Source organism: Pipistrellus kuhlii, unplaced genomic scaffold (genome assembly GCF_014108245.1).
Source record: "Pipistrellus kuhlii isolate mPipKuh1 unplaced genomic scaffold, mPipKuh1.p scaffold_m20_p_5, whole genome shotgun sequence".
Taxonomy (NCBI): domain Eukaryota; kingdom Metazoa; phylum Chordata; class Mammalia; order Chiroptera; family Vespertilionidae; genus Pipistrellus; species Pipistrellus kuhlii.
Genome location: NW_023425551.1, coordinates 19980905 through 20258815, shown reverse-complemented (window position 1 = coordinate 20258815; position 277911 = coordinate 19980905). Strand labels below are relative to the sequence as shown.

Sequence of the window (277911 nt, the reverse complement as noted above, 5' to 3'; positions counted from 1 at the left end):
TACTAAAGTGATTTTGAGGATCCTAAGAGGTAATACGAAGTTATCTCTTAACCCAGTGAGATAAGGCAAACCCAGTGAGATAAGTCAACAGAGCCAAATATCAACAGTACAATGATTGAATTTTCTTTTGAGAGCCAAATTTTTTAAACTTAAACTTCTTCTAATGCTACTTTTTCAAAATAGACTCATCCAGGCCATCGTATTTTGTGGAAGAGCCACATTCAAGGGCCAAAGAGCTGCATGTGGCTCAAGAGCTGCAGTTTGCAGACCACTGTCTTAACCCAATGCCTTGCAGGTCCTGTCCTGATAAATGGTAGTTATTCGCATGGTCTTTTATGAATAAAATCTCTGGGTCATTTCATTAAGAACTGAAATCTGTTGTTTGAACTCCCCTGGTTCCCTGCCATTGAGCAGACATGTGTTGTATACTTCCACGTTTCCCTATAGGAGAAAGCTTATTAAGATCATGAGCCAAAGCCGGTTTGGCTCAGTGGTAGAGTGTCGGTTTGCGGACTGAAAGGTCCCAGGTTCGATTCCGGTCAAGGGCATGTACATTGGTTGCGGGCACATCCCCGGTAGGGGGTGTGCAAGAGGCAGCTGGTCGATGTTTCTCTTTCATTGACGTTTCTAGCTCTCTATCTATCTCCCTTCCTCTCTGTAAAAAATCAATAAAATGTATTAAAAAAAAAAAAAAGATCGTGAGTAGAAAAGGAGAAAGAGAAATCAGTTCTTATTTCCTCTAAAAAAATTTCAGATTTCTCTTGTTTCTTTGCCTAAAGTTGGCTTGCTTTGAACTGGAATAGTCTCCCTCTGTTGACTGGTGGGCGTAAGGCATTTTTTTTTGCCTTGGTAGGTCCCTTCTCTTGTAAAAAACACACAAAACAAAACAAAAATTATATTTAATGATGGTATTAATGTAAAGATGGTTATAATCTCTGACCCCAAAGGTGGAATTTTAAAATTCTGATTTTTAAGAGAGATTATGACATCTTTATGAGCCTCTAAAAGTAATTTTAGCTTTGCACTTGGTGCCTGGGGTAGCTGATGGACAGGTGGATTCTAGCCCCACCCCGAGAAGTTGAGATGTGTCAGTTCTGCTACAAGAGAGTGGGACTACATGCCATATTATATGAGATGACAAATACAGATAGGAGCCAGCACTTACTGTGTCCTTAGGACAGACATGTGTTTAACATTGCATCCTTCTAACGACCCTCTGAGGCAGGTCTTATTAATGTGATAAAGGAGTAAATAATGAATAATTTAGAACCAAGGAGATCCAGTGCTTAAAGTCATCCAGATGGAGAAGATGAATGCTAATATTGGTCCTTCAAACCATCCAACGATGTGTATTATCTGAAAACCTTGGAGAATTGGAGGAGAGGATATGTTTTAACTCTATATTGTAGTGTACTGCACTGTGCTGAGAACAGGACCAGGGCTCAAGAGATTGTTGATGCTCATGATACCCAATTCTGATATGGGAAAAGTGGAAATAAATACCGCATGTGACTTATCTGGAGTAATTTGAAAAGGAATTCAGTTCTTGATACAAACTATATTGCTTTCTAAAACCATCTCTGTAGGAGTGTATGTAAGTGTGTATACATAAAATGCTTTTGCTACTTCCTACAACTTCTGATAACTTTATTTCCCTTCTTAGTTCAAAATATTTTAAAATTTCTCTCTCGATTTATTCTCTGACCCATGAGTTATTTAGAAATGCGCTGTTTAAAATCCAAGTATTTTGTTTTTTTCTAGCTATTTTCATCACTGAGTTTTGGTTTAATTCCACTGTGGTCTTTGGGCATAGGTTGTATGATTTCTATTCTTTTCAACATATTATATATAATGTGTTTTATGGACAAAAATATGCTCTATATCGGTGAATGTTCCATACAAGCTTGAAAAGAGTGCATTTTCTGCTGCAGTTGGGTGAAGTGCTCTATAGAAGTCCATTATATCCAGTTGATTGATGGTGTTGTTGAAGTTAACTATGTCCTTACTGATTTTCTGCCTGTTAGATCTGTTTGTTTCTGATAGAGGGGTATTGAAGTCTCCAACTAAAATAGCACATTCATTACTTTTCCTTGAGGTTCTATCATTTTTTTGCCTCAAGTATTTTGACACTCTGTTGTTAAGTTTATATACTTTAACGATTATCACGTCTTCGGAGAACTGATCTCTTTATTGTTATGTAAGCTCTTCTTTATCTCTGATAACTTTCCTTGCTCCAAAATCTGCTGACTGAAGTTAATATAGCTGCTACTTTTTAAATTAGTGTTAGCATAATATATCTTTCTCCATGCCTTTATTTTAATTTACATGTATCTTTATATTTATAGTGGATTTTTGTAGACAAAATGTAGTTGGGTCTTATTTTTTTAATCTACTCCGACAATATCTGTCTTGTAATTGGTGTGTTTAAACCATTGAAGTTTAAAATGATTAATGATATAGTTGGATTAATATCTACCATACTGTTACTGTTTTTTTTATTCAGGGCTCTTGTTCTTTCTATTTTTGTCTTCCACTGTTTTCCTGTTTTTTGTGGCTTTAGTGAACATTTAATAGGATTCCATTTTCTCTCCTTTCTTTCATATCAGTTATACTTCTTTTTAAACATAACTTTAGGTGGTTGACCTAGAATTGTAATGTGCATTTACAACTAATCCAAGTCCATTTTCAAGTAACATTATATGCTTCATGGAAGTATAAGTATTTTATGACAAAAATACTTTTAATTCCTCTCTCCTGTTTTTTTGTATCATTGCTGTCATTCATTCTACTTATACATAAACTGTAATCATCAAATGCATTTTTGCTATTATTTTGAACAAATTGTGACCTGATTACTTAAGAATAAGAAAAATATAAATGCTTTTTTTTACTGTCACTTATTCTTTCTGTAATGCTTTTTCTTTAACAGAGTTTCTGACTTATATAATTTTCTTTCTCTTCTAAAAACATTTCTTGCAAGGTAGGTCTATTGGCAATAAATTCCCTCAGTTTTTGTTTTTCTAAGAAAGTTTTTCTCCTTCATTTTTTAAGAATAATTTTTCAAGATACAAAATTGAGGTAAGTGGTTTTCCCCTCTCAATGCCCTGGTCCAATGGCTTCTTTCAAGGTTCCTTTTCTTTATCTTTTTTTTTTTTTTTTTTTTTGCAATTTAAATATTTGCTGAGTCGTAGGGTTTTTGTTATTTATTTGATTGTATTATTTCTGCATAATGTTCTGAGTTCTCTGGGTCTATCTATGGTTTGACATTAATTTGGCAAAATTTGCCATCATTATTGCTTCAGTATTTCTTCTGGTTCTTTCCCTTTTTCTTCTCATTCTGATATCCCCATTACAGGTATGTAGCACCTTTGTTATAGTTGTTTCCCACAGTTCTTGGATATTCTGTTCTGTGGTGTATGTGGGTTTTGTGTTTTTGTTTGTGTGTGTGTGTGTTTTTCTTTTTTAATAATCACTGTCTTTTTTTGGAAAGTTTCTATTAGCATGCTAAAGCTCAGAGATTCTTTCTCAACTATGTCCAGTTTATTAAGCCCATCAAAGACAGTCTTCATTCTTTACCATGTCTTTTATCTCAAGCATTTCTCATGGTTCTCTCTTACGATTTCCATCTCTCTGCTGACTGCATGTTGTTCCTGCATGTGGTCCACTTCTATAATAATAGCGCCCTTTGCCTATTAATCATAGTTATTTTACATTTCTGGTCTGACATTTCCAAACAACATCCAGGCCATATCTGAATCTGGTTCTAATGCTTGCTCAATCTCTTTTTGCCTTTTAATATGGTGGACTTGATGTCTTGGGTAAAGGAAAGTGCAGTAAGTAGACCTTTACTATTGTGGAGGTTAGGTGGGTGTTGGAGGCGTGTTCATAGTCCTATGATTAGGTGTCAGTCTTTGTAAGCCTTTGCTTCTGCAAAGGGAACTACACAAGTGCTTCTCTGGTTTTTCTTTTTTTTTTTCACCCCCCCCCCCCAAGTGGCACCAGGTGGCCAGAGGGCTGGGGCTGCGGATTTTCCTTCCTCTGCATTAGGCTAGAGCCAGCTGGGGCTGGGCATGTCTCCTCCCCAGACCACTCAGGCTCCGATAAAGCCTGGGCAGGCGAGGCCCGTTTAAATGGTGTCTCCTGAAGGCAGGCCTTGTTAAGAGGAGCAGAAAGTTCTGGTGGATTTCCAAGTGGTTCCTTTTCCCCGCCCCTTGGTAGAAGCTGCAGGGGATTTTCCTCGGGTCTTCCTTTATTGGGAGAACCTGTGGGGCTCCTGGAGGCAGTTACCTCTGAGCTTTGTCTTCTGAGCCCTGCAGTCCGCCAACTACAGTTCAAGCTTCCCCATCGGTCCTGATTCCGGAGGAGGTTCGGGCTGGAGGACTTCTGCTCCGGTGAGTCATGACTCTCTGTGTCTGTGGGTCTGTCTCTTTGGGAGCAGTGGTTTGTGACCTCAGGTCTCTGATGGAACATAGGAGAAATGTTGAATTTCCAGTTTGTTCAGCTTTTTCTTGTTGCTGGGACAGAGCGATGACTACCAACCTTCTTACAGGCCAGACCAGAAATGGGCTCCTTTTTCTTTTTTATAAAATTCTGCATTAAGGATATTGTCTGGTCCAGGGTAGAATTTTGTGAAAATGTCGACATTCTAGCCACTGTTTTTATTATACTCCCTCCCATGTTTAATCTTTTCTGGCTATAGTTATTTCTGCCAAAATACTTCTTAGCTGTGAACAGTCCAGTTCTTTCATTTGTGGGTTTTCCTCAACTCCCCTCTGCCTTTCTTGGGTGGCTAGCAGCCCGTACTGCCCATGCTTGCCAGTGGTCAACATTTAAACAAGGATACACTGTTTACGTGGTTATTCCTAATATTCTGCTTGGAAATCCTGTTTGGTGAACCCAGTTGACTGCAGGTTAGGCTGATGGCTTCAGGAAAGAGTTTACCGAGAAGGTAAAATGTTGGCTCAAAGCTACATTTACACACCGAGTTTTGTCTAGCCCTATAACCACATGTCTGTCTACATGTATTCTGTGGCCCCTCATGTTACCTAAAGTAAGAACGTTCACCCTGGCCTTCATATGAGTCACTGGATCTGTTTCTATTTAATTGGTCTAAGTTCGTGGTCGGCAAACTGCGGCTCTCGAGCCACATGTGGCTCTTTGACCCCTTCCACAAAATACCATGGCCTGGGCGAGTCTATTTTGAAGAAGTGGCATTAGAAGAAGTTTAAGTTTAAAAAATTTGGCTCTCAAAAGAAATTTCAGTTATTGTATTTGATATTTGGCTCTGTTGACTAATGAGTTTGCTGACCACTGGCCTAAGTGAGTTCTGGTGTCAGTATTGCTAAAAGCTCCCCAAGTTATTGTACCAGGCTTCTTGGGTTGGGATCCACTGGTCTATACAAGGGTCAGCACGCTTTTTCGTTAAAGAACCAGACGGTAAATATTTGGGGCTTTGAAAGTTATATGGTCTCTGTTGTGCCTACTCATCTGTGAGGGGGCAGCTATAGGCAAGTGGGCACGGCTGTGTCCCAATCACTTTGTTCGTAGACGCCAAAATTTTAATCCATTTAATTTTCCTGTGTCATGAAATATTATTCTTCTTTTGATGTTTTATTCAGTTATTTAAAAAATGTGGAAACCGTTCTTGTCTCTCAGGTTGTCGAACAACAAGTGGAATTAGGATTGTGGGCTATAATTTGGCCACGGCTGGTTTATAGTTCACCTGTTCGCTGCTTCAGTTTGCTTCCATAAGAGAAAATGGTTCCTTCCCTCGATCTCAGATAACATTGCAAATGAGTCCTGGCTCTGACTACTTATTTCAAATACGTCTTATCAGATCATTTTAAAACATGGCAATGCATTTCCTTAATATCCCTGAAAATTGTCGGAGTTGACCTGCTTTTTCCTAAAGTAACAAGCCTGGCTTCAGTGGTGTGAAGCAGTAGGTAGGAAGGATATGCTCTCACTAATAAGCAGATAGTTGCAGGGTTAATTCAGCTGCTTTACAACGCAATCAACCCAGGGGTTTTCCATCTTTCTTCTTTACTGTTCCATATTAGTCCTGGCTGTTGTCTTAGCTCATGGTTGCAAGATGGCTATTGCAGCCCTGGGCATCGCAGGCAGACACATAACATCCAGCAAAGTGTTTCCTTTCATGGATCTATTTTTAATACTAGGCAACCCTTAAAAAATAACCCACAAAAAACAAGCCTTTCTTTCTATATAGGTCTTTCCTTAATCCCCAAAAACCAAATCGTCCTGGTAAAGGCATGGAGATCCGCATGATTACGGTAACTATCAGGATATAAGTCCCCTGGCGTTGGAGGGCTCTGGTCTGATTTTCATAGATGGCTCCAGGATCCCAGAACCAAATCAGGGATCTGTTAACAGGAAAAGAAAGACAACACAGTTGGGAGAGAATCAACAGAGTCTCACACAGAACTAGAGCCTTAGGATTAAAAAAATAATAATAATAAAACCCGAAGCAGGCTCTCTGCTGAGCAGCTCATTTCCATTTATTTACTTCCCTTAAAGACCACAAGGGAATTGTTCCATATAGATCTCCTGAAAGAAGTTGTATTCATCTGAACTCAAATAGGTTATATTTTGCTTCAGTCCTCAAAGGTACCATTATTCCTACCATGTATTTTAATACATTTAAAAATAAATGCATCCTATTTTAGATTATTTTATTTTCCTAAAGCTGTGCCACATTGCATATCCAGCATAAAAATGTTCACATCCAAAGCGATTTAAAAAGCCACCATTTTCCGTTCATTTTAAACCATCAAAGGGTTGTCTACTTTTGCACTTTGTACTGTGAAGAAAAAAAAAAAGTAAAAATATTTCCCCAAAAAGTTATATCGTGGAGTAAGAATATAAGGACTGGACAAGTCACCCCCCAGACTCATGGATATCCTGATCATCCTCCCAAGTGGCACGTGATCCCCCTCCTCCTCCCCATGGGAAATCACAAAGGGAGATTTTCATCTAGTCCCATCTCAGCCGCGTTCATCCTGCTGAGAGGCCTGACCCCCCGTCAGGGGCACGGACTGAAATTCCCCACTTGCAGTTTTCTGGGAGAAGGTCTGACTCCGTGGGAGGGCTGCAGCCCAGGACAGAGAGGTCAGGCTCTGCCTCCCCCGAGGCACTGACCATCTGACAGGTCAGTTGGACTCTCTGAGCTCCAATTCTGACACCTGTGAAGCAGGAGTTTGGACTATGTGATTTATAAGGTAAGTGCTAATGGGTGTTGCTCAGGTGATCCAAATCTCTGACCTGTACCTGCCAATGCTAACGTGATTTCTGCTGTGTGAGTGCTGCTTGGTGAGGGCCTCAGGGCCTGTCCTGGCATCCCCGAAGAGCAGGTGTTAGAGCAGCTGCTCTTGTGCCCCCACTTTGCAGGGCCAGCCATGCCCACGCAACTCACTATCCCTGACCTGCCACCCTAGGAAGCAAGAGCCACACCAAGGAGGAGATGATCTGGGAGAGCTTTATTATTTTTTGAACAAAAATGGATGCAAATAATCTGTCCTTTCATTATCAATATTGAGACATCTCACCATTATCTACAACACCGTGGGCCACTGGGCTCTAGAGGTATTTTCTCCTCCTTCTGGGACTCTCTAGCCACCCTGACGCCCTCACCCAGAAGGGAGAGGCCTGTGTGGGAGGAAACCTTTTATTTGTGGCGAAAGCAGTGATCCTGAGCTTCTCGGCATGTTTCTGCTGTCCCTTCGGAGCTAGTTCTTAAGCTCACCAGTCATTCTAGTTCTTGTTCTCAGCGCACATACAACTGGCCTTTTATTTCTTCTTCCCTCGGGAGGGTTATACATTTTGGAAGATCCCTGGCATCTTTAGAACAACCCGGGCAAGGTTTCTCTTAAGGAGCTTGTAGACGGGTTGACTGGGCTGACATGTGTCCAGCCTCGGGTACCCTTCCCCCAGGAGTCGGCCTCCTGGCCCAATGCCCTGTCTACTGGCCTCTCAGGCGGGTCCATGCAGGGTGACAGCTGGGCGGTGCATGGTTCCCAGGAGCAGTCTGTCTACACGGGCTCCTGCAGCCCGGGCGGCCCCTCTGCCTCCCGAAGGCCCGCACCCGGGGCCTCTTCCCCAGGGGGGTCCCTGGTGGCCTCCTCGTAGGAGGGGGGCAGCCCCGCGGAGAGGGGGGCCGCCTCCATGGGCAGGGGCGAGTAGGGGAAGTCCTGCTCCCCGCTCCAGGGCAAGCCGGGCAGGAGGTCCGCGTCCTCCCCAGCGGCCGGGTGCTCGGCCAGGTCGATGGTGAAGACCTGGCCCTGCGGCCTCGGCGCCCGGCACAGGCGGTACAGGAAGAGCAGCAGGAAGGCCAGGAACAGCACGATGGTGGCCGGCAGCAGGATGCACAGGAAGGGCTCCACGTCGTCTTTGCTGGAACTGATCTGCTGGGTGCCCTGCGGGGAGGGGATGCGGCCGGGTTAGGAGAGGGCAACAGGCGTTTCACCTTTCATTCTGATCATGGCTTGCTCACTCTAGAAATCACTTGTTCGTTCACTTATGCCCATGAACTTGAGCATACATGGAAGTGAGCAAATTGACAAGATAAAAGTGTGGATTTAAAATGTCCAAAATAGCCAAAGATGGTTTGGCTCAGTGGATAGAGCATTGGCCTGCGGACTGAGGGGTCCCGAGTTCAATTCCGGTCAGGGGCATGTACCTTGGTTGCAGGCACATCCCCAGTGGGGGGGGTGCAGAAGGCAGCTGATCGACGTTTCTCTCTCATCAATGTTTCCAACTATCTCTCTCCCTTCCTCTCTGTAGAAAATCAATAATATATATATATATATTTTAAAAATAAAATGTCCAAAATACATGTTGATGGCATCCTACAGTATTTCCACTAAGGATACACATTAGAATACATTTTAGAAGGTAGGTCCATACCTCATTCTTTGAATAACTCTATTTATGTATTTTCTTTGGAATTAGACCAATAGTGTTTTATTGCCACAAACAAATCATATGGGACTTAATTTCTTTAATTGTGGAGTAAAATCTAAGGTGTATTCACATCACATGTAAGTAACATTTCTAGTCTGATTTGACAGCTGACTCTTAGGTTAGATTTACATTTTTCTTCTATTTGTTCTTAAAACATTTGTAGGATGAAAGTGAAAAAGTTTAAACTCTTAAGGAAAAGAATTGCACACAAATTCTAAGGCAGCCTATGAGATGTTGATTTTTAGCATTAGCTCAGAAGATAATTACGAGTCCTGATGGAGTAAATACTATAACAGGCATGAAATGATATTTCAACAGCAAGGTAGAAAAATAATACAAAAATACTGTTGCAGATTGCATAGATGTTACTTCAAATGAAGCCACTAAGAAATAATGAAAAATTAAAATGCTTCTTTATTGTATAAAGCATATAGCAACAAATGTAAATATTTATACCCATTACTAAAGGAAAGTAAAACAAACAAACAAAAAAACAAAAAAACAAACCACACACAACCACTAAAGCCTTAATTGTGTTTAAGACAACAAAATACTAAGCTCTTTATCAACTTGATTAGAATAAGACATAATAAAACTGAGAGCTGGGTTCTCTTGATTTTGGTGGAAAGGACAATTGTTTTTTCTGGCCATGACCTTTAAGAGACTGGCTTATCTAGCACTGACCATGTAATCATTTTTACTTCTTAAAGGATTTACAAGTATGTGTGTTACTTTGAAAATTGGGTGATTTATTTAATCTTTGTACTTCCAGATGTTTGTCTTTGGTAAGACATGAGTTAAGATATTTTAGCTTGAAATGCATAAGAATAAAAGATTTTGTTGGGAAGCAGAGTATCATGTTTGGGGTTTGACCACTCTGCCTTTGGATTTCAGGCCACCTTCTAATAGCTGTGTGGCCACGGGTAACTCACTGGTGCCCTCTGGGCCCAGGTTTTCATTTTTATTTCACTTATGAAATGAAAATAACATTTCTGAATGGATTAGAATGAGGATTTAGTGAATCACTACATGCAAAGCACTTGGTGGGTATTAGGTGTTTATTATGTATTTGGATCTATTGATAAGGATGAACATTTAGTGAGGGAAATCTTTGGCATTCCCAAGTTTGTATTTTAATAGATAAATATTTTCTCAGAAAATGATTTAGCAACATTAATATTTTTATGTCAGAAGAATATTTTTGTGTGTGTGATTCTTAACATTTCTAAACTATGGATTCTTTGTTTTCTCACACATAATCTAGTTTATTATCAGAACTATTCACTTAAAATCTGTGGCGATATAAGGAGGGAATTCGATTACAAAAGCTGTAAGAGTAAATGGATTCATAAATAATTTACCACAATTATTAAGAAATCAAAAAGCAACTTAACTATGTTTGTCGTCTCCCCCTAAATGAACCATTAAAAAATTTAAAGCTATTATCTCTTAGTACTTAAAAAAATCACTCTTTAATCTTGCTAAACATGGACCATTTTGCATGATTATATTTTTCATTTTCCATCGGTTATATGGATGATCATAGTTTCTCAATAGCTGTGGGCATCAACATTTAAATTATTGCAGACTGGACATTCACTATGCATAAAACATAAAAATATTTAATGTTCTATTTAAAAGATTTTTTGTAATAAACCCTGTTACAGTATTCACTATTATGCCACTTTTGCATTATCAATACTAGCTGCAAAAATCTGTGAAAGGAGAAACACCACAGTTCACTCCTGCAATCAGAACTTCCACAGGCGAACTTGAATTGTCCAAATACTGAGGGGCACTGCTTATCTGACGCAGCAGATTATGACAATTTCTTGAGATAAAGCGTTCCTGTTTCCCAGTGAAGGGATGCATAGAGCTGCGGGTCAAACTTAACTTATTTACTGATTCATGATAAGTTCAAATTGTTTTGCTTTTTCAAAGTGCAGAATGAACGTCGTCTTTAACTAGATGTCCTGATTTGTTCATTTCCTTCAAAGTGGTTTCTTTTAATATCTCTCAGATGTGTATATTGATGCAAAGACTTTGTTGTTCAGGGAATGTTTTGAAGAAATATCCAGTTAAAAGTGTAACTGCTGAAAAAATATCATTATATATGCATGTATAAGTATTTTTCTGTAAAAGGTGGTTTTGTAGAACTTACATACCAATCTGATTTTCCAATAAACAAGAAACTAGGTCTGTTTTCCTTTTACTTAAGAGATAGTGGTCCCACTACATCTCCCTACTGATGATAAAATTAATTCTGAGCTCTTAGGTTTCTGCCAATATTTTACCTTAATGCTTCTCAGCTTGATGCTTCTTTGATGATTTCCCAGACAGAGCAAAGCAGCTGTCTTAGTCGAGACAGAACCTCCTTAACCCTCGGCTACCCTTTTGGAAGTCAGATCTTGGCTTCTCTGAGAAACAGGGGTCATTATGCAGCTGGAGAGCCAAAGGAAGTTTCTTAGTGTTGTAGGTGTAGACCAGGGGTCTTCAAACTTCTCTCATTATGAGAATCACCTGGTGGAGGTGTTAAAACACAGATAGCACTTCTTATAGTTGGGATCCGGGAATCTGTGTTTTAACAACTCCACCAGGTGATTCTCATAATGAGAGAAGTTTGAAGACCCCTGGTGTAGACATTGCTTACTGAGCAAAGAGCAAAACTGTAAAACCAAGGCATAACATTTTTTGACCCCTAATTTCCGGGATTCTTTGACATACTTGCTCTATCAGGTATCCTTAGAATATATGTGTCAAGTTTCACTTGAATTACAAGAATACAACTTTCAAGTTACTTCCTTAGACCACGCCAATCGGTGAAATTGGATTTTTGTCATACCCACCATGTAAAATGTTGCCACTAAGTTTTAAGATCCTAAACATAACAGACATGGCTGGTTTAAACATGATGTACGTTGGGGAAGAAAAGGCAATAGGTACAGACCTGCAGCTGGGTTTCCTGAAGAGGTAGGCTTGGTTCGCTCGTCAGCCACTCGTAGGTACCCCTGCCAGCATGCCCAAACTTCCTCCAGCTGCTGCCCAGCAGGCCTCGCATGTTTTCATCCAACCGGTGCCTCACTCACCCTTCCACCTTGCTGCCCAGATCTCAGCAGTGCTGCTTGTTCTTGGCCTGGGTCCAGCTTGGATGTGCTGGGCTGATGGCTGTGGGTAAACTCGTTCTCTAATGAGTGACAACAGGGAAAAGAAACCAACCGGAGAGACCTCTCAGGGCTGATTGTATGTAAATTCAGAGCCTCTGGATTTGCTTCTGTGGCCTTTCTCACTGTGAGGGCTGGTATCAAATATCAGATGCGGAAATAGGTTTCAGGCAGAGGAGTTACCCGCATGAGCATTAGAGTGCAACGAATGGTCTTAGAGAATAAAGAACTGATTATATGTAGACAGAAGCAAGACCCTCTCCCTTCCTTCCCCTTCCTGCATCTTTCTCCAGAGACAGAGCTGAGCCAGAGAAACCGAAAGCTGAATTTCCTTTCATTATTCCTGGATAATATGGTACCAAGAGAAGGGGTATTTGGTAGAGAAACAGACTCATTAATAACATTTTAGTGAATTATTTAGATGAAAGATGCTAATGATAATATTGTACAGAAGCCAGACTGACAATAGCTGAGACTGGCTGGAATGTTTACTGATTTCAAAAGTTTTTTTTTTTTTTTTTAAATCAAATTACTGATACCAGAACAGTCTTCCTACTATCTTGTAAACTTGATAACATTATTTGTAAACTTAAAATAAGAAACTTTCCATTTAAGGGTTCACAGAGGTAACTTTGGGATGTTTACTTCTACATATTTGCAAAGCCTTTGCAGGCGTCCTCAAACTTTTTAAAGTGGGGGCCAGATCACGGTCCCTCAGAGAGCTGGAGGGCCGGACTATATGAACTATTAATTCCTACTGTAACACCTCGGCTGGGCTCACTGCCCAAAAAAACCTGGCGGGCCGGATCAGACTCCTCTGCGGGCCGCATGTGGCCCGCAGGCCGTAGTTTGAAGATGCCTGTAAGGCATGGTGGTTGGATTTTCTCTCCTTTAGGTAAATAAAGTTAAGCTTCACATATTTACCACAACTGTTGCACCTCACTGTCAAAACTACCCACATCCTTATTTAAGCATCATTTCATCCATGTGATTGCCATGATGCTAAAATAATATTTTTTAATTGGGCTTTTTTTTTCTTTTCTTAATTAAGAGTCTCAGTCATTGGCCCCAATTGGTTCATGGGTAGGTTTTGGGGGTGGTGAACTCTGAACTTTGCAGATACATCCAATTTTCTTGGAAGGACCCATATTGTTCACCACCTTTTCAAAAATAGATGCTCTCCCTGCTACATTTTGGCACTTTGCCAAACTTCTTATTTATGATAAAAGTTTGCAGTGAATTTCCCGGTGCCTCAATCAGCATCCTATTGTAGAACCTCTTTGTCCTTACTCCTCAGTAAGAAATAAAAGGATGAAAGTTGATTTTGTACTTTCAGTGAAAATGTTGCCCTGGACCATTGATGTGTTTCTATTTTAAGTCAATCCCATATCCTCACACTGACAACACTAGAAGCACCTGGCCAGTCCACAAATTTTTTTTTTTTTTTGCATGTCACTGTTTTTGCCAATATTATGACCTCAACATGGACCATCCTTCCCCACCTTATCTACTTTTTAAAATACCTTTAAATGGGAAGTCTGTGAGGTTGACTCTCCTCCAGCTCTGAATGAGTAAGAGAAAAATTATTGTTTTCATTGATATGTTTTTGGGGACCAAGAGAAACAAATTATACAAGTAAATGCTATGGAGATAAAAGCAGTAAAGGAGCAAAGTAAATGCTGAAGGAAGGGGAGCACATTAGAGGGGGAAGTCAGCATCTCATTGTAGGGAAAGTGACAGCAAAAAGCAATCATTGCAGGGAACTGAGCAAAGAAGATAGGAGGGAAGAGCATTATAGACCAAGGGAACAGCCAGTTTAAAGGCCCTGAGGTGCTCACATACCTGGTAAGTTCTTAAAACAGCCAGTAGGTCAGGGTGGCTGGAGCAGAGAGCCAGGAAGGAAGGAGAAGATAAAGTCAGAGAGGATATGTGGAGGAGGGAGGGCAGAACAGAGTGCAGGGTTGCTAGAACAGTGTCAGAAATTTGGCTTTTACACTAAGTAAAATGGAAGAGCCATGTGGAGTTTTGAGCAGCAAGTGATGAGATCCGACTTCACTTTAAAAGGATCACTCAGGCCTCTGTGTGAAATAGAAATAGGGATTAAGGGAAAATGCAGGGAGACCAGCTAGGGGCTTTTAATAATTCAGAGGAGAAATAATGGTCTCAGGGTAGTAGCAGTAGAGGTGATAAAATTCTCAATTCTAGATATATATTAGGGGCAGAGCCAAGATTTCTTGATCTACACATGGTGTAAGATAAAAAAAAAGATCAAGGATTTTGTTTTAGACTTGGGAAACTGGGAGTTGACTACTGTCATTTGCAGAGAGGGGGAAAAACAGGAGGGGCATGTTGTCTTATTTTGTAAAGATTGAGAGTTGAATTTCAGACCTGGTAAGTTTGCACTGAGTTTGGACATTTGAATTTGGCATCTAAGAGTAAGGACTAGGCCATAGAGAATAGGTGGAATTCATTGGCAGAGAGATGATATTTAAAACTATGAGACTCAATTTGCAACATGGATGGACCTAAATGGTATTATGCTGAGTGAAATAAATAAGACTGAAAAAGACAAATTCCACATGATTTCACTTAATGTGAAAACTAGAGAACAAAATAAATGTACAAGCAAAACAGAAATGGACTCATAGGTGCAGAGAACAGCCTGCTGGTTACCCGATGGGAGGGTGGTTAGGGGACTGTGTGAAAAGGTGAAGGGATTAAGGAAGTACAAATGGCAGTTACAAAATAGTCCCAGGGATATATAAAGTACAGCATAGGGAATATGGTCAGTAATTTCTCCACAAATGTGGTGCCAGGTGGGTACTAGATTTATTCAGTGGGTGGGGGAGGGGTGTCACATTGTAAATTATATCCTAGTAAATGGCTAACCACTATGATATCTACCTGAGGCTAATATAAAATAATACAGAATGTCAACTGTAATGGAAACATAGAAATAAAATTTAAAAAACAAAACAAAACTGTTAATGAGATCACCAAGGGAATGAGTGGCTATAGGATGAGGGAGACAGAGTGAGTGGCCACGGAGGCAGATGAGAAACCAAGAGTGCATGGTGTCTGGGAATTGAAGGGAAGAAATGTTTCTAGAAGGGAGTTATTTCTATCTCAAAGGGTACTGTATCGTCAAGTAAGATGATAAATGATATTTACAACAGGATTTAACAAAATGTGGGGAAAGTCTGTCATTGATTATTCTGACAAGAGCAGTTTTGGTGGAGTGGTTGGGAAAAGCCTTACTGGAAAGGTTATTGGGAAGGAAGGGAGAAGAATTGGAGATCGTGAACATAAACAAATCTTGCATTATTTTGCATGAAAGGGGGGCAAAGATGAAATGGAATCCTGAGTTATATACTAAAACAGTATTTTAACAGATTATAGAGGAAAGAGAACATCAGTATATGTCAACCCTCAGCAATCCCACTTCTAGGAATCTTCCTGAGGAAATAATCTCATGAGTATTCAAAGAAACATGTTGTTGAAAGATGTTTTAGCACTTTTTAAATGTCTGTAAAACAAATAACTAGAAATAAAAAAATTTCACGAAATGATAATTGCTTAATAAGATAGATATACACATATAAAGACACTATTATCTGAAAATAAATTACAGAAATATGTGAACATACTACATATTGGGAGGAAGTTGTACAAAAAATTGCACATTTATTGTAAGTATTATAAATGTATATGTCTCTGCATATAGAAAAAATTTGTTAACAATGGTATTTTTCCCAAGTGATGGGATTACGAGGTTTTTTTTTTTTATGAGACAACAGTTTTTCTTTTTATTGATCAACATTTTATAATTGTTCTCTGAATATGTGTCATATCAACCAGACATAATAATTTCCAAGATATGCCCATTCTTTTAAAAAAATATGTTATTGATTTTTTGTGGAGAGGAGGGGCAGGGGATAATTAGAAACATCAATCAGCTGCCTCCTGAACACCTCCTACTGGGGATGTGCCCGCAACCCAGGTACATGCCCTTGACCAGAATGGAACCTGGGACCTTTCAGTCTGCAGGCTGACGCTTTACCCACTGAGCCAAACTGGTCAGGGTGATGTGCCCATTCTTGAAGGCCCATATGAAGCCCATGTGGCTGTAATACTAATTCTGCCCTCCATTAAAATTAGGAATGAATCACCATTTTCTCTAGATTCCCACAGCATGTTTGGTATTCCAATATTATAGCACTTATTTTAGTCAGCTTTATATTATTTCAAAACTAATTTGGGGGATGGGTAGTTGACTTATTAAGGACTTCCTAACGAGTTACCTATAATAATGATCTCTGGAATGACTTCCATTATATTAGGATGTGCTTAGCCTTTAGAGCCAATAGTCTGAAAGTGCTATAACTACTTACAGAAACGCTATAGTATTTTAACTCTAGAGACTTATACCTGTATAGATTTTACTAATTTAAATTTTTTAAAAAGGCCTATATAGTCTAGCCTCATAATTTCAACACTCTTTCCCACATTTCCATTACTCCCATGTGCTTTTTAACTAAGAGTCTCCTGTTTAGGACTTTCATAGCTTGATTTTAATTACAAATACTAACTACAATTAGTTTAAAAGTTAGATTAGCCTCTTCTAAAACTTCTCTAAGTATTTCAGAACTGAGAGAAGCGTTTTTCCATGTTTTGCTTAATTCTTCTGTCTCTTTTTAAAATACCAATTTGTCCTCACCCATTTGATTGCTCTGTTTTTTCTTACTTCCTTTGAATTAACCATTGTTAATTTACTACTACAATTTTAAGAATTACCAAGACTTCTAGGTGTTCTAGTTCTACTGGTTTGTGGATCAGTTGGAAATATGAGAATTTTATTTCTTCTGTGTTCACCATTTCATGTGAGTCAATAATGGAGAAAAGTCCTAAAAATTAATGATCAGGGAAGATCCAAATAAACTAAAGATGGTGGTAAAATAGAATTCTTTTTCATATTTAATTTCTAAACCAGTAGATACATTAGGATTTTAGCAAACTGATCAGTGTATTTTTTCAAGATGCTATTACACGAATTAAATGAGTTTCTATTTGATTAGGATGACTGAAAAACTAATCAGTGGCCTGCAGGCAGCCCTAGCCAAATCACTCTGCCTGAATCAGAGCTCCAGGGACACCCAGAGGTTCATGGAAAGGTTAGCAGACCTAGTCTTGGTGTTTGTTCAACTTTGGCCTCATAAACTGGAAGCAAAGAGACGCAGTGTGACTAAATTCACTGGCAATATAGACTGAAAGAGGGAGGTACCCATTATAATTTTTTTAAACCAACCAAAAATAAAAATGAAAAATAACAATAAAAATTATTGATATAAAATTTACTTTGGAAAAATATAAACACTTAGGAAACTGGAGGTTTTAACAGAAAATGTAAACATAATTCATGGAGAATAAAATATTTCTACCATCCCAGAAATTTCCCCTCTATTTTAGTCAACTACTTTTTTATTTTGTATTTCTAGTTGCAATGGAGGAGGATTTTTTTAAAATCTTAATTCTTCAGAAAAATCAGGGAGCAGGATATGGAATTTATGAGGTTAAAGATATTTTATTGGGAACATCTTTGGGGGGATTCTGTTAGCAGCGCAGTGTACAAGCAACTGCTTAATTTCCAGCAACTTAATATTATAAAATAATATTTGGCAATTTAGGTGTTAAATAAGTAATGATGTTCCTTCACCCCACCTGATATACTTATCATACATGAATAAAAATATAGACAAATTACCTGAGGATTTTTAACTTAATTACATTTGCTTACTAGTTCTGCTTTAAATTATAAGTAGATTATAATTTTATAGTTATATAATTATATTAATATGTGATTATAAGTAGAATTATGGGAATTCCATTTCAGGATAAATTAGAGGGACCTTTTGGATTGTGTAAGAATTTTATTTATTGATACTTTCCTTCATTCACTTTTTATGGTATATTAACTCATAATTACATTCACATTTATTATCTCATTCAGAAACTTCTGTATATGCAAGAAATAATCAGGACCTTTTGGCAATATTTACACACACACACACACACACACACACACACAAACACACGTCTAAAATATTGTCCTATTCTAAATAGTATTAGATAGATAGAATTAAACAAAAACCAATAGAGAAAATTCCCATCCTCAAGGCATTTATCCCCTCTTTTATTGTATTCTATCACAATTGGTTTTAATTGATCTGTCCTTCATATTCAAAATAAAAGAACAAATAATTCATTGAGGGACTGTCTTCTCAATCAAAATATAAACATGGGAAAATAGTCAAAATAGTGATGTTTCACTAGAATCTCTTTACTATCAGACATGGGCATAAATGACATCTAACTGGGTATGTCTCCGTGGCCAGCCATATTCCCCTAGAGTGCTAATACGGCAACAACTTGACGGGAGAGCTTACACATGGTCTGCATTTCTCTTCCTCTCTTTGAGGTTTTAACCAAGAGGAAAAAAAAAATAGAAACTTTAAAGGAATAACAAAGAATATAAATGATTCAAAATCTAGGCAATCAGCTTTTGAGTAATCACTAAAAACTATAATTTTTAATTTTATAAGAAATAATAACATTTAAAACAACATACATACCCATATACAAGTTAGTTAATACATTAGTGACCTCACATATTTATCTTTTTGTGTTTGAAAGCATTTTGGTTCTACTCTTAGCATATCAACTATGGTCATCATGTAATACATTAGAGCACATTCTCGTGTGCCTGCTTGTCATTTGTATGACTTCTTTAGAAAAACATCTTTCTAGTTCCCTGCCCATGTTCCATCTCTTTGACTTTGTTAGTAATTCTTTCCTCTGTGGAGTCGAAATAGCTGTAAAACACATCCATCCTTGAGTTTTACATTTTAACAATGATATGTTTCCTTTATAGATAGTTCATGTTTTTTTTCCACCCTCAAAATTGGTTGGTAATTTTTAGAGTTTCTTATTGCTAGAATCCTTTATTTTTGGAATCTATTATTAATTTCTTTAAATATTTCCTGTAACTTCATTTCTGATTATTTAAATATGAATCCTTTAGAGTCAAAGTCTGTTTATTTTTGCTTAATCTCAGGAGAATAAGAGTAGATTTCCCTCCCCCCCCCCCCCTTCCTCCAGGTTGTTTGGTAACTTTTAAAACTGAGAGCTCATGTTTACTTGAATCTGATCTGCGGGAATCCTGAGATCCTATATTAAAAATGTTTTCCCTGGAGATGACTTGTACCCAGTACTATGGGGCCACCAGCAACCCGGGGTCACAGTAGACACACTGGGAATGCAGGGTTAAATGTGGGAGCTGCATATTCAGTTTTCCCACTTTGTTGGAAACCTCAAGTCAGTCTTCCATTCCATGGTGATAGGAGGTAACTCTACCTCACTGCTCTCTGCTCTGGTTTCAGCCTCGCCTCACCTGCTTGTCAAATTCTTAAGCACTGTGCTGGGCATTGATATCCAATAGAGCATTTTAAAATCTTACTTGATCATCAAGTTTTAAATATTTTTGATGACTAACTTTAAGATCTAGTTTTCTAACAAACATTCTTTGAGCCGTGCTATTCCAGTTCAACCTCTTCATTTTAGAGTTGAGAAAACTGCAGCTGTGTGACTGGTGCTTAGTTTCATGATGAACCCACGTTGGAGCCAGGGAAAAATCCTTTACGTCACAAAGCCAGTGTGCTTTCTGAGCCTGGAAAGTTCCAGAGTGGAACACCCATTTCTTCCTTGGCGGACATGTTCCTGTATGCGATGTGTCTCCCACTAGACTCACTCCTAAGAAATATGTTGGGGAACATATTTGTTAAAATATACAAGCAAATCTTAGATTTGAGTGTGGGGGTTAGTGAGGGAAAGGTGAGATTGATGTTATCAACAATAAAAGGTATAGATATTGTTCTTGGTTAGGGGATATATACTGAGTAGTTTCCCAATAGTTAGGCTAGGTGACTTAGAAAGACATTTGTACACTCTAGGAAATTTCTGTTGAAATACAGAGGGCAATGCATTAATATTAAGTTCATGGCACAATTTACACAGATGAAAGCCTTTGAATTGAAATGTGCATTATTTAACATCCTATTCTCTGACATACAATTGGGATACCAGTGATTTAACTTGGGGACATTGGATTTGAAATGCCAACTTTAATCTGCATTCCCATTTTAAGCCTTCAAAAACAGTATTTAGCTGAGACCGGTTTGGCTCAGTGGATAGAGCATCGGCCTGCGGACTGAAGGGTTCCGGGTTCGATTCTGGTCAAAGGCATGTACGTTGGTTGCAGGCACATCCCCAGTGGAGGGTGTGCAAGAGGCAGCTGATCGATAACTCTCTCTCATCGATGTTTCTAACTCTCTATCCCTCTCTCTTCCTCTGTAAAAACCAATAAAATATATTAAAAACAAAAACAAAAAACAGTATTTACAACTAAAGTTTTGCTGAATCTTGTATTTCAATTTCTTGGCCTTTATATATTTTGCTTATCCTTTATGCATATCTAAGATCTGCAAGTAGATATTTGTTATCATTGTTATAATAAGCAGTTTAGCGTTGAATTGAAATTTGAAACTCTTTATCCCTCACTCACTAAATTATAGAGGCCTGGTGCATGAAATTTGAGCATGTGTATGTGTGTGTGTGGGTCCCCTAAGCCCAGCCTGTACCCTTTCCAATCTGAAGCCCCTCAAGGGATGTTTACTGTCCTTTCACAATCTGGGCTTTTATCTGCTCACATGCCTGCCTTTCTACTGGCCTGGTCACCCCCAACTGCCCACCCCCTGCTGGCCTGGTCACTCCTAACTGCCCCCTTTACTGGCCTGGACACCCCTAATTGCCCCCTCCCCTACAGGCCTGGTTGCCCCATGCAGATTGCTAGTTGATTGTTTGGTTGCCATTCTCTTTAAATCCTTTTCCAATCTCTCTTCTTTTCTCTTGGCCTCAGGTTTTCCTCTCTGAAGCAACTATTAAGAAGACTTAAAAACAGAGAGATTCTACATTTATGGATCAGAAGAGTTAAGATGTAATAAATTATCCCCAAATTGATTTACAAATCCAATGAAATCCCAACCTAATTTCAGTAGATTTTTTTGAGGAAATTGCTAAGATTTTCTGAAATTTTAAGACTTGAAATAGTCAAAGCAATTTTTTTTGGGGGGGAAAAAAGGTTGGCTGATATATGTGATTTCAAGTCTTACTCTAAAGGTACAGTAACCATGTTGGTGTGGTACAATATAAATATAGAGATCACTTAAAGATAATTGAATCCAGAATAAATCCACAATCTATGGTCTACTTGTTTTTAAAAATATATACCAAGCTGAATCCATAAGGTAATGATCTTTACAATAAATGGTTCTGGAACATTTTGTCATCCATGTGCAATGAAATAAAACTTAAAACTTCTTCAATACTATATAGAAAATGAACTAGAAGTGGATCATTGACTTAAACTAAAAGCAATAGCTTTTTTTGTTTGTTTGTTTCTCTCTTTTTTTCTTTTAAAATAACATTATATAGTTACCAGCTCTAATATTACTATCATTAGAATAAAGTTTGCCAAAACTGGTTTGGCTAAGTGGATAGAGCCTCGGCTTGCGGATTGAAAGGTCTCAGGTTTGATTCCCGTCAAGGGTATGTACATGGGTTGTGGGCACATCCCCAGTAGGGGGTGTGCAGGAGGCAGATGAGTCGATGTGTCTCTCTCTGTTCCTCTCTCTTCCTCTCTGTGAAAAATTAATTATATATATATATATATATATATATATATATATATATATATATATTTAAAAATAGAATAAAGTTAATAATTATAATATTACAGTGAGGGCTATACACAAATGGTCCATTCTCCTTTCCTGGCCTCATCCTGCAGGCTCTGGAAGCTCACACTGCTCCTTCTTTGGTCCTAACCTTTCTTCTATGATACTTGGGAAGACTATCATTCTGTATGCCATCAACAAGGGTCTACTACACATGAGCATGTGCTGGGCGCTACGATACAGCCTGGAGAGGGATGCACAGAAAGACACTGTCCTGTCCTCACGAAGCTCCCAGCCAACTTTTGCTTTTCAAATTTCAACAATTCCTTCAAGTCTTTGAGCCTTCCAACCTACCAACACTATTCCAGGGACATCTCATAGACCGTGTATTCTCACAGCATTTTTTCAAAATGCAGTCTTACAGAGACCTAAATTACGTAGAGTAAAATATACCAATTCTAATTGTAAAATTTGGTAAGTGTGACCAATTTAAAGCTGTGTAGCCAACACCTCAATCAAGACATAGGACTCATTACCCAACCATTTCCTCAAGCCGCTTAGCAGCCAATCACCATCCCCCTCTAAACCAGCCATTGGCAACCACCATTTCCTTTTCTGTCTCTAGAGTTTTTTTCTAGAATTTTATATAAATAGCATCATACAGTATATAATCTTTTGTATCAGGCTTCTCATACTAAGCATAATGCTTTGGAGATTAGCCATGTTGTGTGTGTCAGTAATTTATTTCTTTAAATTGCAGTGTTTTATTCGTTAGACCTTCTACAATGTGTTTGCCATTCACCAGTTGATGTACAATTTGTTTCCAATTAGGAACTTTGATTATTTAATAAAACTGCTATGAATCATCATTTATGACTTTGTGTGAACATAGGGACTTTCGTGAATAAAACTGCCATGAACAATCATATATCTGTGTATGAACATATATTTTATCTCTTAGGTAAATAGCTCGTAGCAGCATTGCTATTTTAAGGTAAATGAAAGTTTTACTCTTTTAAAAACAGCTGCGAAACTTTTTCCCAACGTGGCAACACTATGTTTTGTGCCCACCAGTAATATGAGTTCTTAATTGCTCCATATCCCTGCCAACACCTGTATTGTCAAAGAGATTAAAGTCTTTTAAATCTCATCCATTCTGAGGAGATATGTAGTGATATTCATTTTAACTTGCATTTTCCTAATGGCTAAATGTTGAGAATTTTTTCATTTGCTTATTTTCCACTTTTACCTTTTTGCTAAAATACATTTTACTCATTTTTAAAATCGAGTTATTTGTCTTCTTTTTAATGTGTTATAGGAGTTCTTTTTATATTATGGCTATTGTCATTTACCATAGGGTTTGCAAATCATAGTTGGTGCTTTGTCTTTTCATTTTCTACAGTAAACTTAGAGAGAGAGAAAAAAAAGGTTTTAGTTTTATTAAGTCAGAATTATCATTCTTTAAATTTTTTTATGGTTCATGAGTTTTCTATCTTTTTTAACAGATCTCTGCCTAATCTAAGTCCACAAAAATATTTTCTGTGTTTTTTTTTGGTAGTTTTTTTTCTAGCAGGGGTTTTTGTTGTTGGGGTTTTTTTTGTTTGTTTGTTTTGCTATTGCTTTTAGTTTAAGTCAATGATCCACTTCTATTCATTTTCTATATAGCATTGAAGAAGTTTTAAGTTTTATTTCATTGCACATGGATGACAAAATGTTCCAGAACCATTTATTGTAAAGATCATTACCTTATGGATTCAGCTTGATATATATTTTTAAAAATAAGTAGAACATAGATTGTGGACTTATTCTGGATTCAATTATCTTTAAGTGATCTCTACCACACTAACATGGTTACTGCACCTTTAGAGTAAGCCTTGAAATCACATATATCAGCCAACCTTTTTTTGTTGCATTGTTGTCATGAGCAAAGAAGGCAGGTTAAGAAATTGCTGCCCATGTTTGTTCTTCCCTTAGTTCACAGAGCTCTTTTCTATGTGAGCCTGAATTTAGCTCTCTTTTTCCTGGAAGCTAAGACAGAAACAAACAAACAAAAAACAAAAAACCAAATAAGTACCCACTTTTAAAAATGTCAATATCCAATACAAGATCAAATAATTGTTCCCAAACACCTTGGCTTTGAATTCTGGAAAAACTGGCCTCATAGTTCCTTATATAAGAAGACAAATGAATAATGTAATGGGCACCTACTATTAATATAGATTTATAGAAGACAAATTTGATAATTTCTCATATCGACCCTCTTTAAAAGCTGAGGGCATCACATTAAATCTTAATTCAGTGAAGGCGTTTCTAAAGGAATCTGAGATAATTTACTCTGAATACATTGCCTCTCAACAGCACCACCTAATACAGAAATAAAATTAGAAATTCTAAGAAGTGCGGATATTTAAAATCACCTTTAAGTTTGTCTTGTATATTAGTTGTCTCATTTTATCATTTTTAAAGACGGATCCACAGGCTGTGTCACAATCCTTTGAAAACTTGCCAAAATGCAGATTCCTGCATCCATCATTCTTACTGGGTTATAATTTTTGAGGCAAGGCCTGGACACCTGCAAGTCCAACAATAAAATGGTTCTTGTGTGCATTGAAATCTGAGCCTGGCTAGGTAGTGTGGCTCGTTCAGGTGCATAAGTGAGTTGTGTGTAGGAGGAGGGGCTATAGGTGAGGAGAGGTATGTTTTTGATAGAGATTTGAGCCGCTCAGTAAGTTGTCCTGTTGTGTTCTTTATAATATATAGAAACTATTTACAGTTGTAAGCTGCATTTGGCTATAATCCTAAGGAGGGGAAGGAGTCTTTGGCTGGTTGGCTGAAAATGAAGCGGGGCTATTGCAGGGAATTATTTCCCTTTCTGTTTCTACCCTAGAGAGTTTGTCTATACTCTCCCTATGGTAGATACCCTTCCCTCAAAACCCACATAAAATAAACAGAAACAACACAATAGTGTGTGTGTGTGTGTGTGTGTGTGTGTGTGTGTGTGTGTGTGTGTGATCTTAGGCTTTGGGATATAAGAAGTAGAGAATGTGACAGGCAATTTTTGGGTCATTCTGTCCCATCGTATTCCTTCTTGACACAGTGCACCCGAGAGCCACCTATCTACTTGATTAAGGAGAAAGACATGGGAAAATACTTGGAGAAAAAAAGAACCTAGATTAATAGCTCATATACTTTTCAGCCATAGAAGTCTGCTTAATGCTTTTGAGGAAACACTTGTACTGAGGAAAGACAGCCTGGTAGCATTCATCTCCCATCTCTGGGCCAGGGAGCTGGTCCTGGTCATTCACATTTGTGCCCATTCCTGAATATTGGCCAATCACATATTCATGAAAGAGACAATGCTGGTTTTTCTGATAATTCTCAAATCCTATGCATCTTTCCATGGCAGCCTCGGCAACAACTCTGATTGTGCTAACCCCTTTCCACTGGATGTCTTGGAGGAGCAGGAGCAGGGAAGTGGGTCATGCACTGATTGCTCAGCAGAGTGGTGGAAGCAGGGAGGGCTGCTGCCTGGCCAAGAGCAGCAGGGGCTGACAGAGCCACCTGGGAAGTAGGAGACATTATCTTCATTCCCCAAAGGTTTTACAGATTTTTTTCTCCCAATGGAATAAAAGCTCATTAAGTCATATTTATCAATTTACCAATGTAAAGTTTAACTCTGTAAATCTGTACTGAGGTACATAGTGTACGTGTCTCCAGTTGGGAGGGTTAGAACAGATGTCAGATATACTCCGTTAGAAATATGCTCAGTTTCCCATGAAGCCCATTTCTAAATGGTTTTGATCTGAGAGGTCTGTAATAATATGTATTCCTCCCATTTAAAAACATCTATTCTAAGCAACAGAAGAATGCTATTTTTGTAATCCACTGCTATATCAGAAAATCCATCAAGTATTTATAGTAGTGATTTGAAGGCCATCCCAGGAGTAGACTAAAACAGACCTTGGAGTACTCAACTTTTAGCTGTAATTGAACTTTTAGCCAAGAGTATCTTTTCCTTTGCAATTGGTGAGTTAATTTCAATATTCTTTTTTTTTTTTCAAGTTGAGTTATAATGGAGCCTTCTGCATCACATTTAACATTTATTTTCTTGAAGGTTATTCTCTTCTAGAGATACTGGCAAATAATGTTGTTTGACTTCCTTACATCATTTGTACCATTTACAATAGCTCAACATAGCAATTACCTAGGAAGCATTGTGGGTTCAGTTCCAAACACTGCAGTAAAGTGAATACTATAGCAATAAAGTGAGCTCTAATCTTCTTGCTGGTGGAGGGCCTTGCCTTCAATTAGTAAAAACGCAGTATCTGTGAAGCTTAGTGAAGCACAATAAAATGAGGTATTATTAGTATTGATATTGATATTGGGAAGACAAGGAAACTCTATCAAAGTCAACTGGAGTTCGGTACTTCAGTTCTCAGCTCTAAACTGTTGTGAATTTGATCCCCTCATGTTGAGATAGCACTTTTTTTTATGAGTTGGAAAGTGCTTATAAACTTCTCTGCGATGTAATTATGTTGTTGCCATCTCTGAGTTCCGATGAGATCATTAAGTGGGTAGTTTGTTTCTCCACCAACAAAACATTTGTGTGACCAGATTAAGTTAACAGGGCAGGCTCAGGGCACCAATGGCTGGATGTTGTAACTAGGAATCTATAAATAAAAACAAACGAGGAGGAGATAAAAGGCATGCTTAGAGTGCCCTTTTCAAGGCTTGAGATAATGGGAATGTTGGTCAATATGTGAGCCACAATATTGCATTATGCTTCCATTTTATTTTCACTTGCTTATTGAACCTAGCTCTAAGCCAGATGGGAAAGTGAATTTTCTAATGAGTGATATGAAATATTTATCAAAGCTGAAATATAATGCAAGTTTTGATCATAAGCCAAACAGTTGAAGTGTGTTGTCTCTTCTTTAAAGAAATACATAGAGCTTTAAGGGCATATTATATTCATTGCTGGATATTAATATTGGAAGAATTGGCTATTGCCATAGAATTTATTTCCAAAATGTTTGCTTAAACTGATGTGCATCTGAGCTGCTGACCTCCATAGAAGACCTGCACTCCCCTGGCCGGCACGGCTCGATGGGTTGGCACATTTCACATATGCCCAAGGGTCGTGGGCTCCATTCCCCATCAGGGCACAAACCTAGGTTGATGTTCCATCCTGGTCAGGGTGCCAACTGCTGTTTCTCTCCCCTCCCTTCCTCCTCCTCTTTCTTCCTCTCTTTAAAAATCAATTTTCAAAATGATTGGCACCAAATGTTAAGCTTTCTGTGTTATAGTGCATCCATGGATATGAATGTCAAGTTTATGTATGCTTTAAATCTCCACTGTAAATCATCTTGCAAAATAGTGGAGTTCTTTATGGAATGGGTTATCCATGGTAGCTAGCATTTATCAGGCACTAGCATGTACAGAGCACTGTAACATTGGGGCTCTCAGGTTATTTTGAAACAACCCTCTGAGAGTTTATATTCATTTTGCAGAGCAGGAACCTTGAGCTCTGTTTGCAAGAGTTGTCTGGGTTCCCCACTCCCAGGCAGGAGCAAAGCTTGGGACGCACACACTGCTTTTCCGGCAAAGGCCTCTGGCCTCTCTAGTCTGCACAGCTGTCTCCATCCATAAATGTGGTTGGTCACTTATGTTTAATAAGTTCGTGATGTCCTTATGAAAAGCATATTAGTGTCTATTTTAGTTTCATTTCGTCCGCAAGATGTAAATGACTAAGTCTTAGTAACAGAACTGTGAGATTACCAATGTGTGATAGAATTACATCATTGTGATCTAAGGTCATACACACGCATCCATCTTTTGGTGTTTTGTCTTTTATCTTTTATCCCTCTATTGGCCAGGCTGTAGTTTTTCCACAATTTGAGCATGAGGATCCCTAGGCTTATACTATTAATAGGCTTTTGAAACAGTTAATTTTAAGCCAATGAGGTCATAAAGTTCAAAGTGGCTGTATTATATTCTAAATGTTTCCTTTTAATAATTATATTCCTATTAATGGAATTAGTCGTTTGTGAACAAAATATAACTCTTCGTTTTTTAAATGAATAAATTACATTAGTATTTATGATAATATGAATTTAATATCCATTCATATGAGGACCAAAACAATATTGTAAAATAAGCCCTCTTTTTTTCAGAAAAGGAAACAATCACACACACACACACACACACACACACACACACACACACATTTCTTCCAATGTATTTTCTAGGCATGTATCAAATTTTCATTCAGAGCTATGTAATGCCATGGAAAGGAACCTAGCTCTTTAGGCAGAATTCTGTAAACAAAGTATATTTACATAAATTATTTTGATATATTTATTTGCTAAAAAAATTGTTCCACATATCAGAATTTTTAAATGCATTTGAATCTTTATTCTACAACACAAGCAACATAAATACAATATCTTTTAAAATATTTCTCTTTAGAATTTTCATTTTCACCTCAGATAAAATGTACACAAAATACACTTGCAAGCTTGCTTATAGAGACCTGTTAAACAATAGATTATATCAAATCAAACAGTTATATCAACATATAAAGGAGGGTGTCTTTCAATTTTTTTTTTAAATAAATGTGAACAAACTGACAAGAAGGCAAAACAAAAAAATGTACTTCCTTGACAAGTCCTTTGAAGTAAACAAAATGCTTCAAGGCTCCTGGTGAATAGAGTTGCAATGATGAATTTTGCATTTTGTAGATGAAATGGTACACTGACTCAAGTCATTATGGCTATACCAAGCTTCATTTATTTATAATTTTCAGTGAAAACAACTCGACTCTTTGGCATCATACAAGAAAGGATAAAAGGATCCTTACCACCCATTGGCTTTGTTTAAAGTGGGGAAATGGTCGTAGGGGTACTGTTTATAATGTAATTCACTTTTATTCCTTTAGAAAAGCATAAAAATAATCTTGAATAATAGTCGTTTGGCATGACTAGGGCAATATTTATTTTTAGTTTCCTACCCCCACCCACCCACCAAAAAAAAGAAAAAATCAAGAGACATAAACAAAACCAGTCTTTCCCTCTAGGCACCTCCTCCTGCCCCTATCCCGCCTTACCCGTATATTCTATCACCTGGTTTCAATTGCGGTGAAACCAGAATATCAAAAGCATTCCTCTTTGTACCATTTTGCCTATTAGTGGGGAACTTATTTTTATTAGAGAGAACCACTTCCAACAAAAGCCAAAAGAAAGAACAGAGGGAGGAATACAGACTCGCTTGCACATATCGTGAGGTAGCCATGGATGACCATGGGCAGGTGGTAGTGTCAGAGTCCGGAGCTTCCCTAACTTGAAGAGAAAACCTATCTTATGTGGTAGTTCAGAAGATCTCCTCCTCCCCTTTTTTGGGCACCAGTTGGTAAAATAAATTGAAAACAAATTATTCCTAGAGATTAATTTTAAAATTTAATCTGAAAATAAATTATTAAAGTATTAAATGCATCATTTGCAGAAAAGGTTATAGAAAACAAAAGTAAAAAAACAAAACAAAACTTTATTTCCATCCACAGAGGCAAGGATTTGAATCCTTGATACCATTAAAACTTTGATGTATCAATATAATACTTTTGGACCGCATTAATTCTAGAAAATATAGTCATTACTTTCTATTCATACAAAAGGATGAAGCAATTTAAATGAAATCAGGGTATTTGAGATGTTTTTAGGGAAACATTATAAAATCAATAAGAATTATGTGTAATTAAAATAGCTCACACATAGATGATAATTTCAAGGTACTTGTTTTCTCTTGAATTATTCCTATTCCCTCTGTGTTCCTTCTTTCATATACAAAAAATTTCCAAGGCTAATTAATGGAATAAAGACTTAAGAACTAAACTAAGGCCCAGCTATCTTTGAGTTAACATGACATCACTGTCATGCACTGATGCGTTTTTACATTTCTTCCATCATTTGAAAAATGAGATATGAATACAGCCTCTATTGTGCAGATATGAGTGCAAACCCAACATATTTACTGAGACATCTTTAAAACAGGCACATATACTGCTCAAATGGGAGGTGGTTATGTTTGCAAATTTCCATGAAGCCATTTGGTAGACTGTTTGCAGGTCTACAGGAAATTAAAATATTAATTTACACCAGCACGTGAAAAATGAAGGCACATCAAGTAGTGTAATGTCATCTTGAAGTGCTGACATTTTGGTGACTAATGAGAGATAAAACTACTGGCAAGCAAGCAACTACTCAAAAACATCTGGAAGCCAGGAGCCAAGGTTATAAAGGAGTGGACATAAAAACATTTCATTAAAACTGTATAGACAGAATAAAAACACAAACACCATATACTTTTAAACTTAAAATCACCTCAGTACAAGTCAAAGGTCCAGCAAGATACGAACGATCATCCACAGAATCAATGTTTCTAACTATAAAGACGAGAAGCTTATACTGGTCTCACTGTTCCATAGAACTTATACATTCATTGTCTTCTAGCTTGTAAAAAAAAAAAAAAAACAAAACCACAAAACAATTGTTGGTATAATAAACCATGGAAACAAAAGATTGAGCAGGAATGCTGTGGAGCAGGGGTGGGGAAACTTTTTTTCTGTCAATGACCATTTGGATCATCATTCTCAGGCGAGACAAAATTATCAACTTAAAAATTAGCTTGCTGTATTTGGTCAAACACTCAACTTACCCATAATGCCTTGGCAGGACCAGACCAAATGACTTCTGGGGCCTCCTACGGCCCAAGGCTGAGACATTCTCCACCCCTGCTGTACAGAATCCAATCCCAAGTTGTTTGCCAAGGTTAAGTTCAGTTTTTCTCTAGTGCTTGATAAGTCAAGCTGATCTTAAAGATAAGAATTGGAAATTTTTTCAAGATAGTGGTTCTCAAAGTGTGGTCCCCAGACCAGCAGCATTGACCTCCTCTAGGAACTTGTTAGAAATGCAGATTTCCAGCCCTACTTGAGCAGAACGTTTGGGCCTGGCAGTCTGTATTTTCACCAGCCCTCCAGGTGGTTCTGATGTGTGCCATTGTCTGAGAACCACTATTCTAAAGTCAGACGACACTAGACAACCATGACTCAAACCTTCAGGAGAGGAATGACAGTACAAATAATTCCTGGTGGTTGAACAGGCTGGAAGGACCATAACTGGATGAGATTCACCAGCAGTCAACTGCAGCTTAATCACAAAGACGTTCAACCAGTCTTTCCTCCCTGGAACCCCCTTGCATTAGTACACAAAGAGGAATGTTTTGCATGGTGCCAGTGGTGTGAGAGTGGCTTTTCTTCAGTTACTAGTGGTGCCACTGTTTATAAAGAAATCGAGCATTGCTTTCAACTGAGTTTCTCTTAAACCAGTGGTTGGCAAACTGCAGTTCTCAAGCCAATGTGGCTCTTTGGTCCCTTGAGTTTTTATCAAAGGCCAGCTTAGGAGTATCCTATTTAAGTTAATAGCAATGTACCTACCTATATAGTTTAAAAATTTTGGCTCTCAAAAGAAAATTCAATCGTTGTACTGTTGATATTTGGCTCTGCTGACTAATGAGTTTGCTGACCACTGTCTTAAACCATCCCAGGAGATAATTTTTTTTTTCTTTTTTGGCCTGTCTTCCCTGAATAATTGTGTTTTGGAAATCTATATGGTATTCTAGTCCAAAACTTTAATTATTAGTTACTTCCACAGCAAACATGAACATTACAATACAAGCACAGGAAGATCTCACAGTTTTCTAGATTGGTCCACTAATGAATGAGGGAACACAGCTTGTTTTCTTGTTTTGTTTCTGATGAAGCATAATTATAAATGAATGCTTTACTAGTTTCATAAACCTTGCCTAAGAGAAGCTCATATTTCAAATAAAAAGTGCTTAAAATAGTCTTGTATTTTAAGGCCACTCTAAAGCTCATTGGAATCACCTATGTGGAAGCCAAGCACATGTAAATTCTGAATTTGTTTTTTGCTGACAAAATAATTGGAATATTTAGGTTTATGGCACATGGTTACTATGGATATTGACCTCATGCCCTCAGTACCTGGATCTTCAAACACTTTTGTCTAACCAGTACTTTTTTGTTAGAGTGCACATTTGAAAGTGGTTATTTATTTTGTATATTCCCGAACTTAGATGAAGACCTTACAGATTTAGTACAATTATAATACTTCCAGGGAAGCAAGCAGAGGCACTGTTGGCTATGGTCATTAAAAAAGGCTCACAATCTGTGCATGTTCCAGACGCAGACTGCCATGGATTTCCTGCATAACAGCTGGCCATGAACAAGATTATTCCATCATTTCCACCTAATTGGCAAATTTTCTAAATTACCACTGAATGTCTGCTTTAAGATGGAGGTTTAGATTTTATTTCTGAACATTCAAAATGTTGTGTTATTACTCTTTCTGTATAAACCAGTAAACATGATCCTTTTCTTTTTTAACCCTATTTAAAATTCCCCATAAAATTATGGATCCGGGACATCCATTAAGTATTTTTAATGCATTTTAACTGTAATTCCTTGGGACACTAAGATGTTTACTTGGTGCATTTAGAGAATGGTACAGTATAGAGAGCGCTTTTGCAACCAACTTTGCCATGGTTATCTTGGGCAAATTTCTTAACCTCTCTGGGTCTCTTCCTCAGCTAAAAAATGAGGAAAATACCTGTTTCACAAGGTTACTGTGAAAATAAAATATGGTAATGTAGGTAAATGTTCCTTGGCAGTAGCACTCAACAAATCTCACCTCCTCCTGCTGTTTGTAACTTTCTTGCTGTGGTTACCTTTGCTTTGTTCAGTTTGAAGGGACAGACATGAGTGAGCTTCCTTTCTGAGAAGCAGTATTGTGATGTATTTGAGGGAAGTCAAAGTTATATATTATGTAATTGCATATCATTCTCAACTGACTTGTATAAGCTTTCCCCTTAAAACAAGAGCAAAATACTCAGTGATGTTGTTACAAAAAGTTTCCATTTAAAGGTACTTTTGAATTCTACCATTCTGTCACATCTGATTGAAAATACTTTAATTTGAATGTTGTGCATCAGCCATGGCTGGTCATGATATAGCATTCAGTGGTAAAAGGTGCCTAGTTTTGTGTTGATGGAAAAGGCTAGAGAATAACTTTAAAGGAGAGAAAGAACAAGATGATAGAGAGAGGCAGCCTAAGCATCTTTCAAAACTGATCAGGAGAGGCAAGAACTAGGAGATCCTTCATCAAATCTGTGCCCTCCCGGCAAGGAGAAATCTGATGACTCTGATATGCTTGGCTGAGCTGTCCAGTCAGGAATTCTTTTACACTTTGTTTTTCAGGTGTTCATGATGTGCACTTTACCAAAATATGAGAAAAAGAGAGTAACTCTCATCCTTAGGGTCACACACATTTAATAATAAAAAATATCGGCAACTAAAAGTAACATGCAAAATCTTATTCTACTTAGATCTGTAAGTATGTGGTAATAACCGTTTTAACTACGAAGGCTGCCGAGACCTTGGTCTATTAGAAACGTTGGGGAAAAGCAGAAACTGAATACCAGGAAGAGTGTTAGAGATGCACTGGGCACTCTGGGAAAGGGCTCATGTCTATCTCTACCACGGATTCCTAATTATCTCCTTTTCTTCCCCGTCTGTGGGGGGATTCAACTGACTTTGTTGTGACTTGGAAGTCTTGTTCATTAGCAATTATTTGCATCAAGTGTCATTTTTTAAAACTGCAAATACCTCGGGAAGTACAGTTAATTTTCTGGGTGAATTCTGATATAGTCGTATGTAGGGAATGAAGGTGGGCTGAAGACCAATGTGGGTCTCAGGTGGGCTACAGAAAAGGTGATGGGAAGGGACCAAAGCCTCTAATAAATTATAGGTAAAGAGTTCTCTGTGTTCCCTCATCTCTTTGCTCTTGGTCCCCACAATCAGGTTAGTGCTAGAGCAGTGTTTGGATAGAGTATGGGGTAAACCTATTTTCATAAACTAGCCTTGGATCCCATAATAGAGAATCTGTGGGGGAATGAATTCTTATTTCTAAATAATTAGTGAACATACTCTGGGCCATGGCATTGATAAACTGAGACTGGCTTCCTTTGAATTTTCATACTTTCCAAAATGTTCATATGTAACAACCTTTTATAATTACTCTGATTTGATACTCTACCAAAGGATCCCACCCAACCCCCCTAGTAAATTTTATAGTATTCACTGGCTCACAAAAGAGAACTGAAGATAAGCTACAAAATAAAACAGAACAACACTGGTGTACTGTATTTGCTTACAAAAAAGTATCTAACCTGATTTTCAATTCTACTTTAAAAACATAAAAATTCAAAAGCACTAACTCAGTTCATTGCTATACCAACAATTCATTGCTTATTACAAATAGTGATCTGTTTCTAAATTCAAATTATTAACTAATGACTAAAAACTGAAAGCGAAGAATATGTTTTGGGTTTTGTGGAAACCAGAATGTCTTCTGGATTCCATGGTGATTTTTAGGTGGCATACTGAAAAATAAAAGTCCCACACAGGAACATAAAAGTTCCGGCTTTTAGATTGCTTACGTAAATCAGCTCTATCTTTCTGGCAGTCTTATGGATAAGTTTACATATACTAGCACTGAGTAAAGTCATCAATTTCAAATCCTTATTTTAATATTGAAGAGTTGATGCTCTATTTTTAAAAATGGCACATTCAATTATGAATGCATTTTTAGGGGCTGGGAAAATTATAACGTATGTCATAGCAACTAACTGTACTAGAATATATATGAATGAGCTTGTCTGAGGAGTTTCAATCATTATTATAATTTAAGAAGTATTAAATATATAATAATAAGATAAGGTTCCAGATTAATTTTTTAGTAATATTTAAAAAAATATTCACTTAAATTATTGGCGTGAATAAGAGGACCTCAGACATGGGGTACAAGGACTTGCCGGAGAGGAGAAATATTTTAAATTGAAAACAACTAAATTTCCTAGACTTCATCCTGTGTCCCTTTCTCCATTAGTTTTCTTCTGAGATGAGAGGTTGTGTAACAGAAGATTACAATGATTTCATCATAATGTCCTTTCCCACCCCACCAGCTGTCTCCCTACCCCACACTGTCTGCCCCTTCCCTGAGAAGTCTGCTCACTGAATAGAAAACCCACTTCCTTTTCTCCAAGAGGGTATATAGCAAATGAGTTGTATCTTAATGTTTTGTTTTCTTAAAAGCCAAATGTTATACCTTATGTTGAGATAACTGTGGAGCATAGAAATGCCCGTGCAACAAAGGACTAAGGCACCATTTTTTCTTTCCCTTTTCTTTTCTGCCTTGGGAGCAAAAGCAAAGACTAATGGGACTGCCAGGTGACTGGCCAGTCTTCTGAATCTTGGCAATATCTGTATCAGCAAATGTCACTGGGCACTGGGTGTCAAAGGCTGCCATGACACCAACTTAACACTCTGCCAGGAAATAATTTTCTTCCATTAGAAATAGGGAAAATAAAGGCACAACAGTACCTTATACAAAGAAGTTGGTGAGTACCAACCAGAAAATCTTGACAACTTAGGACAATTTTGAAATGTTCTGGAATATTTTACAGAGAAAGCTATCCTTTTCTTGATTATGACACATAAGGATATATCTTTCTGTCTTCTTCTCCACCAAATGCACAATCATGACACAAGTCTTTCTTCAATGACTAATGTTTGGTACTAAATATAGGCATGTTTATACATCAGCTTGACTTACCAGCAGATATTTTCTTAGTAATTGCATTTAAAAAAGAATCAAATGGATCAATGCAGTTTTCAAAGGAGCGGTCTTTGGAAAGGGACCCATTTGGCAATAACATTACAGGCAAAAGCACTGGGAAATCAACTTCATGATTTAGAAATGTGTCAAGGAATGGAGAAACTTCTGAAAGAATGTGCAAAATCAGAGTATCATTTCTCATCTAGATACAACCTTGGTATCCAGAATGGCCCCAATGCGATTAGTTAGGGTGCAGCTGATTGTTCTGAGACACTAGTGATGGTAGAGCTGGTGGTGGGGAAAATGCTGTCAGTTAGATTGGCAGGCATACTCTAACCCTCGCTACTGAATTTCTTCGATGTGAGTTTTCTACACAACGATGTCATAGACACGGCCCACTCTGCCAAGCCACTCTCTCACAGCCTGGCGAACTCTGATGTCCGTCACGTGACAGGTCAGCTGGCTGATGCATGGGAACACTGCTGGCTGGAGGGCCATGAAGGTGGGGTCTGGAAGGATCTGAATTTGATTGAGAACTGTTAGCACCATGTTGGTCCATGCCTAAGAGAAAGGATTTAAGAGAATTATCAGCTTTCTCCTGTGGTTTCATTTGAACTCTCAGGTGTGCTAAGTCCTGCCAATTTGCAAATGAGTTTTCTCAGGCTGTTAGGCTGTAAGAAATTAGTCTTTACTGCCCGCCCCCCCACCGGTCCAGTCACCCTACACAACCTGCTGTTCAGTCATTTGGTGCTCTCTCACTAACACCCGCGTCCCTGTCCCCGTTCCCACCCACCCACATCCTGCTGTTCAGTTGTTACTATGATGGTGTCCTGGACAATTTGCATATTCCTCTATTAGTATAGATTATGAATACCTTATTTTCAGCTTTCATAAACTATAAAATCTTATTTACTCTTCAGTTTTAAAAACTCTTAATTTTTCATAATGGGATTTTAACACTTTTAATCAGCAGTCACTATAATGCCTAGGAAATTTGAAATAGATCTATTTTAATATAGGATAACTTTTAAAATCATAAGCAAAATTCCAAGACATGAAAGGCAATATTTGTCAAGAAGGCCATCTGTTAAAGAATAATCAGGCATCACAGTTTGACTTTTGATCATAGACTTTTGCAAATCTAGTTTATGATTTTTGTGGAAACATTCAAGGTACTTTAGTGAGAAATAACACATCTTACAAGAGATTCATACTATTTCTAAATTTATGTTCATTCAAAGAATATATCTCTGTATAGGTTCATGAGATCCTAGGGCCCAAGATTGTCTAATTTGTTATGCCCTTAGCAGGGGTCCAAATTTCAGGAAAACATCAGATAGTTTTTAGAGGTCTCGCCATGACTCCACATCCCCTCTATTTGTTTTCTCCTCCATCTCATCTTATTCTAAATTGAACAAAACAGTACCACCACTGTTTCCTTCTCGAGCTCATTTTTTTATGTTCGATGAAATTACAAATATGAAATATATCAATGAGCAGGCCCTCAGAGCCCTCTGAAGAATGATAATTTTTATGTGCTCTGGATAGGTTAGGAAAACTTGAGATTAGGAAAACTTGAGATTAAAACAGTTCATTGGCATAACCACCTTTATATTATTCTTCCTAACTATGGAATTTCTTCAGTGTATCTTCAAATGATAAACTCAGGACTCCATACCAGCTAAAGTACACCCATTAAAAAAACATATTGATTGTTGAAAGTATTACATATGTCTCCTTTTCCCTCCATTAACCACTTCTCACCCATCACCGGCTTTCACCACACTATTGTCTGTGTCATTGGTTATGCATAGATGCATACAAGTTCTTTGGTTGATCTCTTCCCACCTGCCTTCCCTCTGAGATTCCACAGTCTGCTGCATACTTCTATGCCTCTGGATCTATTTTGTTCGCTATATCCCACATATGAGTGAGATCATCTGATATTTGTCTTCTCTGACTGGCTTATTTCACTTCCCCCTGAAGCACACCCATTTTATAAGTTTGGCTTCCATCTTCTCAATAATATCTGTTTATAACCCATAAAAATAATTTCTGAAATTTTCTAATAATAAAATGTCAGTTTCACCGTGACATCACTGATACAGACATATCCTAGTCTTAGCCTCTGCCAATCTCCTGCCATTGGAGGGAAACTGGGTCTCTTATTGGTGTCCCTCTAATCTCGGACAGTGCGGGAGTGTGCATCCTCAGAACCCCGGCCTCCCCTGCATAGCCGGGGCGCCCACCCCGCCCTGCAGGGACCCACCTGGATCTGCGCCTCGGCGTCCCGCACGGACACGCTCCAGGAGCTCCCGGTGGAGCCGGAGCGCGGCCTCTTCTCCCGCAGCAGCTCGGGGCCCGCGCTGAACGAATGCCGCATCTGCCCCTGGTCCATCAGGTGCTGGGGCCGCTGCAGCAGCGGGGAGTCCGGGCCCCGGGCGCCCAGGGCCTCCCCCTTCTTCTCCCCTTTGCCCTCTTTGGGGAAGGCGGGCAGGTTGTGCTGCTGCTGCTGCTGCTTCCGCTTCTTGTACTCCGTCATCAGCTTGGAGATGGTCCTGTCCGCGGCCATGCTGTAGATCTTGTTGCCCGCGCTCTCCCACCACTCCTTCTTCCTGCCGGGGGGCTCCTTCCTCTCCGCCTTGGGGCTCGGGGGCGGCACCGGGGACTCGCCCCCCGCGGGGGGCTCCCGCGCCGCCGCCGCCGCCTGGCTGCGGTCGTCCTCCGAGGGCGTGTCTTTGCCCGAGAAGCCGCCGGTGCCGGTGCCGGTGGACGGGGTGGAGGACTCGGACTGGAAGGAGGGCAGGATGAAGAAGGGGTCGCCCTTGGGGAGGGGCGCCTCCTCCAGGCTGCTCTCCAGGTCCAGGTGCATCTGGATGTAGTGGTTGCACAGCTCCATGCACAGCTTGTGCAGCCGCTTCACCAGCCACACCCAGTCGGCGTTGCTGACGGGCTGCACGCTCAGCGAGGGCAGGCGGGCCCGCCAGCGCCGCTTCTCCTTGCCCCGCGGCGGGCTCACCTGGGCCGTCTCCTCGAAGATGTCCTCGTCCTCCGAGGAGCACTGCTGCGAGGAGTCGGTGCTCCTCTCGTCGTCCTCGAAGAGGACCTTCTTCACCTGCTCGGCCGTGATGGTGTCCTGGTTGGTGAGGACGGCGCAGACCAGCGCGTGGAAGTAGATGTTGAAGCTCATGGCAGACTGGCGGTAGAGGTTGGCGGCCCCTCCGATGCCGGACACCTTCTTGAGCAGGCACTTGAGGCCCGGGCTGGTGTCAAACTCCCTGGCCGTCCGGTAGGAGTCCAGCAGCAGGTCGAAGATGACGGCCAGGTTCTGCATGGAGATGTAGCGCAGGAAGCCCGCCAGCTTGGTGTCCGGCGCTGGGGCGGTCTTCTCCTCTCCGGGAGAGGGGCCTTTGACGAACTCTTCTAGCAAGATGTCGTACAAGTTCTGCAGCAACACCTGATGGGACAGCAAGCTCACCACAATCTCCCTGAAGGAAACACTTCAAGGGGAAAGAAAGGGACTGGTTAGGAACCTCCTGCCTTGAATGATGTGTTAAAGGCATTACGCGTTTCAGAATGATATATGCAAAATCTAACTAAATTACTTGTTTACTTGTATTTTAATGCCTTCTTTAAAATGGTTTTTGTGGAATGCCCTTTAAAAAAAATATTTCTTAAACAGTACCTTCAGTTTTCAGAATATAAGTCTTTCACCTCTTTTGTTAGGTTTATTCCTAGGTATTTTATTCTTTTTGGTATGTTTGTAAATGGGCTTGTTTACTTCATTTCTCTTTGTGATAGCTTTTTTTCTGATAGTCTTTAGGGTTTTCTGTATATAAAACCATTAAAAAAAAAAAAAAGGGCATTACACGATAATTTTAATCATAATAAATGGAATTCCTGACACTTTTTAAAACCTAGGAGCTATAGAACTAAGTTATGACACTAATTAACGATTATCTACAAGCCTTAGAAAAATAATAAACAGTTTTTATAACAACTGATTTATATAGGCATAATTAGAATACATTTTATATCTGAGTAATTAACATATCAAATAAAAAATAGTTTTTCTTAAATCCAATATTTTTAGCAATCTTATTGAAGTTTAGCTTTCTAAAGACCAAAACAGTTTAACCGTTAATGCTTTAGAATTAGATGAATACATGTAAAAAGTTCAGTGCTTTCAGCATGTGACAGAGGAGAACCTAATATTTTCATTCTATTTCTGTGAAATGCCATTGGGATTTTAATAGGGATTATATTGAATCTGTAGATTGCTTTAGGTAATGTGAACGTGGAGTATCTATTTCTTTGTATCTCCTTCAATTTCTTTTTAAACAATATCTTCAGTTTTCAGAATACAGGTCTTTCACTTTCTTTAAGTTTATTCCTAAGTATTTTGTTCTTTTTGGTATGTTTGTAAATGGGCTTGTTTACTTCATTTATCTTTCCGATAGTCTTTAAGGTTTTCTGTATATAAAATCATAGTCTTTAAGGTTTTCTGTATATAAAATCATTTCATTAGCAAATAGTGACCATTTTATTTCTTCCACTTGCCTGGTTGCGGTGGCTAGGACTTCCAGTACTATGTTGAATAGAATGGCAAGAGTGGGCATCCTTGTCTTGATCTTAGAGGAAGAGCTTTTAGTTTTGCACAGTTGAGTATGATGTTAGCTGTGGGTTTGTAATATATGAACTTTATTATGTTGAGATACTATCATTCTGAACCCATTTTATTGAAAGTTTTTATAAATGGATGTTGTATCTTATAAATGCTTTTTTAAAATCTAAACTTGTGGTCGGCAAACTGTGGCTCTTGAGCCACATGAGGCTCTTTGGCCCCTTGAGGGTGGCTTTTCCACAAAATACTACGGTCTGGGCAAGTCTATTTTAAAGAAGTGGCATTAGAAGAAGTTTAAGTTTAAAAAATTTGGCTCTCAAATTTCAATCGTTGTACTGTTGATATTTGGCTCTGTTGACTAATGAGTTTGCTGACCACTGTACTAAACAAATCATGATTTTTATCCATTATTCTGTTAATGTGGTATGTCACACTGAATTACGGATGTTAAACCATACTTGCGCACCCCTGAAATGAATCCTCCTGGATGGTGGTGTATGATCCTTTTAAAATATTGTTATATTTGATTTACTAGTGGTACACTTGAAAAATGAGTGACTGGGGGAAACCAGGCATAGAACTAGAGAGGAGCATGTGGGATATTGGTAAAGCTCTATTTCTGAAGGTGGTTGACAGGGTCATAGTTACATTTTGTATGTACCACACACTTGACTAAAAAAGTGTACTTGGAAGTTTCACTGAATTGGTTCTATTAATCAAAATGCTGTACTAAGCATCTAACTTTTGGAAAAATAACACACTCTCCCTAAAATGGAACTAGTTTTGAGTCTGGCTCCACCACTTGGGGGAAGTGGCTCAGCCTCTTTCAATGGTAGTGGAAAGATCTAGCTACTGTCCTTCACATATTGTGCTTAAATATTTATCAGCATCACTTGTAGTTTGTTGGAAGTTTAAATTGGAAAACTTCAGTAGTTGCCTTCATCTGCAAGTACAGTTGTTTTGAAGCAGGATGGTAGTACAGGCACTCCTCATTTTATTGTACTTTACAGATGTTATGATTTTTAACAGATTGGAGGCAAGTGCCTCCACCAGTGAAATAATTATGCTTTTTTTGTTTTGCGCAACTTGCTTTATTGGAACCAAACCTGTAATCTCTCTCTGAGCAGTGCCTGTATTTAAAAAGATCAAGGTTCTTGTGGCAGAGCACATGTATTTTTTTGTCTCCTGACAGCTGTGTTGCTCATAAGAACTTCATTTATTTCTCGCTGATACAATATGAATTACACCTCAAAATTATTTTTTTTAAGTTATATGTATGATGCTATAGACAGAGATGTGTCTTCAAATTCAAATGTTGATCCCAACCCACAGTATCCCAAAATGTGACTATCTTTGGAGAAAGGTCTTTAAATAAATAGATTAAGAGATGAAGGCATTAGTGGGGACCCTAATTCACTAGGACTGTCATCCATATAAGAATGGGAGATTAGGACACAGACAGGTACAGAGAGAAAATGTGTGAAGACACAGGGAGGAAACATCCATCTAGAAACTTAGAAAAAAAACAAGCCTGGCGACACGTCAGTCTCCAATTTCTGCTGTTTAAGCTATCCCATTGTGGCAGCCCTAGCAAGTCTGAAATGTGGAAAAGATAACTATTTTGTATGAAAGCATTTGTTAAATGACTGCAAATATTTCAGTATTCCTAGAGAAAGCTTGGATTGTAATTAGCAAGGACTGGGTCTAAAGGAACTTCCCTATTTATAAGGCCCTAAAGGAACTTCCCTATTTATAAGGCCCTAAGTGTTTAAGCTTCGCTGCTTACCTTTTCTTGGTGTGTCCGTTTGGCTTTTCATCAGGAGGCAGCTCAATAATGAGCTGGCAGGACTGGGCATGATCGAAGGTGTTTGGAGTCTTTGGTGAGCACTGGGTGTCCAACATAAACACCTGGATGGGTACACAAAGGCACAGTTCAGAGATCCAACTCAAGAGGTTAGCTGGCAAGTACCTATTCTCTCTACTCATTTTCTCACCTATGAAATGAGGTGGATAATGGTTTCCAACCAGGTATGTTTGTCAAGAGAATCAAATAAACACATATGTATTACATAGGAAAAACACTAGATAAGAATAGCAAATGTTCAATAAATGTTAGCTGCTAACACTAATAACACTTCTCCTTCTAGCAGGTGATAATCCAACACTCTCCAAAGAGCGCTCACTGATGTTTAATATTAAAAGTAAATACAGGGGGGTGATGTTTGTAAAAGATCTTCTCTGATTGTGACATCTGTTTGGTATCTTATTCTGCCCAGTACAAAAAAAGTTAGGACTTCTCTGGCTGTCTACCGTGTTTCCCCGAAAATAAGACATCCTCCAAAAATAAGACCTAGCGCAACTTTGGGAGAAAAAATTAATATAAGAACTGTCTTATTTTCGGGGAAACAGGGTAGTAGAGTAGTATGGCCACATCATTACTGACAGGAGAAGTGACTAAAAGAAGGGTAACCACGGCCCTCATTTTGATCCATGTGAGATTTCATTTTACATGATTTAACCTACTTCCCTTTGAAAATATGAGTATTTTAAATGAATATTTTATTTCCAAAGTTTGTAAGCATTATCAGATTACTGGGTTAAGTGAAGAGTGAATATAGGAGGTAGGTTTGGAACTGAAGAAAGAAATATTATGGAGCGAAATGGTCTTGGCTGTTCTCCATGAATGATCTATTTCAGAATAGGATTCCATGGACATTTTCACTTCTTACTGTATGCACCTGGGGAAATTCTTTAGCTAGCTAGGTGTAATGGCTTTATATTTAGAGAAGCCACCCCTTTGGCATATGCCAGAAGAAAAAGTCCATGATGACACCTACAAGAGTAAGTACAGTTTAACTTGACTGATGCAAATAAGTGTGCCATCCTTAGGTACTCACAGGCAAGCAGTGACAAAATATAACAAGAGATGGTAGGGAGGACCATAAATGCTATCAATTGAATTCAAGTCATTTCTGGTGAAGAATCTACTGGCAAGAGGTCAAGGTCTCTAAGGGAGTGAAAGGCAGCGTGGGACTCCCAGCAATGTGTTAAACTTCTAGAGCCCCTGGGATCACAAGGCCAGCCCTTACCTGCTGAGCCATGGCTCGAATGCGCCAGTACTCGGCTTCGGCACTGGGGGAGGTGGAGGGGGCTGCCACCCTCACCTGGCAGCCTTCCCCACTGAAGCCCTCAGTGCTGCTGTGGAAGCAGCCCAGCAGATCCTAGGGACAAACACAGCAGTCATTCACCAGGTGCCTCGGGGTGGATGGCACTAGGGCAGTGGTCGGCAAACTCCGTCAACAGAGCCAAATGTCAACAGTACAACAATTGAAATTTCTTTTGAGAACCAAATTTTTTAAACTTCTTCAAAATAGACTCGCCCAGGCTGTGGTATTTTGTGGAAGAGCCACACTCAAGGAGCCAAAGAGCCGCAAGTGGCTCGCGAGCCGCAGTCTGTCGACCACGGCAGTAGGGTCTGACACTGTCACTGTGTCGGAGACTGCCTCTATGAGGAAGGCAGACTTCAGGTGGCCAACTCACAGGGAACTATGTAGGACTGGACCCTGCTCTGGTTCTCTCCCAGCATTTTACCTTCACGGGCTTGAGTGTGGCAGAGAATGCGTCCTGCAGGGCACAGCAGGCCAGCCTCCACATTTCTTCCGTGAACACAGGGCCTGCTGTCACGAGAACGTACCTGCCAAAAGAAACCAGACTTCTTAAATCCACACATTTTACTGCTACACGACTTAGACCCTTACACACATTTATTCCACGCTATCCTTACAAGTTTTGCTGTCTTGTCAATCTGGTGTTTCATGACCATACTACGACTTCCAAAACCATTTCAAGGTAAAAATACAAATGGGTCCCTATTCCAAACAGGCCAATGTTTAAACTTAGGCTTGCATGCAAGAATGTATACAGTCTGTACTAATTTTTCCGTCTTAGCCCTGTTGTCCGTACTACTCCTTTACAAATAACAAACAAAACAAAAAACCCTTTTGTCACTTTAATTCTTTTCTCCATGTATTTGTCCATGCTCTTCTCGCCTGCAAAGTCCTGATCTGAGCAAGTATCATTACTAAAAGCCCCGCTGACCGCCTGCCTCCTGTCCTTTCTCAGCATTTAGTTACTCCGTACTGTGATGATTCTTCAGGGACTCTCTGGTATGCCCTTTGGAACAGGCTCACTGCCCCTCGAGGGCAGGGAACCTGTGTGATGCCTACACAACAAATATTTGCCAACTGAACACAGAAATGAAGACATATTAGCATAAAGTTATTTTTATAAAAAAACAATCTAAAAAGTAGATTGTTACCACAAAGGATCATTAATTCCCTTGGATTTCATAAGGAAAACTCCAGTTTCGTAGGGAGAGCAAAAGAACCCCTTTCTCACCTAATGCAGGAGCAGCCCACTCTGGAGATGGTTTCCGTGGGCTTGGCCACACAGGCTACCAGTAACTCAAAGAGGTCCTTCAGCATGGTGTTGATCATGCTCTCGTACCTAATGTCTGTAGGAAGAAGCACAGCAAGTTTCACGCAACACTATTGCAAAAGAAGGGGCTGCAAAGGAGGAAAATCTGATAAGAAAATAAATATGTGTGATGAAAATATATAATTGTGATAAAATATATAATATTTATTTTTGATTTATCAAGATGAAATATGTGCTTCACTTTCATGTGCTCAAGAATATATCATTTATTTACTTAAGTAGAATATAATATATAGCCTAAATACTAGCTAGTGACACATGTAAATTCTTAAAGGAAGTGGAGGGAATAAAACACACTTTCCTTACTGCTGATAGTAGAATTAAGTTGGATTAAAAGCCATTGGAAAACAACAACAAAATCTCTCATTCTACCACTCCCTGAACCCGCTGAGTCTGGTCTCCATACTATCCCCAGGCTAAAGAAAGTAAGACTTTCAAAAATCACATTCTGGCCGGGACCGGTTTGGCTCAGTGGATAGAGCGTCGGCCTGCGGACTGAAAGGTCCCAGGTTCAATTCCGGGCAAGGACATGTACCTGGTTGCGGGCACATCCCCAGTAGGGGGCGTGCAAGAGGCAGCCGATCGATGATTCTCTCTCATCGATGTTTCTAACTCTCTATCCCTCTCTCTTCCTCTCTGTGAATAAATCAATAAAATATATATTTTTAAAAATCATATTCTGTTTGCCCAATTCAAGGAACACATCAGTATTCTTTTCTTCAAAGTCCTTGTGAAGCCACAGAAACAGTTCTCAGTAGAATCCTCAAGGGCCCCATGCAGAACAAAGCAGTTGGTCAGGAGCAGCAACCCGTAAGGATACACTGGTCAGCCTACTGTGCAGACACCCACTTCTTTTCTTTCTCAATTAGGTCCTCCCTCTCCCCAGAGAATAAATCTTTCTGCTAAGCTTAGTAAAGACACCTACTCCTTACCTTTGTTTTTTGACTCTCCCTTAGGGTCAAGTGCTCATGAGTTTCTCTAACCCCTCCTAAAAAGGGAGCCTCTTTTCTTTGCAACCTCTAGAGCTGGCATCAGCATTCTTCCTCTCACATTTCCAGATCTCCTCTTACTAAGAGTCATGAGCAGGAATCTATATTTCCCTAATGTCGCCCACTGGTACTGCCGCAGTCAGATCTCCCCTGCATCTGGCTCCCTCTCTATCTGTGGACTTCAATATTCCCCACACTTCCGAGCCATTTTTCAAAGCCCCATAGATATTAAGGTCCTCAAACTTTTTAAAGTGGGGGCCAGATCACGGTCCCTCAGAAAGCTGGAGGGCCGGACTATATGAACTACTAATTCCTACTGTAACACCTCGGCTGCGCTCACTGCCCAAAAAACCTGGCGGGCTGGATCAGACTCCTCTGCGGGCCGCATGTGGCCCTCGGGCCATAGTTTGAAGACGCCTGCTTAGCCTGTTAAGCAACTTCTTGCCCATAATTTCAGCCTTTTCTAGAATCCTGCCTCTGTCACTTAGCCACCCCAGATGAAGCAGGACAGTAGAATGCACCCCCCCTCCCCCCGCCAGGCTGCAGGGATATTTCTCCCTTTTAAATGTATTATATACTTGAACTTGCCTCTCCTAATGCACAGATATTATTAGGTATCTTACTTTTGGTCACACATATATTTTAAGTATTCTGTTAGATAATTTTAAAAAATTGTCTAAAGTTTTACATATTTCTCCTTTTTCTCCTACTTGACCCCCCTTTCCTGGCCAGCCATTCCTGCCCCAGTGTCTGTGTCCACTGGTTATGCTAATATGCATGCATACAAGTCCTCCGGTTGCTCTCTAACCGCCCCCCTGCCATTTGTCTCTCTATTAATTTTGTACAGGACACGTAAGTAACAATTTTCTTTTTGACCATTTACTATTAGAAGGCTGGCCTTGACCATGTAATTCTATGTTAATAATTCCCAGGACAAAAGCCATGCACTGGTGTTGCATTAGGGATTTAGTAAGCTCTTTTAGACAGTGTTGCTGCCCACTAATGAAACATGCCATGCCAGCTGCTCGGGTGCCACAGATACCTGAGTGTATAAAGCTCTGAATGTGCTCCACCACCAGCTCGCAGGACAGACCGATGGCGTGCTTGAAGTTAGCTGAGGCCACATCCCAGTAAGAATGGTCTTTATGGCTCCGGCGGAGCCAAAGGGACATCACAGGAAGGAGAAGATGAACAACTGCATAGATACCAAACCCTGGTCCTGAAAATAAAAAGCATCAGAACCATGATTTCAGCAACTCTCCTATAAAAAGGAAGCTTTTGCCACCTGTTGCATTGATGACCTCTTTTTTAAAAAATATATTTGATTTTTTTTTATAGAGAGGAAGGGAGAGGGATAGAAAGCTGGAAACATTGATCAGCCTCCTCCTGCACACCCCCCACAGGGGATGTGCCCACAATCAAGGTACATGCCCTTGACTGGAATCAAATCTGGGACCCTTGACTCTGCAGGACGATGCTCTATCCACTGAGCCAAACCGGTTTCGTGATGACCTCTTTTGAGGGAGTGCCCTATTCTCTGAGAAAGTGCAGGGAAAAACATTTACCACTGATTAGGGAATACAGATCTCCGATTACATTTTTCTTTTTTGTTTCTGCATGATTTTAGTTATGCAAGTAATACATGAATTCAAATAATCACTTGATCAACTACTTGATAGTTCCCAGATGTAAACATACAGATACATTAAGAAAATACCCTTAAAATATAAGTATTTATGTATTTATATGAAACAGAGAAATAGAGTTGTATTTGTTATTTATTATTTTTTATTATTTTTATATAAATGGGATAATGTAAACTTTGGTCTACATGAATTTTTGCTCTTAACAATATGTGCTAGAGATCATTCTGTGTCAGCAAATTTATGTAATCCTCATTTTTATTCCACATACTATTACTCCATTGTCTATTTATGCAACAGTTTACTTATCCATTCCCTTAAAATGGACATTGAAGACATTTCTCTATTTTGCTTTATAGTCAATGCCATAATGAAAATCTGTGAGAAAGATGAATTTTTAAAATTCTGGTTACAAAAATGAGGCATCCTTTTTATAATCAAACAGAAAACACATGAGAATACAAAGAAGAAAAAAGTACATTCTGAATGTATGTGTGTTTGGGGTGTATATATTTATAAATGTATAAAATTTCATAAAGTTGAGATTATATTCCATATATAATCTGAGTGGCCAGATTATTATGATCTCTGAATGCATAATAATCTGGCTACTCAGTGTACTTCTCTTGAGTACCTCATTTATTTTATAGCAAAGATACTATAAATCTGCACCTGATCAGTTTTCCCCTTTGCACTGGCTGATAGAAGGCTCAGGGAAAATAGGTGGTTGATCTCCAGCAAAAGTCTAGAATACTTTTGGTGCCCATTTGAGATACAAATACACTGAGTGGTCAGATTATTATGCGTTCAGAGATCATTATAATCTGGCCACTCATTGTATATTTTAACGTAATGCCTTATAAACAGTTATGTCATTACATATTATTCACAAATATTCATTTTAATGTCCATAGAATATTTATATGCTTTTACCATACTTATTTTTTGTATTTAAGATGTTTTAGCATATATTATCATATATAGTTTTTGTCTTTATTACCATCATCAATTTCCTTTGATGATAGATTTTTAAGTTCACACACTTAGTAGCACTAAATGTGAAAGCAGAAAATGATAATGACCAATAAAGAGATTTAGAAGCAGTGGCAAATAATTCATTCTGTAAAATACCTGCTTTGCCCTAGCCAGTTTGGCTCAGTGGATAGAGCATTGGCCTACAGACTGAAGGGTCCCAGGTTTGATTCCAGCCAAGGGCACATGCCTGGGTTGTGGGCTCGATCCTCAGTATGGGTGTGCAGGAGGCAGCTGATTCTCTCTCAACATAGATGTTTCTTATCTCTATCTGTCTCCCTTCCTCTCTAAAATCAATAAAAAAATATATATTTTAAATGTTAACTAAAAAAATACCTGCTGCCGAGACCAGTTTGGCTCAATGGATAGAACGTCGGCTTGGGGACTGAAAGGTCCCGGGTTCGATTCCGGTCAGGGGCATGTACCTTGGTTGCGGGCATATCCCCAGTAGGGGGTGTGCAAGAGGCAGCTGATCGATGACTCTCTCTCATCGATGTTTCTAACTCTCTATCTCTCTCCCTTCCTCTCTGTACAAAATCAACAAAATATATTAAAAATAAATAAATCAATAAAATATTAAAAAGTAAATAATAAAAAATAAAAAAATACCTGCTTATTTTGGCATTTAACATTTTAATATGTGAGAGTAACTATTATGATTTTCTGGGGAAAAATTACAACATAAAGTTTGCAATAGATTTAAAACAGTACCACAATTATCAAGTCTTCATCTGTTTATATTGAATGCAAAACCCCTCTTCTTACTTACTATAAACTAGTGGTTTAGTGTGTGGTTATGATTCTGTTCATGAAAACTAAAATCTATAAAAATTTAATTTTAGGAAAATTTGGATAAGTGTGTATACTAACCTTAATTCAGAACAACAACAACAAAAAAATACATTTTTAAGGACATTCTTTTCCTCTCCTATCAGGGTACTAGGTGATCACTAAACTGTCATTTTACAAATCTAATTTCCTTTGGCCTTTATACAATCAAGATGCTGCTGTCTTAATACTGCATTTACATTTGAGCGGTTTGGATATCTGCTCAGTGGGAGACACGGTGAATCCTATCGACCGCTCTTGGGTCAGTAACATGTGAGATACAAGGCTGGGTTTATGGAACAGAGTAAAGCCAGCTCACTCACGGAGACACTGACACCACGGCCTGATCATTGTGGGGCACCAACACATTCAACTAACTGGCCACCACACATTATTTGTAAATAGTCATAGGACATATCCTAAACATCATAGCCACTCCATAAATATTTACTGAGCATCTATTATGCTGTCTAGGGTTACAGCAGTAAAATAGGAAGGCCCTTTCTGAGAAACATTATATGTAGGACACCTGCCCCAAATGATAGACATGGAAATATTTACCAGGTGTTTTGGTGACATCTCTCAACAGCTCGAAGAGTAAATCCAAGGTTGGTGGCTGGTGCTGCCGTGGGCAGTTGGACACAGCTGCCGCTAGCTGCTCCAGCAGGATGATCCAGACTTCGATCAGACCTGGAACGCAAAACCAGACCTCTGTGACATTTGAGTCAACAGGATACAGAATCTCTCTAAACTGCCATATGCTCTATGGATGGGAGGCATCCCCCAGGAAGGCAGCTCTCAGGGTCTGTATATGGACAGGTTATAATTTACATATTCTGACAAAGAAAAAAAGAACACTCAAATTTCTTATTCCCCTTCAGGAAGAAGGTGATGTGGTTTATAAATTCTATATGAAATGATTGTCATATTTCTTGAGAGTTGATGACAGCAAAAGAATATAATGTCCTTTTAGTTCTATCACCTTAATCATTAAGATATACATAAAACGCAATTTTAGCCATGTTTGTGTGTGCTATATTCAGTGGTACCAATTAAATGCACAATGTTGAACAACCATCACGACTATTTTCAAAACTTTTCATCACCTCAAACAGAAACTCTCTATAATCATTAAGCAATAATTTTCCATTCTCTTCTCACTCCAACACCTCAGGCAACCTCTGATCTGCCTTCTTTTTGTGTCTGGCTTATTTCACTTAGTATAACACATCCATGTTGTAGCAGGTATCAGAATTTTGTTACTTTTTATGGATAAATAATATTCCATTGTATGTATACACCACATTTTGTCCATCATATTGGACACGTGTTGTTTCTAGCTTTTGGTTATTGTGAATAAGGCTGCAATGAACACGGGAGAATATGTTTGAGTCCTTCCTTTCAATTCTTTGAGTACATACCTAAGAGTGGCTTTCTATGGTAATTTTACTTAGTGTTTTGGAGAACTACCAAATTGTTTTCCATAAAAACGGTACCATTTTACATTCCCATGAGGGTTCCAATTTCTCCACATCCTTGCTTACATTTATTTTCTATTGCTGTTTTGTTTTTTTTTAACCTATAGCCATCCTAGGAAGTGTAACTAATATTTTTTATTTACATTTTTCTAATGACTAAGTATTATTGGGCCTCTTTTCATGCAGATGGCCTATGTATCTTTTATTTTATTTTTTAGAAATAGCTATTCCTGTTCCTTGCCCATTTTTACAGTGGGTTATCTTTTTGTTGTTGAGTTTTAGGAATTATTTATATATTCTGGATATTAAAACCAGAACTATGATTTACAAATATGTGCTCCCATTCTTTAGGTTGTCTTTTCATTTTCTTGATAATGTCCTTTGATGCTTTTGAAGTCTAAGTTACCTGTTTTTTTCTCTCTTGTTGCTTGTTCTAGTCTTGTCCTTTGATGCTTTTGAAGTCTAAGTTACCTGTTTTTTTCTCTCTTGTTGCTTGTTCTAGTCTATCTTTGCTCTTATCTATAAATTAGTTTAAATTTACCTGTCCACACGGCAGTTTGCATTTCTGGCATCCTCTCACTCCTGTGCACATACAAACCACTGTGTATATTACGCATAGCTGGGAGAATGATGCACCCAGTGTGAGTAGGTTCATCTGTCCTCAGTACACAACTCACCTCTTTCTTCTCTTCTCAGAGTTTCATTTTTAAAATAACATACTCTTAGTGCTGCCTATCACTGAGTGAGAGAGAAAACATGAAATTCTTTCTACTAGGTCCAAATAATTTTAGTTCTGTAATTTATGCAAGCACTGTATGAGCCAACGTTTCTGCACATCACTGTCTGGAAATATGTGGACCTATAGCTCAGAAAGCTGTGCAGAAAAGGACTAGAGTAGAATATAAAAAACGGCCGACTCTACATTTTAATTTCAATACTTCAAATTTTTCTACAAAATAAAACTGCATCAGAAGATGGCACTTCAAGAATGTTTCCATTGCCCTAGCTGGTTTTGTTCAGTGGATAGATCATTGGCCTATGGACTGAAGGGTCCCAGGTTTGATTCTAATGAAGGGTATATGCCCAGGTTGTGGGCTCGATCCCCAGTAGGGGGCATGCAGGAGGTAGCCAGTCAATGGATTATCTCTCATCATGATGTTTCTCTCTTTCTCTCTCCCTTCCTCTCTTTGAAATCAATAAAGTGTTTCCTTGAAAAAAAAAAAAAAAACACACTCTTTCCCTAGTTTTAAAAATACCTATTAACAGGAGGCAAAACCAAAAAATCATGGACAAAAAACATAATAAAACTAGGTTATAAGAAAATCTTATGAACCTCAAAATACAGGTTGGGGCAAAAATAGGTTTATAGTTGTGAGTACCTGAAACATGGAATTTATTCTTGTATTATTTATTTATTACTAGAGGCCTGATGCATTAAATTTGTACATGGGTAGGGTTCCTAGGCCTGGCTGGCGATCAAGGCCAATCTGAGGTGACCAGTGGGATCCCCACTGGCTCCCACCTTAGCTGGCCTGCGGGCAGCTCCTGCATTGAGCACCTTCCCCCTGGTGGTCCGTGCGCATCATAGTGACTGGTCATTCTGCCATTCAGTTGATTTGCATATTAGGCTTTTATTATATAGCATTGCATTATTTTCTAAATGAACAACTGTAAACCTACTCTTGCCCCACCCTGTAAGAGCAGGTATGGACAAACTAATTTATAGGAAATTCAGAGGACAGAAAAACATGTTACACAGCACAGTAGGAAACTCTACAGGACAAAGTACCTCACTTCTTCAGCAAATAAATTGAAAAGGGATTAAATAAAGTTAGAGAAGAAATCTATAGATTGAAAAGGATTTAAGAGACATGTCAGCCAAAGATATAGTATGGATCTTATGTGAATCCTAAAAATTAACTGACATCTATAAGACAATTGGAAAGTTTACACAATAGATATTTGATGTTAGTAAAGAGTGACTGTTGATTTTTAAATGTGATAACTTTATGGTTATTATCTTTAAAGAAAACATACTAATGTCTCAGGTTTGCTTTAAAATAATATGGAAAGGAGGATATAGGTAGGGGTGAGGAAGATGGTGAGGTTGGCTATAAGTTTAGATTTGAAGCTGGGTGAAAGGTATATGAAGATTCACTATACCATTCTGTCTAGTTTTATATATGTCTATAAAATTTCCATAGGGGGAAAATAATTATTTGCCTTTGAAAACTAGAGAAATATCTCAGAATATATAAATAGTGAGAATTGCTAATACTAACTTAAAGTGTTTACTTTTATTCCTTTCTCTGATTTAGCTATATTTCCTATATAATTATAACTTTAAAACCTTCTATAAATTTATACTGTGGGAAACTTTGTGTGTGCTTGGCTAAACTAAACTAAAAAGATGGACTGCCTTAAAAAAAAATCGATTAATGATTTGCATACATGAAAATGGAATGCCCACTGTTAGATACAGGTGTCCCCCTCAAAATGTATAAATACTTTAATGCTGATAGCTCAATTTTGAAAAAGAAATGTATTTTAATAAAAACTGCCTTTATAATTAATTATTCAAAGTGGTGTATACATTTTTGGGACACTCTGAATACAAACTGATTTTGGAGGTTTACAATGCTAATCTAACCATTAAATGAACTATTAAGCAACATGTAGCCAGTTTCCAGTATTTTTCCTTTCCATTAGTTATTCCTATAGTTCTTTCTCATAAATAGCCTGAACTAGTGAGGTTTTCTAATCTCTATGAAAAACTGTAAATCTTCTAGCAACCCCCATAACTGAATTTGTAATAGCAAAATGTAAAACAAACACAAAAGCAAATTTAAGAAGCCTCCCCTAAAAAGTCTTTTGTGTGGGTTTGAAAAAACCCATTCACAGATATCAGATCCCTTTAAGGATATCATTTCCATTTCAATATCTAGAAACAGAACAGTGTCATCAAGTTGGAGCATGAGTTAGCCGGTCTGAAAATAAACCAAAGCTACTAGACGGAACTCCAATTCACAGAAAAGTACATGGGAACTAATTTGGAACGTATTCTTTAAAATTATTCTCTTAATGAGTCTTTAGCTTCTCCTGTCACAAATAGATTCTCTCTTCAGTAATGGCATAATTTCCCGTTTCTAACCAAATAGTCCTGCAGGAAGTAATTATATAATGATTGTGTTTCCTAGAAGGAATTAAAGACAATTACCAGCCAATTTAAGTACCAATGCCCCAATGCAACCACATTCCAAAGTGCTAAATTCAAGAAAGTCAAAGTTAGAAATCATATTTAGCAGAATCTGCACTGTTTTTAGATGGAGGCATCAACCGTGAAATGTGTTTGGAGAACCCATAGAAACTTTTAGGTAGACTTGTTAGAATCATAAACAGTAACAACATAAATGGATGATCATTCAAGATCTGTAAGCTACTTAATTCATGGCTTAAGCTTCTGAGAATATGTACACAGCCAATAACCTGATTTAGTCTAATCGATGAACTTACCCGTGTCATCATCAAAATCAGACAGGACCGACTCGATGCCATCCTCACTGCTTGCTGACTGCTCCTGAAGTCTTCGAGGCAAGCTAGCAAGTCGCCCGCTAAGAAATATTGGCTTCATTGGCATTTTGTAGATTTTGGCCAATAACTAAAAAAAAAAAAAATTCAGTTATATATTGGAAAAAGCTACACTCAGGGCTTTAAAAAAACAATAAAGTTATATACTAGTTATCGAAAGGGGAGAGAAAAGCTGCCACTGTATGAAAGGTTTAAAGTTGAGTGGTTGTAATTTGGCTTCTTGTAGGAGGCATTTATCCCAGGAAGCAAATGAAATAGCATTCAATAGCAACAAAAAGGTAGAGGAGGAAAAAAAACAATGAATATTTTTGCAGCATCTCAATTGCCTATGAGTTTTAAAGATTCATATGAACCTAAGGGAACCATGTCACATGTCAAGAATTTTTGCCTACGGGAGAAGGTGTTCTATGGCGTCACTGAGAAGAGAGTCTGCAGGCAAATCAGATACCACCAGACTTCGATTTCTCCTTCACATGATCCCTCATCAGACACAGGGGGCAATGGAGAAATGAAGAAACTCTAACCAAGACCAGGAACAGAAGACACTACCCTGGGCTCTTTACTCCCCTCTCTCCACTTGAGCCAGGTCCCCTAGGGGTGTCTACTACGGAAACTGCCAAAGGTCCGTATACCTTCACAAATTACAATCCGGCCTGCTATGACCATCGTGTTCTAGAAACCAGGGAAACAGCTGTGAGAAAGATAGACAAAATTCCTTTCCTATGGGTCTTACAGACAAGAATCTTTGCAGAAATAATAAAATGTCTGACGTAAATGTTAGAACGTTAGACAGATGGTTCTACAGAAAGTGACCAAGCTGTGTGGGGCACATTGGCAGGGAGTTGGTAGATGCCAAAGGCCTGGTTTCTCTGACCAGCGATGTTCCCAATGAGATTTGGAAGATAAGGGCGTCATACAGAGATCTGAGGAGGAAGCATTCCGGGCAGAGAGAGCAGCAAGGCCCTGGGTGTAGTCAGCGGGGTGTATGTGAGGGGCAGAGGGGGAGAGTGGTTGGAGCACAGTGAGTGAGAGGAGGGGTTCTGAGATGGAAATAGAACCGGAGTCATGTCACGTGGGGCCTTGGGGACACAAGCTGAGAAGACGGGAGAAAATCTATCTGAGAGTATCTGAGAGAGGTGTCACCGAAGCCCAGAGGAGGAAGGGCCTCAAGGACAGGATGCCGCCTTGTTCCACAGGCACTGGACATGGGTAAGGACAGAGCGTTATTGAACTGAGCAAAATTAAGGTCACTGCCCATATGACAGGTGATGTTTTATTGTGTTTGCCGACTAGCGCTTGATTGAATAACACCCCTCTTCCTTTTTCTGTGTCTGTCCTCCCTGGCTGCACACCCCTCTCCCCCCCCCCCTTTCCCCGTTTTGGTGTATAAGGAAGATCTCCCAGGACCTCATGACTCCTCCCTCTACAGCCTGACATATAGAAATGATGGTCGTTCATCTGAGGATAAATGAGAAGCGCCAGAGATCTTGGAGTCCAACTATGTTCTAGGACACGGTTATCACTTTCTCTCTCTCCTTCGTGGCACGGGTGGGGTCAAACACTTATGCTCCAAACCTAAGTCCCCATCGCCTCAGAGACCGTAGACAGGGCTTCTCCTGGGCCTCAGCCAAACACACCCACACGTGTCTTTTGACACAAGCATCTCCAGAGGCAGGTTCCAGGGCCTGGGACTTGGCATGAGCAACCCTGTACCTGAGAGCAGCGCCTGAGGTAGTCCAGGGCAGGGAGGCACAGGTCGGGGGCAGTGGCTCCTGGTCCCGGGACACAGTCTCCGATCTCCTTACAGTCCACCTCCCCTGGGGGACAGAGACAAAGTTATCCTTGTTTATGCCCTGACAGCAGAAGACCTGTTTACTCGCACAGCATTAACTCACCCAGTATCTACTAACACAGACCAAAAAAAAAAAAAATTAAATTAACGTGTACCGGAGAGAAATCCTTTCACTCATTCTGTCCCCTGCATGTATGTGTACATGTTAAACACAGGATCATACCACACATCTTATGTGGTTGAGATGATTTTGTACTGTAACTCCTCTTTTGACTAAACAATGGGCACTTTCTCTCTATCCTGCCCGGGCACTGGCAGTGGCCGAACAGTATTCACTTGTCCCTGGGCACTCGGATTCCCGCCCTGGGCCCCACTGCTCAGGGTGCGACTTCTGAAGCTCTGATGGGGATGATCCCGGACGCCATTGGAAAAGGGTCTCATGTGACTGCCGGTGCTCAGCACTAAATAGCGATGATAAATGAAGCTCTGGGAAGATTCTGAACATCTGGGGTTTGGGGATAGAGGCTATGTAATTAAGTTGAAATAAAATTCGTTTGTTTTTTTTTCCTTTTTTACAGATCTGTAGAGGGTTTCTAGATTTTCTATAGGCAAACAATAGTTGAGAATAATTTTTCTTCTCATGTAAGGAACCTATTTCTCAACTTTTAATAAAATCATTGCACAGTACTGTAATTGTTTCTAATTGTCTATAATTGTAGCAACTAGCACCCTCCCCTGTGAGTAGACTGACATAATTACTAGGCATTAGTTAAAATTCAGATGCAGACAAAGAGGCATGTTCTCCTTAGAAAAGACAAACATTTCTTACGTTTTGGATATTGGCAAACGTTTTTGTGCGGGGCCCAGGCAGGAAATGCTCCAGGCCAGGGGTCTTCAAACTACGGCCTGAGGGCCACATGCGGCCCGCAGAGGAGTCTGATCAGGCCCGCCAGGTTTTTTGGGCAGTGAGCGCAGCCGAGGTGTTACAGTAGGAATTAGTAGTTCATATAGTCCGGCCCTCCAGCTCTCTGAGGGACTGTGATCTGGCCCCCACTTTAAAAAGTTTGAGGACCCCTGCTCCAGGCTTTGCGGGTCAGACTGCCTTGGCTGCAGCCTCTCAGCCCTGCCCCTGCTGCACAAAAGCAGCCACAGACCAATGACCGTGGCTGGGCTCCAACAAAACTGTATTTATAAAAACTATTGGTGATTGGAATTTGGCCTGTGGGCCAGAGTTTGCAAACTCCTGGTTTAGATGAACACACCTTACAGGATTAAAACACAGACTATGCCAAGTTCAGGTGGAAATAACCAAGTGGGAATTAAAAATAAATTCATTTCCTAGTTTGTTGTACAGTGAGTATTTCAAAGTCAAAGGCTATACAGATGGCACCCCCTGGAGCCAGGGGCAGCACCCAGCCAACATTCTGGGGTCTCAGATGGTCCCAATATCCATCCCCAGCTCAATACTAGTAATTCCACCTTGTAATTCACAGAAAGAACTAGAACCTACCTGTTTTAAATATTCTCCATCTGCACACTGCTAATCCTGGATCCTATTTTCAGGTCTCAACTCCTTAAGATAAAGTCTCAAATTTCTAACCTGTAGAGAAGCATCTGCACTCGAATGTTTCACTGCAAGTCAACATGTCCAAATGCCCAGAGCTAGACTTCATTACTTAGTCCTGTCCTCCACACTGACCTGCTCTCCTCCTGGATATCCAGTTCTGGGTAATATCAGTCCTTTTAAGAAATTTGGAGCTGTTCTTCCTTTCCACTGTCTGTTCATTTCAGCTTAAATGGCTTTTCTTTCTTTTTTTTCTTTTTCTTTACGAGCTTCTATGAAAATATTTGTCTCACTAAACTGTAATTATTGATTTGTGTGTCTGTTTCCCAGGGCGTCTCCTGGGCAGGAAGCATGTTTTATTCATCTTTATGTCCCACAGTACGAACAGGCTGCCACGCCCAGGGAGCAGGCACTCCACTTTTTTTTTTTTACTGAACAACAGAATACCAGAACTAGAGCTTCTTAAATAAAACAGCGGTCTGTGAAGTAATAGGAAACATACTCCATTACCAGATTATTCCATGAACACAATGAAATATGTCAGCCGTGGACACAGTCATACACACCATCTGCTCCCGCCCCAAGCTGCCGGCTCGCTCCAGGCAGTCAGAGGGCCTGTCTCTGGGGCTTTCCATACAAGGCCATGCAGGAAAGGGTCCCCAGCTGTTACAAGGCACAGAAGGAGGATTCCACTTACCCAGCCCTTTGACAAACTTCATAAGGCACATGATGTAACTAGTGGCTGCATTAGCGAAGACCTGGATGTTGTCGGTGTTGAGAAAAGCTTCAAATACGTCAAACACTGGAGCTTGGCCTTTCCCTGAGGGAGGAAGATTATAGAATGTTAAGGAAGTTAAGTCTCTACCCTTCAGGTAGCCCAAACTCCCGGCACCTTCCCCAGGGCCTTAGAAAACTCTGAAGAAAAGCCAGTGCCTTTTGAAGGGACAGCTGGCCTGGCTCCGATGCTGTGCTTCTTAGCTTGGCCTGCAGGGGGAGCTGCAGGAGAGCTACAAAGAGAGCCCAGGGTAGAGAGGGAGCAAAGCTGGCTTTATGCAGGGCTGAGGCAATGTGCAGTCTATAGGGCAGTGAAACGTGGGCCCCTGCACATGCGATTTTAGAGAAGGGAAGGTTTAGATAAACCCCCGATGGAGTATACTACTTTACTCATACATGTGCAGGAAAGAATTAACACAGGAGGCCCGAGACTGCTGTCCTGTAAGGCCTGCTTGCAAGCTTGGCTCTTGGCTGGAGTCTGGGAACTTGATTCACAGAATATTCTTGGGCAACACTTAACGAATGAAGGCAGTTCACCGTGGCTAGACGGTGCAAACAGTGTGGTTTATTCTGAACACCTGCTACCCTTTGGGGAGTCAGGAATTCTGGTGTATGCTAGGCGGAAGGTACCTCTTGGGACCACCCTCAGCTGGGTTTCTAGTGCACTTTCCTGGGCTGAAGCATTATATCGTATTGCTGCATTTTTCACTGTTGGGGTAAAAGTGTGCTCCGTGGGACTCTTCACGGGAGGGTGAGAGCCTGACAGGGGTTTCCCCAGATCCCGTCTGTCTTTCCCCCTTGTAATCTGCTTATCCTTCCTATGCTGCCATCCTGCTTCTTAGCTGTGAATAACGGAATAAATCTGGGCCACGTAATAAATCTTAGCGTGGTTATTTGCTGAGTCCTTCCGGTGGGTCTCTGAATGTGGGGGTGGTCTTGGGGACCCCGACACAATACCCCTGGTTGCTGGGCATGCGCTCGGGGTGCCCATCCTTTTCCATCCAGACCCAGCCTCCTGTGTTATGATAGTTTTCTGTTTCTTTCTAGCAAGTGGATAACATTTTTCATTTTGGCTTTAGGCATTAGCTCAGCACAGATCTGTTCAAGTGAAAACAATAAGTCTCTTTGTCTTTCGTCCAATCGGTAAGAGCAGATGCTCGGGCTCTCACCTGCTGGCAGAACTCAGAACTCTGCGCCCTGCAACGCCAGCTTATTTCCTGCTGATACAGCACGGCTGCATGCCGGGCCTCCCTATTGTTCACTCTGCTTTGATTGCACGAAACTGGGTTCAAAGAATGAATGCTCTATGGCAAACATCAGCCCCCATCCTTCCCACTGTCACCACTCCTGCTCAAGTCCTCTCCAGAGCAATCAGGCAAGAAAAATTGGAAAGAGGTAAAATTCTCTGTCTGCAGAGGTCATGGTCTTCTATACAGAAAGTCTTAAAAGACTCGAACAAACGTTGGTTAGAACCAATAAAGGAATTCAGTAAAGTTCCAGGGAACAATACCCACACACTAGCTTACCCATGGAGTAATCGCCCACTAGGTACTCCTTCACCTCGGACTTGTTCCCGCTGTGCACGGTCTCCAGGGCGCTGAACAAGGGCCTCCAGCCCGACTGGATTTGGGTGGAACACACTTCAACCAGCTCACCAATGGATGTGACGACCTGGCAGAGGCAAAGAAGGTGGCACATTAAACCCTTCTCTTCCAAGGAGCAGGAGGATTTCTGGGAAGGGGGATGTCTTTCTGCTCCCTATTTCTGGGTTAATTTTAGTGAAAGAGGAAGAGCAGAACCCAGGCAAACTCATGCAAAAATCACCCAAATAAGCAGTCATATTACATGAATGGGCATTTTACTAATGATTCAGGTTGCTGGGCAACTTTTCACAAGCTTATTATTAGCCATTTATAAATATTTTACTGTTTTTGTTTTGTTTTGTTTTTTAGATTGGGTCTTTGTCTTCTCATCCTTATCTTTTTAAAATTATTTTTAGAATTCTTTATGTATTCTAGACTCAGATCTTTCCTGAGGTCTGTAATTTGCAAATACCTTTTCATAGCCTCGGGCTTGTCTTTATTTTTAAATGATGTTAGAAAAGCAAGAGTTTTAAGTTTTAATAAAGCCCAATTCATCAAAAAAAAAAATTGTGTGTGTGTGTGTATCTATGTTAATCAGCAAAGGATGGTAAGGAAGCTTGGAAACTGCACAAAACATGGAGAGTTCCATGAATTTGCATGTCATCCTTGAGCAGGGGAAATCATCTCTGTTTTGTTGTAGTTTTCATATGTGCTGCTGAAGTGAGCATCATCACATTTTCTTTTCATGGATGATGCTGGTATCCTTTATAAGAAATCTTTGCCTAATCCAAGGTCTAACAGATCATCTCCTATACTTTCTCCTAGAAATGTTTATAGTTTTTGCTCTTACAGTTAAGCCTATGATCCATATTGAGATTTTTTTTTTGGTATATGTTGAGGTAAAGGTGTAGGTTATTTTTATTGCATATGTTCAAACACTATTTGTTGAAAATAACATCATTTCTATTGAATTCCAGTAGCATGTTTGTAAAAAATTAATTGAACATAAATGTGAGACTGTTTTTTTGTGTGTGTGCTCTATTAAGTTCCATCGTTCTATGAGTCTATCCTTATACCAATAACACACTGTGTTGACTACTGACGTTTCAAAATCGGGTAAATTTTTCAAATTTGTTCTTCTTTTTCAAATCTGTTCTTCTTTTTCAAATCTGTTTTTCTCTAGTCCAGATCCCTTGAATATGAATATAAATTTGAGAATCATCTTGCCAATATCTTTAAAAAGCCTGCTTGGATTTTGATGGAAATTGCTCTGTACAGTGTCGGTGCAAAGTTTCTCTGACCACCAGGTGGTGCACTTTCACGCACTGACCCCCACAGAATGGCTGGTTTGTGATTTTAATCCTGGAGAGTTATTATTATTTTTAATCTTTACTAAATGCCAGTGTTAGAAACAGGCTGATCTTATCTTCAGAGAGGTTGGGTTCATTTCTAATCCAACCTTGATCTGAATGACACCAGTTTTAAAGATTTGCATTAAACTTTTTTTTTTCTTTTCTTTTTTTTTCCTGTTCTTCTGGCCTCAAGAAAGTGATAGCAGAACTTAGTTTCACCTAGTGACAAATTCTGTCAAGGCAAACCCAGTCTTAGAGCTCTGCTCACTTCTGTGGCTTCCAGTTTTTACTTAGTTGTGGGCATCTTAATATTCTTTACTTTCTTGCCAGAGTGTCAATGTCTTTAAAAACAATTTTAAGTCTTCTATCATTTTTTGTTTCTTTTTAATCCTCACCCAAGGATATTTTCCATATTTTTTAGAGTGAGCGGGAGAGAGAGGAAAGACAGAAAGAAATATCCTTGTGAGAGATACACATCGATTGGTTACCTCTTGCAACCAAGACTCCAGCCGGGAAGGAGCCTGCAATTGAAGTATCGGGTCTAGTAATAATTAATGTTGTTTTTAAACATTCGTTTAAAATCTTGCTTGGCGTTGACTTGTATTGACATAACCTTCAAACACGTGGTATCTACAGAACGTGTGAAGTGCAATTAACAAGTTTTGCTTGAAAAAGTTTGTGTTTGGTTTGGTTTTTGTTGCAAAACTAGGGCTAAGAAGATGGCGGATGAAGAGCATATTCGGCACTGCATGCTTTACGAGTTCCAATTAGGAAGAAAAGCAAGTGAGGCTGCAAAAAAAACATCTGTAGTGCTCTTGGTCAAGATGCAGTTAGCGCCAGAAAATGCCAGCGTTGGTATGAGAAATTTCGCGAGGGAAATTTTTCGTTAGATGACAAGAGTGGTCAAGGCCGTGTGTCCAATTTTGATCAAGAAGCTCTTCAAGCTCTTTTGGTGCAAAATCCTCAAATTACCCAACAAGAGCTTGTGACAACTTTAAATTGTTCACAAAAAACAATTTCCAATCAATTGCGTGCACTTGGCAAAGTCCAAAAGTTTGGAAAATGGGTTCCTCATGAGTTGACCGACAACAACCATAATCAAAGAGTCACAATTTGCAGTTCGCTCCTCTCTCCTCAAAACCGTTTGCCATTTTTAGAGCAAATTGTTACCGGAGATGAAGAATGGGTGCTGTATGTTAATTTGAAAAGGCGGCCTCAATGGTTGGACAAAAATGAAGCTCCGCAGCCCACGCCAAAACCTGACTTGCATGCGAAAAAAGTGATGTTGTGTGTTTGGTGGAATTTTAAAGGAATTCTTCATTATGAACTTTTACCATCTAACCAAACCATTACAAGTGCAGTGTATAGTGCCCAATTGGAAAGGTTAGCCCAAGCTTTAAGAGAAAAAGAACCCGTGCTGATTAATCGGAAGGGCGTAATTCTTCACCATGATAATGCATGACCGCATACTGCAAGAATCACTGCTGAAAAACTGCGCCAGTTAGAATGGGAAGTTCTCCCTCAACCTGCATATTCTCCTGATATTGCCCCTTCCGATTACCATTTGTTTTGTTCTTTGCAAAACTTTCTTCTTGGAAAAAAATTTAATAATGAAGAATGCCTCAAAAATGCATTGACCGAATTTTTTGCATCAAAATCACAAGAATTTTACAACAGAGGGATTAAAATGCTTCCTGAGCGTTGGGCACAAGTAGTAGAAAACAACGGCAACTATATTGTTGATTAAATTTTGTTGTATTGTTTAAATAAATTCGATTTAAAAAAGTATTAGAAAACGACATTAATTATTACTAGACCTAATACATGCTTTTGACTGGAAACGAACCTGGATCCTTCAGTCTGCAGGCGGACAGTCTATCCACAGAGCCAAATAGGCTAGGGCTTAAGTATTTATTTAACATATTTAGATTTCAAAGAGACAATTCATATAGACTAGGCACAAGAGCATAGACCAGTATAACCCGATTGCATAGGTTTGAGTCCCAGTTCCACCAAGCACTAAACATGTATCATCAGCTAAGTGGATTCACCTTTATTTGTCACAGATTCCACATAGGATTAGTGGAAAGGTGAACATGCTAAATTCATAGAACAACGCCTGCCAGTGCACTCAGTAAGAGCTGGATGCAATGATGATGGCAAAGCTGATTACAGAGACACACTGACCTGGTCTTGGACATCCTCGTCACACAGCTCCAGCTGCATAATCCGCTCAAAGGGCCGGAAGAGGGCTTCATTGAAGTGGAAATGAGGTGGCTCGTTCCAGTCCGTGAGGACCTCTGTCAATATGTCATGGATGAAGGAGACAGCCTTCTGAGACACATGTCTTTCCTTGTGGCAGGCAGCCTGCAAATTCAGGAGAGAAGAGAACACCATCAGAACTCCAGGCAAATAAGAATCTGGTTTCCAAATGGTTTCCTAACTCACCTCATTGCAGGGAGCAATGAGGTGAGTTAGGCAGCAATTCTGTCACAGTAACAAACATTTCAGGGGGCACGGACAGATGAGCAGCACACTAAATTGTATTTTTAATAATTTAGCAAACTGCTTAGACACAACTTCAATGTCGTTGAAATGTTTCTAGGAAACAGAGAGTATCTAGTAATTTCTTCTTTTTTTTAGGTAACAGGACAGTTTGCTCGGTGACGTAGAACATGCTGACTATAAAGGCACCAGAGCTGCCCATGGGCTCGTTGTTAGCTGTGCCCCAAACACAGAACGATCAGAGGAATCATCTGTCCCTCAGTGCAGGGGGGCGGGGGTGGGGGATAAGGGGCGGCAACTGCACCAATAATGCTCTCATTGGCCAGAGCTCCTTGTATCCAGGCCCTGTAGTAGTCTCCTATCCCTCCCCCTGGGCTTGGATGTGTGGCTTGCTTTGAACAATATCAACTCTTTTAGGAGTGGAGAGCTGAAGAGTCATTGTGATTTGGGATTTGCCCTCTTGCTTTCCTTTGGAATTCTACAAATGCCACGAGAACGATCTGGGGCTAGTCCTCTGGAGGAGGAGAGAGCCCATTGTCCAGCCGTCCAAGTCAAGGCCATCATGGACCAGCTGGCCACGGGTGACATGTGAGACCAGCTGAGATCTGACCTGCCTGGCTGAGCCCCGAGAAGTGCCAGCTGAGCCTAGCTCACATATCTGATGCAGGGAATCCTGAGTTAACTAAGTGGATATTGTTTTAAATCACTCTGTTTGGGGGATGCTTTATTAAAGTGTAATAGATAACTGAGATACTGCTTCGCCATAACTAAGCAATTATTCTCTACTCCCTTTCCTTACCAGAATGTTCTCAGGTTAGTGAATTAAGCTCCCAAAATATCTCTACCAGATAAGACACCTCTACCAGATAGGCACTAAAGAGCTGCTAAGAATAGTTATTGTAAAACAGGGCAACAATTTTCCCGCCATCTTCGCAGTAGCCAGTCATCATGTACCGAGATGGTGAGTTGCCATAAAATTTATCACATGCACTGCTTTCCTTTGGAGAGTGAAGGGGGTCCCCAGTGTTAATTCTGTTGGAAAACTACATATGGTTCTCCTACTTAGAGGGTACTGCCCAGAATATAGTTAGCTCTTAGAAGGGAGAGACTGACAGGAACAAAAGGCATTGTGATAGTCGTGTATAAGAATAAAGCTTCAGACTCGGGTTGACACCGGTTCGTAAAGAATGAAAGCTGGCTGTGTAAGGCACCTTGCCAAACTGTAAAGTGGTCAGGATGAGTCCAGGGCAGTGCTGACCTTTGGGGCGACGCTTCAGATGCCATGAGGTATAACCACAGAACTATAATGCTGTGGCCAGATGATGGGAACCTTCTCATTGCGCTGTGGCCACAGCGCTCTGTGCCCCACACCGATTGGCGACCCCTGTGCTGGCTCTGCGGAAGGAGCCCCTGAGCTGCCCGCTGCCCTGGCACTCACCTCCACCAGGTGCGGGGCCACCAGGCTCCAGCAGCGCATCACGTGGAGCAGCGGCCTGGCCTTGCTGCGCACGATCCTCAGCATGGCGTCCCCGAGGCGGAACAGGTGGAGGGCGCTCTTCCGGTCTTGGGTGGATTTCACTTCTCCTACAAGAAGAGAAGACCATCGGAGCCATAAAGCCCAAACTCAGAGTTTGACTATTCAAGCACAGAGAGAGGATGGAAAGGAAAGAACTGTACTCGGGCCAGCAGGAGTGTTTGGCGAGTGGTAGCCGGGAGAGAGGAGGAGCCTGGACGCAAGAGAGATGGAGGAGGTTCACTCCACCAGGCCAGACACACCTTTCCTGTTCACCCCTACCTTCCCAGTGGTGGCCATGGCAATGTGAGCAGTGCTTGTCTATTAGGGAGGATGACGGAGTAGGTGAGGAGGAGGCTTGGGGAGTCAAGCTGCCTGGGCTCAAATCTTCTCTTCACCATTTAGTAGTTGGGTTACATTGGACCAGTGATTTATGTCTCCAGTCCAAAGTTTCTCCTTGTAAAAGTGGTGATAATAGGACCTGTTTCTTTAAGTTATTTTAAGGATTAAAAGTAACAATACTCATAAGTGCTTAATACAGACACATACTACCTGACCCACACTCCTGGCTGTTCTCAAGACTGTTGTGATTGTCGTTCTTCATGGTCATCGTTCACTTGGCTGACCCTTCGTGGCAACTCCGAAGCCCTTGCCAAGAAAGTCAGGCCCCTTTGCCACCCAACAACATGCTGTGTCGCCTGTGTTTCACTTCAGTACCGTCCTTGCCCACTCTGATCGCTTGCTACTTCTTTGCCACTGTTACCTTAGTCTTCCCCACGCCCTTCTTGCTCATGTCCTGTTGCTTCCCCTTTTCTGCCTACAGAGTGCCCTTTATAAGCTCTTCCAACCAAAATGCTACTAATTAAGTCTTGCCATACCAAATAAACTTCAAAATGACAGTAATAATAATCACTGACGTATGGAATGCTTACTCTGCCTCAGATCTTGTGTTGGGTCGCTGCCTCTTTAACCATTTTAATTCTGAAAGCAAAACTCAAGCAGTGAATGTAATTACTGACATATTACAGGTTAGTAAACTGATGCCCAAAAGATGAGCTGACTTTTCTGATATGATGCATCTGATAAATAACAAAGTCAGCATTTGGACTCACGTCTGATTGATTTAAAGGCCAGTGCTTCCTCTGCCTGGGTCAGCTTTTGTTACCTCTTCCTGACCCTGCTCATTGCTTTTTGTAGGCTCAGCGTCTGCTGGTTTCTCCAATGCAAAGGACTCAGAAGGTTTCCCTGGGCTCAGAGATGCTCTGGAGGTTCTAAATTCTGGAAGGTTGGCTTTATACAGCTAAGGTTTTAAAGTCTATAAAAAACTAGTGGGCAAAGGACGGTGGTTCTCAAATTAGAATCCGCAGTAAGGATCAAAAGGCCAAATATATAATCTCAGATTCCTAAAGATGGAAGGGGCCTGAGGTTGTGCAGTCCAACCTGCCACAGGGCTCGGTGCCTCTGCTGGACTCATTGAGACAAGGTGCTCACTGTTTCAGCACAACCACCTGGCAGCTGATAGTCAGCTGCACTTAGGAGCAGCCTGCTACCCACTTGAGACCAGGAGTCAATTCAGTACCATTCTACTCCCTCTTCTACAGGTTGGCCTTTATCTGGTCTCTCCTGCATGCAGACAGTGACAGCGACCCATCATTCAAAGGGTGTGCCCTGGGAGCGGTTTTCCTAGGAGTGGCATGAGGCTTCTGCTGAGCCTTCCCGTTTTCTCTCAGTCCGTCCAGTTTGGAATCAGTAGTGGCTTCTGCATGGATTGAGGCGAGTGGTGTGGTTTGTGATATGGAGAAGGATTCCCACCCTCATGAGAGCTATCTGCACTCTGGCTAGCCATATAATTTCTCTATCATCACAATCCCCAAACTTAGCAGAACCCAGCCAGGTCCAGTGGCAATACCTGTCTAACAGTGGCAGCAGCGACATTGGCTTTCACAAAGAATAATCCCACCCCTTACCTACCCACACCTGTCATGCCTAGATGACAAGTTAGCCATGTGGCTGTGCTAAGGGAGTGTGGAGTGAAGTCTGCAGGCAGGGTCCTGGTATCAGAAGTCTGGGCTGTCTCCTGCTTATCTCATGGCTCAGTTTCTTCAGGGAGAGAATTACCTGGCATTGCCAGCGAGTAATCAACTGTGTCCGTCACAGAATGGAAAAGCTGGGACTGCGATGCTTTCTTCAGCTGGTAAAGGAAACCTCCCAGGGCCATGAGGTTCAACTTATCTATAGCATCTTCAAAGAGCCTGGGTGAAACAAAAAGAGATGTCACTTGGGAATAGTCCAGCAAAGCCTTTATGGCAGAATGATTATGGTAATTTTGTTAGATGTGATTAATAAAATGTATACTATTTCATTAATGACTGTGTAAAAGTATGCTCTAACTCTGAGAGTTTCATTTGAAGGGCACAGCAGACATATTTAAAAAGAATCTTGGTACCCAAGGCATAGTTCAGACATTGACAAGAAGTTGAAAGATGGCAAAGTATCACTCCTAGAAAATGAACAACTGGGGATGGAATCCTTAAAATTAGCTTCATTTAATAAGCTAAATTAAAGAAAAACCAGCAAATGAATTAAGGCTTTTGATGGACTACATTGATGAGTATAACACTGGGCATGGCTCTGAGGATACAAGAGGAGGAGATCCGTTCCAGTAAGCTCCCTGAGCGCAGGGACTGTCCTTACCCCTCCGACTCAGACCCTGGGGCCCAGGACACGGTGGGAGCTCCAGTATCTTCTGGGATAATGAATATTCCCTAACATAACGGACCTTGAAGGCTCTCTTGCTTTCCACTCAGCCGGGCATTCTAGTTAGGGAGGAAGGGTGAACGCAGGCAGCAGGGTGAGAGGAGGATCACTGGTGATCGGAATGTTAGGACCAAATTTGATCTGCGTGGCCACATAAGGAATGAGGCGAGCCAGCCTTCCACTGCACTGGGTCCCCCAATGCCTGCCCTTCAATCCTGCCGTGACACCGGAGGGCAAGCAGCCCAGTGGGGTGCCACGTGCTGGGTGAGAGGGACAGTGTCTCTAAGAGAAACCAAGTAACAATCCCCCTTTGAAGGAGTTATATGAGACACAAATCAGTGAATTCATCATTCTCAAACCATTGTAGCAAACATCTTTCTTGCTATTTTTGTGATTCCAGTTTTAATACTATTTAGGCTTTGTATCTCACGAACCACTTCTTTCTCCTTGTAAGAAGCAACAGCGGTGAATGTTATGTCCCACCTGACAGCTGTATTCAGACCCCACATACTTGCACAGCCACCTTGTCGAATAAGCAGGAAAAAGGGGGACTATGATACTGAGTTAGTACAGGTACTGGGTTAGTAGATGAAGCAGGAAACGGAGTCTCGGTGCAACTATTTAGACAGGCATGACCTTGCAGTTGGTTGGTGTCAGGAAAGACTGTGGTGTTCAGAACCCCAGCCAGTGGGTACTCTTCTCCCTCTCCACTCCCCTGCTGTCCGTCCTCACCCGATAAACCCCACTGCACCTGTGCTGGTAGTCTGGGCACCACCACCACGTCTGGAGAGTGAGGTGAGGCGGTAGAACATGTGACTGGTGACCAAAAACACTTTCAACATCAAAGTGTCAACACACAGTTGGACTTACTGTTGATTTTTCCCTCTCAAATTTAGTGTGGTTTTGGGGCATCACTTAGTAACAGATCACACTCTGAGTGTGGGGTTTTGAAACATTAATTATCATAAAAATAGTGGACTTTTACTATTTGCCACGCTCTGTCCTCAGTGCCTCAAGGGTCCTGATTAATTGAACCTCGTGGCTACGCTGTAGAGAGCTACTTCAAGACCCGATTCCAAGATGAAAGGGTGAAGTTGCCTGGAGCCAGGGAGTCCAGGCAGCCTGCCTCCGGAGCCTCTAGGCAGTCATTAGACAACAGCTCCTTCTAAGTGCGGGGCGTGGCAGGAGACAGAAACTACTTTTGGAAAAAAAAAATTTGAGATTTAAATGACTGGTAAACAAATCAGTTGTCCCGGGAGTGATTCTGAGACCAGAAGAGATGGGTGGGATGTTGCTAACAGCCTTTGTGAGGTGTGGGGAGGAGGGGCGCGCACCCACCTGTCGGCCTGCGTGGACAGCGCCAGCACAGCCTTGGCGGCGCTGCTCCCGGTCATGAGGCTGCCCCCGCGGAAGTCGGAGGCCCGGCCACGGCTGCCTTCCCTGATGAGTTCCTGGATGGAGAGGGGCTGGATGACCGGGGCGGTGCTCAGAGCGCTCTCCTGCTCTGGGCTCTGCTCCGGGGGCGAGCCTTCACACTCCAGGTCCCCAAGGAGTCCGGAGCCTCCGGGGGCCTTCTGGGGCTGGCTGATGGTCAGGGGGGGCTGAGAGGTGCCATCGCGGAAGTGGGTGTGCTCCAGCGTGCCCACATACTCACACACCCTAGAGAGAGTCACACACAAGCAGCTGGTAAAAGTCACAGCTCAAATGGACCAGCTCTGCAAATCCCACACTGAGACACAAAGGAAATTCAGCTAGTGCTATAGTGCTCCCCAATTTCCTCCTTCCTCTGGGGATAGCCATCTCCCTGCCTCTCTCCCTTGTTAAATTTTTTGTCTCCATGTAAGCTATCCAACATGCTTCTTTAAACAGAGAAGATATTAACAAACATACAGCAATGTTATATTGCTGACATGTGACCAGCTGTTAGATCCGCATCGTATTCATTAACTGACATGGCTTTTATCATCCACTATTTACTAAATTGTTTTTTCCTTCTTTATAAAACTCATTTGCCTCCCTCAAATAATGTCAATAATCTATTCACAATTTCCTGAATCCTATCACTTTGTTCTCTATGACATACATTCAATTGGGCCCCTACTCCCTCTTCTCTTTTTTAATCTCTCACTTGGGGTTTATCCAAACTCTGAACTATTCCCTCTGTTTAAGAGCTGCCGACTCTGGAGTTTACCCCTTCCATCACCCCCAAAATCCCATGGCAGGGTGGGTGCCATGCGGGGTGGGGGTCCCGCCATGCACCTGAACACGTGTGGCCAGCAGTCCGGGTTGTGGCTTCCCATCTCCAGGCCTACACTGAGGATGGCGTCCATGCACAGGACGTGGGCTGTGTGCAGCCACACCCCCTGCAGCTTCCCGATCTGCTCCAGTTTCTGCTCCACTTTTAGTTTCACTGTGCCAGAAAGACATTCGTTAAAATAGCATTCTGAGTGAGGGAGACAGAGAGGGAAAGAGAATGGATGGAGAGGAAGAAATGTGCTATCATGGAAGGGCAAAGGGAAAGGGAAACAGCAGACAACATTGGCAGCAGATTCCTCAATGGCAGGTCCCTGTGGTTCATCATGCAAACTCCCTAGCCCTCGGGCCCCACAGACACTGCAGATTCCAGCTCTGTGACATAAGAAGTTGGATGGAATCTGAGCTGGCAGGTGCAGTTCCTTCAGGCCCACCCCTGGGCTGGATCAGGCACAGCAGTGAGGACAGGCTTCATGTGCTAACCCCAGCTAAAGCTATCTGAGCCCAGACTCTTCCCTGCCCCTGTGTACTCAAAGTAATAACATGGGAGAATTCTTGATGTTCTGCAAGTTCTGAGATTTAATGCTAAGCCTTCATGATGATCACCTAAAACAACCTATGTGTTCTGCTCTGAATATCATGACGACTGCTTTATAACTGTAAATTACCATAGCATTTCATTCCCTGAGTTTACATTTATTTTTGTGTCCTTCAAGTAATAATTTTTTAATTGTAGAACATTAATGAGAAAGGATGCAGAAGGTGACTACTTAGAAGTCAATTATGCAAAATGCCAAGACAAGGTCAAATGATGACATTCTCCATGAATAAGGGTGTCAAATTGTTGGAAGACAGCCCTGGTGGGACAATGTGTGATGAGCCAGAATCCAGAAATACAGCATGCTCATGTCAGAGGAGGTCAAACAGTATTCCTGCTGCAAGGAGCAAATTGAATTTCAGCAAAGCATCATTTGTCACATGGATCTGATATTGATTTTTTTTTATTTGTATATAATTTTAATATTAGTTCATTTTATAGTTGTAAGGCTTTAAATGTAAGGATTTTTATATAATTTATGGTTGTACATATCAAGTACAATTGTGGTACCCTTTTTCAGTTAATACTGGGATCTGTGAGCACTGCTTTGCTTTCATGTGATCTATATATAACATTCAAGTTTGAGGAAGAGTGCCAGCCTATTTTTCTAGCTTTTAAAAATGTGCCCAATGTTCCTGTCACTAGCTTATTTTATATACCTGATACATAGCATTTGCACACATTGAACCAAGCTTCCCATTTTCCTTCTGCTGGCTGTTTGCCATTTATCTTTTTCATTAGGAAGGCCATCCTCTTTCCTTATCCTATATAATAAAAGCCTAATATGCTAAGTGTCCGGTCATCTGATCTTCTGTTCAACCAATCAAAGAGTAATATGCTAATGATATGCTAAGGTCACTCAACTGCTTGCTATGATGTGCACTGACTACCAGGGGGTAGACTCTCTGACCGGTAGGTTAGCTTGCTGCTGGGGTCTGGCTGATCAGGACTGAGAGAGATGGGCTGGACACGCCCTGGAGCCCTCCCACTGACCCTCCCAGGCCCCGACTGTGCATTGGTGTGGCCCCTCTGCCTGGCCAGCACCCTCTCACAATCTGTGGCCCCTCGGCCTGGCCAGTACCCTCTCACAATCCGTGACTCCTCGAAGAATATCGGAGAGCTGGTTTCGGCCCATCCTGTAGGCCAGGCCTAGGGACCCACTGGTGCATGAATTCATGCATCAGGCCTCTAGTATTTAGATAATCACCCACTTCATTAACTAACTGATTAAATAAACAACAACTCTATTCTGAGTTCACAAAGCTCAAGTTTTTCTCAAAAGAGCAGTCTTCCTGTGCCTCCTCTCAGAGAGTTCCTCCATCTGTTTGATATCCCCCTTCAGAAAACGGGTCACTCCGCCTTCTGTGCTGTAACTTACAATGTCCTCAAATGTGTACTCTGTGAAGTGCCATAGCCAGTGGCCAGCTGATGATGGAGGTTTCACGAGCTCCACTGGTGGACCTCTGGGGTCCTGCACAACACCTGTGAGCAGCCAAGTGAATTTTCCTGATTGCCAGAGGCCATTATGTCTTTGGTATTCAGAGGGATCTCTGTAAGCCAGGGGTGGGGAACCTATTTTATGCCAAGGGCCATTTGGATATTTATAACATCATTCATGGGCTGTAAAAAATTACCAGCTTAAAAATTAGCCTGGTATATTTGATCAAACATTTAATTAACTCACCCCTTTGGCCAGACCAAAGGATTTCGTGGGCCTTATACCCACTTCTGCTGTAAGAAGTCTGTTAGATCATCCCCATAAAACAGACCCAAGCCTACAACCCAGTGGGATCTCATGATTAGTGGTAAACCTATGCCATGTATCACACAGAGAATGGACACGAGTGCCTGCTCTTGCAGGTGCATGTGTATGCACACCGCACATAAGACACCAGGTGGACTCTGGCCTGTCAGCTGTTACCTTGTGCTATGGCATCACTGGGTTCTTGGACTTCCTTGTCCTCTTTCTCTTCCTGGACACAGGAGGCAGCTGCCATTTGGGCAAGGGCCGAGGCGCAGTTAGCTGCAACTCCTTTAGAGGAAACAAACAAGTTACCCCTTAACTGAGTCTGTTCTCTAGCCATCCACCTGGCAGAACTCCCCTAAGAGACCTGTTTCCCACTAGGCCTTTCCCAGTGTGTTCTGCAAGTACACCCCCCAGGCTGTGGGCCACAAATTCTCCTCCCGGCAGTACCTAGAGCACAGCTCAGCCGTGCCGCCTTCCGCAGCCCATCCAGGCTCATGCAGATGGCATCGCGTTCCTTCTGGTTCTGCTCTTTGATGCCTTCCGCTCCTAGAATGAAGGCCAGCCCTTTGGAGCTCCCCGCCATGCGGCCAGTCAGGGGGGTCGATAAAGTATCGATCAGGTTCTTCCAGCAGCCAACCAGAATGTAGCGAGCAAACGCCACACCTAGAATGTGAAGGGGAATGGGTCATGTATTGGAGACAAAAACAACCTGGCAATGAATGACAGCATGGGATTCTTTGACCATCAAGATCGCAGTGCTGAGCTGTGTGCGATTCTACTATAGGAAATAGGGTTTAGTGGATTGTACTTTGTGCTTATAAATAATGAATGCTCCATCGTCAGCTGGATGATGCTAAGTAACTTCCACCAGGCACTTGTTCTGCAAAGACAAAACCTTAATTCATTTATGTCAGCACTGGAAACTGCCCATAATGGTTTAATTGCTAGTGCCACATGTGATGTATGTATATTCATAAACTCAAGGCTTCTACCTGCCACTGTGGAGTCATCAATCCTCCTGCTCTGGGTGAAGGGAGACTCTGTAGACGCAGAGGCCATGAGCTGGCCCCCAATCGCGCTGCTCTCTAAGCCGTCGATATCTGCCAAGGAAAAACAGCAACGTTTTCCTTGAACAGCACAGTTCAGTCAAAAACAAGCAGCCACCACAGTACTTAGTTTCTCCCCCCTCTCCTCAATAAACATCCCTTGGATCTGTTATGTAACAAGTATGCAGCAACCTTTTATCAAAATACTAAAAATTTTGTTTCATTCAGTATAGTTTTCTTTCATTGCCAGAGCATTCTTCTTTAGGATGCTGTATATTTTTTTTAATTGAAAAAAAAAGATAGACTGCTATTTCTTTTTTAGAATAGTATGATCTTTGAATACCAATATTCAAAACATTGGTGTTATCCCCAAGTTTTAAATATACATGATACCTCAACATAGATTTGTCTTCCAGAGCTTCCTCATAAACATGAAGAATAAAATAAACCTCTTTGGTGAAATGATTGTATAACCTGATTTCTTAGTACTATAATAATATCTTAACAATAATAATACTTTACAATTTTCAATGTGTGAGGACGCAACATTTTTTTCATTAGATTTTCCAACAACTTCAGGTATATGGGCAGAGTAGGTATTGCTTTTTCTATGTCAAAGAGGAGGAAATAAATACTCAAAGTAGATAAATTGCCCAAGCCAGGAGGCTGGTCAAGGAAGGATTTAGGTTCAGTAGTCATATCTTCTGACTCCCATCTAGGCCTCTCTCCATGACACCAAACTCCAGCTCAATATGGGATCCTAATGCACCTTGTTTACATTTTTGTTAAACTCACATCTACAAAATTAGCTCAACACTCCAATCCCTAACATGTTGGCAAGAAGAAACTGGCTTGGGGTTGAGAATGCTGGGCTTCAACCTTGGCTCTGAATTAAGTTAGCCTGGTAGCATAGAGTCAGGTACTCTGTTCTCAGGGCCCCAAGTTCCTCAGTAATTAGGAAGTAAGCATCAGGGAAGTGACCATGGAGTGGAAGCATATGTACTTGAATGCAACCAACACAGTAGAATGCAATGGAAAAGAGAGTAGCATAGGTTTATTTCCGGACTTCACCATCAAACCAACAGGATGGTGTTTGAAAATGACTTAATTGTATTTTTGAGTCTTACAGTGACTCCAAGAAGCCTACAGACTTCTGGCAACAAATCTCTTTGAAAGTTGCTAAAAGGGTAGGTAGATCTTAAAAGTTCTCATCACAAGAAAAAATTGTAACTGCCTGAGGTGACTGATATAAACTAAATTTATTATGGTGATCACTGTACAATATACACCACATGTGTCAAACACAAGGCCCGCGGGCCAAATCCGTCCCGCCAGGCCTTGCAATGTGGCCCGCACCACGCTGTCATCACTGCACTCCGCTGCGTTTCCATCACAATGACAGTTTATGACTGTTCAGTAAACCATTCGGCCCGCGATTTAGGCTGGATTTTAGATTTTGGCCCCTTCTCTGATTGAGTTCGACACCCCTAATATACACATATATCAAATCATTACGTATACATCTTGAACTATCCCAGTATCATATGTCAATGATATCTCAATAAAATCAGGGGAGGAAGGCAGGGAAAAATCTACATTACAACCAAAGTGGGAACACATCAGTTTCACTGAAATTAATATGTCATGTGGTCAGTCTAATGATATTCACCAGAAATGGCCATTTATCAAAGTTATCATGTTTCCAGTGTGCTAGGTAAAGGACTGATGAATTCAAGTAACGCCAAGTTGATCTGATCACCAAGATTCCACGGTTATATAGGACCCTTGGACATGACATCAGGAATGGCCACAGTTAGGACAGTGTTGATGATCAGATGGCTGCTACAGTAACCAAACTCTAGGTTAATTGCTGAATTCACTTGTCATTTCATAATTGGAATTCTCTAAAAAGAGTCACACAGCCTAATTTTGTCTAAATCTTATGGAAAGTGCTTTTCTATCATTAATCTAAGATAACTTTCCTATGGACATAGCAATTAAGCTTACTGTTCTATTATAAAAGAGATGGCTGGGTAACAGTGATGACTGATGAATATGGTGACTATGAATAGCTTGTTATGTGTTCATTTCTACATCTGCTGAATGACTTCTTTTATTAAGGTTCAGGTAGGAGATTAATTTTGGCAGAAACTATGGTCTTTTAAAATTAAACCTGGCAGGCTTAGGATCCCCACCCAAATTCCAAAGCACTTCTAAGCTCTGGGAAGTACCTTTAATCCCCACTGAAGGGAGTTTATGAAGCAGATGGAAACCAAGGACTACTTACGGGAGGAATGAATAAATGTCTCACATATTGAAGAGTTTGTATTTTTCAAATGGATGTAAATGTTATCATGATTAATAAAACATAAATGGCTCCAGTGATCCTGAGTCTCATGGCTTAGGACCTAGACTTGCTTCCTCCAAATTCCATCCTAGTTCTGGGATCAAAGTTCCAAATACCAGACAATGACCGGGACTCTGCTTGCTGCAGAGAGACCTCACTCTATACTTTGATTCCCTAATTCCTAAAGAACCCCCAGATTTCTCATTGCTGCATTTCACCTGCCATTGCACAGCTCCACAACCTTTGTCAGAACTTCCCATAACAACCACAGGTGACGTAACACAGCCTTTAGACAACAGATCCTGCCTCCTAGCTGGACTGTGCTGCCCAGCCCAGTCTGTCAGTGTGCCCTACCTGGAGCAGAACCACGGGAAGCTGTGTGAGGACATGTGGTACTACAGACAGGACAGAAAGGTGTCTATGTGGGGCCACACTCTACATAACCTATCAGCTGGAGCTAGGATGGCATTGCTCAGCTCAGAAACCAGTTTGGCAACTCAGGTCAAATAAAGGACAAGCCTGGAGAACTAATTTATCAAGGCTACTAATGACTAGACCAAACTTTTGAGCCCTCCCTGACCTATACCTGACATCATGGTTAAGCCATGCAATGACATGAATGGTTGCTTTTGCCAAAAATGTCTTTATGACCATACTCTACAATGCTCTCATGTGAAATTTTTGATAGTTAAGAAGGGTTTTAAAAACTCTGGACACTGAAGACAAAGATGCTGGGCAACTACTTGACATTATTTTTTAAAATCCTCACCCAAAGATATGTCTTACTGACTTTAGAGCGAGAGGAAGGGAGAAAGAGAGAAACATCTATGTGAGAGAAACATCAATCAGTTGCCTCCCATATGTACCCCGCCCCAACTGGGGATCAAGCCCACAGCCTTTTGGTGCACAAGACCATGCTTCAACAACTGAGCCACTCTGGCCAGGCTACTTTATATTATTTTTAATTCTGGTACCATTGGGAAAAGAGAAGAGGGCCTCTGATATGGATAAGAAATGGGAATGAAGCCAAGTTTAAAATCAATCATTTTACATTATTGGCAAATTTCCAGGAGCACTGAAGGATACAGCATAATACAGATAATTGTATCTACTAGTACATGAGAATTTCCAGGAATAATCCTGGGCTTTGTGCCCAGAAAGAACTTCATTTCCCAGAAGAGGCCTAAGGTTTCTCACCAATAGGCATAGGTGCTAAGTAAGGTCCGTATCTAGCGAGGCACAGTGAGCTCCACAGAGTCCCACGTGGAAAAAGGACAGTACACACTTGCGAGGTGAATTCATGAGCCTTCTCTCAAATTGTCACCCTCTGCCCAGGCAGTCTTGTGGGTGCCGTTTTAAGGTCTGATGGAACCAAACACCGTTACAGCTCTGAAAGGGGATTTGAAGGGTGAGCCCTCCCACCCGGGTGGCACGGAGCTGTGTGAGGGGCCACTGACCGGTCAGCATGGTGATGAGCGGGAGGCTGTTATCCTCGGGGCTGCCCCAGTAGCCGGCTTCTCCCAGCATGTTTCTGTCGAGCACCTGGTGGTAGAGCTCCTCGATCCAGGCCTGGGAGAAGATCATCAGCACCCCGCTGGTCTGCACCTGCTTCATGAACTCTTTCTACAGAGACGATCACAGGAGAAAAATGACCAAATCGGACCCTCTGCAAGCAAACAGGCTCCTCCGCTGTCTCTTCCCTCCCTAGGTCCCCTGAACCAATGCTTGTAGGAAAAACAAGACCTTGTTGATTGAAGGTGGGAGATGGTGAAGTCCCAAACTTCACAAAGTTCCTTTCATTTGTATCTTTTTAAGAAGCCCTGTTGAAGGATTAGGAACACGGCATTTTGTATTTTTCACTCTCTGATGTGTGGGAGGATGAGAAACTGCACAGAGCAGTGCTGCTTCTTGCTGCCCAAGCTGAGCTGGAATGAGCCCTCTGAAAATTCATGGGTGTTTCAAGAGATACTTACACCCATGAAGCCACTACTGATTCTTGGGAACCTACCCTTAATCAAGCAGACAAACGACTGCTGATACCGTCCACACAGCTCCATGGATTAGGCTTAGGAACTGCCATTAGGGCACACCACAGAGTGGCTTGCTGGGGCAGGAGATCCCACCACAGGATAAGCACCATCCTTCTCCCCCATGCCCTACGGGAGGAGCTTTGTTGTTGACAATGAGTAAGCTTAGCTCCGGATCACCTGAGGAGGTTTAGGCATTTTGGAAGACAATGAAAAGTTTTTGTAAAAGCTACTCCTTCATTTTCAGCAAAGGGGACCATTCCCTGCACGTCTTCTGCTGCTACGTACTTAACCTGCTGATCATGTGTTTTGGTTAAGGTTACCAGACGTCCCGTTTTCTTTCCAAAAATCTGGACTTTTTTAAAACGCCGCGGGACTGGGGACAAATTGTTAAAAATTGGGACTGTCCAGCCAAAAGCGGTCTGGTCACCTTAGTTTTGGAACATGTCATGTGTGTGTTGAATAGTGCCACCAGATGAAATTACTGGGCCACTGTTAATTTCAAGATGAAATTAAACAGACAGCGGTTTCCAGACACTTGGGGTCCTGCACTCTCCGGAGCAAGGGGGTGAGTCTGCGCCCACTGCACTGCACAGACCTTCACCTCTTTTTCTGCCCTCCACAGCACCATGCCTCACAGGGCACTGACGCTCAGCAGTCCAGCCCAGAGGCCACCGCTTGTCCTCGCAGAGTCAGGGTGGACAGTGCACACTCACCATCATGCCAGGCGCCAGGGCTGGCCGCTTCCGGTAGTAGTCACCGTGGGAGAGCTTCAGGTTGAGGAGCAGAGCGCAGTGCGCTGCCGTGTACAGGCTGTCCCCGTTCATCAGCATCTGCAGGCTGAGGCTGCTGTTCCCGTCAAACCCGGGGGAGTGCATCATGCCTGAGGGAGAGGACCAGGGGACCTTGGAGGCTGCAAGCAGTGCACTTGCAAGCCTTGCTTACCGCCAGCCAGGAAGCAATCCTAGTGACAGGCACATGTATCGCATAGGACCTATCTGTAAAACAATGACACCCAGCAAGGCATATTTTTGGGAACATTACATGCCCAGCCTGGTGGGGCAGAGCATACAGTTTGGAGTCCATCTACCTGGGCAAATCTTTATGTGCTCCTCACCAGCTACTTTGGTAAAATCACTAAGACCCTCTAAATCTCAACTTTTTGCCCATAAATGGGCCGAGTATTTGACTGTATGTAGCTCTTGCGCAAAGCCTTCAATGGCTTCCCATCACAATAAAATAAAACCCAACTTCCCTCTCCCCTCTCCTTCTTCTCACTACAGCCACGCTGACCTGTGTTACTTGACCTCACTGAGCCTGTGCCGGCCCCAGGGCCTTTGCGTTTGTTTTCCCCGCGTCCCAGAGTGGTCTCCCCACATCTCTAGATGACTTGCTCCCTCAATTTTTTCAGGTTTCAGCGACCTTCCCTTTCACCCCATCTATAATAACACTTCTCCACCTACTTCTCCCTGCAATAGTCTTCCTCCTCACCCAGAATTTTTTCCAATGCCTCAATGGCATTTATTCTACCCAGCATTATATTAATATATAATTTGTTTATTGTCTGCCACCACTACTGTTATCTACTGTTATGTAAGATCTGCGAGAGGGTGGGACTTTGTTAGTTTTGTTCACTAGAGAATGAATCTCCAGTGCCTAGAACAGCGCCTGGCATATAGAGAGCCTCAAAAATATTCATTGAATGAATGAATAATGAGTGAAAGAACAAGTTTGCTATGAGAACTAGATGCAATAATGCATGGAGGATGCTTAGTGCAGTAACTCATAATTATATACTTTTCTAAAAGAAATAGTAGTCCTCAAATTTGGGGTGGCAAACTATAGGAACTGCAACCTTCAGCTTATTCTGGCTATTGTTTTTCCAGTGTTCTAGAAGTTCATTCTCTCACTCTGTCATTAAGATGTTTTTTACGAAAAGGGCTGAAAGGATAAAATAACTTTTAGTACTTCTGCAAGGGTATCTGTGGGATAAACTCCTAAGAACAGAATAAGGCATATATTGATAGATATGGGCAACATATCTCCCAAATAGTTTTATACCAATCTTTTTTCCTACCCACTATGCATAAGAATATTCTTCTACCCACTCAACATACTGAGAAGCATCAATTTTTTTAACCTTTGTAATCACATTATATGATTTTCTTGACAACAGATTTCTTTAAGTCTATGATTTTAATTTTCTGATGATAAAAGTAATAAGAAAATTTTTTAGTTTTTTTTTGAAAAAAATACAAAGAAAAACAGAGATAAAAATTAACATTTTGATGTTAATTTTGAATTCTTTAAAAAATTATATTATGAGCATTATCCATATCATTAAATATTATTTGAAAACATAATTTTTAATGGCTACATAATATAAATGAATGTATTCATTTAATTTTCCCCTTATTTGGGAGCTTTTAGATTATTCCTAACATTTTTGCTGTGAAATGATACTATCATATACATTTTGGTATACCAGTCTCTACTGGAGTTGTTTCCTTAGTGTAGATTCCCAGGGGTCAATGACATGCTGGCTTCCATGTGTACCCATCTGTCAGGTCTTGGAAAACCATCTCACATTGGCTGAGCTACAGTTTTTCAGTCTGTGATTGATTTTTCACCAGGACAAATCAACTGCAGAGGTAAAGCATCTCTGATTTATCCAGCTATTCATCCACCCATCCATCCACTCACACTTCTTGGTGTGATGCATGTGATGAGTAAGAGCATGGTCTCTGGAACCAGACTGTTGATATCCTGGTATCCCCACTTCGCAGCTATGTACCCTGGGTAACTTACCACTTAACCTCCCTCTGCCTCAGTTTTCTCATCTGTAAAATGAGGATGCTACGATCTACCCTCTGGAGCTATTCTAAGCATTACATTGATTATTACGTGTAATGTAAAACTCTTAACACGGTGCATTCAGGAAGTGCTATGTTAGTGTGAGCTATTCTTATTGCAGATACACATAAATGCTGGAAAATGACTCCAAGAAAGGACACCAATGTATTTTATAGATAATCTCTGGATGTGTATTTTTTGATTTTTAGTTTGTCTTTAAATTACCATATTCTCCAAAGTTCATATTCCACAAATGCCAGCGTGTTGGATGAAAATTTTGTTAAGACTATTTATTCCTTAACCCTGCAACACAAATGTAAAGATTTGCTCTGGCTTCACCTTAGTATTCTATGGTTAAGGAACCCTTGAATTTTAGGGAGAGATATAGTTGACCATCCTGGGCTCAGACAATCCTTTATTTCTGCCAAGAAATTTTTACACCCCATTAATTGCTTTCTTTCTGTACTACCGAGATAATAAAAAATATGTACATTGGTCTTTCCTGCACTTCCTGGCACAGAGCTCCTAAACCCTTGTATTTCCTAAGTGAGAAGAATACCAGGAGCATCCCTTATTCTAATACTTGTCGTTGATCCCCTCCCTGCCACAGGGCTCCTAAAACCCTTGTAAATTTCTAAGTGATACGAGAACCAAGAGCATCTTTTGTTTAATGAGGTGACTCTGGGTGGGTTCCTGGCCACCATAAAGACCAAGGCATGATTAGAATCTTGGGATTTTCAGTTCCATCCACTCCCCCATACCCCAGAAAAGGGACAGGGGCTAGAATGTGTTCCTGGTGACTATATAGCGAACATTGCTTACCAACCTGAGCAGAAGGTAGAGGCAAAGTTCTGGAGGGCTGAGTCTACCTCCTCCACGCTGGGCAGGGCCAGGAGGCGAGGAAGGAGGCCCTCAAGAGACTGCACAAACAGCCTGGCGCTGTGCTGGTCGGCCTCCTGGTTCTTCAACAGTTTGAGGGACAGAGCAGCAGTCCGCAGGGACCTGTGGCCCAGGCAGTCCCGCGGGGTCTGCTCCTCATCGGCCAGCGAGCAGTTGTCCGACCCGATGTCCGACACGTCAGACCTCCCCGAGTCCTTTTCCGCGGCCATCGAGTACTGGTCGCAGGAGTCAAATTCCGTCCTGGAGAGATCCTGGTCATCCACGCTAAAATTGCTCTCGCTGTATCTAGATCCGTAGGACCTCATCCTGCAGTCCACGGACAGGAAGTTCGTGATGTCAGGGTAAGCAACCATGTGGCTTCTCTGAACGACGTCTGGCTGGTCTACCGCTTCTGGTTCTGACACTTTGCTCAGCGCCTCCTTGCTCTCCTGGACGGCTGGGGACTTGAGGCTGTTCTTGCGGTTTCTGGAGTGGTCCTCAGGTGTGGTCTGACCCAACTCTCCCTCCAGAGTGGTCTGGCCCGTGTCCGTGGTCACACTGATGCTGATGTCGGGGCTCCTCTCATTCCCCGACTCCCACGGCGTGTGTTCCGAGGACAGGACTCGCCGCTGCCAGCGGAAGTCGGCCTCGTTGATCTCCATGGAGTCCCTGCTTGACTCGGCCCCGTCCTTCAGCTCCTCCAGGCGCTGGAGCAGCAGCTGGACCTGACCTTCACTCAGGCCCTTTCCCTGGCTGAGCTCGTCGAGGGCCCCGAGTAAGGTGCAGACGCAGGACACGGCGGCATAGCAAGCCTCGATGCCACCCTTGATGCAAGCTTCGGTCATGCCATCCATGATGCTAAAAGCGTTCAAAGGAGAAAGTGGGATCATTACATGAAGCATGAAAAAATGCTCCAAAATGAACAAGGACTGTTTGACCAGTGAACAGTATAGTATTCAAAGCATGTGCTCTAATTTACCCAAAATTAAATGGTCTGGGCATAAAGTAACTGATACAAACATGCTCAAGATGGCAGCGGAAAACCTCAAGGTAAAGCAGCCCACCTTGAATCTCGCTCTCAAGGTGGTTGGTTTACTTGGGTATGAGCAAAATTCCAGGTGGGAATTTGTCAGTTTCATGGTGACAGATAATGAATAATCTCGCTATTGTATTAGGTTCTGTTTTCAAGCAGAAAATGGTTATAATGGCTATGATTATGATAGTGTGCACGTCTTCTGAAGTAAACATATTCCTGAGCAGATACATGTAAATATAGCTATTACAAATCAGATACTTTTTCATTTTGTAGAGGGAAAAGGAAATCATCTCTAGCGCAAAGGAATCCTTAAGGAGAAATCCTATAGTCACTGTAATTAATTGAAAAAGATTTTCCCTAAAATAACCCCAATAAATATGTTTGTACATTTCATTTTGTATACTGGGTTAAGTAAATATAAAATTATGGAAAGTTATACAGTTATGATAAATTAGGATAAGAGTTCTCATATGGTCTGTGTGTATGTTATTAAATAGTCACACTTCATATAGTATAGAATCATAAAATTTCAGGGATTTCAAAACAAGGTCAAGAGTAGTCAGAGAAGCAGTCTTTGCCAAGCAATAGAGACCTAAAAAGGAGAATGTGTCATACAGTTTGAGAAGATCCAGATGAGACTTTCTTTTTGAAATTGATCTTTTTCTGGATTCGGGTTCAGTGGAGCTGGGTCCTGCCAAATCGCAGAGACGCTGTGGGCTCCCAAGTAGCTAGAATTAAAAAAAAATGGGGGGGGGGGGGGAGATAGAATAATAAAAAAGTGAATAACATAGAAAACATTTTTAAAACTGTGAGATCAAATGCACATGTACTTTCTCTACTGAGTGAAACAGCCTGAGGAGAAGCACCACTATTTGGAAGTCAAATCTTAGAAGTGATTTGGGTGTTCTTAACGTAGAGTGCACATGGATTTCCAGCTCCTCAGTTCAGAACTGGCTTAGACCAAGAAAATGCTTACGGTTGTTTCAATTTGTTTATAGCACAGAATTAGAAAGCACTTACATCAATGTTCTTTAGAGAGATTGGCCTGTAATTCAACTGTCCTATTCTCTCTTGGTCTTATTTTTGCTGTCATGTTGGCGAGCTTTAAAAACTGGGTTGAGTACTCCATATCTCCCTACTCTTTTGGAAAAGTCCATGTATTAGAATTATCGTTCCTTGAATGTTTCCAAAGCTTTATGTAGCCAGTAATTTTTTTCTAAATGGAACTTTTACTATTGATTTAACTATTTTAAAGATAATAGGACTATTTAGGTCCTCAATTTCTTCATGTGCCAACATTTTAAAAATATATCTATTTCTGTATCTTATATAATAAAAGCCTAATATGCTAAGTGTTCGGTCATCCAGTAGGCCATTCAACCAATCAAGGAGTAATATGCTAATGACATGCTAAGACCACTCAACCTCTCACTATGACTACTTGAGGGCTGACACTCAAATTAGGAGCTGTTCCTTGATGGTCAGGGCACTCTGACAGAGAGAGCACTGCTCATCCAGAAGCCATGAGCCATAGTGAACATCACGGTGGTGGCAGGATCCTCTCTTGCCTCTGCAGCAGTGCTAAGGATGTGGGAAGTAGGCCTAAACTGTCAGTAGGACACCCCCCAGTGCTCCCGGGCTGTGAGAGGGTCCAGAGCAGGCTGGCCCCCTCCTAAGTGTATGAATTTTGTGCTCCAGGCCTCTAATATATATTTCAGAGAGGGAGAGAGATAGAAACAGATGAGAGAGAATCATTTGTGCACTCCCTGTGCACTCCCTGAGCCTCCTGTGCACTTCCTGCTGGGGAACAGGCCCACAACCCAAGCATGTGCCTTTGACTGGAATTGAACTCGAGACCCTACAGACCGTAGGTGGACACTCTATCCACTGAGCCAAACCAGCTAGGGAAGGAGCCAAATTTTCAAAGATTGAGTTGTTTCTTAGAAATTTACCAATTTTATCTAAGTTATCAAATGTAGTGTCCTAAGGTGTCTTAATACCTTCTTTAATGTTTACAACATTTATAGTTTATGAGCATTTTTTCAGTCTTATTTTTGTTTGTTTTTAATGATTCTGGAATTTCTTTTTACTGCTTTTTCCAGGAGTTTTTACTATATTATGTTGCCTATTTATCACATTACTTTCCTCTTTTATCGTTATTTTCACTCCTTTCTGCCTTCTTTTAATTTAATCTGATTTTTCTCCTAACTACCTAAGTTGAAAAATTAGAACACGAAGTTTCAGCTGTTTTTTAATATAAACAATTGAAGCTGTAAATATCCTTCTGTGCACTGCTTTGGCTGCATCCTAAAATTTTTTTTGTGTATAGAATTTTCATAATTGTTCAATATTAATTTTATTTCCATATGGTAGAAATCTATGAGTATTTCAATTTGAGGCTAAATTAATTCAAGAAAAGGCTGGTTAATTAAGTGTATTAGAACAGATAACTTATTCCATGTCTGTTATTTTCAAAGTGGATTATATTTGCATTCCTGGTATATTAAGTAGAAAGTGTTATATCCTAAGTGGCACTCCTCTTTCCCTGTCTCCCTATTTTTTTTAATCCTAGAAATTGGGAGCTTCTGTTCTCGTGAAAGCACAGAAATGAAACTTGCACTTTTTTTCTCCACATTCTATTTCTTTGAGATTGAAATCTTCCCCAACACACACACACACACACACACACACACACACACACACACACACACACAAAACTAGGCTTGCATTCAAGGGAAGTGGTTAGGCATATGGGCCTCTAGCTGCCCCATTTCTTGCTAAAAGGATAAGTCATTTCAGGAGCAATGGAGTGGGAAACATCTCTTTCTCTTGGGATCCATTAGATTCTTTAATCTAGATCTATCAGTGATAAATTAGATTACATATATTAATTCCCACATTAATCTTATATTTATTACTCAGTTGTTCCAAATCTAAAGGAAAAGGAGGCTGAATAATTAGGCCTCTGAAGAACTCTCAGTATGTCTAATGTCAGCTTCTTCAGGTGGGAATGAGAACTATGAAAATCAGTGGTTGGGTGCCACAGGTCTGATAAAGATTAGGGAACTCCTAAAGCTGAACCATGGGAGAGAAAGAAGGAAGCAAGGTGTACTTTTGGGAGAGAAAGTGGACACAGAAAAGACAATATACTTGGAAAAACAAACTGTCCTGCATGTCTTTGATGAATATGTACAGGGGGCATATGGCAGAGCAGTAAATTACGAAGAGACCAGGAAATAACACCCCAGGGTTCAAACTCCAAAAGGCTAAGCAAACATCCTGGGTGCCCAGTGGTTTTGTGTGCATAAACCCAGCACGTTTTGGTTTCTAGGTTACCAGCCTTCCCCAATTGTTGGTGCTGTCATAGTAAGTGCAGGCACTGCTTTACAGAGCAGCCCGGCCCACGTCAGCCTGCTGTGCCCATGGGGCAGCATTGCCTGGACACGCTGTGCTGCCCAGATGCTGGGCTCTAATTCTGTGCTAGCCCTGCAAAATGACCTTGGGAAACTAAAACATCTATGAAAAAGGGGGAAACATAACTAATTTCCTTTTTGGTACTTAAGACGTTATTTTAAATGCATTTAGACACCTACATACCCTGTAGGCAGAGTATTTTTAGCATTCAGGTATCAAGTGGCTCTACCACGGGTAGTAACAACTCCAGGGCCTGTCAACTCCGAGGTTGCTGCTGCTCACAAAATACCCTCTTTGCATATGGTCTGTTTTCAGGCCCATCTGTCATAGTCAAAATATATTAAACGCTTATTCTGATTCAATTGCTACAGTGTCAGGTACTAGGGGAAACATACAAAAGCAATACATATGAAAATATATTTAGGAGCTAAGAAGTTTGTTCCACACTGAACTGCGAAACAATCAGTATACTGCCACATATAATCAATTGTAAGTGGTGGGATGGGGTTTTAAGCAGAGCAAAATCAGTGGCTTGAGGAAGCAAAGCCATAGAGGAGGAGGATTTTGACAGCAAAGAGGCAGCTGTATTTAGAACACCTGGGTTCATGTTTTAACTCTACAACACACGAGGACCTGGGGAAAATAGCAATGGAGCCTCAGTTCTCCATCTGGAAAATGGGCATATCACCTTCCTCAGGGAGACTGTAAGTAATCCAATGTGAGGAACCAGCAGTGACAGTGGCCAATAGGACCAGGGGGAGTCCAAATAGAGGCAGGAAGGTGGGAACTGAGCAGAACAGGGTCTGTCAGATGGAACAAGGGTGCTCCTGGAGAAAGATGGGAAATGAAAATGAAAACAGAACAGTCTAGAAATTTGGCAGAGGAATTCAGACTTGAGAGATGACAAGGAGTTATTTGAAAGTGGGGAAAATTGTCAACAGTGGTGATTTTGAACCTAAGTTCAGAAAGACAAAATGAAGGCAAGCAGGAGACAAAGTGCACTACTCTGAGCAGGAGGTAATGAGGACTAGTATTTCCATTCTTCATGCTTTGTTTTGTTCTTCTTTAGCAATAAGTGCACCAGATATTTGTTTAGCATTTTATGCTTACAAAGTACTTATACAAACTTGACCACATTTTGAACTCACACCCTTTGGAATATTACTGCTATGTACAGATGAAAATTTTTAAGTTCAGAGTTAAATGATTTAGCTACTGTAATGTGGCTGGTGAGTGGCAGAGAGGATTTAAACTCTAACTTTCAAACGTAGGATTATGAGAGGGTCACTGAGCCAGCTCCGGCAAAGGAGCTCCTAGAATAATTTGCATTGCAATATCAAACTTAAGTCCAGTAGTAAGTGTGGTATAGGAAATGATCATAGGTTTAGGCTCAGCTAAACCAACATTTGCACCATTTCTCTCTCTTGGTGACCTTGAGCAAATCATTTGACCATTGGAGACTTAGTTTCTTTGTAGAAGAGAAAATCCTTTTTCTTGACTTCATGTTTCTATGAGAGGAACATCCAGTGGAATAAAATTCTGGGCCTCTCTTCTCTCTTTTTCTCTTTCACTTCTTACCAGTGGTGAATTCAGGAGGAGCTGAGCATGTGTGGCTTTTCTTGAAGACCTGCCTATTCAGAAAATGTCCACTTCTACTGCCCACGTAACCAGCTTAATGGGTAGGGCTGGATCTGCAAGTGAGGGCCACTGCTGTTTGGGTGGTGACGAAGTAGTCTAGCCTCCCAAACTGTATCCTATTACCAACCTAGTAATGGCTGGTTATTAAAGCTGACCCTTTGATTTCCTTGCTTGAAGCAATGACCTTCAATACTTCAAAGTTACCATGAATAGTAAAAGCTAATGTATGTGAAGTGCCTGACATAAGAAAAAGATGTGGTTATCATTGTGTGTGCATCGATTTTTCTTAACCAGTTTTCTGGCTCACTTTTTCATTTCTAGAAACACAGGGTCAGAACTTGCCATCACTCATTACAGTCAACTCTCATTAAAACACCACCAAGAAGCATTTCAAATTAAGCTTCTTAGAAATGGTGAGTAACAAATATTGCTTAGAATAAATGAGTTATCAACAAGGAAATTTTGGTGTTTTGGTGTTAGGTACCAAAAGGAAGTGCAATTTGACCTTCACAAGCAAGTTTGCAAATACAAAAAAGTTGATTAATTTTCTTTTTGGTGAGTTGATAGAAAGCAGAGGAATTCTTATTTAAAGTACCTTTAAAATAACACCAATTTCTCCTCAAAACCATGAAGAAGTATGCTGGGATGATTAATATAAGCTGGACAACCTTTATGTTCTCACCAGGATCACGATGTTTGGGAGATACAAGGCCTAAGAAGGGATGGGGCAAAGGGTTTCCTATTCCTAATCAGAGATAAGTAATGTCCTTTTTTGGATAATGTACAACCTGAGTATAAAATTTTGAAATCCAATTTTGGCAAAGATGAGTAAATACACATCAAACAGCCCCTAAGAGAGCAGAATAGAATCTCAGCCCAGGGCCCAAGCAGATGCATGCAGCTCAGATTATCAAATGGCTTGTCACCCCTACTGACCCCTGCTTCACACACGCGCACACACACACACACACACACACACACACACCCCTCCGCCCTAAAGAGACTATCTGTTACTGGATAGACTCTCTGTTACTGGTAGCAATGAAGTCCTACCTAGCAGGTGACTGGCGACCTGCTTAAATATACTGTGCTCAGTCCCTGGCATGCATAGTGGCATTCTTTGGTGCATCCCTACCTCTTTCATCACTTTGATGGCTTCCACCCGGTGCTGGGGTGGGGGGTAGAGCAGCATGCGGTGATAGAGGGACTGGAGCACGGGCTTCATGGAGTCCACCGACCCCACCAGCCGGACCAGCTCAGCTGCAATGTAATAGATGGTCCGAGCCACAGGCCCACTCAGGGCGGGTGCAGTGGAGGAACAGCCTGAGCCCCGGCCATGGTCAGAAACGCCTGGAGACGCAGAGTCTGACTCCATGCTGGCACTCGTGCTGCTGCTGTGAGCAGAGGTGATGGTTTTGTCATGAATTGGATTCCCCAGGATCACGATGAGAGCAGGGCAAAGGTTTTTCCTGGGAAGAGATGGGGAGAAAAATGAGTTTCACTACAAGCCAAAGGATTGAATGTGAATACTATCCCGAGTGCAAACACCAAATGCCACACAAATGACTACAGAGTTGGGTTCTTTATTGCTCCTTTTTCTGGGCTCTGTCCTGCCTCAGTTCTCTATGTCCCGCCATCATTTCTGAGTATAAGAATAAAATATTCTTTCTCATAAGTCAAGCTAGGGTTAACTAAATAAAATATCAAGAGAACCATCAAGAAACCATCCTACATAGAGATATAGACTAAAACTGTGAAATGGCTTAGACATAAAGTTTCCTTTTCCTATAAGTAACAAAATTATTTTGAGAAGTTTATTTAAAATTCTGACACATATCATTCATATTCCTCCCTGTGGATAAGCCCAGGAACCCAGAACAATGAGCTGGCTGCCTGCAGGCCCTGTCACTTGTGTGAATCTCTGACTATGACTAAGTGACTAGTATTTGGGTTGACGTGGAAAAAGTGCCAGGGTAGGGCTAAGAATAATGTTCAGTATTTCTTGCTCCTCCCCCGCCACCTCGCATAGCTTTGCAGAGCCTTTATATGCTTTTAGAACAAATGAATAACCGAGAAAATAATTTCCTCATTTCTGAGTCTCACGATCCTATGATGTAAACCATCTGCAAGAGGGCCTTGGAGGCCTATTCTGCTGCAGGAATCATCAGTTTCGCTCCGGTGCATGTAAGCAAAGCAACTTCCCCACTTTCCCGGAGAGAACATTTTCACAGGCGAAAGGCCTGGCGGGTCATGGAGGCTGTGGGAAGGGACCCACGGGCACAGCTGGAAAGAGCAAACCCTCGGGCTGGCGTGGGGGCGGGGGGCTCACCAGGTCAGGTCTGTGAAGCCCTTGTGCAGGTGCATGGAGGAGGAGCAGCTGCTGAGCATGGACAGGATGCACTCCAGGTACAGCAGCTGCAGCTGCTGACTGTCGCTGCAGAACAAAACCAACACACAGGCACACATTGCCAAGGCAAGGTTAGAGGTGGTGTGTGGGAAACACTTGGAAGAATGGCAGGCATTATAAAAATGTCAGTTGGGGGAAGGGGTTGGTGTCATGGGTTGAATGTGTCCGCCTCTGGATTCGTATGTTGATGTCCTAAACCCCAATGCCTCAGAATGTGACCTTTTTGGAGATAGGTTCTTTGTAAAGGCAAGTGAGTTACAGTGAGGTCATTAGATTGGGTCCAGACTCCACGGGACTGGTGTCCTTATAAAAAGGAGAAATTTGGAGACAGGGACATGCAGAGGCAGGATAATGTGAAAAGACATGGGAAGAAGGCGGCCGTCTACAAGCCAAGAGAGGCTTGCAATAGATCCCTCCACCCTGAGTAGGAACCAACTCTGTGACGATGCTCCAACCAATGGAGCCACAGGCTAAGTCTGCTGCCTAACCCACCAGAATTAAATAATAATTTAATGTCCAAGGACACATTTGCTACAAGTACATAATACATTTTTAAGACCATTCAGAAATCCTGAGTGGAATGAAAATGTTCAGTAAAAGGAAAAACTTGTTTTAAAAGATAATTTTGGTTGTCTCTCTTTTCTCTAGATTTAAAGTGAAAATATGCCCAAAGGAAGCTTAATGCCCTTAACAGTTCAAATAATTTCCAGGAGAAGGAGGCAAAAGGAAAAGGCAAGACCAGTGACAGGCAGACTTAAAATTTAAGGAGACAGGAAGGAAGGGAAGTTAATACCAGATCACCCTCCCCGCCAAAGCCCAGGTCACATCCACACAATGGCCAGACTGAGCAGCTGTCAGACAAAGCATCGGAAGAAGAGGCTGGGGACCCTCACTTAAGTGCTGTGTTAAATGCCTCGGTGATACGGCTCCATAAAACTGACATTATCCTTTAAAGCAAGTTGGAAAGCCACAGCCCAAGGGAGAAATCCTGCCATGGCCTATGAACTAAAAAAGATTTTTACATTTTGAAGGGTTGTAAAACAAAACAAACCCAAAGATGAACAGGACACAGAGAAAGCGTGTGGCCCTTTACAGAAAACGTTTGCTGACTCACAGATCTCTCTTGTTGAGAGAACTGTATAATGATCAAGGTAATGCGATGATTTTGGAAAGGGAGTTCCACTCCTGTTTGGATGTACTCTACCAAACCCTCTGAGGGTGGAAGAAGAGAGGGGTCAAAGCTGAGTCTCCTCAGAAATAATTATCCTTTGCCAAGAGGAGGGTGGTGGCTAGGGAAGAGGAAGAAAGACAAGACATGACTAGCCACTCTTGGGCCCTGGATGAACTTCCCGTGTCCGTATCCTTACACCCACGAGCTTCCCTACACTTTTGAACAAAACATAGTTCCTGACTGTAAACAGCACATTCTTCATTTTTGTGAGTCTAGAAAGATAAGTATACAAAGCACAGTGCAGAAAGTGGCCATAAAAGAATAATTTAACAAAAGATTCTATGAGAGCAGAGGAGTGGCATCTGACCCTCCTTAGAAAGACCCAGAAAGAAGTCCCAAAGGAAATGTATCTCAGTGAAGCCCTAAAGTTCATGTAGGAGCCTCTAGTGCGTTTTGGTGTTGGGGAGAGCGTGTGTGCAAAGTGTGGGGTGGATGGGGTCGTTTGTGACTGGAGTGCAGCGTGTGAAGATGTCACCAGCAGGACCTGGGCTGGAGAGGAGGGCAGGGGTCAGCATAGGAAGGCTCTTGTAGGCTGTGCTAAGATGTCTGGACTTTATTCTGCAAGTAGAAGAGTGACATGACCAGATTCATATTTCAGAATGATCATTCTGGATGCTGTACAAATGAACAGATTGGAGAGGGCAACAGAAGGGCCACCGCAACAATGATAAACCACATTTTAAAAAATCAGTTCTGAAAAGAACAGCTTTTGCTCTAGTCCCAGGCTAATCTTTTTGACCAATCACCTGATTCCCTGTTAAGAAAAGTAATTATTAAATGCTCCAATTTGAAAGTGTCTCTTTATCCCTTAGCTGTTAGACTAGCATCACAAAACTAAAATAGTTAGAGACGATAATAAGCATGCTCAATTTCTGGAATCACTAGAAATAAACCTATAGAGAAACTATGAGCAGTCCAGGTTCCTATAAGTGTCTGTGGCAACCCCCAGGCATCAGACTGGATGACAGGGAGAATGCATTGCCAAGGTAACTGGCCTGGGAGTCTCCTTGGAGACCAAATGTGGCATCTTTTCTGTGGGTTGTAGCACCAGGAAAAACAGGTGCTAATGACTTGACATGAATCATGTCATTAGAGCGGCTGTTTGAAATGTAAGCACTGCCCATGCATGCCCCTCACTACACACACATATAGGCATGTGCACAGTGTGTGTATGTGTGCTTCACATTTGTTTGACTCTAGATGTAAAAATGTGTAAGATGCACAAGGCAGCAAGGAGCCTAGAAACCAGCCAACTCTTTCAAAACACACTAGGGAAAAATCTGTCTGAGCAGGAGGGTGTGAGTCACTTTGCCTGGTCTTTTGTTTGAGCATCTCATGGCTGGCAGGCTGAGTGTCTACTGGCTTCATTTTCTGCTCATCTCTGAATTTCTTGTAGGTGCAGAACCCATAGAGGACAAGTCTCCCGAGTAGACCAGGAGGCCATGAGGGCTAAGCAGCTGCCTATCCTGGCAGGACTTCTGCCAGGCAATCAGGCGGCATGTTCTGGACCGCAGAGTTTTATCTTGAACTATTCTGACTGAGCCTCCTTTAAAAACAGTTCAGATTTAGTTAGACAAAGGAGAGAGGGACTTAAGCAACTGTGTGAGCAGTGGAATGGAATTAGAACACACGAGATGAACACTGAGCCGGGCCTCATGGATTCTAAGACTGCTTTGGTGCAGATTCTTCCCTGATATTCTGTGTCGGGAGGAGAGGGTGGTGGGAGATGAACAGGGAGAGAATGAATACATATATTCCTAAGCCCAATTATCCTTCCAAAAGTTCTTGGATTTAAACATCGTGTAACTCAACTTGCCTAATATGGAATTCTATTAATACCGTATCTCCAAGGCACTCGAGTTATTCTGAGTAACTGAATGCATTCTCTGGATGTTCCTGAGAGAATGAACATGCCATGGATACTATTTCTAAAGAGCTAAAGTCCTAGGAGGTATTTTGGGGATGGTTGTTGAGGGGAAGTACTGACCATAGAGTGATTTCAGAGAAAGAAGATATTTAGAAGGTAAGAGAGGTGTCAAGTTTGGCTAACAGAAACACACGGCGTTATGAAAATAAAATCAGAAGAAATTGTCAGAGGTGTGAAAACTTAACAAGGAGAATTAACAGAAACGCCAGAGTGACAGTAGCCAAGAGCATGATAGAACCTGACCAGGTGGACTTAAAGGTCTTCTACTGAAGCTGTACTAAGCATGCTGCACCCTCAGATTCTTTAGCAATAGTACCCCCATCTTAGGGTAATAGAATCATAATAGGAAAGATCAGATTCAAACAAGGTAAACAGTAGTCAGAGGCAGAAGTGCATTGAAAAACCAAACAAGGAAATTATTAAGCTGTCCAATCAGAAACCCTAGAAAACCATATACATGTCACATGAGTTACTTTCCCCACTTAAAGCCAATTCTCCAGTTATATGGCTCAGAAACATTTTTTTTTAGTAACTGACAGAAATCTATAACTTTTAGTTTCTAATTTGTATGCATTTGCAATGAAGGTTTGTGCCATATGTTTTCCTAGTAACCTACAGTCAAATTTATGGTGTAAGAAATTCAATGTTCCAAATGCATCATAAGCTAGAATTAGCACTGGCAATATTGAAAGTAAAAAGACCATTTTAGAGCTAATATCTGTCAAGTTGTTACTATATGCTAGGCACTGTGCAGTTGAAAAATTTCACTTACATCAGAACTTCTTAGAATATATCAGCACTGAATGTTTATAATGATTACAACAGGCATAAACTTGGATGGTCCCAGGTAAACTAGGTCATATGGTCACTCTACACATGGGGAGTCACTGTAGCTGATGTTAGAGCCATCAGGTTTTAAAGAACCATGAACTTAAAGCCCTTCTTGGACCTAGGTGAAGACTCTTTCCTGACCAATCAACAGAGACACGCTTTAAATTTATCATTTGTAGACATGCAGACTCATTCTGACTTATCCTGATGGCTAGTTTTGGGTTATTAATGGCATAATTACCACGAGTTCCCCAACTTTTGTAGCATTTAAAAATCTTTAGTGTTTTCCCTTAGTAAATGACTCAGAAAAAAAACAAAGTTTAGCTTATTGGCTTTCCCTTGCCTGCAAAGTAGTGAACATAGACTTTGTACTTTTCAAAGTCTTAGTGGTCTTTGTTTTATTTCCCTAATAATGCTAAGACAGGGGCAGAGGGTACAGAAAAAGCATCCTTGACAGCTGATTAAATTAAATTGCCATAAAAATGACAAGTGTATAAAAGTCAGAGTAACATGTCCCTTTTAAAGATATGCATGTGAGCTCAGAGGCTCAGGAAATGTTCAATGAGACAGAAAAAGACCACAGTGCCCAACTCTGCCAGTAACTGAGGAGAAAGGTGCAACAGTTTGATGAGACTCAGGGTCGCACTGGGATATGTCCAGGTGAGTACTAGCCTTCCCAGCTACTAATTCTCAGCCAACATTCTTTCCATTTGGATCCATGCTTGAGGGACTGACTCTTCCTTGCATTTTCTCATCAGAAAGTTATATCTATCAGTAATAGTACTGGGTAATGCAGGCTTGCCTAAGGTCACTGAAACTATTTCTCAGAAATTAATACCGATGGGAGGAGCCATCGTCCCCATGATCTGCCATTTTGCATATTGTTAAAGACAAAAGTCATGTTGGTAATAGACTGTTAGTGAATAAGAGCCCAAATCTGGAGGCACTTACTTGATGGCGGCTTGCAGCTTCTCACACAGAACAGTGAGCACAGAGACAAGGTCATCACAGAGGGCCTCTACGGTCGACCCTGCAAACAGAGGAGGTTATAGGTATTAGACATCGAAGTGGCACTCAAAGGTCCCTCAATGGTCCTTCTCTTCCTCCTCCTTATCTTTTCAGGACTGAAACGATGATTTTCAGATGCTGACTTCCTTGGACCACCAAAATGTAATACATTTTAATATAATGACTCCTTTCTAAAGTAAAATACTGAAAAGATAGTCCAAAAAGAAAACAAGAGGTTATTTCTTATTAAATTCATTCACACTTAATGAAGAGATATTTATTCAAGAATCACCATAATTGACAATGATTTTCTCAATATTCTGACCAGTAGACTATATGTGTGTCCCTTATTCTGACCTCTTGTTTTTCTCGGTTTTGTGAGCAGAACTGTATCCCAACAAGATAAAATATGGCAGCATTTAAGAAAGGTGGGCCTTTCAAAGTAGGAAGCCAGAGAAGGAGGGCAAAACATCTGGTTACCATCTTGACCACTTTATTTGTCCACCATCCTTAGAGCACTGGTATTAATAGAGCAATAGCAAATTTCAGGGGGGGAGGGGGAAACAAACACAAAAAAAACATGTTCAAATCATGAACTGACAACAAAACTCCCATAAAGCAGTAGAGCGCATTGGAAAAAGGCTGAAATTTGGAATAGACTTAAGTACTAGTCCACAAGTTGCTGACTGCATAAGCTTGCATAAACATCAATTTTTCCTTTGTTAAGATGAGATAATACCCATTACACCAAATAATTGGGCCAAGGAAAGTAACAAGTGGGAGCATTTGTGTGTTTAAAAAAAATAAAAACCTGTAAAGATCTATACAAATGTGGCTAAGTATTTGACAGATGTATAAATAAATTAATGAATACCCATGAAATCTAGGAAGACAGAGGGGAAAATGGCCAGAGTATAAGAGAGAAATAAAAGTAAAGTTGGAAGAGGGCAGGGGAAAGAGAAATGCTGATCCTTAGACTCGGTGATCTTAAATCCAGACAGACAGGATGGTAAATTATAAAACACAGTTTAAAATAAATAAAACTGCCTAGCTGGTGTGGCTCAGTAGTTGCACATTGACCTATGAACAAGGAAGTCATGGTTTGATTCCTGGTGGGCACATGCCCAGGTTTTGGGCTCCATCCACAGTATGGGGCATGCAGGAGGCAGCTCTCTCATCATTGATGTTTCTATCTCTTTCTCTCCCTCTTTCTTCCTCTTGCTGAAAATCAATAAAAACATTTTTTAAAAAATAATAAAACTCACAAATAGTCCTTAATCTCAATTTTAGATAAATTTCAAATGAGTCCATCAATTTTGTACTATTATAATATATTTTTAAAGATGTATCTTTGACCAAGAGGACTTTGAACTCCCTTCCAGTTTATAACATCACTCTACTAATAAAGTGAAGATTTTATGGGAACTGCAATTGCCAAAAGAGAAGGAAAGAGGGGTGGAAAATGTTGGAGCCTATCGCTGGGAGCATTAAAAGGTGAAGAGATTCTGTAGCACTTCCAGTCTACAGCCTGACAACATAGAGAGATGCGGCTGGAACAACCACTCCAGCAATTATTTAGAAAATGACTTCAGATATTTTTCTCTCGTTTCTTTTATTTACTCTCCTTCTCCTCATTGTGACTGTGTAGCTCTCTCCCCCTTTCATCCCGCTTTTCTATCGTCTCTCTACTGCATCCCTTCTCCCTGTTAACTGTCAAAACTATCAAAAAAAGACTATTTCCAGTATTTTTAAATCACTTAATAAAATCTGATTTAAAATGTACATTACCCTTTTTTTATGTTAAGATGATTTGAATTTCCCATCTCTTTCCGAAAACAATACCACCAAACATTAAAAAAAAAAAAAATCAAACTGCTTATTAATTTCAAATGGACCTCTGTTTTTTCCTTTTTCCTGTGGGGTCAGAATGTAAGTTCCTTACCTAGATTCCTGTCCTTCTGCAAGATTCCTTATGAGATGACTTGTTTTTCATATAAAAAAAAAAACGGGTACTTCACAAACATACTTCGGGTGCAATAGCACTTTGTACCAATCAGGGTTCTACCACCCTCCATCCCATTCTCATTTTAACAATTAATACACCTGATTCATAAAGAACGAAGTAACTAAAACACCAGCCTCCAACAGGAAGGTCTATGAAGAGTTCATTTCCCTCTCACTGTTGCAACAGGACCAGGAGTAGCTGGCATAAGAGTGTAGGATCAGAAGGAAGAACACAGCTGGTTTAATCATACCATGTAAGGCAAAGCTACACAGAAGCTCCAAGGAGAATCGTGGACTCTCCTGAGAGCTCTACTCCCCACCACCAAGCAACTGGGAGGCATTCTAATACCCACGTTCAAACTGAGAACAAGCAAACATCAAATTCAATACCTTGACTCCCGAACTCCTGTGGGACGTCCGGGTTTTCAATTATCTAGTAAGGGAGACACACACACAGGAAAATTAGTAGATTCAGGCAAAAAAAATCTGGACTTAAACAATGGAAAATCCTTAGAAACAAGATGTCATTTTGAGTGCTCTGGGCTCAGCTAACTCACCTAAAGCTCACCCTCCAGGTCTTGATAGCATTTCATTGTTCATGGTTTATAGGAAAGCATATGGCTGCAACTGAGCTTACCAATTGCAAAAATAATTCATTCAAGAGTCCATAAACTTCCTGAGAGGTTAATCCCTGTGATACACTATCTCATTCCAGGGTGCTGAGCTATGACTGGGGGCAATACCCACCTAAACAGGTGAGTTACCTTTGCAGGAATAATTATATTTCCCAAGGTCACAGACTACACTCTGATTGGCACCTGAAGAATACAGAGTCTTAGAAGGATCTGTTTCTGGATTTCAAAATCCAGGTCCAAAGATGACTGCTGGTCAGAAGTACCAGTTTCCTACTTGATGGGTGGCATATTAATTTCCAACTGTCTGACCAGACCAACCAGGTTAGGCTATCGGTTGGTAGATCTGGAACTATCAAGGTAGAGACATAACCTTGACAGAAGGGAGATTAGGAAGGGAAAGGTATTTACAAATTGCTACACTGACTTCCATTGCAGGGAGAATTCCATGAATGCTGAGCAGAGAATAGGAAATAGGCTCTACAGTCTCCCCAACTCTTAGCACAGGGAGATAGTAAGAGGGCATTTTCATACTAATCACCTACAAGACAGTAAATCATCCTATGGAACTGTTTGCTTTTAAACTTTTTATAGGAACATATTTCTAGCATTCTCTGTTCCCTAATTTGCAAGCTCAGCTGCTTCTACACATTTTTTGTGAAATGCTGACCTGCACTGGGAGGAGGGTGGAATGCAGGCAGACATTAGGTTGAAGGCACAGTTCATGTTAGTGTTTTTGGCATTCTAGATTGATTTTTCTTTCCATAGCATTTAAGTCTTCCTAATTCTGCGATGGCCTGCAATGTCTTTCCAGAGATGGGTCACGCTGCACACCACATAGCTTTCCCAGATAATGCTCAGTGTCCCGAGGCAGGACACATAGCTTCCTTGGACCATTCCCTTTATTTATTTATTTTTAATATTTTATTGATTCTTTACAGAGAGGAAGGGAAAAGGATAGAGAGCTAGAAACATCGATGAGAGAGAGACATCGACTAGCTGCCTCCTGCACACCCCCCACCGGGGATGTGCCTGCAGCCAATGTACATGCCCTTGACCGGAATCGTACCTGGGACCTTTCAGTCCACAGACCGACGCTCTATCCACTGAGCCAAACCGGTTTTGGCTGGACCATTCCTTTTAATGGCTTTTTAAAATAACCTTTCTTAGGTGGCAAGACTTAGTCTCTCTAGTATACATCACAAATGCTCTGAATATTAGCATACTGAGCATTGAGTCTTTCGGGGACATGAACACATCTCCAGGGACCGCATGAGTAACAGAAAGGCAATAACAGAAAACATTAATTTTCTACCTAGTTTGGGATCTTGCCTCCGGTTGGAGTGAGTCCAGATGGTCAGTGATGGGCAAGACCAGAAGGCTGATTAGCCACACAGGACAGAGGCAAATAACCCTTGGGTTTTATCCAGCTCTTACCAAATATACCTGTCACCATTCTTACAAAGGAGCCACATGAGCTGTAAGGCTGAGTCATCTGACACCTAATGATCTCCTGCTTAAAATTTTAAAAATAAGATTAAATGACTAATATAATTGAAACCACTTTGAAACTACAAAGTTGTATTGAAATATTCCATCTCAAAACATTAAGGTGTCATTACTATTCTAATATTTCATTGTATGGCCATTTAGAAAAGATGGAATGTGACTGTATATGATCATGATAATTCTCAACATCTTGAGTTTATTTCCATTAAACATACTTTTTTTCTCTTAATGGTTTCTATTTATAGATTTGAACTTACTTTAAACTAATATCGTCACACCACCACATTCAAATGCTAGCATACATGAAATTATTTTAACAAAGAGTAAGCTAATATAATAAAAATACTTAAAATTTGCCCTAGCTATGATCAAAGGAAAAAAAAAATCTGCCCTGGTTGATTTGGCTCAGCGTCAGCCGGTGTACTGAAGCATCCTGGGTTGGATTCCGGTCAAGGGCACATACCCAAGTTGCTGGCTCAGTCCCCAGTAGTGGGCATGTAGGAGGCAGCCAATCAATGATTCTTTCATCATTGATGTTTCTCTCTCTCTTCCTCTTCTTCCCTCTCTGAAATCAATAAAAATATGTTTAAAAACTTTTTAAATTAAAACTATTACTTTTTAAATAGAAGCTTAGACTTTGGACAGAGAAAACACAAAAGAAAATTATCAATATTAGTTTTTATGTGATTAGTGTTTGTTTTTCCCAACACCGGCTGCCAGAGCTCATATTAATAACCTGGGCTGGGACCCAGGAGAGCAGGGTGAAGTTCTGGCTCTCTCACTGGTAAGCTCATTAATTTTAGATTTCAACTTCACCTCTTTGGACTTTGTGTCCTCATCTGTTTTTATGAGGAATGAAAAAATTTGACTATCTCAAAAGTTCCACATAAGTCCACGGTTTTCTAAAAATTACATAGTAATTGAGGTTAAAAGTTAGCAATATTTAAAGTGAAACATAAAATCTTAAATTCTAAAATTAATTTCTGAGATATTTTAGACTGTGACTGACAGTTCCCATCCTAAAATCAATGAAGTATTCACTTCAAAATACTTTTTTTTTTTCCAGATTTTAAAAGAACTTTAATCTGAGTTCTTACAGAGGCAGTTTTAAAAGACAAAACAAAACACCAATTTTGAAGAGGAATCATCTCCTTGTTAACATTCCCGGAAGATAATTTATGCAAGAAGCCAATTACATTTATGTTTTCCCTGGAACACTCATGTTACACAATCTGTTCGAGTTCAGAGCAAAAAGCTCCAGGGTGTTTTGATGACAGAGAGACGACAAGTCCAGCCTCACTGCGGTGCCTGCAGGTGAAGGAGACCACCAGCCACAGCTCTTTCGTTAGCGAGAACCCACAGATACAAACCTCAAAGCGTGGAATTAACTGCTATTAATTTTGGATTTACTGCTGGTATTTGTCAATATGTTATAATTCTTTTCTATAACATATTTTTAATCTGATACGTTTGTTTTTAATGATTATAAAAGAAAAGTGAATTTCAAAATAATGACTAAAATAACGATAGAAACTGTAAGGAAAACATTCCCAGAGCTTTGGAGTGAAACAGGCAAATACATATTTAGGAGCTTAATTTATAGAAATAAATGTTCTTCAAAACCAAGCCAGCCCTTCCATTGTTTCAGTAGGAAGCAGTCCTGGCAGAGTGTGGGGGTGGGGAGCTGGCAGTGTGGGGAGTATGTGGGGTGGGGACACATACATGCACTTACACACGGAGACACTGGCAAGGCTCACCGTATTCTCCTGCCTTTGTCGTAACTGCAAAGTCAGGTCACTCAGCATCTGGCTTAGAGTGGCCCGCACAGCAGTGTTTATACTACGCTGGTGACAGCTACATGTGTATGTCTCAATGCACACCTGGTAAAGAGATAAGACAGCAACATACACACTCCATAGATATCAGTGTATTACCAACATGCTTTGGTATTAACCAGAGAGGATATGAAATTGCTCTTAAACAGAAAGCCAGCCTGACTTAGAACTAGTTACATATATAAGTCCTACATATATGTTAAATCCCTGAGCATTTGTGTTTTAAGCATGTAGGAAAAGTATTATTTCCCTACAGATCGTCCCTCTTAGAAGCTCACACTTCTGAGCACCAGAGGAGAATGCAACATAGTGGTGTTAAGATATGCCCAATAGCTCTAATCGGTTTGGCTCAGTGGATAGAGCGTCGACCTTGGGACTGAAAGGTCCCAAGTTCGATTCTGGTCAGGGGCATATACCTTGGTTGTGGGCACATACCCAGTGGGAGGTGTGCAGGAGGCAGCTGATTGATGTTTCTCTCTCACCAATGTTTCTAACTCTCTATCCCTCTCCCTTCCTCTCTGTAAAAAAAAAAAAAATCAATATTTAAAAAAAAAAGATATGCCCAATAATTCCGGGACAAACTCAGGTGGCTGGAAATTAACCAGGAAAAGCTCCCTTCAGGGCAAAATAGAGCAGAGTTACTAACTCCTGAGTTACCAGGTGTGGGGAGAGGATAACCGAAGCCCTTTCTCCTGCTCTATAAACAAGCCTGACCTTGGGTTAACTCGCTCTCCGTGTTCTCCTGGAAACCTGATAAAGGTGGACATCAGCTGTGTTACTAGGCAGCACGGCTTATGGTAAAATGTCCCCAATTACCAAGCTGTATCTGAATTGGGAAACCTGGGGATGTACTTTAAAAATCTAGTAAGGAGTCACAGGTTTGAGCATCCCTGAGTGGCCCTTGTCATAGCTCATGTCCTCTGAGGGAACTCTGCAAGCTCTGACAGAGATGTTGGTTCATTATATATATATATATATATATATATATATATATATATATATATATATATATATATATATAATTATATACACACATACAGTTGACCCTGAACAACACAGGCTTGTATTGCCTGGGTTCATTTACACATGAATTTTTAAAAACTTATGGTATTGATAAATATAGTACAGAACTGCAAATGTATTTTCTTTTCCTTATGATTTTTATTAAGAACATTTTATTTTCTCTGGCTTACTTTATTGTAAGAATACAGTATAAAACATTAACATATGTCAATCAATTGTTTATGTTACTGAGAAGGCTTCCAGTCCATAGCAGGCTATTGGGGGAGTCAAAGGTTACACCTGAATTACCTACTGCGTGAGTGGATGGTGCCCCTATCTCCGTGTTGTTCAAGGGTGAACTTTAGTTGAAATATGAGGCTCCTAAGCCAAGGTGACTGCACCCACAAGGTGCTCTTATCTTCTGGCTCCTAAGCTGACATCTGAGAGCCAGAGGCTACCCTCAGTACTGGTGTTAGGATGCCTAGGAAAGACAAACGCCTGCCATTGACCCGTGTCTGCTCCCTGTCCTATATCCTGCCCAGGGAATATAATGCCAACTGTGGCCTAGTTGTGTCCTGTGAGTCTGTATGTCCAGTGGAACTTGAGCAGGCTCCCTGATGGCTGCAGCATGGAGAAATCCCAATTTTGGGGGGAGTAAAAGTCTCTCACTTGAAGATGCTGCTGCTCAATGTCATGACTTTTTAGATTTTGTTGCCTCTAATTTCTCTGAAAGATATAGGAATGGGCATAACAATAAATGCATACTTTAAATTGGTCCACTTTTTCTCTCTCTAATATATGCAGTCCTTTCCATTTTCCAATCATATTTAGTCCTACAAAAAGTAAAAGGGATGTAGTATGCCTAAATTATTTTTCTAGGAATAACTCCAAGATTATTTACAGTGAAAATACTAGGTTCTCACCTAAATGGCAAAGTTAATTTGATGATTAATAACTGAGATGGAAGAGAGACTAAATGTTAACCTTTGTTGCTAATGCTTAAGCTAGAATTTTCTGTCAGGCCTCTCTGTAATTGCCTTTTTGGTAAAATTAACTAAGTAAAAGTAAATATTTTCTAACAGTTAAATTTATCTCCGGTTAAACACTTAATATTCCAAATGAGCATTTAAAACTCAAAAGTATATTTGGAAGTTGGCTTGGATTTATTCATATCATGTGAAAAAAGTAAGAGCAAGTTTCAAAATATTTACTTTTCAAATTACCATTTAGGACAGGTTAACTTTATATTATTGATTTTTTACAGAGAGAAAGGGAGAGAGATAAAGAGCTAGAAATGTCCATGAGAGAGAAACCGATCAGCTGCCTCTTGCACAACCCCTACCAGGGATGTGCCCGCAACCAATGTACATGCCCTTGACCGGAATCGAACCTGGGACCTTTCAGTCCGCAGACCGATGCTCTACCACTGAGCCAAACCGGTTTCGGTGGCACGTTAACTTTAAACTCATTTTCTCAGATGATCATGGATTGTAATGGAAGGTACTATTTATACATGCTTAGAAAAAAAGGTGTTTTAGTCCTGTAAGGCCTTTATTTCTGCATGTGATAAAAGAGTTTAAAAGCCTTGAAAATACATCTAAATGAGTGCACTGGTTCACTTTGATGAAACCGAATTCTCTATAGTGTAATTAGGCACTCTGGTACTATTAATACCTCAGAATTCAAGTTTTCTTTAAATCTTATATTTTCCCACGAAATCTTTACAACTGTTGATCTTCAGGTTGCTAAGCTTAAATTTCAGGAGAAATTTGAAGTCTCAGAAGCATTAAAGATGAAAGAGTAGCTATTTTGAAAGCTGAACTACATACTTTATATCAATATAAACACAATTCTACTGAATACTATGAGCCATACCCACTATAAAACCTTTCTTAAAAAATTATTTCAGTCACTTTAAACCCATGAAAGAAAGTACATACGAGGGCCTGGATTTTAAGTAACACGAACAGCACTGTATGTAGAAAACGTCCCAGATACCAAATGTGTTTCTTCAACTTTCAATGTCACCACTGTTTTTAGTGTTTAGAGGTTTAACAGTGGAAATGACTTACTGCAGGAGGCATTTTATTAAGGGAAAAGGTAAGCATGTTTACTCTGCTTTTTTTTAAAAAGGATTAATCAAAGAAGCTCATTCTACCCACGATGGGATTATAAATATTCAGGTGACCAAAGGGTATCTTTTTTTAAAAAATATATTTTATTGATTTTTTACAGAGAGGAAGGGAGAGAGATACTAGAAACGTCAATGAGAGAGAAACATCGACCAGTTGCCTCTTGCACACCCCCTACCGGGGATGTGCCCGCAACCAAGGTACATGCCCTTGACCGGAATTGAACCCGAGACCTTTCAGTCCGCAGACCGAAGCTCTACCACTGAGCCAAACCGGTTTTGGACAAAGGGTATCTTTTTAAATGTAAAAATTAGCATGTGTATGATAACTTGCTGTCTTTAGATGCCTAGGAAGAAATGCTTTCAGCTATCCTGACATCTTCTAAAGAAAAGTTCCTTACATTTGCTATAATAATAATAATAATAATAATAATAGTAAATTGGTAGAACTAGGGTTTCCATGATAAATCTGACCACTATATTAAAAGCCAATGAGTTTGCACATTGTGAATGGGTGTTGTTTCTTTCTCCACTATGGGGCAGTGCTAAAACGAGCACATTGAACCAGAAAAGCTAAGAGAATACCAAGTCCAAATGCAGGCTGAGTTTCTGAGAAAGGGCTCATCAATTTCCTCTTTTTGTATCTCCTAGGTCACTTCTACGTTCCATGCCCTTTGCCTTCGTAGTGTAGAATTGACATTTAAAAAGCTCAGTTCTGGACCTCTGCCAGAGGATCAAGGGACCAAGTCCAATACCTTGTGAAAAGCCACAGGCCCCTGATCACCAGGGAACGCACGAAGACACAGGGCAGTGAGGAGTTTCATAATGGACATTTTGGTCATTTCATGCAATTGTGGACATCCAGGTTTACGGCATGCTAAACACAACTGAGAGCAAAAACAAACTGTTAGTGAAGCAAATTAAACCCCGACAGCAGAAGGAAAACAAACACAAAGCTAAGTCTGCAAGCCATATATAGCGATACGAGTTTTATGTCATTGAGTAAGTAGACTGATAAATAACAGTACTAGGTTAAACCCAGGGTGGACTCACTATGATTAAATATGAAGCAGCAGAGTAGAATGTGGCAGATATTCAACACTGGCCAAAGTGATGTCTTTAAAAAAGCTTCCACAATAGAAATGTGCTTAACTTTGCAAAATGCATATGAGCTTCACTGTATTGAATTGTGCATTTACCTTCTCTTTCCTCTCTGAAGGATGAGTGGTGCAGCTTTGTCAAAACAGTGCGTGGTACTGAGTAATAAGTCCCTTAGAGAGAAGAGCTAGCAGGTTTCCAATTGGAAAAATTTTATGGAGATAAAAATAATTTTGAATCTCAGTTAAAAGGAAACTCTTTTGGACAACTCTGACTGTTACTTCCCTCTTCCTCTTTCTCATTCTTCTTGGCTTAGCTGCCATGTTCAAATGGATTCAGATACCTCAGCCCATCCATCCCTGCACCTTCCCAGGCAGAGCCTTCTGCTTGGTCTACAAGGATCCACTGAACTCTAGCCTCTGCCCTCAGACCAGCCCAAAGAAAGCAGAGAGGAGCTCTGCATTGCTCCATGTCTCCTAATTCTAAATAACTTCTTCAAGAGCAAGGCAGAGAATTAAAGGCAAGTGTGGAAATTCCTTGCACAAAAAACTTGTTTGCTCAAAGCCCATCTGGTAGTAAGTTGCCAAAGAACAGAAACCTCAGAGGAGTCAAAACAGAGTACAGAGACTTACCCACAAAGAAGAAAGTGTTTCCAGAAGGAAAAGTGGAAAAAGCAGTCCCTTAAAATGGGATTTCTTTACTCCAATGGCCTCAGCTGATTTGAGACAATGGCTTGGGCTCCTTTGGCCATTTCTCTTGCCAGGAGGTAGGGTTACTCCCCCCAGCCTTACAAGAACCTAGCAAATATAATAAGATGCTTCAAAGAGAAGTAGATAGGTCATCTGTGTCTTATCTGGAGACTATCTGCTCCTTAATTATAGGATACTTTATTTGAAGTCTATCTCAGAAATAGACTATTGAACATTTCAAGGGTTGTTAAGTCAGCTCAATTAAAAAAACAAAAAACACACTTTAATGACAACCAGAATCATTATATTGAAATCTCTGGAGGCAGATCTTGGGCTTCAATGTTTTTGAAGTTCCCTGGGGTAACAAGTAGAACTAAACTATACTCCAAATCCTGTGATAGTAACAATCCTCAGAAAAGATAAACTGTATATCAATAGGTAAAGATACTCAAGAAAATGGCATATGACTAATGGTCACGTGAATCCATGGTCACACAAGGGAGGTGAAATTCATCAATACTTCTGCTTCACAGGTAAAAGGACCATAGAGCCTTTATCAAATTAAATGCCAGGTAAAGTTCTCAGGAGGGTAAGACTCCTAAGAATTTCAGTCAGTTGCCAATATTATTATGGCAAGATCCTACCTCTAAGATGGAGGTTACCAGGAAGCAATACTGCATAGTGGTCAATAGCACATATTTGCATATAAAGAGTCTGGATTTGAATGTCTAGCTAAAGAACCTTAGACAAGCAGATGAACTTCACTTTCCCTGGGATTCTTTATCTAACTTGGTTGTGGTAAACATTAAAAGAGAATGTATGTGAAATGCTACTACTGACATGCCCTAAGGGCTCAGCTATTAACAAATATTACTAACCAGTGTTTTGGAATTGAAGGATGGAAAGTTGATAGATAGATGGAAGTGAAAAAAGGTCCTTGAAAGTAAGAATCTTAAATAAAACAATAATCTTTAAGACAAACTCTGCTTGAACCTGACAGCATGCCACAGAATCAGAGACTAGAAGTTTCCAGTGAGTCAATGAGATCGAACCAGAAAATACACATTTATGAACTCAACTTTCTCACTGAGAAAATGCCATAAAGGAGCTTTCAGCAGGTGTGTTTTTCCCAATGAAACATCATTTCTAAATTTGGTGATATTTCTAATTCCTGCTGTTTCGTAGAAAACCCTGTACTGAAAAAATTTCTTTACCGAGTTTAATTAAGCAAGTTAAGTTACACACCTTCCTATTTACATTTTAAATGCTTAACAATCTTTGTAAAGTTTCAGCAGTGCCTTGGGGAAATAGCCTCATTTTCATACTTAAGTACAAATCCCATTTCCTGATCCACAGGTTTCAGGATAAGCACTATCTTTGAGTAATGGTTACCAGAGTATGAAAGAAAATCTTTCCCAACATTTCCATAGCTGCTTTCATGATTTATTTGAAAGCATTTTTATAAATTATTTCCCTAGCTACATCAAACATGACAAGAGAAGAAAACATCACTTTTTTTCCTTTAAGTTAAAGACTTTTTAAAAAATGTATTTTTATTGATCTCTCAGAGGAAGGGGGAGAGAGAGAGAGAAATTATCATGAATGAGAGAGAATCATTGATTGGCTGCCTCCTGCACGCCCTACACTAGGGATCAAGCCTGCAACCCGGGACTGTGCCCTGATAGGAAATAGAACCGTGACTCCTGATTCATAGGTTGACGCTCAACCACTGAGTCACACCAGCTGTGAAAGTTCAAATATAACCAAGAAAACTTCCTGGAGCTAAATGGTAGTTTTAGGCTGAAATGTCATGCTTTGAAAATAGAGATGCAGATTTTCAAAGGCTAAGTTAGCAGGTGAAAAGCACTTGAGTGCCTACAAAAATCATTGGGTATCATTAAATCTACAGAGCGGTATTATTTTTGTGTGTGTGACAGTATGTCTCTTTGGTAATCCTCCCATTTTGGTGATGAAAAAGCATTTCTTAAATGATTGCTGTAGTGAAAACCAAAAGACTGTAAGCTATTTTGCAAATAAAATTTAAAAAAACACACACCCATAAAATGAAGGCCTTTTAGAAAGAAGTTTATTCCTAGCTCATGTATCTGAAGTAAACAATGATTTCAGATGATTCTACTATTATCCTTTCTTAAATTACCTATATACTATTCATTTGATAATCTAATATTTATAACTACTGATCCATATACTTACATTTGTAAGTTGCTGCTATCTTTTCCTATAAATAGATCTACTCTATGCTCTTTTTATGCCAGGTTACCTAAATATGGATTGAGTGCAGGCATTTCCACTCCTTTTTAAAAGCTGACCCTGTGTCTTATTGGTGAAAACACATATTCAGATAGAACAGTGGAATAACTCTGTAGCAGATCAACTGTTAAGGCATTTAGGAAATATGTTTGAGCCCTAGTTGAGTAGCTCAATTGGTTAAAGCATTATCCTGATATGCCAAGGTGGAAGTTCAATTTCTGGTCAGAGCACATACAAGAAGCATAATCTTAAGTATAGTACAATACAGAGACATCTGTAATACTATCAACAATAAAAAATAAGGTGATAGATGTAAGAATTAGATTTTGTAGTAGCTTTTGATTAAATCAAATATTCTACATAACATGAAATATAAACCTTTTGTAAAGAGGCTATCATTAGATGTTAACATGCATATTCTCTAGGAGATTTCTTTAGGTTCTATTACAAGGCAAAAATAATAAACAGATATCTGAAATAAATAAAACTAATGGGGAATCTAAAATAGTCAAATTCTAAAAAACAGAGTAGAGTCGTGCTTGCCAAGAGGGATAAATAGAGAGGAACTACTATTCAATGGGTATAAAGTTTCAGTTATATAAGATGAATAAATTGTGGAGATCTGCTCTAGATCATTGTGTTCATAGTTAACACTAGAGGCCTGACGCACAAAATTCATGCAAGAGTAGGCCTTCCTCCCCCTGGCTCCTGGGCTGCTGGCACCCACTTCTCTCTGGCTTCCCTCGCAGCCCCAGCTTCATCCGGAAGGTTGTCCAGTCTAATTAGCACATTACACTTTTATTATTATGGATTACTGTATTGTACTACACTTAAGATTATGTTAAGAGGGCAGATCTCATCCTAAGTGTTCTTACCACATTAGAAAAGAATGAACCTGCCCATAATGAGTACTCTCAAAATTCAGTTTAAAAAAATATTGACAGCTGTTCTCTTTCTTTATCTGTATGGAGTAAAACATATAAATGTGTGAATTAAAAGTGTTCTTTCCAACCATGTAAATACATATTTGAGAACTGATTTATACTATAGTGAGAGGTCAGCTAATTACCTGCTTCTTTTTATTTTGACTGACTCACAAAAATGTCCGTGTGCTCAAAAATAATTTTCTCCCTTTACTGGCATACAATACTGTATAAATCCATAAATCAGCCAATACAAATACTACTCATGACAATGTTACCTAGGTGAGGTGATGGATATGTTTATTAGCTTGGTTGTTGTGATTATTTAAATATATATATCAAAACACCAAGTTGTACAGCTTAAACATATACCTTTGTCAATTATACCTCAACAATGATAATAAAAATGGTGAAAAAAGAAAACATATTCAAAGTGTTTAGCATCTACCTGGTATACCCAATAAACAGTAATTATTATAAAAACAAAAACCCATGAGTACTAATAGGCTTTCTTTTTCTCTGTAATTTAAGAATTCGGAATATCAATGCCTCATTGAGGTCTGAAGGTGTACACTTGCCAAAACATACAAACCTTGAAGATAATCTTTTCGAGAAATGGAAAGAAAATTACTCTAAGCGTATTAAAGTACAGCTCTGGAATAATGAGGTTCATTCCAGAGCTGTACTTTTTATCCAAAAACCAAAGGTTTATGCCAGACAGTCAAAAAGCCCAGTTTCCTCTAGGGCATACTCATGGGAGCGCTGGAAGGTAGTGATTGCTCCAGGCTGCAGTACAGATCAATACAGACAGAAAAGAGAAGGCTTTCCAGTGACAGCTACAAAATAGACTCATCGGGGACTAGGAGACAGGAATGGAATTTAATCAATAAACATCTCTCTAAATCAAATACCTGGTTTCTTAAAAAAGCATCTGAAGAAAAATCAAATGCTTTTCAATTGAGCTTGGGGAAAAACAGACTAAGAATGCATTCTGAGCAAGGCACAGTGGGAAGAACCAGTACTGTTATTTCTATGGTTAAAAATTAAATTAAGCCAATCAAAGCATGCAAAGCACCAACACTTAGGACGATGGGCCACCGAGCCTTCTCACAGATCCAATCCTTAGTGGATGTTCCCCAGGGTCATGACCAGAGAAGGCCTTTCCCCACCACTGCTGGGCTCCCTCTGCCTCAGTATGGATGCCAGCTGGGGTGAAGCAGCAGTGAGCAAGCAGCACAAGTACAAGCAGCACCCAAGGTCTGGGGCAGCAGCGGGCACTCACCTCCGCGATCTTCAGCACAGCGCTCCCGTTCAGGTCAAACGTCGGGGTGTAAGTTATGCAGAGTAAAACCTTTACCAACCAGGAGGTGAGGGAGAAAGGGAGAGAGAGGGGGTTAAAAATATAGAAAGTGATTTTTATTCCATACAGCTTTTGTGCAGTCCTGCTGATGACTCCTTTGTTCGTTGCTTTGGCGAATGTGTTGCTGTTGCACGCACCTCTCTTTAATTGGTGGCCACGCACTGTCCAGTAGAGATGAATACTTTAAAAAGTAAAGGATGCTGCCCTCACCCCCAGGGAAGGACCACTGCAAGACAAGCCAGAAAAGGCATTCCTCAACAACTCCAAGAAGTCTACCAGGATCTGATAAGGAAACTAAATGGTCAGGCTTAGTGCTAGGCACTGTATGTGAATGACCTAGATTGCTTTTATGGGAGTTGTCATTATGATTGTCTTTATTTTACTGATAAGGAAACTGATGCCCAGAACAACTTGAATAAGATGCCCAAGATTACTCGGGTAACAAGTTATGGAGCTGAGATTTGAAACCAAGGAATCTGACTCCATATCCTGAACCCCTTGGCAATACTGTCTCTATTTCTTCCTAGATCCAAGCATACTCAAATTTTCTGCTCCCATCCCCCTCCAATCCAGATGGGATTAGAAATTCCTGCATGCTCACTTTCCTCTTCCCTCCAGTAATTTCCCTCAGAAGGCTGCCTGGGATTTACTTATTAGCCCCACGTTACCCTTATTCTCCAACACATAGACTGCGAGTCGATGACATTTGCAAGATCTTTAGTGACCATTAAAAATCTCACTCTCTACTTGTAGAGCTATTAGAGAACAGATCCATGAAAGCCTGTGGCATTTTAAGAATTGCTTCTAATTTTGGAGCTAGGACGCCAGACTCTCCCCTGTCCATTTGGCTCCTGACGCTGCAACTTTGCTAGCTGGTAGCCTCAGACATAAAAGTGCTGGTGTCTGCTCCTTGCTCCCAAACACAGCAGCCAGGCCCTGCCTGCACCTTATCAGCAGCAGCCTCCCGAGAATGCTGCCCAATTCCTGGGAGAGCACTGAAGCCTGGCACCGAATACCACGTACCACATACACACCTCAGCAGCACATTAAAAACACAACTGTCAGGACAAGGACTTTACCAATCTCTCATTCTGAGTCACCAGCCAGGCCAGCCCTAGATGCAGTCCCTGCTTCGGAGAAAGCAAATACACATGCAGTTTCAAAAGGAAAAGGGGATTTTTGCCAATTTTAGTCACAAGGTTAGTTAAGTTCACTATGGGTCTGCCCCTCAGTCTTTTAATCTTTAAGATGCCAGATTCCCAAGCGTCCACTCCTGATAAAAACCCTCTCAATGCTATGCCGGCTGGAAGAGAGGGATAATGGAGCAGCTGCTTTATGGCCTTGTGGAAGAAGGCTTTATTTAATTAAGGACTGTCTTTGCGGGGCTGGTGGTTGGTGTGCCAGAAAGCTGTGGGCAGCAGTCACCAGGATCTCTCTGGCTGGGGAGAGGACACATCTAATACCTCTGATTTGGGCATCCCTTGGTCTGAAACCTGCCTGATCTGGGCTCCTCCTATGCTTGTTCCTCATGTCACTCGTGTAGTTAGTTCTTTCAGGTCTCGATTCAACCTCTACAGCACCTCCGTTCATTTACTTGAGAGCACGTACCAGTCTCATATGTGAAGGATGCATTTACTTATTTATGATCTTCCCATTAGAGTATTACATCCACTGAGCACAGGAAAAGCCCTCAGGCTTTCTCAGATGATGCTTTCTTACTTCAGCTTTCTGCCACTTTGCACAGCTTCCTTTTCTTGTGTTCACCCCCCCACCCCCCCATGGTTATGGCCGGGAGGTGGGGAGGGAGGGTAGGAAGGTATGAGAAATGGATGGCTGCTGGAGGTGGTGGTCTGTGAAGGTGGAGAGGTGAGTCCTGGGCCACCTGGGCCTTGGTGTTTTAGGCATTCATGATAAAGACTGACAACTGGCCACTCTTTATAATGGGAACATAACTATGATTACCACAGTTTCTTATAGGACTGGCGATCGATGTTCTGCCTTCCACCCTGTGCACATTCATACTAAGCACACAAAAGCAAGTTTGAAAGGAAATGTTAAAAAAAACCCAACCCAGCTCTCTGTGAGTCAGGGCTGCGTGCTGGCGGCAGTGGCTGGAGGCAGTGGGAGCCGTGCCTCTGAGTCTCCGTGAAGGGTGTGGAGGTGGCGGATTTGGAAATCAAGAGTCTCAGGGGAACAGGGGTGCCGGACTCCCACTGCCCCAGGGAAGCCAGCGGATGCACAGGGAGGCCTCACAGCCGGGTCTGCAGCAGACAGGCTCCCTTTGCCCACCCACCGCTGGTTTTTCTCAAAACATCTTTGAAGAAAGGTTTTCCCCACCTGATGCCCAGCCACCAACACCAAAAGGCTTACTGAGCCAAATGCAAAAACTAAGCACAACAGACAAGAATGAAAGGAGAGGGAAGCACAGTAAGGAAGCCAGATCCTTAAACTCGCACACTGTTTGTTGTGTTGGGAGCACAGCAGGCTTTAATTATAGCTCTGACAGTGCCCTGGTCCCCCGTGGCTCACAAGATATATACAGGACACCCGTGTCTAGCAAGGATGGTGAGGCAGACAGAAATGACTCACCCAAAAGAAGTGCTAAGTGGAGAAACAGTTGATGTGCCCAATGCCTAGCCAGCATTCATTCACCAAATTAAAACACACAGTGAGTGAAAGGAAACTCGGAGCCACAGAAAATTAATTTAAAGTGCCTGACTTCCACTACATAATGAGAGGGTGAAATTTTTAAATTCACATTCTGAGCATGTTGGCCTCGAGGAAAACAGGAACATCTAAATATCGAGGGCAACTCCATGAAAAACACAGCCCTCATGGGGTCATGGAAGCATACTGACTACATTATCACTGAACAGCAGGAACTGAGTGATAGATAGGCAGCATCTTGCATTCTAGCTGGATGGCACTACCTCTATAAATGACCTACGAGGATAGAAAAAAAGGCTTAAACCCTGGTTGGTGTGAGTTAGTGGTTATAGCATCGGCCTTTGCACCAAAGGGTCGTGGGTTCAATTCCTATCAAGGGCACATACCTGGGTTGCAGGTTCAATCCCTGGACCTGGTCTGAGAGCGTGCATGCAGGAGGCAACCAATCAATGTGTCTCTCTCACATTGAGGTTTCTCCCCACCCCCCAATCTTTCCCTCTCTCCATTCCCCCTACTCTTCCTCCCTCTCTCTCTAAAAATCAATGATAAAATATCCTCGGGTGAGGATTTAAATAAAGAAAAGCTCAGTCTTCCATGAAAAGGGGAAAAATCATTACAAAGGCTATAAAATTCCCAGTCAACTCTGCAATTTAAAATATGTACAGAAACCCCAGATTAAAAAAAAAAAAAATAGCCTGAAAAGGGGAAAATAAAGCTGATCTATTTTAAGAACTGGTACAAGTGAAAAGGATCTGGCAATTCAGAGCTGCCCAAGAGAAGCTGTAATATGCTTCATTTAAGTGAAAAGGTATTCATGCATAGGAAAGAAACATACTATACAGAGGGCTCCATATCCAAGGCTTCAGGCATCCATCAGGGCCTTGACACGTATCTCCCACGTACACGTGGTGGTGGGGACCACTGCATATATTCACTGTGACAGTCAGAAGACAACATAACTGGAGGAGAGACTTTGCAGATGAGATGACATACGAGCAAAGCACTGATGCAGGAGAGAAAAGGGAGAGAGATGTGTACCAAGCAGAGGAAATGCCATGAGTAAGGGCATGGAAGTATGAAGGTAGAGGCTAGCGATAGTGCTAGAAAGTAGGCTGGAACCTTATTGTACTTCAGTTTTAAATGCCCTATGTTAAATGTCCTGTATGTATTATTTTAGAGTTGGTCAGGCCAACAAATCACATTGAAAACTGATTGTACTAAGGCAAATGGGAAATTGAAGTGAGAAAGCAGACACTTAATAAGATGCCAGTGAAGTTAAAGACAGAGTACAGTTGTCCCAATGGCTATGGACTGACTGGGGTGCATTTGGCCAAGGGATGCAGGCAATTCCCAATATAGAAGGCAAACGTCTCTGTATTTATTAACACTGGGTGTCATCCTACTACTGTTCTCCCCACAGACTCCCTCATGTCTGATCAGTCTGCTAACATCTCTTCTGCTTCCTCCATTCCCAGAGCTTTATACGAGATATTAATAAAGTAATACATTTTGAAAAACAGTGATGTCCCTTATTCAACATGCTTAATGCAGGCAATACTGCTACAGATGTGACAGTCACAAAACTGGCAGAAAATGTAAAAGGCTTTTTTCTACAGAACTTATTTGGAGCCCTTTAGATATAACTTAAATCTGTGTGTCCTCTTCATCCCCATTAGATTCATAAGCTTCTTAGTCGTAAGTCCTGACTTCCTGATGCCCATCTGTTGACAGCACCTTGCCAAGCCCTGGGAGGCATGGTGAGTCCTGGCCCAGGTTCAGTCCCTCCTATGTACTGTCCACAGGAGAATCAGAGAGTGCCAGTGGTCAGTGAGACTGCTCACCTATGTGCTTAACCATTATTGGAGAATATGTAGACAATGTGATAAGACAGCCCTTCTGTATAGAAGAAAACTGTCCTGGGAATCTGAATGTCACATCCAGGTGGTATAAATGGCTAAAGGCAATTCTTGCAACCATGCACAGAAGTGTCAGGTGACCTGGTGAGGGCAACCAGAATCCAGTGAGCCTCCTTTCAGATGGCCAACCATCTGGCAGGACCGAACTCTGGAGAGTGAGAAAACCACCTCTGCTCACCAGAGGGCATCTCCCATGAGACTTATGGAACATTCTCTCTGCCTGACATCTGTTCTGCTCTGAACCTGTCTTTGGCACTTAACATAGTAAACGGTAACTTGCCTGAGATTTATGTTTCAAAGACCTGGTTTCTGCTAAAAGCCCGTTTCCAGAGATGGCAACTGCATGTCCACTTTATGTCTACCCGTGTGCTGCATCCTTCGGGCTCCCCTTCATTTACGCAAAAATACTTTTTGAGGTGTTACCAGGCATCAGATCTAGAGCAAGGTGTTGGGCATACAGGGAACAAAAAAAGACACCCTGATACCTGATCTTGCAGGGCTAATGTCTGGCTTTGAAGGCAGTCATAAGATAAGGAATTATAATAAGTTGCTATGAGCATTATGATTGGAAAAATACACTGTATTCTGAGAAAGCTTATCAGGTTTCAATACATAGCACACCAGTTGCACTGCGGTCTTTACCTTTTCATGAAAGTCTAAATTTAATATGTTGTAACATACAATTAACAAATTAAACTCGGGGAAATAGTCAAGAAGCAAGTTGATTTGGGGGAGACAACCTACCTGAAGGCACATCGAGGACATGGGGGCACATGAATGAGCAAGGAATTCTTTTCCTCTTTCTTAAACCATTAAAATAATTTTTATTTATGTATGAGTGCTTCTTGAAGTGATTGTAGTTTCATTTTTCCAAACACCAAATGATATTTGTAAGTCAAACCAAACAAAATATCTACCAGAGCTCAAAAGGGTATCTAAGAAGCAGAGTCCAGCCCACAGAAGGCCGACTTTTCTGGAGCAAGGAGGGAGCAGACTTTCTTGAAATCCTCAGTGCCAGGTGCAGTTCAGACCCCAGCTCTAGTTGTGGCTGATGCTTTAGCTCTGCTACTTAATGCATATCCCCTTCTGCTCCCTGATATGTAATGCCTGGAAACTTCCTCAAATGGAAAGTAATCCCATAATTCCTTCTCTTTAGAAACATTCTGGTTCTTTTTTTCTTGGTCAAATTCAGCAGATAATTCAGTGACACCACCTGCCTTTCTCTAGGAGGTATATATCATTTACAGTTTACAGCTTAGAACATTAAAGCACAGAAAAATTTAAAAAAAAAACTTCCCTATGTTCACCAAGCATTCTAGCTCCAGAAGCTCTGTTTTTACCACTCTGCTACTGAATATTTTGAAAAGCAGAAAAAATAACAAGAAGTTCTACAACGACAGAGTGCAATGATTGTTTGTTAGGACAGTTACATCATGCCATTCTACTACTCTAGCAGACACACTTGGCTACTTAAAGGTTTCTCAGTTAATTCCTATCGAAACGTGTTTCTTTCTCATTACGTTTCATTTGTTTTTTCAGAAGCCGTATTACTCACACTGACCTTGCAATTAACTCAAACACAAGTCTAGAAAGTTTTCCTCTCCACCTACCCAATACCACACATCCAAAGACAAGATCAACTCCTACGGTTGCCACAAGGCCTCTCCAGAAATATTTAAATGGTTGAAAAAGCTATTCTGCTAACAACAACTGTGTAAGATCCGTCAAGTAACTGAGCCATTCCAACTTCAATTTTCCAATAAAATGAAGGGTATAATGATGTGTGAGGTTACTGCAATTCTAAAGTCCAAATCCATGTTATTCTTTCTCAGTTTTGAACTCACACAGATATTTATCTATAATCACAACTTGAGTTTTTGTTCCTGTTTATCCTGGTGGCCACTGAAAACTACCACATTTGTTTCCTTCTCCTTTCCATTAGTCAATAACTGAAGTAACAAGCAACTAGTAAGCCATATGCCAGATGCTCTGCCAGGCACCAAAAGGATGCAAACAATACTGAGAGCACGTAATTAGTTTTCACTTAGTACCTAGTGAAATTTTGTAGTCATGCCAGAATCAAGAGTTTAGGGCTAACTATTGTAGTTGGAGAGATTATATTGTGACGTTCCCCCTGAATAGGCCACAGTAGTCCACTAGGTCTCAGCTAACCTCACACCTCTCTGAATGCATTAAAATTCTTTTCTGCTGAGAAAAATACAGTAAAAAAAGGACAGGGAGATGGCAGAGGAGATGTGTCAGCTGCCTATTGCTGCGGGAAAATAAAACAGACTGCGATTCTCATGTAATAAGGGATTGTGGCAGACCACCAGTTCTCTCTCAGCACTATCCTATTTTTTTTTAAGAACAGAACTCTGGGCACATGCTGCCCAAAATAAAGACTACACTTCCCAGCCTTCCTTCCAAGTGAGTGTTGCCATATGACCAAGTCTGGCCAATGGGATGTGAGCAGAAATGTCCTGCCTATGCTTCCTTTTGCCAGTTGGCTGGAATGGGGCCATGAATACTGAGGAGGGATTGGGCCTTCATGGACAATGAGGTGGGGAAACAAAGTCCAAGAAACAAACATTTCCGATAATGTGGTTTGGCCACTACTAACCTAAATTTATGCAAAAGAAAAATAAACTTCTGCCTTGTTTCAGAGGAAATAAATCCTAATTAATACAGTAATTCTTCCTTCACTTTCTCCAATCCCAGTCTTCTTGCTTGATTCTTTCTAATACTTTAGGTCTATTTGCTTTAAACATTACCTCTTAAGAATAGACTTCTCTGTTCTTCTCATCTGCCTACCCTCGGACCTTATAATAAATACACTTTTAGTTTTCCTAGATTTTTCATTCATTGTATTTATCACAGTTTATGTGTATTTATGTATTTCATTGATTTCTTTATCACTGGCCTTAAGACAAAGACTCTGTTTTTGTTTCATGCTAGGTTCATTTTCATTGCCAGGGATCATCTGTGCCTAGCACGGAGGAAGCAATAGATATTTGTAGACAACAGGATTGAGAAAATTGGAGGATCTCCTCTGCTCTACTAGGAACCCTAATCCACCCACAGTAAATATACTTGCTTTAAAAAAGAACAGCCTGGCAGTGCCTTCTGCTAGCTTTGCTGAGTACAGGAGTTGACACATGTTAACTCTCCTGGAAATTCTGGAAAGCCACCTTAATGAGCTTTTTAATGACACCACAGTAGAGTGTGGTACTAGTAATTAATGTCTGGAAAGAAATCAATCATTGTCAGAAAAGAAAAACAACAATGTGGGTTGCCATTCCTTACAGGTAGATTTCCAAGATGCTTAAAAAAGGCAAGGGCTTTTGTTGCATGCTATTATTTTTAACTAGTTCAACATTAGAATTGGGAAAAATGTATTTTTTACTTAACCATAGATGGTACACAATACTACGTGAGTTATCTTAGTTTCAGGTGTACAACATAGTGATTAGACATTTTTATACCTTACAAGGTGATCTCCCCACTAATTCTAGTACTCATCTGTCACCCTGTAAACTAATCACCATATTATTGACTATATTCCATTTCACCTTTTTCACCTATTTTTCCACTCCCTTCCCTATGGCAACCTGTGTTTCTATGAGTCTGTTGTGTGTTTTTTTGTTTTTGTTTTGTTTTTTGTTTGTTTATTTTGATTCCATATATAAGTAAAATCATACAGTATTTGTCTTTATCTGTCTGATTTATTTCACTTAGCATAATACACTCTGGGTCCATCCATGTTGTTGCACATGGCAAGAGTTTGTTTTTTTTTCTGGCTGTGTAATATTCTATTGAGTGTATAGAAACCACATCTTGATCCATTCGTCTACCAGTGGACACCTAGGTTGTTTCCGTATCTTGGCTATTGTAACTAATGCTACAGTGAACATAGAAGTGCAGAGATCTTTTCAAATTAGTGTTTTCATTATCTTTGGATAAATACTCAAAAGTGGAATTGCTGGGTCAGATACTAGATCTGTTGGGACTTTCCCCCCATTCTTTTTGAAAAGAAGATGAGATGAGAGCATGCTCTCTGGGAAGGGCAGGCCAGCTTTGTAGATAAGGCAGGTTATGATATGGGATACTGAGAAAGCATGATGAATGTTCTGTTATTGGACATCTTATTTTATGTGCATTTTTGGGTAATAGAAATGAATATTGATGGAAGGCTTTACAGTTTTCAAAGGAGAAATGACATTTATTATGCATCAGAAACTCTGCTAAGTACTTGACATTCATACTAGATCACACACCTAATTAAATGATAGAGCCAGTACTTAAGCTATAATTCAGCCTGAAGTCAAGTCTATGTTCATAAAGAGTGGATTACATTGCCTTCTTACTCTATCGAAAAACATTTTAAAGTTGATTGAATAGAAAAGTTACATCACAGGCTAACAAGGGGCAAAGCTAGAGTGATTTGAAGTGTGTTTTCTGTACCATCCCATGACATTATAACATTCTATGTATTTACTAGTTCAATTAGCTAGATTCAAATATGAAGAAAGAATCGAAGTAATTTTCCCACCTAATTAGTTGATAGGTCTGGTGTGTTGTGTGTGTGTGTGTGTGTGGAGAGAGAGAGGGAGAGAGAGAGAGAGAGAGAGAGAGAGAGAGAGAGAGAGAGAGAGAGAGAAGAATAAAGAAGAAGGAGAAGGACGAGAAGGATGAGAAGGAGAAGAGGGAAGGAGAGGAGGAGATGAGAGGGAGTGGGAGGGAGAGAAAGTGAGATATTAAGATTATAAGTTAGGGGAAGGGAAAGAAAATTTTGACATGTTTTCATATTTTGTACCAAAGCCAACCAGATGCCTACAGAAAATACAAAGGAAAAAAAGCTTACTATCTGTAGAACTGGTAGACCTAAGCTTTAGGGTATCCATGTACAATAGAACTCTGGTCTTACAGTGGAGAGGAGAAAGTGCTTTTAAATTAAATACCAGCTTTGCAGTCCATGCCTTGGTCTGGGAGTAAGAAATGGTCCAAATAGAAGGACCATTTCTGCATCCCTTCTCAATAATATTTTAATGGCAGAGTCTCATATTTTTGCCTCTTAACTCTGGGCATTTGGTCTTCTAGAGTGTCTTAGGGGAGGAATGATCATTGGCAAAGTCTGAGGGTGAAAAATGACTGAATTGTCTTGTCTTCTCATAACAAGGAGGAATCCCTTCTTAGTCTACAGCTAAGTCTATTGATACACGTTAAAGCTTTGCAGCAATCCCTAGTATTAAGGAACAATCCAGTATTTGATGAAAAGTATTTAATTTTGAATGTGCAATTGTTAGAGGTTGGTCTGCCATGATTATAAACACATTATTTGGTTAGTGCACAAGAAACTAAAATAGGTGGTTTTGCTAAGAAAATGGTTCCCCAACAGCCCTCCCTCTTCCTGCTCCGAAAATTGAAAATAATTTTTTCCACTTTGTATACACATTGATAAAATTTGTACTGCTTTTCCCCCCAAGCTTCTCTACCCTTTAGTGTGACTGCATTAGAGATAATAGAAATATATGAAAAAATAAGAAGAAAATGTTGAAAACTGAGAAATGTGATTTTAAGTAGTTTATGCATTACTTTTTGAGATAAAGGTATTTTCACATTATCTATTTTTTCTTTTATGCACCACTATTTCCAAGTGCCATACCACTTGAATATATTTGCGAATAACTCTGTTTTAAAACGTTCCCCCATAGTTTTTGTTAAGCAGAGATGCAGAGGCCTTCTATACAGTACATGCCCTTGACCGGAATCGAACCTGGGACCCTTCAGTCCACAGTCTGACGGTCTTCTGCTGAGCCAAACCGGTTTCGGCTCATTTTAATTTTTAATACATATGTCTGTACTCTACAAAAAGCAATATGCCTGGGAGAATTTCCAGATATTATGAAATCTGTCATGTGTGTCCATCAGTATGACACCAGAGCACAGCCTCCAGTACTTTGAGACTCAATAGTAGATGAAGGACTCAGCAGACTAGAGTTGGAAGTAGTAAAAGCAATTAACAAGGCAGCTGGCCTTGCTTCTTCCCCAATAGTGGCCAAGGGGGTAGTAGAAAAATAAAACAAATCCAGAGGTGGTTGGTTATTCCTCGGTTCCTATGATTGCACAACTGACAAAAAATAGGTCAAAGGACAGGAAAAACCTGTACTATTACATTCTAGAAGCAAAGAGAGTTAAAGACAATCTCCTCAAGGCCATCCAGCTCAAAGATTCCCAGTATTTACTGTGTACAGTACTAAGACCCACCACTAAGATTCTGACTCAGCAGCAGTAGGTAGCAGTAGGTAAAAGTAGGAAGTGTGGTGGTAATATTTAACACTTTGAAAGCACTTGCTTTATGCCAGATACTGCGCTGAATTCTATTACTCTATTTAATCCCCACAACAATCCTATTGTATTTGTAGGTGCTACTATTACCCCCATTTTACAGATGAGAAGATCAAGACAGAGTGGTTAAGGAGTCTGTCCAAGGGAATGAATCTATTAAGAAATGAATGAGGATTCTAACCCAGATAGGCTGGCTTTGGAGTCTGAGCTCTTCATTAATCACTACACTACCCACCAAGAGAGTTAGGGGAAGTCCCAGGGCATTAAGAAACCAAGCTTTTCTTTTCTGAGTAGAGAAACTGAAGCCCAGAGAAGTGAATCTCTTATCTAAGACAAAAAAATCCCTCAGTGCACTTCCAGGAAGAAATCAACCTTTCTATGACACCAGCTATTCTTAAACATTCCTCTAAGGAGAAAATGGGCAGAGACATTATGGAAAGCCAGTCTGCTGGTTCTGGCTGTTACTCTGACCAAGGCACTCTTCTGGGAAAGATTCCCATCCTTCTCCTGCCCAACTCACTCTTCACTCCAGGATATGACATACTGGAGAGTCAGTGTAAGGGGCTCCCAATCATGGTGATTTTCAAATAGAGATGGTGGCTGGAATATGGGAGATTAAGGTCACATAATTTGAACAGGGGAAAAAAAGATGTGATTCTGATATGGTTCCAAATTATGGTCTTCTTCCCCTATACCGACTATTCTAAGACCTTAGTGAACGTTGAAACAGCATTAGAACCCTGATTGTTTTAACATAGACAGGCAGGCAGGATACCCAGAATGATTGGATCTGTCCCAATCTAGAACTGCTCACATACATGATCTCAAAAAAAAAAAAAAAAAGTTAAATACATTTTCTAACATTTGACATGCATGAGTGGGCCAAAAATCTTATAGATGCATCGAAATCATACCTTTTCACTTAGTTGTCTTTTCTGTTTAAGAATCAAGGTTACTCTGGGGGACCATAAGCAAGGATAATTACCATATCTTCCAAGCAAAGGGTGAGCTAGCATGACCAACATGCAGAGGCATTTCCCAGAAAACAATAAGAGCTGTGGAGTTGGGGGAGGTTTTGGTGGGGTGTGTGTGTGTGTCAGAGTTTGTTCCTGTGCCAATAACGCAGGCTTGTAGCCACATCAAACCAACCTTCATCACTTCCACCTGCAGGTCTTCGTGGAGGGAGGGCGTCACTTTTACGGCGTTCAGGATCTGATTGAGCAGCTGCTTCTCATCGGAGTCTGTTTCCATGGATACAAACCTCTCTTCTGACACAAGCTTCTGTAAAGAGGCACAAGGCAGTGATCACAGAGGCTCTCCCCTGCCGCTTACTCTGTTGTAGCTTAGGGCATACAGAGGGTAATTTTTTCTTAGGAGGCATGAAGCTGGAGTCCATTAGGAAAGGACTCCTGCTCTAGATGTCATTGAAAAGAAAACAACACATCAAACTTTTGGTAAACTTTTTGGCAAAGTCTTCTTCTTGTAATTAGATAAGTCATTATATATTATACTAGAGGCCCGGTACATAAAAAATTCATGCACTGGAGGGGAGGTCTCTCAGCCTGGCCTGCCCCCCCTCACAGTCCAGGAGCCCTCAGGTGCAGGAGGCGACCTGGCAATCAGGGGAAGGTGATACCCCATTACACCTCCGGTGCTGCCAGTACTGGCAGCACAAGTCTTGGCCATCCCTGGTTACTTGATCCCTGGGCAGCTGGGCAGCTGGGCAGCTGCCATCCGAGGCTTGCCTGCACCTCGGGCCAGCCATGGGTGGCTGGGGGCTGAGGAGACTGGGGGACTCTGGAGACAGGCACCACATCTTGGGGCTGTGGGTGCTGCCCTCTTTAGGTGTGGGGCAGTCAATTAGCATATTCCCTCCTTATTGGCTGTGGGTGCCTCCATCTTTGCGATGGTGTGAGGGTCAATTAGCATATTCCCTCTTTATTAGATAGGATTTTACCAAGTGAAATTCTAACATGGTGGGCACAAGGTCATTTGGGTGACGGGTAGAGCATGCATGGGCTCAGGCAAATCAACCCTCACAAGAGTTGTGCGCACACACACTCCTGAATGGAGCTTGGTCATGGAAAAGAAGTCCTGTAGACAAGTTCCTTTTCTCAGATGTTTACTTGTTCACTTACTACTGTGAACTATCATTTACCCAGGAATTGCTCATGAATCTACAAAACTTAGTGTATTTTCATTAGAAAATGACTTCTGCAAAAACCTAAACAAAAAGATATTCACTTTCACCAGGTTCCCCAGGAGTCATTATGCTCCACAGGACAGCCCTTTTTACTTTCAGGACAACTCTTGCTTTTCATGAAATTCTTTCTTAGACTGTACCCAAACTCAACTGCCTACAGCTTCTGCTCACTTATCCTACCCCAGATTCACACGGATTAGGCTTCTGAAGTACCTGAAATTAGCTGTGATGTCCATCTAAGTCTTTTCTCTATACTAGCCCTCCTCAGACACCTTCAATGGCATAGTTTCACAGGTGCCCTTTGGCTAAACATGTGGCCTTCAGCGTGAATGCAGGACTTCATGAGTGGTCTGACATGAAAGAGTAGTGCACCCTAAGGTAAACTGTGGACGGTGGATCAATATGGTGTATTAATGTAGGCTCCTCCTTGATTAAAAAAAAAAAATCATGAACCATTTTTTTGAGTGATGTTGACAATGGGGAGACTATGCATGTGTGGGACAGAGCTGCATGGGAATTCCTTGAACCTTCCTCTCAATTTTATTGTAAGTAAAAAACTGCTCTAAAATAATAAAGACTTTTAAAAATTAAAAATAAAAAGATGGCCAAGGAAAGAAATGGGGCCTTTGGTGGCATCACAGAGCTGGTACACCAAACCTAAAATGGCTCATCTATAGAATTCTAGTTATGTAAAATAATTAAATGTGTTTATTGCCTAAACAAACAAATGGTAATTCATAGCTTTAATCACATTCTCAGATCAAATGAGCTATAAGTCATGCCACATTCTGTGTTCACTCACACTTGTGAATGAGAACACCTAATTCTCATTCACAAGGACTGAAAGTGAGCTGTTCTCCCCCCATGGTGTCCCAGGGCAGTGGGTTTGTGAGACCCAGTGAAGGACTTTCTATTAATCTCTGTTCTATCTGTCCTTGGCCACTTCAGTGTAGAGTCGCTACTGTGAAGAGCTTTTGGCTTCTGATTGTCCAGAGCTATGCCTCCCTCTTTTAGCTGAATGCCATGCAGATAGATCAGAACAAGGATGGTGAACCTTCTTCTCAGAACTCTCTGACATTTGTGCCTGTATTCTCTCAAAAGAGATTTTTCACTATTATCTAGTGCATGCAGGGCAGCCCAGAGGTAAAGTTAATATACGAACCTCTTACTAACTACAGTGATAAAGACTGGGAAGGCCAAAAATATTGCCTGAAGTTAATCTGAGGTAACAAGGAATGGTTAAGAGGAAGCTCAATGCCCACCAGGTCACTGATGCTATCATAACTTAGAGTGCTGGAGGGTTAAGAAAATAGTAGCTAAATGGAAAATCTATACAGTAGGTGAGAAAAAGGAACCTCAGTGGCAGGTGAAAACAACCTTCCATTCATTTTTATGGTTGGCCCAATTCCCTGGGAGAAGAGCAACGTTTTTAATAACATTATGGATCATGATTAAAAATGTCTAGTGCTACCATAAAATTAAACATACTTTATCTAATTCGGCGGGGGGGGGGGGGGGGAAGAAAAGGTATCAGGGGCCTCTTTGAACTTAGAGAGCTAACGATGAAATTACACATATGGGTGTGAAAAGACGTCCTACAAATGCTGCTGATCCAAGACCCTGCTGAACAAACCCCCGCAGCTTGAACCCCACAGTGCTTGTCACTTAGAAACCAAACCACTTAAAAAGTCAATGCATTTATCTAGCCATCTCTCTTGTGCTCTTGCAATGGCTCTGTTATGTAATGTGTAAAACACAAATGAACAAATGCTCAGAGAAGGAAATGTTCCCAAACAATCTAACTTTTCCTATTAGACCAAATTTATTTTTTCTTCTCCATCTTACTCTGAAAAACAAAACACATTATCCCACTTGCCAACCTAACTGTAGAGTAGGAAACAAAACAAAATGTGTCAGGTTTGCCATCAATTTTCATCCACAGAACCACAGGCATTGGGTGTATACAAGATTTTTGAGTTGATATGGAACCTGGGTGTCTCTCTTGGGATCCCTTATTCTCCTAAAAGTTGGACCTCACATAAAATATTTCACTTTTGGCCCTACCTGGTTTTACTCAGTGGACAGAGTGTCAGCCTGCAGACTGGATGGTTGTAGGTTCGATTCCAGTCAAGGGCATGTACCTCAGTTGCAGGCTCGATCCCCAACCCCAGTTGGGGTGTGTGTGGGAGGCAACCAATGGATGTGTTCCTCTCATATTGATGTTTCTCTCTTTCTGCCTCTCCTCCTCCCTTCTACTCTAAAAAATTAACAAATAAAAAAATCAATGAAAAACATATCCTCTGGAAAGGATTAACAAAAAATTCACTTTTGTGCGGCTTAGCCAAGTCCTCATAAATCAGTGTGTGAGGCCAAAGGCTCAATAAGATAATGTGGTATTCAAAGAAATGTTGATGAATGTTTTTAAAAATCTTGTTATCCTCTCTGGTTGTTACCTAGTTCAATCAAAATTCTGTCTGGGTCTTTAAACAGCTAGTGTTTAAAATATTAACTGTTTGCTCTTTCCATGCCAAAGCGGCCTGTCAATTTCTGTCGTCCCCAGTGCACTCAGTGCGAGCCATACCTGTATTCCTGCCAAGGCATGTTGGGCCAGCTTCACGTTCTTGGATTCCAAAGCCAACTGGAGAGGCAGGAGGCATTTCTCCCTGGCAAACATATAAATAAGGACATGTGAGCCCCGCAAAGTTGGCAGTCAAGTGTAAGGAGCCTTATGGACAACCCCATCCCTCAAATGCTGCCACACACACACCACAGAAACTATAACCAATCATGAAAATGCACATGGGCTTAAACAAAAAACATAGGAGAAAATCTGTGCAGAAATTATAGCATAGCAGCAGCTTGCCTTCCTAGTATGGCTCCAGGAAGACCAAACACAAGGGCTCTCAAACAACTGTTTTGGTGCATCAGTATTACCTGATGAGGCCCTCACTAGTCCATGAACATGCCTTGCTCTTTCCCAAATTAATAGCACTGCTTGTACCATATACCTGGGATGAACATCCCTAGAAAGCACCATTGATACAGATTCCTATGACTTGCTCATTCCTCTCCCTCACCCAGGAAGTGATTGCACCACCATTACTTGCTTCATCAATATAAATTAAAATTCTATTAATTTGTCAGTTTCTCTCCAAATCAAAGTGCTCAATAATCATTTGTAATTTTTTAAATTTTTTTCTCTTTAGTCTCCAGTAAAAGGTATACATGAATTTTCTGATGGGTTCTTAATAAACACATTTCCAAGACAGAAATACAAATTAATCATCAGTAGCATTGACCAATGAGAAGTACCTGGTGTTATGGAAGAAACAAATAAAATACATGAAGAGCTATACTGGGATATTTTAAAGCTTAAAAAAATAAATAAATAACTGGCCCTAGCTAGGTGCCTCAGTTGGTTGGAGCATTGTCCGGAATACCAAAAAAATTTGTGGATTAGATTCCCAGTCAGGGCACATTCCCAGGTTGCTGGCTCCATTCCCAGTCAGGGCATGCCAGGAACACAACCAATCGATGCTTCTCTCTCACATAGATGTTTCTCTCTCTCTCCCCTTGCCCTCTCTGTAAAAGCAATAAAAATGTATCCGTGGGGGAGGATTAAAAAGAATAAGTAACTGGACACTAAACCATGTCAGCAATAAACCAAAAGGACTACAAAGAGAAACATGTCTGCTGGAAGCATTCATTCTAAATAATTAAACAACAAAAAGAGAATTTTAATCAGCCCGTTATTTCCCCACAGAGTCACACTGGCACAACAAATGAAACACGACTTAATTCTACCAGGTTCTTCTATCCCCACTTACACCAGAGCAGCCCCATTATTATGTTTTCTATTTTCACCATAGACGGAAAGGGTCATTGACGTGACAGCCACAGGGTAAGACCACAGGGTTTCGTCTTTGGAGACATAAGGGCCACTGTTGTTGAACACAATGACCCAGAAGCTAATTATAGCTCTGATTCCTTCCTGTCCACTCTGCAGCTCTGCTGCTTTTCTACAGAATCCTCCGTCAGCAGCTCCATGACACATGCAGTGAGTGTCACAGGCAGTCCCTAACACTAGTCACAAAGACGCAACAAAAACAGGCTCCATCGTGAAGAGCATTCACCCTCCTAATCCTTCTCACCTCTCCCCTCACTAACTGGATGTTACAATACCCCTTTTTATGTGGCGACTGATTAGATGCATGCTTTGACAGATGCATCAGTTACCCAACTATGCTATTTCCAGACGGGTGGCTAAAAATTTTGTCTCTGTTATTGTTATCGTCAGCTTGTAACACTGCCATGTAGTCAATTAAAGCAGAATAGCTGATTTTTCCAATTTTGTTTCTTTTATTTCATCATAACCAGTTCATAAGCTTGGAAAAATTAATTGGAAGGGTGAAGTCGAGTGAGAAGAAGAAATCACGGGCAGATGGAAAACTAACTGAAGAACTACAGAACTTCGTCTGTAAACCCTTAAAACAGTAAAATTTCCATCAGGATTAATTCACTGTGAAATAACTTTCATCTCCAATTGAGAGTCAGACCTGCCAATGAGGGCACAGTGCCAGTGGGCAAGCGCGTAGGTCCAAAGTTCCCCTAGTCTCACAGGGAGCAGGAAAAGTCTATGCTGGGTGGTCATGTGCTGAAAATGCACAAATATCACCTATTACTCACCAAGGGAACCAAAGGAGAGTATAAGCCACATCCAGCAGCAACAAGGACACTCCTGGGAATGCTGACCCTTGGGAAGCAGCATGATGTCTGCATGTAAACAGGTGCTCACCCGTATTGCTCTGCCATCTGCAGGATCAGTCCTTGAAATCCTCATCCCCTCTCTCACCTACTTATTTGCACATCCACGTGATTTACACTGCAGACCTGAGCCGGGTTGTGGACAATCGCCAAGACCACCAGGTTGCACCATGACTCCAGGGGACATCACCGAATTGCTCCCCATGCCAGTCACAGTCAATGGGCAGGACTGGAAGATGTAACTGGTTCAGCTAGGTTCTGGCCGAGTTAAAAGATATCAATGTTTAGTGGCAAGAACAGGGGCTGTGGAATCACACAGACCTGGATTCAAACCCTAAACATGTATATAAGTTGTGTAATCCCAGTCATAGTGTTGAACTCTGTTGGTCTTAGCTTTTCAATCCATAAAAAAGGCATCTTAAGACCAATCCTGCAGAGTTATGGGAAGGAGAACAGATAATATACATCCAAGGTTGGCAAACTTTGCCCAGAAAGAGGCAGATAATATTTTAGGCTTTGCAGTCCATATGGTCTCTGACCTAACTACTCTCCGCTGCCACAGTACAAAAGCAATCAGAGCTGACACATATTATAGATCAATGAAAGTGGCTATGTTTCAACAAAATGTTATTTATAAGAACAGACAACAGACCAGATCTGGGCTACTGGCTTTGCTCAGCCCTGGTACAGACAAGGGTCCAGCAGAGGTGATAACTTTCAGTACAGAAGAAGCAGATCTACTCTTGCCATAGTATTCAGAAAGACTGTGAAAAAGACATGGGGCTAACTGCCTACTTAGTCTACTATAATCTTTTTTTTTTGTTTTGTTTAAGTTCTTTATTGTTTAAAGTATTACATAAGTCTCCTTTCCCCCACCAACCCCCATTAACCTCTCCCTAGCTCAGCACATGCCCTCACCCCCCTACTGTCTGTGTCCATTGGTTATGCTCATATGCATGCATACAAGTCCTTTGGTTGATCTCTTACCATCACCACCCCACCACCCCCACCCCGCCTTCCCCGCCTTCCCTCTTAGATTGGACAGTCTGTTTGATGTTTCTATGACTCTGGCTATTTTTGTTCATCCATTAATGTTGTTTATTATAGTCCACACATGAGTTGAGATAATGTGATGTTTATCTTTATCCAACTGGCTTATTTTGCTTAGCATAACGCTATAGGCTTTCTGAACCTTGTTTTACAGTTCAGAAAATGGTGGTCAGAAAGGTTTCACAGCCTCTCTGATCATGTCAAGGCCACATAGCTAAAATCCGTTAAAAATAATTCAAACCCAAATCCATCTGATACCCAAAACCAAATTCCTTCCAACACTCTTTGGTCTCAAAAGATCAGAGCAAAGCAAGAACATATCTGTTTCTTAAACTTTTTTGGATCATAAACACACAAAAATCTGGCAAAAGACTCTTTTCCTAGGAAATCATTTCAGGGAATTCACAGCTTCCCACCTCAAAATCCTAACTCCACATGGGTCCTATGTTAATATCCCCTGCTCTCATGGTATAGGCCCCTGCCCAAGTTGGCAGAAACTTCAGTGTCTGCCTCAGAAAAGGCTGCCCTGTTCCCTGAGCTTAGGGATCTGGTAGGATGGGCAGTAGCTTCGTGTGAGAGCGCGCGCGCGCGCGTGTGTGTGTGTGTGTGTGTGTGTGTGTGTGTAGGAGGTAAAAGGGATGCTAACTCTCCTCAGGATCCAAGGCCTCTCATCCCCTCAGACCCAGCACTCCCAGATCAGCATCACATGCCTCAGATCCTGACACTGACAGGAAAGGAAAGCTCACAGGGCACAATTGATCTTGCTGCATGCTCTGTGACACCATAAAAATCCTGCTGCCTAAGTTCTTGAAAATGATTATAATAGAAAAGAATAGCAGGGCCTGTTAACTGGGTCTCAGAATGAAATTTATAATGAAGATGCAACGTGGAACACACTCAGTGCCCTTTGCACATATTCTATTAGAATAAACCAGATTTTATCTTTCTAGATGCTGTCTCATTGGGAACAGGGAATACCAAAAATCAATATTCAATTACATTCAGCGATTGTTTCTTATGCACAGGCATGTACAAATCCACTCTTGCCTGATTAAATAAAGGCCGTGGCCCCAGGTTTCATGTCCTGACATGTCATTATGTCTAAAAGCAGAATAATTAGCAGTGCTGCATATGCACCAGGGAGACATCATCCCGAGACCCGGTGTCTGGGCACGTCAAGGAGATGGAGCCCATTTCCTTGACTGCATTATCACGCTTCACAGACCAGCTTTATTGGGATAGACGATAACAATGGACAAAGGGAAATGAAAATAGATGAGCAGGGGACAAGTTAGGATTTATCAAAAATTACCTTTTCAATACGTGCACAAACATGAACCTCAAGTAAAAATCAATGTTAGGTTGATTCCCCTTTGATGCACTTCATAGGAAGGAGCACAAAGTTGCCTTAGATTCCTAAGGTCTGCTTACACTTTCCAATTCTAGGATTCTATAATCTAAGGCTTTTATTCAATAACCAGATTCCTCCACATCATTACTATGATTCTCGTTGAAAACCAGTGGCTTCCATGTGCAAACTACCATGCTACACATGTCCATACTTACTGTTTTATTGAACTATAACTTTTGAAAGTAGAGATTTGTTAACAAAGCAAAGAGATTGCCTGTCCAAGGTCACATGTTTGCAAATGACAGAGATGTGATTTAAACTTAGACCACCTGTCTTCAAAACCCATGGTCTTAGGCCTCTACCACAATATCTACTACCAGCAGACAGCTCCCCCTTACCTCATGTCTCCGGGCCTATGGCACACTGCTTTGAAAAACAGCAATCCCAAGTGAAGTGCAGCATAGTGAGTAGAGACAATAATATTGTAGTAACTATGTAATTATGCCAGATGGGTATATAAATGTCTAACCACTATGTAATACACCTGAAACTACTAAAATATTGTATGTCAACTGTAATTGAAAAAAAAATTTTTTTTAAATAAGAAAATAAAACAGCCATCCAAATGTCCACCAGGTAAAAAGATTGGGTACAGGCAGCAGACAAGTCACGTAAATGATCTTATTTTGAGTGGTCCTTCATGAAGCAATGCATTACACGTGACAGCTGGTATGTAGCTGGGAACCTATAGGCAATTCAGCAGGTGGGAAAATGTGGCTCTGGAGGCAGCTGCTGGGCTCAAGCTACAGCTATCACTTTTTCTAGTAGTCATGACCTTTCCTAATTTGAATACAGAAGGTTTCTGCCCCCTTGTTGTGACACTGCTGATATATTATGCATGCTTCTGAATACTGAAGCTTTAAACAGTTTGTATTAAAATTGATAGATTTTTATTGATTAAGCTTTCCCAGAGCCATTCCAGTGAGGTGCTTGGAACTGAATTGGTCCCTTAGTTGATTTTCTCTGCAGTACAGTTAAAATATTTCCATTTCATTTCTATTTCCATAAAAATATTTTTATCAGTATCAAGTCTTTTTTATTTCATAACAAAGATTAGAGTCATCTTTCAGGAACTGTTTTAGACCCTAGAGATACAGCTGTGAACATAATATCCCTATTCTCCTTCAGGCCTTCAAGATTTCTTTGCAAGCCTGTTGCTGTTGTTAAGTCAAGCAAATGAAATTGGCATATTTGTAGATTGAATCATATCAATTGCTGATATGCAACCCTTTTCAATCTATTAAAAAATAATCCCAAATAATATAATGTAGTTGTGCTCATATTTTCCCTCAAGATATAAACTTTTATTATCTATCATTTTATTATAAAAGGCATGTATATACATAAAAAGTCCAAGCAATACAAAGGGACATACAGCAATGAAAATCAATTAGGGCACTATTTAAGGAAGAACTAGATTGAATGTTAATGATGGGTATTTGCAGACAATGGCATGAGAGAGCTTTTCTTTTTTTATACTTCCCATTTGTATCAATTTTTATATAATAACTCTAGAGAATATCAGCAAAATCTGAAGAAAATATATTTTAAAGCTACAAAGCCATTGGCTCCTCACAAAAACAGTCATCAGTTGTGTTTCCTTCTGCTCAGCTCAAAAAGGTGAATGTATTTGCATGCATACAGACAAAATATTTAATATGACATTCATTTTCTTCCATTTCTTTCTGGTACTTACATTGACAATCCATGTTTTCCTTATAGCTATTATACCTGCTGTTCTTTTCCTTAAAGAAAGCCAACCTTCAATTACATTATGAACCTCACTTTCTAATATATTTATTTTGTAACAAATGGACAATTACTGGTAAGTAAGTTTACCAATCATCTTAAAAAAATTTTTAATACTATTTAGATGCTCTTTTGTATTTAAAAATAAGGTGTGAAAAATAGAAACAAATATAAAAATATTTTGTTACATTATCATAGGAGAATAGTTTTTCTATTTTAAAGTTTTCACCTAATATTCTTGCAATATTAAAAAAATACAAAATGCTATTAGTCAAGAAAACAATTTATAAAGAGTAAAGTTTTAATCATTTGAAAACTTTTTTCCAGATTTACTGAGTTTTAATTGACATTTAGCTTTGTATAAGTTCAAAGTGTACAATGTGATGATTTCATATATGCAATATTGCAAAATGAGCACCATAATAAGCTTAGTCAATATCTATCATCTCACAGTTATGTTTTTCTTATGATGAGAACTTTTAAGATAAACTCTCTTAGTAACTTTCAAACACCCTATCTACCGTATTTTCCGGTGTATAAGACGACTTTTGAAATGAAAAAAAAGTCAACCGAAAATCGGGGGTCGTCTTATACGCCGAATATACCCCGAAAATAGGCCTAAACCTATGTTTTAACTGTAAAATTAGGGGGTCGTCTTATATGCCTGGTTGTTTTTTTTCGGTTGACTTTTTCGTTTCAAAAGTCATCTTATATGCCGGAAAATACGATAAGAGTAATATGCAAATTAACAATCGCTCCGTCACAAAGATGTGGCGCCAAGTCCTCTCACTCTCAGCCTTGCTGAAGTCCCAGTCCCAGTCCCAGGGGGCAGCCTCTGAGAGCAGGGTGACCTGGGAGTGGCCAAGCGGGCCCTACAGACAGCGAGCCTAAGTCATCAGTAGGACATCCCCTGAAGGGTCCCGGATTGAAGAGGGTGCAGGTTGGGCTGAGGGCCCCCACCACCATGCATGAATTTCATGTACTGGGACTCTAATAGAATATAATATTAAGCATAGTCACTAGGTTGTACATCCCCAGAACTTATTTATCTTTGAAAAAAATTAAAGATGGATCCCTTCATCACAAGAAGCAGAAGGGAAAGGCATCTGGGAAAATTAACCAAAGTAATAAAAATTTTTAATCTTTCATCTATCTTACATTCTCCCTAAAACAATGCAGCACATGAAAGTCAGTAGAAAAATCCCCACTTCTCTCAGAATAAATTTGCTTCTGTCTGAATAGCAAACTACAGGTCTATAGATCCCAGAAAATATGAGTCTGTATTCTTCTCTCTTTTATTGACTTTTTATTTATAGCAATAAAACATCAAGCATTAAATTGTCAAATTTAGCCCAAGATATATAAAAGCTAAGCATCAGGCTAGTCTGAATACATGGGAAGGTTCCCTTTAAAGCCTAATCCTTAGTGCTGAGATAAACTGTACTATTCAAGGCTAACCATCATTCATCAGACACATGCTCATGTCCTCTCTACTTACACATCCATCCATCTTTAAAAACACCACCCTTCTTCATGATTCTGCTTGACCCTACTAGCGTTTTTTAGAACCTCTCTTGGTAGGGTTAGAGCCTCTCCACCCCATAACAAAGGATACAGTGGTTAGTTATGCAGATGATTAGGAATATTGATAAATAACTGCGAATGCATATTTACTAACCCTCCCTAGTTCACAATGTCCTTGTGAAATCCTCTACTAAACAAGCAAACTACCCTACTAGTATTATTACAGTGGTATACTAAACTTAAAAACCAAGACCATGCTTTCAAAGGGGAGATCTCCAGGGTTTTATGCCAATTTCTGACCAACTTTGGTAGAATCATAACTGTTAATGAGAAATTTGTTAACATTAGTTTCTTTTTCTTATGGTACATTAATTTGATGGGATTTTAATGGCCCTTAAAATGTTCTTAAAAAACTCTTAATAAAAAATGTTTATATCATAGTAAATGAAATTAACAAGTTACAAAATATTAATACCATGTGACCTAGTTTTCATTGAATACACTCAGAAGAAACCAGATATTAGGATTATCTCCAGGTGATCTGACTTTACAGCCAACTGTTAGGAGTTAAGAGTTCAGACATTAATGAGTTAGTACTGGGCCTTACCCTCTTCAGGTCTCAATCTCCTCATCTACAAAGTAGAAATGTAATGACACCAACCACAAAATTCAAGTAACATGGCATTGTCAATAATTATATTTTCTAAGTTTTTTAATTTTCTACAGAAAGAACATACTCACATCACAATGTAAAAGCATTACTTTGTTCTCAGAGGGTATCATTTGTGTATTCTCTTTTCTCAAGAATGTTTAAAACTTGGATTTTTATATCATAGGCCAAATTATACTTTTTAGATCTCTATCTTACACCACTCACAAAAATTAGCCTGAACTGCTTTAATTTATAAGACTTAAATGTAAGGCCTGACACTATAAAACTCCTGGAAGAAAGCATGGAGAAAGCTCCTTGACATTGAACTTGGTGATGATTTTTTAAATATGACAACAAAGCACAGGCAACAAAAGGAAAAATAAACAAGTTGGGACTGTATCAAACTAAAAAGGGTGGGCAGAATAATCAACAAAATAAAAAAGCAACCTACAGAATGGGAGAAATTATTTTCAAACCTTATATCTGATAGAGGTTAAATCCAAAACTTAGGGTGCCCCCTCCCCAATGTATATAAATACTTTGAATAATTATAAAGGCAGTGTTTATTAAAAATACATTTCATTTTCAAAGCTATATGCCAGCTGTTAAAGTGTGTATACATTTTGGGGGGATATAGAAAGAACACTGTATAGAAAGAACTCATAAAACTCAATTGCAAAAAAAAACCCACAAAAAAACAAAAAACGCAAATAATCTAATAAAAATGGGCAAAAGCCCTGAATAGATATTTTTCCAAAGAAAATATCCAAATGGCCAATGGATACATTAAAAAAAAAAAGTGTGTTCAACATCACTAATTATTGTGAAAATGCAAATAAAAATTACAACAAGATATCACCTCATACCTGGTTGGGTGGCTATTATCAAAATACAAAATGGCAAAGATATAGAGAAGAAGGAACTCGTGTGCATTGTTAGTGGAAATGTAAATTAGCATAGTCATTATGAAAAACAGTATAGAGGTTCCTCAAATAATTAAATATAGGGATCCCATTTATAAAGATCCATGTAGAAAGATCATTCCCCTTAAAAGCAACAAAATCAGTATCAAAAAAAAATCTACATTCCTATGTTTATCACAGCATTATTCATAATAGTCAAGTTATGGAAACAAACTTAGTGCTCATCAGAAGATGGATGGACAAAGAAAATGTGATATCTATCTATCTATCTATCTATCTATCATCTATCTCCCTCCCTGTCTAGTTGATAGGTAGATTTACAATGCAATATTATTCAGCCATCATTTGCAACAACATTGAGGAACCCAGAAAACATTTTGCTAAATGAAATGAGCCAGAGCCAGAAAGAAAAATACTGCATAATCTCACTCATATGTGGAATCTAAAAAAAGTCAAACTAAAGAGAGAGTAGAATAATGTTTGCCAGAGGCTGGTAACTCTTAGTACAACCTTTCGTTATAAGATGAATAAGTCATGGGAATGTATTGTATAGCATGGTGACTACAGTTAATAATACTGTATTGTATACTTAAGATTTGCTAAGGGAATAGATCTTAAGTGTTCTCATCACACATGAAAAAAAATCTAACCGTGTGATGTGATGGGTGTGTTAACTTACTGGTGGAAATCATTTTACAATGTATACATATATCAAATCATCTCACTGTACACCTTAAATATGTGCAATTTTCTTTGTCAATTACACCTCAGTAAGGCTGAGGGAGAGAAGACCCCTGTTTATAGTCAAGTTTCAGTATCTGTCCTCTGTCAAGAGCTTAGCAATTCTTTCTCCAGGGGCATCGAAAATCACTTTCAGGCATCCATGTATAAAGATCACTCCCCTTAAGCAATTCATTTTGGCAGTATGCATCAGATAGACAACAATGATGTAAAATTTTATTTCCCCATAAACAGCAACTTTTCCCAGCAGAAATATATTTATGGTGTTTCAATGACTGAGTATCCCAATAGATTCTGCACTCCAAGCACATTTTAAAAATGTCTTGGGTGAAAGCCAAAAAGGTTGCTTCCTTCCTTATGTGCTGTCTGCTTTCAACATATTACAGAATCTGAATTTCTCTCTGCCAGCCAGAAGAGTCAGCTGAATAAGATCTACATTCATCTGCTACTCAGTCGCCTCAGGTCTGGCACTCTCTGGTGTGAAGAGAAGGCTGCTTCCCAGGAGAAGTTGAGTTTGAAAGGTTGGATTTGTGACTGCGCACTAGTTACCCTTCAGCCTATTTTAAACTGCCTCAGAACCCAGTCACCCTGAAGGCAGTTGTTCTTGTCACAATACATCAGCAACAGGCTGCGTATTCCACTCAAGATAATATCAAATCCATTAAATAAAACGACTTGACACTCCTAAAGGAAACATGGACTGGAAAACAATATGGCCAATGTTTTTTATGCACCAAAGAGAAAAAACAGTTGAGGACTATCCTCTTAGTCACTTGGTGGGATGATTAAAGACTAAAAGATGGTAAAATTTAGACTAAAAGATGGTAAAATTCGGACAGTAAAAGCTGCCTGACAACAATCCAGTTCAGGGCATGAAAACAGGACAGCAAAGGACTAGGAGATCTGACCAAAAGGGCAGATCCACCTCATGAGTGTTATCATAAATCTGCCTGATGTTATTTTCCTCTGCATTCATATCCATCCGAGACACAAAAAGCAAATGCACCCAGCCAGCATAGCTCAGTGGTTGATCATCAGCCTATGAACCAGGAAGTCACAGTTCCATTACAGGTCAAGGCACATGCCCAGGTTGCAGGCTTGATCCCTAATGTGGGACCTGCAGGAGGGAGCCGGCAATCAATGATTCTCTCCCATCATTGATATTTATATCTTTCTCTCCCTTCATATGTCTAATATACTAAGTGTCAAATCATCCAACATGCACTGACGACCAGGGAGCAGATGCTCAACACAGGAGTTGCCATGATGTGCACTGGCCATTTACAGAGACATGACACTACGGGCCTGGTGCCTACAAAGCAACACTCGGCTTCCCCCAAGTGGGACACAGGCCCCACTACCACCCTGGAGCAACACCCCACCAAATTGCAGCCAATGCTGCCAAGACTCCATGGTGCAAAATGTGGCCCACTACCCATCCCAGCCCAAAACAATTGCTGTGGGCACCGGGTAATGACGTCACGTAGCAACATCTGGCTTTCTCTTCCTAGCAACTAGCCTCCTTGCAGTTTCTTCAGTCCAGGAACAGGACTTGCTTTATATCCAGGTGGACACATTTTACACTTAAACCAAATGTCTGTGAAGTGTTTTCCCATGCCTCATCTCATTTGATCATCACAGAAGTCCTGGAGTAGGTAGATAAGAGACTCAGTGGGATCCTATTTTCATTAGCCAGAAAACGGATATTTAAAAAGCTTAGAAACTTGACCCAACTGAAAAAGAAGAAATGATGGACCTAAAAATGACTTCAGGTTTTCTCACTGCACAGAATATAGTCAAACACTGATCCAGTTAAATATTTTACCTTTGTTCTCCATGCCTAATCTACAATAATAATCTGCTTCATGTTGATATTTACTGCTGTGTTGCTCACAATTACCTGAAAGAGAAGTTGGGGTGCTTCCTTGGGCTGGAAAAAGGTTAGCTAAATCAGAAAGCAGGTCTAATTAAGCAAGTTTATCTAAATATATAAAGCTCTTGCTGGTACCAATCGCTAGTACCAATAGGGTATTTCAATCTGTCATTGTCAATTGTGAATTTGGTTGACACTTCTATTATAGAGAAAGGGCAAAGAGGGATATTAAAATATTTCTTCTAATTAATTTCCTCTCAATTTGCACAAATTTGTGCACTGGACCACTAGTATATATGTAAAAGCAAATGCAACACAGCCATTTTGTAATAGGCTTAGTTGTAAATGGCCTGAATCCAGAGACTTCATAAGTTTGCAAAAGTACATGTGTGGGTGACCACAAAAATCAGTGAGAACAAGCTAAGATCCTGGAGGATGATGATGAAAATGTTCACTTGGAAGAAAGGGAAATTTGTCAATAAAGGTATCAAGTATTCAAGCATTTGAGGCACTTTAATTGTAATTCTGCCATAATTATCTTTACTGGTAAAACTCCACTATGTAGATACTTCTAGAGATAAAGAAAATGGTCTCTCTTTCTACAGGGTAAAAGAAAAAAAAAAAGAAAAGGAAAAAAAAGAAAGAAAAACCCACTCTTTTTCTATCCTAATATCCATGGGAGAGATTCTTATACTGTAGAAAATGAAATGGAGCACTGACTATTACCTAAACACTCTTTCGGTTACACAGATGCCTTGTTACCAGGGTGATGCGACACCCTGGTCACATGCAAGTGTTCTTCCCAATGTGTGAGAAGGCACCGGGAACTCTCAGTTCCAGCCTGGGAGGGCAGGGACACACTGTGTGGGATCAAGATGACCAGGAACAAAGAGGCTGAACGACAGAGACTTGGTCTAAGCAACATGGGAAATGAATGTACTCAAGTTCATGGGGGCTTACACATCCCCCTATTCACAGCCACATTAGGTTGCTGTCCTGTCTCTCTGGAGACACAGAGGGACCCAACATCCCTATGCAGGCTGGACTCTACCTAGTCATCCCTAGAAATCCAGAGCCACCCTTGCTGGGTGTCAAGGCGGCTGGACCTGCCCAACTGAAAGCTCAGGGTGCCTGAGCGTGGAGACCACTCTGGATAAGTGTGAAGCAATAGAGAACATCACGGTGTCACAGAAGGCACTGGGTCTATGAAGAGAACTCTGGCCCAACTTAGAGGTCTGTGGTTTCCTTTTGGCCAACAAATAAAGGGTACAGCCCTGGGCATGTAAGTTACTTAGCTCTCTCTGGAGTATAGTTTCTACTCACAAGATACTAGGAAGCTTCTATTTTTCCTAGATACTTCAAAGGATGGGCAGGATAGACTGAGTAGGCATATTGAAGAGCTTCGAAAACAAGCAGTTTATAGAAGTTGTATGAGGGAGGCGCAGTGAGAAGAACAGTAGAGTCTGAGGGAATGAGCCCGCTTCTCTTGTCCTGACTCAGACGCAAACGGTCTCCAGAAGTCTCAGCTGTCTTCCCTTCTAACAGCCTCTTCTTTGAAATGGATGGCTAGCAGGCTTCGCAGCCATCTTAGTAGCAGCTAGAGTTCAGCTTTGTTTTAGCTGATAATGTGGGCAGCCTCAAGCGATAGATCAAGATTGGTCTACGTCTTTCCCAACAATCTTGTGTCCTGCTTTTCCAGCCTCTCTTGTGGAAAAACGTTTGCTTTCCTGATAAAAGGGACCAGATTTGTTTAGGTGGCACTGCCCTTCGGCCTTTTGTCTTTCTGCCTCCTGTCTTGGATGGGAATGTGATGGAGCTGAAAGAGCCATTTTGTGGTGTGAAAAGTCAGCTATCATGGAAGGCTGACAGAATCCTGGGCAGAGCAGTGCCTACCTCCTATTAATGAGAACATTAAGCCTCATCTTGTTTAAACCACTGTCAGGCTTTCTGTTACTTACAATTGGATGCGTTCACATCCTATTCACCCTGTTAAATCTTATTTCTAGAAAAGAACCAACTTTAAAGTAATGACATATGTGCCTTCTGCCCCAATACGTTTCCCAAAGGTGAAAGCTGAAATGAAGGACTAGGGACAACAATAATTCCCATTCTAACACATCTAAAAGACAGGTGGGTATTCATCAAATATGCATTAATGACACAGAATATATTAGTCAAAAAAATTTTTTCAACTCAAACCTCTTTTTGAAACTCTATCATAGATTAGCCCTGTAACTTTTAGCAAATGATTTTATCACTCCAGCCTCAGTTTTCTTATTATTAAAATACAAATGATGTTAGTACCCTATTGCACTTATTGTAAAATTTAATAAGACTATGCATGAAGTCATTAGTACACCTGGCACAGATCGATGCTCTATAATTGGTAGCCCTCACTACTAAGGAGCAGGCGTATTTATTGCACCAGGGGCCCTGGGCATAAGGACGATGGAGTTTAGAGTTGCAGGTGGGGTTAAACACGCAAGTCAATCAGTTATTTACGGCAGCAGGACAAGGCCACAACATGCACCTGTGTGCCCAGGGTGTAGGAGAGAATGCCAAAGCCGCATTTCCAGGAGCCCACACCTTGTAAATGCCACGGATGTCTCAGCTCTACTCTTATTATTTCACTGAGAGCTACCAAATACTTAATGCAGAATTCCCTTACCCTTAGCCTGTAGAATAAATAAAGGCAATGAAAGGGCCAAACAACAGCCAGGCAAGAGGCATAGGATCCCACCAATAAATCTTCAGGTTTGTTTGGCTGCCACATTCACCTGGGCTACTCTCCCTCTCAGAGATCCTGAGGACTCACATGGATTCCTTTCGGGAAAGAACATCAAGTGAGGGTGCTTTCAGCTGCAAGAAACAGCAAATCCAACCCTTCTAAATGGCTCAAACAAGGAGGCAGGCTGGCTCCAGATTCAGGCCAAGAACCCAGGTCCTCTCCATCTTCCTGCTGACCCAACCTGCATGGTGTCAGTTTTACTCCCTGGCTGGCACCCCTCACAGCTACGAATTAGTTGTCGCCCTTCTAACCATTATTTGAATGTGTTAAGTGTCAAAGGAAGAACTTCACCTGCACAAACTGAGGAAGCATCCCTCTCACGTTTCGTTCAGAAACACACGCCTGACACAGGATAAGCCCAGACCAGCCATGCCCGCAACAGGGCAACATCCCCTGAAGCTGCAGGCTGATAATAAAGGCAGAGGCTGACACCCAATTGGTACTGTTAGGTTACAGGATGGTTGGATGTTGAGCAGGAAACCAAAGGTTTCTGTCCCAGAGGAAAATAATCAAAGGTCCGAAACATTTACAAATATCAACAATTACCTCCTAAACTCAAAGAAAACCCCTGCTCTCTTGTTAACGACAAAACAAAAGCGTTACAAAAGAGGCCAGGTAGAGAAAAGTATTGAGTTGCTTCCCTCACTCCAGATGCCAGCACTTATTTTAAAGAACCTTTAGAACTGCCACTGTGAAGTGTTCCAGACCCTGCTGCTCAGGCTCATTTGTTTGATTCCCAAGGACCAATCAGGCCTTCTTTGTGTTCTTAGGAATCACAAATAACACTACTTAAATCCGGACTCTTGCATGCTCCTTAGTTCTCAGAACCTCTTTCTCCTATGTAAACTCACACTCTGAAACTGAAGGGGTAAAAAAACAACAGCCCTCAATCACAAGGTGAACTACCAGAAGACTGGAGCTATTTGATCAGTGACATCTCACTTACGATTTGTTGCACATCCTGCAAAGTACCATCCCCATTATGTGGTATCTTAGTAATCTTCATAGGACCCCAGAAAGAAGTACATTATTTGCAGAACTATTTCCATAGCGAGGAAATAGGAGGCTATTTCCATAGCGAGGAGGTGGTTGAAGCATAACATGACCCAGTTTCTGCAACAGGGAGAACGGAGAGCCACCTCCATCTAAGCAGAGCAGCATGACTACTGTGTGGGCCTTAGGGTTTGGGAGCCCAAGGCAAGGCCCGGAGAAGGCGGGCTGAGGGCAGCTTCTATTATCAGGTTAGAACAGTGGTCAGCAAACTGCAGCTCGCGAGCCACATGCAGCTCTTTGTCCCCTTGAGTGTGGCTCTTCCACAAAATACCACGTGCTGGCACGGTACCGTATTTTCCGGCATATAAGACGACCCCCTAATTTTACAGTTAAAACATAGGTTTAGGCCTATATTCGCTGTATAAGACTACCCCCCACTTCCGAGGCAACACCAGTTCTTTTTTTAATAGACCGCCTCTCTGACTCTGGCCAATCTGAGCAGGCTTTTTACTAGAACACAGTAGTAGTCTTATATGCCAGAAAATACGGTACCTACAGTGTGATTGAAACTTTGTGGCTCATGCGCAGAAGTCGGTTTTCGGTTCTCAAAAGAAATTTCAATTGTTGTACTGTTGATATTTAGCTCTATTGACTAATGAGTTTGCCGACCACTGGGTTAGAGGAAGACCTGCTGACTTTTTTTTTTTTTTTTTATATTTTTATTGACATTTTACAGAGAGGGAGAGGGATAGAGAGTTGGAAACATCGATGTGAGAGAATCATCGATCAGCTGCTTCCTGCACACCCCCTACTGGGGATGTGCAGGCAACCCAGGTACATGCCCTTGACCGGAATCAAACCTGGGACCTTTCAGTCTGCAGGCTGACGCTCTATCCACTGAGCCAAACCGGTTTCGGCTACCTGCTGACTCTTAAGAAAGAGTTGAGATCCTTGCATTTAAGTACCTGAGACCCATGAAGTCAAAACTATTTTCATTCTGTCTCTTAGGAGTAGACTGGAGTTTATTAAAAAAGAATAACCACAATTATTTCAAAGGCAATTAAAGCCCCCTTCCCATTTTAAACCACTGAATCTAGAGGCTGGCTCTTCTCTACCTACTTCAATCAAAGCAGCAGACTGTAAGGCAGTGTTTCCCAACCTTCTCTCATGATGAGGGACTAATGGGGAAGCAGAGCTGAGAACCCAGCTGCTTTCTATTAAGCCACATTATAGAGATTTGAAAAAAACAAAGTAAAATTCTTCTAAGTTTTTTGTTTTGAAAGTAGTTACTTTTCATTAAAACATCATTTATATGAACATGCAATAAGCTTATTGTTTTTTAATATTTTAGTAACTATTTGTAATTTTTCTATTTTCACATCAAATGTGGTAACTATAATAAACAAAATGTAAAGCTCTCTGAAGTCCTTAGTAATTTGTAAAAGGCCTTGAGAGCCAAATGTCTGAGAACTGCTGCTTTAAAATGACCAATAAATGCGTAAAGAAAATGCATGATTTAAAGGTGTTGTGCACACAATTCCAAAGTGGGATATGGGCTCCCCACTACCAACCAGCAATTCTCCAGCACCAGCTCAGCACCCTACAATTCAACTCAAACTGGAGTTAGCATCAGATTGCACAGGTTAAGGTCTTGGTTCCAGAAGACTGTCGCTGACCATTTCAGACCAGACCCCAAAGTCCATGCTATCTATCACTTGCTTTAGCCTATTGGCTACATACCCAGCGTAGATTCCAAACTCACAGAACTCAGAAAAATGCTTTACTTACTAGATTCCTGGTTCATTACAAAAGGATGTAACTCGGGAACAGCCGGGTGGACGAGAAGCACAAGACCAGTGGGAAGGTGGCATGAAACTTCCACGCCCTCTCCAGGTGGCCACTCTCCCAGCACTGCACAAGTTTGCCAACCCAGGAACTCCCCGAACCCGGTCCTTCCGGGTTAACAGAGGCTTCATTACACAGGCAGGCTGATTAAATCATTGGCTACAACGCCAACACCTCTCCCTCCCCAGGTCAGGGGGTCCCAGCCCTCTAATCACAGGGTTGGCTCCTATGACTCAGCCCCTATCCAATCAGCTTTCCAGGTGTCACATCATTAATACAATACAAGACACCTTCTCAGCGCTCATTACTGAGAAAATTCCTAGGATTTCAGGGGCTCTGTGATAGCAACAGGAACGAAGACCAAATATATATATTTCTTAGTATAAACCACAACATCCAACATCACAATTTACACACACACACACACACACACACACACACACACTGAGTGACTAGATTATTATGATCTCTGAATGCATAATAATCTGGCTACTCAATGTGTGTGTGTGTGTGTGTGTGTGTGTGTGTGTGTGTGTGTGTTAGAGGCCCGGTGCATGAATCTGTGCATGGGTGGGATCCAGCCAGTCTGGCCATAGGGAAGGGACATGGGCAGCTGGCCAGCCTGCCTGCTGGTCAAACTCCTGGTGGAGAGACAATTTACATATTAGCCTTTCATTATATAGGATATATATTGAGTGGCCAGATTATTATGCATTCAGAGATCATAATAATCTGGCCACTCAGTGTATATATGAGAGATCTTGCCATTTATGACAATATGGATGAAGCTTGAGGGTATTATGCTAAGAAGTCAGACAGAGAAAAACAAATGCAGTATAATCTAACTTAAATTTGGAATTTTTAAAACAAGCAAATAGAAACAGAAAGTAGACTAATGGTTATCATAGAAAGTCAAAGGATACAAATTTCCAGTTATATCATGAATACGTTCTGGCAATCTAATATACAGCATACTGGTTCTAGTTAATATTACTGCATTGTAAACCTAAAAGATGCTAAAACAAAAATCCTAAAAGCTCACACCACACACAAAACAGCAACTATGTGAGCTGATGAAAGTGTTAACTAACCTTATTGTGGTAATCATTTCACAATATATACTTAAATCACCACACTGCACACTTTAAACTTACAAAATGTTCTATGTCAATCATACTCAATAAAGTTGATGCAGGAGGTGAAACAGAGGCTCCTCTAGACAGGAGGTAGCACGCAGGCAGGCTGAGCCCTGCAGTGGAGACCCAGTTTGCCTGTGTGGCCTGCAATGGGGTCTCTCTAGAACACATGTGTCAAACACAAGGCCCGTGGGCCAAATCCGTCCCGCCAGGCCTTGCAATGTGGCCCACACCGCGCTGTCATCACTGCACTCCGCTGCATTTCCATCACAATGACAGTTTATGACTGTTCAGTAAACCATTCGGCCCGTGGTTTAGGCTGGATTTTAGATTTTGGGCCCTTCTCTGATTGAGTTCGACACCCCTACTCTAGAAAGATCTATCTCCTCTGCATCTTCTGGTCCATCACTGATCACACTGGGGAAACAGAGGCACCTCACCAGTGTTCATCTCCATTTATAGAAGCTGACAAGCAAAATGAGTAGCTCAGAGCCCAACGTTCATACATGGGAGAACATGTGTATTTCAATTATCTGTTTACTTCCCACAGCAAATGGTCTGTAAAGCAGAAGGAGACCTTTACTGTGCCAAGGACTTGAAGGGGAGTTTGTGTCTTGTTCCTCCCTGTGTTCCCAGTACAAAGAATGCTGCTTGCCTGGCTCCAACTCCAAACCCAGGACCCCGGTCCCCACTTACTACTGCCTCCTCCAAGAGAGCACAGGTTCCCCTCCAGACATTCAAGACTGAATATTCAAGAGGCTGACATTCAAGGCAATCATCACGAACAAATATTTATAAAGTCGTCCACTGTACTGTATGCTTGGGTGCACACACCTTAAACTAACAATAATTTTCTTTCATAATCAAATATCCTATTGACTCTAAATTACACCTGTATTTTTACTATCTATGAAATGCATGAGTGCCTATCTCCCCCTCTTCAGTAATGCCATGTTACTGGTTCTGTTTCCCACATCCGGGCTTCGCTCAGAGTTGGAGTTAAGATCCTGTGGGATCACAGAGCAGCCTTCCCACAGCTCAGTCTTGGGGGGTGGCTCTGTGCCCAGCCCCCTCCCTGGGCCCTTTCAGCCACAACCCACGCACAGCTGAACGTTTTCTTGGTCTCTTCTTTACCAGCAGTCCCTGAAATCAGCATACAAAACCCCTTTTGTCTTTAAAGATTTTTCCTCCCAGCTAGTAAATACAGAAAAAACAAAATGGTGTTTACAAAATAAAGCAAGCATATGGGGAAGTTAGGAGGGGGGTGGGGGGGGTGGGGGAATGTCTTTGAAATACAACAGTTCTCCTGCGTCCATTAAATTAAAAATTAGGCTAGGTTTGCTCCTACTCAGAATATTATCTATTGTAGATGTATTCCTTCAGGTTAGGCCTAAAAATGAAGCCTGCACAAAATCTTCTCTTGGTAATTCTGCCGGTTCGCTCATCTTAACCCTCCCTAACCTTAGCTGTTCCTTGGTCTTTCCCCCTTGGTCATAAGCTTGGGAGAGGAAAGAGTTAGTTATTTAATTGTGTAATTGCTCAAGCTTCCCCACTGGGTATTCACATTCATTCTAGGCTACTCTCTCTTTTATCTTAAGGTCTCCTTCTGCCTTACAGACAGGAAAAGTCCATTTAGATCATGTCTTGGCAAAGTCCTGTATGCACACTAATCTCATCTCAATAGTTCTACTAATTCATGGCTCTTCCCCAGATCTGAATACAGGACACTCCTTTCAAAAGCTCTGGCTCCTTGGAAATTACATTTACAGCTATTCCAACACAGGTGATCTTAGCCACATTCCTACATTAGTAACTTGCATTACCATCAAGAATTCTTGAAAAATCTGCTATGTTAGCGGTGCTTTATCAAATACTTTTACTGCATGAAATTTAGCTTTATATTATCTTGGCTTTTCACATAAATTACAGGTAAGAAAAAATAAACTTCTGTGTTAAATTTGCATTGGGAAAGGAAATTCTCTGTTACGGGTTAAGAAGGGGAACTTGGGAGTCCACAGCTGACTCTATCCTGGGTTGGCTTGAGGGGTCTCTCCCAGCCTCCATGCTTCCCAGGCTCACAGAAGTGCTGTCAGGGTTGAGACCAGTGTGTTTAACATCTAAGAGAGTCCTTGGCACACAGTAAAGCTTTTTAAAATGGAAGCTCATTACCCCAAACTTAGTTGGGAAAATGTGAATCATCAGGCTACTGCACATGCTAAGACTCATCATAGTAACAGAAGAGTGGACTTTCGAATAGGTAAAGAGGTAAAGGGAGATCTCTTGTGTCAAATCTATTGGCCTTTACTTGAAAAGGATATTACAACAGGTGTTGTGTGGTTACATAAAGCTACTAATTAACACACAGTTCAACTAACTACATATGAGTATGCAGTAAAATAAAAATGTAAAATACTGAATAAACAAAGATGTCCAAAGCAACTAAAAGTAATGCTAGTCTTTGTACTATGCCTTCCCCAGGAGAAAAGTCCTAGAGGGTGAAAAAGAGATATACCAACACCACACTGAGCCATTTACAGCGTGAATCAATGTGCGCAGGTCTCTATCCATCTCCTGGAATCCATTTTTATAACCCATCAATACAAACAAAATCTCAGAGGCATAGTTTGAAATGAAAGCAGAAAACCCAGCCCATATTGCCTTCAAGGCATAGTCTAATTATGAAAACTATGCACAAAATAACCAGCACATCAGAACTCCTACCTTCATTCCATTCAAGAAGAAGGAAAAGGCCTAAGAAAGAAAACTCATGATTGGATTGCTATACTTTTTCAAAATGAAGTTATGTTTCCTCCTAACTAACATGTCCATTTATAGCCATCGAAGTGCTATAAAATAAAGACACCAACTATCTGTCATAAAGGAAGGATGAGTGGCTGGTTTTTGAACATTAATATCTTGCTCACATCACAAACAACCCTCAAGCCCACTATCCCCCTACATCCTAGCATGGGTGGGTTATGTACATCTTTATTGACTGCATCATTTTAAAGTGCTTTTAGGTCAGGGGCTGCTAACGAGGAGAAGCTTTATAACTGAGAACTAATTATCAAAGGGAAAAGAACATGAAAACCATTAGGGCTGGCTTACAGGGTGACCCATAGCACACAGAAGCAGCTGCTTGTAAGTTAGAAACAGTATAGCATTGCCACTTATACTATGTTATAGGGTGAGAGAAATACCCTGTGATCCACAGCAGGAGGGAGAAGAAAAAAAGAAACTAGACCTTCAGAACACCTGGATTCTAACATGGATCTTAACACCCCCACTGCTAAAGGCTACTCCACATTCTCCTAGGACGCAACTGATCAAAACAGCCTCAGGAATTATTTATCAGAATGTTAATTTAACATGAGAAGTAATCGATCAATGGCAAAAGAAAACAATAAGAAAAACTGCACAGCCCAAGTATTTGTAATCGGAGTTATTTTCTATTAGAGGCCCGGTGCATGAAAATTCGTGCACTGGGGAGGAGGGGTGTCCCTCAGCCCAGCTTGCCCCCTATCACAGTCCAGGAGCCCTCAGGAAATGTCCTAAGCTGCAGTCTGGCCTCCCTCTGTGGGAGGCGACCGGACCAATCAGGGGAAGGTGCTGCCCCCATCACCCTGCTGCTGCTGCTCTCAGCCCTTGCAGCCACTGCAGCTTTGACTAGAAGGACATCCGGAAGAACGTCCAGAAGACATCCGGTCTATCCGGTCTAATTAGCATATTACCCTTTTATTAGTATAATTAGCCCTTTCCAAAACCTGTAACAACAAAATCTGTAAATAATCACTTCTAGATGATTATGCAACAGAAATAGAAACAATCTGAATATACAATCAGAAGAACACAAGAAATTGTCTATGAATCTGTTTTTTTCTCATATACTAAATACAACTGAAGAAAAAAAAATTTTAATAATTGATATATTCAAATACTTTCTCATGAGCAGACAAATATTTACAGTGACTAGATTTTTTGAGCAGGTGCTCAAACAATAAGAAGATGGCATGTTAAACATCATAGCATGCCCAATAAATTTAATTAAAAAAAACAATAACATATAATGACTGGACAGAGTAAGCTCTCTCTGGGCTTAAAAGTGCCTGGAAGATGAATCATAGGACTGATTCACAACAGAAGGAGAAAAGGCCTTCCCCACTGAGATATACCAACACCACACTGAACCATTTACAGCATTAAACAATTACAGTATATTTGCTTGTATCACTTTCCTGATAATAAATTAAATAATAAAGTTATTGATTTAATAACTAAATGAGAACTTAAAAGACTCCCAACTATTGCAAATCAGTCAAAATGAAACCCCCTTAAATGGATAAAATTCTACACCTGCAACCTTCTAACAGTGTTTTCCAGCTATATATATATTTTATTCTCCTCCCTCACAACACAAAGTCTCTGAGTGCAGGCTCACATCTGCTGTCTCGTTCATATGGTCCCATTCTCTTATTCGAATGCTTGGCAGACACACTGCACACCTGGAATACAATAATACACATGCCTTTGTATATAAGGATGGCATCACCAGCTCTTTATCATAGAATAAAATCTCTGAATTAAATCTCTACTAATGGTGAAGATATGGAAGGACACCTGTATGTATTTATCCACAGTCTCTCATCTGTATCCTTCCAACCAATTTCTGCCTCCCTCCTGTGGCTTATATAAGATAGCTAGCAGGCTTTGGAGTATATTGTAAGACTATGGACTAAAATAAAGCTAAATGTCTAAATAGGAGACAAAACATACGTCTGTAGGCCCATGAACCCTGTTTTTTATCCAACTCATCTGGTCATACACATACACCAAGAGTTGGAAAATGCCAGCTGTCTCCTGATGAACAGTCCCACCCAATAGACCAGAAGACTCGCTGTAGGTTCAACAACTCTTTGGACTGGGAAACAAGCTACAGAGCAGTGTCATGAAACATTTTTGCTCTTGTAGTCTTTAAGAAAAGGTTAACATTTTGGTTTTCACACACTTTAAATTACCATTTAAAATGTTAATTATAATTTTAATTAAATGCAAAGGCTATAATTCTGGCATGTTAAAATTATTAAAAGTTTTAATTAAACCATAGCACTTATTTAATGTAATGAAATCTAAATACCACACCCATTTGAAAACCACCTTTACCCATCAAAAAAATACAGGAACAAACTCTCCTTTAACAACAAAAAAGCTGCATTGTTCTCTTTTCTCCTTGAACTTGTATTTCCATTCCTCTTCCCCACAGACTGTTCTCTCAAGATTATGTTTTAATGCTTAAGGGACTTTCATTTATCTTCCCATCATATTTCTCTATAACAAAAAATATGTATAGTGTGATTTTTTAAAAATTTCCATTAAGCCAAGAGTGTTCAATTTTTTTCTGGTTTCAGCTATCATTCCTAATGCTCACAGATGATCCAAAAATATTAATAATTACTTAACAGAAATGTTAATGTAGTCAACAAAGAAAGTATTTTATTAGAAATGCATTTTTTTCTATAGATGTAGGTATAGATATGTAGATATAGATATATATTCAATAGATATAGGTATAAATATAGATATATCTCCTCTCTTTCTCTCTAAAATCAAAAAATAAAAATTTGAGAAAAAGAAATGGATATTGCTAGTGTATTGTTCTCCTCTTATTAGTTTATACACCTATGGATAAATATTCCTTATTGCTATAATAAGGCTGGATTTACCATTAATTCCATACCTCCCTCCCCCCCCCCACTTTTATAGACATAAGCGGTAAAAAACCTTGTTTACATAAATGAAAACTGAATGGAGATTTATCAAAAAATATTTTTACCTATTATCTTGCGACTGGATTAAGTCCTCCTTCAATTTTGCTGAAGGCTAAGAAGTAAAAACTACCCCGCAAAAAGATGTGTGCCCTGGTCATTATACCCACCCCCTTTACCAACACAGACACTAATAGATTCATAGTCCTTTGTTGGTGGGAAGAGAGTTTGTCCCCCAGGGCAGCACACCTCAGATTCAGGATGGGATGGGTAACAGCTGTGTCTCTCCTTCGTCAAGTAGGGGAAGGGTGACTGTAAGAGGTGAGATGGAAAAGAAGATGTGGCAAAATCAATTGGGAAGAAGATCAGTTTTAAGAAAGGGTGCCTCTAGAAGTTGGGGACCAGAAGTCATCTCCCTAAACTACTCACGCTTTGGGTCTTGGAGAGTCATTCTCTCGTGAACACAAACACCCAGCAGGCGTTCCCCTCCTCCAAGCAGGAATGCCGCCAGATGCCTGCCCATTTAGCATTATGCACACTCAGTTTGATTAACACATAAATTCCTTTATAATAGATCAGCCAGGAGCAGATCAACCAACACGAGACAAATAATTTTTTTTAAAAAGACAGAAACATAAATTTTGTTCAATCTCCTTGAAAAGAGAGAAAATACCTAATAAATCATAGTGTCCTGAAAATACAGAAATTACACTCAACAATTCAATATTTTTAATAATCTCAAAAAAAAATCTGGAAACAATCCAAGTGTCCAATATGAAGAAAGCAACTATAATTATGTTACAAAAGCCATATAATGGAAGAATATGCAATATTTTAATTTAAAGAACATATACTGACATTAGAAAATGTTCTTCACATGATGCTAGCAAAAAAAAAAAAAGCAGAGAACTAATTAGTAAATAAAATTTCACATGAATTTGTAAAGATATCTGTGTGAGGAAGAAAAAGCCTATTAAGAAATGTATTAAATTGTTTTCAGTGGTTCTCCTCGGCCTGTGTAAATATGAACTACTTTGTCATTTGTTCTTCCAAATTTTCCACAAAGGACATGTATTTCTGATGATGAGAAGAAATTACAAAAATGAGGGCAGCAAGGAAGGTAGGAAAAGCTGTTCACGGTTTCAGGGCTGCTGCCTGTGGCTGCTGTTTGTGAGATGGTGACCAGCCAAGGAGCAAGTGACAGCTTGAATCCATTCCACACATCGTTCTCCCCGACACACACACACACACACACACACACACACACACACACACAAAGAGGGGCTCCATTTCCTCATCCACAGAAGATACTGTCCCTCGTCCATATCCTCACTTAGGTTATAGTCATTTCTGCCCCCGACCATCATCCTCCCATCCCTGACTTCCATAGCTTGTTCCTTTGGCTTGAGGTTTACCTTACTCCACAGACAGGTGGAAATCAGTGCAATCAATTCCCATCATGCCAACCTCATGAAATATCCCACTCTGTGCATGTGAAAGAGCCAGCAGTCAGCAAGTATCATCCTACAAACCAACGAAGTTACCTGGACTTTAGGGAAAGCACAGCGGGCAACAGTTACGTTATACAATTCCAGCCTCCTTACCTCAGCAAGTGTGGAGGGATCTTGACAACGGTATCAACACCACCCAAGGTTTCTGCAAAAAGAAAATTACAGTTAAAAATAAATATGTACAAAGTTAGAATCTGAACTGTACATAATTTCACTGTTTGTATCTTTCTTTCCCCAGAAATTTCTATAATTATAAAGTAGTCAATTTTCAATTCTCTTGACTGAAAATCGTCCATATTAAAAGATACTCCTCCCCTAATAGCCCCAGAGACATATTTCCCTATAGAGACATAGAATGAAAAATTCAACTCCTAACTGGAATCAGAATGCCGATTTAATCTAGTTACAACTGACGAAAATACTATATTCTTACAATAGAGACAGAGAAAGAAAAGTGGTTTCCTTGAAACTATGGTTTTAATACCCTTCAATAATAACTTATACATAAGAGGCTTTCAAGTTCACAAAGCATTTTATGTAACATCTCATTATTCTTGCACACATTTATGACATGGTGGATTAAACCTTTTTAAATCGCACTATAATTAGAAATACTGATTGGGAGGCTCAACCAAATCTCATTAATTCAATGTGGATGTTTACCATTGTAGATTGCTCGCACTATTGTGCTTCCAGTAGTAGAAATAATGAAAAGGTCACTATTCTCTCCCAAGAAAAAACAAAAAACTGTTCTATTTCAATAGCTCCAACTTGTCTTCAATTCTTTAGCTCAAACTGTATTGATGCAGATTCTTCACTGCTTAGAGCTACCCTGTTTCCCCGAAAATAAGACAATGTCTTATATTAATTTTTTCTCCCAAAGTTGCGCTAGGTCTTACTTTCAGGGGATGTCTTATCTTTCCATGCGCTAGGTCTTATTTTCGGAGGATGTCTTATTTTCGGGGAAACACGGTAGCAAGTCCTGTCAATTTGAGCCATTTTCGTTGGGGAAGGAGAAACAACCTTGCTAAGAGAGCAGGGGGAACAATGGACACCAAATGTCTCCCTGAGACTCAGGAGTAAGAACAGGTGAAAGCATGATGTTAGGATCTGGGCCTATGGTGGCCAATGGGACAAAACATTGGTATAAGCAAGGCAACCCACACAGCAGAAAGATGGAAACAGCGGGGTCAGTGGTGCTGTGGCCAAGAGAGGAAGTGAAAGGAATGTCCTTAAGGTGATAGGACAACAAGGAAACGAAGTCCTGAGCTTCAGGGGCAGGGAGGAGCTCAAAGGCTACACAGGTCAGCACGGCCCAGCAGGGCCAGTGGCCAGGACAGCTTGATGCTGCTCCCCACACGGAGGCTCTGACACCCAACAAGCAAATTGTCATGATTTTCCCTATCAGAGAGAGGGGTTTATGCGCAATCAGAATGTGCAATGGGCCGAAACGAGTTTGGCTCAGTGGGTAGAACATCGGCCTGTGGACTAAAGGGTCCCAGGTTCGATTCCGGTCAAGGGCATGTACCTTGGTTGCGGGCACATCCTCAGTAGGGAGTGTGCAAGAGGCAGCTGGTCGATGATTCTCTTTCATTGATGTTTCTAACTCTCTATCCCTCTCTCTTCCTCTCTGTAAAAAATCAATAAAATATATTTTAAAAAAAATGTACAAAGGTGCCCAACTCTACAAATGCTAGAAGAGCTAGAAGAAGGGGAAAGAGAAAGGGGAGTCACAGAGAAGCCATAAGGAACCTATCCCTCAAGAAGAGATGTTGAGTAGGTAGCTGCATTGGGGTTTGGAGATCAGAGCACAGGTGTGAGCTGGTGATATAAACAAGGGCATCACATTGTCAGAAACTGAACTGACGCTGTGGGTGTGTTCAATCCAGCAGGATTGGGAGTAAGAGACGAGGGCTCGTGGTTAGTTCTTGCAAAACTCAAACTCTTAGGCTGGGAAGAAGAGCTAGCAAAGGTACAGAGCAGCTCAAGAAGTATGATAAGATTGGTAGGGCATGGTCACGGAGGCCAAGGTAAAGTGGGTGCCCAGTATGGTCAGTATGGCCAAGAGGCCCTGTAAGGTGGATGTGAGGACGGTCTGCTAGACTGAGGTCCATGTATGTTCTTCTTTACTGAGAGTTGGTGGGATGCTGGAGGAGAAAGTTGGATTGTAGTGAGTTGAAGAATGAGTGGAGGATGTGGACACACTCACTATAGTTACTCTTGTAGAAGTTTGGCTGTGAAAGTAACAGAAACTGTGGCTAGAAGGAAAAGTAGGTGGGAAGATAGAGGGAAGGATGGTGGCTGGATAGACTATCTTTCCACTACTTGGTGTTTCAGTCTCTAACTTCCTTTCTCCTTTCCTCCATTTTCTAAATCCATTCTATATGAGTCCCTGATATAAGTAAAAACATTTCTAAAATAAGGGCATGGTCCCTTCCAGAACGATGTTGTGCCATTCTATTGTACTTCACCCTGCCGTTCCCAGCTCACGGCTTCCAGGATTGCCAGTTCTTGAAAGAGAATGCTAGTCTCTCAGGCCCTTCACAAGGTGAACCTTCTGGCCAGACCATTTCCTCACTGATGAAAAAAAAAAAAAATCTACCAAACTAGATAGCTCAAATTAGACGAGAGGTACATGTATGTTTCTTGCCATTTATTATAACCCTATTAAAAATACCAATTTTCATAGGTGTATTAATGACATAAAGTGCTAAAGTTAAAATATAAATGGTAATCTAGCATATATGATACTAGAGGCCCGATGTACAAATTTGTGCATAGGTGGGTTCTGGCTGGCCTGCCCCAGTGGGGAGGCCCATCGGGCCAGGCCAGCCGAGGGGAGGGGCAGTGGGCAGTTGGCTAGCAGGACCTGCCCCAGATTGGGGTGTTAGGGACCAATTGAGGCCGGGCCAGCCATGAGAGGGGGCAATTGGGGCCCAGATCAGGCCAATTGGCTGCCACAGTGCATATCACAGCCACTAGTCATTCCAGTTGTTCTGCCATTCTGGTTGCTGGGCTTTTATATATATATATAGATATATCACACTTTGCAGAAGGAAAATACTCCAAAATGTGGTGTTATCTCTGGGTTGTGAGATTACAGGTGATTTTAATTTTTTTCTTTATACTGTTTGAATATTTTTCTGTATTAAAAAATGAACATGTATTGGTCTTACAAATAGAAAAAATGTTAATATTACTTGATACTCAAACAAGTCATTACCATTGTTGATTTATTCATTGACCATCTGCCTCTCATATTGTAGGAGCAGAAGGCACAAAAAAAGCACAAGCACCTGTCCCTTTGCTCAAGAAGCTCACGACTACACTGTTGCTATTTGTTGTTTTCGTTGACCAGTATCCACTCCCCACCTTCTGAAGCAGCACCCCAATCTGGTTTTGAGGAAACCATCCTTCCCAGACTCTGGGATTTCACTGGGCCTTGTAGCCTAGGCCTAAGCCAGTTAGCCCATTCCATTCCTTAGCTAAAGGACTTCTTCAAAGATACATATAGAAAGTGGCATCAAGAGAAAACAAATGAAAGCAAGGAATGACTGGAGATATTCCCCTCTCTTGAGATGATCCATTTCAGGCTAAGTGAGAGATGACTCCTCTCCCTTATAATGGTCCCAGTGGGAGGTGACTCCTTTCTCTTAAGATGGGCTAAGTGTGGAAGTGACCCATCTCACCCATGATGGTCTAAGTGTGCTGATGCCCCTTCTTCATGAGATGGTCTAAATAGGATCACTCATGAGCCGAAGATGTGGAGACACATGGAGAGCATTGAGTTATGGCAAAAAGAGCAGAGCAAGGTCTGAGAAACACTACCTACCCTGTTTCCCCGAAAATAAGACAGTGTCTTTTATTAATTTTTTTCTCCCAAAGTTGCGGTAGGTCTTATTTTCAGGGGATGTCTTATCTTTCCATGCGCTAGGTCTTATTTTCGGAGAATGTCTTATTTTCGGGGAAACACGGTAATTCCTGAACCAAACTCAACCCCCAGCCTTCCAAGGGACATTTAATTAAAAATGAATACATTCTGTTTGAATTAGTTTTTTTTGGTTTCTTGATCCCAACATATTTCTCAATATTCTGCCCCTAGTAGGGGTGTCGAACTCAATCAGAGAAGGGGCCAAAATCTAAAATCCAGGCTAAATTGCGGGCCGAATGGTTTACTGAACAGTCATAAACTGTCATTGTGATGGAAACGCAGCGGAGTGCAGTGATGACAGCGTGGTGCGGGCCACATTGCAAGGCCTGGTGGGACGGATTTGGCCCGCGGGCCTTGTGTTTGACACATGTGCCCTAGAGGGTGGCTGTGCCTACAGTTAACTATAATCCAAAGCAGCAGGTGCTTGAAGAAAGTCATGCGGACAGGCCTCTGAAGCCAGAGGGCCAAACGATTCACCTGAGTTCAGAGAATAAATTCTTCCCGTGTGATTGGGATTTAGGAGACTGGAAAGAGAATTCCTGGCAGGACCAGCGTGAGCAAAGGCAGAGACATGTGCAGGGCACAGTGTGTTCAAGAAAGTCGTGCAGCTTCTGTTGGAGAAAGAAAGAAGTCTGGGGCTAGATTCTGAAGAGAGTTCTAAGGAATTTATACCTTAATCATTAAAAAAAATTATGGGGTTGAGGAGTGAGAATTGTTTTTAGTAAAAAAAAAAAAAAAAAAAAAGATGGAAAAGTTGACCATGGACTGGAGTAGAAAAGAGAATAGGGAAACCATATCTTTAGGCCTTTTTAAAGGCTGCATTCTCCCTTCCACATGGCCTTCTAACAAACCTCTACAGGGAGGAAGTGTTTATTCATCTATTCATCCTTATATCTCACTGCTTAATAAGTAAATATTTGCTAAAGAAAGAAAGAAAAGAAGAAAGCCATAGCTTACCCATTTATCAAGTCAAATCTACTTCAAAAGTCCCACCAGTCACACCTATCCCCCCTCTCCCAGCACCCTTGCCCTCACAGTCAGCCTCTCTTCTTTGATCTGTTTTCCTGGTTTACTCTGCCAGCCTACACAATGCATGCCCCCCGCACTATTATTTAACTATTTCATGCACTCCCCTCTCATCTTGCTAACTAGAGGAGGGAAACCCATCTATTCTTACAGTCCGGCTGGACTCTAGGCTCTCAGCTTGGACAAGCTACCTGCTTCAGCTCTGGTCTTCCTGGGTAGCTTCAAATATCTAATCTCAGCAATGTAACAAGAAGCTGGGCATCAAACATTAAAAATACTAGAATGCTCTCCTCCTCCTTTTACCTAAATCTGAGTAAGTTATAGCGAAGTAATAATGAATACAAGGAATGGCATGTTTAGAGTGCAGTTGGGCCCTGCTTTATTATGTTACCCAGCCATCTGTGACCTTTCAGTAGAGGCCTTTGGGAATCTAGCTCTGAATCACTCTGCTGAATGACAATGGTAATGCAAAAACAGTACTGTGGCTTTAAGAGCCTTGCCGCTCACTTATTTATCTGGTCCATTTTTCATTAGCAGTAAACAAATGGTCAAGTTCTGGTTCTAACTACAAGATCAACTTCCTAGACAATATTTTAGAAAATATTGTGAACATATGCAGTTGTAAAAAAATATATATATATATATAATGTCTCTATGAATGTCTGTACACACACACCCACCCAAACATATGTGAATTAACAGAGTCGCCTGAAATGCCATAAGAATTTTACATGTAGTGGGAAACATGCTAATGTACTTCTCTCTTTTTAGGCTGTACCACAGGATAATGTCTTGACAAGCACCGATTGTTTCTTGGTCAAGAGAGAAAGGATTTCCATTTCATATGTTAATGGCGTGGGAAAGGAGGAAGCACCTGCAGACTTGGGCAAAGCCAGGGCCCCTCAGAGCTGCCCGGCTTTCCCTTTGGCCTTTCCTTTTTTAAAAGCATCCCCCTCCCACAGTGTGTTCCCAATCTCTTTGTATTCCTATCCAGACTATCTTGATTGCCCAAATCCTTGCGAGATTACAATGTCTTTCTGATTTCTGGGAGATTGAGTTCTGCAACCCCAGTCAGATGGGAAACAAATTTGCCTGATTGTTGCAATGTCTTTCCGCTTTCTCCGAGGCTGGGTTCTAAGCCAGATGGAACTTACTTCAATGCCTGCACAGCTCACAAATCTGAATCCCACCTGCCTGGAGGGCGGGCCACAATAGAATGACAGTGGTACACACAATCCCACCTGGATGTTATTTTTTTATGTGCAATAAAAAACAAAAGACGATCCTTAACGAGCTGGCCTCTGCCAGGAAATCAAATTAAAACAGCCGTTCCTTCCTGATTACATTGGACAATGTTTCGAGATCCGGGTTGATGGTCCAACTTCCCTCTTTCCCGCAGGCGCTTGGGAATCAGGCCCCTGGATTCGCACCAGCCTTTGTGGTCCTGTCTCCCTCGGGGATGGGTGACCACGGTCCCCTGTGCCGGGGATCTGGAGGAGGGACCCTCCGGGCGTGGAGGGCAGCGGATCCCCGTGAATGTTTAGGAGAAGATAAAAAGACCAGAAGGGAGACGAACGGATGTCAACACCCGAACCGAGATCCTCCCATCGTACCTCAATGCACCGAGGCAACTCTTCCAATTGAGCGAAATGGATGCAAAAGAAAGGCTCGGCGAAAGGATTTCAGCCCCGGCCCAGCCCCAGCACCAGCCCCTGCCCCAGCCCCAGCCCCCGCAGGTGCCCGCATCCCGCCCCGCGCGCTCACCCAGGGCCCAGGTGCAGCTCTCTCTGATGGCTTTGTACTTGCTCCCGGACGCTTCCTTCTGCAGCTTCCTCAGGATCTCTTCCATCTTGACCTCCTCCGGGGCCCTGCGGCCCAGAAGGAGCGCGAGGAGGCCAGTCGGGGACGCCGCCGCCGCTGCCTGGCCCTGCGCGCCCCGCGGCCCGCTCCCAGCCCCGGCCCCGCGGCGGCTGGTGAATCACGGCCGCTCCGCGCGCGGCCACGTCAGCCCCGCCGCCCGCCCGCCGCCCGCCGGGTCAGGTGCGCCCTGAGCGGGGCCACGGCCACAGGGGGGTCGGGCCCCAGGTGGGATGACGCTCCCTGGGCCCCGCCACCAAGGGGAGCCCCGCCACCAAGGGGAGCCTGGGGCAGGAGGCTCCGAGGAGCGGTGGAGGCGGATGTCCTGCGCTGGCGCGCTGCCGGGCGTTGACAGCTCGGCCCCCGGGAGCGTCTGATCGGCTGCGCGGAGACGGCGGGAGGGGCCTCTCCGCGGTCCTCCCCGCGGCCCGCCCTGCGCCGCCCCCTGCGCGGGGTGGGGGCTGCCAAGCCCGGGGCGCGGGGTCCCCTGCCGGATGTGGCGCCCCCCCCCCTCCCCCCGCTGCATCCCTTGGCCCATGCTTTCACCTTTCAATGATCAGCTCTCTGGGTCCACTCTGCACCACTCTGGGTGCCCGGCCCAGGCGCTACCTGTGATTAGGGTTACTTTATCCAGCGTGTATGCAACCTTCTCTCTCTCTTTTTCTCTCTCCCTCTCCCCCTCTCTCTTCCTCCACCCCCCTCTCTCCCTCTCTTTCTCCTCACTCTCTCTCCCCCCCTCTTTCTCTTTCTCCTCTCTCTCTCCCCCTCCCTCTCTGTCTCCTCTCTCTCCCCACCCCTACTCTTCTTCTTTCTTCTTCTTCTTCCTTCTTCTTCTTCTTCTTCTGTCTTCTTTCTTACTTCTTCTTCGTCTATCCTTCTTCTTTTATCTTCTTTTCTTCTCCTTTCTTCTGCTTCTTCTTCTTCTTCTTCTTCTTCGTCTTCTTTTCTTCTTCTTTCTTTGTCTTCTTCTGCTTTCTTCTTCTTTCTTCTTACTCTGCTCTTCTTTCTTCTTCGTTCTCTCTTCTTCGTCTATCTTTCTTCTTTCTTTCTATATCTTCTTCTTCTTCTTCTTCGTCTGTCTTCTTCTTTCTCGTCTTCTTGCTCTTCTTCTTCTTCTTCTTCTTCTTTCTGTCTTTCCTTCTTCTTCTATCTTCTTCTTTTCTTCGTCTCTTTCTTCTTCTTTTTCTTCCTCTTCTTTCTTCTTCTTCTTCTTCTCTTCCTTCTTTCTTCTTCTTCTTCTTCTCTTCTCTTCTTGTCTACATTACTGCTCCTTCGTCTAGCTTCTTCTTCTTCTTCTCTTCCTTCTTCGTCTTCTTTCTTTCTTTCTCTTCGTCTATCTTCTCTCTGCTTCTTTCTTCTTCGGTTTTATCGTTCGTCCTCTCCCCTCCTCTCCTCACTCCCTCTCGCCCCTCTCTCTACCTCTCCCTCTTCTCTCCCCTCTCTCCCCGTTCTCTCTTTTCCCCCGCTCTCTCCTTCTCTCTCTCTCTCTCTCTCTCTCTCTCTCTCTCTCTCTCTCTCTCTCTCTCTCTCTCTCTCTCTCCTCTCTCTCCCCCCCCTCTCATGCGTGTGTGTACACACACGAAGCAACCTGGCCCAGAGACACTGACTTCCCAAATAACAATAACAAGAGTTGGTCTCAAAACATATTATTAAATCCAAGAAATATTCCTTCCCTCCCTTTCCCTTCCTTTCTGGTGCTGAATTGTTTTCCTCTGGAATGGGGGCAGGGGAGTGAGAAGGAAGGGGGCGCTGGCCCAAGCAGCACAGCAGCAAAGGGCTATCTGACTGGGATGAGGGTGCCGGGGAGCACACAGGGGCAGCTTCCCCAGTGAAGAAGAGCCTAAGGCAGAACTTGGGAGGCAACCTGAGTGCCCACAGGGGGAGGCAGAGTGAGCCAGGGACTCAGATATGGAGAGAGTGCCCCGTGCTTCAGTCATCAAGTCATTCACTGATGGAGGCCCTGGGATGGGATGGTTGTTAGAGGAAATGGAGAGGAAAGCAGAAATCATTTGGAAACCTCATCTCCCCACCACCACCACCACCACCCCTCTCCTGACCCCCAGTCCCTGTTGTGAAATCTGTGATTGGGAGGTAAGAGGATTTGAAGTATAACGTGTTTTCTTTGGAAATGTAGCTGTAGTGGTGAGTGAGGAGGATAAACTGCAGAGAGGTAGGCTGGCCGCTGGGAGAACAGAAGATATTGCAGTAACCTAGAAATCAGTTAAGCCAATGGTGGGTGGAAAGGAAAAGAGGGACAAAAAACAGATATGTAGGGAGCAGAAGAAGCAGGATTTGCTGACTGGTGTGGTAGCTTATGGGATGACTTCTGATTTTCTTGTTTGGGGAAACGGGAGGATGGTGGCCTGTCCTCCAAGGTAAAGGAGAGAGGGAGAGAAGGGTTTGAAATCTGGGATTTTATGAGTTCAGTTTGAGCGTGTTTGGGTTGAAATAATAACGAGATAGCCGTGGGGTGTTTTCCTTAGCAGGAACTCAGATCAGGGCTCTGTGATCAAAATGAGGATTTGAAAGCATCAAGTATTAAGAATTGTTGATGCCTAAGGTTTAGCAAAGGTTTCTGGGAGGCAGGGGATGGAATGGAGAAGCAGGATGGCAGGGAGGAAGCTGGGGATTACTTACCCTCAGGTGGTGGGCAGAGGCACAAGTGCCTGAAGAGGAGGCTGAGAAGGAGCAATCAGAGACCCCGGGTGTGGGAAGGCAGCCAAGAAAGGAAGTGTCCCAGAAGAGGTCCAGCAGATGGGGTCCAGTTCATACTTCTTAAGCCCTCCTGGGACCTGGGTACTAACAAGTAAACTTGCAAAGTCCCAGCCCCTAAGGACTCTGCAACTCACCATCCGCATCCCATGAAGCCAGCCTTGGAGAAAGGTTTCCAGTGCTGAAAAAAAGTATTACTATTATTAACATTATAGTCAATGATATAATTAAGTTAGACTACATTCTTAATTATTTGGGAAAAACATAGGTCAAAGCTTTATGTGATATAGAAAATAAATTACAAATGTGTTAAAAAGTTAAGTTTAATAACTGCACCATAAAAGGTTTTAAAGAAAATGTAAATAAATATACTTATCTTACTGCAACAAGATTATTTCTAACAGCTAAGAAGAAACTGAAAAAAAAGAAAGATAAATAGATTTGATTATTTCAATATATGTATAACCTGTATGTATATCAGAAGTTCCATTCAAAATTTTAAAAAAATGATACTCTGATGGGTAAACTGAAGGAGGAAAGAGTAAGTCATATTTTAATTTTGTGTATATTGCTATTTTTTACTTTTTAATTATATTTGTTATCTTTATAATTAAAACAAATTTGCTTAAGATACAAACTAGAAAAAAAATAACCATTGTAGAGATATAAACTTTGAATAACTTTATAATAAGAAGAGTTTTTACAAAGTATTAGAAAACAGATACACATCCTAAAAAAAGAAGTAATGAATATGAAGTCAGCTCACAGGGAAGAAAAAAGCATAAACTTTTAAATAAAATAAGATTTTTTAAAAATCAATGAAATTGGCTAAGAGATTTTAAATGGCATTGCTAGTAACTAAGGAGCTGGTCAATTAGGTCCTCCCATGTCACGGGTGCTGGTGGAAGGGTGACTGGGTACCACATTCCTGGAGGGATTCTGAATGTGTCTGCAGCATAGATATGGCTCTGACCCAGCAATCTCACGTCTAGGAATTCATCCTAAGCAAGTGACTATGGAAGTGGGTAAAGATTTTCTACAAGGATTTTAATGTCATTTAATTATTCCTAAAAATTGAAAACTATTTAAGTAAATGTCCAACAACAGGGAAATAGAAAAATAACCTATGATGTATGTATCCATAAAGCAGCATGCTACATAACCCTGAAGAATAGGTCTATGAAACTAATACAAAACAATATTGAATGTAAACTGATTAAAAATAAACTTGACAAAAAGAAATAATACAGCAGAGGAATTTTGAATAACATGAAAAGTGGTTTCTATATAGCTAAGATTGTAAAATGCCATGTACTAAATGATTTCAATTTTATTATTTAAATATTTGATGCGGATGTACATGTAACTTTAAATATACATGCATATATTAATATTACTGGAAAACAAACATAAAATGTTAATAGTGTTTCTCTGTGGTGGTGTTATCGGTGAGTTTATTTTTCCCTTAAACATGTTTACTTTTATAATTGCAAAGTGTTGGGTTTTTTTTTTTAGGTGGCATAACAATGAAATTAAAATAATCCAGCAACAAGGTCAATGGCAACAGAACGGACAAAGATAAACACAGAAAAGACTCTAATGGATGTGAGACTTGAGTTTGAAAGCCTTTCCCAGAATAATAATGAGGTCAGAGAGCCTGGTTGCAGAGGACTGAGCACAGGTAGAAACACATTTATAAACAGCCCACTGCAGATGCTGGCTATGGAGAAACAGGAGGGAAACATTAAAACACTTTTTTTGTAAAGGTCAACTCACAGAACATACCCTTTTTTATCACCACCCAGCATACACATAGATAATGTATAAATAGATTAAAAACCAAGGAAAGTTTTATTTATAAAATAACATGTACTGTTAAATATGATAGAGTTACTATTAAATATGATTTTATTCATGATTTCAGGCACATTTGTCTAAATTTATCCCAGGCTGGAGACAGGAGGACAATGCTACATGCACAGCCCAGGAGCGTGGTGCTGATGTTGATTTCTTCCCACTGTGTTTTAGTTACGTTGGTTAAAAAAAAAAAAATCTGATTCACACAAGTAAATTGCTGTGGATGCTATTAATAACAATATACGTACTTTACTTAGCAACTGAAATTGCAAATTTTAGCAAATTCTTTTAAATCTTAATCTAAAATGGTGATACGTTTATTATCACTCTTCAATGTATTTTAATAACAAAACATTCGTAATTGGTTTTCTTCTTTGGGCATCAACTTTAATTTATATGTGGATTTAGGATTTTGAAAACCAAATGGATCTTTTATACAAATGATTTTTCTTGGTATTCAAAATATCTTTTTTGGAAATGTTAGAAGTTTAAACAACATTAATATATTTTACTTTTATTCGATTCAAAGTGTCTTCATTAAGAATGTTCTCTTATGCCCAGCCAGTGTGGCTCAGCGGTTGAGTGTCGACCTATGAATCTGGAGATCATGGTTTGATTCCTGGTCAGGGCAGGCAGCTGATCAATGATTCTCTCTCATCCTTGATGTTTCTATCTCTCTTTCCCTCTCCCTTCCTCTCTTCCTGAATTGCAAAATGTTGAGGAGCTATAATACCATGATGATTCCTTAAAATGTATTTTGTAACTATCGAATAGAGCCAACATTTTGTTACTTGTCCCCTAAAAATCCAAATTTAGTTCATTAAAACTGAAAAAAACATATACCAATTTTCTTGCTGAAATATTATCTCAAAAATGTTAGCTACATGAGATTTCTTTTAAACAGAAAAAAAATGTGACTCCCATTCTTTAGTTCATAAAGCTTAATTAATATTTCCTCATAACAATCAATAACTTCAGTATGATATAGTATTCATGTATTAGGTAATGGAAAGGCTAAGCTACTTTAACAAATATCCAAGGATATCCTAATATATAAAAACCCTGGGTTGTAATGACCAGTAACTACTGAGGCTTGATCAACCAAAAGTCAGTCCTGCAGTAAGCCTTGGGTTGCCGTGGCAACCCAGCATTGACTGCTTGGCTGCCAGCTTGGTGTCCCAGCACTGACTGCTGAGGGGGCTTCCAATCAAGGCCCAAGAGAGGCCTGAAGAGAGAAGCAGAGACTGATCCATTGCCTCTGAGGCAGCTTTTGATAAGCAATTGCCTCTTTCTTTTTTTCTTTTTCTTTTTTTTTTATATTTTATTGATTTTATACAGAGAGGAAGGGAGAGAGATAGAGTTAGAAACATCAATGAGAGAGAGTCATCTATCAGCTGCCTCCTGCACACCCCCAATGGGGATATGCCCGCAACCAAGGTACATGCCCTTGACCGGAATCGAACCCAGGACCTTTCAGTCCCCAAGCCGACGCTCTATCCATTGAGTCAAACCGGTTTTGGTGCAATTGCCTCTTTCTTTCCCAGTCTTGCCAACAGCTGAGCCTCCATTTCTTTCCAGGCCTCCACCGGGGTTGCTGACCTTTCTGATCAGGCCCTGTTGATAGGTCCAGAGATGCTGACTGGCATAGAAACTGACCAATCAGAACCAAATCTGGGTACTGTGGGGAGCCAATGGTTGCCTAAGAGGTGGAGTTTTTGATGCTGACTGGCGTAGAAACCAACCAATAAGAACCAAATTGGCCAGCAGAGGCAGGCAGTTGGGGATGAGATCAGGCTGCCAGGGAGGGCAGTTGGGAGCTACTAGGCTGGGAAGGGAGGGCAGTTAGGGGTGATCAGGCTGGTAGGCAGAGGCAGTTAGGGGCGATTTGGCAGGCAGGCAGGTGAGCAGTTAGAAGCCAGTGATCCCAGATTTCGAAAGGGATATCCAACTGCCAGTTTAGGCCTGATCCTGTGAGATTGGGCCTAAACTGGCAGTTGGACATCCCTCCCAAGGGTTCCCCAGTTGGAGAAGGTGCAAGCTGGGCTGAGGGACGCCCCCCACTCTGTGCATGAATTTCATGCACCAGGCCTCTAGTAGTACTATAAAGAACACAGACTTATTTCTGACCTAAATTAAGTCCTGAGTCAGTGGTCCATGTTGATACAGCAGTTCCAGGAGATTACATCCCTTAGGAATTTGTTCCCATTTGTGTAATCAAAGGTGGGTCCTAGGCAGGCCATGTTGTATTTCATAAGAAAAGAAAGAAAGAAGAAGGGCCCAGGCCTCAGATGTAGAAGTCACACAAAACCCTTCTCCTGTTGGTGAAGACAGTTCCAGAGACACACCTGTGTAGTAGAATCCATCTGGGTAGGGACCACCTATCTCAGTCTCAGCTCCAATTTCTGAAAAAAGCATATCAAAAAGTAAACATTTCTCTTAATGAAATTAAACAACTATCACTACTTTTGTTTTCAAGTTCAAGAAATTCAGTAGAATTCTTATGATGCCAAATCTTTACAATGTATGAAAAGTGATTCCAAAGAGTAATGTAGGTGGTAGTTTCTAATAATGTTTTAAATTACTCTATATTTCCTGGCCTTACTTACTTCTAAACCATTTACAATTCCATTACAATTTATCAGTTTATGATTTTCAAATAATGTATTTTTCCAATTCTAGCAGGTTACTAAAACCTGTGCTGTGTTAGGTTGAATTTAAGCAAGACAATAAACACCTTCTAAAAGTTACCTTGTCACATATATTTGACATAAATTAAAGGGTTAGTAATTTATGAGTAAACTAGAGGCCCGGTGCACAAAACTTGTGCATGTGGGAGAGGAGAACCCCTCAGTCCGGCCTGCACCCTCTCCAATCTGGCACCCCTCAGGGAATGTCCAACTACTGGTTTGTGCCCACACTTTTGACAGATGACAGCTCCATTGTTGTTTCTTTCTTTTCATGCTTAAACCCATTGGAATTAGTAGGTATCTAAAGTGTGCATACATTTTGGGAAAGACACCCTGTATATCTCTAGTCAGAGGTGAAAGGAACCAACTGCAGGTTTGGAACCCCCAGACAGGGAACCTTGCTCACTCCCTGCATGTCTCCTCACTTCATTTTCCATTGGGCCGCGGGAGAGTCAATGTTTTCTCTCATTAACTCAGAAAAGCATGTCCTGTCACCCACTGCTCGACAGAAGTGCTCTAGGCTCCAAGAGAGTGAGGCTCAGTCAGGGCAGCCTTCGCTCATGGGTGCCGGCACCCAAAGTGACATTCCTCCTCTGCAGTCGCCCCGACTATCTGACTGTTTCACTGAGAGGACAGAACTCCTTGCCTCCTCTGGGTTCCTGATCTTGAACGCTGACCGAAGGCACCTCAGTTATAATTAATCTTTATTTAAAAGGTTTGCATTTTATTGTTTTGGAAATGGCTCAAATTTATAAAATTATTGGTTAGAAGAAACATTGTTTTCTCAGTATTGCCATTATTATGGCTCTAGCAACCAGAACATGCCTCTTATAATAATTTAATGAGTTATTTTAAGGGTAATTTGTAGAAGTTTTATTAAAATGTACAATTATTGCAAAGTCAAAAATGCCTAACAGTTATGCCTAATCCAGAAGCACACTGAAAGTTATTAACTTATAATCAAAACTTGATGGGAAATCTTACTGCCTTTGCCAACAGTGATTAAAAATCTTCTAACCTTCACTTCATGAAGCCATGTTGGCATAAATTAAACTGTAAAACATTAGCTCTCCTGATACAGTTATGATCAAATCCAGAAAATCAAATGAGAAACCGGTGAAGAGAAAAGTGAATGGCTGGCTGGCTCCCAGCCAACGTATAGTCATTACATCATCTCCACCAGCTGCCACTCAACTCAGTTGTCTGCAGTATTTGCCGCAATGGAGACAGCTCGAACTTACAATATATGCATTGCGTTCTGATATCTTAAGTTCCACACTACTTTCTTTCCAAAAAGAGTTTTCACAATACTCTAAAGGGTAGAAAGTGAAATTTGACTAATACCAGACTAGTGGCAGATTTGAAATTAAAAAGCCTGTTGGTGGGAAGTATGTTTATATGAAAGAAATGAGACATAAAGGCAGAGGTTGAAGAGGTAGGAGGCAGCTAGGTTAGTGAGTGAAACAGGTATCCTAAGGAGATGGGGAAGATGGTATTTAGGTAAATAGCCCAGTTAGGGGACGAAGTCCATTCTATAATACAAACAAGGAGGGGAAGATAGGAGGCGGAGTTTGGATGGTGTTCAGTTTGTTGACGTGGAAGAGGAATTTGTGGGAATTACATCTGCTGGCTTCTGTTTTCCTTGTGAAACAGGAAGACACTTATTGAGTGTAAGAGGAGAAGAGGCCAGAGGACTAAAACTTTAGAAATGGGAAAGAGAGGCGACTAAAGATACACAGAAGACATCCTTGAAGTGTTGAGGGTCCAAGCAGTTTCCTGTTTATGAACATTAAGGAAGCAATAACAATTCAGCAAAATCTCCAAGTCTGATTTTCGGGAAAGATATACCCTGACCTATTGATAATAACTGTGTGGTTTGTCCAGGACATTTCCTGTTGAACTAGAATACCATTTGTAAAGTAACATTTATATCCCCCTCCATTACTATAGAAACATATTCTATAGGCATGGAGCCTAGAAATTTGTGATTTAATAAGCACTCAGGTGATGATAATTATTACCAATGAATATGGTTACTAAGGTCTAGTATATAGTATTTGATTTATCAGGGCAATGATTTTTCCAAAAGCAAGGGACCTATTCTCTTTAAAACAGGAACAGTGCAAATATCATGAGATTATGCCTTTAACTAGAGTGTAAATTCATTGTCCACAGTTAGGTTTATCCTACTACAGCAGGATTTATTTTATTATGAATATATATATATATATATCTTCACATCTTGTTCTCTTTATTCCTAACAATTCCTTTCATTTCAAACCACAATGTGAATACAGCTGAAACTATTTATCTCTGTGTGGTCACCCCTATCATAAGCAACATCCCTTAAATAATTTACTTTCTGTTGTGCCATAATGCTGCAAATGCTATGAAATTTTCTATGTAGCTATATCCCAACATCATGTTAGCTTCAGGAAACCTTTAGTCCAGGAAACAAATTGTTCTGTCATGTATAACCAGTTCACTTCATAATTTGTGCCTGAATCATGAATAATAATGCCTTCTTAGCAGCACTTTTTAATGAAAGAAACAGATACAGAGATTTTAAATCATTTTTATGTTATATGTTTGTGAGTTGTTCTCCTGACATTTATAATTAGTGGGCAGAGCAGATGGCAAAAGCTAAGTATCAGGTAATGTAATCATAAAACACCCCTGCCCCCCCATAACAAACCCCAGAAATGTTCTGTATTGGAAACTTATCACATTTACTGAAGGATTTTTTACTTCACTGGAATACATTGCAAGAAATTATGACATTAGATAAAAAGGTATTTCCATATCAGGAAGTTCAAGAGATTAAGATGCTACTGAAATTTAAGTTAAAAAAATTCATAAAAATTTCAGAATACATTATAGTAGAATTATTACTATAATTTGAGAAAGTCAGGCTTTGCAATAAAGTGAAATTCATTACAAAGCCAAAATATTTTTCAAACCTCTGACATATTCAGATAGAATTATCACGCCAAGACAAATAATTATGAGATTTAAATATTGCTTAAAGGAATGCTTGGCATTTTATGCTAATAAGGACTTAACTTCAGAGGATTTTCTTTTTTTTCCTCTGTGAAACTGTTAAGTTTTATAATTTCCTTCCAAGCTCTCAAGGTGTATACATGTGACAAAATGTCTGTAAGAAGTGAGGTAAGAGGAACTTACTGAAATACATATTCAAATGTTCCTTTTACTCGTTCAGTTATCACTTCGGCAAATATGCATTGAGTCTCTGTGCCCAGCAATGGATTAATTTCTGGGTGTGCAGCGGGAGGACACAGACAATGTTTTTCTGCCTTGGGACCATCTTCTCCTGGGGGAGATCGTCAACAGCAATGAGTCAGTAAATAAGGACATTGCAGACTGCACAGGAGAGGGTTAGCTCAGGATGCCCAGGGGGTCCAAACCCTGCATATTCCAAAGAAAGGCCGGTCTTCAGGAGAACTGGTAAAACCCTGGACACCAAGACTGGGACATGTGTTCCTGGCAGAGGGTACATTAACTGCAAAACTTTTGGCACAGGGAACTGGTTGTTGCGTTGGAGGGACAGTAAGGAGGCTAGGAGGGAGCCTGGTGAGGAAGGCGAGGTGGCACCAGATGGGGTTGGCAAGATTAGCAAGAACCAGATCATGAGAAGCTTTGGGGCCTCAGAAAGAAGCTTGGATTGTATTATAAACAAACTAGTTTATATCTTTTCATTTATCAGACTCGCACAAATGACATTGGTAAACTGCAGTCTTGACCAGCATTTGTTAGAACCCCTACGTACTTTTAGTGCAAATGGGAATGAGTGCTACCTTTTTGGAGGGACATTTCTTTTTCTTTTTTAAATATATTTTATTGATTTTCCACAGAGAGGAAGGGAGAGGGATAGAGAGCTAGAAACATCAATGAGAGAGAACCATTGACCAGCTGCCTCCTGCACACCCCCCAACGGGGATATGCCCACAACCAATGCACATTGCCCCAGAATCGAACCCGGGACCCTTCAGTCCGCAAACCGACACTCTATCCACTGAGCCAAACCGGTTTCAGCTCCCATGTTCTTTTTAATAGTCTATGTGAGTCTTAGGAGCCAACACACTTCTTTCAACGCTCTCTGATTGAACATTATTAAACTAATAAGCCTCTGCTGGTGCTCCATGCCCTCTCTCCCTGCTTGGCAATGACAGCTGACTCAAGCGCAGTTTCCTGAGTTCATGATGCCTGTTTTTCCCTCGATACAGGTGCTAAGTACTGCACAACATTCATAGATGGGAGAATATTTTTCTCTTTCTTATCTCTATCCAGATGGCAATCCTATCTATTATTTGGCAGATGCATTTTCTGAAATCAAGTGACATAGAGCCTGGCTGGTGTAGCTCAGTGGTTAAGCATCCACCTATGAACCAGAAGGTCACAGTTTGATTTCTGGTCAAGGGCACATGCCAGGGTTGCAGGTTCCGTACAGTGGAGAGATAGGCAGACAAGACAAATGGTCTTAGAGAGGTCATTACGCTCTAGGTTGGGTGGCCTCACCTAGCATTTCAGATGTAAGCAGGAAAGAACGTACAGAAAGCTCCAAATAAAGCTCCAAATGGTCCATAGCAGAAAATGACTGAAATGCTGAAATTTACATACAAAAGTCTCCTAAACAGTCTCTTTAACTCATTAACAAAGCAAATTTCTGTACTTTTAAGATAACTTTGTTCAACCTCAACCTGTGTTTCCCCATCCCCTTCCCGATCTTGTGTGTTTATTTTTAAACAGTGTATTTATTGGAAAGGCATATAGTTACACATTCAGGTCTCAGCTGAATATTTATTGGAAAATTTCCAGGCTCCAATCACCCCAGAATATACAACCTGAATTTCAGTGATCATCCAGGAGCACAATACCCACCTTCATGGTGGAGAGAGAGTGAGAGGGTGAGCCCCCTGGAACTGGTTTGCAGAGATAAGCAGTCTTAAAATATACACTGACAACTGGGTTTGGCTCTGCACACTGGAAATGGACTCCAGTAAATTTAAGATGTGCGCATTAAAATTGAGTTTTAGGAGCTCATTTTACAGACCCGGCAGCTGAGATCTCTGGGTTAGAGGCCCAGCTCTGCCACTTACAGGCTGTGTTATCTATGAAAAGTCATTTAGCTTTTCTGTGCCTCCGTTTCCTCATCAGTAATAGAGAACCAATAGTTGTACATTGCTCATGATACTGTGAGGATAAGAGAAATTAGTGTGCGTTTAAAAGAGGGACTGGCACTTAGTGTTATATAAAAGTTAAGCTGCTATTATTATTATTACCTGCATGGTGGTCAGGTGCTAAGGCCTTAGACCAAGAGGGCTGGTCTGGGCTCTAGTCTTAATTCTACCACCAACTTATAGAGTGACTCTAACAACTGACTTAAACTATCTGTGTCAGAGAAAAATGTCTAAAAATTTTCTCTGGTAAAAAAGAAAAGAAAAGTGATCATCAATAGATGACTCTTATTCTTTGTTATACTTTCTGACTTCTTCAAATTTTAAAAAATGAGTACCGTATTTTTCGGACCATAAGACGCACTTTTTTCCCCCAGAAGTGGGGGGGAAAGTCCCTGCGTCTTATGGTCCAAATATAGCCTACACATATACTTTAAAAAGAAAGTTTTTTTACTTGCCCGGCTCTGTGTGGTCTCTGTGTGCTTGCCCGGCTCTAAAATGGTTCTAAATGCTGCTGTTTACTTTACAGGGTTGATTACATGTGTTTATGACTGTGATGTTGGGTTTTAATGCACATAAAATATTTTAGGACACTATTTGTTTCAGAATCTTTTTTTCTTCATTTCCCTTCTCTAAAAACTGGTGCGTCTTATGGTCTGGAGCGTCTTATGGTCTGAAAAATACGGTATATAATACATTTACGATGACAATAGAATAAAATTGTATTATTTATTTGTATACTTAAATAAATAACCTTTATTTTTGGATATCTAAAAACTTACTTTCAAAACTTGAAGATTGCCTTAGCTGGTTTGGTTCAGTGGATAGAGTTTCAGCCTGCAGACTGAAGAGTCCTGGGTTTGATTTCAGTCAAGGACACATGCGCAGGTTTCAGGCTTGGTACCCAGTCGGAGGAGGGGTCGGGCAGGAGGCAGCCAATAAATGATTTTCTCTCATCATTGATATTTCTATCTTTCTCCTCCTCTCCTTCCTCTCTGAAATCAATATATATATATATATATATATATATACACACACACACATATATATGTATATATATACACATATGTATATGTATATATAAACTTGAAGATTAATTATTGATATTGAGGTTTTAATAATTAATGTTATACAAAGAAAATTATTGATATTGGACTTTTTTGGATGAGAAAAATTATATGCCAAGCACTGTAGAAGCATTTTAAAAAAGTAACTATTTTTTTTTTAGAGTAATTTCAAATATACCGAAAACTTGTGGTGCAGAGTTCCTATTGTGTACCCAGTTTCTCATATTACTAACAGCTCACATTAATATGGTACATTTCCCACAGTTAATCAACCAGTATGAACTCAGTGCTATCAACTAAAACATCAAGGCATTTTTAAAGTTATACTATGTGGCCGAGGCCGGTTTGGCTCAGTGGATAGAGCGTCGACCTGTGGACTCAAGGGTCCCGGAAGGTCAAGGGCATGTGCCTTGGTTGCGGGCACATCCCCAGTGTGTGTGTGGGGGGGGGTGTGCAGGAGGTGGCTGATCGATGTTCCTCTCTCATTGATGTTTCTGGCTTTCTATCCTTCTCCCTTCCTTTCTGTAAAAAATCAATTAATATATATATATTTAAAGTTATACTATGTGGCTATGGGTTTTTCTATGAGTATTTGGTCAACATTAATCTTGCAAATGCTGTGCTGAAAAACAACCTTCTGCTGCCATCTACTGTTCTAAATAAATTTATATTTTTTCAATTTTGATTCTTAGAATTTTCCTACAGCTCATTTTTTTAACCACCTCAACAAACTGGTAAATACACTGATGTTCAGAGAGGACACATTTCACAGGAGAAGAGCTATTGGCATAGCCATTCATTCATTCATTCATTCATTCATATATTTAGCAAACAATGACTTAACACTGCATTGGAAAAGGTCCTGGGGATACAAAGATGAATAAGACTTGGTAACTTTCTTCAGGAACCTTCATAGTCTAACAGAGACATAAGAAAGATTATTACATAACAAAGTGACTGGTACATACGCTTCAAGCGTTCTGGGAGCACAGAAAAAAGAGCACATTGTTACCTAAGATTGGAGGGACCATAGGGAACATGCCAAGATTCAGGGACGTTTCCTTGGGAGACATGAGTATGAAGCTGATCTTAAAAGATCAGTAGTAAGTAACTAGGTAAACATGAGAGGGACTGGAAATAAAGGTTTTCCAGAAATGAGAGAGAGAGAGAGAGAGAGAGAGAGAGAGAGAGAGAGAGAGAGAGAGAGAGAGAGAGAGAGAGAGAGAGAGAGAAGAGTAAGGTAAGCAGAGGAGAGAGAGAGAGAGAGGAGAGTAAGGTAAGCAGAGGTGACAGATGAGACGACTGGAGAGGCTACCAGGGGCCAGACCATGGAGGGATTTGTGTGTCACTTTTTTAAAGAATTTTTAAGAATTTCATTACATAAGATGTACACTTAGCTGGATCATTTCAGTCGTCTCAGGGAAGATGGACTTGGGAGGGGTGGGGGTGTCCACAGCTGTAGACAAGGAGGGCAGTTGAGAAGCAGCTGGGCAGTGTGGCAAATGACTCAGGGCAGGAATGGCAGGGGTGAAGCAGAGAGTCTGCATTGCAGGAACATTTGAGAAACAGGGTAGATGGCATATCTTTCAACCACAGCATGTAAACTGGATTTAAGAGAAAGAGTTAAAGATAATCTTAGGTTCAATTTTGGTGAGTGAGATTCTGAAGGTGCTATAGAGCCTTCAGGAAGAAGATAAAAAATGGTTTAAGAGAAGAGAGGGCAATTTCAACTCTGTACTGGCTGAGATTACAGAGTTTGAGGGAGAATCCAGTGGTGCCATCTTGCAGGAAGTTGAATATAAAAGTTTGAAGCATAGAGGAAAAGAGTGGGCAACAGACATATATTTACAGGTCATGAGTATGTAAGCAGGACTTAAATCGTGAAAGTGGATGGTGTAACACAAAGAAAATGTGTAGGATGAACAGAATAGAATAAAAGAATAGAAACCCAGAGAATACAATACTGGTGAGCCGCGAGTGAGGGGAGGAGGAAGACTAGCACATTCAGGAGAAAGGAAAGGGATGCATGGCAAAAAAGAAAGAGAGAGAGAGAGAGAGAGAGAGAGAGAGAGAGAGAGAGAGAGAGAGAGAGAGAGAGAGAGAGAGAGAGAAAGGAAGGAGAGAAAAAAGAAAGAAGAAATGAAGGAAGGAAGGAAGGAAGGAAGGAAGGAAGGAAGGAAGGAAAGAGAAAGAGAGAAAAGGAAATAGAAAGAGGAAGAAAGAGAAAGAAAAAGAAAGGAAGAAACCAGAAACAATCCCTGACAGTTGGTAGTTGGCCAGGCAACCAATAGCTAGGCCATGATGATTCAATGTTGAGCATAAGTAATTTCACAGAATATGAACACCACACAAGATTACTCTTTAATTGCTCTTTAACAGAACTAAACAAAAACAAGACCACTCTCTCCAAAGTCACCTACCATAAGCTTAAATCTTATTACTGTGCCTCCCTAACACTCACTCTCTCACTGAGACACCCCGGAATGCCTCCTGGTTTTGTTTCCCTTCCTGCAGGTGTGCTCCTGGTGGTCTCTGGGCATTGGGCTTTGGCATCTTTATAGAAGCCAAGAAGGTAGAAAGTTTAATGTAGGGAGACATCAAAGTTCCGGGTACAACAAAGAGGTCAACGATATCCATTGAATTTGGCAAATAGGAGCTTACTGGGGAACTTTGGAAAACAGAACAGTTTTGTACGATATGGGGGTAGATGCAGTATAGGGCTCATACTAGCTTGAGACAGATGATTACACATATTTCTTCCTACTTCTGCATTCAGTGACATCAAGTTGGTAGCTGGAAATCAGCCATTGGGGAGTATTTACACTATGGAAATTGGCAATGGCTAAAAATCAAGGATTGTTTTCCCCTTCAGAAAGTTGGTTGTTTTGCTTTTTACCATCACTCTTGAGTAAAAGAGAGATAACAGTCAGCTGAGGAAGGAGTAAGAGGTGGGAAAGTAGAGATAATGAAACTTTTGCATGAGCAAGGGAGATTGGACAATGATTAGAGGGGAAGTAATCACAGGATCGGTGAGAGCTGGAACTCAGAACGTCCGAATTCTGTCCAGTGCTTGTTCTACTGAACTCCTGTTGCTGGCTTACTACTAAGAGCACAGCAGCTGGTATGGGGGTCATTTCAGTACAGCGTGGGAGAGAATTGGGACTGGGTTGGTTGTTTTTGAGGTAAAGGAGAGAAAGAAGGAAGCTTTTGGGGAACTATAACCCAAACTCTTATGAGTGGTTAGTATAAATACTACTGTCTCTGGTGTCAAACCCTTAAAATTTATTGAAGTAAAAACTTATATATATATATATATATATATATATATATATATATATATATATATATATATGATTGATTTTTTACAGAGAGGAAGAAAGAGGGATAGAGAGTTAGAAACATCAATGAGAGATCAGCTGCCTCTTGCACACCCCCTCCTGGGGATGTGCCCGCAACCAAGGTACATGCCCTTGACCAGAAACGAACGTGGGACCTTTCAGTCCCCAGGCTGAGGCTCTATCCACTGAGCCAAACCAGTTTCAGCTGAAGTAAAAACTTTTGCAGGTATAGTTTACAATTTAGGGGTGTCGAACTCAATCAGAGAAGGGGCCAAAATCTAAAATTCAGCCTAAATCGCGGGCCGAATGGTTTACTGAACAGTCATAAACTGTCATTGTGATGGAAACGCAGCGGAGTGCAGTGATGACAGCGCGGTGCGGGCCACATTGCAAGGCCTGGCGGGATGGATTTGGCCCGAGGGCCTTGTGTTTGACACATGTGGATTGTCAAATGCTGAGCAACCCCTATGATATCCAGCAGGGGGAGCTATTTAACTGTCTTCTTTCTACCATAATTCATCATTCCAGGAATATGACTAGGATGAATGCTTGCATTGTCTAAAATAACTTAATGATTTACAGATGGTATTCATATATGGAATTTGCTCCTCAAAAACATGAAAAGACCCCCTTCTGATCTTATTAAAGTGAGAAACCTATGTGAAAATTGTCACCATCATCAACCCTTATGTTTGGCTTACTATGTAGAGGCATTATCCTGAGCAGGCTACATATATGTATTAGTTCTTTTAATACTCATTACAACACTATGGGGTGAGTACGATCCATTTTACTGACAAGGAAACTGAGGCACAAAGAAATTAGTGGGCCAGTGCCACACAGCTTGTATGAGAAATAATTGGAACTCGAGCTCTCTGGTGTGAGTCCTGTGTTACTGTATATTTCACCGTTAAAACCTAAGCATGGTTGGTTTAGTCTCTTCCAGAAGTTCTAAATACTTTTTTTTTTGCTTTCTCCTCAGCATTAATGAGCTCTTTTCCTCAAATTCAGTGAAATAACATATCTAGTCCAAAATTATTCAGAGATATTAAGATACCAAAGAAACTTTCTTTTTTTTAGGAACCACTTTTCTCATAGTCAGTATTCTATTTGTTTTGTAAGAATATTATTGATATTTGTCTTGCCTGACCAGTGTGGTTTAGTGGTCAAGGCTTGCTTCACAGCCAAGGAACATGCCCGGGTTGCAGGCTTGATCCCCAGTAGAGGGGGGCATGCAGGAGGCAGCCGGTGGATTCTCTCTCATCATTGATGTTGTTGTCTCTCTCCCTCTCCCTTCCTTTCTCTAAAATCAATACCAACATATTTTTAAAAAGAGAATATAATTTATCTCATAACTGTATTAGAAACAGCTAATTAAATATTTTCATTACTTTTGAAAACCCTAAGAGCATATTTTCCTTACACAATCTGCACTGTAAACAGTTAATTCTCGCCAAAATACCCCTTGTGCTATTCTTTGAAAGTGGAAATATTTGCCTCTAATGAAAATATGTGAACTTGGTTTGTATAAATGAAGGCTGGGGGAGTTATTTCGTGTGGTTTCAGATACTTTCACAGCGCTTTTTTTTATTTGTCCTAAAAAAAAAAAATTACCAGAAAATTGCGTTAGATAAGAGTATTTTGTCTATTGAGAACACCAAACTGAAACACAGAGGACTCAGTTTTAAACATCGCCATGTACTTCCCACTTCTTTCCTATTAAATTCATAGAAAAAGTAAGGGATTCCAAAGAAAGCTTTGGAGGTACAAGGTAAAATGTGACCTTCATTGGCTGCTTTGCCCAACACCCAGACCTTGCTTCTCCTTTAATGCCTCCTAAGCACTCCCAGCTGCCACCTTCCCTCCCTGCCACCCCAGAGGAGTCGGGTGGTGAGGGAAGCAGAGCTAGGACACCGAAGTGGCATTTTAGGTTCCGAGTGCATATTGGCATGTGGTTTTTATTGGGAGAAACTCCAATAGTAAATGAAAAGAGCAGATAGAGTGGGTTTGAATAGGCAGAGATCTGTGATAGGAAGTGACTGAGGCAAACAGGACAAGAAGGTATCTGAGAAGCCAGATGAAGCGCTTCTGAGACAGAAGTGAACATACTCGGATGTTACATTCAGTGTGTTCACACATCAAATGCCAATTGAGCTCCCTTGAGAGCCAGACACAGGGCTAGACACCAGGGACACACAGACTAATAAAAAGCTGGCAGCCTGGTGGGAAAGGCGGGCCTGTGAACAGACCTGAGTCCAAGGTACAGGGTGGAGCCTAGGAGGAAGTGTGTGCCCTGGGCCTGCACCAGGATTCACCAATCCACATTCACACGGAGTGCCGTGTGAGCCCGCAGGTACAATTCCAACACCCAGCTCCAGCTGCCTGCAACCTAAAATGGAATTGTTGAACCCCTGACCAGTTTGGCTCACTGGATAGAGCATCAGCCTGCAGAATGAAGGGTCCCAGGATCCATTCCAGACAAGGGCATGTACCTTGTTTGCGGCAGATCTCCAGTAGGGGGCGTGCAGGAGGCAGCTGATCAATGTTTCTCTCTCATAGATGTTTCTAACTCTGTTCCTCTCCCTTCCTCTCTGTATATTACAAAAAAAAAATGGTACTGTTGAAAATCAGACCTTTATCTGACGTCAGGGGTTAGCTAGTGCTGTGCAGATTAAAACGGGCACACGTCGAAGCAATGAGAATAATAATAATAATAATAATAATTAATAATAATAATAAAACTGAAACCGGTTTGGCTCAGTGGATACAGCCTCGGCCTGCGGACTGAAGGGTCCCAGGTTGGATTCCAGTCAGGGGCATGCACCTTGGTTGCGGGCGCATCCCCAGTGGGGGGTGTGCGGGAGGCAGCTGATGGATGTTTCTAACTCTCTATCCCTCTCTCTTCCTCTCTGTAAAAAATCAATAAAAAATAAAAAAAAAAACAAAAAAAACATTTACAGTGAGAGGGTCCTGGAAGAGGAGAATAAGGTTGCAGCAGGGACCTCCAGGTGCGCGGGGAGAGGGGGGAGCACCCGCCCGGGTGTAACCCGAGCCGCCCCGCCTCCCGGTGCGGCCCGCCCGGGGCGGGTCCGGGCGGCGCTGAGTCACCGGAATGCAGGTGGGGCCGGCCCGCCCCGCCCCTCGCCCCTTTTGTGCGGCGGCCGGCGCTCCGGGGCCACTCTCCCCGCTCCGAGCCCCGCGCCGTCCTCCGCCCCGCCGCCGTCGAGATGCTGCGCTGCGGCCTGGCCTGCGAGCGCTGCCGCTGGATCCTGCCACTGCTCCTGCTCAGCGCCATCGCCTTCGACATCATCGCGCTGGCCGGCCGCGGCTGGCTGCAGTCCAGCGACCACATCCAGACGTCCTCGCTGTGGTGGCGATGCTTCCACGAGGGCGGCGGCAGCGGGTCCGAGGCGGACGGCTGCCAGAGCCTCATGGAATACGGTGAGTGCCGCCGCCTCCGGGAAGTCCTCCCGGACTGCCCTGGCCGGTGTGCGCCGGCGCCGTTGCGAGCGCCCGGCCTTCGGAAGCCGCCCTTGGGGAAGGGACTGAACAGGGTTGGGAATAATGGGTGATTAAAAATTAATAATAATAATAATATATCTGTCCAGAGTTGAGCTTCAGGCCTACTATCTGAACAAGTAGCGGCTCTGAGTATGGCCCAAACCAGGCGCAACCCTGGAAGAAAATGACCCAAGTTCAAACAATGCTTTTGCGGAGGGTTTGGCGGTTCCGTGCAAAATCATTTGAAAAGGCTCCAAGAGTACAAATAATGAACAAAGTATATCTTTTTTGATACCTACTGACATTTCTTCCCATTCCGCCTTCTCCTATGGTTCTTATGATTAAAACATACACGTTTTAAATACTGGCCTTCCCTAATGTTGGCATAAAAGCGCTCTCTGTGAACATTTCAGCTGATTCTGTACTAGTATTTAACGCTTCAGGCTAGTTCTTGTAGTTTTTGTCTTGGGGGTTTGTGGTGGTGGTGGTTTTTTGTTTTTTTGGGTGTGTTTTTTTTTGGGGGGGGGTTTAAGCACGGCCTTGCTGTTTAGAAAACTTCATTTGAATGTGATTTTTAAATCAAAAAAGCAAACACACTTCCACATCAGCGAAATGAAGCAGAGTTAACATACATGTATATAGAGTGTCCCCCCAAACATGTATACACACATTTTAAATAATTTAAAAAGCAGTGTTTATTAAAATACATTGCATTTTAAAATGGAGTTATTGGCTGTTAAAGTGTGTATACATGTTTGGGGACACTATATTGAAGACGGAGTAGTTTATTTTTCCCGCATGGAGGAAGCCTTGGTGCTTAACTTGTTGATAGAACAGACCCCAGGGGAGCTTGGTTTTGTCTGATGCTACGCCTGCTAACTGGAAATGTGAAGAACGGCCAGGTCTAAATAGGAACATAACCAGAAGCTTAAAGCCAAATATTACTCACTGGGACCTTACCAACCAGGTTTAATAGTTTTAAACCTAGAAAGAGAAAGAAGGTCCCCTACCTTTTTTCATTTCCTTCTGGGACCAGAGACTTGACCGGTCCTTCCTCCTCCTCCTCCAGGGCCCTCAAAAGGCCCAGAGCTTCCAGCCAAACTGTTTCTGGGGCCTCTATCAGGGGCTTGGTGCTGGTTCTTATGGACCCTGGGATTGTTTACAAGTTCCCACTGTGACCTTTTCTCTTCTCCGAAAGGAGGCATGGTCCGCATTGGCAGGTCATAAAAGGTAAAGACTGAAGGGAATTCCTGCTTTCCTTAAAGTGTGTTTTTCTTATCTTAAAACACAAACAGCCGGCCTGCCAGGGTTTGTATTATTGGAAGCCTGTTAGGTTTTTAAAGAGGATTCTTTTCTTTGAAATAATACATCTGTATCTTAAAATGCATTTGAATTCAGTAGCTCGTAGGGGACTTTAATAGGTCTGCTTAAATAGGTGCGTTTTTTTAAACAGACTATAATAATCACTCCAAAGACTAATACAGACCCCAAGAATATTCAGCAATACTTTACCTATGAAATAGAAGTCAGTGCTCTGTGCGGGTTGGGGTGCTGGCAGAACCCCAAAAGCACTGTTGCTGGGACGGGACCTGACCTGCAAGGCTCTGCCTGTGATCACAGCCCTCCTGAGAAACAGGATGCAGTTGTTCTTTCCTTTAAGTTGAGTTGCACACTTGTTTTTTTATTGAATATTTCGAGGTGACATTAGTTAATATAATTATATAGGTTTCGGTGTACAATTCTATAATACGACACCTGCATATTGTGTGTTCACCCCAAGTCAGGTCTCCTTCCTTTTTTTCTTCCCTTGCGGGATGAGCTAACTTTCCTAGGGTGTGGCGCTTTCGACCTCAGGTTGATAGACTGCTTTGTGTTTGGGAGGGAGAAGGCAGGTTTTGTTTCTTAGTTTAATTTTTTTTCTAATTAGATAGAAGTCTAAAGCATTGTATCTTGATTTTTTTAGAGAAAACATCGATCCAGGGTATATAGATCAATTTAAAAGTGAAACTGGTTTTTGGAAAGTTCAGTTTTCCAAGTGAGTCTCAAATCTATTGCTATAGATTAGGTGACTATGGGAAGGAAAAAAATAGATATGAATTCACCAGGAGAGGTCCGTTTTGGGCTGTTGTAGTCAAAGATGAGTGGGAGGGAGTGTTTATTCTGCTCTACTTCCTGGCAAGGACTGTTCGTTAGTTTTGTCTTAAAGGTGCAGCCATTGTGCCTGCATTGTAGGGCGATGATTTAGGCATGTCTGAACCCAGGAGATTTTCAGATAGCCTTAATAAGGTCTTGCTGAAAACAGTGTGTTTATACTACTTTATCTAAAATGTAGTAAGTAGCTTACACATACTCCCACCTATGAATAAACACAATAAGGACTAAAGTTGATGACTAATTAAAATGGTATCTCAATATAAAGAATTGAGTAGGTACATCCATTTTTTTTTTTTTTTAAACACAACTTCTTGATATGTACTAGAAAATAAATGTTGTGATTTACCACTGAAACTAATGTTTACCTTTTTATTACAAAGTGCTTGGCCATCTTTTATTGATATTCATGTTTATTTTTAAATTTTTATATATTGATTTGAGAGAAAGAGAAACATTGATTTGTTGTTCCACTTATTTATGCATTCTTTGGTTGATTCTTATATTGTGCCCTTGACCGAGAATCAAACCCACAACCTTGGTGAATCGGAACAATTCTCTGACCAACTGAGCTAACCCGTCCAGGACCATAATATTAATACATTAATTTTGGTATTAAAGACAGGTTGTTCTTGGCAAGTATTGGCATTAGTACTAAATAATAGAGACTTTTTAAATAGCAAGCTATGTAGTTCCTTAATATTATGTAAAAAGCAGAATATTATACTCTTCTCCATTAATAACAATTTCTTAAGAATTTCAGGTTACCATATTACCTTATTTTTCCTATAAATGAACCAAATTACATGCTGAGTATGCTCTTTTCATGATAGTAACAACTAAATAAGTACCCAGCTTTACAGATATTGTTTATATTTCTCAAAACTGAAAAAGAATATCTAGATTTTAAACATTGAAATGATCATCCTTATTTCATGTATAAGTAAAATGTAAAATTATATTTGAGTGCATGTTCACACATGCTATTTTTGCACTACTGGTACCTTCATTTTCAGTTTTAAGGGGGGGAAAATACCCCAGGAGGATATTTTAAGCTTCAGTGGTGTAGATTTCCAATCTCAAGCAAGCTCCAGCTTGTCAGGGTGGAGAATAGAGAGGAATGTGTGCACCAAGAATGAAAGTGGGGGGGGGGGGGTCGGTGTTGAGAACATTTGCCTTGGTCTGGACAGAAGTGCAGAGCCTCATTTTTACACAGACGCCCTCTGATAACTCAGAACGCACTGAATATTTTTATTTTGTTGTGTTTGTGTGTGAGTGTGTTTAAAAACACATGACATCATTCTTTGGTAAGTCAAAGAATCAGAGTATTATATGAAACATTTTTAGAACATTTAGCCCTATGGTTCTTAAATGTACAGGAAATGAGAAAAACAAATATGAGGCAAAAAGGTTTACCTTAGGCTAAATTCAACTTAAAGGAACTGCATTTTGAGATGATGCTCTTGTGGCTTTTGGTGGGGGCAAGGTGAAATATTAAAACATTCTTATTTTATGACATTGGGCGTTAGTAGATAGATTGCTCTTTGTGGGCATGTGTTTATACCCTTAGCTGACAAAATAAAATAATTCGCCACTCTCAGTTGATTTTCATACTTTAAAAAATATATATATTGATTTTTACAGTTGTGAAGCCTAGGAACCAGTGATTTAGCCCAGTGCACTCCACATTTGCTGCCTGTGGCATTAACCACCGGAGAGCCTCCCTCCCTCGTTAGTGACTTGACTTGTCTTCTCCCTGTAAACAGAACAGACTCCTAGACGAGTAGAATTAGAAGGGAATAAGAGGACACCTATCCGAGCTTTCTCCAAGCGCTCTCATCACCACCACCTATGACCCATCTGAGCTTCTTCCCTTTGTCCAGCAACTTAATTCAGTTCTCTTGTTGATGCTATTTGTTTAAAAGCTCGTCTCTTCTACCCACAGAGCTGAAAGGTGTTTCCTTGTAAATTCTACTCTGTGGCCTTCTCTCTGACAGACTTACTTGTATGTGAGGGTAGATCCTATAATAAATTCGCTGCTGTTTATCTTGTGTAAATTCTGGGTACAATTCCTGGTTTTTGCATCTTCCTGTGTAGGAAGCTTTCACCATTCTGCCTTTAAAAGGCCATGAAAGGGCAAAGTATCCTAGTTCTGTGAAAACACCGTGGTCAGTAGTTATCATCTGGCTCTGCTGCAGGAGAAACGCAGAGCATGTGAGGAATCTCACACCAACAGTGGCACTCTCCGGGGTGACCCTGTCATTCCTTTTTTAAAGCCACTTCTTCTGCCTTCCAAAACCTGCCAGATTGCTTCTCCCTATGCTGATTGTTTTGGCCGCCTGTTCGGTGTTGTCCTGTAATAGTTGCTACTCACGGTGTCGAAGAACAGCAGGATCAGCGTTATCTGGAGGTTACTGGACACACAGTGACTCAGGCCCCACCCACTGAACTGAAATCTGTATTTGGACAAGAATCCCCAGGTGACTCCTAAGCACTGTTGTTTCAAAAGCACTGGCCTGTATTCCTGCAGATTGCTTCCTCATTGAACATGCAACAGTCTTTTTGAATATGCCATCCACCCATGCTTACATTTATTTATAGATAGGATCTTTTCTTTTTTCCCGATTACGATTTTATCCAGTTTTCAGTTGTCCCTGTATATCTTCTAAAGAATCCTATAGAAACAACATGAAGAAAATCTGACAACATTCGGATTCAGTAGATGGGGCCTTTGATATTATTGACAAATGAATCCTTTGTTCTGGAAAGGGAACCTTCTTAGCTGGGTAACAGGTTGGTGTCTGCAGGGCGGAGCTGAATAAGGGGCTAGACTAGACTGTTTTGGTTAATGTGTAGTATCCACATGTAAAACTACAGAAGAATGCAGAAAACCATTAAAAGCAATACTAACTTTAAGGGGAAAATTAGTGAGTCTCTAAAATATTGCCAACAATATTAAAAATATCAGCAATGCTCTCCTCTTAAAAGTTTATTTTTTTTTTTTTCACAAACTTCAGTTTGATTTATGATCTCTAGCTTGGCATTCAAGGTATTTATTTTTACTTTGTTTGCTATTTTCTTATCAGTTGACCTTACTGATCTTTTTCTAGTCCAGTTTGCCTTGTAACATTGTGTTTTCACGTGCAATCTCTGGGAAAAGATATAGCATTCATTTTCATGTGAAAAACATTTCCTAGGAAAAGCTCAGAGTTTTAGCGACCATAGAATCATTTCCATGTTGTTGATTTAATGTTGAATCTTTGCAAGCCAGAGAAAAATTTGATAAGCCATTCTTCACCTATGTGGATTGTTAATAAGTCCTGTTTAAAATAGGATTTATAATGCTGCTGGTTTCTTTGATAATATGAACTTCTCCTAGTGGATAACATATCAATAATAGATTATGTATATAAAATACCAAATGTATTGTCCCTTAAGGGTACAAAACAAATAAACAAAACACTTCCCTATTGGAAACTGTTTACCTGGATTATTATATGCTTTTGTATCCTCAATTAAGAGAATAATAATTGATAATGAGAGTCCTGCCTGACTCCCTACACACACACACACACACACACACACACACACACAATTAGAAAAGGCAATAAAATTTAAAGTGCATAAAGTAATAATGTCTTCAGAATAGATCAAGAAGAACAGTCTGCCTTTGAAGAACTGAGAACCAGCAGTTGAATCACAGACAAAGTAGCTTTATGACAAGTTTTAAAAGGGTTGGTAAATATGGTATAGTGACCATTATACAATACAAAAATGTAAATACTTCCCAAAAGAGTTGGGTAACCATGTAGATATGAGGCTCATTCTGGGTAATTGAGGCCAAAGGTACATACAGTATAAGTTTTTGAAATATATGTCATGGGGAATTGCCATGTCCTAAGTCTTTGTGACAATCGGTCTCCTTTTAGGACAGATTATTGGCCTGGGAGGACCTTGCTCACATCTGGTGGGATCCATCTCATCATTTTACAGCAAAATAGTCATTGACATGAGAAGGCAGTTTGCCTTATTTGTCATTCATCAGTCAGAACAGAATCTTTAAAACCATGCCAAGATTTCTGTCTTAAGTGATAGTTAAGCCAGTGAGTCATTGTGGGTGTTTCCATCGGCAGGAGCAGGTTTTACAGGTCTACTTCCCAGGCAGCCTTTGTCAAAACAGAATGTCCTTAATTTTCCGTTTTGATGATTCGGCATTGTAAATAAGCAAGACATTAACTGAGTTGTTTTAACGTAACATAGGAAACGTTCTTAAAATGCTCTGGTTTATTCTTATGTTCACATATTACATTCAGATTCCTGGGCACTACGCCTCAGGCTCTGATTCAGTATTTCTGGAGGGAGGCACAGGAACCTGTATTTCTGATAAGCTCCCCTGCAGATTTTGACTGGGTGGTGTGTGGGCTAGACTTTGAGATGACCTGAGTGAGTATTAAAGCATGCTTCCTCTGCTATTGAAAGTTACCTTGCTTGAAGAACAAAGCAAAAGTGAGAAAAGAGACTTACTCAATTCCACTTTTTTACTTTCTTCATTTTTATTTTAAAAAAAGACATTTCTATTGTACTTGCCCCTAAAATATCTCTTTGATCATTTCACAGGAAGAAGAAGGAGACTTGGAGGGAATAAAAAGTGTAAAGATAAAACTAGGTCCACTCATGTACTCTCTCAGGCCCAACTAGACCACTGTGCTAAGGGGTAGTTTGTATAAACACATGGTATTTGAGCGCATAAAAATGTGTCTTCTCCTTCGTTATCTGGACCCCAGTCCTTCGTGAATCCAGAAGAAGATCTGGGAATAGGGGAACACAGCTTGGGTTTGTCTGTAACAGAGGGAGATAGGAAAATGCAGTGGAGGACTGAGGAACAGCCTTTATGTGACAACCCGGAACCGTGTGAATGTAGAATAAAATGAAAACTTGAGTTCCTGGAGAAACATCATAGGAATACAGGAGGAACTTTCTGAGCTACGTGACTTCACACACGTGCCCTCAACCTTACAATAATCTTGAAAGAAGGTATTTTTAGCCTTGGGCAGCAGATGCGCAGATTGACAGTGGCTTATAGGTGGCAGAGGCAGTGTGTACATGTGGCCCAGTTCTGCCTCCAAAGCCCTTGCTCTTTCTGCTATCTCACCCACATCTTTAACTTTAACCGGTCAAATGACCTAGAATTAAGTGAGGATGAGTTTGTCAGCCGAGCTGTACTGCAGCTGGAGCAAAACCAGGGCAGAGGTGTGCACGGCTCTCCTTTTCACATGCCACAAAGAGTAATTGGTGAAGAAGGCATGTTTGTCCATTAATGAATGAATGAATGGATAACCAACCTGTGGGATATCCATGCAATAGAATATATTTTGGCTATAAAAAAAGGAATGGAGTATTAATGCGTGCTACAACATAGATGCACCTTGAATACATTATGCTAAACGAGAGAAGGCAGTCAAAACAGCTGCATAGTGTATGATCCCATTTATCTGAAATGTCCACAGTAGGCAAATTTATAGAGACAGAAAGTAGATTAGTGGTTGCCAGAAGCTGCAGGAAGGGGGAATGGAAGGACACGGAGTTTCTTTTGGGGTGATAAAAATGTTGGAATTGTAAGTGGTGATGGTTGCACAACCCTGTGAATATAAAAACCACTGAATTGTATACTTGAAAAGGGTGAATTTTATGATGTGTAAATTATAGCTTTAAAAAACATTACGTTTTCCATTCAGGCAGGCTCTGAATCAAACTCTGCCTACATCACTTACTGGCTGTGTGGCTATAGCAGGCTATTTGAACTCTCGAAGCCTTAGTATACAGCTTCATTTCTGGAGAAATTATATCAGTATGAACCCTAAAAAGTTATTGTGAGGATTTAGTGAGCTGAATATGTCCAGTTCCTAACCCAGTGCCTGGCACAGAGCAATTACTTCTAAAATGTTGGTTATTACGATTAGAGAGAAGGTTGTGTGAGAAGCAATCTTAAAAACCAGAGCAGGTTGAACAGTAAGAATACTGAACAGTAAGAATACTGGGTTCATGGCTCTCACTTCCACAGGCCAAGGGTAGTATGACACGGGGCTGGAGGAGCCGCTGCAAGTTTCCAAACTCAGAGCTCCTTTTAGGGCTAACATGGATGGCTAAGAACTCTTGTGCAGTAAGAGCTAAATTCTGAATACTCCAGCATTAAAGTTTAGGCAAAAATCTAGAAAGACTGTGCTTAACTGTGTTATTAAAAAAAAAAAAAAAAAAAAGTCCCAGCTACTTTACAATTAAATTATTTTAATTCACATCTCTGCCTACTCATAAGTTTATGTTTTCAAAGGTTATTTTTGCACGGAACCAAGTATTGATATGAAACAAGGATCCTTTCAGAGGTGTTGGAAACATTTCCTAAAGAGATGGTCCTTTGGGTTGTTCAGTACCCAAAATGCTGCTTATTATAGTCGTGTTGTGTTAGAACTCGAGTGAGCCTTTTAAATCTACTAGTTCCTATGGCCAGTTTATTAAACAAGAACTAATTTAATGAAATTTAACTTTCATCTCAGAGATAGAAACACTTGTCCTAAAACTGAGGGGACGAGGCGCTATTGCGTATCCGTGTATTAGTGCCCTACATACAGACTGCCTAATTGCCCCCTGAGACATGGAGACGCTTGTGTTTTGTCCAGAGAAAAACTGTTCTTCCATCCAAATGTAATTAGTGGAAAGAAAGAGCACTGCTGCCCATACTTGGATACGTGGTTGTTGAATTGGCACATCTGTCTGTTGACCACCGTTTCCTTCCGCCCGCAGCGTGGGGAAGGGCCGCTGCGGCCACGCTCTTCTGCGGCTTCATCATCCTGTGCATCTGCTTCATCCTCTCCTTCTTCGCCCTCTGCGGACCCCAGATGCTCGTCTTCCTGAGAGTGATCGGAGGCCTCCTGGCCCTGGCGGGTAAGTGTGTGTGTGAGCAATTCTTCATTCCACCTTCCCTGGACATAGTGCCCGGTCCGCAAAGAAGATCCCTGACAATTGCAGTTCCTGACCTGTTCTCAGAAATTGTGTCACCAAGGGCACAAGTCACGGAGGAGAGATGTGTTTTAAGAGCTAGAGCCATTGGCAACCAATGTGTCTCTTTAACATCGATGTTTCTCTCTCTTTCTTTCTCTCTCCCTCCCTCCCTCCCTCTCTCTCTTTGCTCCTCTTCCTCCTCCTTTCCACTCTCTCTAAAAACCAGTGGGAAAGTATCCTTGGGTGAGGATTAACAAAAAAAACCAGAAGAGCTAAAGCCCTTTCCTCATGTGTCTCACCTGGTACTTTGCTCCCCTTCCAAATGAGGAAGGTTGTCATTCTGTAGACCAGGGGTGGGAACCTTTTTCTGCCAAGGGCCATTGGATATGTATAACATCACTCATGGCCCATACAGAATTCTCAACTTAAAAATTAGCCTGCTGTATTTGGTCAAACATTAAATTAACTCACCCCTAATGCCTTGGCAGGGCCAGACTAAATGATTTGGCGGGCCTTATAAGGCCCTCAGGCTGGACATTCCCCACCCCTACTGTATACCATCTCTTGTGGGTGAGGCCGTGTCCAGTGGCACCCCTGCCCTGCAAGGGCATTGTCTCGGCAGTGGGCCCAGTGCCAGCCTTGTGGGAGCCCCATGCTGGGGCGGGTGGGTGGCGGGGGGGTGGCGGGGAGGGTAATGTCCTTGAGCCATTTTACTTACTGAAGGAGTTTTGTGGTCTTATGATGTGGAGGGTCGTGAAAGGGTTTTCTGTAGTGGGTTGGGGGACCTGGAAGAGGCCAGCCCTGTAATTGCCTCATCACCAGACATTTGGTTATGCAGGTGGTTGGGGCTCAGAGTAAGTGTTTATTCATGGAATATAACAACTAGGACTCTGGGAGCAAGAATAATTTGAAATTTTAGGAAGGCACCTGGCCCTAAGGAAGCCTGTCGAAGGGGCAGGACCCCAGCCACCGAATGGATTTAGATGCAAAACTGGATTTCCTGAGGAGGGGAAAGGAGAAGGAGCTGATGATGGCAAAGCGAGGCCACAGATCATTTCTCAAGATAACTTGGTCTCCTGGGAGCAAAGCAGAAGTCCAGCGACAGCCCTGGAGTACAGACACAAACTGAGCAGAAGGCCTTTGACACCAGTCAGAAGCCTTGTGGCTGAAGGGGTCCATGAGATCAAGCATGAGCCCAGAGAGAGACCACTTTGTGCTGGGTTCCCACAGGGCCTCGGCCAGGACAAACCGCCCTGGCTGAGAGGCAGCCGGTGGCCTCAGGGAACTGGCCCATGCAGGTTCTGCCCTCACCTGCATATTTTAAAAATTCCTCTTGATTAAAGATAAAGTTGACTCCAGTGTTCCTCATGCTTGCAAGTTTGCTTTTGGAATCATACTTTAAAATCAGAAATTGCTTGGAATCGCAAAAGATAAAGAGGAACCTTGTCAAATTCCACCTCTGTTTCTCTTCTGCTTTTTGCAGTTCACATTGTTTTAAAAATATTTTTAAATACTCAAGCAGAACTAAAATCTGCTCATACCTTTTGACATGGCAATGTACATATGAAATATTAAGTCAATAAAATGCAGAACATAGCACAGAATGGATATACTCATTACAGCATGTTCACTGAAAAAAAACGATAAAAGAAGGTAATGTCCTTTTTTACTTATGCCTTAAGATGTTAATATGATTAGTAATAATTGTGTTAATGTGACTCTTATGTTAAAAAGATTAGAAATTGACACGTTTCTTTTTTATTTCCTCTCTTACACTTCCCCAAAGCCCGTCTTTCATTTCTGCTCCCTGAGCCTGAAATGCTCTTCACCCTCCATCTCTCCATTTCTGTTATTCTTTAGATTCTCACTTCCTTTTCTGGTGATTCTCTGCATCGATCATTTGCATCATTGGTTCGTCATTTCATTTAGGCATTCATTTCGTGAAGGACCATTCCAGCGATGTCTTTGGGATGGAGTAATAGATGTGTGTGTGCATGCACATGTGTGTATGTGTATATATACATTATTTTTGCTAACACTGAGAATATTTACTATGTCTTTGGCACAGGAAATACAAAAGTGATAAAAAAAAAAAATACTCCTCCTTACCACCCTACTTTCTATTATATGCCACAGTTTGGGCTTTTTACTTCAGTATATAATACTTGCACCTGAACTGTAGAGTGCTTCTCCAGTTGTCTCCTGCCCGTATTTCTTGTATTCAGTATTCTGCTCAATGCCAGCTCTCTTAGATATACAATATTTAAAAATCTTTTTTGGCTCACGATTAACTAGATACCCCAGCCCCTTTCATTAGCATCATTTAGGTGGATTTAATACTTATTAAAAGGCAAAAACACTGGGGGAGAGAGTTAATCTACTATTGCAATTCATTCATTCATTCGTGCATGCCTGCATTCACACTTTGGATCCCCCCACCCCCACCTTTCCTTTAGCTGTGTTCCAGATCATCTCCCTGGTGATTTACCCCGTGAAGTACACCCAGACCTTCACCCTTCATCTCAACCCCGCCGTCAATTACATCTATAACTGGGCCTATGGCTTTGGCTGGGCGGCCACGATTATCCTGATCGGCTGCTCCTTCTTCTTCTGCTGCCTCCCCAACTACGAAGACGACCTCCTGGGCAACGCCAAGCCGCGCTACTTCTACTCCTCTGCCTGAGGCGGGACGGATTCCTGCTGCCGGGATGGGTTCCAGAAGAAGAAACTGTTTTTCCCAGAATACTTTGAACCTATTTGGCAGGCAGGGGAGCAGGGCACTCTTCATATCATTAGACTAGGCAAAGCGCTACAGTCATGTGCGAGGAACTATTTCTAAAATGGTGTTCTAGTTTCATATTCGTCTTTTATATATATATATTTTATAGAGCGAAACAAAACGTAACTTCTTTTCACGAATTACCTGGAATATGCCAATATTTTCTTACTATCTTTCCATACAATTTATACTGCATTTGTAAAAGAATACGAATATGAAACTTATCATTTTATAAGGTAAAAAATAAGAAGGCTTAAAAAAGATTTAAGTGATCTGATCAAGTGTCTGTTTGTCCCAGATTACACTAGGTCTATTAAAAGAAAAGAAGAAGGAAATATTGGTTAAAAAAAAAAATTGTCAGGGATGAAATATTCTAAAAGAAATGTAGAAGATAAATATTTTCCCAGCCTCCCGCTAGTTAAGGAAGGCAAAAGAGTTTCCTAAATGCATATCATTTGTGAGAATTTCTAATTTATATCCTGAGTAATAGACTTTTTTTTGTTTTTTGTTTTTTTGTTTTGCTAAGCTTCACATTAACTTGATATGTCATGTAGGACAGTATTCTTTCATGGCCAAAACCTGTTGCAGTAGTAAGGTCTTCTATGCAAGGAAATGCTAAGATGAAATTTTCTCTTTAAAAGTGGTTTGTAGGGGTGGGGTGTGGGGAAAATGATATGTTAATCTGTATTGTTTTGTGTCTATATGTTAAAGACCAGAGTAAATTGCGTTGAAAGATAGGCTGGGTCTAAGTCATCGTGACTGACGGATATGCTTAGGTTGTGTAGCAAAGTAGTAGGAAGGCCATTCCTATCACAGAAGAAACATTAAAACAACCTTGGGAGAAGAAATGACTTGAATTTCTCATCTCAGTTGAGCAGGCTCTGCCCACATAGACACAGCTTCTGATAGATTGTAACTGTAAGTAAAAACTTAAAGAATATAGTAAAAAACCTGGTCTTCTTTGGTAAACTGATTTAAAATATCTGGTATAAAGCATGCAACAGGTGAATTCAGGGTTATGAGATCTCTGGATGGGAAATATATGATATATCACATGGGTTGTTATTTTTTTACCATTTGTATTTACATAACAAAAACCAATTCATTTGATATATCCAATTATTATTTTGTAAATTGCAGGATAAGCAATTACAGTTTTTATTATGAATTTTTCCCAATAAACCAGATATTCTAATCTTGTTTCTAATTTGCAGTTTTTTAAAACATTTTTCTTCAAATCTGGGGAAGGGAATTTTTAAAAAATACTTTGACTTGAGGTAGTAAGAATCTATAATAAAAGCATAATATGCTAATTAGACTGGATGTCCTTCCGGATGAAGCCGGGGCTGTGAGGGAAGCCCAGGTCCGAGTGCTTGAGGGGAACCAGTGTTGGCAGCCGAGGGAAGGAAGGCCTACTCTTGCATGAATTTCGTGCATTAGGCCTCTGGTATTGATAAAATGAAAAGTTGCTTCCTTGAGATGGAATCTTCTTCATTCAGGTGGTGGGACAGCAAGCAGTCTCTTTTCCTTTTTGATTCTGTTCATTTTCCCATTTGGATTGTACGTTAATTCTGCTATGGTGTATAATGTAAAGAAAGATTGCAGAATGGCATGGTGGAAGAAGGGAAGTATTTCTTCTTAGTGCTGTTAGCCATTTGGTCCGTGACAGCTAATTTTCCTTCTATGCTTCTCAAAATATCAGATGAATGTTTCTCTCCATAAATTTAGAAGAATGTGATCTGGGTTACTTACACCAAATTTTTTTTTTTTTTAATTCTGTGACTGCTGGAGGATTTGAAGTGGTAACAAACGGTGTTAAAAAGGTCATCTTCTAAAATAATAGCCCAGCTAATTCAAGAAGATCATGGATACCTAAAGATTAAGGAACTGGGTCTCCCGTTGTACATGAAAATGACTCTCAGATACAAGGTTCTCTGAGCTGTATGCTCTTGTTTTTTATTTTTATCCCACACAACATCTTTTATTTTTTTTAAAATATATTGTATTGATATTTTACAGAGAGGAGGAAGGGAGAGAGATAGAGAGCTACAAACATCGATGAGAAACATCGACCAGCTGCCTCTTGCACACCCCCTACTGGGGATGTGCCCACAACCAATGTACATGCCCTTGACCGGAATCGAACCTGGGGCCTTTCAGTCCGCAGACCGACACTCTATCACTGAGCCAAACCAATTTTGGCCACAGCTTCCTTTTTTCCCCTCTTCAATAAGTAACAAACACCAAACATGCTGTATTCAAATAGTGCACATTTAGGAAAAAATACAGCTTCCTGGGACTAATGAGCTGATGTGATGCAAGCATTTTGACCTGAAACATTTGGGACAAAGACATGCTGCCATTCCATTGGCTAAAGTATTCTCCTTTCAGCCTCATTCAAGTGCAGAGATCCTTCGTTCCTTGGTTCCCATTCACTAGGACGGATATCCTCCTGTCCTAGACAGCAAGAGAATTCCAGCAGGTTCTGGAGAGTAATGAAGAATTTGGGAAGCCATCTGAAGATGAACAGTGCGTTCTATGAGATTTCCCATGGTAAAGTGGATGTGGTTTTTGGCTCTGTAATTATATTAAGAATCCCCACCCTTTAGTAAATAAATAGTTCTAGGTTCCCAAGCAATTATCTCATGCTCATACTACAAGTAGTCAGATATGCTAAGTGCCACTTACTGTTGAATGCAACAAAGAAGTAGTATGTCAAGGTCTTTTAGTTGTCACACATGGTGTCCATGGAGTGTAATTATTTTTAGCTTCAAAAACATATTCTGCTGAACTAACAATAAAGTTTGATAGGCCTTCCTTTTGTAAGGAAATGAAAACAATGGAAGAATATAGTCATAATAACTTAATTAGGTTGATTTTTTGCTACAAGCTCCTGCTGAAAGTCAGTTCTATTACTATAACATACACAAATGCTGAATTGACTTATTTTGACTTGTTTCTAGGCCTGTGAAGAGCATATTTAGGTCTCAACCAATATTGTTTAATGGACTAAGATGAAGGTGGAGTACCTGTAGTGTGAATGACTAGGCTTGGATGGGGACTGGTTTATACAGAGAGAGAGGGAATAAGAAAAGCAGCAGAAGAAAATGGGAAAGAAAAAAAGGAGGTGGTGGTGGTAAGGTAAAAAACCATAGGATCTATGTATCTTACTGCCCAGCATTTGAAAACAGTTCCCATAGTTTGGAGATTTTATGATTAGACTATCTTCTTTTGGAGCACTTTTCTGGGATTGGACCCTATGAGTAATTACATCGTAAGCATCGGAGGTATAAGTCACTTTTCGAATCCTCCCAGGTGTGTGGTTAAAACGAGTGTCTGGCCTTGGTTTGACGACCTCCCGGAGAGTGAACACCCAGCAGCATTCTTCCCGAAGCACTCACAGTTTGTCTTCTCTGTGCTGCTTTTCTGATGATAGGTTCCTGGTCCTCACTGAAGTACAATTTTTTCAGACATCATCCATATACTATACAGAATGTTGTGTTTATTATTGTTTATAGGATATTTTAAATATGTATTTGAGTAAAAAATGAGGCAAATATGATATTCACATAGATGGAGCAGAGTACATAAATATACTTACATCATATTTTATCCTTTTGGCTCTTGTTATTCCTGATCAGAAATAGAACTTCATGGGAGAAGGGCTCCTTTTCACTTTTTACGCATCATGTGTCTAGACCATGTTCATCCAGGTACTCAAAGCAGAGAAATAGGAATGCACAGCCCCCAAATTTTATCTTGAATCTTAGCTATATAAATGTTTAATCTGAAGTATGGTCATGCTTGTTTTAACATAAAAGTGTTTAAAATCACAAGTGAATTATTTAACCTTTCACCTCTACCCCCATAAATCTTCAAATAAAATAGAGCAGACAAGCTGCCTCCTTAGTGCATCAGTCTCACGAAATAGAGCAGATATGAAGGAAGATCACCCAAACCTGCAACTGAGGTACGTGACCTGACTAGGAATCAAACCCTCAGCCTTTTGCTGTCCGGGATGACATTCCAATCAACTGGGCCACCCAGCCAGGGCCAGGACATTTCATAAAATTAAGCAACAAGAATGTAGTGGGGCCGAAACCGGTTTGGCTCAGCGGTCGAGTGTCGGTCTGTGGACTGAAAGGTCCCAGGTTCGATTCCGGTCAAGGGCATGTACGTTGGTTGCGGGCACGTCCCTGGTGGGGGGTGTGGAGGAGGCAGCTGATCGGTGTTTCTCTCTCATCGACGTTTCTAGCTCTCTATCTCTCTCCCTTACTCTCTGTAAAAAATCAATAAAATATATTAAAAAAAAGAAGAAGAAAAAAAAGAATGTAGTGGGAAGTCCTGCCAATGCCTCCACTGGCCAAGAGCAGAGCTTAGGGAAGTTGGGATGAAGAGGTTCAATGCCAGATACTTCTTTTAAACTCTTTTGCTTGTTCTATCTGCAATGGGTATTTCTGCAATGGACTGTCAAACATGGATCTTGGCGGGGGGGGGGGGGGGGGGGGATATCAATAGATTGCTTTGTCTTATCTCTGTAGAGTGGTTTCAGGTTTTAAAATTCCTGAAGATAGACTGGGTTTAGGACCCACCAGTGGGCGGTCAGAGCCCTTTGGTTTTTGAGGTAATTCTTCCCTGACATGGGCTTGCCTTCTCACAAGTCATCCTTTGTTTCTGGGTTTTGCAATTCTGGTAAGTATCTGGGTGTGGCAGAGGGAGACTAACACACCTCAGGTGTGGGAAACTAAAGAAGGTCCAGAGCCTGTCACATTCACGGTGTTCCACGTGTACTAGCCTGTGCTTTACGGTTAATCTCAACAACTTACTCTCCTCAGCTGCAGAAATAAAGGAAGACTCAGTAGTGTGTGTGTGTGTGTGTGTGTGTGTGTGTGTGTGTGTTTAAAGACAGTTGTCGGGTGAAGAATTGGAACCTGTTGATTTAACTGGCATAAGATTGTCTTTGTGATAATGAAACATCAAATAATTATAATAGATGGTTGTATAATGGTTTGCCCATCCAGCTTTTCCAGTATGAAGATTCACAGTAATTAACCTGTTACTATCAACTGTTTTTGAATAAGTTGCTTTTAAAGAGGGAACACTAGATTTGAAATAGGAACTAAATTTGATCACCAAAAGTAAATTGCTGTATGGGACTTTGAGTTCCTAGGAATCTCTATATTAGAATCCTGTCTCTCTGTTCCACGCTTTCTATTCTGGTTGGTTACTCAGTGGATAGTCTTCATTTGAAATGCTTCAGTGAAAATTCCGGTTTCCAAACGCTTCCCCACCCAATTCCTCACCAAGCAACACCTCAATGCCTACATAACTCTTTTTTCAAGGAAAAGAAAAAGAAAACTAGTTTCAGTCCAGATATTGAAGATAGAAGAACTGAAGTATGCATAGGAAGCTAGCATTTGCTATGGCTTATTTTATGCTGATGGAATTTACCATGGAAATCATCTCTTCTGAAGATGTCGAGGTGACAGAAGTTGACTTTAACATTATACAATGAATTCCTCTTCAACCCTGAACAAATACAAATCCCTTTGTCTCTGAGCAGTACATTAGCCATGCAGGATGCCTCCTGGCCCTCATGCTGGAGCGATCTTCCCAGTGGGGCTGTTATAACTTAGGAAAGAATTAATGGAGCCTTCTGCTGGGAGCACCCTGGGCTGGGCGCCCTTGTGCAGGCGCAGCTGCACAGCCCCACCCAGCAGCCTGGCTGTGAGGTCAGGACACGCCCACACTGCGTGGAACAGCTTGGCACCCTAGAGGAGCCTGGGACTGTTGAAGAAAGTCAAGCCTTCCATCCCCACTGCACACACCCCTATCTTGGCCTCCCCCGATTTTCTCCTGTATGCTCAGAATATCAGGAAGGTAGGACCTGGGTGAACACACTCACAATCCCCCAACTTATGTTTTTAAAGAGTAAATTCAATATTCAGAAACACTACCAAATCATGTTTGCCTTTTTCTGTTCCCAACACACTGCAAATACCCAGCACCTCAAGGGGAATTATACCTTTTTTATTTTATTTATTTTTATTTTTAATGCCACCTTGAAATTCTTCAGCATAGAAAGCCAGGTCTGCACCTCCTGGCCAAGCAGATTAACAGTAAGCTTCCAGCTCCAACTGGCTGATGCATAGCCGCACTGTCCCAGTGGGGTTAGCAAATCACTGGATGCATTGTCTTTATGCTGTCCTCGGACCATGTTAAAGCTCAGTTGTTAAAGGAAAGCCATTCCCAACAGAGTGCAGCTTCCAGCCCTTCACCAGTCTATCAGGTCAGCTGACATATAAAACGAGCCTAGTTGTTCACTTCTTTTACATGACAGTGTTTGTTTCTGAAGAAGAGGTAGAAAAAGTTTTCAGGATTCATTGCTGTGTGATCCTAAGGCTGCTCTTGGAAATAAGTGAGGAATGGGAGGATGCTAGACGCAGCCTCCCTGTTTCTGTGGTCTTTCTTTCAGGCAGGTTGTGGGTGAGAAAGCACTGTTTGTTTTGGTAACAGCAGCCCAGTCCTTCCGTCAGCCTGGGGGAGAGTGAGTCAGGGCACGAGTTAGGACTGGCAGACAAAGTGTGGACAGCTACATGCTAAAACACAGAACGTTCCCCTGGAACACCCTTTACACTGAACCAAGTTTGGAAAAACAGACAAAACGAGAATCTCCGGCAAAGCTTCAGAAGGCCTAGATTCTGTTCTCTGCCAAACACAGGTTTCTCCTTCGCAGGAATTAACGGATAGGAATGCTTTTTTCTTTTGAGCTCTGCAAATACCTTTAAGGCTTTTGAAAAAAAGAGAAAAAACAGTCATTGTATAGAATTATGATGTCATGTTCCTAGTACAAGACAAGAGGTCAGAGTTTCTTCAGAGGAATACATATGAAATGTTTCAAAAGTTCACATTCCAGATATTAGTAGATGCTACTATAGTCAAGTAATTAAAATAATATGTACCATTTATCATTCCCTTACTATGCTTCCAAATAAAAAGTGTGTCTCCACAATAGACAAAATCAACTTTTGCTTCAGTTGTAGCCATTCTCACTTTCAAAATATTGTGAAAGCCTTTCTAAGACAGCATTGTAAGTGCAAACACATTAGTAAGTTTGCTTTTTATTTTTTTTAAATATATTTTTGTTGATTTTTTACAGAGAGGAAGAGAGAGGGATAGAGAGTTAGAAACATCGATGAGAGAGAAACAACAATCAGCTGCCTCTTGCACACTGTGAGAAACTGTACTCCCAGGCATGCACCTGGATGGCCTAAGAGACATTGTTTCCACAACCCATGACAGCTATTACTCAAGCTCTGCTTATCGAACATCCTCTGGTTGGGTCACAGCTGCACAACAGAAAGTTCTCTGTTGAAGAGAAACTATTCTTGACATTTACGGTTTAGTTGCTTAGCTACCCGCTGATGTCCTTGAAGGAAACTCCCTCATTCTTCCTGACTATATCTACATCCTTATACCCTGCAATAAACGAGACTTGATCAGAAAGCCTGTCTTGTCTCCGTCTCTTGTGTCTCTCTTGTCCCCTCATTCTCACTCCCTCTCTAGGGTCCACATTGACTTACCTGCCGGTCGGGGCAGCACACCCCCCAATGGGGATGTGCCCGCAACCAAGGTACATGCTCTCAACTGGAATTGAACCTGGGACCCTTCAGTCCGCAGGCTAACGCTCTATCCACTAAGCCAAACCAGTTAGGGTGTAAGTTTGCCTTTTAAACGCAATGCCTACTAACTCATTTCCTGACACATTGAAAATATTTCACTAAGTCTTTGTGTCCTTTTAAAAAACAAGTCAAAATGATTCAGAAGTTGAGTTAAAGTCATGTAAACCAAAAAGCTTATTATTGGAAGAGCAGGCCCTGCCCATTCTTTCTTCCTTCTTTGTGCCTGGGGTCCTGAAGCAACCATGAAAAAAAATGTCTTTTTTTTCATGTCTTTTTTTCACCTTGAGTTTTTAATTTTATATTTGCCTCTTACCACTCACCCTTACATATGCAGATACACACACATACACTCACACACACACAGGCATTCACACATTCAGATACTTCTCTCTTCCCAATTTCCCAGTGGTGTCATGTCACTATTTTTGGTTATATTGATATTCATATTTTATATTATTATGTCCATGTAAGTATAGTTCTCAGCTGAGTCTCATAATAATGACTTCATTTATTTTCTTTTACTTTCTGATTCGTTTTTTCACTCATTTAGAATTTTGGTTGGAAATACTAGTAACTGCTCTCAGAATTGGAAGATATAAGTTATCTCGGGATTCTGAAGGTTTTCCTTCTAGATTCCATATTGCTCTTGAGAAGCTGGATTCCATTCTGATTCCAGTCCTTTGCTTGTAACTCATTTCTTTGTCTCTGAAAGATTTTAGTATTTTTCTCTTTATTTTTATGTTTTTAAATTTATGATGTGTCATCATGCTGGTTTTTATCCACTCATAGCACTTCACTTTTTATATGTTGATTTGGCTCATCTAGTGGGCCCCACCACAGGTTAAGAAGGTGAATCTGGCTGTTGCTTTGGAAGGCTCTAAATTGGTAATATAAATCTTTTCTCTTGGGCTACTCAGTTTTCCGGAAGCAGAATTTTCCTATTTCTTGCCTAAAAGTCAGAGAGTTGGGTGGCTATCATTTTCAGAACCAGTGGGAAAATGACCAGCACTTCATCATTGAGCATGTAGAGTTTTCAGAACGTGCTTTGCTTTGCCCTCAGCTGTGGTTTGTCCTCAGCACTCTCTAGGAGCATTCCTAGTCTCCTGCTGAGATTGAGGAGTAGTGACTTAACTGTGCAGTAGAGAAGATAAACTGGGCTTCTATGTGCTTCTTGTAAATACATTGAGTCCATCCTCCTGTGTTAAACTCCTCCCTTCGACCTTGCCTTCAGAGATACGGCTTGTCTTTGATTCCTGAACTTCTCCAAAGCAGGAATCAGCTTGCTTCTTGTTGGCTTACCTCTCCCCACCCTGCAGCCATTTTAAAGATTAAAAAGCCCTTAAAAAATTCCAACATGTTCTGACTGGGGAAGATCTGAATGTATTCTCAAATTTTAAAAAGTTTGATTTCTCTGATCTTATTTTTTAACATTTACATATATATATATATATATATATATATATATATATATATATATATATGTTATATAACATTGTGTGACCATATGAGAGGGAGTGAGGGGGAAGAGGAGAGAGAAAGAGAGAGAAAGGAAGAATTGAAAGAACAGAACTAAAAATGTATAAACAGTAGCTACCTGTGGATAATGAGGTAAACAATGTTTTTTAATGATCTATGTTTTACAAGTTTTCTATATTTGTTCATTTTGCCATTTTGCCATTCATTCCCTCAGCACACCTTTATTGCGTGACAGGTATTACTCTAGGTACTAAAGATCCAGAGGTGAATGAGACAGGTAAGGTTCCTACCCTCATGAAACTAGCATTTGACAGGTAGAGACAGCCATCAAACAAATAAAAAAGATGAGTTTAGACAGAAACAAGTGATATTTTTAAAAATCTGGGAAACAGGAAAGAGGATGGCAGGGCTGTGCTGGTTTCTTTTAGTTGACCAGGGAAGGTTCTCTTAGAAGCAGACATTTGGGCTGAGAAAACAATGCTGAGGAGAAGAGAGCCAAGGGGAAGGGGTTACTGGCAGAGGGAGCAGTAAGATAGGAATGAACCAGGCATGCGTGAGGGACAAAAGAATTCCAGTGTAGCAGGGATATAATAAATAGGGGGGAAGTGGTAGGCTATGATTCAGCACGATAACCAAAAGCCAGATCATACACAGCTTATATATTATTCTATTGATACTTGCAGTGGGAAGCACTAGAGGGGTCAGGGAATGATATATAATTTATATTTTTAGAACATCATCCGTCCGCTAACTGGAAAGTGGACTGGGATCAGGACTGGGTGTGCTTGGGGCAAATGAAAATCAGAGGGACCCGCTAACAAACTGCTTCAGTAGTCCAGGACAAGGAAGGTGGAGGTGTGGACATAGACAGTAGTGGTGAAGGTGAAAGTGATTGGAATCCAGATATATTTCAGAGGTAAAGTTGATAGTACTTGCTTGGATATAGTTATGGAGGGTGGGGATGGTAAGTGATGAGGAAAACTGGGTAATAAACGATGACTCCTCCATTTTTGGCCTGAGAATCTAGATGTTTGGTGAGATGGGAAGTCTAAGGCAGAAGCAGATTTGGGGGTGAAAAACTAAACATTTCTTTTGGACATATTCCATTTGAAGAGTCACTAGACATCCAAGTAAAGAAGTTGAATAAGCAGGTGAATATATCTTCCTGAAGTTCAGAAGAGAAATCAGGAATTATCAACATAAAAGCTTTGCTTAAAGCCATGGGACTGGATTAGATTCCATAGAAAAGGAGAGAGAAAGGAAGGACGAGGATAAGACTTTGGAGTCTGCCAACATCTAGAGGTATAAAGAAAGTTGAAAAGGAGCAACCAATGAGGAAGGAAGAAAATTAAGTGAGCACAGTATCAGGGCAGCCAATTTAAAAATTTTGATATAATATATGAAAAATAGATCTACGTGACTATGTATTTAAAGGCTATGTAGCAAATGCTAATGAGGAATTTATAGATAATTGTTTAAAAATAAGGAAACAGCAGAGTAAAAAGAAACAGTTACTAATCTTGGAATCTGAATTTGGGTGGCATACTTTGATGTTTATTCTGTCTTCTCTGGCCAAGCATTTCATCTCTATAGACCTCTATTTTACTCCTCTGTAAAACTAGAGATAATAAACACTGAGGCTATGTGAATAAGCTAATGATTGGTATATAAATGGAGAGTTGCTATTATCCTCTGGGGTGCCTTTGGCAGGCAAAGATCAGTAGCAGAACCAAGAGTAGGACACGGGTATCACTTCTACTGCATAAGGCCTTGTCCATCCATATTGGAGATGTTGCTAATGATTTTCTTTCTGTCTTATAATGTAATTCTAGACCAGAATATTATGACACCAAACTTCCCAATTTTCAATTATACATGACTCTATTCTCTTGAGGAGCAGAAAAGACCCAACATGAAATAGCCCAGATTTCAGCTGAATCTATTAAGATACTCTGAGCAACATGCTCTCTACTCATTCATGAGTCAAATGGCAGTCACTGTTTGGTCCTATTTATATCCTTTGCTTTAAAATGGTAACGCCTTCCACAGAAATCAGAACATTTAATCTTTTGATTAAATGTATGTAATGTATTAGCTTAGTAAGGATGGGCAAAATATTCTTAGCACCCAAGAAATATCTTCCCTGAAAGACTGTATGGCATTGTAGTGCACAGCTGGTATGCTGAGGCACACTGATGTGCCTCAATTCTGTCACTAGCTTGCAACCAGATATTGATAAATGCATAAGTTGTTGTTGGTTTGCTATAATTAATGACATTAAAATTCATTTATATCAGAGAAAGATATGTTTACTAAAACATGTATAAGCTTTAATTATAATTTTGAAGTGAATATCACTGGGGCAGTGAGTACATTCAATAAGGGTGCAAAGGCCACTCAATGGGGAAAGAATAGTCTCTTCAACAAATGGTATTGAGAAAACTAGATATCACATGCAAAAGAATGATATTGGGCCCTTAGCTTATACCACAAGCAAAATATTAACTCAAAATGGAGTAAAAACCTAAATGTAAGACTTGAAATTATAAAGCTCTTAGAAGAAAACATAGGGGAAAAGCTTCATGGCATTGGATTTGGCATTGGTTTCTGGATATGACACCAAATACACAGTCAACAAAAGCAAAATTGATAAATAAGACTATATAAAAGAAAAATAATTCTGTGCTTCAAATAACACAATTAACAGAGGGGAAAAGCAACCTACACAATGGTAGAAAATATTTGCAAGTCATATGCCTGATACAGGGTTAATATCCAGAATATAAAATGGAGTCCTACAAATCAATAACAAAAAACAAATAAACCAATGAAAAATAGACATTTCTCCTAAGATGATATACAAATGACCAATAAGCATATGAAAAGATGCTCAACATCACTAATCATTAGGGAAGTATAAATGAAAACCACAGTGAAATATCGCCTCACACACATTAGGATGGCTACTATAAAAACACACACACAAAAATAACAAGTATAAGTAAGAATGTGGAGAAATTGGAATCCTTGTGCATTGTTGATGGGAATGAAAATGATGCAGCCACTATGGAAAACAGTATGTCAACTACTCAAAAAATTGAAAATAGGATTACCATATGATCTAGCAATTCCACTACTGGGTATATACCCCAAAGAATTGAAAGTAGGATCTCAAAAAGATATTTGCACCATCATGTTCATAGCAGCATTGCTCATGATATCCAAAAGGAAAAAACAATCTTAGTGTCCATCAACAGATAAGTGGATAAACAAAATGTCACACACAGACAATATGGACAAACCTTAAGGATGTTATAGTAAGTGAAATAAGCCAGTCAAATATAAATACTGTAAAATCCTACTTATATGAGGTATCTAATGTAGTCAAACTCATAAAAACGAAAATAGAATGGTGATTGCCATGGGGGAAGGGGAAATAAGGAGTTATTTAATGATACAGAGTTTTAGTTTTGCAAATAAAACAAGTTCTAAAGATCTGTGGCAAATGTGAATACACTCAATACTCTGAAATTACACGCTTAAAAATGGTTATATTGGTGACTTTATGTTATATATTTTACTAATTTCTTTTTAAAAAGATGTAAAGAGCCTGCTATAATCCCCCAAAGTTTGAAAACCAATGATGGAGAACACTATGAGGTCCAATTTTCACTTCTTGTACCACCACTTGCAGCCGTGTTGTTTGGGGAAAGAAATGTAACTCACCTAGGCCTCAGTTATTTGTAGTCTAGGAGAGGGATCTCTGTAGGATAACTAACTTTACTTAATAAGGAGAAAAAAGTCAAACCTCTAAATTGGTTTGTTTCCTTAAAAGAAGCATTTCCTGATGGGGAGGCCCAGTTGGACTTTCCCACTTTGATTCTGGATCCTGAGAGTTACGCTCCCCTCCAAGCTTCAGTTACCACAGCCCCTGCCTCTGAAGAAGTCCCTCCTCTCTGACTCATCAGTTAGTGTGGACATCTGACCCTTCCCTGCAGCCCCTGAAGCTTGGCTGAGTCAAGCTTTTGTAGGGGGTTGGGCAGATGGGTGAAGAAGATGAAGGAATGAAGGAGTACATTTTGGCAGTTATATGGGGATGTAAAGTACAGCATAGAGAACACAGTCAATAATATTGTAATAACTATGTATGGTGCCAGGTGGGTACGAAACTTATTGGGGTGATTACTTTGTAAGTCATAGAAATGTCTAACCACTCTACCATACACCTAAAACTAATATAATATTGAATATCAAATGTAATTGAAAAATTAAAATTAAAAAAACTCATCCAACTGCACATGTAAGGTTGAATTTTACTGTATTCTCTTTGAATTCGGGTATATTTTTACATTTCCATAATAAAAGACTTTAAAAAGGAAAAAAAAATAGTTGTTCATCTTTTATAAAAATTAAGCCTTGGAAAACATTACATTTTGATAATAGGTCTGGAACTAATATCGATAGAAGGGAGTGCAGTACAGAGTGCTTTCTGGAACCTGCTGTTTTTACATCAGAGCTCTGTCTATGCTGATCTTCAGAATTAACTGTAACTCTCGGCTCCTAACCACCTTGCTTTTAGTTTCAGCTTCCCATCTGGGACCCCCCTTCCCTGCTTGAAGAATGACAGCAAATGAGCTTCTTAGAGCAAACATAGTTTGGGCTATCCTATTGATGGAAAGCTTCTGAAAGCCACAGCAAAGATATCATTATATTATGCTCAGGAAAGGGCATCTAACATGCTTTTGGCAAGATGCCTTTATCTGATGACACCAGGGACATTGCCCAGTGGAAGAGGCGTTCAGCATGGAAGGACAATTAGTGTTGGGTATTTGGGCAGATGTTTTGTTGTACAGTTGAGTGAAGACACTAATATATCCTGCAGGAAGCAGTTCTTATTAATGTTGGATTTATGTATGATGGAGAATGCTTAATGGAGTTGAGATCAATGTATGCCGGCCAACCTGTGTTGTTTTTATTTAGTTGCTACTATTCTGTGAGGTCTATAGCAGTGCCTATTGAGCCCATGGACTTGTGCAGCAAGACAGTCCTTGCAACCACAGGGGAAACAAAGTACAGCTTTGTAAAAACAAAAACAAAAACAAAAACAAAACAAAAAAACACACACTCTATTGGGCCAAAACTGGTTTGGCTCAGTGGATAGAGCGTCCACCTGCGGACTGAAAGGTCCCAGGTTCGATTCCCGTCAAGGGCATGTACCTTGGATGTGGGCACATCTCCAGTAGGGGGTGTGCAAGAGGCAGCTGATCGATGATTTTCATTGATGTTTCTAACTCTCTATCCCTCTCTCTTCCTCTCTGAAAAAAATCAATAAAATATATATTAAAAAAAAAAAAAAAACCGGTCCCGGCTGGATGAGTTTTTTAATTTTAAATTTTCACTTACATTTGCTAACCCAGCACACAGCTGGTGGCTCTCATGATGCCTCTTGACCATGAGGCAGCGATGAAAGAAATGGTACAAGACTGGCCTCAAGCCGAGACCAGTTTGGCTCAATGGATAGAGCGTCGGCTTGAGGACTGAAGGGTCCCGGGTTCGATTCCAGTCAAGGGCATGTACCTTGGTTGCGGGCATATCCCCAGTAGGGGGTGTGCAAGAGGCAGCTGATCGATGACTCTCTTTCATCGATGTTTCTAACTATCTCTCTCCCTTCTTCTCTGTACAAAATCAATAAAATATATTTATAAAAAAAAAAAAAAAAGACTGGCCTCAAATCAGTTACAGCAATTGACTAGAGCCACATTTCACTAGCAGGTTAGGGTCTAAACTCAGCATACAAGGAAGAACACTGGATAGTCAAATTGCTCTTGAACATTTCTTACATTATTCTAACACTAAAACTCCACAGCAAATTTTTGGGCTCTCCTTGTATTAAATTGTAGCCTTCATTTCCCTATGGTGGTACAGGCCATGGTAAATTTTAAATGGAGAGAACTACAGAAAAGGATTGGAGAAACTACTAGTGTTTTCTTTGGGGCAGCTCCACCCTCTGCCCACCCTGGGACCTCATTCTGAGAGATTCTCTGAGAGCGGGCTGGGAGGAAGGGAAAGAAAGGGATAAAACACTGTGAGCTGGTGGGTTCTGTGTGTGTCTGTGTGTGTGTGCAGTTGTGAATGAGTGTGAGTGCCGGCCCCACCTCCTCCAGCTCCATCTCCACTGTCACAAGTCCCCACCCATCAGAGCCTTTTGCATGCAAAGTCTGGGCATTAGGTAGAATCTTTGTCATTGTGGATGTTATAGACTATGGCTCTTTATATATATATATATATATATATATATATATATATATATATATATATACACACACACACACACACACACACCCTGGGGTAAACTACTTAATATGCCCAAGCCTCAGTTTCCTTGTTTGTCAAAAGAAACAGCAAATGTGCCTACATCATCAGGTTCTGGGAATTCAGTGAGTCAATACATGGGAGCCCTAACCTCAGTGCCTGCAAAGAGCAAGTGCTCTAAGACCTATAATAAGTTATTAATACTTGGTGGTGACAGTGGAGGTTTGGGTGGCAAGGCAGTGTTCAAACTTAGAGACTCCTATGTGCTTCATTAATATAGGTATTTTCTTTAGGCTGTAGAATACAAATATTTCTCATATGACTCTAGTTATTGTTACTAGAATTTTACCCCAATGCAGCCCACATAGCCATGACACCAGCCTCCGACTCAAGGAACCCAGGGTGAGCAACTGTTTACTCATTCTATAGACACAGTTGACTGTGAAGAAGACATGTGGCTAAAATCACAGGGCCTCTTGCAGGGCATTTCAAGACCTCTTTGTCATCTTCTCCTCCTGGATGATATACAGGCCAACATGTTTTCATTAGAGGGAGTAAGTAGCACTTACCGTAATTATTTTCAGGAAGTAGCACTTATTGTAATTGTTTCCAAGGGAAATAAAGTGTTCTAGTGCATAACACGTGTAAGTGTTGTTTGAGCTTCTTACGTGACAGTGATGTGGTCTAGAAAGTACATAAATACTCATTTGTATAGCAGCACACAAATCAGCTGATGAGAAATCAAGCAAACTGACTCCTTAGACAAAGGCCACCTCATCTGTTAGAACAATAGAGTAAGTGATTAACAACCCCAGCCACAAATGGGTGGCTCATTCAATGACAAGACCAGGGTTTTGTCTCTCAGAGTCCTTGCTCTTATAAGATTTCTGTGGAAATTTTGTGACTTGGGACCAATCTACATGTTCTCCAAATTAGCAAGTAATGTCAACTTCAGCAGGCTTCTCTTCCATGTTGGGAAATCAGTTGGCTAGGTAAATGGAGGGCCTCAAATGCCAGGGAAAGGGATGGTAGCCATCAAAGCAGGGCCATGTGTAAATGTTTATGTTGGGTTGATAATCATACAGCTCTCATAGCTTTTCTGCCTCATCTGGAATCCTCTCCATTGCTTTTATACTACATAGCTCCCATACCCAGTCTCCAGTCTAGGAGAAGAATTGTGAGAACTAAATAAACTGGCATACACAGAAGCTGAAATGACTCCTCCCCACCCTACCTCACCCTTCCCCACCCAGGTTTTGACAGCGTTCCCACTCTTTACTTCGGGCCCTCCACATGGGCTACACCCTTGAACTGACGCAGGAAGAATGGCCTCAGAAATAACTGGAGGCCTAGGAGTATGGCAGCCTCTCTGTCCAGGGCTCTGTGCCCTCTGCCCAAACAAGTGAGGCAGGGAAACATAACTCACTGGCATGCTAACTCTCTTGAGTTGATTTCTCAGAGGCAAGATGAGGATCATGCAGATGGTAGTTTCTAGACTCTTGGGGATGTAAGAAGATACAAAGACATCTTGCATAAGCCCAGCAAGGCAGAGCTGCTCTTAGAATAGCTGCAATAATCTACCAAGTCACAACATATTTGCTGAGCGCATCCTGTGTGCCAGGCAGGCACTGGGTTAAAGACTGAATGAAGATGAATAAGATGTGATCTTTGCTCAATAGAGGAGGCACAGGCTACTTACTGCACACCTCCGACATCTAAGTGGAAGTGCCTTGACCCCTGCTTCATGACTGGAAAGACCTACTTCTCCCCAAGATATTATCGCTTAGAAATATCCTATCTAATAAAAGATTAATATGCAAATTAACTATCACTCCAACACAAAGATGGTGGTGCCCATAGCCACAAGATGGCAGTGCCCAGTCTCTCAGCTCCTCTGGAGTCCTCCAGTACCGGGGGTGGCTGCTGAGAGCAGGACCTGCTTGGCTGTTGCCTATGGCAACCCAGGAGAGGCCAAGTGGGCCCCACAGATAGCAGAGAACCACGGGGAGCAGGCCTAAGCCATCAGTAGTACATCCCGTGAGGGCTCCCAGATTTGAGAGGGTACAGGTTGAGCTGAGAGCCCCGCCTCCCCCAATGCACAAATTTCATACACTTGGCATCTGATATATATGCAAATTTCCCAAAGGGCTCACAATTCCACTATTCCTTTGTCTCTGGGTCCATGTCTCCCCATGTTGCTTACAATTTCTTTCAAATACATCTAGATGCCAAACCTAAACTCACTGCTGCTTTTCTACAATAATCTACTTATTATCTGGCTGGTAGGCTTTTCCAGAGGAAAGAAAAATATATTGTGTGGTCTTTTGTATTTTGATAATTCCACACTCTCCTGGCCCATGCTTCTTCTCCCTTTATTTTCCCCACTTGCCCTAAGGATCAAACAAATGCCTCTCTTTGTCTGATATCATCCTGACCTTTTCCCTGAAGCCTTAGGACTAGGCTATATTTATTTTAGGAACACACTCAATCCAAGGAATCTTAAGAAAATTTTTCCCAACAGAAATGGTTCTTGCCCAAAGAGAAATCTCATGCCTGCTAGTAGGAAAGAGAATATTCTCTACCCTGACATATATATCCTCACTGGAGGATATGTTTTTTATTGTTTGGAGAGAGAGAGAAAGGGAAAGAAAAAAGAGAAAAACATGGATCAGTTGCCTCCCATAAGTGCCCTGGTGGGATTAAACCTAGGTATGTGACCTGACTGGGAATCAAACCTGCTACTTTTTGGTGTACAGGACAACACTCCAACCAACTGAGCCACCCAGTATACTAGTATGTATTTTAAAGTTATTATAGTGACAGGTGTCTTCATAGAGATCTATCCAGTGACTCTGGGTTCACCGAGGATGATAGTCAACTTGTCCTGGGGAATGTAGGAAAACCTTCACAATTGTAAGGCAGTAACACAACTCTACATAGGGTGGAGGATAGAAGCACAGTTTGCTGACCTCAACATGGATCAAGCTTTTGTTCTAAGCAGTCGCATAGGTGATATTTCATCTCTCAGGAGGTGGTTGCTCCAGACAGACCAGAAAGAGAATTTGGAGAAGGGGCACACCCATCCCAGTGGGCAGGGCAGAGTCTGGAGCAGATACAGCTGCAAGCAGTGGGAGGCGCAGGCATGTGAAAAGAACGGGAACTCATGCCAGGTAGCAGTTCAGGCAGGTGATGGCATCAGGAAGATCTAGCCAAGCAGGTTAGAGAGCAGAGTGTGGGGAGGCAGTCGCTGAGCTAAGACAACCTGTAGATTTGTGGTTAGGCAGGTGATCTGACAGAAGCTAACCAGATATGACTGAAACAGGGGGTTCAGGAAGAAAGATCTCATATTGGGAGGGAGAGAAGGGACTGACAGAAGCTAAGGAGGTTATTGGCTTGGAGCTACTGAGATGCAGCTGTGGTTATTTGGAGCACAGAGTCAGGAGGAACCTGGCATTCAGGTCAACATTTAAGTGAGCTCAGTTGCTTGAAGCAGGGCCCCTCATCTCTCTATGAGGTTCAAAGCACATCTGAGTTGGTGGAGTGGGTGCTAAGGGGGAGGAGACTCTGGCTGATGGTAAAATTTGAAGGTGCAGGAAGCTCGGTGGGGAGTCCGGCAAATCACTGCTGTTTCCTAACCCACTCATCTGTCACCTCCCAGCATCAAAGACTCCTCTAGTTTCTCCAGATCATGGGGGTATTTCAACTCCTTCCTTTTCTAGACTTGCATCTTTATCATAATTTCAGGGCTTGATTCTAGGCCAAGAGATACTTTCCTATTTTCTGTTGTTAGGGATATTCGTCATTAGTGCTGTGTGAGACACAGCAGTGCTCAATCCATGTATATGGTCTTTCCTGGGGAAAATAGCACCACCTTTACCTAAGACTGGTTGGGTTTTAATCCTGGCTCTACTGTTTACTACCGTAGTCATGTGACCTTGGACAAGTTACTTAACTGTCCTTCGCCTCACTGTCCTCATCTGTAAAATGGGGATAATAATAGTGCCTACTTCATAAACTGGTTGTGAGGAGTAATTCAAGTAATTCAGATATTATAAGCATTTGGAATAGTTCTTAGCACTTAATAAACAAGAAATGTCAGCTGTTAATTCTTCAATGGGGAGGAGGCCTGGGAAGAATTCTGGGTTGATTTGAGGTTGTTAATTACTTCATAAATCTATTTTGAATGCCTTTAACGTGCTAAATATTATTCCAGAAACTTGGGGTGTATCAGTTGACAAAACAGACATTTACCCCTGCCCCATAGTGTCAGCTTTTTCTGTTGACTCTGAAACAAACAAACAAACAAACAAACAAAAAAGGTCTTTTCAGAATTGTTCTTTAGGGGAACAGCAAAAATTCCTTTCCATTTATTTTTTTCTGTATAAATAAGGATTGGAGTAGCAGATACTAGGCACAATGCAAAGGCCTCCACCAGGACAGGGCCAACTACATTCAGACTACCTCCCTCCTTTGGGGAGCACTGACCCCCTGAGAAACTTCTTGGGGTAGTGCTCTGCTTCCTTGAGAGTCAGTGATTACTTTGTGATCTTCTCTCCCTCCCTCCCCTCGGTGTGGGGGAGGGGGCATTCTCTAGAGCAGGTATCTCAACCTCGGCATCATGGACACATTGTGCCCGGTGAGTCCTGGTTGAGCAGGCTGTCCTGTGTGCTGTAGGACATTTAGCAGCATCCCTGGCCTTTACCCACTGGGCTCCAGGAGCATCCTCCCAGCTGTGACAAACAAGCAACTCCAGATATTGCCAATCGTCTCCTGGGGGTAAAAGTGTCCCCAGTTGAGTTTCACCACAGGCAGACCGATTTCACAGTGGACAAGCCTGCCTCACGTGGCCTCAGGGACCACCTGTTTCAGTCTCCATCGCTACTGCAGCTTCTCTGGCGCCCAATCTGAGTACCTACTTCTCCTGGCCCAGGATATCCTGTGCTTTCTGCTCGTGGCTTCTATGCGCTTACCACCCAAATGGGCAATGCCAGGAGCTCTCTAACTCTGCTTCACTCATGACATGAGGGTGGGTTAGTAAATGGGAAGACAGAAAGAGGGAGCGACAGCCATTCTTTCCCTTGTGCTGTTTATGGCTCTGGGCCGTACTTCCGGAGGGCACGCCACAGCAAGAGCAGCATCCAAATCTTCCCTACATGGATCCTGAGCTCAACACTCCTAGGCAGAGTCAGGTACAAGCAGAGGCACTTCCCCCCCCGCCCCCCTTTAAATTATTTCTTCTCCATGTTACAATCCTGCTTAGGCTGGATTCGACTTGCCTGGGTGTGTTCTGAGTGGTTTGATCTGCCTCAGGGGCCCTCATCTAGCCAGTTCTGAAGTTCTTGACATTTGCTGAGAGAGGACAACTCCTGGAGCTCTCACGTAAGACAGGGTTCGTCAGACTGCTGGCTCTGAGGTACATTGGAGGGTCCAGGGAGCCCTGCATTCGCCAACATGTCTCCAGGGTTTTCCGCTGACCCTTCAGTACAACAAGTGTTTCATTCCATTTGCATTTCTGAATGGTGTCCATTCTTCTAAGGTGACCACCACATGACTGAGTTATCTGAGAGTCAGAATTGAATCTGATATTTATTAGGATATTAATTTTGAGGGTCCACCTTTTTTTTTTTTTTTTTTTTTTAGTCAAATCTTGTTTCTTTGTAAATTGCCCTTTGAATGCTGCAGGCGTGCAAAGTTTGAGGGACTCACTTCTTGCAGGTTTGTAAAATAATTTCCTAGCTCGGCTCTATTTTGCTCTAGCGCTGTCTCTGACATCTCTGCTCTTGAGCTAGTTTCCAGTGCTTTCAGTTCCTTAATGAGCTCAACCTCTGTGAAGGGCTCCATCACAACCATTATTATAGGGTGTTTTAAATATATGGTTCCAATATTAAATGAGTGAAACCAAGGAAGCCACATTGAAAAGGTACAGTGAGGAAGAGCAATAGTGGAGGGTTTTGAAATGATGGGTGTTTGAAAGCCAGCACCTGCTGGGAAGCCACTGTATGACTTGCTGCATGGCGGTGGCATTTTTGCCTGACTTGGTCACAGCCATAGATACCTCAGAGGAACAATTTCATGCCAAAACTTGTTTCCTCTTGAAAACGTCATTCATTATCTCTCACTGTAGTTCACTCTGAGTTGTCCAGCTCAGTTAGTAGAAACGTGAAGAAACCCTGAGTTTGTGGCTTGCTCATGGTTACTCAAATCTGAGTCTCACAATACGTGTTTTTCTGTCCTGGAAACTGTCCTTCTTCAAGTCGCCGGAATGAGGCCTCCAGTCCTGTCCCAGGTTGGCAACGTTCGTGCTTTAAACTTGACAGAATTAAAAAAATTTTTTTCCCCCCATTCACATAGAATGTGCTGGTTCCGATTTGAAGTTCTCTGGGATTGTCACTGCCCAAAACCTAGAGAGCCTAGGGAATGGAAGGTTTAGATAATTCTTCAGAGACCTTTTTTCTTCCTTTCTCCAAATAGCACTGCTCTCAGCATCTTCCTTCTGGGAACTTTCTGTTCCTACTGGTAAATGGTGGTATGGACCTGCCCAAACTTGCTCCACTGTATCTGTCTACATCACTCAGGAATTCAAAATTAGTGCACCGTAAGCAAGATGTACATTCTACTGTTTCACTAATTCAGGCCAAATACAGAGCTGGGTTCTAGGAGACACTCTACAGCTCGAATTTTTCCTTCTTTGACTTTGACATGAAATTCACAGGAAGGACTATATTCAAAAACCCATGTTTTCAGACTTTTGGGTTGTGCACTGGTGAGCGAATGGATTACAGAACAGCGAGGTACAAAAAGGAGCTAATTGAGTCAGAAGGAAATGAATCGTTCAGCTGAGAAAAGTAGTCTCATGACATTATGGACAGAATAGAAAAATGGTTTCAGAATTATCCTCTAACAGTGTGGGGAACCTTTTTTCCTGCCAAGGGCCATTTGGATATTTATAACATCATTTGAGGGCCATACATAATTCTCAACTTAAAAATCAGCCTACTGTATTTGTTCAAACATTAAGTAATTCATCCCTAATGCCTTGGCAGGGCCAGACCAAAGGATTTCACAGACCTTACATGGCCTGCAGGATGGGCATTCCCCACCCTTGCTTTAGAGTAAGCATGCTACTGGCTAATGATTGCAGACATTTAAAAAGTGCATATTTTTATAAATAATTCTGCATGAGGGCAAAAGAGGTCCAGCTGACAAATTACAAATGGCAGTAACCACATCTTTTGCAGCTCAGCTTTGCCCCCCTTTCCCAATCGGCCCCCAGGGGACAGCCTTTCTTCATCATCCACTATCTCACATAGTCCCATCCAGGCTGGCCATAGCCCTCCAAACGCCCAGCCCCAAACCCTAACTTTTCTTCATTCCTTTTTTGTTTTCTTTTTTACTTTGAAATTAAATTTTCCCATGAAGCTAGCTACTGGAGATCCTCTTTGGGAAGAGAATATATAAAATCCCAAATGCAACAGGGAATGTTGGTGGCTGAGCTAGGGTCCTTCTTCCTTCTCCACACTCTCTCCTTTCCCCATTCCTATTCTTCACCAGATACACATGAGAGATTTCATTTTGTAACTCAAGGTGGAGGGAAGAGATTTTCTTGAGATAGGGTTTGGTAGGACAGCATGGGGATGAGGTCTGTGCTTCCTCTAATTCTGACCTGAAACTAAAATGATAGTACTTTTCTTAGGTGAGACTTCAGATTCTAGCGAGGGGCACTGGCTGTGTGATCAGAGACTTTGGGAAAGCTGGGCAAAGTGGGGGGCCAGGTAGACGGTGTGGCACCGAGTGAGGACTGCAGTGTGCAGCAGGGGTTTTTGAACTGCACTGAATTGGACTTGATGACTTCTAGGGGCTCTTCCAGTTCTAACAATATTCCTTAACATAGAGCTTTCTTAGTAAGTTCATAGTTTTTGTTATTAAAAACACATTATCATAGGTAATATTTCTTTTTTTAAAGCAGGATTTTTTTTCTCCCCCTTGGAGTTAATTTGGTTAAAGGTTCTCTTCCATTTCAATTATGTTCTTTCCATCTTTAGATGTTAAAATGTCTTTTCACTGAAGAAACAATGGTGAGACTAAATGACCAGGGCCTTTGTTTATTTGTTTTTAATACTTATACTGGATAAAAACAAACCCTGCCATTCCTTAAAGTGTTGTTTTGTTTTTGAAATGTTACTAGCCTGGGAATCACTATGATAAAGGTAGTTGCCCACTAGATTTTGGGGGAGCAAGTCTTAAAGTTGACCATTCTATTGGACCCTGGGCTGTGAGTTGGTTACTGCCAACCTTTGCAAGGCCTTCTGATGCCTTTATGCTGTGCTAAAAATAATAATTAAGCTTTACTCACACCTCTATTCCCCCCCAAAGCACCATTTTCATTTAACTGCATTTTTTCACTGTTTTCATTCTGGGAAACAAAGAGGAATGGGGGTAGGAGGATTTCTCTAGGATTCATGTAGGGAGTTAAGCTGATGATAAGAAATGCAAAGTTCAGAACTGCACTCCTATGGTCCACATGAAGTAAATCATGAGGAGTAGAAGTACCTGGCATTCATTCCAGATGAAACAAGGAGTGGCACCTAGGGAGTGGTGCCATGTAGTAGGTGGGGCCGCTGGATGGGATTGGGTCACTGGCTCCAGGGCTGGGCACCGCTACCTGTGCTACAGGCCTTACCTGTCCGATAGCTCAGGGAGCCTGGGAGCTCACGCAGGATCCTTGTCTAGCCATCAGAACCAAGTGTACCAAGAAAAAACCTGAATTAAGATCAAGCAAAGCCAGAGTTGGAAGAAAAAGAATGCCGAATGGCTGCCCACAGTTTAGAAGATTCAGGGAAGATTTACATTGGCTATTTAGGGGAGAGTCTTTTAGACACTCCCCTTAGCTGGAAAGGACTTAAATGCTAAGCTCTCTTGCTTGATCCAGCCTTGCCTTAGGGGGCTTTGTAGGTGTGGAGTATTGGAGTCTGTTGAGTACCATTGTGCTCTGATGTAATTACCATAATTATTTGGGGCTCAAAGACAGAGACAAGCCACTGAGAATGCACTGGGTGGTGGGGAAGTCATCTGGGATTTCTCCTCAGGTGAGTGACATGGTCAGTATCAATTATTAGAGTAGATGGGGTTTAGGCGATGGAGACAGTCTTAAAGAAGACTGTGAAGAATTTGTTCACTCAGGTTACTTTTACCATCGATTACATGTTGGTCCTATGGGCTATTAATTCTCCTAAGTTTCTGGGTCATGATTACATGAGTCCCCTGCAAAGTTCTCTTGGTGCTTGTTGTCTTGGCCTCATCAGGAAAGCCCAAGCAGAAAGCAAAAAGTATGTGGCACTGACATGAGACAAGTACTGTTGGGTAGTGGTTGCTTCACATTGTTCAGGGCACACACATAGATGTGAAAAACTTGATAAAGCTCTCAGAGACAGAGGAGGCCAAAGGACCCAAAGTAGCACCTAAGAAGTGTTTGATACAGCCCATGAGTTGCACTACTCAGATTCAGTTGTGCACAATATTTTCTCACCTGCTCTTCAAGAAAGGAAGTTTAAGGTCAATCCGTCTTAGTGTCTATTTCAAGGTGATAGCCAGTCATGTCTCTGAGAAGACTGAAAGCAGAAGGATCAGTGAAAGGAATCATAGTTCCTAAAGATGCAACAGGTTCTATGGCCATAATTGATTTTCATCATCTTTTTTTTTTTAATATATTTTATTGATTTTGTACAGAGAGGAAGGGAAAGAGATAGAGAGTTAGAAACATCGATGAGAGAGAGTCATTGATTAGCTACCTCTTGCACACCCTCTACTGGGGATATGCCTGCAACCAAGGTACATGCCCTTGACCGGAATCAAACCCGGGACCTTTCAGTCCCCAAGCCGACGCTCTATCCATTGAGCCAAACCAGTCCAGGCATGATTTTCATCATCTTCTTGCATCACCATCCATTCTAGAATTCCCTTTTACTTAACCTCTATTAAACTGGCCTGAACGATTTGCCTGATTGTTGACCCAGATCTTTAACGTCAAGGGATATGAGTGTTTAGGTTGTCTTGCTTCCATTGCCTTATAATAGCTGCAATTGCCAATTTATCATTTTCTAGAACATGGAATAATCAAGAGAAGCTCAGAACTTCATGTTAATCAGTCAATTACTTCCATGGTAGCATGATTCCTTTATATGGTTGCTATCTGGGGTTATAGTTCCAAGTTCAATGGGACCTTTATTGTGTCCTCTGCATAAAGGTTTCTCTCCAAAATACTAGCCTAGCAGAGCCAAAGGCTGCAGGGAAGGGAAAGATAGATTCTACAAGTGAGATACCAGGAAAGATGGTAAGAAGGCCTAATTCTACTTATACCACTGGCTTTCAGAACCCTGCATTCTAATCATTGGGGATGTAGCCCTCTATATCAATCTTTGTTTGTGTGTGTCTACCACATCGCAGAAGGGAGTATCCCAAAACCTTTGGGGTTTTAACCTTGAACTGGCTCCTTGCCTGAATCTTTAATTTAAAAAAATATATATTTTATTGATTTTTTACAGAGAGGAAGGGAGAGAGATAGTTAGAAACATCGATGAGAGAGAGTCATCGATCAGCTGCCTCTTGCACACCCCCTACTGAGGATGTGCCCGCAACCAAGGTACATGCCCTTAACCAGAATCGAACCTGGGACCCTTCAGTCCACAGGCCAATGCTCTATCCACTGAGCCAAACCGGTTTCGGCTTGCCTGAATCTTTAACAGATTACCATTCTGTTAAGCCAAATGCTTTAGAATGATGGTGCACATGGTAAGAACTGTATTCATATAGCTATATATTCTTGTACCTCTTTTACTGTTAGAAAGATTGCTTGATCTAAGGCAATGTTTTACAGAGTATCAAGTTAATAATTCAGCTCTTTGCTATGTTCTTGGGTGATGCTGAAAGCAGAGAAAGCAAATGCATATCTGGTATTGATATCAATACTGGTAATTCAAGAATGGGATTTAATCTTACCCTATTAAAAAAAAGACATATTTTTATTGAATGCAGAGAGGAAGGGAGAGGGGGAGAGAGACAGAAACATCAATGATGAGAGAAAGTCATTGATTGGCTGCCTCCTGCATGTTCCCTATTGGGGAATAGAGCTCTCAACCTAGGCATGTGCTTTGACTGGAATCGAACCCAGGACCCTTCTGTCTACAGGCTGATGCTCTATTCACTGAGCCAAACTAGCTAAGGCTTATCCTATTTTTAACTTTGTAAATTAACTTGTTACTATTTATGGATATTGTCAGAAGTCATAAGACTCTTAGATCAGAGACAAAAACTTTTCACTCTCAACACAGCAAGCAGCATGATTGATTCCCTTTTGCCTTTAAAGGAGGTGTAATTGAAAGCCCTGACAGTAGATTTGCATCACAATTGAGGAGTATTCAGCTTGGGAAACCGGTTGTCTTAGAGCTGTGGTCAGCAAACTGTGGCTTTTTGGCCCCTTGAGTGTGGCTCTTCCACAAAATACCATGGTCTGGGCGGTCCATTTTAAAGAAGAAGTTTAAGTTTAAAAAATTTGGCTCACAAAAGAAATTTCAGTCGTTGTACTGTTGTTGATATTTGGCTCTGTTGACTAATGAGTTTGCCAACCACTGTCTTAGAGCAACCTTCTCTTAGTCCTGGAGGGAGACATGACCTTATTCCTCAAGGCTGATTGCAGCAAATACTACCCAGAGAAATGGCCGGGGTAAATGCTATTAGGGCATTGCAATCTTGGCATGTACCCAAAAAAGAATGTGCAGGGATGCTCAAGGCTCATGGCAAACTTTTTCTCCAAACAAGGAAGAATCCTTGCTTCCTCCAAGGCCAAAGGGGCTCATGGTATCAGTTTGCCATCAAGTAGTTTGGTGGGCTCCTTGAGAAAAGGTCCCATCTTGAAGGTTCAGCATCCATTACTGCTGCTGGAAGGTTATGCATTCATTGGCAGCAGAAGCTAGGTCAAACTTTGTGGGCACAATGAAAGACTCTCTTTTCCTGTCCCTTTATAGTTAGTGAGGATTTGCAACTGAATTCTGGCCAAGGAAATGTAGATGAACAAACCTAAGGTACCTACCACTCCCTTCCAGACCTAGCCTCCAAACCTCACACACACACTTTTCTCCCCACATCAACCCCCACGCATGCACACAGACAGACACATATGCAAGCATGGTTCTGTTTTATATCAGTAAACATACGAACACTAGATGAGAGAAATACAACTTAAAACAACAGGAATATGTCATTTTGGGCTAAATATAAAAAAAATGTTAAACATTGGCAAAATAAAATGCTGAGAAAGTGTGTGGGGGAAAAGGTTCTTTCATACACTGCTCGTGGTAATATAGCAGAAACATGATTGGGGACACGTTATCAGTATTCATTGTAATCAAAATAAATATGCTTTCTTCAACATTTACTCTTTCTTGAATATACCCACTTGAAGTCAGAATAACACATAGAAAAGGAAGTTTATACACAGCAGCATTTTCAGTATCAGAAAGTTGGGAACTGATGACACGCAAACAATAGAAAAAATAATTAAATAAAATATTATATTACAATACTGTGTAGCAATTTTAAAGGAGAGGTACATCTCTGGATAGCAGAATGCTAAGTAAAAAATAAAGCAAGTTTCTAAGTAATAGGTAAAATGAGATACCTGTATATGTAGATATCTAAGTCTATATTTCTCTATATATGCACATTTTTTACAACTTGTGAATTGATATTTTTAAATAATTCAAAAATTCATTTTTAGAATAGTCCATATGCAAATATTACTTGAGGACTTAAAATTATAATGAGAAGTACAAGGCAATTTCTCTCCATTTGTTTGAGAAAAGAGAGGAATGAGTACTTGTGGCATTTCTTGGTAACTCTAATAAATCCTGGTTCTACTGTTGTTGGGTCACTCTGAGAGGAAGGCTTTGATGTCCATAGATCTGGCAATGTCACACTGGATCTTTTGTTCTCAGGCCTCACATGGCACCTTCCCCATGACCTTAAACAGAGTGGCAGGAAGCCAGCGTGGCCTGACTGCATACTTCTCAGCAAAGATTAACTTCAGTGGTAAAGATAAACAAGGTGTTGGGTCCATCAGCATACATTCTAGCTTATCTTGTAGGATGTCTGGGTGTCTATTGATACAAGTCTTAAAACATCAGTAGTCCCAATGGAATTGATTCCTGCTACTGCATAATGCCAAGTCTCAGCCACCCCCTTCAGCCATCTCTTTGGAACAGCTTTACCTGTTTCTATTATACTTCAGTCTGAGTGGTTATGTGAGAATAGAGATGTATGATTGGGATGACTTGGATAAGGCTTTGATTTTCTTAAATTCAACTACAGACTCACTCTCAGAAATTATAATACCAGGTAGTCTGCCTTATAAATGCTAGCTTAAAGCTGTGGTTTTCAAGTGGAGTTTTGATCATATAGGAGCATGTTGAACCATTTTAGGAACTATATAGCCTAATCAACTTTTAAAATATATGTTTTGAGAGAGATGAAAGGAGAAGGAGGAAAAACATCAATGAGAGAGAAACACTGATCAGCTGCCTCCTGCACTCCCCCTTCTCAGGATCGAGCCTGCAACCTGGGCATGTGCCCCGACCAGAAATTGAACTGAAAATCTCTTGGTACATGGGATGAAGCACAACCAACTGAGCCACACCAGCCAGAGCTAGCCCAATAAATTTTATTCACAGGGTTAATCTTATAAAAACCATATTAATCATGGAATAAAGATACTTGATCACTTTCTGCAACCTCATTCTCTGGCCTCCTTTTAAATATTAGTGTTGTCAAGAATTTTGTTCTTAGTCTTCTCAATGGGAAAGCCACAGATCCAAATATTACTAGTAATACTTATTGTTCCTAAATTTCTGTTTATGATTTTCTTCTATAGCTTCATATTGGATCCAGACCTGAATGTCCTTAGTGAACATTTTTTATTATGGAAAATAACACTGTCTTTTTCTTGATGACCCAGGCAGAAACCTAAAACATAATTTTCCCCTCCTGCCCTTCGTTATATCCTCTGTCACCCAAATCTCCCTGTTCAATCATATCTATTCTATCCTTCCACTTACCTCTCATATTTATCTTCTACCTATCACATGAGAGCTAATAACTGAATAATCAGTAAGGGCAGGTATTGCATCACATATTTTTAAATTCCTAGGGTATAGGATCCTGGCACATTTCAATATGTTATTCGGAATATGTGAAATAAGTAATAAATGAATAAACAATTCAATAAATAAGTAAATGAATCCATCACAATTCAGGTACAGCCCTTCTGATTTCAAGAAATGAGACTTTCATAACATCTATACTAATAAAAGGGTAATATGCTGATTAGACCAGATAGATTGGACATTTTCCAGATCTCCTTTTGGACAAAGCCACCGTGGTGGGGGCTGTAGCAGAGGTGGTTAGGGGCGATCAGACCAGCAGGGGAGAGAGGTTAGGGGTGATCAGGCCAGCAAGAGAGCAGTTAGGGGCATCAGGCAGGCAGAGTAGTTAGGGGCGATCAGACAGGCAGGAAGAGTGGTTAGAGGCGATCAGGCAGGCAGACAGGTGATTGGTTAGGAGTCAGCGGTCCCGGATTGCAAGAGGGATATCTGACAGTAGTCGGACATCCCCTGAAGGGTCCTGGATTGAGGGACCCCCAATCAGGCCAGCAAGGGAGCAGTTAGGGGCATCAGGCAGGCAGGCTGGGCTCAGGGACCCCCTCTCCTCTTGTACACAAATTTTGTGCACTGGGCCTCTAGTAAATTAAATAAAGTACAAAGCAAGGGGGACATTAGGGTTTATTCTTATAGGATGATGAGCTAAAATGAAAAATAACAAAAGAGTAGATCAGCCAGTATCTGTTGAGGCAACAACTAGCTAGAGTTCCTGAGACTTCACTCTAATTAGCCTCCATTGTGCAGGTCTGCTATTTTCCAGGGTTTGCTCTTTCCCCCTCTACTTTGCACACCTTTCTCCTACATCACTGAATCTGCCTAATCATAGTTTCTGCTTTCTCATGACTAGTTGGCCATGACTTATTATGACCACAGCCCTTCCTTCTGGCTTCATCTAGGCATCCCTTCAACTTTAGTGCTTGCTAACTGCTTGTTCTCTCTGTACCTCCCAATTCAAGTTCTTGAGGGAAGAACCTGAAGGGTCTGGCTCAGGTTTAAGTCCACTGATTAACTTCTCTTGAGTAGGTGCCCAATCTAGTCACTGCAGTCCAACTACTACCATTCATCGATAATAAAGAGTCCCATGATACAAACAGGGCTGTCCAGGGATGCACTTGGCAGAAGCTGTGGTCAGAGCAGAAACAGTGACAAACATGTGATCACATTGATCCTGAGGATATAATAAATGGGCAAATCCTTACCACCAAGGTGAGTTCGAGATGGAGGCCTACCCAAGGTAATGGGAAAGCTGGAGCTGCAAAATGAAAATTCAGTTAGGAGTGTGGAGATTGTGCATAACAGCATGGGATTCCAGAAGATCAAGAAATTTTGATGGAGGGCCATAGTAGGTTATTGAGCAGGCCCAGGGAATTTCCTGGAATACTGCTTTCCAACTTTGAGTTGCCCAGCACAAAGACTCAGAAACCAAATAGACACTTAATGCCAACTAACCAATTTTTCTGCTTTTGGTCTAGATTTTGGTCTTACATTTTAGGTAACAGTTAACCCCTGATTATAAAAATGTGTACACAGAAATTTTTGGAAATAAAAATTACAAAAGAAAAAAATAAAAATCAGTGGCATTTTTATTACCTACCAAGAACTGCTATTATTATTTCATAATTTCTTTTTCTGGACTTTCCTTCCATGTTTTTTTTCTTTCTGGAAAAAAGTACCTTTTATACTGTGCATTTTTCTTTAGTTATTATGTCACTAGTATAATAATACATTCCCCCAAAATATGGTTGCAAAATAGTTCCATCATAAGGTGATATCTCAATTTATTTTACTGTGTCCTATTGGTGACATTTGGATTGTTTCTGACTTTTCCCTATCATAAAATTAAAGAGTTGAATAAAAAATTTCTAGGAGTAACATCTTACATTAAAGGGCCATATGATCCTTTTAAAATGTAAATTCGATCATGTACCTTCTCAGCCTAAAATTCTCCTAAATGTACCCTCATCTTTAGGATACAGTTCTAATTCCTTTAGTTACCACAGAGGATGCTTGAGGAGCTGGTATATGCCTGCTTCAGCAGCTGCACCTCCTCCAAGCCCTCAGATGGGGGTTTTCCCCAACATACTCCCCAGCTCCTGCCAGCCTCTGTTGCCTGTGGTTTCCCAAATGTGCCCTGCTCTGTGGTGCCTGTAGGGATCAGTCCATGTTGTTCCTCTGCTTAGAACCCTTTCCTTCCCCATTACTGGCTTGTCTCATCTTAGCTCAGTCATTACTATTCCAGTGTGGGTATGGAGTAGTGGTACCAGTTTGCCAGGTTAGCTTACATGCGGCCGCGCATCAGAGAAAACTTGACTTTCGAGCCTTTCTCCATAGAGCGAAAGCCTCTGGTATTAGTTTGGCTTCTAAAAGAGGCAGAGCAGCTGTATCTGTGATTCTTCTGGCATTTAACTCATGGCTACAAAATGGCTGTGGCAGCTTTGGGGTCCAGATAGAAATAAGACAGGCTGTGGTCTTTTGTTTTTTAATAGAAAAAGAGAAAACTGTTTTGGAGTCCAGTAGATTTGAGCTTATATCTCTCTCACTGGGTGGAAGTGTCTCATTGCCACTCCTGGCTTCCAGGGAGGCCGGGGAGAGAGTGCTTAGTATTCCAGCTGCTGTGCCTGGTGCAGCAGGGGTGGGCCACTGCGGGGCTAGCGCAGGAGCAGTCAGCCCAGCCCTGACTGACACTGCCCTGCTCCAGATTACACTTTTTTTTCTTTTTTTTTAAATTTCAGAGAGGAAGGAATAGGAAGATATATATATATAAATAAGTAAATGATGAGAGAGAATCACTAATTGGCTGCCTGCTGCATGCCTCCCTCTGGGGATCAAGCCCGCAACCTGGGTATGTGCCCTTGACAGGAATCGAACCCAGAACTCTTCAGTCTGCAGGCTGAAGCACTATACACTGAGCCAATTTACACGCCTCTTGAAGTTAGAAAATGGTTGTCAACCTACCTGCAGGCCCTGCACATGCCTCGAACTCACTATTTAACACCTGATTTTGACTAAACAGACTTTTAGACACATTCACAACGCACCTCCAACGGGCACCTAAGGTGGACGAGCAGGAGAAGCTTACCCCGAGCACATTATCTAACCTGGAGTCAGTATTTTACTGTAATCCTCACCCAACGACATGTTTCCATTGGTTTTTAAGGAGAGTGGAAGAGAGTGGGAAAGACAGAGAGAAACACTGATGAGAAAGAAACACATCAATTGGTTGCATCTGCAGGAGATGCAACCAATTGATTTTCCCTGACCACCAGGGTCAGGTCAGGGAAAATCCTGCCACCAAGGTACATGCCCTTGACCAGAATCAAACTGGGACCCTTAGGGTCCGCAGACCGACGCTCTATCTGCTGAACCAAACCGGCTAGGGCTGGCGACAATATTTTAAAAGTAATGCACTGACCTGTCACTGGTAAGCGGGTGGCGAAAAGGTGCTACCACAAGCAGCCAGACAGAAAGCCACGTGGACAGGTGCGGGGCTCTCAAACATGGCTGCACATTAGAATCACCTGGGCTTGGTTTCCCACGCCCCCTGCTCAGACCTCACCCCTCCCCACTTAAAATCCCCATGAGGCCCAGTCACTTCCGTGGCTGGAGCTGGGTGGTCCCAGAGGGGCTTCTCTTCCCAGGTCTGTGCTCAGTGACATGATGTTGGTGGTTTAAAATCGGCCATCTTGTAGCACATCCCCCATAGCAACAGGCAAGTAGTACAAATCACAGACCAGCCCTTCCCCAAGGCCTGGCTTACTAGCACACCTCTGTGGTGGTGTAAACAACCCCGCAGGTGTTTCCAATGAGCAGCCAGGTTCAAGACCAGTGCTGGTCACAATACGCTGGTCACAGTACGCTCGTCTTGTGGCCTATAGTGTCCTGGCAAAGAGCAGCTTGGGTTCCTCCTTTTGCCTGTTCCAGCCTGTGGGTTAGGCCCCCTGCATGGTGACCCCGGGCTACAGTGAAGTTCAGAAGACGGAGGAGAACTCTAGCTCCATTTTTTAAAAATTAATTTATTTATATTTTATTGATTTTTTACAGTGAGGAAGGGAGAGAGATAGAGAGCCAGAAATGTCGATGAGAGAGAAACATCAACCAGCTGCCTCTTGCACACCCCCTACCGGGGATGTTCCCGCAACCAACGTACATGCTCCTGACCAGAATCGAACCTGGGACCTTTCAGTCCGCAGACCGAAGCTCTAACACTGAGCCAAACCGGTTTCGGCTCTAGTTCCATTTTTAGCTGTTATCGAGTTTCTTCGCATACCACATGATTTCTTTTTAACTCCAGCCAAATCTCTTTCAGAACACCTTTGGGGCTGGATTGGCAGAGGCATGCTAATTCATCGAAGGAGGGGAGGGGGGCTCTGAATGGTGTTGTGCAATTAGGAACTTTAATTGCCCCCTCCTGAGATTATAATTTCTTGTTTAGAGACCTAATTGTCAGTGGTGTAATTTGCTAGGTCTGACTCCTCTGGCTGGATCTGATTTGAGCAAAGTGGGCCCCACCCCATCCTAGGGTAGTTTCACTGTAGCTACCACACATCACACTATATACATTTCCCCATCAATTTGTAGGTAGAACGCCAGACATAGAGAGAGAGGTTTTGTAGCTTTCCTGATGTCACACAGTAAGTAAATGGATTAAAACCCAGGTAGTCCATCTCCAGAACCTGAGTTTCCAAGCACATTACCATACTCTCACAGAACAACTCAGAATGACTCTTCTGCATCATGAAGACACGCTACAAAATGCCCATTCATTCCTCTCTCACAGGTCACAGTGGTCATTGTCCGTGGGTGGCGCAGACTGCAGTGTTCCCTTACCATCGCTGTGTGATGCACAGATCCGGGTGGAGAAACCTGGATTCAGCAAACTTACAATGGCACACGGTAACCTGGAAATTCCAGGGACAGAAAGGACCTCTGAAGCCAGGAAGTGCTCTCTTCAAAAAGTGATGTGACGCCAAAACTGGATAGAGCCTGCGGACTGAAAGGTCCCAGGTTCAATTCTGGTCAAGGGCATGTACCTTGGTTGCGAACCATCTCCGGTCTGGGATGTGTAGGAGGCAGCTGGTCGATGTTTCTCATTGATGTTTCTAGCTCTCTATCCCTCCCTTCCTCTCTGTAAAAAATCAATAAAATGATTAAAAAAAAAAAAGTGATATGTGGACTGTAAGGAACACTCTGGTGGTTGTTGCCAAAGGAGGCAGGAGGATGCTGGAGGGCTGTTCTTCACGGCCTGCAATGGAGGTGGGAGTCCTAGCAGGATCTATTCCCGGGACAGGACTGGGGCAGTCCCACTGATCCACTTCAGGTGCAGACCAGGGTTCTCTGGGGGAGCTGGGCTGCCACTGGAGATGATTTCAAATGCTCTACATAGATTTCGGTCTAAGCTTTGTTGCTCAAACACCACCCTGAATAGCAAGAGGAAATTCCTCTTCAAATGTTTTTCTTATCTGAAAACATACTGTGATTAGGAAGAATGAAAAATAATACACTTATGAATTAAAATACAGGGTGTCCCTCCCCCAAATGTGTACACACTTAAACCGCCGATAGCTCAATTTTGAAAATGAGTTGTATTCTAAGAAACACTGCCTTTATAATTATTCAAAGTGTGTGTATACATTTTTGGGGGACACCCTATATACTGTGCAGGGCGGGGGGAGGATTTTAAGTAGAGACTTCTAAAGAATGTTTCTGTGACAATAATGGAATAGACCTGGCTAAATTATAGATGTGAGGGAAGTTTCTAATATGCAGTCTTAACGCCTTAATGAATGGTTTCTAGTGCCTTGCGAATGTTATCACCTCCCTCTCATCAGTGTGTAGGCAGAGGGCCAAGAACTGACCAAATAACAGCCTGTTGCAAGACGGGCCCCAGGGAAACATGCCCTTTCTATCCTGTCTGTGTGCCATCAAATACCATTAATTTCTGATTGTATTTCTTATTGTTTCTGGGCTGTTCTCTCCCCCTGCCCCCAGCCTTTCTGTTCTCTGTAACAAAATGAAACACATCTGAGCTATTATCTCTGGATGTATTTTAGCAATGCTTTTGTATGGTTACAGTTTCCATTAATTTCTCTAAGAGAAATTATATTATATTAGTTAAATTTCATAAGTGAACTTTCTCATTAGTCAGCTGTGTAGGGGGAGAAAAAAAAAATCTGTCTCCTCTACCCATGTTAGGTTCTCTGTTGGGGCCCTGTAAACCAGATAGAGAAAAGACAAATGAGCCAATTTATTAACATGGGCAGCATGAGAGCACTCAGAGGAGTAACTCAAAGGGGTGTTAGAACTGGGGCTTGTGGAGCTTCTCGGCTAAAGAACATTACATTTTCAGAGACAAGAAAGACAAAGAAAAAGGTCTTGGAGTTTCTGGAGCAGCAGATTGCCGGAAGGTAAATGTATGGGAGAACTCATGGCGGATGAGTACTAGTTAATCAAGTTTGTTATGGCAGTTCCTGGGGTGCTGTCTCTGAGCTGATAAGGATCTAGAGTCGTCTCTGGTAATTAATGTCTGTCCTTCTTGTAGGGAGGAGATGGGAGACACCTTTATGAGTTTATGTCCTACTTTTAGGTGCATGGGGGAGGGCAGAGAACTTCTCTTGTACCGGCTTTTTCGCATTTGCCTTTAGCTCTACATAAACAATATGCTAGGGTGGCATACTCCCAATTACTATATATAGAGGCAAAAGTTGAACAGTGAAGACCGCTGATAGGAAAGAAGTGATTTATTTGAAATATGGTGTTAAAGAATAGCTCCATGAATACCCTGGAATGCCAGAACTAGTGGTAACTGGCCTACTTAGGGGCTTATCATGAGAAGACAGGGTTCTTTGGAAAAGGTTATAATGCTGGGAAAATACAAGGCTGCAGGACAAGAGGAGGAGCAATTATGAGATGGATTGATTCCAGAAAAGAAGCCATAGGCCTGAGTCTACAGGAGCTGAGCAGGGCTGCTGAGACAGGACATGGGGGACCTAACTCCTTCACAGGGTCACCAGGAGTAGAACCTAGTGTATGGTAATAAGAGCATGACATACATTCTACCCTTCAACTGGATAAACCTTTCATTTCTTCTTGTTCTAATCTTCTGGCTGGAGTAGGTTACTAAAATGAAATCTTGGGAAGAAAATATTACCAATAAAATGAGGGTTACCATTTTATTTATTTATTTATTTTGCTTTTCTTGGGTTTTACTTGACAGTGTCCTTCCCTCGCTGTGATGTGTCTGCATTCTTTCATCCCTCCATCCACTGTAGGTCTAGGCAGAACCTATAGGTTTTGTTTCTGTGGGCATTTTTCTCCTTCCTCACCTCCCAACCCTAACCATCCATGTGAGACGTTGAATGTGCTTGGGCAGAGTTTCTTTTATATGGGTGTTGTCCCACTCTCTGTTGGCAGCAGTGTCAAAATCTGCTGACACTACCTTTCTGAAGTTCAAGTTCACCATTCATTGTGGAAGTAGCTCTGTCATTCAAAGGCACTCATGAGGGAAAAAAAGTCAAGACAAAATTGTGAATCTGGAAAGTTCTGATTTTAACTTTCTCAGACTGTTTTCTTCTCTTTAATAATTCACCTTTCAAATACCTCTATTTTCCTAAAGCATTTGCATGTCGAAAACAAAATGACATCACAAAATCATCCGCACTCTGGTTTAAACCTCTGTCACCAGGTGAGTGAGAACATGATTGTGTATTGGGAGAAAAATGACCAAATGAGAAGAGGAAATCTACAGATGTGATGTGAGTAAAAGCAATATTAATGATGGCCATGGTGTGGCCTAGTTGCCATGCAGCGCATTATTGACGATAACATTGTGAAGTGATAGCTCATTTTGCTGCAAGTTTTATTTGATTACAGTAGTGTCCTGAAAAATGCTTATTCAGCCTTCAGAGTTGATTGCCCAACAAGCAAATTCACAATTTGAAAAAGTCCAAGTAGGGACTTATTTCAGTGTTACATTAGATAGGATGAGGTTTTCTCCAGTGGGATGATGGGGGGGGGGGTAGGGGGGTAGGGTAGTAGTATGCGGGGAAGGCCTGCGCCAAACTCTGAAAAAGGTCACAGATTTCTTGCCCAGAACCCTTGTTACTCAGAGCGTGGTCTGAGGACCTATAGCATCAGCACTACCTGGGAGCTTGTTGGAAATGCAGAAGCTCAGGCCCCACCCCAGACCAATGAAACCAGGGATTCCCCAGTGATTCAGTTCGCAGTAACATTTGTGAAGCACCCTTAGAAGTCACTCCCTCCTTTGTCAGGGGCAGTTGACAGAGGAATGAGAGTAGGAGGAAAAACAGGCAGCTGCCCCACTAGTACTTAGATGTGGGAAGTGAGCCCGCGGGTGGTTCAAAATGGAGATTCCCACCCCCATGCCCAGAGCTTCCCTTCAGAGGTCTCAGGTGGGCCAGTCATGGGCTTCTCTGACAAGTGCCTCCCCATGTCTGAGACCCATTGTCTGTGCTCACTGAGAAAGGGGAGGGTGGGAAAGGCTGGGATTGATATCAAAAACAACACCAGAGGCTACGGCAGGAAGAAAGCTACGGTGGTGCCTGTGCTCGCTAGAGACCTCTGTATTTGCACTTGCATCCCAATGATCATTGTAAAAACTCTCTCAGGCAGAGAATACGTATTTTTACTAATCAGTCTTTCGGTGACCCTGAATCTTAAAGGAAAACCACACATCTGGAGGAAGTGCCCACAGTCCACAAATGCCCTCACTGTCACTCCTGCTTAAGAAGCTGAGCTCTGATTAGACAAGTCCCTCCGCCAATAGGTGTCCGTCTTTCCCCAGCATCTTCAACACCATTTATCCTCATGTTTGTAATGTCCTCGCTTGGGGAGCAGCAGGAGGATTTGTGGGAGAGGTGCCTTTTTGAAAGACTCCGTGAGACTGTCTTCATTTCAAGCAGGACTTATTTTTCTTTAAAATCAAGACCATAAAACAATAATAAAAGACTGTATAATTAATATTAAGATAGCACATTAAACAGGAAGAAAGGCTGGTTAGAGAATATAGTCTATACATCTTTTTGTATGAGTTTATCTGAATTGGACTGCATTGTTCAGGGACTTCCTGAAATAACCAAAAGTAAGAATAGTGTTTCAATAGTTAAAGGCAGGGTGGCTCAACAGCCTATTCATTTCTCTCACTTATGATGCATTTCTCTCCAGGAGCCACCAGTGCCTTCCCACAGCCCCACCCAATGCAATTTCACGTCTGAAGCACTCCATCATGGCATCCCCCCCCCCCCCAAATCTCATGGAAACCTTACTCATTCGGCTTTGAACCTGTGTGACCAAGATGCACTGCTGAACCGCAGTGCTTCTTAAGGTTCCATCCCAGGGGGCAAGTATTTACTATTTGAAAGCAGCTGCATTTCTATTTGCTGAATACAGCCTAAATCTCAGTTTGCTGTGGAAAGAAAAGCTCAGCTAACTTGAGCCCAGAGTCTGATTCATAGTTTATTAAATGATTAACCCCGCACCCTTCCCCACCCTAGCTGGCCAGGAGCGAATCATCTTTTAGGGATTTAATGAGTTAAGAGAACATGCTCAACATAAAGGAATATGTCACGAATAGTTGTAAATGCGCTTGGTCAGATAGAACGCGTTTAAATACAGTTTCACATGCAGTGTCATTTATGTTTGCATAATTTGTTAAACCGTGGAATTTTTATAATACACTCTGATATGCAGCAAAAACTATTCTTTGAAATGTAGTCCTGAATTTTTCCAAAGTCTCATTGATTAAATGACCTGTTGAGAAGATATGAACCACTTAAATAAGTGTGAAACTTTTGGGTACACATGATTTATATAGAGAGGGACATTAGGTAATGTAAGAAAACATTTTGGAAATATAAATAAATAGATTAGTATACATAGCAATGCATCAGGAAACACACCTAGCAACTTGTTTAAAGGCTTACCACTTCCTGCAGATTGCTGCAGCCACTGTGGGAAGTAGCAATGATTTAACTCAAAAAATTAAAAATGGAACTGCCTTATGACTCAGCAATTCTAATTCTGGGAATATATCCAAATCGACCTGAAATACTAACTAAAAAATATATATATACATCCCTATGTTCATTGCAGTTTTATTCACAATAGCAAAGATTTAAAAGTAGCCTAATTGTCCAGTAAATGAGTGGATAAAAAAGCTGTGGTACATTTACACAATAGAATACTATTTGGCCTTAAAAAAGAAGGAAATCTTATCTTTTGTGACAGCGTGGATGGACGTGAAGAGTATTATGCTAAGTGAAATAAGCCAGTTAGAGAAAGAGAAGTATCACATGATCTCACTTACGTGTGGAATTTAATGAACAAAACAAACTAAAACAAAATGGAAACAGATTCTTAGATAAAGAGAACAGATTGACAGCTGTCAGAGGGAAGGAGATAGGAGGTTGGCTGGAAAAGGTGAAAGGGATTAAGCAAAAACAAAGAAACAAAAAAAGCAGCCTCATAGACGGACAATAGTAGGGTGATTACCGGAGGACAAGGTGGTGGAGGGAAGTAAGAGAGAGTAAAGGGAGAAGTTAAAGGGATAAATGGTGATGGAAGGAGACACAACACAATATACAGGTGACATATTATAGAATTATACCCCTGAAATCTACATCATTTTATTAACTGACATCACCCCAATAAATTCTATAAAAATAAATAAAAATTGATCATGCAAAAATATATATATTTAAAAAGACCACTTCTTAATTGAAACTGACATTGAAGACCTTGTTTTTTGTTTTTTTAAAAATATTTTTTATTGATTTCAGAGATGAAGGGAGAGAGAAAGGAGGGTGAGAGAAATAGAAATGTCAATGATGAGAGAGAATCTTTGGCTGCCTCCTGCATACCCCCTACTAGGGATGGAGCCGGTAACCTGGGCATGTGCCCTTAACTGGAATTGAACTGAACCTGGGGCCCTTCAGTCCGAAGGCCTACGCTCTATCCACTGAGCCAAACCAGCTAGGGCTGAAGACTTTCTTATCACTCATCCATCTACTCAGTACAGAGGATCTGCTGTACATTGCACTGTTGGGGTATAACGCACCGGATGTACATACTCTGGATTTCTGCTGTCAATTGGAAAGTGAACTCCTAAAAGGCTATAAAAATAACATTTTGAAATGAAATACAATGAGCACAACCATGTCAAGGGCATATTAAATTACACAATTCGATTTACACATTTCAAATTCATTAAGTAACCTCTACCCTTTATTTCACCCTGCAGTAGTTTCAATAATCACAAAAGTCCCTGGCATTTCAGTTTTACATTGTGATGCATCATTTTTCTGCATTGTTTTAAAACTTATCAAGGACTTCTGAGCATTTACTGTATTTAGCTAGGAGCTGGGGAAATACACAAAGAGAAATGAAACCTGCCCCCAAGTAACTTATATTTTAATTTGGACTATAAGAAATATGCATGTGAACGCTGATACTTACAGAAAATTAGGGCCATATTATTGAATATATTAAAATGAAATTTTTAAAGATGGTGAAAATAAAACAGAGATGAACAAGCCACAATCTATGTCTGTATGTACTCACTGCACTTCATGCACCGCCCATGGAAAACCCATTTTGTTTCCTCTTGCTTTACTTGTTGGTAGAAATATGCGGTACTCTGGCGCCACCTGGAGGCAGTCTGACACCAGGCTGAGAAGGACAAAAATAGTTTCAACTGCAGTTGGAGCAACTGTTTTTACTTTCGTTCCTTCACAAATCACTTTCTCAAAAAACAATAGAGAGTTGTGATCTAGACTTATTAAACAACATTTTCCCCCTAAAGTACATATTTTCCTCATATAGGAGAGTTAGTAGATGAGAACTTTAAGGGAGGTCATGGATTCTTCTAAATGCACTTGGGCAGCTATGCCTTAACAGTTTCACATACAGCATAATTTATATACTTGCATAATTTGTAAAACTGAAATTTTTATGATGTACTCTAAAATATAGTGTTACCTATAACACTATAGGTATTTTATTTTGATAAAAAATAAAGTACAGCAAAACTTACTGTTAAATAAATGGATGAAATAAATGAATTCCCATGTTTTAGTGTTCCATGAAGGGGATATATTAATTAATTATGCCTTTCTAGTACTTTCTTGGAAACTCTTCCATTCACAAGGACTTGGCACACTTTTGTTTGAATGCAGTTTCTGAGCTTAGTTAATGTTCAACTGACGGATGGAGAGGAAACAGGAGTGTGTGAGTCCTTTGTGAGAGCTATTCTTGGCCTCAGAAGATGCTACTGAGTTTAGACTATAAATAGTATTTTGAAAAATTTTTAATTTATTGGTTTTACAGAGACAGAGGAAGGGAGAGAGAGAAACATCAATTTGTTGTTCCATCCACTTATGCATTCACTGGTTGACTCTTGTATGTGCCCCGACTGGGGATCAAACCCTTAACCTAGACTATTATGTTTTGAGTAACAAATCAAAGATAAGTTTGTATTGGTCCAAGCAGGTCCTGATTCCTGCCCTTCTCCACTTCCATCTAGTCTCAACATTGCAGCCAATGATCCTTTACAAACACACATCAGAACATCACATCGATGTTCAAACCTCTGCAATGGCTCATATTCTGTGTAAAAACCCAAGGCTTTGGGTGGTCTGCAAGCCCCTGCATGACTTGCCCCTACTTATTCTCTGATCTCAACTCTGTCTTGCTCACCCTGCTGTGGTCCATGCTGCTCCTCAGACACACCAGGCATGTCCCAATCTTGGGTTTTGTTCTTGCTGTTACCCCTCCCAGATCTTCCTCAATATACACACGCTGGCCTCTGGCTTCTTACAGTCTGTGCTCAACCCCTGGCACTGCTGATTCCCTTCACCCTACTTTACTGTTCTCCACAGCACTTACCACCTTCTGACACACTATTTACTTATTCCGTGGGTTATTTCTTGTCACTCTTCCTCACCTGAATCTCAGCCCCCTGAGTGAGGACATCACCTGTTTTGTTCCTCAGGTGCTATCCCTGGTGCTCTAGACTGAAATGTCATGTCCAAAATTGCTTTATTGGCCGAGTCTTTTGCTAAGACTATCATAAGCTTTAGAATCAAAAGAACTCGGGTTTGAATGTAAGTTTCATCAATCATTAGCTGGGCAACCTTGGGCAGTCTACTGAACTATCCTGAGTTCATGTTTCTCATCTTTAAAATGGGGATGATTGACACTTGACCTTACAAGTAGAGAGTTAAGACCGCACCTTGAGTAGCTGTGTCTAAATCCCAGTTTTGTGACTTACTAGGCATGCACCTGTGTAAGTTTTAAATGTATTTATAGGTGCAAATCAATAATAGGGATAGTTATATACCACATGATTTTTTAAATTTAAATTAAATTTCTTAATTTATTAGCTTATTTACATTCTTGCTTTTCTACAATAGCTGATCTCAAGTGAAAACTTTCAGATCAGAACAGCCAATTGAACTTTCAGTACATCTTCTAAACTAAGAATGTGTTACACATACTTAATACACCACCAATTATATTTGCTGTGTCCTGATTCTTTGAAAATTGGTATACCATATGTGTTTCGCAGGCCAGAAAGGAATAGCAAGAGCCCAATTGGAGTGTGTACAAGAGAGCATGAGAGGAGAGGAAGTGGAGATAATAAATTTATTTAAAACTCTAAATCAATTTATTTAAAAACACACTTTGTGTGTTTTTGCTGTAGAAGGAGGAAGAGACATGGTGTGTGTGTGTGTGTGTGTGTGTGTGTGTGTGTGTGTGTGTAACAGTGGGAGTATTGCAGCGTGTATGGGACTGATCACACAGAGGAGGGAAAATAATGGTGTATGAGATAAAGGGGATAATGGTGTCCTCCAGGAGGTGAAAAGGAGAGGACATGGTGGACAAGTTGGCCATAAACTAGATCATAGGCCGTTCATCCAGAGTTGTAGAATGGAAGGCAAATTATTTGAGCACAGATGTAGATGGGTGGGTGGATGTGGCAGTGGCTTTGTGTGGCATTTCTTTTCTGTTGTTTCAACTTCTGTTGTGAAATGGGAAGCAAAGCTTTCAGCTGAAAGTGAGGAAGGGGAAGAAAATAAGGAAGATTGGAGAGAGAAGGAGGTATATGACACTCATCTAAAAGGTTACAAGAATGAGCTGATTAGGGAAATTGCTATAACTGCTTGGGCTACTATGGGCTGAGAGACACTTAGACATTTGCTGCCACCAATTTAAAAGAAGAACATTTGCCATGGTTGGGCAGCTGCAGGGTTGCAGGCAGAGAGTGACAGAGGGTTGCATTTCACCGGGATTGGATTTTGCCAGGCAAATGTGAGGAAGAGAGAAAACCCCTCAGGCCCAAACTGGTTTGGCTCAATGGATAGAGTGTCAGTGGCCTGTGGACTGAAGGGTCTCAAGTTTGATTCTAGTCAAGGGCATGCACCTTGGTTGCGGGCACATCCCCAGTGAGGAGTGTGCAGGAAGCAGCTGATTGATGTTTCTGACTCTCTGTCTCTCTCCCTTCTTCTCTGTAAAAAATCAATAAAATACATTAAAAAAAAAAAAAAACACACACTCAGGCATTGCGGTAGATGCAAGGAAGTTTATTTACAGAGGGAGTAAGATTGTTGTGGACAAGTTTGAATTCTTTCCTAGAGGTTGCTATAGCAGAAAGATTGGTACTGGAGTGCTTCAACAGTTATTTCCCTTTAATGCACAAGTGTATTGTGCAATAAGTACACAAAACATACAAGATTAATCTGTGAAATACAGTCTATTGCTTTTGTTGACGGTGACTCACCTTTGAGTCAGTTGCACAGTCTGATGGCCACCAGTCTTCAGTTTTGAAGACAAAGTACTGGTGACAGATGCCACTTTATCAGATGCCACTGTCCACGTGGCCATAAATAAGGGCAGTGTACTTTCAAATGACCTGGACCCTTTACAATTAGTACACCATTCACAGAGCAAACTTGGCATCTGCCAGCCCTTCCTGTATGGGAAACAGGTTTTGAGAGGTTTGGTAGTGTTCGCACCCAGGTGTGAACCCCAGTTCCGGCCTCCCCAGCCCTGCACCTGTCAGAAAACTTTGGACAGCTTCTCTTCTTCTTACTCATTCCAGGGCCTCTTTTCAAGCACACACCTCTGGGTCCTTCCTTTACTGCAGGCTCTAGTGACTCAGCCACTTCCCGACCTTTACTGTTTCTTGAGGGCCAGGCCCTCTTCCCCCTCCCCAGCTTCTTTCCTTTTCTAGTCATCTCTGAAGACAAGTTCTCAAGCCCTTTTGGTTTTAAATTATTTATTGCATTCCACAAATATACAAGACAAATAGCAAATATATCACAGATACCTAAAATTGACATAATACAGAACTTCTAGAATTCCAAGAGAATTTATATAACTATGTCCAATTTATGGTTTGGGCTCCTGCCTGTGATGGTGAGTTAGAATACCACTCAGGCTTCCCTTCTGTGTTTATCTCCTTTACTCTCATACAACTATCACACTCAAAGCACTTCTGACACTTCTGGTCACCAAATATGTGTGGGGTTTTCCCACACTGAGCAATTCTCTGTTACACCAGCTGAGTATTCTACAATTCTTCCCTGCCCCCCCCCCCACCCTCACCCCCATTTAATTCAGTTCTGACACTGTCTTCCCGGAGGTAGCATCAGATCCCAGAGGTTAAGGGTTGTCCCATGAGACTGCCCCTCTGCCATTGCAGATGCCAATTGCAAGTAATAATTGGCATATATATAGATGGCGACCAGTGGCAGTGGTGGTGGTGGTGGTGGGGAGCTGCAAACCGCTACCGGTCTTTACAGAGAAAGGGCAAATAGCAATATTAAAATATTTCTTATAATTATTTTCCTTCCTTTCTTTTTTAAAAAAATATATTTTGTTGATTTTTTTTAGAGAGAGGAAGAGAGAGGGATAGAGAGTTAGAAACATTGATGAGAGAGAATCATTGATCAGCTGCCTCCTGCACATCCCCTACTGGGGATGTACCTACAACCAAGGTACATGCCCCTGACTGGAATTGAATCCTCAGTCCGCAGGCCGACGCTCTATCCACTGAGCCAAACTGGTCTCGGCATTATTTTCCTTTCAACGTGCACACATCTGTGCACTGGGCCACTTGTATAAACATAGGATCATTATTATGTACACCTGAAATTAATAGGATATATATGCCAATTATGCATCGATTACAGAAAAAGATAGTGATATGACCAGATTTGTATTTTCGAGGGTAATTCTGGCTGCAGCCAAACACCAGTGTGTGTGTGTGTGTGTGTGTGTGTGTGTGTGTGTGTGGTGATGAGAAAATGGATGAGTTGATTCTACTCTGGACTTGCTGAGTTTGAGGTCCTAGTATTACCTGAGGGATCTAGACTGTCTAAAGCTTTCATTAAATATCAATTTTGTATTTTGTGTAACTCACCTGCCACAATAATGGGATAGACATTTGTATTGTTTTATTGACAAATATTATTTTGACCTTTAAAAATATTATACTTTTTGTGTCATTTTCTCTCTTTTCCAAAGTATTTGACTTTTGGTTACTAATTTAGGTTAACACCAACATCATGATTTAAACAGGCAATTCCCCTATGCTAATATAAGTAGATCTAACATGTTAGTTAATATAGTCGTACTAATCCCCAATGTTAATCAGTAGGTCTTACAGGGATGATTTGAAAGAAAGTAATTCAGAATATTCAAAATCTGAGAAGTTTCTTCTAAAGACATAAAACATGCCATAGACCTGTGACAAAGGCACTCTTATACTCAAGTGTTTTCTATACTCATGTTGTAATCAGTAAGTTTGCCTTCTTCCTGGGAGAAATCACTGGTTTGGGGAGAGAGGAGGAATGTGGAGCTCGAGGGACCCTGAGATCTGGGTCTTGGTTCTTAAACCATGAAGTGAGATAACATTGATTCTTCCTTAACTAGGGTCCCAACTGCATGGTTGTGTATTTTCAGGTGTTTCAATAATTTTGAACTCTGCATTCATTTGACCAACTGAATATCTAAATTTACCACAAGATGGCAGCACAATGTTTAAAAATGTAGATGATAAATTAATTTCTAGAGCTCAGATGGGTGTGTATGTGAGTAGGAGGGAACCATAATTAAGAAATTTTAAGAGAGAGAGAGAGAGAGAGAGAGAGAGAGAGAGAGAGAAAGGAGGACCTTTGGGGCCAGGAAGGGACTTCTGGGCCTGTGGGGGCGGTCTGGTACCTCATCTGGACATCTGTGTTATGGAAATGGTGATCTGGGTTACAAATTGGGAAGTACACCCTGATACAAGTGAACCATTCCATAATCCAGATGTTCAGTTGGGGTACCAGACTGGACCCCAGGTTCAGACTTCACTCCGGGCCCAAATGGCCCTCTCAGGACCCAGACCTCCACCTGGGGCTCACACCTACATTCGGAACCCAGAGTATCATGGCGGGGCTGAGAAGATTATCCCGCGGTCCAGGCCTCAAACACATAACCCAGACTTGTATCAGGGGTGTACTTCTAATTTGTAACCCAGGCCAACATTTCCATAAACCAGTTGTCCAGGTGAGGTCTGTATGACTCATTGGCCAGTAGGTATGATGTGCACTGACCACCAGGGGGCAGACACACAAAGCAGGAGTGGAAACCACAGGCAAGGAAACATGGAACAGACTGATGAATCTCAGAGGGAGGGGGGTAGGGAGAGCAGGAAAAGATTAACCAAAGATCTCATATGCATACTAAAGGCCTGGTGCACAGGTTCATGCACTTGTGGAGTCCCTCGGCCTGGCCTGTGGGGATTGGGCCAAAACTGGCCCTCTGACATGCCCCTAGGGGTCCCAATTTCAAGAGGGCACAGGCCAGGGCTAGGGACCCCACTGGTGCATGAATCTGTGTTAATATATCCTCTCTCTCTCTCTCTCTCTCTCTCTCTCTCTCTCTCTCTCTCTCTCAGACACAAACACAACACACACACACACACACACACACACACACACACACACGTACACACCAGCAGCCTTCTCACTGATTGTTATATTGTAAGGAACACTTGAACTTAACCTAGGAACTCAGCAGACAAAAGGTATCTAGGGCCATCATACACTTGCTCTATCTGAGAGACTCAGGGCCAGGTACTCTTGGCTAACAACTGTGGCTCATCTATTAATCTGTTGAACAGCTATGAGCTGTTTCTTATTCTCTTGCACAGAACACACGTTGAACCAGAATGGGGGCCATAATATGTATCACCATAGGGTGGCTGATTTGAGATGACATAGCTGTCAACCTGGAGATGCCAGGATCTGTACCTTACTTGGTTCTTCCATTCCTTTTTTTTTGTGTATAAATAACTGTCTTGACTCTTCCATGCTTTTTAAATCCTATATCTCACATATTATGTCTGTCTTTAACATGTCTCATGGGATGCTTACTATTTTTAACTTATCTTAGAAGTTTTACCCATCTCATTGTTTTTCTCATCTTTCCGAGCAGACTTGAATATTCTCAAATAACATCTTAAACCCACATTACAGAGGTGAAGGAGTTAACAGAAGGATATCAGAGGGAGGATCATACCAGGCACAGTATGGCAAAGGCAAAAGTGTACCCGGTGTGTTTGCAGGCCAGCAAGAACAGCATGGCTGGGTGGATGGAGTGAGTGGGTGAGTGGAGATTAGCAGGAAAGGGTGTCAGGCTTTGCAGGACATTATGGCTATTACAGGAACTTGTATTACTAACACAACTTCATCCTTCTCCGAGTTACACTGTCAACTTCATTTTTCCATCCTCAAGGAATTACCCCTTACTCATGAGTAGGAGGAAAATCACAGTAGTGCAGTGTCATGGAAGCCAGAGAGAGTTTCAAAAAGAGGTCAACTGTGTCAGCTGTCACCGAAATGACTTTGATAAACAATAGACTACGGGGGATGATGAGAAATGGGTGGAAGAAAAGGCCATTTGATTTAGCAATAACCATGTCATTGGTGACCTTCAAGGGACAGGTTTTGATGAAGCAGTCGGGCAGGAGACTGAGTGCTAGTGTTATAGAGGAAACATGTGGGGGAGGAAATGGATGTATCGCTTCCTCAGGCCCGGTGACCTTTGTGCCTTATGGCTGCTGATATGAGAAAGCCCTCCTCCCCTGGAGGACTATGCTCAGGCAGCAAGCACTTCCCAGCAGAGCCGCACAGACCCAGTTCCCATGCATTAGGCTGCTGATTAAAGTATTTCCAGTAAAGTCTACCAGATTCTTTAAAAGGCCTTTGAGGTTGCTCATTCAAGTGAATCCTTTTACTCACTATTTTTTTTTTTTATGAATGGAGGGAAAGATGAGATTAATACTTCCATCTGCTAATTGATCATTTCTAATATTTCAAAAACTATAATTCTGCTCCAGTGTTTATCTGCATATCCATCCATCCATCCATCCATCCACCCACCCATCCATCCATCCATTCTCTTCTTGATTGCAATCTCTATGAAAGACAGGCTTGCTTTCTTTACAAGTTTAGTTTGTCTACCTGTACTGTGTTTCCAATTCTCTCCCTACCCTGTCCCTTCCCTCCTCCCTCAATCCACCCCCAGGCCCCCAGAGAACTTGTAGGTGAGTGAATCCCTTTTTATTTTTGAACCCCAATCTTTCCCTTTCCTGAATAACCCTAAGTTGTTCCCATCTTTCTACAAAAACAACACATCTCTCCACCCCATATCCATCTGTAGTTATCACCCCAGGTCTCTTGTTTACTGAGAACCAAGTTTCTTGAATATGATATCTACCCAAGCTTGTACCTGCCCTGGTCACTCCACTGGACGTGCTGCTGTCCCTTAGGCACAGCCATACCCATGCTATCTCATAACACCTTCATTTATTCCTTATATATTATATTGTGGTTGCTTATTTTCTTTTGTCTTATTCAATATAATAAGTTCCCTGAGAGAAAGATGGTTCATATTTACCTATGTCCCTAGCAACTAGAACAATCGCAGACACATATTAGACATTCAATATTTGTTAATGAATGAAGCCATGAATGAATGAATACTGCTTTGACTTCTTTTACATTTGACTCAGTCATGTCTTCCTTTTTTTTTTTTTTTAAATCACTCTTTTACTAGTTGTTCAGATAATAAGATAATATTCTCTCTGGGTTTTATTCTAATCATTTGTCAGTTCTTTTGTGGCTTTTTATCTTTAAATGATGCAATTTCCTAGGCATCTGTCTTTGTACTTTCCTAACACTATCTATTCTACCTGGCAAGCTTATCAATAGCCAGAAGTTCAATTACAATAATATCTCTATCTGCAGCCCAGATCTCACTCCTGTTCTTCAAACCCATTTATCCACCTAACTGCCTACCATAAACTATGTCATGAGGACTTCAACTATGAAAGTTAAAAATCTGAACTCCTAATACCTGTCTCAGTAACTATAAACTGAGTGGCCAGATTATTATGACCACCCCGTCAGTACTTCGTTGGGCCACCTTTGCCTTCAATACTGCGGTGATTCTTCCTGGCATTGACTCCACGAGATGTTGAAAGGTCATGCAAGGAATCTGACACCATGCCTGATGAATAACACTGTCCAGTTCTGTGAGATTTGATGGTTGTGGAACCAGCTGCCTGATGACTCTTTTAACTTCATTCCACAGATGCTCAATTGAATTGAGATCTGGTGGTTGTGGGGGCCACTTAAGCAAGGTAAAGTCTCCCTCATGTTCTTGAAACCACTCCTGCACAATATGAGTACCATGGCATGGCACATTGTCTTGTTGGAAGAAGCCATTAGGATATGCCATCAACATGATAGGATGAACTTGATCAGCAACAATACTTAGGTATGTTGTACTATTCAGATGTTGTTCCACATGAATTAAAGGGCCCAAATCATTCCAGGTAAACATGCCCCAAACTATTACACTGCCCCTACCAGCTTGAAGGGTTGTACTAATGCATGAGGGGTGCATGCTTTCATGCTGTTTCCGTGAAATTCTCACTCTGCCATCTGCATGATGCAACTGGAAACGTGATTCATTGGACCACATGATTTTTTTCCAATGCTTACTGTCCAATCCTTGTGTTCCTGTGTGATTTGGAGACGTTTTATTTTGGTAACTGCAGACAGCAAAGGTGTTCAAACAAGCTTTGGCTTCCATATCCCATATGATGCAGTATACGGCTAATTTTCCTACAAATTTCAGGTGGTCATAATAATCTGATCTGGTCACTTAGTGTATAGCTATCCATTCAGTCAGTACAGTCAGAGATAAAGGAATTTTCCCTAGATATCTGCCTCATTTAATCAGACATTAATTCCTTTAGACCAGACTCCTAAGATGTTTTTGAAATGTGTCCCCTTACCTCTCCATTTTTGTTGTTTTAGCTAATAAATAACCTTCCTCTGGCGATTTCTCTATCTCTCTTTCTCTTTCTCTCTCTCTCTATCTCTCTCTCTCTCTCTCTCTCTTTCTCTGCACACACACACACACACACACACACACACACACACACACCTGTGCTTGAACATACAGACAGAGAGTCAGAACATTGCAACTACTAGGTTCCAGGCCCTCTTGTTACCGTGAACACCGTGAACATAGCTATTAGCCCTCTCTCTGCCAGCGGAGAGAAGAAACTGGGAAAGTAGTGTTGAAAAGACCAGTTAAGGCTAATGATAATGGTTGTCCCTCCCAACCTTCCCACTTCCATTGGAAACACTTCTCCTTTAAATAGTGTAAAATGAAATAGAAAAAAAGGTCAGTAAAAAGGAACTAAAAGATATTTTGGTAGGGGCAATTCCAACCACATATTTCAAAATCACTTGTTAACTTCCTTCTATTTCACTGTACTGAGTATTCCTCATTGAAGACTTATCATTTCAGAATAGGACTATGTTGCCTCCTTTTGCATCATTTTCAAATGAAATCATCAAATGTCTGACAACCCCAGGCACTGACTGTACTGCAGGAGCATAAGACTGGGGACAGCAGACACATTGTGAGGGGACCAAGCTGGGACTGAGACAGCAGACAGTGGAGGCGGAAGGGAGAAGGGGGGACAGATCATTTGTTCAACTTTTCAGATAATAAGAGTAGAGCTGGGACCCAAATTCATTTCAACCATCCCCCTGAGCCCAGAACCTTTGAAATGAATAAGATGATATTGCTAGGGTAGGCTATTTTCCCATATCTGAATCTCTGCCATCTTCTCGTTCTCTTTTTTTCACCACTTGCCTGTGTTGAAGCTGTATTACAGTCACAGTCAAATACTCCAGGCTGTTTCTTGCCTCTGGGCGGTGGCACATGCTGGTCCCCCTCAGAGAAGTTCTTCCCCTCTCCAGCATGGCAGCCACCCCTGATCCTCAAGACTGCTTGGTTCCCACCTCCTGCAGTCCACATTCTGGCTACCCCTTCCCGTTCCCTGGCCCAATCCTAGGGATTGACATAGGTGTCCCCCCTCTTCCAGTACTGATCTTCAAACATCTTTACTTTGATCCCTCAAAAATCACTTTAAAACTATTTAGTGCCTAATGTATTTTCAGCTCGATCTTCTGAAATTTGCCACCATAAGCTTAAATAGTGGCAAAGCGTTAATTTCTTAACAGATAGTCAACCATAGATTTTTGTTGCTGTTAATGCTCCTCAGAGGATATTCTTCCATTGGTTTTTAGAGAGAGTGGGAGGGAGGGGGAGAGACAGAGAAAAAGAAACATGGATATGAGCCTACATTGGTTGGTTGCCTCCCACACATGTCCAATCAGGGCCAAGGATTGAGCCTGCAACTGAGGTATGTGCCCTTGACTGGAATTGAACCCAGGACCCTTCAGTCCATGGACTGACCGTCCATCCGCTGAGTCAAACTGACCAGGGCAACAATAGACTTTTAAATAAAATGTCACAACACTTTTAAAAATGTATCCAATAGAAAATAAGTGCTATAGCATTGGACATTCATCATCATCCATTGAAAAATGATACATGGGCAAGGTTTTCTTTAACAATTGGGTTCTTACTGGAATGCTTGCGTTGACTCCAGCATGAAAAACCCTTAACCACTAGAGTGAGATCATGTCTTAAGGGGCGCAAAGTTCTAATACAAGGGTTGGCCAATGTTTTGGTAAAGAGCCAGAGAGTAAGTATGTTTGGCTTTGTGGGCCACAGGTGTCTGTCCTACTTATTGTTGTCAAATGAAAGCAGTCATAGATGATTTGTAATCAAACCGGTGTGGCTGTGCTCTAATAAAACTGCCTTCCCCAAAACAGGATAATGGCTTATTCTAAAAGAAGACTCAAAAAAAGGTAAAAGTACTACACAGCCAACATGACACTTGAAATCACAGATGTGATTTCAAGTGTCATGAGGAGAAAAACCTTTAACAAAACAGAAGTGAGCAAAAGGAGGTCAAATTACCAGCCATCATTACCTAAAAGATAAATCATGAACAAGGATACAAAATAATAACAATCTACTAGAGCACATTTACTTTGTCAGATTGATTGTAGTAACAGTAGTTCCCTCAGAATATTGGGAGGTAAGAGAGAGAAAAAGAGAGACATTTTCCTTGCTCCCTGAGGAGAAATAGGGGCGATGTATATGTGGTTCAGGCAGGAGAGGTGGGCTTGGGCCAGAGGCATACCTGGGTTCCAAACCTGATTTTGCTACTTTCAGCTTTTGGGATATTAACTTAGGAATTAATTCTCTGGGCCTCAGGTTCCATTTACATAAAAAGGTGGGAAGTACTTCTACCAGCTCTCTAAAGCAGTAGCCAGAATATGGTAAGGAGAAAATAAATGAGTAGATGATACATAACACCTACTTTATGTGTGACCCAACACATTAGAGCTCTTCTTGCTAGTGATGGGTTACAAGAGGCTTGGGAACCAGGTGGGATTTCAGTACCCTAGGGAAGAAGGCAACAACAGGTGGTCCTTAGAAAGAGAGATAGAAAAAAATCAATGACAATTGATCACGTCACAATTTTACTCTACATTATTGCATCATTGGCAAAATATTTTGATTACACTAAAGCTTTGTGTTTTGTTGTTGTTGTTGTTTTTTATAATCTGGACATACAGGAGGGCGATGGCTTTTTATGCTTTGGATTCAGCCTGGTGCAAACTGAACTCAAATCTGACAAAAAGGAGTACACAGCTGGGTCAGAGCTCTGGAGGGGGTTGGGAGGTGAACGCCCTTCTCAACTCAGCGGGGGCATGGATGCTGGGGGAGGTGACTCGTGGGGGTACAGAGTGAATGTGCAGCGAGGGTGTCATTTGAGGTTAAATGTTAATATTCACCATGACTCATGCCATAAAAATAAAAAAGAAAACAACAGACAAAAATACCTCATTCCAAAGAAGAAACCAGCTTTAAAAAAATCATGTAAATTACGGAAACTTAGAAAGGTCTTGTTTGGGCTCATGGCCCTGTTGTTTGTCACATTTGCGATAAAAACAGCCTCTTGCTTCAAAGAACACAGCATCATTTCCCAAGTTAATACGTTTAAATGGTTCAAAATTCAAAATGACATAGAAGGGCACATGCAAAGAAGTCTCCCTCCTCCCCTGTCCCCATCCTCTCTCACTCCCTGCACTCATTGTTAGTTCTGGTTTATTGGCTTATCTGTCTATCTTTCCAATATTTCTTCATGCTTATGCAAAGAGATAAAAATAGAGCATGTTCTTACCCACCATCCTCACTTTATTACACCAAATGGAGCACACACCACACACTGGTTTCCATGTTGTTTGTGTTGCCTGACAAGTTAGACTGAACTTCTCTCTATATCAGTACAGAAGATGTCTCCAGCATTTTCGTACATTAATTATGTACAAAATGGTTAATTTGGGTCTGACCATCACAATAAGTAGACTTGTACATTTTTATTTACCATGTGTGTATCTATCACTGTAGGAAAGATGCCCAGATATGGGACTGCTGGCCCAAAGACCACTGAACCTGTCATTTTGGTAGGTCTTGTGAGGTTCCCCTCCACATGGGCTGGACCATTTTAGCCTTTGTGGTAAAATAATACCTGGGTTAATGGTTTAATTTGTATTTCTCATATTCATTTCTCCATGTGAAATGTCTGTTCATGTGCTCTGCTCATTGTTCTATTAGGTTATCTTTTAATTCCTGAGAGTGCTTTAGGAATCTATTATCTATTTGGGAGAACAGTAGTTGTCATTGATATAATTTTCAATTTTTTTCCAGTTTATCATTTTGCCATTTACTTTGTGTATGGTGTATTTGTCATGCTAACAATTTTTTTTAAAAATATTATGTAATTTAATATACCTTTTATAATTTTATGACTTCTGAATTTTAAGTCATATAAGGGCTTTCCCTACTCCAAGTTTAGCAAGGAATTCACCCACATTTTCTTCCACAATTTTTTATTTATTTACTTATTTGTATTTTTAAATATTTGCTATAATTGGATTCTTATCCTGATGTACAATGTGAAGTGTAGACCAATTTTATATATTCTTCAAATGGACAATGGGTTGTTGCAATAGTCTAAATATCCGTCTTTACTGATGAGATATCATCTTTATTATATATCAAATTTCTGAATGTATTTGTATCATTTTATTTTTTTTTCATCTATTCCACTGGTCTTTCTGTTTATGTATCAACACCAGACATTTAATTATGAAGTCTCTGTGGTATTTTTAATATCTGGTAAACTGAGTCTCATATTCCTTTTTATCTTTTAGGTTTCTTTTTCAAGCTATTTAAATTTGTTTATGTTTTCCACATAAATTTTATGGTATTCTTTTTATTGGGACAATGCTACACTTAGAAGTTAATTGACACTTTTTGGTTATTGAGTCTTCCTATCCATGATATCCAAGATATGTCTTTATAGTCCGTGAAGCTCTAGGGAAAGAAAATTCTTCCCCTCTATCCTTCCAGGTTCCTCAGCTGGAACACTGTCAATCAGACTGGCAAAAGGCAGATTAATAAGAGAAAAACCAGCTGTTTATTAACACTTGCTGAGCTCACCACGTGGGAGGAACCTCAGTGATGAGTAACTTGAAAAGGTGGTTAAAGTGTGAGTTTATATAGTATCAACAAAAAAAATACATTTATCAAAAAGTTACAGAAGAAAAGTAAAGGGGTTTAGGCTTTTAGAGATAGCAAACTGTGAAAAGGTAGAAACTAATGGAAGATAAGGACTAGTTAGTGAGGTTTGTTATGTAGATTCTCTGGGCTGATGAGGGTCTAGAGTTGTCTCTGGTGATTAAGAATTGTCTTGTCTTTCCTGGTTGAAGTGGGAGGACAGAGAGTTTTTGTGTGTTTGCTTCTTCTCAAATGCCTTTAGCCCCAAATAATCCTTATGTCACCGTACTGTACCATATTTTGGAGTGGCATACTCTGAGCTCTTCAAAGTCTATTGTTATGTACTTTGAGAGGGCCTTAAAGTTATTCTCAGCCCGGCTGGGATGTGGCTCAGTGGTTGAGCATCGAACTATGAACCAGAAGGTGAAGGTTTATTCCTGGTCAGGGCACATGCCTGGGTTGTGGGCACCATCCTGAGTGTAGGGCATGCATGAGGCAGCCAATCAATGATTCTCTCTCATATTGAGGTTCCTATATCTCTCTCCTTCTTCCTTCCTCACTGAAATAAATAAAAATGAAAAATTCTCTCATAAATTTGCACAAATTTTAAAATTATATGAATGACAAAAAATAAAACAAAATACAATGATATTGTTGTAATTAGCTGGTTCTTAATAATAGGAAAGGAGTAAAAGGGAGGTCAGACATTATAGACATATCATTTGGGCAACTTCACCAGGAAGTTGCAAAGTTGCAACTTTGCACTCACTCCCCAGCAACCACTGAGCCATCCTCTGCAGATCATGGGAGAAGGGCTCCAACCAAGGGGAGATAGACCCATGCTCAGTGAAGTTGGGGTGACTAGGGAAAGTGCTTGCCAGTCACACCTGGAAGCAGATCATTGGCCAGAATGGGTGTGGCCACTGCAAGAGGGTGAAAATTTGGGAATACATAATCCCTGAGACCAAGGAATTCTCCTCTCTCCTGGCTCTTTGCTCTCGATTCTTGGGGCTCTCTCATTCCTGCTTCCTTGCATTCGCCTGTGTTTCCTCCATAGCCATGTGACCCTGTGGACCCCACATGCAATAGACTGATGGACTGCAGTGGGGAAACACAAATTAAGCTAGCCTGATGCTGGATTGGACTATGCAGACATGGAATAGAAACTCTGGACACTGACTTTGATTTTTATCCCCCTTGAGGCTCCCAGCTATACTTCTTCCTTGGCAAGCCTCCAGGAAATGGTATTTTGGAAATTTAGGGACACAATTCCACAGAAATAAAAATCACTCATTTTCCTGTGTGAGTCTCAGAAAATTATTTTTCTTGGGATATTGCAAGAATTCCACTCCCACGAGCTACAGGTGGGAACAAGGACCTTTCCTCACCAGTAACAAAACACTAAGAAGTACCAGGAGACAAGCTATATATTACCAGTAAGTAACTTATAAGGTTAGTCAAAGAAAGGCAAAATGAATCAGCTTCAGAACCAATTTAATCAACAAAACTTGTACGGACTCTTGAGACAACCATGAAGTTACTGTAACTCATGCTATGTTTCTAGCTTCTAAACTCTTAACAACACAAAGAAACTATTGTTATTGGACATGGTAGAATGCCAAGCACAACTGGAGGTACAATTACAAAAAGGTTTTGTTCTTATTTTTAAAGCCTCAGTACCTTCTAATGGATATCTTAATATGTGAAGGGCCCTTGGTTTTGCTGAGAGTCTAAGTGTGAGCACTCCTCTTTAGGAATTAAGTGACTTGTCAACTTCTTGGATGACAACGCCTTCTTCTGGAAAACCTTCTGAAGAGTTTGCCTGTGTCTCTTCTTGAGGAGGTGCCACTCTTTTCAGAACTATGTGGTTTGCTTCTTTTTTTTTTTTTTTTTTTTTTTTTTTATCATAGATTTGCTTGTAAGCAGATAATGCACCATAAACATTCCTCCCTATTAAAGAAACCTTTTGGTGCTGGGCCCATGTTTTCAAATTTTTTAAAGAGCTTGTTGAGGTCTGCATAAGTTTCTTCACTGTTAATTTTCTTCATGTTTTGTCTTCTTATGGGATCACAGTTGTGTATGTGATCTGTCCTTCACTGAAATGCCACTATGTGGTCTCCATGACTGTATTTGGAGGTGAGGTTCTTAGGATATCATGAGGGTGGAGCCCATATGATGAAATTCATATCCTTATAAGAAGAAGAAGAGAGCTAGACCTTTCTTCCTCTCTTTATCCTCTCTTTAAGAAGACTGGTCACCTGAAAATTAGGAGGAAGTACTTCACTAAGAACCTGACCATGCAGGCACTCTGATCTCAGACTTCTAGCCTCCAGAGATGCTAGAAATAGATGTTCATTGGTTAAGCCACCCAGCCAATGTATTCTGTTATAGCAGCCCAAACTAAGACAGTGCAAGACCAGGAGTGTTTAGTGTATTTGTTGAAAGGGCTGTGGGGAACCATCCCCTAGGGTACAGGAAGGCTGGCCTGGTGAGTGGGTGCACAGGGGGCATGCACAGAGGGAGCTGGCCTCCTCTGTGGATGTGAGGCCTGGAGCATGCAGTGCCTAAATTGGAAGGCTATGTGAAGGTGGTCATAGGGCTAGGCTAGGGCTGCACAGTGGCTGAGGGACTGAACCTCTGGACATGTGGCAGGGGAAGGACACCTCAGGAAGGCCCTAGGCATGGCATTACTGACTAATCATGAAGAAAGAACAAGAAAAAGCAAAAACAGTGCACATCAGAAGGAGGAAGAGAGGCTCCTGTCCTCTTGCAAAGTCATTCCAATGCATGGCCTCACAGACAAAGCTTCCATTGTGCTCGCTGTAAAGGAGAACTGCTTCCTGGGTCCAGTCCACGTGTGCAGAGCAGCTATAAAAGGAATTTGCAACTGAGAGGCATTACATTGAAATTAGTCAAGTAGAAGTTCATTTCAAAGTGTCAGTGATTCCTACTTGATCTTTATCGTTACATATTTCTCAATTGAGAGATACAAAGAGGTCAACAATTAGCACTGGGATCTTTAAAATATTTTGATGTTCAACATGGGTCCTCCTCCTTTCCAAGTTGGGAATATGTTGCTCCAGCGAGCTGTCAACAGTGAATCCCAGGTGATGCCCATCTGGTGGTTCTAAAATAACATCCTCCCTGTCAGGCTGTCAGGTGCTTGCATCTTGTGCTATTCATTCTAGTGTGAATCATTTGGATAAATTATGATAGAGATGTCTGAGTCTCTTGAGCATCACTTTTTGACCTTCTGAGTCCCAGGATGCAATCAGCCTCTATAGATAACTTCCTTTTCTCAAACTGCCTGTCCATTTGACTCCAAGGACGGTTTGGCCTTTTGGTGCTCTCACGAGATAGGACAGCTAACTGAATGAATGAGTGAGTGAATGACTGTTCAATCAGCTCCTGCACAGTCTGAGCATTACTACGAAGAACATATACTCAGCATGTGTGGAAGCGTATGGAATAGTATAAATCATCATTATTGCTCTTGCTAGTAATAACATAACTTTTAAATATAGGTTCCTTTGCATTTCAGTAGAGTTCACTTACAAATTAGTGTGATGTGTATATACATATAGATACATATTTTTATAACCAAGTCCATTGGTAACTAAGCACCTCAATGTTTCTCTGGTGTTCTCATTCTATAGAAGATTCTGTGCATTAGACTTTTCTCCCTCGTAAACCTGTGTCTAAACATTACAGCCACAGTCCCATGCAGTCCCAAATGCTGCAGCACCTGGTTAGGAAGATAAAAACTGTCTCAAGTTGTATCTGAGAACTCTGAACTGAATGACATTTTCAGGAAGCAGGCAAGAGTAAGGTAGAGGAGAGAGAATGAAGAGCAAATGTTAGTTTCATTTAAAATGAAACAAGTGGGCCAGCTGGCAGTGTAGTAGATGAGCTCGATCACTTAGCAGGTTAAAGTTTACCTTACACTCAATTTTTCAGTAAAAAGAAGAAGAAGAAAACTCTAGGATACAAATTGTGAAACTTGTGATGATAATGTGATACCTTAATTTGGTTAAAATGCCTGATAATATAAGGCAGTACAACCTTTGGCTGATACAAATGAGGAGTTTTGCTTCAGTGCACAAGAGCTTTCCCATGAGCCGTTGGTTTTTGGTTTTAATAAGGCTCCATCTCGCTAAGTGGATTACCAGTAAACTCGTGTGCTAGTTTAATGCTAGGAAACAAATGGGAACCTTGAGGTGTTTTCCCCTCAGGATGCCCATTTCTAATATTAAGATTGCTACAGCCATTTGGGGAGTGGGGACATAGAGGCAAGAGAGGACATAGAAAGTGTTTGGGGATGGAGAAGGAACAGGAAGAGACTTATACTAAGGAGGAATATTTTTTCCAGGTTGGTAATACTAGTATATACAACTAAGTAACCTAACAAGCTGATGTAGTGATTCAGGAATACAAGTCCTGAGAAGTTATCTAGGCAGCCCCTTCCTAGTGCAAATGATGACACTGAGTCCTGGAGCTCTGCAGAGGAACTTGCTTAAAATCTCATAGCTCATTGTTGGCAGAGTTATGTCTAGTCACTAATCTAAGAATTTGTGTCTATTGTTCATTTTACCCAACTTCATTGAACTTTAGCGGCAACATGGTACTTGCATATTTTTATTTTTAAATTACAGTTTACATTCAACATTATTTTGTATTAGTTTCAGGTGTACAGCATAGTGGTTAGACAATCATGTACATTACAAAGTGGTCCCCCCTGTGGTACTTGCATTTTTAATATTTTTATTAAAATATTAATAAAAGTTATAGAGCCCAAAGGATTATTTTCCATTTGGGATCTCAGTTGTGAGTGCTCCTTTCTTTAACCACAATATCCTTCTTGATCTTCTCTCCCACTTTCCAAATGTACTCATCTTGTTTCCCAACCAACCATAGCACAACACTGGTCTCCATGGTCAACTGACTTCCTCTTTCTTTGACCTTCCTGAATCCAACCCAACTGTGGATCACCCCCTGTCAGCATTCTCTACATCTCCATCTGTCTATGAAGCACAGCTGTAAGAGGATCAGTGTGAAGTTCTGGCTCAATAAAGACTCAGACACAACAATGTCATTTCCCTTTCAGGATGCCTATCATTTCTCTGCTGAGGGAGCCTCTTTAGTGTTCTCCCAGTAGCTCTTGAGGGGCCTGTCTTTAAACTTCATTCTTTCCTCTCCATAGATAATCAAACCACCTATCTAACTATTTTTTACCAAGATGATTCAAGCCACTATGTGTGAGCTTCATCAATTAAACTTGTCTTCAATTTAAATGATCTCTCTCTGCATCCTCTGCTTTGTTCTTATTTTCACATTTCAAGAAGAAGTGGTCTCTCTGTGTCATATCAGTGAGTCTCAAACTTGGGTGCATGTTGGAACAAATAGGGAATATTACATATTTTGATACCCAGGCACTCCCAGACCAATAAAATCAGAAACTGGAGGTGGGATCTGGGCACCAATTGTTTTTAAAGTCCCCACTTAGGAGGAAAACCAAGATGGTGGCGTAGATAAACAACTGGTCTGCCGCTCGCACAACAATTTAAAAAATTAAAACTAATACAAAGGACTCTATCATCCCAAACCACGGGAAGGCTGGCTGAAAGAGAAAGGAGTGCAAGCGCTGAAAAGCTGAGGAGCCTAGGTACAGAGGCATGTGAATCCGGCTGGTGGCAAATTAGACTGGTGGAGGGTGCACGGTGCGGCTTTTCTTTTCAACCCGAAAGGAAACAAGCTCCCTATCACTTTGAAATCCAGTTTCTAGGGTCCCGTGGGGGACCCAGACACCTACTGGGAGAAGCTGGTCTGTCGGCCATCAGGGCCGAAGTGAGGGCAACTCTTGCAGAGGTGCACGCAGCAATCACTGTTTACTGTGCTGGATCGCAGGGATGCAGGGACTTGGAAACATGGAAGGGCAGGGACTGCTGATGGCAGACATCCCTGTTAGACACGCCCCAGCCTAGTGACATCCTGAGACCCTGCCCCACCCTGAGACCCTGCCCTGAGGCTCTGCCCACACATTCTACAGACCTGCCCAGGCGCCATACAGCTGCTTTTACATATGAATGGCCTGTATTGAGGCAGCTTAACCAGATATAAACTGCAGGTGCAGCAACAAAACTGCCAAGTCCCAAGAAAACAGGAAAAAAACTATAGTTCTCGCTGTAGTTATGGCAGGGCGGCTTCAGACAGTAACTGAACTGAATCCCATTGGAGATCCAGAAGCCAGTGTTCCTAGTGGTCAATTTCAACCACTCACACCCATAAGTGACACATTCGGGAGACGGATTCAGTGAGCACCAAAGCCCCACTGAAACAAAGCATGTCTCCAGCGCAGCAGTTCTTCCTTTATAGACAGAGCGGGTCCTCACAGACAATTGGTCTGGAGATCAATTCCTACTAGAGTATCAACAGTAAATAAGGCTTAATTACACCAAGACTTTGTACTCAGCCAACAAAGGGATATACCAAAAGCGACCACCCCAGGTGATTGGGGAAGCTGATAGGTCACCTACCACACAAACACATGGAGGAGACACAGAAACATGTCACGAATGGGAGAGATGGAGGAAAGTAAACTACTGGACAACACAGAGTTCAGAATCACATTTATAAGATTACTCAAGAATCTTCTAAAAACCTTTGAGAAACTTGATGAGACCTCCAAGAAGCTTGGTGAGACCTTCAAGGACCTTAAAGAGAATACCAAAAAAATGGAAAAGGACCAGTCAGAAATTAAGCATACATTGTCTGAAATAAAGAATATGCAGAAACTCAACTATAGATCAACGTACCCCAAGAATCAAACCAAAGATCTAAAATATAAGAAAGAAAAAATCACCCAACCAGAGAGGCAGAAAGAAAGAAGAATCCAAAAGTGTGAAGATAGTGTAAGGAGCCTCCGGGACTGCTTAAAACGTACCAACATCCAGATTTTTGGGGGGCCAGAGGAGAGCGAGCAGGATATTGAAGGACTATTGAAAGAAATAATGATAAAAAACTTTCCCTACCTGGTAAAAGAAATAGACTTACAAGTTCAGAAAGCATACAGAACCCCAAACAAGAGGAATCCAAAGAGGAGCACACCAAGACATATCATAATTAAAATGCCAAGGGCAAAAGACAAAGAGAGAATCTTACAAGCAGCAAGAGAAAAACAGCTAGTTACCTACAAGGGAGTACCCATACAACTGTCAGCTGATTTTGCAACAGAAACTATGCAGGCCAGAAGGGAGTGGCAAGAAATATTCAAAATGATGAACAACAAGAACCTACAACCAAGATTACTCTACCCAGCAAAGCTATCATTCAGAATTGAAGATCAGATAAAGAGCTTCACAGACAAGAAAAAGTTAAAGAACTTCATCAACACCAAACCAGGATTACATGAAATGCTGATGGGTATTCTTTAAGGAGAGGAATAAGAAGAAAAAAAGTAAAGGTAAAAATTATGAACAACAAAAAGACATAAAATACATACCTATTAACAAGTGAATCTAAAAATCTAAAGAACAAAATGGACTGGTGAACATAATAGAATCAGGGACATATAAAGGGATTGGACTAACAATTCTCAGGGGGAAGGGAGTCTGAGGGGTGAGGGAAGAGATTGGACAAAAATCTTACACCTACGGATGAAGACAGGGGCTGGGGTATGGGCATGGGGTGGAGTTGGGAATCAGGTGGAGGGGAGCTGTGGGGGAAGAGGGGAGAATGAGGAAGGAACGCCTGTAATAATCTGAACAATAAAGATTTATTATTAAAAAATAAAAAATAAAGTCCCCACTTAATTTCATTATGCATTCAAATGTAAGAACCATGTCTGTAGATCTCCTTTGTTTCAGCTCAGCATATGCACCTGTTGTTATTCTCCCCCCTTGCCATATCTTCACTCTCTTCTTACCCTATTTGCATTCTATCCTTCAATATTTACAGGTTTTCCAAATGGAGTAAATATTCCCCTTTACTTGCTGTCTTCTCTAGAAATCATAATTGCCTACTCCTGTGTGCTATCAAATGTGTGGAAGAGACTGTATACCTTCAGTTTACACTTAATGACATATTTTGCTAGAAACCCAGCTTCTAAATTGCCTACTATCTTATAACATGTCTCTGAAGTCATATGTGAACCTAATTTTCTTTCCCCAATTTAAGAGGCTTTTGATTCTGTTTATTTCCTCCTCCTTCTTAAGTTTTTTTAAAAATTTATTTCTAGGACACTACATTATCTATATTCTCCTGTATTGGTCAGTCTTTTATTCTTCAGTTTGTCTCTTTCATTTATCAGCTTTCTCTTCCTTATTCCCCTAAAATAACTTTTTACAGCTCTTTCCTCAACTGTTTGGTTTCTCTTCCCAATTCTACCATTTATTTTTAGGAACTCAGGAATAATATTTATATGTTTGTGGCAGAATAGCTTTCTCTAACACTCTTTTCTCTTTGCTTCTCACCTCAGATGGAAAGTGGGTCTTTGGGGAGATGAGCGGAGAGACAGAACCTGTGCAACCTAATGCCTTAGATTCTTAGAAGAACAACAATGCTAAACCCCACTGATGGGTAGAACCCCAGCTCTCCTCAGTGGTTTGTGACATTAGAAAAGTTACTTAGCCACTCTGTCTAAATCTCCACCATAAACAAGAGAAAATAATGACCTATACCTCATAGAGTTGTTATAAGAAACAATTTAGTTAATTAGTGGCTGTCATACGATAAGTGCCATATGAAACTTATCTATTTTTAGAAATATCAGTATAAGAAAAGAAGGAGTTTTTGTTTTAGTTTGTTTTATTGTTTCATCTAAACAATTCACAGCACCCAGCATGATCCTACACTAGAGAGTACAGGCATATTTAGAGTCCTGAAGTCTGTCACATGCTTGAGGAACTCACAGTGAGTCTTCAAAATGGATATGGGATACTGCCAGGACGGGCCCTAGGAATAGAAAATATAGAAGGAAATTTCAGTGGGCAGTGGGGTGGGTAAAGGGTAGGTAGATTAGAGAGAGGGAGAAGCCCATCTGAGGAGGATGCACCATCTTTTGGGCTCAATGAGTTTGTGTGTGTGTGTGTGTGTGTGTGTGTGTGTGTGTGTGTTAACACACTGTAATTGTACAGCTCTCTAGGTATGGTGTTGTGATCACAATGGAGAGGTTATATTTTTTGATGCTCAAATCTTAAACTCCTGACTCCTCGTTTGAGTAAAAGTTCTGTACCTTGAATAGTTTATTATATCTCACTTTAGACTTCCAGCTACCATTTAGCATAACACATCTTCCCTGTGGAGCCAACTCTGTCCAGAACTTACTTATGCCATTGGGAACACCTTTCTTCCAATTGTTCAGGCTTGAGATCTGTAGTCCTGTCCAACTTTACACTCTTAAAATTCAAGCTTTAATGTGTACTAAGTGATCTAGAGTAAGCTATTTACATTTCTGATCTTCATTTCCTTATATGCTTATCATAGTTAATTTTAACTATTCCTAAGGGTTTTTAAAAAGAATAATGATACTACTACTATGACTATTACTACTAGTCATAATAATATGGGAGAATATTATTAGTAATAATAGTGACTAAATGATCTCTTAATATTTTATCATTTAATCCTCAAAACAACTCTTTGAAGCAGGTTGTAATTTTATCTTTAGGTTACAGAATAAGATAAGGAGGCCCACAAAGAATCATTCATTTACTCAACAAATGTTTACTAAATGTCTAGTCTGAACCAAGCATTTTTCTAAGAGATTCACCAGTATAAAAGACAGGGCCTTTGAATTTACATTCTCACTGGGGATAACCAAGTCAACAAATAAAATACAGTAATTACAGGCTGTAGAAGAGTCCTGTGAAGTAAACAACAGTCTTATCTGAAAGAAAATAGGTAGATGGCCTACTTTGGATAGAATAATTAAAGAAGGCATCTCAAACTATGACAGTAAGCTAAGACATAAAGAATGAGAAAGGAGTCAGTCATGAAGGGACTGAGGGGAAAGTGCACAGCTCTTAAAACTAAACAGGAGCTGGCATGTTTAAGATTAAAGACAGTCAGGGCTGAAGCACAGTAGGGGTGGAGGAGTTGGGGGCAGTGCGGTGGGAGAGACCCCAAAAATGGAGATCCCTATGCACCATAGCTGGGAATTTGGAGTTTGTTGTAATGCAATAGGAGGGCTGAAAAGAGTTATAGCAGAGTGGTGGAAAGAGTTATAGCAGAACGATGGACTGATCTCAGTTAAAACTTAAAATGCCACTGTGGCTTCCATGTGGTGAAAGGCTTATAAGGGGGCAAGAGTGGACCATGGGAGAGCAGATGGGTGACCACTGTGGCAGTCAAGTCAGAGAGGATGGGGCCTTGGGCTATAGGAGTGAGAAGAGATGGAAACTTTTTGTTGTCTTTGTGACTTGCTGGTAGATGTGGAGGAAATGGAAGACAAGGAAGGGTCCAAAAAGAGGGCTCTTGCTTAAGCAACTGGGCAAATGGCAGGACCAATAACTCAGTTGGGAGAGCCAGAGTAGAAGCAGATTTTGAGAAACAGACATGTGACATGAAGTCAAGAGTTAGATTTTGGCTATGTTAAAAAAAAAAATAGCAGGCATCCACATGAAGATGTTATTTAGGCAGTTGATAATGAATCCAATGAGAGATATAAATAGGGTTATCTACATCTGTGTAGTTTTTAGAGCCACTGACCTGGAGAAGAAAACATGCACAGAGAAGAGAAAGCGGTTTAGATTTGAGCACTAAGGAAATGTAACATTTATGATTTATAGGTCAGGTAGAGAAGAATCCAGAGATAAGAGAAGATACACTTGCCCGAACTCACACAGTTAGTAAGAAGCTGATCTATATGATTACTGACACAACATTTGGGAGGAGTCCTTCAGAATCTGGCACATAGAAAGCCTCCTCCCCACAATCTGAATTACTGCAATAGCCTTTTCCACCTCAAAACTCCTCGTTAGGCATTCAAAGCCAACCTTCGTGGATTCATTCTTATTTCTCCCACCTATCTCTGGCACCACAGATGTTCCTAAATATTTGTTGGCTAAGAAGCATTCTACAACTCACAAAGTTGTAGATACTTGTAGGGTACTGTTTTAGGTAACAGTAACCACTACAACACTAACATTCATTTATTCCACAAATATTGGGAGCTTGCTGTGTGTCAGGCCCTGAGAAAATGCCAGAAGACAAAATAGATAAATCTCTGTTCTTGTGGAACTGACATGGGGGAGAGGGGCTCCTCTAATCCAGGTTCCTCATACTGTCCCCCGTGAGTCATATCCATTCCCCTTCCACCAATGTTCCTTCTTCCTCCTTCCTCCCCTTCACTTATTCAAATCTTACATTTCCATAGAAGCCAGTCTAAAAATAGCATCTGTTCCTCCTTCCTCCCCTTCACTTACTCAAATCCTACATTTCCATAGAAGCCATTCTACAGAGAGCATCTGTTATGTTCCCACGTGTGAGCACTGATGTATCTGAATGTAAACATCATCTCATCTCCATCCCTCCCCTCAGAAATACACACCCACCTACAGAGCTCCTGCTCCAAACAGAGACATCAACAGAGAAATCTCTGCAGAAATAATCAGATCTCCAAGTGCAAACTGTTAGAAACAGAGAAACCTAGAGTAACAGATCCTCTGAGGAGGAGGGAGAGAAATTTAAGGAGAATAATGGGTGTTGTAGAGAAAACGAATGTTAATAGAGGAGATGGATGAGAGGGTAAATGAGGGGTCAGCAATACAAGTTTAGGCTACACAGATGGAATGATAAACTCAAAAGGGCCACTAAAGAGCTTTGGGTGGTGTTCTGTGCTCACATGCTCAGCTCATTACCTATTGCCAAGACTGAGAGGCAACGAGAGCCACATTCAGGGATTTTCTCAGGAGCCCAGGGGTATTAGCCTATATACCACTAAAGTCTTTTCAGCCATGTAGATTAGGTTAATGCTCTCTGGTGGGGCTACATAGATAATTCTCTCATATGCTTACCTACATCTAACAACCAAATAACTTCCATGAGCACAACTGCCATGGCCAAACAGCGAATTATGATTTAATACATTAAAAAAAAAAAAAATCATGTATATTAAAGAACTGGCTAATTTCCTTTTATTCCAGCAGATGGAGCTAGAGCCTGGAGGGTCTCAATATGCTTCAATGGCTGATGCCCACCTCTAAAAAAACAAAACAAAACAAAACCCCCATCAATAACAAGAAGAGGTACCGGGAAAAAGAAGGAGAATTACAAAAAGCAAACAAGAAATAAAACCCAGATTACTTTGTATAGAACTATTCTGTGGTTGCACAAGTACCTGTACCTGTGTCTGACCTACAGCAAGCTCTCAATACCTAACGAATGAACAGATGTGACATAATCTGGTGACCAGATTGCAGCTGGAGCATTCTTTGAATAACAAATTTCTCCTTGTTCAGCTTTGTTTCTCCCTCCAGTCCTTTTGGTTATTTGTATATGCGCACCCTTTGGACACCCATTTCCCATCAGAATGTCATGAAAAATCTCTGTGAAACTGGACTGCAGGGTCAAACTAATGTCAAATGGAGGTGCCAGGCATGTGATAAAAATAGCCCCGTTGAGGTTCCCACCTGTTTCCCATGCTCTATCGCTGACTTCCAGACAGGAGTTCTCAAAGTGTGTTTCCTCAATCTACATCGGTATCATCTGGATTGTTTGTCAAAAATTCCAATTCCCAGGCTACACCCCAAAGATCTGGTTCAGTGCTTCTGGGCAAGGGCACCCAAGTGGTTCTTCTGCATACCAAACTCGAGAATATCTCTTATAGATAAAGGTCAGCTGACAATCCCTTTTCCCCAATCCAAAGAGGACTGACAACTCTGAAAACAACTAAGTTTTTCACAACTCATTTTGGAGGCAAAAATCTGACTCATGAAATGGCATGAAGCTATGCATGATCCTTATTTATTGCACATAATTGTGAACATTCATATGCTTCATTGCAGAAATATTAATGTGTTTGATGAGAAGGTGCTGCCTCAACCCAACTGGGGATGGTATGGGATGCATGGAATGTGCAGTGAATTGTCTTTCTAAAAGCCAAGCGCTTTCTGAATTCAGAAACATATGGCCTCCAGGATTTCAGGTAAAGGGCACCTGTCCTGTGCTCTCATGTTCCATCTGTAGGTGGTGTTTGAAGCAGTAACAAGGATGAGAAAGCGTCATCGAAAGATGACTGGATAGGGAACTGGGAGATTTCATCTTTCTTGGCCTTCATTCTCTCTCCTGGAAATGACAGAGGAGATGACATTTAAGGCCTTCTGACTCTAAAATTTTGATGATTGCACCTTCCTGCTCTCTCAAGAATGTTGAGCCATTGCTGCCACGATTGGATTGTGGTGTCTTGTCATTTTCATTAAGAAAAATTTAAAAGGCCAAAACCTTTCTCTGCTATTTTGAGTTTCCAGACAGATTTTTGACTGACATTTCTCTCAGTGGTGTGAAAGGGCATTTACCCAAATTCTATGGATATTTTAATACATTATTGCACCCAGCAGAAACTGCTAGGAAACTACTAGAATACAAAAGTCATCATGAACACCAGAAAGGGCAATGGAACATGGTGAAAGAAAGTATGTTAGTTATGGAGGAGGCGAAAAGAGATACAGACCTGAAAAAGCAGCTATTACCAGCAGCTCTTGGAGCTTAATTCATCCAAGGGGCAGCAAGCCTACATGATTGGGGCCTCAGTCTAGCCTGCTATGCAATAATTAATGTTAAAAAACCATCACCCTAAGACACTGTCAAATCCTAAAGCAATATTTTGAAAAATTAAAAACTCATACAACACAAAATGAAACAAAACAACAAGCTCCAAGTTTGTTCCATTGGAAGTCATGTGTTATGGGTTGAATTGTGTCCCCTTAAAATACATGTATAATACATGTATTCAAGTCCTAACCCCCTCGTACCTCAGAATGCGGTCTTATTTGAAGATAGAGTCTTCATAGAGGCAATCACATTAAAGTGAGGTCTTTAGGGTGGGCCCAACCCAATATGACTGTTGTCCTTATAAGAGAGGGAAATGTGTACCCACACATACAGGGAGAAGATCAGATGGACAAGAAGATGGTGAACAAGAGGAGAGAGGCCTAGAATAGATTCTTCCCTAACAGGCCTCAGAAGGAACCAACTCTGCCAACGCCTTGATCTCAGACTTATCGCCTCCAGAACTGTGAGACAATAAATTTCTGTTGTTTTAGTCAACTAATTTTTGGTCTTTTTTTTTTTTTTAATGGAAATTCTAACAAAATATTATACAATGTTGAGTCCAATGGCAGAGGGAAGGTCTCTGAGCTCTGGGATGTGCATTTGAGCATTCATTTCACATCTGGCTTTATTTATATTCCATTCTTTGTTTTCCATTTACTTCATTTAAAACACTTCTTCTTTTAATTATTTTTTAATCTTATTGTACTAGATGTTTCTTTATAAGCCGCCTGAAGTTCCTTTCACTTTAGAAATGATATAAATTGTTAAGTAACTATTATCTTGCCTCAGCACACTCAGGTCATACTCATCTGTCATGAGACAATTAAGTGGCAAAATCCAGCTCTCCTGTAATCAGTGGGGAAGGAAATGTAAGAAACGACAAGGTTTAGTTTCATAGAGCAAATGATTTGTGTACTCTGGGAAAGAATTCTTTGGACAATAGGCTACTTTTAAAGTGGTGATAGAATCACCAAAAAATCAGGGCTGTCTAACTCTTCATGATACAGAGCATTGAGACAGGGCAATCATTTCTAAATGAAGGGCTATGGCAGGAGTTTTATGAAGTGTGTTAAGATCTGAAGCAAAAAGAATGACCATTTATTGAGCACTTGCTATGTAGCAAGCACTATGCTCTATAATCAATAAAGAGAGTGGTTCTGATATTAGCCTTCAATCCCTTCTCACTAAAGAATTGGTGAAAAACATAGTCTGGAGTTATTTTAATCCTTGGAAAGTAGATTGTGGCAGGAGTTAATAATTACCTTCCTGTATCTATTCTCTCCTTTTAAAAGGGTTCGTGAAGCCCAGCCAGTGTGGCTCAGTGGTTGAGCATCAACCTATGAATCAGGAGGTCATGGTTCCATACCTGATTAGGGCACATGTTCAGGTTGTAGGCTAAGTTCCCAGTAGGAGGCAGCTGATCAATGATTCTCTCTCATCATTGATGTTTCTATCTCTTTCTCTCCCTCTGTCTTCTTCTCTGACGTCAATTAAAATATATATATATTTAAAAATAGACTTTGTGGATACCTAGCTAAAGTTTTGACTTTGCAGCCTTTCTTTTTCTTTAAATAAACTTTTTTATTGTTGATAATATTACAGGCATTTCTCCTTCCCCTGCCTCCTTTTCTTGAAGACAGGTGTACCTAGGGACTCAGTGTTGCCCGAGGTAATGAGCGTAAGTTCTGTGTGCCACTGCTCTCTGTGTCTTCCGTGCTCTGTCCTCCCTTCTTTGGCTGGGAGGCAGGTGTGGTGATGAGAGCTGAATGGGCCATTGTGGATCTTCACATGGAAACCAGATTTTGATGGTGAAAGAGCTACAAAAAAGAAGAGCCTCAAGATTGGGGCTCTAGCCCAGATTGCCAGCCTGCAATTTATATTGGAGAGACACAGAAAGTCTGCGTCTTCAAAGCCACTGTTATTTTGGATCTCAGTGTTACTGCAGCCAAGCCAATGTTCTAACTAATAAGCTACAGTCTAATAATTAAACAGAACCCTTCATTTCCCAAATCTTTTGAACATGAATATATGTGAAAACTCTCCCTATACAATTTTCTACCATAGCTCGGCCTCCCTCTTGTGGCCCCCATGCTCCCAACAAAGAGAGGTTTTTAAATACAGATGCTCCTTGACTTACAATGGGGTGATGTCTTTATAAACTATTGTTAAGATGAAAAATCCTTGAGTCAAAAATATGTTTAATGAACCTAACTTACCAAACATCATAGCTTAGCCTAGCCTACCTTAAACAGGCTCAGAACACTTATATAGCTACAGTAGGGGAAAATCATCTAACAATGAATCCACTGTAGTGTATCAGTTATTTACTCTCATGATTGTGTGGCTGATTGGAAGCAGCAACTGTCCAACATCCTTGAAGACATTATACTGAATATATTGCTAGCCCAGGAAAAACCCAAAATTCAAATTACAGTTTGTACAGAATGCCATCACTTTCACACCACCATAAAGTTGAGTCAAATCATTGTTAATTCAGGACCATCTGTATTGGGAGCACTTCACTTCCTTGGTTTCTGTCTTTAGGAAACTCTCCTGAGGGGGTCCTGGCTTCTCAGGTTTTCTTAGGAGAAGCTGAGATGGGCCTAGAAACCAGGCTCATTTCTTTTCAGTTCAGGACAGGAGCAACTGTGAAAGCGAAGGCACTTGAGGATGATCTGACAATTATTAGTGATTTCTGCCATGATTTGACCTATAGAAGCCCTTTGAAACCATGGCGGGTGTGGGATCAGGGTTTTCTCAGACTTGTCTGAGGTTTTTAGAGGTAGTTCATTGGCCGCTTCCGGGAGAGATTCGGGAGGGGTGTTAAAATGAGAATTCCCCTGTAATCCCCTTTTCTTAAATAGAGTGTAGGTGTCCCCCTCAACCACTAAGAAGTATCAGTTATAACACTGATGACTTATTGATGAGTACATGGGGTCAATTGCTTCAAGTTCTACGATTCATTTCAAGGATGAAGAAAAGTGATAGGGCATTTATCCTATTTCTATAGATATTCTAACAGGCAATTGCACTCAGGAAACCAACTAGGAAAGCTATTATAGAGTTTAAAGCAGAGGTGATTCTTAAAAAATATATCTTATGATTTTTTTACAGAGAGGAAGGGAGAGGGATAGAGACCCAGAAACATCGATGAGAGAGAAACATCGGCCGGCTGCCTCCTGCACACCTCCTACTGGGGATGTGCCTGCAACCTACAATGTACATGCCCTTGACTGGAATCGAACCTGGGTCCTTTCAGTCCGCAGACTGACGCTCCATCCACTGAGCCAAACTGGTTTCAGCTAAAGCAGAAGTAATTTTAGGGAGGATCAGGAATTGAATATAAGCCTATTGAATTTCTTGTCTTCATTTTGTATAGGTTATAGCAGAACATAAGGGGCCAGACTTATATAAAGGGTGTTAAAGACAGGGTGCATGGGGTGGAGAAGGCAGAAAGACCACCTAGGAATACTGGCTAGTTCCAAAAAGATGGGCCTGATCTTGGCTAAAAATCCTCCCTGGAAATGAAGATATGAGATTTATGGATTTTTGTTTTGCTTTGGGTAAAAGAAGAAAAAAAAAAAGTGAGGAGAAACTCATGAGGCTCCTTAAATAAGAAAAAGTCAGTAAAGAATATTGGGAGGGAATTATATTGTATTAGGCAAAAGGATAATGGGATTATATCCATTCCATTATTCTTTTGCCTAATACAAGAAGTCTATTAATGAATTTGATAAAGCAAAAATCACTATGGTTGAATATTCAAATAATGTTATTACATATTATCTCCAAATCCTGGGAAGATCTCGAGCGAAAAAAAAAAAAAAATTAAACAGATATGGTCCCTGCCTTAGCCAGTAAAATCCTAGGCAGATAACAGTGACCTAGACTGAGGAAAGCTATAAATCTATAAGCAAGAAAGTTGGTTTTTAGACTACAATATTATTGCCATCCTTCTTGCCATGCTATCACCCCAAAGAAATTTCTGCTGACTGGGACTAGCATTGAATTCAGCTATAATTCAGAAATATGTGGGTTAACAAATTTTCTCCAGAAGAAAAACAAGTTATGCAAGAAGAAGCTATTTTAATAAAAAGTGACCATAGGCATCCTAAGAAAAACTCTACATATCTTTTTTTTATTTTCTTGGTAGGATATTGCTGTTAGAAAAATGGATACTCTGGAACAAATCTGCATGAACAAGTCTCATATGTGGTTTTAAGCCAAAAGTCCCCTGTTCATTTATGGCACAAGAAAAGCACGGTAATTCTCTAAACTTCTCCCTCAGATAACTTCAAGTCCTTTTCTCATTGGCACAAGGCAATGTTGACATGAGTTAGTCTCCAGGCTGAGGTCAATACGCAGCCTGGCTGGCCAGCTCTCTTATTGGCACACGAAGGTCTTGTGTCTCGGACAAAATACTAAGCAAGTGACCGAGGCCAGAAATAAAGGGAAAGTTGGTGCCTCTGCTGAGTTCATAACTCAAGGTAATGAAACACAGCAAACAAAAATGAGAAGCAAAAATAGGAAAAGGTTGAATGGTGTGGTAAGTCAGCCAAGACTTGACAAAAACAGTATTTGGAAGCAGATGGCATAAAAGATTAAAAATATCCGGCACAAACTGAATTAATTAAGAATGGCAGGAGTCATCTGAGTGAGGAACATGGTAAGCTTGGTTTAGATTCCCTTGGTTTAAATAGAGAATTTAAAATGTTTCAGAGTATATAAACAAGCCCTACCCTAGGAATATGTACTGCAGCCTACATGCAGAACACAGGGGGTGTTGACGCCTAACTGGGAATATTTGTAAAGGAAATTTATGTTTAGCTTCTTTATAGTCTTTACTATGACTTCCCTAAGAAGAAAATAGAGGTATAGGAAATAGGATTGCCATATATATTTGAATGTGATTCAAGAGCTTTCAAATACATTTATAGGCTTCATTTTGTATTCTTATATACTTTTAAAATAAAAATGCATTGATTATTATCTAAAAAGTTGTTGATATTTTTTTAAAATATATTTTTATTGAATTCAGAGAGGAAAGGAGAGGAAGAGAGATAGAAACATCAATGATGAGAGAGACCAAAATTTGTTAACCCACATATTTCTGAATTATAGCTGAATTCAATGCTAGTCCCAGACAACTGAGCCCACAACCTGAGTATGTGCCGTTGAGTGGAATCGAACTCGGGACCCTTCAGTCCACATTCTGATACTCTATCCACTGAGCCAAACCAGCTAGGTCTGTTGATATTCTTTTATATATTTTTAAAAATTTCTTCAACTTACCAACTCTCAAAATGTAAGAGATCCTATAAAATAAAGAAGAGATATGCAAATTAACCCTCACACCCTCACAAGATAGCTGCCTATAATCAGGCTGGCAGGGGGGTTAGTGAAGGATGACCAAACAACTGAACAGCAGGCTGGATGGGGTGACCAGGCCAGTGGGGGAGTTGTGAGGGGCGATCAGGCCGGTGAGGTAGAGGGTACAGTTGGGGGCCACCAGGTTGGCAGGGGGGCAGTTGGGGGCAATTAGACTGGCAGCAGCTGGCAGTTAGGGGCAATCAGGCTGGCAGGAGGGCAGTTAGAGGTGACCAGGCAGGTAGGCAGTTAAGTGATTAGGAGCCAGTGGTCCAGGATTGTGAGAGAGATGTTTGACTGCTGGTATAGCCCTGATCCCAGTTGGACATCCCGCAAGGGGTCCAGGATTGGAGAGGGTATAAGCTATGCTGAGCAGGACCCACCTCAACCTGCTCCCTTCCTCCTCCCATACATGAATTTTGTGCACTGGGCCTCTAGTTATAAAATAATATAATAATATTTTCCAGAAGTCTTTTTCTTTTGATTCTGTTGACATGTATGTATACTGTGAATGGTAAGTACTGACCAAAGACAGCAATAGGCACCAGGTAAATGTCAGTTTTTTTGTAAAACAGGAAAAGATGCACAAGAACTTAAAAGTTTTAATTAAAACAAAAAGAGAAATTTATTTTTAGGCCCAACTTGTTCAATTTAATATTCTAATATAACTTTCTTTTAACATTTTATTTACTAAGACTCAGCTGAGTAGGAAATCCTTCACATGGTCTAACTCTCTCATGGACTCAGCATGGAATCCTGGTTGCCAGAGTTAGGGTTTATGAACTTCTGATTTTCTTTTCTGTAAAATGGTTTTGTTTTTGAGGATCAAATCAAATAACATTTATGAAAGCACATTGAAAGAGCAAGTCATCATACAAATAAAATGTATTATTTAATAAAGCTGTTATTCTTTGTTTACAGAATCATGCCTTGGGTTATCCTGGAACTAACCGGGTTTCTTGTTTTACTAGAAAGGCAAAAACCAACAATAAAATTGTTTCTTCTTACTGACTGTAAAGAGTTGTCCTATAGGTCAAATGATTAAAAAATTTAGCCCAGCAATTATCTTTCTTTTTCCTGAGAGGCAAGACTTTGTGCAAAGTCATCTGCTGACAGTTTCCTGTCCTTGCTATGAACTACAACTGCAATTTAAGAGCCTTGGTCCCTGAAAATAATCCTTTCCTGCAAAAAGACATTGTAAAGTTTGGCTATAAAATAAATATCTGTTTCATCTAGATAATAAAAGAGAATATTCATATTCTCACATTTCTTTGAACAGAAAAGTATCTAAATGCTTAACATCAAAATTTTAAAAGATAAAGAGAATGAAATAAGATATTTAGACTACATCCAATATATAAAGGGTTAAGTTTATTTATAAAAGAGATGCTTAAGTTAATAAAAAGACAATCCAAAATAAACATGGCCACATGATATAAACAGGCAATTGCTAGGAGTAAAAATGCAAATGATTAATAAATATGTGAAATTTTAAGAGACCAACAAAATGTATTTATCTCTGACGAGTAGCCCGCAATTAAAAATGTTATATATGAGAATGCTTATTTCCCCATATTTTTATTAACATTGTATTTTAATAAAAATGTGGGGAAATAAGCATTCTCATATATTACTAGTTGGGAGTACAAATTACTGCAATCTCCTTGAAGAGAGTCTGTGGACCACAGGAGTAATTCTAAATACTAGTGTCAAGAAGGATGGTTGTCCATCTTTATTCACTTATTCATGAAACATATTTATTGTGTGCCTATCCTATGCCAGGGGAGCAGACATGCATAAGACAGAAATAAATCTCTGCTCTTATAAAGTTCACAGTTTATTGGGAGAGAGACAGACAATAGGCATAATAAGTAAGTCAATTGCATAGTATTTAAGCAAGTGATACATACAATTGAAAAAACAAACAAACAAACAAACAGCAGAGTGAGGAAAATCTACAATATTGAGATGACAGTGTAAACTGCAGCTTAAATGTAGGTATGGACCAGAAAGTGAAATTTGAGCAAAGACTTGATGGATGTGAAGGAGTGGCTAGTCACATGTTTACAGGGGAAGAAAGCTTCAAGTAAAGGTAAGAGCCAGTATAAATATAAATAATATAAACAGATAAAAATACAGTAGTTGTTGAATATAAATATAAAAAAGCTGAACTTAGAAAAACAGAGTAAAATGCTGTTACCAGGGGTTGAGGGTGGGGGATAGGAGAGATGTATAAGTATAAACTTGCCACTAGTAGATGAATAATTCCTGAAGCTCTAATGCACAGAATAGTGATCATAGATGATATTATAATCATCTAATTTGCTGAGAGACTGGATTTAATTATTCCCACCACAAAAAAATGAAATGATCATTATGTGATGTGATAGAGGTGCTGGCTAAGTCTACAGTGGCAATCATACTGCAATAGGCAAAGGTATCAGATCAAATGTTGCACGCCTTAAACTTACACAACATTATATGTCAGTTATATTTCATAATGAAAAAGAAGTTGGTAAGAAGATGAATGCAGATTGTGCCTTTCACTCCTAAGGTTTATAGTTTCCTTTCTGCTGACTTTCTTCAGTCATATATTCGATTCATGGAAACCTTTGTCCATGACATCTGGGAGGCTGCATGATCCTGTCAGTGATCTGAAAGGCAGTTTTACTATTTCTGGCCTTTGGTCTATCTTGCATGCTCACACAGTTCAGAGATTTGGGCAGATAATTTCTTTATTTTTTCCATAAAATCACCCTGAGTCCATACAGATCTGCCTAGAAGACAGCAGTTTGAGAGGCACCGACGAAGTCCCTCCTCGGATATGCCTTCCTTGTCCCCTTCCTGCTTTTTCTCCTCCTCTGCCTGCCCTCTGAGTCCTCTCTAAGCAGCCTCTGAGCCCAGGGATTTTGCCCACTCCTGGAGCAGGCTCTAGGCCCTGCATTTTGTTCAGTGAAGAACATTTACAAGGCAAATAAACTTATCTCTTGCTAATGTGATCTGCTTTCATTGCATTCATGTTGTTCCATTACTTTTGCTATCAAAACATAGTCACTTTGCCCTGGCTGGTTTGGCTCAGTGGATTGAGTGTCAGCCTCCTGACTGAAGGGTCCCAGGTTCTACTCCGGTAAGGGCACATGTCCGGGTTGTGAACTCAATCCCCAGTTGGGGGTGTGCAGGAGGCAGCTGATCAGTGATTCTCTCTCTCCTCCCCTTTTTCTTTGAAATCAATAAAAATACATATTAAAAAACAACAACAAAAATAGACCTCTCTTTCTCTGATTAGAATAAAGTAACTATTTTTGTTGTTGTTTTTTTTAATAGTGGGAACATTCATATCTGACTGTACTCCTTTTAATAGTTCTTTAGACAATTTATGATATTTTACAATTTTTCTTAAAAATATTTTTTTTGAGATTTAACATACTTTCAAATATGGCATTTGATGGATTTAAAAATATTTAATTACCCCCTTGAATAAGATATAGAAGGTTGCCAGCTTCTCCGAAGTCTCTCTACACCTCCTTCCAGTCTGTTCTGACATGGTGGTATTTTAATTATGTTTTACCATTTTGCAAAGTGGTGGCACCAATTTATATTTCACCAGAAATGGGTAAGAATTCTACATCTTCACCAACATTTCCCAAATATCTTTAAATTCCTGAAAACATTGTGTTTTCTCTCACAGCCATAATCATTCTAACCATTAACTTTTATCTAGTTTTTTCTTCTCCAGGAAGTCACTATAGTAACTACCTATTATTAATGCCACTAATCCTTGCAAAAGAATATTAATGATACCCCAGTTTGTGCTTTTTTGCCCCTTTAATTTGATGTAGGAGAAGAATACTATATTGACAGTAGGGAGACCCAAGCTGAGCTGCTCTGTAACTTTAATATAGTCACCTCTGTGCCTCATTTTTTTAATCTGTAAAATGGGGCTAATAACTGCCTTGGCTATTTTTTCTGGTTTTTATAATAACAAATAAAACAACAGATACACAAAATTAATGATAAGAAAATGATTATAATATAGTAAGTGAAAAGAAGTGTGTTATAAAACAGTACAACTACCATGATCCTAACTAGAGGAGTGGGGATTAGCAAAGTATGTATATAGGCACAGAAAAAATTGACAAAAGAATATTTCCCAAAACCTTCAGAGTGACAGTTTTGGGGAGATAATCTATACTGGTAATTTCATTTGCTTCTTTTCAACATTTCGGCAAATTTTCAAAATTTTGAATTTCTGACATAGTCAAGAAAAAAACTTCAATTTAAAGAGTACACAATATGGGATGAAAGCTGCATCTCCCTTTTGGGGTCACCTCACTTCTATGTTTTTCAGTTGTTGGCTGAATAAGTCAGGAACTCAAGCTAACAGCAACAGGCACACATAGCACATTACAGAGTGAGGGATGACCATAATGGACATGAGTAAGCAGCAGGAGTCCTCTGTTTTCAGTTATGTAAAAAAGTGATCTTCATTTTTTTTTCTCTCTCTCTTAATACTTAGGGCTTTTGAGATATTATGATATCATGTCAGGGCTTAGCAGTGAAAATAAATGAAGAAAAGCTGTTTCAATTCTGCCTGGAGAGTGTATGGGAAATAGCTATAAATTCCTCTCAAATTTATTGTAAGCCTAAAACTGCTCTAAAAAAAAAAGCCTAAAAAAAAAAAAAAAAAGCCTGTAAACATGAAAGAAAAGCAGTTTGCTTTGATGGGGTCCTGTGCCCATCCCCTGTCACTCATGGGCACGGAGTGGGGGAAGGCACCAGCTTTGCTGTAGAGGATGTGGGAGTTGGCGGGGAGGGGAGGGACTGTCTGAAAACCATTTTCTTCAGAGGATGCCTTGAACATCAAGAATGCACAAATGTCCTGGGCAGGCTATTTGACACCCTAACTATAGCCTGAGTCAAACTGAGCATGAGAATGAACTTTGAGGGAGAGTGTAAGGATGTGGACAAACTTGGCTTTCTTGACAAAGTGACTGATATCTTTCCTCTCTTCACCGTTTACAAAAAGAAGCTGCCGCATTGCTCCTTCAGGCCACGTTAAAGGTTAGAGACACAGATGAAGTGTATTTTCCAAAATATAAGCCCTTTAAAAAAATTGTCAAGCAGATACAAGCTGTTTCATGAAGAAGTTTTGGCAAAAGTCCAGAAACGAGTATAGAACTGAAAGGAGGGTTGGAAAGAAAGGCCTGAAACGGAACAGCCCCTTTAAGTGGAGCCACAGCAGGCAAGGAGTGAGGTCCCAGGGGAGGCAGCCCGTGGGCACCAGGTGTCACGTTTCACTTGGCGCTTGTCCCTGACCCCATGGGTGACAGGAAGGAAGAGGAGTAACCGTGGCATTCACCGAAGGACCAGCTCGTCCTGTCGCCAGAAAAGTCGAATTCTTAGATGGCTCGACCACTGAGTTGTGCGGTGAAAGAGGGGATTTCCAATTTCAAAAATAGTACGGCTTCAGTGAGGTTTAAGATTGCCTTTTTGGGAAGTTTGTTAAATTTAGAAGCTCCCTCCCCTCCCCTCATGGCTTTTACAGTCCATCTGCAACATGGCCCACACGTCTTCACATTTTAGATGGCCCCATTAACCCCCCGGGTTCCACTTGAAATCAAGATGTTTTCTTAAAATGTAGGAAGCCACTATTTCACTGACAGAAAAAAAAAAAAAGAAAAGAAAGAAAAGAAGTATTTTCATCAAAATGCCTAAAGTGGTGAAATGATCAGGGACTTTTTTTCTTCTTTAGGCTTCTCTGTACTTTTCAAAGTTTCTAGACTGTGGTTTTCACCCAGGAGATGTCCCAGATGTGGGCAGTGGCTTCTCAGGGGCTCTGGCTTGTGGGGCTGAGCTCTGGTTACACTGTTGGGAGCTGTGGAGACACAGTCTGGAGCCAGCAGCCCACGGGAGTCTCCCTGTAACCTAGACGATTGGTTACTCATAATGCAAAAATGGCACCAAGAAAAAAATGGATTCTACCATGAGCATTTTTTTCTTAAAAAGTAAAAAGCCACTTACTTTTAAAAAGCTAAAAATAAAATAAAATAAGATTTTAAAAAAGCCCTTTAAAATGCAAAGCCTCCTAAGGAAAGGCTGGTTTTTAAAGATGGGCTTTGCACAGAGGCCGCATGATAGCTCACATATAGTTCAACAAGAGTTACCTGGTGTGTTCTGATTCCCCCAAAAGGCGAGAAGCAGAGACTATGCATGGTTGATTTAATTTTGGATACGGGAGGCACATGGTCAGCCCAACTCAGTTTCCATTTTATTTCCTATCTTCTCTGCAAACGGCTTTCTGTACAACTGTAATGTTCTGTGCGTCCCAAGCGAGGAGCTGATGGGACAAGATCAGGACTGAGGGGAAGTTCTTTCTCTCTGTACCCTAGAAGATTCATAGAAACTGGTTCTTGGCCTCCATTGAAAAAGTGGGAGGGAGATAATGTGGTCTCACTCACCTTCTGTCTGCTCTCTTGGAGCAGTGTCACCAAATTCACATGGTTAGAGTTTTCCATCAAATATTTTAAAGTGTCACCTTGAGCACCATCCATTTGAAATGATCAATTCCTTCTATGTGGGTCCAATTTCCCCAACCCCTGCATGTTTCTATAGAAAATTTTATAACAAGTTTTCTGGTTCTTTTCTACTAATTTACTAATCATTTGCAGAACAAGTAGGAACATTCCCGGTGGACAGCCTTTTTGAGTAAACCTCATACTACCTTCCCCTATAAATGGAATTTGGGAGCCATCAATAGCAATGCAGCAACTGAGCCTGCCCACCTCTAAGGAGAGCCAGGTCATTTCGGGATACCTTAGACTTTGAATTCCTCTCACTTCATGGAAACTTCTTTTCATCTAGTTTATTCTTTCCTAGGCATATTCTTTTTTTTTTCTAAAATATTTTTTTTTATTGATTTCGGACAGAGGAATGGAGAGGGAGAGAGAGAGAGAGAGAAATATCAATGATGAGAGAGAATCATTGATCACTTCCTCCTGCATGCTTCACACTGGGAATCGAGCCTATAACACAGGCATGTGTCCTGGCCAGAAATCAAATCATGACCTGGTTCATAGGTTGATGCTCAACTACTGAACCACACCAGTTGCCAAGGGATTTGAACTCTTGAAATCCCTTATCTGCTTAAAAGTAGAGCTTCCGAAAAGAAATCAATTGTCATAAATCTCCTGTGGTAACCCTACTCCTTTTTTCTGGGAGGCAGAGTTGGCACCACACTCAGACAAACATCTCACAAATTATAGTATCTCCCGCCTATTTCCCTAAGAGCCAATTTATCTTAAAAATAGTCATTTGCTTTGCCTTTCCCCTACTGAGGTAGAAACCTAGGTCCCACATTCTAACCATCCCTTTGAGTCCCTCAGCCAAGAATGATCCCACATGTAGGTATGATGCACATGCAATACACTCTGCTTGTTTCTCTCTTGTTAACCTCTCTTTATAAGTCCAATGTACCGGGCCCCAGCTCAACAACATAAGATATTGTAGATAGAAGGAAAATATTTTTGTTTATTTATGTTATTTATTTATTTTAATATATTTTATTGATTTTTTTACAGAGAGGAAAGGAGAGGGATAGAGTTAGAAAAATCGATGAGAGAGAATCATCAATCACCTGTCTCTTGCACACCCCTTACTGGGGATGTGCCCACAACCCAGGTTCATGCCCTTGACTGGAATTGAACCTGGGACTTTTCAGCCCACAGGCTGACACTCTATCCACTGAGCCAAACTGGTTTCGGCAAATATTTTTATTTTTCTCCTAAACAAGGCCCATCTAAAGAATAACAATAGCAAGAAGAGAAGAAAACATGTGCCTTTTCTACTGACTGTAGAAGGAAGTCAGAAAATAAGAAATACCATGTTTTCCCTATCCTAGTACCCACTTGCTATAAGGAGAATCTAGGCCCCTGAAAGCAGAGGAAGACAAATAACAAGAGCACGATGAACGTAAGCCTTTATTTAGAATGCCAGGCATGGAAGTTGTCCAAGAAGCCTACTAACTTGGAGAAGGAAAGTGGACTGTATTAGGGGCTTATCCTGGATGAGGTAGGTTAGTTGGGCAAGGATAATTCTCTGAAGAGGGGACTGTTCTTATGGAGTAACAGATGTTGGGCAATTTGGGTTTTATCAAGAAAACTGGAGAGGAATAGTTAGAGGCTACATTATATGCAATAGAGGATGTGGAAGAATAGCTGTGAAGATAAGGACAGGCAAAGGCCACTGTGGATGATGTCTAGGCCTTCAGGGTCCCTCATAGATGTGTCCTGGGCATTTACAAGTAGCAGGTCTAGCAGTCCTGGGCAGGTAGTACAACATTTTCAAAGAAGCTCCTATTATTTCCTTACAGCTTGGGGGCTCAGGCAGGGGAATGATAGCTTAAAGTATCTTGGAAGTTGAGATTCCCTTGGACTCTTATCTGTTCTCTTAAGAGACAATAGCACCACCTTTGACAGCTAAAATTACAGGCAGCATGGGCAATGACCCATTACCAATGCTTCCGTCCAGGCCCTGTGCTAGATCTGGAGGCACCTAAGTGAGCAGTGCTTTATTATCTGTATCACTTTGTGTAGCCACGAAGAGTTTCACAATAAAGAGCTTTTACAGGTATTGCCTAGTTTTTCTTTTCACTACTGAAGTGTGGGTAAAGTGATGATTTTTAGCTATCCCTATTATGGATGAAAAGACTAACCCATGCCTATGGGTTAAGCAACTTACCCAAGATCACTCCGCTGGCTAAGAGGACAGGAGGCTGAGTCTCCAAAGTCTCATTCTTCAGTTAATTCTGCGAGACCACACAGTAGAAGAATTTACAGCTAGGGACACCTCTGACCCCATAAGAGCTCTCCTTCTTTTAACTTTTGATGCCAAAGTAATTGGCTGATCTCCCCAATGTAGGCTGGGAAAAGGCCAATGCCCTGAGCCCACCAGCCTATTCTTAGGGGCCAATGCCCACCAAAGCTTTCTTTTGCCCTTCTCTTTTCTTTTTCTCTCAGGAACATATAAACATCTAAGTTATCCCACGATTGGCCACCAAGTACATTTCTGGCTGGATTCTGTGGTCTAATCCTGGTTCTTTCCCTAGTTGAGAGGAAATTCAGTGGAGGAAAATCCCCAATGAGTTCCAGACAGTATACAAACTTATTCATTAAATGATAAAATATTGTTTCCATGCCAGGGACATCATTATCATCATCATTATCATGGGTGCTTGGAATTATAAGAAAAAACACAGACTTTGTGTCTTTAGGGAATTTTATGTAAAAGGAGGAGATAGAGAGACATTTACAAACAGATCATCTCTACGCTCTAGGATTGCTGAGGGATGAAACAGGTTCAAGGTGGAAAATGCCTCAGTCTCTCTGGGAGTATGATGAAAAGAAATTCCTTGAAAACTGACCTCTCATGAGATTGAAGCCACATCGGCATGTGTGTGTGTTGGGGAACATTCCAAAGGAGGTTCATTATATGTAAATAAACCTTAGTGCCGTATTTTCCAGTGTATAAGACGACCCTCCTAATTTTACAGTTAAAACGTAGGTTTAGGCCTATATTCGCTGTATAAGACTACCCCCCACTTCCGAGGCAACACCAGTTCTTTTTTTTAATAGACTGCCTCTCTGACACTGGCCAATCTGAGCAGGCTTTTTTTCGTTTCAAAAGTCATCTTATATGCCGGAAAATATGGGTAATATTTTAGAATTATGCTTGGGGCTATAGGGTCATCTGCAGTTCTATGGCCAGGACTGACCAGAGAATTAACTAATCAAATAAGAAATTCAGCAGCAATTTTAACTTTATTTATATCCCCATGGCAGTGCTCTGATCTGCGTTATAATCATAGTCTTCCCAAATATAATTTATTGAGTGCCTATTATGTGTCAGATATTCTGGGCACTAGGGTAATTTCAGTGAACAAAAGAGAAAAATAGGGCTTGTAGTCTAGTGGTGTATGTTGAATATGATTCTCAAATGACATCTGTTTCTCTTGAGCAGTGGTTCCCAAACTCTGCTCATTAGAATCACAGGGGACATTTAAAAATTTTCCAAAGCTTGGCCCAACCTAGATCAAATTTAGGTGATTCTCATGTGTGAGGAGAGTTGGAAACTACTGCACTAAAATTTTGATGTATTTCTCTAGGGAGGCAGGTCATCCCTTCTCCACCTCCCACCCACCTTCTGAAGGTCATTTATATAATTCACAGATGAGGAAATCCAGAAACAAAGGCTTAGAGTGACATGTCCAGGTAAATAGCACATTTAGAGTCAGAGGACCAGAACTTGAAACCTGGGTCTTCTGATTTTAAGTCTAGTCTGGTTTCCACAATGTTGAAATATGGTAGTTGGAAAAAAACAACAACAGTGAATATTGTTACTGCTTATGGAAAAAGTCTTAGGGGCTCCCCAGGGCAAGAGAAGATTGTCTGTAAGTCTTCTGGTCAAGTCCTCTTGCTCACTGAAGACGTTAGCACCTGGATCAGTACTTGTCCTAAGAAAGGTAAATATCCAGAGGCCCAGTCAACATAGAGTTCATTTGATAGGCTCTTTTCTATGACCTCCTCATTGCCAATACATTTCTTCAGCACTCTACCTCAGCCATCCATTCCTATTGCCATCTCGTGGATGCCACCTCAATGAGTAGTTAAAAAAATTCTCTAAGGAGAACATTATATCCTTTGAGCATGCAGGCTAGAGTTCCTTCATTCCAACAGCTCTCAATCTCATCAGCTGTGGGCCACTGTACAGGTCACCCATGTACCACTTGCTCTTTTTGCTTTCAGCACCTCTCTCTTTCATTTCCTCATTAATGCCTAAGAACTCTGGGGCCATCATTTTCATCATTATGAGGCAAATCTTTGTAACTCCCATGCCCACTTCTCCAACTCCTCCTTGCACACCATCTTTCACACCTGCTGGCATCCATCTCTGGTACTCCCCTCCCACCCATTTTGTCTGAATCTTAATTATCCTTTAGGTCTCAGCTTAATTACTTAGATAGATCTTCCCTGGCCCCTCATGCCAACAGAGGGACCCCCTTGATATACAGATCTTTCCCAATTCTTATTATAAGTTGCATTTCTACATGTATCTGTGTGATGGTTTATTTCATGTACATTTCCCCACCAGGCAAGGACGTAGGGCTCTCTGTTGCATCTCAAGCTGTTGACACACTTTTTGGCAGA

At 40.9% G+C, this 277911-nt stretch overlaps 3 protein-coding genes and 1 pseudogene across 7 annotated transcripts; 1 reads left to right on the top strand and 3 right to left on the bottom strand.

Moving 5' to 3' along the window:
* Positions 1-8018: 8018 nt before the first annotated feature.
* SMIM28 (small integral membrane protein 28) lies at positions 8019-12552 on the bottom strand. The gene is made up of 2 exons (XM_036414801.2): positions 11924-12552; positions 8019-8429 (listed from the first exon to the last, which is right to left on the bottom strand). Exons 1-2 carry the CDS (start codon positions 12032-12034, stop codon positions 8046-8048), a joined length of 495 nt encoding a protein of 164 aa, XP_036270694.1. The 5' UTR covers positions 12035-12552; the 3' UTR covers positions 8019-8045.
* A 22608-nt stretch (positions 12553-35160) lies between these two features.
* On the bottom strand, positions 35161-159722 carry ARFGEF3 (ARFGEF family member 3). 5 transcript variants are annotated; one of them, XM_036413858.2, is made up of 35 exons: positions 159460-159721; positions 152832-152883; positions 126598-126679; positions 122963-123094; positions 110808-110876; positions 105300-105431; positions 101334-101456; positions 97826-97868; positions 95375-95453; positions 90357-90461; positions 89163-89496; positions 83591-83703; positions 81887-82797; positions 78924-79090; positions 77638-77803; positions 73780-73887; positions 73235-73450; positions 72962-73072; positions 70449-70599; positions 69528-69848; positions 67551-67684; positions 65358-65503; positions 63602-63781; positions 60006-60150; positions 58403-58525; positions 56063-56166; positions 54275-54419; positions 49845-49973; positions 46823-46999; positions 44693-44807; positions 43886-43988; positions 43384-43515; positions 42081-42202; positions 37940-39170; positions 35161-36231 (listed from the first exon to the last, which is right to left on the bottom strand). In XM_036413858.2, exons 1-35 carry the CDS (start codon positions 159542-159544, stop codon positions 36040-36042), a joined length of 6678 nt encoding a protein of 2225 aa, XP_036269751.1. In that variant the 5' UTR covers positions 159545-159721; the 3' UTR covers positions 35161-36039. The 5 variants fall into 5 exon arrangements, with proteins under 5 accessions (XP_036269751.1, XP_045428532.1, XP_036269752.1 ...); XM_045572576.1 differs by lacking the exon at positions 43384-43515 and having other exon boundaries at positions 159460-159722; XM_036413859.2 differs by lacking the exon at positions 101334-101456 and having other exon boundaries at positions 159460-159720.
* LOC118706211 lies at positions 60692-60788 on the bottom strand (annotated as a pseudogene).
* Positions 159723-179562: 19840 nt separating the features above from the next.
* On the top strand, positions 179563-193030 carry LOC118705282 (p53 apoptosis effector related to PMP22). The gene is made up of 3 exons (XM_036413795.2): positions 179563-179849; positions 188859-188999; positions 191513-193030. Exons 1-3 carry the CDS (start codon positions 179636-179638, stop codon positions 191737-191739), a joined length of 582 nt encoding a protein of 193 aa, XP_036269688.1. The 5' UTR covers positions 179563-179635; the 3' UTR covers positions 191740-193030.
* Positions 193031-277911: the final 84881 nt, after the last annotated feature.

Coding starts and splice junctions, on each gene's coding strand:
- ARFGEF3 (XM_036413858.2), bottom strand. CDS start 159,544: ATGGAAGAGATCCTGAGGAAGCTGCAGAAGGAAGCGTCCGGGAGCAAG. Junction 70,600..72,961: donor CAGTGATGCCATAGCACAAG/GTAACAGCTGAC, acceptor TTTCTGGCACAG/TGAAACTAAAAGTGGAGCAG. Junction 54,420..56,062: donor ACCTCAGGCGCTGCTCTCAG/GTACAGGGTTGC, acceptor TTTTTTTTTTAG/TTATTGGCCAAAATCTACAA.
- SMIM28 (XM_036414801.2), bottom strand. CDS start 12,034: ATGCGAGGCCTGCTGGGCAGCAGCTGGAGGAAGTTTGGGCATGCTGGC. Junction 8,430..11,923: donor TTCAGGAAACCCAGCTGCAG/GTCTGTACCTAT, acceptor CCCTCCCCGCAG/GGCACCCAGCAGATCAGTTC.
- LOC118705282 (XM_036413795.2), top strand. CDS start 179,636: ATGCTGCGCTGCGGCCTGGCCTGCGAGCGCTGCCGCTGGATCCTGCCA. Junction 179,850..188,858: donor CCAGAGCCTCATGGAATACG/GTGAGTGCCGCC, acceptor TTCCGCCCGCAG/CGTGGGGAAGGGCCGCTGCG. Junction 189,000..191,512: donor AGGCCTCCTGGCCCTGGCGG/GTAAGTGTGTGT, acceptor CCTTTCCTTTAG/CTGTGTTCCAGATCATCTCC.